Source organism: Coenobita brevimanus, chromosome 98 (genome assembly GCF_032717465.1).
Source record: "Coenobita brevimanus isolate Jiangsu-jjx chromosome 98, ASM3271746v2, whole genome shotgun sequence".
NCBI lineage: Eukaryota > Metazoa > Arthropoda > Malacostraca > Decapoda > Coenobitidae > Coenobita > Coenobita brevimanus.
In genome coordinates this window covers 39,758,456-40,040,955 of record NC_137051.1, presented here as the reverse complement: position 1 = coordinate 40,040,955, position 282,500 = coordinate 39,758,456, and the positions used below count along the sequence as shown (strand labels likewise).

The 282,500-nt window shown below is 43.2% G+C and overlaps 4 protein-coding genes across 4 annotated transcripts in view; 2 read left to right on the top strand and 2 right to left on the bottom strand.

The window, feature by feature from the left end:
• Positions 1 to 48,493: 48,493 nt before the first annotated feature.
• On the bottom strand, positions 48,494 to 157,934 carry Sptz (zinc finger FYVE-type containing 26 spastizin). Its single transcript, XM_080283608.1, has 8 exons — positions 157,897 to 157,934; positions 138,437 to 138,536; positions 114,338 to 119,786; positions 85,994 to 86,072; positions 71,810 to 71,930; positions 65,647 to 68,775; positions 63,268 to 63,444; positions 48,494 to 48,610 (listed from the first exon to the last, which is right to left on the bottom strand). Exons 2-8 carry the CDS (start codon positions 138,518 to 138,520, stop codon positions 48,494 to 48,496), a joined length of 9,156 nt encoding a protein of 3,051 aa, XP_080139734.1. The 5' UTR covers positions 138,521 to 138,536; positions 157,897 to 157,934.
• Positions 157,935 to 194,591: 36,657 nt separating this feature from the next.
• LOC145414239 (phosducin-like protein 3) lies at positions 194,592 to 207,348 on the bottom strand. The gene is made up of 3 exons (XM_080283820.1): positions 207,160 to 207,348; positions 199,747 to 199,948; positions 194,592 to 196,465 (listed from the first exon to the last, which is right to left on the bottom strand). The coding sequence occupies exons 1-3, from the start codon at positions 207,346 to 207,348 to the stop codon at positions 196,191 to 196,193; spliced, it is 666 nt and encodes a 221-aa protein (XP_080139946.1). The 3' UTR covers positions 194,592 to 196,190.
• Positions 207,349 to 218,685: 11,337 nt separating this feature from the next.
• LOC145414043 (uronyl 2-sulfotransferase homolog pip-like) lies at positions 218,686 to 241,400 on the top strand. The gene is made up of 10 exons (XM_080283607.1): positions 218,686 to 218,817; positions 222,909 to 223,012; positions 225,807 to 225,910; positions 230,605 to 230,699; positions 231,856 to 232,044; positions 233,124 to 233,203; positions 234,238 to 234,397; positions 236,496 to 236,614; positions 236,982 to 237,136; positions 241,228 to 241,400. Exons 1-10 carry the CDS (start codon positions 218,686 to 218,688, stop codon positions 241,398 to 241,400), a joined length of 1,311 nt encoding a protein of 436 aa, XP_080139733.1.
• A 32,838-nt stretch (positions 241,401 to 274,238) lies between these two features.
• Positions 274,239 to 282,500, top strand: part of LOC145414042 (uncharacterized) — a 77,770-nt gene continuing 69,508 nt past the window's right edge. The window contains exons 1-2 of the mRNA XM_080283606.1: positions 274,239 to 274,474; positions 276,577 to 276,699. Coding sequence (XP_080139732.1) covers positions 274,239 to 274,474; positions 276,577 to 276,699 — 359 coding nt within the window. The remainder of the gene's footprint in view (positions 274,475 to 276,576; positions 276,700 to 282,500) is intronic.

Below are 282,500 nucleotides of genomic sequence, written 5' to 3'. Positions count from 1 at the left end.
GTTATCAGCTTCATCGAGACAAAGTGATGGTCGTGGATGTGGAAAGCATTGTGTGTGTGTGTGTGTGTGTGTGTGTGTGTGTGTGTGTGTGTGTGTGTGTGTGTGTGTGTGTGTGTGTGTGTGTGTGTGTGTGTGTTACTATAAAACCCACGTCTCTCCCACGCTAAGCCGTCTTGATAATGGAACAAGGATGCACCTGCCCAACCATTTTTAATCAGCATCAACAACCTCGCTACCATGACGCTATTTTTATCTTAATCTTGCTACCTGCAGACCATTTTCATTAACACTTCGTAAACATCTGGCGGTAAAGGGATAAGACACAATCACTTGTTCAGCTCTACCGTGAAAGGCATCCACAGTGCTAAAGAAAATCGCCAGACAGCATCAAGAACCAGGTCAATAGGGCTCAGCTACCACTATGATGCCACACCTACGACCTTGACCCGTCACTGATCTGGACCAAAATCGAATCACTTCTTCCCATCCTCACACACAATGTATCGGGCACTGATGAAATATTTTGCTAACACAGCTACACGTACAGACACATACACAGAAACGGACTCAACTATCTAAGCCAGTCCCTAATGAAACAGGGAGGCAGAGGACACCTTTGATAGCCGTACTTACCTCTAAAAAATTGTAAGGAAAAAGAACTATTTATGGGACAGGCAAAAGGGCGAACCTCGGGGGTCCCACTCTCTACAAAGTGTCCTGAAGGACCACCACTGTGCAAAATTTCGTGTCCCTAAGTAAAAACTGTGACGCTGTCCCCCTTGGAAGCAGTCCCCTGAGTGGGGAGTGACCATCCGGAGTCCCACCCTGCCTAAAAGTGGCCAGGGTGATCGTCTACCAGTCTGCAAAATTTCGTGTTGCTAGGTTTAAGATCATGGCCATGCATAATGACTTTAGCCACGACCCCTGTGGGCCGTTCCCCACATGAGGGATGGGGGATGGAGTGGTCTTTGGGGATCTCACCTTGCATAAAACATGACCCTCAAACGATCTACCACCTTGCAAAATTTTAAGTTATTGGGTGAAAACTACAGCATTGTCCCCTCCTGGGGGCCGTCCCCCTTCGCCCGTGGTGTTGTGGGGGGGGGGGTCATCGGGGGTCCAACTCTGCCTAAACCGTGGCCGGGATGAGCGCCTACTGTCGTGTTCCATGGCTGAAAACTATTGCCGTGAATAAAGGCTTTGCCGGGATCCCCGGGGCTGTGCCCACCCCACCTTTCCCAAAACAGGCAGGGGAAACATCTATCAGTGTGCAAAATTTCATGTTCTTTCAACGACCATGCCCGAAACAACCGGGGGCTGCCCCCCCCTCCCCATGGAGGCCAGCTCTGGAGGATCCTATCATGTTTACAACCTGGCGCAAGTGAGGCTCTACCACTGTGCTATATTCGTGTTGCCAACGAGAGGAGGAGGAGGAGGAGGAAAAAGAAGAGGAAGAAAAAGAAGGAGAAAAAAGAAGAAGAGGAGGAAGAAGATGAGGGGTAAGAAGAAAAGAAGGGAGAGGGGGAGTAAGAAGATGAAGAAAAAACGGTCCGTGCTCAACGGTTTAGGATAAATTACCCGGGGGCCGGCCCCCTTTCCCGTGAGGGCCCCAAAACCTGGCTCGGGGGAAGATCTACCATTGTGTAAACTTTCGCCTTCCTAACACTCCTCCTATTAGGCCTGGACCTCATGCTTCAAAACAGTACTGTAACTTGGTGAGTGCGGGAGTGAGTGAGGGAGTGAGTGACACAGTTAGGGACAAACACTATATTAAACCGCTTCTATGACTGTGGGAAAAAAAAAAAAAAAAAAAAGGTCCCCTGACAGGATTACTTAAAGAAAAAAAAAAATCCTTGAGCCACTAGCCCATGTAATATCCCAGGTAGGCCAGATGAATTTCATGATTTGCACCGTCACCCTGCTAATGAGACAGAGGCGTAGAGCGACGGGTAACTAGGAATGATTTAGGTTCTTTTTTTTTTTTTATACGAATGGCCATTTGCATATTGGACTTTGAATATGGGTAGGCGTTGAGTTTATTCTTCTTTTGTCCTCCTCCTTCTTCTTCATCATCTTCTTCTTCTTCTTCTTCTACTTCTTCTTCTTCTTTTCTTCTTCCTCCTCCTCCTCCTCCTCCGCCTCCTTCTTTTTTCTTCCTCTTCTTCTTTACTACCTATAATAAGCATCCACTACCCAGGTTTCCCTTTCACGTTCCATGTCAAAAGAACGATATGTTTTAACATCGAAAATCTAAAAGAATTACTTAACATTACTCCCACGAAACCCGACGTATTTTGCCTTTTATTCTTCCTGCCAAGAGACTGGTTTACACATAGGGTTGTCCAAATATTGCACATTTCTACTGTATATCGTAAGGGCGGCTTAGGCTGGCCGTGTGGGAAGCTGAGACGTTGTGGGTGTTTCGAGAGAGAGAGGGGGGGGGGGGGAGTAAGCTAAGCGGTGAAGATGGATGTTGGATGAGTGACGGCGTTGGCGATTGGAAGGCGATTCTTCTGCGAGGTCTGAAATGGGGAGATAATCATGGGCGGGGTGGGCGAGAAGGAGTGGGCGGGATGGGCTGGGATGGCGATGGGTGGCGAGGCAATGAGGAGGGAACACAAACAGTAAAGATGGGCCGTGACTGACTTATGGAATTTATTGAAGAAGAGGCGGTGTTAGTAGCAGTAGTAGTAGTAGTAGTACGACTTAGGCTCATCTGAAACGTGAACCCATTGAACTGAAGGCTGAAGTTGTCCTCCTGCAGCAGTCCACCATTTTTCGTTCGGGGGGAGAGGAGGGGAGACTAAAGGAAGTTTTTATACCCAGGCAGTGGATCCGCCCTGTCATATCGGTGCCACCACATGAAGGCGTCTCTCCCCCAGCATTATGTGTTGGGTTGAAGGTTTAAATCAGTTTTCTTCCAATTAAAAAAATACTAAAGAAGAGAAACTATGCCACCGCCGCTCCCATATACGTGGAGGCGACGACGTACGGTAAGTGACAAATATATGCGTGTACCCGGGACTGTGACAACAAGGGGACAAAACTCATTCTTGAAACGACAGGAAAAATATAAAGTAAAATTTTCCATCAGTTTTACCAAGCTCTAAATGGTAATTCACTTCACGTATATACCATTTTCAGTATATGCACAAAAACGCGGCCTTGTCTCTGCGGGGAAAGGTTTCAAATACCAAGAACGAAGGCCAAAGGAGGATCGAATGCTTTCCTTGCCTCCGCGACTCTTATACTGACAGATAACTCTATTGTAGAATTTATTTATTTTTATTTAAGCTGCATATTTAATTCTGTACATATTATTGACTCTCCAGTATATTTCCCTTCCACATAACAACATGAGGTGCACGTCCCTTCACATGCCACTATTTGGGCACTAATACCGAACTCTCTGTGCTGGAATATGCTAGGGCTATCTCATCCATAACTAGTGCGATGACATTACCAGATTTATTGCTATTGTTATTATTATTTTTATTGTTATCATTATTGTTATTATTATTATTATTATTACTACTACTACTACTATTACTATTATTACTACTACAACTACTACTGCTACTACCCCTACTACTACTACTACTACTACTACTCTTACTATTATTATTATTATTATTACAACAGTAACAACAACAACAACAACAACAACAACAACAACAACTACTACTACTACTACTACTACTACTATCATTATTATTATTAGTCAGGTATAATTATTCCCTTGTACAAAGGAAAAGGGGAAAAAGAAGTGTGTGGTAATCATAGGGGCATTTGTCTTCTTAGTATAATAGGAAAAGTGTATGGTAGGATACTTATAGACAGAGTTAGAGAAAGAACAGAGAAATTAGTTGGAGAAGAACAGGGAGGCTTTAGGAAGGGAAGAGGTTGTGTAGATCAGATATTCATTCTTAGATCTTTAGTGGAAAAGTTTCTAGAGAAGGGAAAGAAGTTGTATGCGGCTTTCATGGATTTGGAGAAAGCATATGACAGGGTGGATAGACAAGGATTGTGGAAAGTGTTAAGAATATATGGAGTAGATGGGAAGTTGTTGAATGCTGTGAAGAGTATGTACGATGGTGCTAAGGCTGCAGTGCGTGTGGATGGTGAACTAAGTGAATTTTTCTCTTTGAAAGTTGGTTTGAAACAGGGATGTGTCATGTCTCCATGGTTGTTCAATCTGTACATGGATGGGGTAATAAAAGAGGTACAAGGTAGGGTAGTGGATGTTGGAGTGGCCCTGGTGAGAGAGGATAGTGTTTGGAAACTCCCTGTACTGTTGTTTGCAGATGATACTGTGTTGTTGAGTGAAGATGAAGGGGAGCTGCAAGGCTTGGTGGATGAGTTTGAGAGAGTGTGTAAGAAACGGAACCTAAAGGTGAATGTAGGGAAGAGTAAAGTGATGGTCTTTGAGAGAGGTGAAGTCAGTGAATGTATAGCGAGGTTGGATGGTGAGGAATTGGAAAATGTGAGTACGTTTAAGTATTTGGGTAGTGTGATGAGTAAGGATGGAGGTTTGGAGGGTGAAGTGCTTGAAAGGGTACAGCAGGGAAGAAAGGTTGCTGGTTCCTTGAAAGCAGTGATAAGAAACAGGGAAGTGAGCATGGAAGTAAAAAAGTTACTACATGACAGTATTGTGATACCAACTCTAACGTACGGAAGTGAAGCTTGGACGTTGTTGGAAGGACACAAGTCAAGAGTGAGAGCAGTGGAAATGAGTTATTTAAGAGGAGCTTGTGGAGTCACGTGGAGAGACAGGCTGACGAATGAGGATATAAAGGAGCGTTGTGGTGTTGATGTGGATGTGATAGGAAGCGTTGTGAGGAACACACTGAGGTGGTTTGGCCATGTGGAGAGGATGGAGGGTGAAAGACTGACGAAGAGAGTGTATGTGAGTGAGGTGGAGGGTGGAAGAGGGAGGGGGAGACCGAGGATGAGATGGAGGGATGGGGTGGAGAGGTATATGAGAGAGGGGGGTGTGAGTTGGGAGCAGGGTAGTGAAATGGCGGGGGACAGGGCGACTTGGAGGCGATTTGTTTGTGGCCACCCCAAACGGGATTGAGGCGTCTGGCAATAGATAGATAGATAGATAGATTATTATCATCATCATCAGCCTGAATCAGTCCACTGCACGCCACTTCCTCTCCCATCTTATCCCACTCTAATATATTCACTATTAGCCTGTTCCATCCAGTCCTAAAAAAATCTCCGAATCTCATCGCACCATCTTGCTTTGTGTCTCCTCCTCTCTCTTCATCTCAGGGTTGCCAATCACTTACCCTGGCTGTCTAGTTGCTCTTAAACGAAGAATGTAACCTGTCCGCATTTATACTTTTGCTTATTGTGAGTTTGGGGATCTCTCGGAGCGGCCCTGATAGTCTGTCTCTTACTAATTATGCGATACTAGTCAACTTGATGCCTTTTGAATTTACTACCCCTTGGTCTTGCCTTCCCTGCTACTGTGTTCCAACTGAAGCCACACCATTTTACTCAGATGGCAGTGAGTCATAGGAGCTTCATTCGCGTAGACTAAGTGACGTCCAGTACTAAGGTCACGGTAATCTTGCATGTATCTCCTACGTTTCACATGTTCCTCTGCTTTCGTCTGTTTCCTCATCAAAGAAGTTCTCCTTTCATCTCCTCGTGTGACAATTGTTTTAGTGAACATCAAATCCGCGAACTGTTCCCCGCCCGACTCAGGTACAATCTCGTGGCAGTGCGATCGGTGCGGAAAAGGTAACTAAAAGGCTAGGGACGAGGGCCTGAAAAAACCCCTCCTTTTATTGGTGTGGGGATGTAGTGACCACGCTGCTCCTTTCCTGTAGTGGAAGGAGGCTGGTAATTTAATATAGGAAGGATTTCTCCCTTGGTTCCTGGCATGAGAGACGAGAAAGCCATGATCCGGGTCTGCCCTTCATGCCTCTGTTTGATGGTGGTTACTGTTTTCATAAATCCTTAAATCATATGCCGATTTTCCTGCTTCCACAATAACACTCACACGCGAAAGATATATTTATGCTTGCAAGGGTACCAGGCGTGGACCGGTACCCCCAGGGGCCATCCCGTGGGGGCCAGCTCATGGAGTCCCACCCTACCTAAAACTGGTTCGACAGGAAGTTTACACTGTGTGGAATTTCGCTTTCTTAGTTGAAAAAACGATGAATGTGCATTAAGGACACACACACACACACACACACACACACACACACACACACCGTGGTTAGTACATCAGATAAATGGGCAATATCTTAGTTACAGCTATCAGGCACAATCTCTGGCGTCACGCGGCCACTCTCACAGCCTCTACTGACACTGGCGGGGAGGTCTGGGTGATGCACACTCCTGATATAACACACGCCTGCCCTCAAACCATTCATTATGCTGGATATAATGAAAGCTCTTTGTCGTCGGATACTGCCTCGCTGACTTTAATACCATAGGTCTAATATATAAACTGCAGTGGTGGAAAACTCTTAAGGTAGATATTTACTTAAAATAATACCTAGTGTGACACAAGATTAACACTTGTTGAAAATTATGTATAGCTATAGACAGACGCCTTAATATCCTAAGGGGTAGTCACAGATGAAACGCCTCCATGCCACTCTGTACTCCACTATCAGGCTGGCCTTTCTCCAACTCATCCCCCCCCCCTTCTCATGCATGTGTCCACCCCAACCCTCCATATCATCTTTGGTCTCCCCCTTTCCCGCTATTACCCCCTACACATTACTCACATAAACTCTTCTAGTCAGTCCCTCATTCTCCATCCTCTCCACATGGCCAAACCATCTCAGAGCGTTTCTCCATACGCTTTCAGTCACATCCACATCAACAACACAAAGTCCCTTTGCTTCCTCATTTGTCTGTCTGTCTCTCCACGTTAACTCCACATGCTCCTCTTACATACCGCTGACTCATTTCCACTGCTCTCACTCTTAAGCCCTTTCATCAGGGTCCAAGCTTCACTTCCATATATTAACTGTTGAGAATATTATTTCGTAGGCTAGAATATTAACTGGCGTGGTAGAATATCAACTGCTATGGCATGGTATTAACCCAGGCTCTAAAGACTTAGCCGAAAAACTATAACAGTCATGCTGCTTGCTGTCGGACCCTCAAACAATGGCTTCACTCAAACCTACGAGTATTTTAGCCAGAAAGACAATGCATACGAGCAACATAAAAACCGATAACTGTGAGGGGGAAAGTCTACGCACGTTTCACGGAGCTCTTGGGCTAAAAAAGGTGAAAAAGAAGTCTAAAAGACCCCCATGGACCCTAAACGATGTAAACACTGGGGATGGGGTGTCCTGGGAGGGCCAATAAAGTGTCCTCAAGGCTCTAGGGAGGCTGGATAGGGCAAATTTCAAAAGGGTCCCTCAGTAAACCCAGTAGGCCAGTATATCAGTAAGTCAGTAGAAAAACAAAACAGTAGAACAGTAAGTCAGTAGGGGAGAAAATCAGTAGGATAGTAAGAACCTCAGTAAGTCAGTAAATCAGTGACATCGGCATTTACAGACCGGCCCATGGGTAAGTCTGGCAAAAACATCAGGCGTCAGTTGAAATACAGTGCTTGAGATTACAGGACCATGATGGAGTTAATGGTGACAATATATACTCTGGCTCCTATGACTCACTGCCTAATGAGAGAAGTCGTCTGGCATCAGCTGGACTACAAGACCATTAGAGTATTAAGTCGTATGGTATAAATTTGTCTCGTATCGTATATTTGCTTGTTAATGCTCAGAAGAAATAGCCTCGGTAGAATATTAATGTACAGCCTGACGCCTTAATCCCGTAAGGGGTGGCCACAAAAAAATCGCCTCCATGTCGTCCTGTCCCTCTCCATTTCGCTGCCCTTCCCCCCAGCTTACATCCCCCTCTCTCACATACCTCTCCATAAATGGAAACTTACATGTAATATTATCTTGTCCGACACCACCCGCGAGTTTCAAAAATAATAATAATAATAATAATAATAATAATAATAATAACAATAATAATAATGCAGCCAGAGGAATAATTAACCAAGCAAGTTCCATGTCATTAGGGTAGCTGACAAAAAGAAAATAATAATCACCTTAATATCTCATTACCAATATGATATCACGTTAGCCAAATAACAGGGTTCCACATAACAAAAAAAAAAAAAAATTCCGGTTGATCTTCGTTAACGACCCCAACTAACTAGAAAATGAAAAATATTAGTAACAAAAAACTAACAGATATTACAGACAAACGCCATTCTTTCCAACACTTCTCTCTGCCAATCTCCCACAGAATAATCAGATCTAATGTTTCTCGCCAAATCAGACTATGCAGTATCAGAATTTACTTATTAATTTACGTATTTATTTCAGCATCAGATTTCCCGGGGGCGATAAATCCTGGCTGTAATCTCCCTTGCCGTAAATCCTGCTAAGATGAGGAGGTTAAATACCAGGAATGGCGGAGAGTTACCCACGACTTGATATGATTTACGTCTCTATCGGCCACGAGAGACAGAGGGAATGATGGTGTGTGTGTGTGTGTGTGTGTGTGTGTGTGTGTGTGTGTGTGTGTGTGTGTGTGTGTGTGTGTGTGTGTGTGTGTGTGTGTGTGTGTGTGTGTGTGTGTGTGTGTGTGTGTGTGTGTGTGTGTGTGTGTGTGTGTCTAATTCACCGGGTCGGTCAGGATCACATGATGGTCGTGATCGTCAGCTTTTACCCTCCCGGAAGGGAGCTGAGAGCTCATATAGTCCGATCTAAGGGCAAGGCTGTGACCTTCACACACACACACACACACACACACACACACACACACACGTCCCCTTGCTCCAGGGGGACAGTAACCACCCACTTTGTCAGTGAAACTCTTCGCAACCTGAGCTAGGCGCGAACTCCCGTCCACCAGTTGGCAAGCGAGAACGTTACCACTGCACCAGTGTGTGTGTGTGTGTGTGTGTGTGTGTGTGTGTGTGTGTGTGTGTGTGTGTGTGTGTGTGTGTGAGAGAGAGAGAGAGAGAGAGAGAGAGTGGAGGGGGGGGGGACGGAAGGAAATAAAGTAGTGAGGATAAATCACTTGTTTTGATAGCGTTAACAGACTAGTTTTATCCCCTCGTTGGTTAAGGAAGCTCCCTAACACCTCTTCCTAAGCGATTTATTTTGCTTATTATTTGTTACTATCCTCTTCTGTCGTTTAAGCCATTCAAATACCAACATACTTAGAATAAATAGCTTACAGTTTTATATTAACCAGCCGTAACCAAAAAATAAATCGCTGAGGGACAGGTGCGAGGGAGCTTCCTTAACCGACGTGAATAACTGAGTAAAAATCATGTGGGGGAAGCAACAAATAAATAAATAAATGACTAAACCCATCACACGTTTCCTCAAGCCAGACAAGGCTCCTTCACTCCTCTCAGTTCAGTTTGTGAGCCAGGTGTAGTCAGACTGGAGGCTCGGTTTGACTAGTAACCAAGAAGACTCATTCCTACCTCATAACTAAAGCTCCTCGGATTTTATGGAACTAAGATATAGGTGTGAGTGACCCAGTTCCCTCAAGTGAAGACAGATCGGCAATACTTAGGATTTTTTGCCTACTGAATGAGCTAACAAACATTAAAGTCGTGACTGCATTAAATTAGATGAGCCAAGAATGAGTCTCCTTGGTTCCTAGTCAATTTTATCCTCCAGTCTAATAACACCTGGCCATGAAATACGCTTAAAAGAGGTTGAGCAGACGTCACGCATCCGGGAGACAGAGGGCAAGAGCGTATTCATCTCTCTCTCTCTCTCTCTCTCTCTCTCTCTCTCTCTCTCTCTCTCTCTCTCAACTCAACATGCCCGTCTCAAACAACTTGATTCCACCCCTCCCATTCTCGACTTGTGTCCTTCCAACAGAGTCCAAGCTTCACCTCCATACGTTACAGTTGGCATCACAATACTGTCATGCAGCGACTTTTTACTTCCGTACTCGCATCCCTATTTCTGACCACTGCCCTCACTGAACCAGCAACCTTTTCTACCTTGCTGTACCCTTTCATGCACTTCATCCTTTAAACTGCCATCCTTCCTCATCCCACTACCTAAATATATGACAGTACCTAAATATTTCCTTACCATTCACTCTCACTATGCATTTCGTGACTTCATTCCTCTCAAGAACCATAACTTGACTACATTCACTTTCCATTTCTTGCACACACACACACACACACACACACACACACACACACACACACACACACACACACACATAGAAGACAGACAGATAGATGGATGGATGTGTGTGTGTGTGTGTGTGTGTGTGTGTGTGTGTGTGTGTGTGTGTGTGTGTGTGTGTGTGTGTGTGTGTGTGTGTGTGTGTGTGTGTGTGTGTGTGTGTGTGTGTGGGCACCCTTACACCCTCATACACTCACTCATAAAACTACTCCTTACACCATTCACCAACTTCCCATCTACTACATATATCTTCAGCACACTCTACATTCCCTCTTTCACATGTTTGGCCAAGATCCACAATAGCAACTTAATAATAATGCTATATTCTTTTTTTTTTCTTTATTTTTCACCCTTCCCCTTCCCTCTCAACATTCTGGCCTGAGGACCCTCCCCCCTCCCTAAAAGTCCTGAATATGCCCCTCTTTGCCTTCGTAGTGACAATACTGATCCTGAAATGGCAAAAAAGGATGACGCATTTCAGCCTCCAATTCCAATTAATATTTCAGTACAAGTTATCCTCTTATTCGATCTATCCATTGCCAGACGCCTTAATCCCATAGGGGTGGCCACAAACAAATCGCCTCCACGTCGCCCTGTCCCCCGTAATCTTATTAACAGAGTTTTTCCGGGCATTGGTGGGGTTTGAGAGCTGTGTTTATCTACGACTTATGTTCCCATGACTTTATTTTCTAGTTTTATTGTATTTTATTTTATTTTTGGATGCTGCTACAGGATTTTTCTGAGTTTAAAGGAGGTATCTTGTGGTGAGAGGGTTAATGATGGCTGTATTTAACCCCTCCTGTTTGATAAGCGGTTCCTGAGTTGAGTTAAATCGTCTGGAGACATTAAGAACAAACTGAGAGAGAGAGAGAGAGAGAGAGAGAGAGAGAGAGAGAGAGAAAGCCTGTATTTACTTATCTGAGAGAGAGAGAGAGAGAGAGAGAGAGAGAGAGAGAGAGAGAGAGAGAGAGAGAGAGAGAGAGAGAGAGAGAGAGAGAGAGAGAGAGAGAGAGAGAGAGAAAATCAGCACACTTTATTTCCTTATCTAACCCCTTCAGTCCCATTTCGTATATATTATTTTATTTCTGCTATTTCCAAACCATCTCCTTTAAACCTCAAAACCGACTTCCCAAGAGGGCGTGATCTGACATAGGCTAATCGCAGTTAATCCCTTCAGCGAGAGGCCTTTCCAAAATTTGATAAAACTGACTGGTGAAAACAAGAAAAAAAAAAAAAAAGGAAAAAAGAAAAAGGAAAGAAAACCAGGTCATTGGATTTCAGAGTTGTTTTTATTCAGTTCTGGATTTGGGTTAACTCCTTCAATGGGGGACGTGTAGAGTCGGCGTCAATATTCGTGTCCTGCTTCTCTCCCCATGCACTTTGAAAATCAGTCTCTTGAATTCACAGCAGCCGACATTAATGGCAATGATCAGCGCCAAAAATATTCTATCAAAGTCGGTCCCTGAAGCTTGGCCACACTGATTCTCGAAGGCAGTGAAGAGAACAACACATGATGACAGGAGTTTTGATGCCGACTGTACTCTGTGATTCATTCTTGCTTCTGTCAGTGGCTCTAGTAAATCTGGAAAATGTCTCTCGTACTGAAGGGAATTATATATTTTTTTAAATTTATTTTCTTGCTCTTCATCTTCTGTAGAAAAAAAAAAAGTGGGGGAATACCTAACTCAACCGGTTTGAAATATCTCTAAGCTGAAAAAAAAAAAAAAAAAAAAAAAAGGAGTAAGAATGAAATGAAAAGGACATCCCAAGGCTCAGTGGATTATGAAACTCGTTCCCTGAGGTCTGACATGTCCCCTACCTTCTCGAACGTCGCTGGTTTTATATACGGGGCATTTTCCATTCACCACTGACCTTAACCACTTCGCTATGATGACGTGGTGTTGGAGAGGGACGCCTTCACATGGTCCCGCCGATGCAGCTGGGCGGATCCACTGCCTGGTTATACGAACGTCCCTCAACTTCCTCCTTTTCTCCCAAAAAAAGGGTGGGGGACTGCAGGAAAAGGATAGCTTCAGCCTGCAGTCTACGGGGTTCACGTTTCGGATGAGCCAGGGGACATAAACCATGATGGCATACTGTTTATTCTACTGTACTGTTTCCCTCTGGCGACTCTGCTCTGCTATGGACTCATTTTTCGAAAAGGAGGGGTCATAGACAGGCTTCATTAACCCCTTCACTACCAGGGCCCCTTCCCAACTTGCACAGGAGTCATCTGGAGGTAGCGAAGATAAACAAACAATCACGTCACTGTAGCGAAAATGACAGAAGTAGCGGGTTTTCTATTCTACACGTGGGTGGGTTTTATGCGAGAGATATTGTTCGAGGGAGCGAGCCAGCGAGAACACTCCCACATATTAACTGGTGAATCACGGCACCAAAACTGGGTTATCTCGGACAATATTTGTTACACTGGACCTACACATATCGCTGGAAAGCTAACATAACAACAGGAAGCTAACATCGGACCTACACACATCGCTGGAAAGCTAAAATAACAACAGGAAGCTTGACAACAGAAAGCTTACATCGGACCTACACACACTGATGGAAAGCTAAAATAACAACAGAAAGCTTACATCGACCTAAACACATCGCAGGAAAGCTAACATAACAACAGAAAGCTTACATAAACCTACACACCTAGTTGGAAAGCAAAGATAACATTAGCATCCTCATTCGCTCAGACACGTGCCACAAATACATCTCTGGACGCCCAAAACTGCACAATAATTCACATCTTCGAGAAATTCTGTACGATAGTTGGAAATAAGCCGATCTCCACGTGTACAGTACCTAAGTCCACTCCTGTAACCACCTTACCACCATATGTAAACAAGACGAGGAGTAGTGTGTGTGTGTGTGTGTGTGTGTGTGTGTGTGTGTGTGTGTGTGTGTGTGTGTGTGTGTGTGTGTGTGTGTGTGTGTGTGTGTGTTCTTTTTCATCATCATCATCATCTTGCCTTCTTTCACCTAAGGATGGAGAAAAGCAAGATAAAAACACAAAGGAAGGGAAAACAGGACATACTGAGAACTAAGAACAGCATGTTTGGTGAAATGGGTCACATATTACTTCACACACCGTTCAAGCCCATGGAATCTTCCCTCCTCCTCACACGCCTGACTCTCTCTCTCTCTCTCTCTCTCTCTCTCTCTCTCTCTCTCTGGGGGATATTTTTCATTTTTCATTGCAGATACACTTTAGAAGAACCTTCAGCGTACGTATTGTAGTCGTATGTAGTTCTATCTATCTACCTATCTATCTGGCAGTCTATTCGTTTCTCTGTCTATCTGGAATGTGTGTGTACTTACAGCCAGTTGATAGCACAAGCGGTGATGACAAAGACTGTGAGGAGCACCAGTAGTGTCCTCATGTTTCGCGACGAGGGGCAGGAGCTGGTTACATCCTTCACTGCTAACACCTTCCTCCACCAACACTACACTTCCTCCACTTTCACCACAGTCCCTCCACCTTAACTTGGCGCAGATTTTCCTCTTTTTTTCCAGTTTCCCGGAGCTCAGTGGCACAAACGCTCGTCATCCTTTTCAGCGCAGTTTTTCATGCCTGGTTCGCTCATCTTGACGCAAATTTTCATCCTTCATTCTTTTTACGAAATTTCACAACATTTTTTCATGAGTCCAGTTCGTCCACCTTACCTTGGCTGAGATATGTCCTTCTGCAGCTTATTTCATGTAGCTCAGTGACAGGGTAAGATAATGCTATGACTCTACATCCTTTGCACAGTGCTTCTTCATTGTTACAATTAGCCCATCTTAGCTTGGTGGAGGGTTTTATCTTTCTTCTGCATATCGGCCGTAACTCAGTGACAAAACACAATAGCCCTACTACAGTTTGACATATTCATAGCGCTTCTTTGTGACTAGTACCACATTCAACTGTTAACCTAATGTTTCAGCTCAACAGTCAAGATGGACAGATGGCAATTTTAGGTTAAGTTACAGCGTACAGGGTTACAGCTGTCACGCAGCAGTCTTTGCATCATATCCAGTAGGCCTCACTTCACCATCATCCCAGAGTGATTTTCTTTGTACTGTCACCACTTCTCTGCACATCAACACTTTGTATCACCACCTGTTTCACTTCATAATCAACACTAATAGTCCTACACCTTGTTTCAGACAACAGTTCGGCGGTGTCTCATATCGCTTTCACCTAAGATAAGATAGTTTCACACTGTACAGTACTTTACTCCATCATTACGAAATCCACAGTTGTCAATAGCATCACTGACAATTTAAAGGATACAGTGTTTGGGGGTTTCCGGCAGTACATCTATAATCCTTGTTTCACAGTAAGTACTTTGACAACTCTGAAGTCAACACAACGGCGCCCTTCAGTTGCGAGGCTGGATCACTCTCTGGCGGTGACGGTGTTGTGTTGAGGGTGAGGCGTCATGGTGGCAGTGTGGGTGTGTTGTGAGGACACCCCCAGCAGGAGACTCAGCGTGGAAGCGGGCCCACTAACACGCCCACAGGTCCTCCCACACCACCGTGCTGGCTCAGGTGGGCCGGCCATCGTGTTCACTTCTTGTTCAACACAGGTAAGGTTGGCGCCGGCCACTCCCACCGGGTGCGGTAGCTTGCGACTGTTGGCGGTGGGTCTTGTGGCAGGTATTGGGTGAGTAGGTGCTGACAGGGTGGGTGTTGGCAAGGCAGATATTGATAACGTGGGTGTTGGCAGGGCAGGTGTAGTAGACAGGACATACGACGGCAGGGCAGGAATCGAGAGGGCAGGTGTTGGTAGGGCAGGTGTGGGCGGCGCGGGAGCCCTGAGCGGGACAACCTGCGCCAGGCTGGCCTCGCACATCACTGTCAAGAGGACTCACACGCACCCGACTGCCCCGCACTGACACAAAAAAATAATAACAATGCCACGGCGGGGAGGTCGTGCCACGTGCCAGGGGGTACGGGGTGGGGGCGTGGGGACCCTTAGCCACTCCTCACCTACCGTCACTCCCCTCCCACCCACCTATGCCCCCCTGCACCCCCACCCCATCATCCTTCAGCCGCCCCGCCCACCTACCGTCCTGGGCCAGTCAGGACTCACCCCCCTATTCACTGCCCACCCACCCACCCACCCACTGTCTTGTCTTCCTTCCTTGTGTTCTCCCACTTGCACACACACACACACACACACACACACACACACACACACACACACACACAAACAAACACACACACACACACATTTGACACATAAACCCAATTTTGTCAGTTTAGTTAAAGGCGCAATTTTCTTTTTAGGATCAGAAAGAGCGTATTTTCTGCCATGTTCATTTTACTTCCTGCTTCCCATATTTTTTCAGTACGACGAATTTCCTGCTGTTATTATTTTCCTGGCGATTTCCACTTGCTTTCCACTTCCCTGTTTGCATCTTAACTTTGCGCAATGGCGGAAGAATTGTACTGAAACCCAACAGAACTAAACTTAGATGTATCCAAAATATAATGGGATCTAACTTGTCTATAATGCAATAAAACTTGGACACACACACACACACACACACACACACCACACACACACACACACACACAAAGCATTCAAGTGCGTAGGAGAAAGGTACCTGTAAAAATAATAACACGAAGCAACAACCTTGTGTGTGTGTGTGTGTGTGTGTGTGTGTGTGTGTGTGTGTGTGTGTGTGTGTGTGTGTGTGTGTGTGTGTGTGTGTGTGTGTGTGTGTGTGTGTGTTTACTGACCAAACGAAATCTGACAGTTATCTGCACAGAACATCCCTCACGCCTGACACTATACACACCCACGATGTCAACAAGAGGTGGTGCACTCACTCGCGGCCCAAAATGGGTACAGGGGTGCGAATGACGTCAGCAGGACCGACCTCAGCTCAAGGTTGGCTTTTGGTCTGGCTAGGTCAACTTAATTTGTTATCATTAATTCACTGTTTTGCCTGACATATCCCTAACAACTGTGCTGTCTGTGGGTGCTCATCACAAGCGCGAAAGGTCAATATTTCCTTTTTCTCTTTTTCACTTCCCCAGGCATGAGGAACTCCGACAGAAACAGATTCAAGATTTATATGTTGTGATGGCAGGTGGTAGTTACATTACTATGGGATACGTATACAAGTTATATGTTATGATGGTGTGTTGTGTGATATATACTGTGATGATATGTAAGAAGAGTTATTTTTCTGTGATGACTCGTTGGCTGTTGCTGGGTATTTCTTATATGAGTGAGACTAACTGTGATGGTGTGTGAAGTGAGCTACATGTCCCGCTTGAAAGCAAGGATGGACAGGTGGTGGGGGTGTGTGATATGAGTTACAGTGTTTGATGGTGTGGGATTGAGCTGTATGTTATTATGGCAAGTTACAGGCTGTGATGAGTTATGAAATAAGTTATGTATTGTGATGATGGGTGGCATTAGTAGCTGTGGTGGTGTGTGAGAGGAATGTTGGTTGTGATGACTGATGTATGCTTGGTATTTCCTGTATTTATATGCACACCCGCAGCAGGGAGAGGCATCCAAAACTATTCAAGTGTTTTCATGGACAGCGAGGATTTATATGTGGAAAATATATAATCAAAGTGCTTTCAACAGATGTAGCCAGACATGTAGGTTTGCCACTTGGGATGATAACTTTCCTTGTTCGTTGCCGCATGCGTTTTGGAATGTGTAAACGGTAAAGTGGAATCATCAAGAAAATCTATGTACTGCCAGACGCAGGGTGGCCATAAACAAATCGCCTCCATGTCGGCCTGTCCCCCACCATTTCACTGCCCTGCTCCCAGCTCACACCCTCCCCTATCAAGAAAATACAGTAGGAAGATGTCAACGCATATGAAGAGCTAGATGGAGGAAACTGAATGATGGAGAGATATTGCGAAGACAGTTATGGTGTAAGAAAGTAACAGAGGAAGTGAGAGAGAGGAAGGGATGAAGAAAGCAGGGTGAGGGAGAGACAGAGGAGATAGGAGACAGCTGGAGACAGGAGAGTGCGGGAGAGACAGGTACGAAGGTAGAGATATAGAGAAAGGAGATAGTGAGGGAAAGACGGAGGAGGGAGATCAAGGGAGTTCGATAGGATACTGATATTAAATACAGCAAATCAGGAAGGAGGAGGAAATAGAGAGAAGGGATAGAGGGATGAAAATACAGAGGAAAGAGGAGACAGACGGAGACAGAGCGAGAAAAGCAGAGATAGGGAGAGATTGAAGAAGGGATATTCATGTTACTAAGGATGACGTCTACTGTATAAATCCATCTTTTATTTCAACAGCAGAATACGAACACCCTACTTGAGTTTTCCTCTTCTCTTAATGTTCTTGTGTACTTTATTATGCAGGTGTCAATGTAGGGGCATAAAATATCTCCACAGTCTCCTTGGTTTTATACTCACGTGTTTCATACAAAAATTTAGGCAGGCTAATCATACAATCAACGGTATATAAGATCAACTCAATTTACTACCCATCTTCATGTCTTGGAAGCTACATAACCACTCTAAACACAGAAGAAATGGACTATAAAGCAACATCACACTATTCTCCGGTAAGCATATCAAAGCAGGCAGGGGGGTTGTGGCCACCTGTTGACGTCAGCATGGTTCCGCCCACCAGCGCGTGAGTACACCACCTCTTCCTTCCACCATGTACTTGAACTGTGAGGATTTGTCAAGTAGATTTCTGTGATAAACTCTACGGGGGTGAAACGCGCAAGGTGACACTGTTTCTCCCGATCGTAAATTTATGACAAGAAGGTACAGTTGCGGACAGGGTTATCGGTTCAATTATTAGTTGAACGATTACGGAACTCGTACATAACATTGTGAGAAGTTGGTTGGGCTCCCGGAGATCCCATCACTGAGATTCAAAAGTTATTGCTCACAGCCCCCTTCGCTACTGACGGGGCAAAAAATGAATGGCCGAGAGAGATTAGTAGCAGTAGTAGTAGTAGCAACAGCAGCAGCAGTAGCAGGAGCAGTAGTAGTAATAGTATCGATGTCGTCATTATTATTATCCATCCGTCCAACCATCATCAAATCCTACGTCGCCCCATGAGAAGCATAGAAACCCGGGGCTGGGCAAGTTGGTCCTGACATTTAAGATGAGAGTGACCAGCCTTACTCATCCCTGAATCGCATTACGTGAGCAATAAACCCTAACCACCCCTTGCATATAAACCTACACAGGCTCAATCTGACTGGAGAGCCTTAATTACTCACTAAACCACCAGGCGCCATAATTTGGTTATATGGTTACCACCCAGCTCGGCAAATGGTTTCCTGATGTACAGGAAACCATTTGGCTTGTCACTCAGTGTAGAGTCACCAACGGGCAGAAGGACGAGGAAAGCATGAAGGAAGAAAGACAGAAGAGGGAGTGTAAAGTCACCTGTAGGCAGAAAGAAGAGGAAAGAATGAAGGAGAGAAAGACAGAAGAAGAAGGAAGGAAGGAAGAGAGGAAAGGGCAGACACCCAAAGCAGCACTACATTTATTATCATTATTATTATTATTATTATTACTCAGAAATGCAATAAATCTGAAACTGTTTTAGGACACTGACCATGAAGGACGCAGCACTGTACGTTCTCCGAGACAGCAGAGGCAAATTTACAGCTGGAGAGAATGGAGAATGAGAGACTGACTAGGAGAGCATTATGTGAATGAGGCGGGAGGGGAAGGGGGAACAGAGAATGAGATGCAGGAGTAAGGTGGAGAAGCATCTGAGCGAGGGGGTGTTAGCTGGAGATAGGGCAGTCTGATGGCGGTGGACAGGGTGACATGGAGGCGATTTGTCTGTGGCTGCCCCTTTCTGAAGATGTCTGGCTATAGACATAAAAAGGTAGACAGAGAGATACACAGACAGACAGACGGAGACAGACAGGAAGGTAGGTAGGTAGGTAGGTAGGCAGGCAAGTAGGTAGGCAGGCAAGTAGGTAGGTAGGTAGGTAGGTAGATAGGTAGGTAGAGAGAGAGAGAGAGAGAGAGAGAGAGAGAGAGAAAGGGGGGGGGAGAGAGTAACCAACTTCCTTCACTCTCACTCACGTACCTCCAAAGATCTCCCCTGACTAAAATGTCTATGGAACCAAAACTATGATTAAGAGAATGAAGATTACAATGGAGGCGATGAGGTTATGGCGTATGGACTGTGAGCTTAACATTCACTCTCCGCTAACTTCATCCCTTCAGGCTCCCATTTACTGTAATCTTCATCGTCCTAGCAATCCTGAAGCAGTAAATCCTCTCCCCCTCCCCGCCTGCCTGGTCACTGAAGGTCATTGGATCCCTCTTCACAAGTTCCAATCGTATCATCTGATGCTCAAACATGCGCCATCGACTTGCATACTCGGGGTGGAATACTATCTATCTATATACCTAGGCTGCTTCCCCCAAGGAAAGGGAGGTAGCCGAGACAGGACGACACACTCTCCATTTACTCATCCATTTAAACACATTCATTCACATCTTAGCCCCAAAGGGGAGAACGGACAGATCCTCACCGCACCACACCGCACAAGGGTCAACTGCGCAATGCAATCAGTGACATCCGCAGCAGGGCCCGACAGCAGAGCTGGTTTACCCCTGCCACATCATAACATACCCATCCCCTTACCTGCACCTGACCTGACTAGCTGATCAGACCAAATGCGGGAGAATATCCCCTCAGGGCTGCGTCATCACTTATTTATTCACAATTTCTCTCCATTTATTTCTGTCACGCACAGCCACTCTTCCTTGCTCGACAGACATCCCTCTCGCATCCAGCGCTCTCTTCACACTATCCATCCATCCTATTCGTGGTCTTCCTCTCAGCCTTACACCTCTCACATCAGATCTAGTTATCTTTTTCACCAATCGCTCATTATCCATTCTCTCCATATGCCCAAACCATCGCAACACCCTCTGCTCAACTCTACCAGCCATCTCCTGAACAACTCCAGTTCTCCTTCGCACTTCATCATTTCGCACCCGATCCATACGTGTCACTCCACACATAATCCTCAGACACCTCATCTCCATTACATTCAAACTTTTCCTCTCTGCTACACCCATATTCCATGTTTCAGCCCCATATAATGCAGTCGGTACCACAACACCCTCATACAGCCTTCTCTTTACATCCATTCTAAGCGAACGACATTTAAACACTTTTTTCATTCCTCCCAGCACCTTTCCTACTTCATTTATTCTAAACTTCACTTCTGCATCTATTCTTCCATCCACAGCAACATGTGACCCTGGATATTTAAAACAATCTACCTCCTCAAGCAACTCACCATTCAAAACTATATTCATCCCCCTACCATCTATCAACCTCGTACACTTCATCACTTTACTCTTATTCTCATTTACTTTCAAATTCCTCCTTTCACACACCCTTCCAAACTCCTCTACCAACTGTCTCAATCTCTCCTCTGAATCAGTCACCAGTGCAGTATCATCTGCAAACAGCAGCTGCTTCAGATTCCAATCTCCACCATCAACATTTACCAGACTCAGACCACCTAAAACTCTTGCATTCACCTCCCTTACAACACCATCCATGTAAATATTAAACAACCAAGGTGACATCACACATCCCTGTCGCAGCCCCACTCTCACGGGAAACCAATCACTCACAGCATTTCCCACTCTTACACATGCTCTACTATTTACATAAAAACTTTTCACCCCTTTTAGTAACCTACCATCAAGTCCATACAATCTTAAAACAGTCCACAAAGCCTCCCTATCAATTCTATCATACGCTTTCTCTAAATCCATAAATGCCCAAAACACATCCTTGCCTTTCGCTAAATACTTTTCACACACTTGTCTCACAGCAAACACCTGATCAACGCATCCCCTCCCTCTCCTAAAGCCACACTGCTCATCACTAATCACTCCCTCTGTACCCTCTCTAACTCTCATAATTAACACTCTACCATACACCTTACCTACAACACTCAACAGACTTATACCCCTAAAGCTAGTACATTCATACTTATCACCCTTGCCTTTATACAACGGGACCACACAAGCACTTGCCCAGTCAATTGGCACCATACCTTTCTCAAAGCACACATTCAACAATCTTACTAACCAGTCAACAATAGTCACTCCACCACCCTTCAGGCATTCCACAGCACACCCATCCATACCTGCAGCTTTCCCTGTTTTCATCTCCTTTACTGCCTTCTCCACTTCCTCCTTCGTGATCAAAGAATCATTCAACTCTCCCAACACATTTATTCCTTGCACCCTTCCATCCGCCACAATCTCAGCCACCCTTTCCTCCTCTACATTTAATAATCTTTCAAAATACTCTGCCCATCTCTTCCTTACTGCATCCATCTCAATTAACATCCTTCCATCCTCTGCTTTTACTCGTTCTTCCTTCCCAGACTCTCCCTTACGCACCCTTTTCACCTCCTTCCAAAACATTTTCTTATTCTGTTGAAAATTCTCTGTCAGCCGCCTACCCCACCTCTCATCTGCTGTCACTTTAGCATCACGCACAGCCCTTCTCGCTCTATTCCTCTTTTCCTTATACCTTTCATATGACATCTCATCCTTCCTCTGCAGCCACACTTCATATGCACGTCTCTTCTCGGCCACAGCCATACTTACTTCCTCGCACCACCATTCACTTCCTTTTCTTACACCACCACCCACACGTCTCACACCACACACCTCTTCTGCATGCCCCACCACAGCACTCTTAAACAACTGCCATTCCTCCTCCACGCTGCCATTTTTCCGATCTTTCACTGCGCTCCACTCATCTTTCAATTTCTCCTGATACTCTATCTTTTTCTCTCTTTTATCCAACTGACTCACTTTCAAAACCTCCCTGCCACACCTAACCCTCCTAGCTCTCACCCATCTCTTACCTACTCTTAACTTTCCCTCCACCAGGTAGTGGTCAGACATACTTCCACCCTCCCCTCTTAGAACTTATATTTCTTTTTGCAGGAATAACTGGAGACAAGGACTGTTTCTACTCTTCTCTGACAGGTTTCCCCTCGTAACGCAAGACAGGGAAAAATTCTAATGTCGCTGACCATCCTGTAAACTTTAATATATAACCAGACCCTTCGTAAACATCTTTGAAAATCCCATCCAACTGTCGCGTGGCCAGAACCGCCAGAATAACAGCCAAAAAAGGTCCAATATTTTCTTGCACATCCTACTTCACTGTTACACCCGTTTGGTATATCACTAATGCTAGGACTTCATACGTATACTAAAGGTCGTTAGTGGTTACGGTGGAAGAACTGTCGGCATCATTAGCAATAGTGATAGCCTCTGTATTGCTTAGAGGTGACGGAAGTGGTGCTGCTTTTTACGGCGGATGATTATATGTTAGCAGAAGTGACCCGAATTTCAATCATCATAACGCGCAGCACTTGATATGGCCTTCTCTAATCCCTTCACTACAAAGATCTAAGTTAAAGACAGTTGTAAGATGGTGGCAAGAAAGCAATATAAAAACGTGCTCGGGCTGAAGAGTTCAAGGCCAGTTTAGGTCCACTGAGAATGAAATCAGTGGCACCTAGTTCGGCAATTTCATTATGTCTGGCCAAACTGAGACTAACTTTCATGTTTTTATGCTACTCGGGTCCTTCCACATCACTCCACGTTGATCGGGCACTAGACTGATACAGATATTTGTAATTTGAATCCATAACACTGCATACTAGGATTAGCAAAGGATACAGCCTTCTCCTCCGAGGAATAACAGCCTGAATTAACCTTTTCACACACTGACGATGTACAGTACAAACGGGGATGGGGAGTCTGTAGGAAGAGTGATGCATGTGAAAGTCGACGCGTTTTACTGGCTATGAGTTTAACAGAGAGGCACAGGGAAGGAAGGTGGTTTGGTGAAGTGAAGGCCTTGAGAGGAAACAAAGGTTTGAGTGTGGCAGCTGCAAAAGGACTGCATGAGGGAGTTTTAGAGCCCACATGAACATATCGGCGTGAGACTGGATGAGCTTGGAAACGAAAAGTCAAGAGTTAGAGCGGTGGAGGTGAGGTTATTGAGAAATGAGTGCGGCGTCCGGAAAGCGAATAGGATAAGAAATAATGTAATTAGTGAAAGATGCGGAAGTATGGAAGCCTGTGGACAAGAGTTGAAAACAGCATGCTTAGACGGTATGGTTATAAGGAAATAAAGGATATAAAAAATGGGCGGTGAAAAGGGTATATGTGAGCAGTCTGAGGATGGAAGGAAGCGTGGTGGGCTAGGAAGAAAATGGATATGGTAAACAAGTGTGTGAGAAAGCGATAGGTGGATGAGGACTGGGAACTGCCACGGGACTGAGTTGGTTGGATGACTTTTGTATGAAGCAGTGCGTGACAATTTGGCATCCCTTTGGTAATCTGTCAGTCGTCGGATTTGCTCTGATACGGTAGGTAACATGAGACGCGTATGTGTGGATGGTTCTGCATGTGAGGTGGAGTCAGGATTCCGGGGGCTTGAATGGAGAGTGAATAAGTGTGTGGCCATTATGGATGTTGCTGATTAGTTCTGCCACTACCATATTTTTATTTTTCCCTTTCTTTCTGAACCCTACACCACCCTACCCGTGAGTGGGGAAAAAAAAACGGGGGGCGGGATGATGATGATGATGTTGATGATGATGATGATGATGATGATGATGATGATGTACGAGTATATCTGACTCTGTACATATGCCATCGACAGAAACCGACAGGACACAAACACGTTCAAGCTTATAAAAGGACATACAGTAAGAGTAATACCAGTGTCCACAACGTCGCACTTGGCCCTATTTTGAGAAGAGTACGCTGCCAACCCATGGAGCCTGAGCAGCACCTAATTCATGAGTAAAATACATACATAAATAAATAAAACATCAGCTGCACCCAGGCAATCGTTTGTGTAGGTGGAAGGAGTGGACGTGAAAGACTAAGGCAGCTGTGGGTGGTAGGGAATGACTTCGAAATATGCCTTGTAAAAAATTAATGTACTCCCATGCGTCAGCCGGTAATTAATTTCTCAAAGTCACCATAATTTAAGGACAGAGGGTGGAATAAAAAAAGAAAATGGGTGGTGTGGGCAGAAAGGGGAGGATCAGATAGGAAAGTTATGGGTGGTGGTGGTGGAGGGCAGGAGAATTAGCGGTGTAGGGTGGATGGTAAAGATTTGTCCCAGATAAACAAAGAGAAGAACGGCCGAAGCAGGTGGGTGCGGGAGAGAAGCATGACTTGGCAGGATAGGGTGGGATGAAAAGGAAGAAGGACAGAGTTGGTAAGAGGCAGGAGTAGAGTGATACGGGAGGAGGGGGGAGGGAATTAATAGGACCGGCTGCGTGTGAATGGGGGGAAAGGACATATAAATAAGTGGGTAGGCCTAGGGGAGGGGGAAGAGATGGAAGGACTGGCTTTGATGGTGGTGGGTGGTAGGGTGTTTTGGTTTGAGAATGCCCAGTGCAGAACACCATCGTTGAATGACTGGTCAAGGATATGTCAAAGCTGTGTCATAGAGATTTAATGGTGGGAGAGAGAGAAAAAAGGGAAGGGATGTGTCGAGAGGAGTGTGTAGGCTGGATTGGGATGATGGTGAGCGATGAAAAAAGGTAAGTAGAGAATGTAATTTGTTGCTGTTGTTGCTCTTGCTCAACCCCTGCCCGTCTAGCCGAGCAGGCCCATCAACCACAAGCATGTAGCCACATTCTTGTATCAGACAGCTCCTCATCAGGGTCAGATCAGGGTCCTTCCACATGACAAGGTGTAGGGAATATGGAAGAGGCATAGCCCCCAAATGAATGAGTTGTGTATAGGAGATATGTGTGAGTAGTAGTCTCAACCCGGACAATGACTACTTGGTGAATGTGGGAAGTTCCCCGCCTAGGAGTGTTGTGCAAAATCGGCTACCGGACCTTGGCCCCACACCCCTTCCGTTCTCGGGACGATGGTAACCATTCACCTACTACCTTTGCTGGGCTAGCGGGTGTTACACCTTGCCCAAGGGCGACCCGGGACAATGCTGGGCAGAGGCGTCCATCTTCCCTGAGCCGGACACATACACCGGCAGCATACCCAGAAGTAAAGTAAGTCAGTAAGTAGGCAAGTAAAGGAGGAAAAGATGGGGGGTTGTTTAGAAAGGAGTGTGTTGGGTGGACTGGGGTGTTGGAGTAGGACAGGAATGAAAGAGGACGCTGTATGTAGGACAAGATCGGTACTAGCAAGGTTTAAGTCACAGATTTCTCCTGGAAATTCAATGTTTGGGACAAGGAGTGGGGGGGGGGAGAAGGACAATGCGTAGGGCAGAAAAGAGTGAGAAAGATGGAGTGACTGACGACTGAAGGGTTCAATCACAACTTTCTCTTTGAACAAAAACAAGAAGAAAGTCAACTCGCCCCTCTCTAATCTGGCAGCCAGTGTACGCCATAATTTTGTAGGCTTTTTTTTTTTTTTCCGGGACAGACAGGGATGGAGGAAAAAAAAACTGTTGCCTAGTGGTTAACCAATCCCTTCCCTAAATCCCGACGGCAGAGTCCTCCCAGGCCACGGAGATAACAGATTCCACACACAATTACACGTCGGCGTCGGCTAATTAGTACAAGATTAATGATGGCCAGGTAGAGTTGCCATATAAGTTTCATACAGGTAGCTAATCACTCTCAAAAGCCCATGGAGAGTCACTAAGCACTAAAAGCATCAAACTATCCTTAAAATCAGTCACACTTGCTCCAGTATCACCAAAACCTGACAGAGCCCTAAAATAAAACGCGGCCAAGTGGAAATAATCACCGGTGCCTTTGATCCAGGTGTAATATGGCAACGTGAGAGGCAGGTAACATTCCTAGGCGACCGTGTGACCATCCACTCATCTAATTACGGGCCAATTTGTAAGGGCGACGCCAAGATTCCACCACAGCACATAATGGAGGGGACAGGGAATGCATCTATCAACTTTCTTGAGCCTGAGGACCAAAGTGTATGTGGCTTTTGAAAATCCGTAACATTTCTACTTAAGCGATTCATTTGAGTCTTATTATCACTGTGAGATATTTACATTTTTTTTTTAATCGACAGAGTTTGCATCAATAAAATACACGAGGATATCGAGGTGTAATATGCTGACTAAATCGCTAGGGAAGGGGTGTTTTGAAGCCTACACTTAGAATACGACCCGAGGCTGTGCATAAGATAGGTTTTATTATTATTATTATTATTATTATTATTATTATTATTATTATTACTATTATTATTATTATTATAATTATTATTACTACTACTACTATTACTACTACTACTACTAATGCTGCTATTATTATTATTATTATTATTATTATTATTATTATTATTATTATTCATTTTGTCATTATTGTCATTATTATTTTTATTGCTGTTTATTACCATCATCATCATCATCATCTAGACTCATACAACTACCACACACCTCACAACCAATTCCAGACTGATGAGCAAAATGAAATATACAAGAACGAAACGATTTCTGATAAAAAACAAATCGCCATAGAGACTTATTTATCCTTGTAAAGGGTTAGGATCCTTGATAAATAAATAAATAAATAAATAAAGGCAGTTACTGGACCGAATTCTCTCTGGCTTGGGTATCCCGTGACGCCTCTTCCTATGCGATTTATTTCAGCTTTTATACACTTGCTTATGTTTCTGTATTTTACTATGGCGATGTTAAAATAGTGAGATTGATTTATAGACAGACAGACAGATAGAAGGATGGACAGATAGATGGATAATTGATAGATACAAACAAAGAAAGATTACATTCATACATACAGAGAGAGAGAGAGAGAGAGACGCCACCCCCATCAGCAACACTCCCCATCCAATTAAAGCAAATGCCTGTCAACCTTAACACTAGGCTCCTGGCCTATGGTTCCTTCTTTCTTGCATTAAGAAAAAAAAAAAAACACCCGCCCGAGTCAAAACTTACCATGTGAACTATCTATCTATTGCCAGACGCCTCAATCCCGTTTGGGGTGGCCACAAACAAATCGCCTCCAAGTCGCCCTGTCCCCCGCCATTTCACTGCCCTGCTCCCAACTCACATCCCCCTCTCTCATATACCTCTCCACCCCATCCCTCCATCTCATCCTCGGCCTCCCCCTCCCTCTTCCCCCCTCCACCTCACTCACATACACTCTCTTCGTTAGTCTTTCACCCTCCATCCTCTCCACATGGCCAAACCACCTCAGTGTGTTCCTCACAACGCTTCCTATCACATCCACATCCACACCACAACGCTCCTTTATAGCCTCATTCGTCAGCCTGTCTCTCCATGTGACTCCACAGGCTCCTCTTAAATAACTCATTTCCACTGCTCTCACTCTTGACTTGTGTCCTTCCAACAACGTCCAAGCTTCACTTCCATACGTTAGAGTTGGTATCACAATACTGTCATGTAGTAACTTTTTCACTTTCATGCTCACTTCCCTGTTTCTTATCACTGCTTTCAAAGAACCAGCAACCTTTCTTCCCTGCTGTACCCTTTCAAGCACTTCACCCTCCAAACCTCCATCCTTACTCATCACACTACCCAAGTACTTAAACGTACTCACATTTTCCAATTCCTCACCATTCAACCTCGCTGTCCATTCACTGATTTCACCTCTCTCAAAGACCATCACTTTACTCTTCCCTACATTCACCTTTAGATTCCGTTTCTTACACACTCTCTCAAACTCATCCACCAAGCCTTGCAGCTCCCCTTCGTCTTCATTCAACAACACAGTATCATCTGCAAACAACAGTACAGGTAGTTTCCAAACACTATCCTCTCTCACCAGGGCCACTCCAACATCCACTACCCTACCTTGTACCTCATTTATTACCCCATCCATGTACAGACTGAACAACCATGGAGACATGACACATCCCTGTTTCAAACCAACTTTCAAAGAGAAAAATTCACTTAGTTCACCATCCACACGCACTGCAGCCTTCGCACCATCGTACATGCTCTTCACAGCATTCAACAACTTCCCATCTACTCCATATATTCTTAACACTTTCCACAATCCTTGTCTATCCACCCTGTCATATGCTTTCTCCAAATCCATGAAAGCAGCATACAATTTCTTTCCCTTCTCTAGAAACTTTTCCACTAAAGATCTAAGAATGAATATCTGATCTACACAACCTCTTCCCTTCCTAAAGCCTCCCTGTTCTTCTCCAACTAATTTCTCTGTTCTTTCTCTAACTCTGTCAATAAGTATCCTACCATACACTTTTCCTATTATACTAAGAAGACAAATGCCCCTATGATTACCACACACTTCTTTTTCCCCTTTTCCTCTGTACAAGGGAATAATTGTACCTGACTTCCAATCCTCCGGGACTCTACCTTCCTCCCAGGCCAATCTGCACATCTTCCACATCCATTCTACTACTATCTCTCCCCCATGCTTCAGCATTTCACCACATACTCCATCAATTCCTGGGGCTTTCCCCGATTTAACTTTCTTCATTGCTTCCACAACTTCTATCCTACTGATTTCTTCCTGTCTTCTCACCTCCCTCCTTCTCCCAGCCATTCCCCAGCCACTTATACTCGCATTACTTCCATCCTCTACGTTCAGCAATTCCTTAAAGTGTTCTCTCCATCTGCTCACTTTTTCTCCCTTCTCCACTAGTAATCTACCATTTTTATCTTTCACTCCCCTGCTAACTTCACTTCCACCCTGCCTTAATCTTTTCACCTCTCTCCAGAACATTTTCTTACAGTCCCTCCACTTTACACTCAAATTCCTTCCAAATTCCTCATCCACTCTCTTCTTACTCTCTCTTACTAATCTTTTCACCTCTCTTTCTTTCTACATATAACTCTCTCTTCCGCCTCTCAACTTCTTCCACGCCCCTATTTCTCATCCATTCATTGTATGCTTTCTTCTTTTGTGCCACAGCCTGTCTCACCTCTTCAGTCCACCACGCTGTTCCTTGCACCCCCCTCCGTATTCTCTTCCTTCCACACACCACATCACATGCTGCACATATTTCTTCTGTAAATATCCTACACACACCTTCCACGTCTCCCATCTGCTCCAATTCATATTTGCCCAATCGTTCCTCCACTTCTCTCTTATACTCTGCCTTTTTCTCATCCTCTTGTGAACTAATATGAAAAATATGTAAATAAATGAAACAATTTTTTTTTTTTTTTCAGTAACTACCGAACCCGTACGTAGAGAATTGTTGTATCCAATGGCGCTTGTTCTTGTCGGCAAAGGAAGTTCCCTACTCCTCTTGGATCGGTTTATTTCAGCGTGCCACGATGATATTCTCATGTACGTTATATATGTAATTCAAGTTAGTGCCAGAAAGATATATATATATATAGTGTAAAGACATTCTGACAGGCATGGGAAGGAGGTGGAAGAAAGCGTGGGTATAACAGAGGTAAGCTTTATTCCCGACTATACTCTTTTTACTCCAACTTGACCCAAATTTTCGCCCGGTGCAGCTCAATACACGTACGTCTTTAGCAAAAAAAAGAAAAAAAAAAAATGCTACGGTTCTACGTCCTTTTCACAGCAGTTCTTCGTGACTGTCACCATATTCAAGTGTTCATTAATTACTGGTAATAATGCAGACTGCGAGATGGAGAGATGGTAATTTTAGGTAAAGCTGGCGTACAGGCAGTATAGTTTCGCCTATAAATTAACCTCACCTCTGTTTCACCCATGTTTTCTTCTACCTCCTTTCGATATCCGGGTAAACAGCGTAAAAAATAATTCCGAGGCGTAAAATGCAAGATAAACTAGAGGGACACTCACTGGAGCGCACCTCTTCAAGGGCAACGTAATTTCCAAACCACCCTTCATAATGGGTTTTCTCATCGATTACGGTTTCGCAAAAAGAGTTTTCCGGATCCAGAATCTGTAATACGATCCGGATCGGTCCCAAAAGTTAATCGATTGTTCCCCGGGGCATGGGCTTCCTACTCACCACATTTGGTCCACAAATCTCTCTTAGTTTTTGAGTAATCCGGCTAACAAACAAATAAACAAACAAAGCGATGAAAACATAGTCTCCTTGTCGAAGAGAATATGATAAAAATAAACTGTACATAACGAAAGAGGTGCTGGAGCTGCGGGCCCATACGTGTCACTGCAGTGTTCTAATTTACAGTATTCAGCTCCCTGCAAGATAACCTGTCTTCGAAATTACTACCTTCAGCTGATATAAATACAAATTACTGCTGGGAACCTTCACACAGCTATCAAGGCTAGAAAATCAGTTAACGTTTTATACCGCAAACATGCACGCATCCGCTTTGGATTACGTTACAGCCAATAGACATTATTTTTCAAAAGTGGGTACTGAGGCTCCTGAACCGCCGAAATCAGCAGCAAGTAAAGATGAAGCAAAAATCCTGACATTTTATGCGGGTGACTTTTTTATATATATCTATATATATCCTACAGTATATAGTTTTACGCCGTCCCCTTTTTCCGATAAGGTCTAAGGCGTTGCCCCTGGGTAGAGGACCTTGGTTTAGGAGCGTGTAGCACTTTATGGCCGGATGCCCTTCCTTATGTCTACCAATGACCCTTGGGTGAACTCGAACCTCCGACCCTTCGGTCAGAGCGCTCTAACCCACTGAGCCACGGCTGCTACAACAAGCTACAGTGGCAGGAGAGCGCTACCTCTCCCGCCGGCAAGGCAGCTTATACGGGCTCGGCGCGAACTCACGATTCTTTGATCTCGAGTCAGGCGCTTTACTATTAAGCCGCCATCTCCCCCCCCCCCCCCGTTTTCGACGGGAAAAAATCTAAGCAGTAATGAATGCAAGGTTAAGAATTATCACGACAAAATACTTCGCGATATGCCCTTTTTTATTTAAGCAAGGAAGAAGGAACCAAAGGCCAGGAGCCCTTAAATTGTTCCTCCAAGAAAAAAGAAAAACAAGATAGAGAGCCAATTTCAATATCCGTTCATTTCGAGATGCCTGGACACACTGCATTTGAAAGACTGGAGATCATAGGCAGGAGGAAGTACAAACAGAGGGAGACAGTTCCAGAGTTGACCTGCTGCATACATGAGGAACTGAGAGTAACGATTAACTCTTGCATCGGAGAGCTGTACAGAAATGGAATGAGAGTTTGTTGCTAGAAGGGTGCTACACGCCCGCTGCAGTTGTGGAGGGAAGCAAGCACAGTTCAGAGAAGCAGTGACCATTGAACTTGCCACAGAAAAGAGATAAAAATGCAACAGTGTGGGAAAGAGACAGGGGTTGATGGGAGCCAGTAAGAGGAAAAGAGTTAATAAGACGAAAAGCCTTTGACTCAACCTTACAGAGAGGAGTTGTATGTGGGGAGCCTCCTCACACGAGAGTGTTGTACCCTACACAGGGGCGAATAAAACCCGTGCATAAAGTCAACAACTGTGCAGGAAAGGTCCATTTTTGTTGGACCGTGTGTGGGGTAAGGAAGGCACGCAGTCGGCATATAGCATACCTAATTCTCTTGGAAGCAGATTTTACGCACACCTATTTTCTTGGAAGCAGATTTTACGAGAGGTAATATGATCTTTCCAGGATAAACCCCGAGAGAATGAAACCCCAAGTATGTTTAAAGATGATGCAGGATTGAGCTAGGTATTATTAAAAAATTGCAGGTACTGCGGAAGATTCTGTCGGGCTGACAGATGTAAGAACTGAGTTTTACAAGGTTACTTTTACCCCAGTCAGAGATATGAGCTAAGTCAGACATTAGATACAGTATACTGCACCATAGCCTCATCCCGTTTATTAAAGTAACTGCTGAGATGGACGCTGTGGGAAGCGAATGGAAAGGTGAAGGGTGGAGTCATCAGCGTATGAATGAATAGGATTAGATGTACAGCTCAGGTCAATGATGAATAACAAGAAGGGAGTTGGTAATAGGACAGTGTCCTAAGGAACACCACTACTGATGGCTCTAGATTCTAGAGCCATCAGTAGTGGTGTTCCTTAGGACACTGTCCTATTACCGTTCTTCTAGAGTCTAGAAGAACGGTGGCCGTCTATAACAGCAGCCATAGAGCACCAGAAAGGAAGCTAGAAATGAAGGCACAGAGGGATCAAAACTGTAGGAGGTCAGTTTGAAAACTGAAAAATTATACCAGACTCGATCGAAAGCCTTTGAGATGTCAAATGCAATGGCAAAGCTTTCACCGAAGTCCCGAGAGAAGAATGACACCGACTTTGCCCAAAACGAGAAATACGTTACGACTATTAGCCTAAGCAACAAGGGGAAGTGATGAGTGGGGTGACAGAAAGTACCGGTATTAAAGTATGTAAAGGAACCAGCAAAAAAAAAAAAAAAAAAAAAAAAAAAAAAGGAATTCATAAGACAAAAACGGGCAAAATGCATAAAACTGGGGCTGACAGGGCACAGTATTGAAATGTTAAAAAGAAACTGTGCTAATGTAGCCTACGGTACTGTATCAGCATCCATGCAGAATATTAAATATCTCTCGCAATATATAAGTTATTGGTAACATTAATACATAAAAATAAAATAACAAACCTACCCTGAACTTACAATTCAGAAAGCAACACATACGGTAAAAACGAGACGTGAGCAAAACACTCGTGACCTACCTCTACCTTTCGATCATCTCTTCTCTGTGCACCTGACGGCTTTGTCTTTTGATGTTTGGCCAGATACAGCTCTCTGTAAACCAGAAACATATAGAAACATCAGAGACCATGGCAGTTTCATGCGTCAAGATACAGGTAATTATAATCTTAAGATTCGACGTTCAAAATCAATGTCAATGTTTCATCACATGTTACTCCCCTAACTACAAGTACATTCATAGGCGTTGTTTCCTTAAATTTACTCATGCCATGTGCCCAGAGATATTTAACATAATTACACTCAATGCTCTGGCCAAAAGCACTCCCAAACACGTGATTTAAAAAAAAAAAAAATCATTTGTGTACCGAACACATGAATCATGTTTATTTGACATTCCCGCGGGTGTTTTCTTCCTCTTTCCTGTTCTGGATCTCTAGAGTACTTGACTTCACACACACACACACACACACACATTTTTAGCTTAACCATTCAGTCCGGTGACTTTTTCACTTAATTACTACTACTTACCAACAATCTTATTCATTCTAGGAGATTTAGGCTGTTTGCACCAAGCGAGTCAAGCTGATTCATTAGTCAAATTTTTACTGACTCATTCCTGTTCCCAGAGGGTCGGTTCAACGATATTAGCGATCGCATGCCTCCCCCCCCCACCCCCTTTATGAATAAGGAAATTTATGTACTGTATGTTCCAGTGAATTTGTGAAACCAATTATTTCATGAAATCCCTAGGCAGTTTGTGAAATGTGTGAATTGGCATGAATTAATTTAAACTGGGTAAATTTAGGCTGCAGTTAGGTTAGGTTGGGATAGTCTAGATTAAGCTTAGGTTAGTTAGGTTAAGTTAGGTTAATTTAAATGAACGCTAAGCAATGTTAAGTGTTCATCTAAATTAACCAAACCTAACTAACCTAACTATGACTAACCTAAGCTTAACCTAGACTATCCCAGCCTAACCTAACTGCAGCCTAACCTAACCTAGCCTAAATTAATCCATCCCAATTCACACTCATTTCACGAATGGACGAGGGATTTTACAGATCAAAATATACGGTAGTGGAGTTATAACTTCATTTTCAGTGTCTGACATAGGCGTCAGCTAGAATAGGGTCACTAAAAAAAAAAAAATACTGATATAAAAATCTACTAAAGAATATTTTGCATCTACAGCTTTAATCAAAACTTGAAATATATTTGCTGTATAAAGCACTCTTTCCTGCACTATAGCAAGGGCAGGCCTAAAGAATACAATCAGGCCTTGCACTATAGGTGCAGGAAATCTTTAAACGAACAAACGAACGAACGGTCTGTGTTCAATCTAACGATTTGGGGGGACAAATGTGTCAGTACCTACCCAGCTTGATATCGGACACATCCTCTCTCTGAATGGCTGTTGTGGGTTCGTTGCACTGAGCTCTATAATATGAAGAAGCTATCGCCGCCGCGGGCGTGTGATTTTGGCGGCCATATTGAAACACCGACACTTAAATTCAAATTCATATACTTCATTTCCACTAAGCAGTGATTATTAATAAAGAGACACTTTTTGCTTATAATACAAAAACATATATGGATTATTTTTTTTTTTTTCTGCCAAGTTCAATGAATTATGTCGGGTACATTTAGCCAATGAGTATAAAACAACGCCATAGGTTGCTGCAGTGCAGAACTTACCCTCAATATCATGAAACCGAATGTCTAGATTGATAAATAGACCGGATGAAACATGGAAATATCTACAAAAGAGTGTGAACAGAAGAGAAGAGGACATGGAGAAAGACTGGATATAAATGGGCCCGTTTTAGTGGCCCCATTCATGCAGGGATACCGGGGAAGAATCTTCCCACCCCACCCCAGGGGGCACTTGTGAAATGTAATGCCATCTCTGATGAATTCCTGTATCCATTTTTGCATCCAGAAGCTGCACAGCTGACCATGGCACTATATATTACGGAATCATCGGCTGCTTCCAAAAACCCAACACCTCAGTTCAAAAACCGTGGGCATCAGGCGAGATGTAACATGGCTACCGCACCACTACACCAGCGCCGCCCTGGCGGCGGCTACATCAGTTACCGTGGGAGGATCGAGTGCAAGGTTGCCAGCGCTTGGAATTTTTCCCAAGATCTTGGGATTTTGACGGAAACCTTGGGATCTTGGAAATTTTTGTTGAAAATTGAGCATTACTTGGGATATTTGGGTTTGTTCTGGATATATATGAAAATTTCATGTTATTTCAATAAAAACACTACAGTTTACAAAGATTTTCCATCTATAAATATATTCAAGGTGTAAATACTGAAAGTTACAACGAGATGGATACGTAGGATAAGATTTGGCAGGAACTGTTCCTGTGTGACTGTCCAGCAGTACTTGGCGTGTGAGAGCTGCTCTCTCGGCCTGGGCACCCTCAGTTGGAGTATACTGTGATACCATAAACACACAACGCTCTACAGCTGGTCTTTAAGATTACTTTGGTGCAAATTATTGGATGATGTTAGTTACTATTGTCTTCATTCTTTTACTGACAAAGATAATATTTGTGAAAGACGAGTCACTTCAGGATCTGAATGAAGAAACAACCACTTTCTGGCATGAGCTAAGATCAGTGAAAGATGGACATGGACAAGAAAAGTTTGGCCAATTATCCAAATTCATGTGTGGTCTTTTGGCTTTGCTTCATTCCTCAGCTTGTGTTAAGCGAGTTTTCTCCCAAGTTACTGTAACTTAAGACCAAATAAAAAAATAAGCTTAAAGTTGAGACAGTTGCAAACCGCTTGTTATCCAAACAGGCAATTACTAGGCAAGGTGTTCCTTGTTATCAATGGAAACCATCTTTTCTGATTAAGGATGTCAAAGGGGGTGTGTTATCAATGGCAAAAGGAGAAAGAGATTCAGGCAAAAAGAAAAATGTCGATTATCTGCTTAGTGGGGAAGAAGGTGCCAGGGAGGATGAGGACGTACTTGTTTTTCATCAGTGAATCGCTCTGTTGCATCAGGAATTACAGTTTGTGGGATAAGGTAAGAGTCTTATTAGTCCATTTATTCATATAAAATATCATACCCTGCAGCTGTTATGGAAAAAGTTTGATTTTTTATGAATCTTGGGATTTCATGGGATTTTGGGGGGAGCAATAATGGGAAATTCATAATTTTCCACTGACAACACTGATCGAGTAACCAAACGTGGATACGTAAGTCAACTGTGGTGGTGCCTTTAGTCATTTATTCCCACACTATTCTAGGTTCTTTAGTGTTATGCTGGGTGTTTTTAGGTCGACTTCTCGTCCTAAGAACACCAGCGACTGAGCGGGGTCCTCTTTCGGGACCGGAAGTAAAGCACCCACAAAGGAACAGGACATAAAAACCAGGTAGTATACCTTAACACATCTATTGCCTTAATTTCTACACCGTTACAATATAACACAGAGTGATATTGGATAGACAGGAGACAGGGACACAGAGGTAGCCTTTGACACCACGGTGCACAGTTACACTTGAAACATTATTATACACGTACACTTATGTTATTAGTTTTATATATAGCGATACCCGTGTTTCATCTTTAGGCAGAATATATATTTAGTTAGATGCAATGGGAATGAACAAGATTAAGAGTCCATGGGGTGAATACTACTATAATTAGACAGGGTGCGAATCGCGACACTTGATGTAGTCACTTAGTCGCGGCGGCAATTATACACAGACTTTTTGATTCACCTGCGCACCCTAGTCTCCGTTCACAGTTACTGAAAGTTCTCTTATTAAGGACTCACACAATCGCTATAAATTCTCTTATTTAGGGTTCAGGCTTTTTTCTGCTCTGCCGGGTATCGGGTTCTTATAGACTAATGGTAACTGTCACTGGGTTTACACTGGCCTTCACTTGGTCACTGTCCACTGTTATTTCCCCCTGGGTTGTTCTCGGTACAAGGGGCGTCACTATTTACCCGTGTGTCCTGGGTAGAGATCACTCTGGAGTACGGGCGTGAGGGGAAGGTCCTAGGGGAAGCTTTCCTGCAAGGGGCAATACACTGCCCGCAGGGGAGTCACTGCTCGGGTCCTGGTCGTCGGTGAGGTGCAGGGAGGCCCTCCTGTCTGGGGGCCTTGACCTGAGAGGAGGCCCTCGTACTGGAGCCTCGGTGGGGTGCAGGGAGGCCCTCCGGTCTGGGGGCCTCGACCTGAAAGGTGGCCCTCGGGACTGGGGCCAAACAGCTGTAGGAGGCGGGCCTGTCGCCTCTGGCTCCGTGGGGTGGGTGAGCCTGGGTTGCCCTCGTCTGGAGGCTGCTGGTCGGGCCTGGGAGTCCTAGGACTGCGGTCGCCTGTAGGGAAAGGCGCCGACAGGGGTGGGCTGTGGCACCGTCTCCATCGGGTGTCCGACAGGAACAGAGATCTCCCAGGGGTAGGAGGAAGGGCCGGGATCGGGCCTTGCCACCACTCTGGCAACACCTCCGGGGCAACACTCCCGGATGGTGACAAAGGGTATCTCACGCAGCCGAGAGGAAAGAGGTCGGCCGCGCAAGGGACTTCCTGCGTTGGGAGTGCTTTCAGAGCCACGAATGAAGGGCATACAGTGGCCGCTCCTTCCCCGTCACGCACAATGGCCGTGAACGCGGTTCCGTGACTCCTAGGGCACACAGCTGAAGGGCGTACAGTGGCCGCTCCTTCCCTCGCACGTACAGTGGCCGTGCTGGCGGTGCTGCTCCCACAGGAGAAAAAGGCAGGAGAAAGGTACACGGAGTCCGTGTCCTCTCTGGTACGTACTGAAGCCATAGCCTTAAGTCTGCTTACCCTGGTACGTACTGCGGCCGTAACCGTAAGCTTCCCCCCCCTACGAGAAGCAACAGAAGGGCGTACAGTGGCCGCTCCTTCCCTGTCACGTACAGTGGCCGTTGACGCGGTGTTGCTCCCATAGTAGGGAAAAGCAGGAGAGGGGTGCACAGAGGCCGTGCCCTCTCTGGTACGTACTGAGGCCGTAGCTGAGGGCCTGTCTACCCTGGTACGTACTTTGGCCGTAGCCAATAGCTTATCTACCCTTAGAGAAGCAACTGAAGGACGTACAGTGGCCGCTCCTTCCCCGTCATGTACAGTGGCTGTCGACGCGGTGTTGCTCTTGTAGGAGAGAAAAGCAGGAGAGGGGTGCACAGAGGCCGCGCCCTGTCCGGTACACACCAAGACCATAGCCGAGGGTCCCCTTACCCTGGTGTGTACTTCGGCCGTAGATGTAAGCCTGCCTGCCCTTTGGGAAGCAACTGAAGGGCGTACAGTGGCCGCTCCTTCCCCGTTACGTACAGTGGCCGTCGACGCGGTGTTGCTCCCATAGGAGAGAACAGCAGGAGAGGGGTGCACAGAGGCAGTGCCCTCCCCGGTACACACTAAGGCCATAGCCGAGGGTCCCCTTACTCTGGTGTGCACTTCTGGCCGTAGCCTTGGGCCTCCTGCCCTTGGGGTGGTAACTGAAGGGCGTACTGTGGCCGCTCCTTCCCCGTCACGTACAGTGGCTGTCAACACGGTGTTACCTGGAACTGAATCCTGTTCAGTCCCACCCCGATTCTGGTGACGGCTGTCCCACTCGTAAGGTCGTTGCCTCTTTCCACTCACCTGGTGTTGGGGTAGTTGCGGGGAAAAAGGACTCAGGACAGTAGTGTCCCGGTGACCCTCTTGTACTGGGTCACTAGCCCTGCCGTTGTGTCCTCCTGGGGTGGTGGTGTGGTAGTGCCTCGGTGATGGGGTGGGGGGTGGCGAGGTGGGTGGTCCGGCGGTGGGTATTTTACCACCTTCCGTGGTAAAGAAGTCACGACCCCGTGACAGGAGGTGGTATGTTGTGGTGGTGGATGTCTGGTGGGCTGGGGTGAGGCATTGTAGGAGGCTGGTCCAGTGGAAGGTGACGGGGTTTGGCTCTCGGTGGGGGTTGAGAGTGAGCCGAAGGGAGGATGGGTGGTCGGTCCGGCGTAAGAGACGGAGAAGGTGGTGCGTCTCCCGGATCCTGACATGTGGGCGGTTGTGGGATAGCCAATGTACTCTGGTGATCCTCATCTCAGGGAATGGTGCCTGGTGAGGAGGTGAAAGCTGAATGCTGGAGAGTGACGGGAGATTGGGGCTTTTATGGGGGATGGGTCGGTGGGAGGAGCGTTGTACTTTGGGGAATTGGGATTTGGGAGGATTCCATCGTGCTTGGTGGAGAAGGAGGGTTATGGGGGAGGTGTTTGGGGTGTGGGTGGTTTGTGGTGGTGGATGGTGGGGTGTGTGGGCGGTGGGTGGTGGTGTTGGGGTGTATCTGGAGGGTGGGCGTGCAAGGCGTCCTGACCTGGTGGTGGTGGTAGTGAGGGTGGGTGTGGGTGGTGAGGGTGGTTGCACACGTGGTGGTGGTGAGGGCGTGCTGCCATTGGGGGGGGGAGGCAGGTTGGGGTGCGGTGTGGTGCGTATAATGAGAATGGTCATGGTGTAGGGGGGGTGAGGTTGGGCGGGTGGTGCTTGTGCTGGTAGGCTGGAGTGTGGTGTGGTGTGGGAGGTGGTGGGTGGACAGGTGGGAGGGGGGTGAGTGGTGGGTTGTGGGGAGGTGGTGGCGTCAGGCGGTGGCGGTAATGTAGGCGGTGGAGGTGGTGTGTCGGGAGCGAGTGTGGTGGGATGTGGCATGGTCATGGGTGAGGTGGAGGGTGGGGGTGAGGAGTAAGAGTAGGAGTCTGGGGGGTAACTCTCAGCAGATGCGATGTTGACAGGTGCGCGGGAAGAGGTGCGGGGCGCGCGGGTGTGAGGGTGGTCATTGTTGGATGGGTGAAAAGGTCGCACGTGGCGATTGTGATATGTGCGTTGCTGTCCTTGTTGGTCAATGATCACTTGGTAGGGGTTAGGGACTCGGACTATTTTGAAGGGACCATCGAACCGGGGGAAGGTCTTGGTGGGGGCGGGTAGGTGTGCCACGACGACGGACTGGCCAGGTTTGTAGGGGTTGGAGTGGTTGGTGTCGGGAGTCAGGTCTTGTTGGGCTTGGAGGTGGTGGAGGCGGCGTTTGAGGTGGTGGAGAGGGTCAGTGGTGGAGGGCGGGGTGCGTGGGCGGAGGTGGTGGCGGATGGGTAGGAGGAGTGGGGTTTCCCCGAAAACTCACTCGTGGGGGGTTATGCCGTCATCTCGTGGGCATGTGTTGAGGCCTCATTGAACAATCTTGACATGGGCGGGCCAATCGTCGTTCCCCGTTTGCATGATGCGTGTCCGGACCTGGTTCATGAGGGAGCGATGGCTCCTCTCGCAGATGCTGTTACCTTGGGGCCAGTAGGGGGATGAGTGGGAGATGTGATAACCGAAGATATTCGCCAGTTCTTCTCAGGCTTTGCCAGTGAATTCTGGGGCATTATCCGAGTGCAGTGCTTGGGGAATGCCAAAATAAGGGAAGACATGGCGAGTTAGAGCATCAGCAACTGATACAGCGTTGTGATCTTTGGCGGGGCATGCGATGATGAATTTCGAATACACATCCATGAACGTGATAATGTATTTGTACCCTGCTTTGGGTGTGAGGGGGCCGACGACGTCAAGGGAAAGTAATTGCCACGGTTTCTGTGGGTGTGCAAGTGATGTCTTTCCCCAAAGCACAGGCGCGGCAGGATTGGATGATATTTTTGGCAATGGTGGATGGGTTAGGTGTCCAGTACATATCACTGAAGACTTGTAAGAGTTTCTTAGTCCCCAGGTGGATGCCATTGTTGGCGTGAAGGTGCAGCATAGTGTCGTGCACGGTGGTAGGGTCTAGGATGATGTGGCCGTTGGGATCAAACAGGTGATTGCCGTGAAGGTGGAGCTTGGCGAATGTGCTCGGCGGGATCCAGGTAGGACGTTGCTTATTGTTCCACATTTGGATAAGGTCTGGTTTCGGGGAAATGGCATTGATGGGTAGGCGGGAAAGGGCATCGGCGTTCGTGTGCAGCTTGCCTAGTCAGTATGATATCTCAAAATCATATTCTTCGAGTGCTTCTCGCCATCGTATGAGTTGTGCTTTGGTGGTATTGGACTGGCGCAACCACTGTAGGGATTGGTGGTCAGTAATGACAATTACGTGGATGACTGAGGTATATGAACGGAAGTATTCGAGGGAGCAGATGATTCTGAGGCACTCGCATTTGGTGGCCCCGTAATTTCTTTCAGCAGGATTTAGGGTGCAGCTGGCACAGGCGATTATGTGTTCGCGGCCGTTTTGCACTTGGGCCAGGACAGCCCCTATGGCTATGAGTGAGACGTCAGTATATAGACAGAAGGCGAGGTTGTAATCTGGGAATGCGACGACGGTGGCAGAGATCAACTTGGACTTGAGGGTGTTGAAAGCAGTTTTTCTTGGTTCTGTTCATATGAATGGTTTGCCTTTTTTTGTCAGGTCGTGGAGGGGTTTGGCGATGTCAGCAAATCCTTTTACAAAGAGCCTGTAATATGAGGTTAGGCCTAGGAAGGCTCTAGTTTCGTGTACGTTGCAAGGTAGGGGGATGTCGGCAATCGCACGTAGTTTGTCGGGTTCAGGGGAGATGCCCTCGGCATTAATCACGTGCCCAAGGAAGGAGACTGATCGTTCAGCCAAGACACACTTTGTGGGTTTGAGTTTGAGCCCAGCCTGGCGTATGCATTGGAACACCTGTTTGAAGAGGTGGAGTTGGTCGGCCCAGGTGTGACTGAAGACAATGATGTCATCCAGGTAGGCCAAGCAGGTCTCCCAGGTCAGACCGCTCAGGACAGATTCCATGAGGCGGGAAAATGTTGCGGAGGCGTTGCAGAGTCCGAAGGGAAGGACGTTAAATTCGTAATGTTTCCCGTTCGAGGTTGAGGAGGCGGTCTTTTGTTTGTTGTCTGGGTGAACGGGGACCTGCCAATAACCTGATTGCAGGTCTAGGGTAGAGAACCATGTTGAGCCGTGCAGGGAGTCAAGAGAGTCGTCGATCCTAGGTAGGGGTGTAGCGTCTTTGATGATAACATCGTTCACTCTGCGGTAATCAACGCAGAAGCGCATGGTTCTGTCTTTTTTTCTCACGAGTACAACGGGTTAGGACCACGGGCTGGTGAAGTTGGAGATAACACCGGCATCAAGCATATCCTGGACCTGCCGGTCTTCTTCTGCCCGTTGCTTAGGATTATTCCAGCGTGATGGTTGGCGAATGGGAGGTCCAGTCATATGTATCTCGTGACTGAGATAAGTAGTGTGGCCAAGGTCTGTTGGGCCGGAGGAGAAAAGGTCCTGAAAGTCCAGGAGTAGTTGTCGGAGGCTGTTGGTTTGGGAAGGGGATAGATGCGATGGTAGGTCGGGGAGAGTGGGGTGGCTAGGGGGTGGTCTTTGGCATGGTTCGGCTTCTTCCATGTCGCCAATGATGAGTCCTCGCGGTAGAGTTAGTGGTGTTGTGGCGAGGTTTGCGATACAGATCTCTTGGGCATAGGAGGGAAGGAAGGTGGGGGACACTAAACAGGATGAGAGGGGTCCGGTGGGTAAGGAAGGTGAGAAAAGGACGGAGGTACCCGAGGGTCTGTTTAGTTTCACCCAAGCTTCGTGGTGGGGTGGAATGGTGACTGTGGAAGCAATAGTGGCAGGAAAAGATGGAGAGGGGGCCAGTAGAAGTGGAGTGGGAGATGGGGATGGAGAGGGATGGAGTGAGGCGTTGAGTGAGGTTGGGGTGGGGTTGCATGTACAGGTGGATTGGGGCAGGTGAGTGTCAGGGGGGGGGTGAGCCTGGTGTGTGGGTGGTGGTGTTGTTTTTCTTTCTTCTAGTTTTTTTTTTCTTTTGTGATTGATGCTTGGTTGGGGTGGGCTGGACTGAAGTGGAGGCGACGCTGATGACAATCGATGGTCGCGTGGAGTTTGTGGAGGAGGTCCAGCCCAAGGTATCCATCATACTGACGGCATGTGGAATCAAATATGATGAAGGGGTGGTTGGTGGACACTCGTTGGTGAGTGCTGGTTTGAAGGGACCGGGTTTCCCCACGGATGGGTAGGGGGCCATCCCCCGCGTCTACGAGGTTGGCTGAGGTGGGGAGAAGATGGCTCAAAGCAGAGGTGTGGCGGGAGTAGAAGTGGGAGTAGAGGCATGACCTGGCTGCTCCCGTGTCTACCAGTAGTCTAGCCTTGACCCCGTTCAGCCAAATTTTGTCACAGACTGGGGGCCTGTAGTTGTGTGAGGTGGCCCCCACCACCGTGGGGAGGTGTGGGGGCGGGCCTAAAAATCCATCTGCTGAAGGTGGCCGTGGTCATCGTATTCCTTGTCGTCCGGTCCTGGGTAGGCTAGGGGCGGCGCGTCATCTTCTTGGGCGGCGGCGTCCAAGGAGGAGACCTTTTTACGCCCTAATGGAAAGGTTCTGCGCCTGCTTGCCTTGAGCTGCTCTCTTACATCGTGCAGGGGGCAAGTGCGACTGCAGGCCGTGAATTCCCAAGGATTTATGGTGATAAGGTTGCCTTGATCCCTAGGGTTGGGGCGTTTCTTCTGCGGGTGAGCCATGGGCACAGTAGGAGGCGGTTCCGTGGGTGATTGGTGATGCGGCGGCTTTGGTTTTGGTGGGGGGGTCTTGTTTGTGGGGATTCTGGTCACCGCGTGGATAGGTTGTGGCATGGGACGGGCGGCGAGGAGACGTCGGACGAGTTGCAGGTCCTGATCCATGTTCCCTGGGGGATCATAGATGGAGAAATGCTCCCTGACTGTGCTAGGGAGAATCCTCAGCAGGGCACTGAAAGTGTGTATATCCCGAGTATTTGTGGCTGCCTCGGGATAAGCAGCGCTGACGAGGCGCCGAGCCTGGACGAAGGTGTCGTCTAGGTTACCGTCGTAGGTGAGGGCATCGAGTTGAGAGAGAGCGACAACTCCACCCATGGAAGGCATGAAAGCCTGTCTCACAATGTGTGAGAATTGGTCCCATGTCAATTCTGGGACGATTTTTGGTGCGACAGTGGCGATTATTTTACCCAGGTTAGGTAATGTGACTGCTATCTTTTCTCTGTCTGAGTCAAACCCTATGTCTTAGAAAGGTTTAACCATATCCAAATACACATCAATGTTACATTGGTCCAGGTTGAATTTCGTCAATTGAATGTGAGGTTTGGCTGCCATTGTGCAAGTTTTCCTTTATCGTTCCTCCATGCTTTATTCGGATCCAGAGCCACCGCTGGCCACCAGTGTTATGCTGGGTGTTTTTAGGTCGACTTCTCGTCCTAAGAACACCAGCGACTGAGCGGGGTCCTCTTTCCGGACCGGAAGTAAAGCACCCACAAAGGAACAGGACATAAAAACCAGGTAGTATACCTTAACACATCTATTGCCTTAATTTCTACACCGTTACAATATAACACAGAGTGATATTGGATAGACAGGAGACAGGGACACAGAGGTAGCCTTTGACACCACGGTGCACAGTTACACTTGAAACATTATTATACACGTACACTTATGTTATTAGTTTTATATATAGCGATACCCGTGTTTCATCTTTAGGCAGAATATATATTTAGTTAGATGCAATGGGAATGAACAAGATTAAGAGTCCATGGGGTGAATACTACTATAATTAGACAGGGTGCGAATCGCGACACTTGATGTAGTCACTTAGTCGCGGCGGCAATTATACACAGACTTTTTGATTCACCTGCGCACCCTAGTCTCCGTTCACAGTTACTGAAAGTTCTCTTATTAAGGACTCACACAATCGCTATAAATTCTCTTATTTAGGGTTCAGGCTTTTTTCTGCTCTGCCGGGTATCGGGTTCTTATAGACTAATGGTAACTGTCACTGGGTTTACACTGGCCTTCACTTGGTCACTGTCCACTGTTATTTCCCCCTGGGTTGTTCTCGGTACAAGGGGCGTCACTATTTACCCGTGTGTCCTGGGTAGAGATCACTCAGGAGTACGGGCGTGAGGGGAAGGTCCTAGGGGAAGCTTTCCTGCAAGGGGCAATACACTGCCCGCAGGGGAGTCACTGCTCGGGTCCTGGTCGTCGGTGAGGTGCAGGGAGGCCCTCCTGTCTGGGGGCCTCGACCTGAGAGGAGGCCCTCGTACTGGAGCCTCGGTGGGGTGCAGGGAGGCCCTCCGGTCTGGGGGCCTCGACCTCAGAGGTGGCCCTCGGGACTGGGGCCAAACAGCTGTAGGAGGCGGGCCTGTCGCCTCTGGCTCCGTGGGGTGGGTGAGCCTGGGTTGCCCTCGTCTGGAGGCTGCTGGTCGGGTCTGGGAGTCCTAGGACTGCGGTCGCCTGTAGGGAAAGGCACCGACAGGGGTGGGCTGTGGCACCGTCTCCATCGGGTGTCCGACAGGAACAGAGATCTCCCAGGGGTAGGAGGTAGGGCCGGGATCGGGCCTTGCCACCACTCTGGCAACACCTCTGGAGCAACACTCCCGGATGGTGACAAAGGGCGTCCCACGCAGCCGAGAGGAAAGGGGTCGGCCGCGCAAGGGACTTCCTGCATCGGGAGTGCTTTCAGAGCCACGAATGAAGGGCGTACAGTGGCCGCTCCTTCCCCGTCACGCACAATGGCCGTGAACGTGGTTCCGTGACTCCTAGGGCACACAGCTGAAGGGCATACAGTGGCTGCTCCTTCCCCCGCACATACAGTGGCCGTGCTGGTGGTGCTGCTTCCACAGGAGAAAAAGGCAGGAGAAAGGTACACGAAGTCCGTGTCCTCTCTGGTACGTACTGAAGCCGTAGCCTTAAGTCTGCTTACCCTGGTACGTACTGCGGCCGTAACCGTAAGCTTACCCGCCCTACGAGAAGCAACAGAAGGGCGTACAGTAGCCGCTCCTTCCCTGTCACGTACAGTGGCCGTCGACGCGGTGTTACCTGGGACTGAATCCTGTTCAGTCCCACCCCGATTCTGGTGACGGCTGTCCCGCTCGCAAGTTCGTTGCCTCTTTCCGCTCACCTGGTGTTGGGGTAGTTGCGGGGAAAAAGGACTCAGGACAGTAGTGTCCCGGTGACCCTCTTGTACTGGGTCACTATAGTAGCCGCAGCGAGAAATGAACGCTGTGGTGGGGCAGCCGGTCATCCGGGGATTCCCCCACTGTAGCCATATCTACATGTCACCGACCATCGGCCACCGCTGCAGCCCCGCTCCATGATCCTTACCCTGTGTCTCTGGCTTTCTCTTTCTCTCTCGGTTTTTATATAAACTGGTGTATTTCCGAAACTAATTATGAAATTATTATGACTTTTGTTCCACACCACCTTTGAGGTAAAAATCAAGGAGAGTTTTCTGTATAAAGGTTTCCCCCCCCTCCTAAATGTGGCATATGAGCGGGGGAGTGCGGCCTTGCCGATACCTCCGCCTGACCTATAATTATACACTCGCCAGAACTGACCTGCCCTCAGACAAGGGGGGGGAAACCTTTATACAGAAAACTCTCCTTGATTTTTACCTCAGTGGTGGTGCGGAACAAAAGTCATAATAATTTCATAATTAGTTTCGGAAATACAGCAGTTTATATAGAAACTGAGAGAGAAAGAGAAAGCCAGAGACACAGGGTAAGGATCATGGAGCGGGGCTGCAGCGGTGGCCGATGGTTGGTGACATCCTACCTCTATGGTCGGTGACATGTAGATATGGCTACAGTGGGGGAATCCCCGGATGACCGGCTGCCCCACCACAGCGTTCATTTCTCGCTGCGGCTACTATAGCCCCGCCGTTGTGTCCTTCTGGGGTGGTGGCGTGGTAGCGGCTCGGTGGTGGGGTGGGGGCTGGCGGGGTGGGTGGTCCGGCGGCGGGTATTTTATTTAGGATGACAGCTGAAAATTTCATATAGGGTTTTGCACCTCGTAACCGTGCATTATTTCATCATGAGAGTCACTACTGTTTTTGAAAGTTTGTTGATACTCCACATAAATGTATGGTAGCGACGGAAATCATAATCTCGCATCACCATAACAATGCGATATTAGTCATTTCATCCGGATGTTCACTATTACTTCTGAGTACTGTGTTCCCTATGAAATGCATAGTCTAGTCAGCGATTAATCATAGTTACCTGTTCCGTTTAGCAGCAACCTCCTTCCACTGGGCAGAGTGCAGAGATCACATCACTTAAAACACGTAAATAAAGAATGGAACGCCAGCATTGTCACCAGCCTGCCAAACACCCGTTTTGTCACTATATAACGTTTCGTCACCAGTAAACTATGAACTGATCTTCCCCCGCTCCTGTAGCCTTGTCTGTTAGGGCTATTATAAACATATTTAATGTTTTATTATTATGGTTAGTAAATAACTAGCAAATGAGTATTCACAGAAACTCATTGCACTGAATACCTAATGAAGTTCCAAAGCCCTTGCCGATTACTGTTGCCCTTAAAATGGAATGATAGAGGTATCCCATTTCTTCCATATTTACTTATGAACCCTTTGGAAATAATTTTATTGCCCTTACAGGAGAAACAAGAAGAATCTTAGGACGAAATGGGTGTGGCGACACCGAAAGAAAGTGGTGACGAAACGGCCAAAACGTGGTGACGAAATGATTGGGATAGGAGTAAAGGTCTGTGCTTAAGGGTTGCGAAACTGTGGTGACGAAATGAGCTGTATCCCAATCTTCAACCAGCTTGATGAGAATGTTGCTCATACCACATTGGATTTTCAGTGAGTGACAACAACTGAAATACCCACCCCAACGGGAGACCACGAAAGGGGTGGCGTAACACCCACCCCATGAAGTAACCACGAGCAGAGTGTCGCAACACCCACCCAAGGGGGAGACCACAGGGGGGCGCATAGGGCACGTGAAGGGCCCAGTCCAGATGGGCCTATGTCCCCCACTACCTTGCGCCCCTCTTCCCCTCAACGGAGCCAGACAGATGAACGCCGCCCCGGCAGACTACTCTCCAGCTGGTCCAGCACTCGCCAGGATCAGGATGGGACTTGTTGCCATACAGTCCCAGGTAGTATCGCGACAATGGCCACTGTCCGCGTCGGGGAGAAGTCGGCCACCGCACACTCCTCAGCTTCTACCCCCTGCAAGACCGCGGGGATGGCCACCGTCCACACCGGGGAAGGGTCGGCCCCCGTAGCCTACGTCCTTCACCTGCAGCCTCTGCTGGGAACAGCACTGGGGTGATGGCCACCGTCCGCATTGGAGAGAGATCGGCCACCGTACGTCTCTCGGCTGTGACCCCAGAGAAGGGCAGAACCGCAGCGACGGCCACCGTCCACGCTGGGGAAGGGTCGGCCACCGTACGCCCTTCACCTGCTGTCTCAGGGGCTAGTAGAACCGCGGCGACAGCCACCGTCCGCGCCAGGGAGAGATCGGCCACCATACGTCCCTCGTATGCTGCACCTGTGACGCCCCTCTCAGAGGACGTCCCTTGCTTGCCTCATCACCCATCCAGAGGCCGAGCGGGACACCCTTCTCTCTCTCTCCCCACAGAGGCAGTTCCCAGGCAGAGTTGCAGCTGGAGGAGATCTGGCGAGGCCTTGTGGTGAGTCCGGGGATCCGTACCCCGTAGCCAGCGCCCCAGCACAGTCCCTCGCTGTCGGATTCCAGGAGGATGGGACATCGCTGGCAGCCCCTGACAGCAACTCGACCCGAGTGAGACCGCAGCCCCCTGCCACCCAGGGACGCCCCCAGGACTCCAGGGCGTGACCTCCCCAGCCCCATTGGCAAGCAGTCCTCCTCCAGGAGTGGGCACAAGCAAGCGCGCCTACCTGCTCTGTTCGGCCCCAGTCCCAAGGGCTGCCCTACCGACTGAGGCCCCACTAGGGAAAGGCCTCCCCCCACACAGCCCACTCCAGACGACCCAGCCCCTGGCAGTGGTCCTGTGCCTCCTGCGGGAAGACATACCTGACAAGACCCTTCCCACACCTGGACGACACCTGTGAGAAGCCCAAGTCCCCAGCAGCCCAAACCAATGTCCGCCTGTCTTATTGTGCCCTTTACCTGTGCAGTGTATAGTGTTAATATTGTATTCAGTACGGTACTGTGTTGTTTCTAAGGCAATATACATGTAAGGTTGGTCGACCCGAGTTTTTATGCCCTGTTCCTCTAGTTGCATGCTCTAGACCCAGTCTCGAAGGGAACCCCAGATCAGTTGCTCGTGTTCAGAGGATTGGCCTTTGAACACGTAGCATAACAACAACAAAAATAAAAAGTAACAGCCATATACATGAGTCAACTTGACTGCCAGTGTGAACTGTGACTGTGAATGGTTTCTACAAACATAATTAATGTGAACCAAACTGATGAGTCGACTGCTCGTTTGGTGTAAATGCAGCCTTATGGAATGAAGGAGTCAGATATGCCTTCAGTACATATCATTAGGTTACTAGATGCCTTTATGCAAATGCGTCAAGAGCTGATTGGCAATATATAAGCCTCCCTCATTTCCTGCCCTATTTCCCAAGAGAGGGATGGTGAACTGCCGGAGAGCAGCTTCAACATGCAATCCACCAGGTTCACGTTTCAGGTCATTATCATCATCTTCCCACTGTTGCCAATCATCATCATATCATGGTAGCAACATAAATTACATGAAGTAGTACTCTGTAACACTCGAGACTACCAGCTGGTCTATGAGCCAAATATTTGGCTTTGCCCCAGACCTTGACCTTCAACAAAGTACTGTACTCATTAAAACCTTATTACCGGGTAGTTCATTCATGAACTGTAACCTCTCCACCAACTTTGGTTCAGATCAATTAAGATTTGTTTCAGTTGACTTTGCTCAAAATTGAATATCTTTATCTGTCTTTTAACCAGAACCCTTCCTCAAAGTTTGATCTACATTGGATACAAAGTGTTCATGTTGACCTTACCTTTTGACTTATATTAAAAAAGAATGTGTAACACTTTATGTGATCCTCAGCCACCAATTCGGATCTAGATCAGATCAAAACTATTTCAGTTACATTCTTCACACACAGATACACGGTTGAACTGTTACCCGACCCTCCAACCTTGACCAGACTGATTATTCTGAAAACTAAATCCCATTATTCTTACCTGACCCTTATCTCATCCACCAAGTTTGGTTCAGATCAGATCAAAACTGAGTTGACCTTGGCCTTTGACCCCTGCAACCTTGACCTTTGATTATCCTTAAAATCTTATACAGCATACAGTACTACTTGGTTGAACCTCAGTCTTTCCACCAAGTTTAGCTGAACTCTGATCAAAACTGAGCATCACACACACGGGTCGAAATTTGACCTCGCCCAGTGACTTTGCTCTGTTTGATTATTCTAAAGAATGTACCACTTCATTCTTGCCATTACATTAGACTTTCACCCTTGTTTGTTCGATATTGGATAAAAACTGCTCTATCAAATTGATATGCTGTGTCAAACGTTGACCCTGATGTTTAACAGTGTTTTCAAAAAACAAAAGATAATGCTTACTGGCCAACTTTCAAGCCTTCCACTAAGTTTGGCTAAAATTGGATGAAAACTGTCTGACTTATTTTGTTCACACACACACACACACACACACACACACATTAAAATATACAGTAACACCTGCTCTTGCTTCATGAGTTGCAGATGTAAAAATTACATACCGGTAACCAGATTAAACAGCTTCATTTAATTATGATGATGGTTTAAGATGCAATCATGAGATCACCCACAACAAGGAACCACAAGAGGCTATAAAGCAGTGCCAGAACAGGTATTAATATTAACAATGTGTTTGCAGGAACTCAGCCTTTAGGGCTAGAAAACAATATTACTCTATTGTACTGCCATTTTAAAAGTAGAATAAGGATATCTAGTTTTATCTGTTGTGTCAGTTGATTAAAAAAAAAAAAAAAAAAAAAAAAAAAAAATTAAACCACAAGAAAAATCCAAATAGTTTAGTTTTAGTTATTTTATTTTCGCATTTATTCACATGATCACAGGGTAAGTTGACAGGCCAAAGCCTTGCAAATTACGGTGATATATGCCACATGGATTTTTTTCTCTAACCCTATCTTACTTTATATTCTCTTCTTACCTCTGATGAACAGTATAATCAAAGGAAGGGGAATAATAGTTAAAGGGGCAGGGACTAATATATGAGAGAGGCATTGGTTAGAAATAAGTAGTGCATAAAGGAATAAAAGGCAGTGCTGTCTATACAAGATGGGATAGGCAGTACAGGTAGCTGTAGTTGTTGGGACCAGCCTCATCTGACTGTAAACCTAGTGGACTGCAGGTGACCAGCCACTTCGGCTGGACATTCCTTGAGGTAAAATCAAATTAAAGGATTGTCTGTTACACATGTGTGAGTTGGGGTACACAGGACTGCACTACAGCAAGGGCATATTGGAATGTTCATGATCTGTATTTTGAACTGGTACTGAAGCAGGGAAGGATGATGGTATGTGGAAGTGAAACCACAAAAAGAGAGGAAGCAAGGCTAGGGCATAACTGGAAGAAGAGAGGTGGTGAACAGTAACCGAAAGGATGATGATGTGCAATAAGCAGAAGTAAGAGTAAAGATTACAGTAATGACACTAAATCGGGAAAAAAATGTTTTGAACTGCAGCAATTGCTTAGTTACAACTAGGAGGTACAACTATGACCTAGGTCTGGGAGCCAAATCACCTAAGCTACCCTGTGTCCTGTGGGGAGGACCTTGGCCAGCCTTCTGAGGTGCCCATTTCCACCATGGGGACAGCAGCTTCCCATACCATTTTTTAAATAAAAGGAAATGGCTCTAAAACCCTTTTCCTTACATGTGTTGAAACATATGAGAGCAACTCCAGGCCCCAAACATGATACCCTTACTATGTTTGCTCCCTACACATTACAAGCACTAAACAAACATAAGTTCAATTCAATTCTTGTGAGAACAGATTGACACCACATGCACTGCATTTACTTATACAATACAGTACACACCCTTGATAAAACAAACTACTGTGATTGGTACCAGACCTTTGACATGAAATCCAATAGTTCTTTAAGGCCAAACACCATGCTGTTCAGTAATTTCTCAGGCATCATGGCTTTTACCAAAGATCATAAATCTAGAGCATCATTTGGCCATATAGTCATACACAATAACATACAGCTAAGTCTAAATGGCTCTTTTTCTCAATAAATGCTCTATTTATGGTCCCACTTACAATGCTGGTCACCCAGAGACTGATGCAGCATTCTGCAGGATGCAGAGGAGCGTGGGTGTGTGCGTGTGTGTGTGTGTAGGGAGGCCACACTGCTCAGTGTTTCCCGCACCACCATTCTTTTACCAAACAGTAACTCGTTAAATGGACATAATAGTCGGCCAGCTCAAGGCGGTTGTTAAAACCGAAATTTGTTAAAAGATGGTTCTGTATATGAAGGGTTTACTGTACCAGACAGCGCCACAGCACATGGGTACAATATATGACTGGTGCAACACTTCCGCAAACACTCCTCCTGTCACACCGAACACAATTCTCCTACCCCCTCCAACCCTCATACTGACACAACCACTGCCACCACAACTCAGCCTCTGCACATAAACACTACACCTACAACACAGACCCACACCAGACAAACATCACCTTGGACATGTAACACAGGAGGTCTGTTCAGAAAGTATCCAACCTTATGCTCTAAAAAAAGTAAATGGTTAACCTGTTGAGCTAGGGCACTAACCCCCTCAAAGTAGGCTCTTTCGGACTTGACACACACAGCCTAGCATTCTTTCCACTGCCTGAAACATTTTTCAAGGTTGGTTTTCGGTATCTCCTGCAGGTGCTTCATTGCATTTGTCACATCTCTTTTCTGGTTTCAAATCGGGAATCTTCAGCAGAGTTTTGTGCTTGGGGAATAACCAAAGTGTCACGAAGCCATGTCTAGAAGTAGGAAGCCTTCCAGACCTGTAGGATGTTGTGCTTGGCAAAAAAAATTCCTGAATCTATTGAGATGAATGAGCAGGGGTGTTGTCATGGTGCAGCTTTCAGCTTGCCGCTTTCCTAAGGTTTGGTCTCTTCCACCAAATTGTCACAAAGATGACAGATAATGTCAAGGTAGTAATGTTTGTTTATAATCTGACCTTCTGGTGCATATTTGTGATGCACAACACCACAGTAGCAATAAAAAATGTCAACATACAAGTGCATTTCACCTTGCTGCAGACCTGTCATGCTTTTTTTGGTCAATGCAACCCTGCACACTTCCACTGGGACAACTGTACTTTGGTTCCTGGGTTTTACCCATACACCCAAGTCTAATCTCCAGTGATAACAGTCTCCTGAAAGTCTGGATTGCAATTTGCATACTCCAACATGTCTTGAGCAACATTCATCGAAGCGAAGAGATCATAATGAATGTGATGAAGCACCTGCAGGAGATACTGAAAACTGATTTTGAAAAATGTTTCAGGCAGTAGACTGTGTGTGTCGAGTCAGAAGTGGCTTGCTTTGAGGGGAATTAGTGTCCAAGTTCAACAGGTTAGCTATTTATTTTTTTACTGCCTAAGGTCAGATACTTACTGAACAGACCTCATAAACATATAGTACTGTACCACAAATTAGTGTCAACGACCTCCACTCCAAAGCATAGCAGATTGAAGACTTTCTTTACAAACAGCATACACACAACAGTCCTATAAGAAACAAGCACACACACACACACCGCTCGCTGGTGCAGTGGTAACGTTCTCGCTTGCCATCTGGTAGACGGGAGTTCGCGCCTCACTCAGGTTGTGAAAAGTTTCACTGACGAAGTGGGTGGTCACTGTCCCCCTTGAGCATGGCAGTGGATGTGTGTGTGTTTGAAGGTCACAGCCTTGCCCTTAGATCGGACTATATGAGCTCTCAGCTCCCTTCCGGGAGGGTAAAAGCTGACGATCACGACCATCAAGTGATCCTGACCGACCCGGTGAATCTCACACACACACACACACACACACACACACACACACACACACACACACACACACACACACTACACTTCAGACATCAGACACTGTTCCCACATCCACACAGAATTTAATGGCCATGGAGAAAACCTCATCACTTTTATTTACAAATCCATCCTCTACAAAGACATAACACAGACAAGATAATTATTCTTCCAGAATGACACCATTTTTTTTTTCTCATACCCTACCTGTGCTTTTGCTCTCTCCTACATTTTGCTGTCTCACTCCTTCATCTCCCCTTATCTCTCACACCACTTCACTTTCCCCATTCTTTTCACTAGACTCCACAATTGTCTCTCCCCCCTTCGCATGTCTACTTCACTCATCTCCACTTACTTCCTTGTTACCAGTATCGCCTTCCCTTTCTCCTCCAAAGTTCTTCCTCATGCCCTCTTCCCCACTCAAAATGAAGCCAGTAACACTCAGAGCAAACAGTACAAAGTTTTATTACACTATATTCCTGTCCTATCACTGTTATGGTAATACAGTATGTTACACACCATCATACAGAGTGTTACATAAGAAGAATTCTGTTTGTCACATACAAAGTCCACAGATATAAAGAATAATACAGTATAGGATTATATTTGGCACTCGAGTATTAATTGTAACTATATTTAATACTTAAAAATTAATAAAATATCAAAATGCTAACAAAGACTGGAAAAAACAATTCTGATTTATGATTATAGAATGAAAATACAGTACTGTACATGATTTACGGGTATATGGATAAAATAACAAAAACAAATAATTACTTTCAGTCTTAAACTACTGAGAGCCTTGCCCAGTTTATGCCACAAATGATTAAAAACTCAACCTTCCCCTCCCCCATCTGATGACCACATGGTGCCCATTACCCACTCACACAATGTAGTGTTACCTCCAGGTGACTATAATGAGTGACAAGTTACATGGTCTCTTGTACTCCAAGAAACCTTTAATGCACTGGGTGATAACCATATAACTACCACACATATGTCGTGATCTAGTGGATGCTCCAACATGATTCAATTCTAAGGGGTGGATGGAGTTTACTGTTCAAATGCAGATGCCCTGGAACTAGTGACTAATTACTTTGGTCTTAAATGTCTGGAATCTAGTCTTGGGCCTCTATATTCTTAAAAGGGTAATATAAGGCAATCAGTATTGAAGGGGTGAAGATGCCTTGATGATTATGTTTTGTGAAAATTGGTCTAAAATGTCTCAATATTTTTTGAGTGTGTAACTGTTAATAATGGCTCATTTACAACATACGAGGTATGAAAATATTTTCTTGGAAGTTATCCACAGGCTGAATATAAAAAAAAAATCTGGAAGGAAGGAAGGAATAATGAAGAACTAGCACCAAGCAATAATATGGCTATATGGTACTAAGGCAGAAGAGAGTAGAGGAAATAATTATATTAAATGTATGATGTGAAGAGCAGTAAGAAAAGTTAAAAAACTGGAAATAGAAACAGTGGGAGAGTCCCCTAATAAATCAGTATGCTGTAGGGGCTGACATAGCAAAGAAAGGAAGGGGAAAGCTGAAAGACGGTGTTGGAGTGTAGACAAGCAATCAAGAAATGGTGATGTACAATCACAGGGCAGTTACAGTGTGAACATACAGGCTGAGAGTCAAGGCTCATTAACTCATCCTGAGTAAGGCAGGTATGGCCCAAACGGAGACAAACAAGGATAGTCTCCCATCGACAACCTGGGTGGATTGATGTGCACCTGGCAAGAACAGAGGGTTTAACAATGACGTTTTTTGTGAACCTGCACGTTCCACAAGGACTACCGACATTTATGGAAGAGAGGTGACCTAGAGGAGAGAGTAGCAGTGTGCCAGTGAGTCAGCTTGTTCATTACCTGTAATCCCAATATGGCTGCAAACCCAGCAGATGTTTTTCCAAACAGAAAGGCAGAACAGCCACTCCTAAATTGAGTGACTATAGGATAAGTTGTGGTGTGCAAGGAAGTGACCAAGCTGGGAGAATCTGAGACAATAACAAAGGTGGAGGGAGAGAACCTAAGAAGAAACTTCAGTGCAAAAAGACTAGCATACAGCTCTGCAGTGAGAATACTTGCAACGGAAGGAAGTGTACTCTGGAAGGAGGAGTCAGGGAACACAACAGTGAACCCGACACCATGGCAAAATTTAAAGCAGTCAGTAGATATGAGTGGCACAAGAGTGACAGGACATATGTTCAAGAAAAAGGAAGCGAAGAGTATCTGGGAGAAGAAGAGACTTAGAACACTGGAGAAAAGAAGGGCAGACCACAGCAGGAGGCAGAAGCCAAGGTGGGAAGGAAACTGGACGTAGTGGAACGGCAGGAGGAAAGGTGAAATCAGTATACTGAAGAAGGGTGAAGACCCAAAGGGGGAATGGAAGAAGATGGGAGACCAGGTGAAAAAAGCATTGGAGAAGGTGAGGAGGATGGAGTGACTTTTTTGTAGGAAACTGATGGAGAATTGTAATGGATTTAATAGTGAGAAAAGACGATAAGAGAGGGGGAAAATGCCTGATTCAGCACAAATATTGTAGCATGAGTTGACCAAAAAGTACCAATAACTACAAAAATCTGGAAAATTTTGTTGAAGCATCTTATTTTTCATCAGCCTGCAGTTTCACTTTTTTTTTTTTTTTTTTTTTTTTTTAATAAATGTGAGGAGGAAGGAACCAAAGGCAATAAGCCTGCAAAACTGTTCCTTCTAAGAGAAAAACAAAATACAAGAGAGAGCCAAATTCAAAATCCGATCATTTTGAAATGCCTGGACACACTGCATTTCATTGGAAGACTGGAGATCATAGGAAGCAGGAAATACAGACAGAGGGAGACAGTTCCAGAGTTGACCAGTTGCATAAATGCAGTACTGGGAGTAATGGTTAACTCTTGCATTAGAGAGTTGGACAGAAAAGTGATGAGAGTTTGTTGCTAGACAGGTGCTACGCGCACATCGTAGAGGTGGAGGAATGCATGCAAACAGTTCAGAGGAGCAGTGACCACTGAAGAAGCAGCGATAGAAAAGAGATAAAGATGCAACATTGCAGCAAAGAGACAGAGGTTGAAGGGAGTCAGTAGGAGGAGGAGAGTTAATGAGATGAAAAGCCTTTGACTCCACCCTATTAAGAAGAGCTGTAAGTGGGGAGCCTCCCCACACCTGAGAGTTGTACTCAACGCAGGGGAGGATAAAACCCCTGTATAGAGTCAACAATTGTGCAGGGGTAAAGAAGGAACGGAGTCGGCTTAGCACACCTAATCTCTTGGAAGCAGATTTTAAAAGAGATGTAATATGATCTTTCCAAGATAAGTCCTGAGTAAATGAAACCCCAAGCATGTTCAAGGATGATGCAGGACTAAGCTGAACATTATTAAGCATTAGTGGGTATACCCGTATGTAAATACTGAAATGACATACACGCATAATATGTTTATATAAGTATGGTACGTGATAGATACCTGAGGGGAAAAAAATGAGAATGTAATTAAAGTTTATATTAATTTAGTATGATTTATGCTTTAGGGTAGTGTAAAACAATTTTAGTGTAATTTAATTCAATTTAACAGGAAGCCGTTTTAGAGAATGGCTTTGCCTATTCAACACTAACCATAACTCAATTTTTAAAAACTGGCATCTATACCCCTTCAATACTCAATGTCTCATATTAGAACAAATTATTATTATTATTATTATTTTTTTTTTTTTTTAGCTGTCATGTCACTTATCTGTACCTGTACTCATGAAAAAAAATTCTTAGCAAAAACAAGGCTGATACTATATGTTCTAAACCTGTACATGCTGTAATACTGTACATAAGGCAACCAAGATACATTTTGCTATGTAGCAGTGTACTGGTACACCTATTAACTGAAATGTCACATATGAAATTTTGAGATAAACCCACAACTTTTACTGTCTTTTACAACTACAATACTGCTACTTACAAACCATATTCTATCACCCATTTGCAACACTATCGAAATGTTTATTAAAAGAACTAAGATATTTAATAATACCTTCACAACATTTTACAGTAAAAACTTTTCATACAAATTATACCTGTGCTGAAGCTTTATGATGCACCACATAAAATATACCCGTAATCAGATCAAAAAATTCATGTAAAAAAATTATATACTGTGACAGATCTTGAGCGATGGGAAACTGATTATTATGGTAATTCCAATAACCATCCTGGAAAAGATCAAAGGTTTCCTTAGATTCTCCTTTTTTAACACACTGCAGTGAGCCAGTGACACATATAATACACAACTGCACCAGGATGGCATATCACTGTCAGTAACATATGGTTACACCACATATGGTTTTACACCACCAGATCTTGCCTATAAATCTCTCTAGTAATATTACAATCAACAATAGCCTAGAATTGAGCCATTATGCCCTACATGGGCTGACTTACTATTAAAAGTATGTACAGTATATATATATATATATATATATATATATATATATATATATATATATATATATATATATATATATTATATATATATATATATATATATATATATATATCTAGAGCCATCCATCCATCATCCAATCCTACGTTGCCCCGTGAGGAGCGTAGGAGCCCAGGGCGAAGCAGTTGGTCCTGACATTTAAGATGAGAGTGACCAGTCTCACTCATCCCTGAGTGGCATTACGTGAGCAATAAACCCTAACCACCCCTTGGATATAAACCTTCACAGGCTTAATCCGACTGGAGCGCAATTATTACCCACTAAACCACCAGGTGCCCAAATTTGGTTATATGGTTACCACCCAGTGTAGTAAATGGTTTTCTGGTGTACAGGAAACCATTTGACTTGTCACTCAGTGTAGTCACCCACAGGCAGAAGGAAGAGGAAAGACCGAAGGAAAGAAAGACAGAAGAGGGAGTGTAAAGTCACCCGTAGGCAGAAAGATGAGGAAAGACTGAAGTAAAGAAAGACAGAAGAGGATGGAGGGAAAGGAGGATGGAAGAGAGGAAAGAGCAGACAACCGAGAGCAGCACTACATCGAGTGAGTGGATGGTGAGCGTCCCCACCTACCACTATATATATACATATATATATATATATATATATATATAGGGTGTCCCTGGAGTTATGTCAAAAACTTTGAGAAATGACAGATGAGGGAATTCTAAGGAAAAAATGTTATATGAACATGTGTCCAAATCTCAACCATTACGGAGCTACAATTACTGATGACCTCATGGGCGAAAATGGTCTCCTTCATAATTCGCCCATAAGGTCATTGGTAACTGTAGCTCCGTAACGGTTGGAATTTGGACACTTGTTCATATAAAATTTTTTCCTTAGAATTCCCTCCTCTATCATTTCCCAAAGTTTTTGACTTAACTCCCGGGACACCCTGTATATATATATATATATATATATATATATATATATATATATATATATATATATATACAGTACATACAGTGTATGTATATAGATAGATAGGTAGATAGACTGATAGTTATATTTTGGTACTGCTCTTGCATTACCGTACTAAATATGTACAAAAGAAAATGGTTGGTGGGGGTGCTTACCATCCACTCACTCGATGTAGTGCTGGTTTTGGGTGACTGCTCTTTACCCTCTTCATTCTTTCCTTCTGTCCCCTTGTCATTTTTCCTTTATTCTTTTCTCTTCCTTCTGCCTACGGATGACCCTACTCTGAGTGGCATGCCAAATGGTTTCCTGTACACCAGGAAACCATTTACTGCACTGGGTGTTAACCATATAACCAAATTATGGCGCCTGGTGGTTTAGTGGATGATTAAGGCGCTCCATTCGGATTGAGCCAGTGCAGGTTTATATCCAAGGGGTGGGTGGGGTTTTTTGCTCACATAATGCCACTCAGGGATGAGCGGGGCTGGTCACTCTCATCTCAAATGTCAGGGCCAACTTGCCTAGCCACGGGCTCCTATGCTCCTCGTGGGGCAACACAGGATTAGATGATCATGATGATGATAAAAATATCCTTTGTCAAGGCATGGCAACATCTTAGAAGAATGGGCTTGCTTAAGCAAGTCCCATCTTGAGGTGCTAGAAGAATACATATAGCAAAAATCCGTTGTTTTCCTAAAACAAAACAACACATGTTTGGTTAGTTTTATATCACCTCCTTTATTTTCCAAATGTTTTCTGCTCTAAGATGCACATTCCACATTGAAAATTTAATGTACTGTGGAGACAAGAAAATAATGACAATGATGATGATGATGATGATGATGATGACAAAGATGTTCTCTCTCTCAACAGGGCAAACTAATCCTAATCACAGCCAAGCATCACTACCTGCATCACATAAGGCACTCTGTTCCCTTTCCAAGCCAAACAAAACCACAGGCACCAACTCAATTTGTAGTGACAGGCTACATGTAGTTATACTGTCACTCAAAAGCACCAGCTCCTTTCATATCAAAGTTGCTAGTGTTTACTGATAAGAAACCATTACTCATAATATATATCACAAGAGGTCAACAACACAATGTTCAAAACTAAATTCAGTATCATGAACAGCAAGCACACTGGCACTTAATGAAAAACACTTCACACACTTCAAGTGATAAAGAAGATGAACTATTGAGCACTGATGGCAACTTTAATAATACGAAAGGTGCCTAAGAAATAAAAACATCTATCATCTTAACATCAAACAAAAATATGTGGGCAATATAAGAATCGTTTTTCTTTTAATAAGGAACAGAATATTGCATCACAGCTACATCTTCCCTCACCTTACATAAAACAGATAAAAATTGTTTGTACACTTAATCACCATGAATTCTTTAATGCTGTTCCTTCACATTAATGCTTCAAGTAGGTATTTCTGCATCTTATTTCTCACTCATTCATATATATATTTATACAGCTTAAATTGACAAAAAAATATATAATTCACAAACACTTACACAAATAAATGACTGTACATCAAAAGTCTAAAATGTAAATCCATTTTGATACTTTAAGAAATGGTTGTTTTTAGTATATTCTTACTTCCTATGAGAAATTTCTTCAAGAAAACTGCTTGTGGGTCAGCCAGGAAATATTGTTATTATATATACTGAAGGGCGAGGGGGGAACTGAGTTGCTAGTATTCACAGGAACTACAATTCATTCAATTTAACTAAGCAAAAATTTTCATCCTTTTGCAGCTTATTTCCTGTAGCTCAATGGCAGAATTAGACAATAATATGACTCAACCTTCTTCCATACCCTGTCCTTGTTACTAGCAATATTATTGCTGGAGGGGTGGTAATTTTACACCTACTTAAAGTGAACAGCGCATAATCAGGCGTGAATCAATTGCCCCTACTGTACAAAGAAGCGTTGACTCACTTCTGAATGCTACCCATGCTCTTCACTAGGGTTCAGTCAGCGGTTCAACAGTAAACACTGCAGCTTCATAATTAAGTACTTCTAAAGGATAATGTTTTAAAGGCGTTACTTTCCAAAATTCAACAAAGTGGTCTGAGAAACTATCTGCTATCTGAATGGACATGACATCAATCCAAAGCTGGGTCTGATAATTTGAATTTTGTTCAAACAGGCTTCACTAATCTTCCTCAAGTTCACTGACAAGTCACAGAATACCATTATATCAGTCCTGAATGAGACAGCCCTTGCAGGTAGTGTAATCAGTATGGACGGTGGGTATTGGGGTCACATGCATAAATCTCAAATCAAAAAGTGCAATGTAAACACCTAATTTTTCAAAATAATTTTTGATGCGACAAAGATGGAACGTATCTGGCTTCCCTATATAGCTGCTGAATACACCCTATACTGTGTGATGCAAGCTACCCATGCCTAATAACTACAGGTGTTCCCTAAATGACCATAAAAGGTTTTGGAGTTTGGATTCCACTTTGCAATTTCAGATTTAAGATACGACCCTTATTGTCATAGTGATGATGTGAAGGTGTGAGGCATGTAAACCAACTGTGGACCTTAGGGACTGAACTGTCAAGTTTATGCCCACAGACAGACACATTAAAAACAATAAATAAATAAAATAAATAAAAAATAAAAACCCACATCAGAACAGCTGGCACAGGCAGAAGTATGGATCAATATTAATAAAAATTCTGACTTTTTACTACAGTAGGCTTCCAGTCTGCTTCCAGTCTTCTAATGCTTTCACACTGCCGGCCAGCACAAAATGCATCATCGTGCATTGTGTGAGCAGCGAACCCACAGCTCACATACAGTATATGGGAGTCTAGTGTACTGTATTCTAAGGGAAAAAAAAAAAATGGTAACAACAAATCCATACTACATAACCTTTTTGGTTCCAAGATGGCCCAGATCTAATGCATAAAACTAACCCCTTGAATCTGGTGATCTTTTGTTTGTCTATTCATGCCTTCTCTGGGCAATTTAATTCAACCCTGGAGAGACTTTTCAGGTTAGAGGGGCTGGATATAGCCTTCAATAACATCATCATTACAGATTCATTCTAACTTAAAATCATTAGCTGGTGGTTTGAGTTAAGAGATACATACAGTATGTCACTATACTGAAGGGGGTTAAATAACAACAATAGTGTATCTTACACAAACTTTGGTCCACAACTAATATACAGTACAGCAAGTCTTTGCTCCAACCTTGAAAGGGAAAGGTCTGGATAATGATGATGATGATACAGACAATCGACGATGACGATGATGAAGACGATGATGATGATGATGATGATGATGATGACAGACTAATAAAGACCAAAAAGAAAGTCATCCCCACTATATGTGATGTGTTTGAATATATCACAACTACTTCAAACAACCAGTATTGCAACTTTGGGGAACTGGCAAATCAGCAAGAGTTCTAGCAATGGAACTTCAACAAGCAACTTTTATGTAGTTCAGTGTGGATTTAATTGCAAAAAGGATAAAAACAATAGTAACTTATATCAAGGAATTACTGTGCTGTACTTTACAACTATACTGTACGTATATTATGCATTATGCCTCTGCCACTCGCCTTCTCTTAAAGAAGTAAGGAAGACAATATTTGTACTCTGGAAAAAGTCTGGATTGGCTGTAACCATTTTTACCAAAGAATCAAGCAGTATTCTTTGTATAGCAGTGTCAACAAGCAAAACCATCCATCTAAACCACTGCAACGAGGACCATTTAATCCCTTCTGTCTAATGATGTACCTTTTGCTAAAATTCTATTCTTTCTAACTTCAGACAATTTTATTCACCTTGGAACAGACTTACTGAACTGCCAGTGTTAGATTATAGCCTTCATGAAATCTTTCCCAGTAAGATATCTCCCCCAGGCAAAATTAAGTCATCAACTGGTTTTTAAAATAATACATTATTGGTAAAGAATATTCAATGTCTGACAGAAGGTGTCAAGATGAACTAGTAAACCTGATCTCCCTTCCCCAGCTACAGTTTTGTTTACCCTAGCTTGGCAGAGATTTTTGTCCTTTTGTGGCTTATTTCTGGTAGCCAGCTGAATGGCAGAACAAGTTAATGCTATTTTTCAGCATCATTTTCATAGCACTATTTCATGACTGCCACCACATTCTAGTGTTGATTTATCTTCTAGCTTAAAACTCAAGATGGGGAGATGGCACATTTAGGCCAAACTAAAGTGAATGCAGTATTGATGCTACTACCTCTTTCTCACCATCACTCCTGACTCGCCATGGAAGTTCCTGAGCCATTTGTTACACATGGCAGCAATGTGAGCTTGGCTGCTGGCATCTGCTGCTGCCTTCACACGTTCCACATCGCTGCGGCTCCCTTGGTGTACAGCAACCAAGTACGCTGAGCGCAGTCGCCCACACTCAATGTACACCTCCATCTGCAATACAACAATATGTCATTCTGCAAACCTGCGGATTAAAAACTGCACTAAGGTCACAGCATATAATGCAAGTAATTAACCCTTTCAGTCCAAGAAATTTTTAAGCTGAATACAATGAGCCCTGGGTTATGGTGCATAATTGGTACTGAACATGGCATATGGTAATGGAAATTGCGCAATAACGAATGCACAGAACCCAAGGGATTAATCTTTACTGGTACCTGGCATCCCAAGTGCAAGCCCAAATTTTCTCTTTTTCAACAATTTAGATTCACTGAATACACGCATTATATTATGGTAAGTATCAGAAACACTCATAGCCATGGTCAGGTTAATAGAAAGTGATGAAAAGGGCACAATAAAGAAGAAACATGTATGGCAGAGAGAACTGAAAATGGCTTAACCCGCCCCGTCCCGACGATGTATGGGTACGTCACCACGATTTGCATTTGCCAGTCCCGGCGACGTACCAGTACGTCGTGCAATTGCAAGGTACCTAATTTGCACAATTTTCAATTTTCGCACGTGATTTTTCGTATGTATACACGGGACACCTTCCTCTATTCCTGTACAAGATACCAAGCAGGGACAATGCCTTACACTGCATAACCTCCCCCCTCCCCCCCTCACGCCATTGTCTTGGCAAAGGACCTGTTACCAGTGACCTGGCTAGTAAAGTTATTCAGGGCCAGAGTGATTCCCCAATCGATGACAATGTGGAGGACAATGTTTACATAGCATTAGAAGAAGAAACAGCCAGAAATAATGATCAGGTAGTGTGGCAAAAATAGGTCAGGTATGGTGATTAGTTAGTGAGTGAAACAATGCTTATAATGCCTTTATTACTGCTTGAAAACCAATATACTGTCATACTACATATACATTCGTACCAAGTAAATAAATAAATACCGTTTATGAGTGGATAAAATAGTTACCCTCCCATAGAACTCGTTTTCTTTGGTGCCAGCATGTTAGAAAACCCACTCAGGTAAGGAGGAACTCCTACCTGGATTGGGCACTTTAAACCTCAGGTGAGCGATTTCTCTATGAATTTTCGATGTTTCTCACCAAAAGCGAAGGTTTTAGCCAAAAAAAAAAAAAAAATCGAAAATACCTCGGGACTGGGGGATGTCGGAGGTGCGGAAAACCTCGGGACGTGACGGGTTAATGTAGGGGGATTCTGAGGCTTGCAGGATGGCGAGTTAATCGTCTCCACCACCTGGGATTAGCTCCTTGTGCAGGGCCTCATCTTTGAATCCCTCAAAGCCATTAAAAACTAGACACTGTACCATCACTGTTGGCAGAAACCAGCTCAGGTGTGCGATAACAAGGTTTTTGAGCCAAAAAAATGAGCTAGAACAGGAGTGCACATTTTCATCTCATAGCAATGACTAAAACCACTATAACCATGGGATCACTGTAAATATATGGTGGATGAAGTGTGTGAAAGGGTACAGCAGGGAAGGAAGGTTGTTGGTACACTGAGAGCAGTGATGAGAAATAGGGAGGTGAGTATGGAAGTTAAGAAGTCACTGCATGATAGTATTGTGATCCCTACCCTGACGTATGGAAGCAAGGCATGGACCTTACAAGAGGGGAACAAGTCAAGAGTGAGAGCAGTGGAAATGAGTTACATGACAGGAGCATGTGGAGTGACGTGGAGGGACAGGTTGACGAATGAAGAAGTGAAGGAACGCTGTGGGGTGGATGTGGATGTGGTTGAGAAGATTAGGAGAAATACACTGAGGTGGTTTGGACATGTGGAGAGAATGGAGAATGAAAGACTGACTAAGAGGGTGTATGTGGGTGAGGTGGGAGGAGGGAGAGGGAGAGGTAGATCAAGGATGAGGTGGAGGGATGGAGTTGAGAGGTATATGAGGGAGGGGGGGGTGAGTTGGGGGGAGGGTAGTCAAATGGTGGGTGACAGTGCGACTTGGAGGCGTTTTGTCTGCGGCCACCCTTTGCGGGATTAGGGCGTCGGGCTATAGATAGATAGATGCCTAAATAATACTTTAGTGACAAATTATTGCAGATGTCACAAATCATGCAGTATATTACATACTAAAATTCACAATCCTATTGCTGTTTTCCTGTTTTTATTCATTATATATATATGAAATACTGATACTGTATGATATCCAATGTACTTAATAAATACTGTACTGGATCATTATCATTTACAGTACTGGAGCAACATACCTTTGCCTTGTCTGAGGAAAGAAGTTTGACAAGGGCATCGAGATGTGAACTATTAGTGGAGGCAGCTGCAATGAGTGTGGGTCGCAGAGCTGCATCACACACATCAGAAGTCACCATCTCCCACTCCTGCAATCCTCTTACCACTGCCTCCACCTGTTCCAAGCTACCCCTTTCCCACATTACTTGACAGCAGAGTGACACTAGCTTATCCGCTGGAAGACTTGTCCTTTCAACTATCCGATAAGCAAGGTTAAGACCATTGGCTACAATTGGTGTTCCACAAATAAGCAAGATGACTATGGCCAGTTTTTCATCATTGCCTGAGAGAAGAGTGGGAAGATGTTTGTGCTTCATGACACCCAGCTTATGAACTGTCTGAAGCAACACTCTTATATCATCCCCTTTGGATTCACAGCTGGAAATGAATTTGGTAACATCAATCTGAAGTGTAAGCATGTTGATAGTTTGATTGACCTGCCAGGGAGACATATTCAAATCATATGCTTTCCTTTTTACTGTGACAGGTGAGAGTGCTTGATCATCCAGGTGAGCTTGGAGGTGAGAAAGAGCAGATGTCACCAGGTCTGACCTGCTGGCTAGAGTGGCAAAGTTGGTGGCATTGTCTGTGTACATCCTTAAGAGGGTCATGGCTGCTCGCAATTTGTCTCCAAGGGCCTCCTGGAGTGACAGCAGGCAGTTCCACCACCCCTGGCGCTCCAGCCATCGACATCCTCCAAAAATGAGCTTCCCCCACCTGTTCATATGGGGATCAGAGGCAGAAAGGCTTGTTATGAGATTGCCATGTTGACCACGTCTCAGGCATGGTACCAACACGTCCTTTATGAATATTTCTCCTTTAACATTTTCTGACAGGAGGTACTCAACACACTCTTGCATCTGCCTGTTTCTCATGAAGTACTGTAGTGTCATAGCATGATTACCATACAAACTAAGATAGTACTTGCATTCTATATGAAATATAGGTTCAAGCCTGCAAGAGTTTGTCCTTCTGCTCCTTTGACCAGACAGCTGCCTCTGGTAGGGTTCCCTAATGGTGAGACTGCCATCTGCAATTCTGTGCAGGTTATTCAGTGTATGCAGGACAACCAAGGCTTGTGAAGGTGAGACTTGCGTGTGGTCAGCCATCATGACACTAGCACGAGTCCGCTGAGCTCGATCCATTACCTCCTGATCTACATGGAATGGATTAGTCTCCAAGTACTTTATGACCTCAGGTAAAAGTGAAGATTTGCAAGGTCTGTTCTTATCCACAGGTCTCTCAAGTACTCTGGAAAAACGTTCCCGTGCCCCTGGATAATCACCAGCTTTAAGTGAAGCCATGGCCCATGCTCCCCACACACCATTTGTCTCCAGGCCAGCCTTAGTGGACACATCTAAGGCCAACTCCCACATGTACTTCTTCACTAGGGAGTCACGAAGCCATCTCATGTGAACAAACTCCAATCTTAACTGCTTCTCCAACACTGACCCAACATCATCTTCACATATTAAATTTTTCATACGTAAATCTCCAATTAGCAGCATATTTTCTAAGGCATCCTCTGAGATCAGCTGATTGCAATTAGACTTTATCAAAACTGAAAGCAAATCTACCCACTGAGTATAGTACTCACAGAGTCCAATTCCCCGTTGTTCACCAACATTTCCAAACCTCACTTTGGCTGAAGTCAAGAGAGTCTGAATCATTGACAATATGAATGTGTGATCCACTGTTGCAGTTTTTGATTTAAAGGATGAAATGAGAAGAATGAATAAGCAGTGAGAGAGCCTGACAGTGCAAATGGCTGCGTCTCTGTGGTTGCAATGGAGAGCCAGTATAGCAAGGCAAAGGCTGAGAGATGGGGCATAGTCAAAGCTGAACTCATGCCTAATTATGTCATTATGGTGAATATCTGTAGTGAGGTACCATCCACCCTCACCCTCACTGGCCCAAGAGGCACCCCCATTGGCACTAGGATCCTCATCAGATCCCACTGACACTGCATCATACAAACCATCCCTCAGTGGCCGCACCTGAATGTATGTGTTCAGATTTATTTCCTTGGTCTGTTTATAACACTCTAAGCACACTCGCACCATCAAATCACCATAGCCCTGTACAGGACCACGGTGGCGAGAGCAAGAACCACACACCACACGGCCACACCGACGACAGTGATGGCGGCGGCAGAACATTGAAAAAATTGCAACTTCACATACTGGACACTTCCTTACTTCTGCATCTGGTATCCAATCCTCCTGACGGGGAGGTTCAGAGGGCATCACAAATTTTCTAGGCAGTTTATCAGTTGTTGGTTGAGACTTAAGGGTCAGCTGAACACCTGTTGTATCCAGTGATTTAGCTGCATAGGTTTCAAACAGCTGGTTGAGGACATGCCTGCTGAGACCATTGCATTCAACCTCACAAGCATCAGTGTTGCTGGATTTAAGCTGCATCTCAGCGTCAACCATGTCCAAGTACGGACCCAAAACTTTAAGAGCCTTTTCAATGGCTTCCAACCTGACATTCATGAGCCACTGCTCTATGATAAGATGTGGAGCTGATACTAAGTGACTGAGTTGGAATCTGTCTGTGGCTCCAGGTGCCACATCCTCCAAAAGAATTAGACCCATCACCTCTTGGAGCAGATTTCTCACATCTACTGGAGGCAAACCTGACCAGCCTTTGGTTTTCTTACTGCCAGTTGCTATTTGTTCATTTGTTGAATTCTGGTTGTCAAGTTCAGTATTAGCTTCCATCCCAAGTTGTGGGGTTTCTGAGAATTTTCTCTTCAAAAATTCTTCAATGAGGAATCTTCGTGTTGGTATACTAGGAAGCTTTTGAAGCAATTCCTTAAGAATGAAAGCAAAATCCTGATAACTTAGGATATTAATGACTTTCCTAGCAGAGGTGAAATCTGGGGTGGTCTTGTCTAAGACGTCCATGAGATAGCTTTGGTCAATCAATTGTCTTAACTCATCATCAGTCTGGTGATAGTCAGACCACTGAACACTGAGGCGGAACTGCTTCTTATGGATAAGGTGGTGAAGCAATTCTGCAGGACGCTCAGATGATACCACCTCCACATCCTGCCACTGACCACAAAATTCTCTTCCTACAAGTGCTATCTGCAAGGAGAATAAGTCTAGTTAGATGAAGATAATGTTCAAAACTACCATCATCATCATCATTATTGTTATCAACATTATCATCATCATCTCAAACCATATCATCATCATTCCAAACCATATCATCATCATCATTCCAAACCATATCATCATCATCATTCCAAACCTTATCATCCATATCATCATTCCAAACTTTATCATCATCATCATCATCATTCCAAACCTTTTCATTATCATCATCAACCCAAACCTTAGTCCCATGCAAAGAGATGGGGAGATATGGGATCTGTAAAAAAAAAAAAAAAAAAAAAAAAAAAAAAAAAAAAAATTGCTCAGTGAAATGGACAGCACAACATTCACACATCATTCTAGTCTTTGGAATTCTGGGTCCTCCTAAGAGCAATAATCATCTACTTTTATTTTTGAACTGCTTCGTTGCACTTCAAATAAACCTGTTAGACAGTCATTCCACTGGCTAAATACCAGAAAAAGGGGTGCAAAACCTTAGACATTCACTTCCTTTTTTATACTTCTTCCACCCATTTTGATCACTTTGCAATATAGATTCAGTCCTAGGGGCACCTGAAGTTCACTGCTTACATAACATTGTTCACGGATGACTGACTAAACTCACTAGTGCCTGGATTGAGCAGCCTAGCCCTAAGCCCTTATGCTTTTGATGGTGTAAAAAGGGCCTGAGTGATGGACACACATGGTGCACCAAGACTGTGGTTGATGGGATAAAGATGGTTATCGTATTGGATTAAATACGTCTCCAAATCATGACTGGGAATAATGAAGAACACCAACATGTTGGACTGAATTTACACTTGTCATTCTGGATGCCTCACCAAGCCTCCAGTGTAAAGCTGCTGCTATCGGTGTGATTATGAGGGTTTGGGTTGCATTCTTCTGCTAGTTAACTGCAAGTAGCTTTACGTAAAGTAGCAGATGAAGAATGAAAGGGGAAATTTTGGGTTATCATTAACAATGCAAATGCAAATAACCATCATTCCATCATCATCTAATCATGCAATGCAAATAACACTTACTGCAAAATATCTAAATTCCTTTCTTTCACCAAGCTCCTTTCTTATATTCACACCATTTCTTCATTTTCCTTCCTCTGCTCTTCAACCTTCACATCTCACCAAGTTTTTCCTTACTCTTCTTATCCTCCAAGCTCATCTCACTGTCACCTTGCATACAAAAATACAGCAACATGGTCAGACAATCATCCACACTATTTTCTCCTCACTCCAAAGTCAATGACACTGTCAAGCATCATCGTTTCTACAAGCACATCAGTAAAGGTTTTTCAACATTATCTCCAGCCTCTCTATACCAGGCAGTGTATAAGCACTGTATATAATTCTTGTGTGCTGTAATAATTCATTAACAATGTATAATTTATTTTCATGGAACATGTCCTTCACTTGTTGTCTGTTACCATTTTTCCAAGGTACTCAAAAATGACCCATTACATCATCCACAGGGCCTGTGTCAACTTTATCAGTTTAGATCTCCCATCACTGCACTACATAATTCCTTGGCAAGTATTTTGCTATCCTATTCTGCTGGCCTCAAAACCTGTCCTTCTTTCAATACCTCATCATTACAAAATGAGTATGCATGAATCAGTCATTTCACTAATTCACTCTTAAACTTGACACACATGCATCTTGAATTGGGTCATTAATACTAAGTCACTCCTCTCACCGTTCACTATTCATCCTCTCACCATTCATCATTCATCAACAAACCATCTCTGAAGTAGTCAAGTTACCAACTTACTCCCACTCATATTTGTCTCACACAGTCCTACTGCACTCTACCATACTTCCTTAAATACTTTCACTATTCTGATCTGATCTTTCACATTCTTCATTCACACCTCTAAAAATCAAAACACCCACACAAGTCTGTAAAGTTTTACTGGACCCCGGGAAGGCATGATATAGAAGCAGCACAAAGGAAAACGTTTCATGTTGCTAAGGCACTAAATTGAAATCATTAGCTTCTTTCCCTTCAAGACATTTATCAACAATAAGTCAGAAAATTTGACTCAAGCAATATAGACTCACAATGATCAAAGTACTGTATAACATGTCAACAGTACCATTTATGAGTTAACTGATATATACAGTAAATCCTGGATTTAATGCAATAATTCTGCCACTATCATGTGTGCTATATTGAATATTCAGCTAAACTGGGAAGATCCCTTTTTATGGCAATCTGGTCCCCTGTTTTATGCGCTTCTATATGTAAGGGGTCGTTGGGGTTTACTGCTCACGTAGTGCCACTCACAGATGAGTGAGGCTGGTCACTCTCATCTTAAAAGTAAGGACCAACTTGCATAGCCCCAGGCTCCTGCACTCTTCATGGGACAACATAGGATTGGATGATAGATGGATGGACGGATGTTGCATATATGCAATAACATGAGATAATGGCGCAGCCTCCTCTAAATAACATAATCTCACTGTAACATGTACATTTTCATGCATATAGCAAAATCTGTTCAAATTGTATCATTTATTGGCTTCAACATGCTTGCATGAGTTGACCTTGGTCACCTAATGGAGGCTCTCCAAACTGCTTGATCTCTGGCAGCCTCCTTATTCAATCCTTTTCCCTGTGGTCACACCCTATGAACTCTGTCAAATTAAAGAAATGAAGGAAACTTATGCACATAAATTGCAATTTAACAGAATTTAACCATGCTTTGGTCAGTATACCAGGCAGTGATTATGGACAAGGTTTTGTGTGCCCAATCAGAAGCTTGTATAAATCAGTGTGTATTAAATGGGGAATTTACAGAAGTTTTCAACTCTTGGATGATGGGAAGTTTCCTTTTGACCAGTAAATTGCTTTAGCATCAGCTGGAGTAGGTTACCATATGTCACTAGATTTGTGGCTACTGCCAGAACACAATGACTCCTCAGGTGCATACTTTGTATAATAACTGTAAATCCAACCTGGAAAAAAGAAACTTACTATTTATAAAAAACAAACAGTTAACACCAGGTACCTTGTCATACAGTTTAATGATGTCAGCTCTCCTAGTGGCCCAATCTTGCTTGTGTGTGGTGAGGTTGGGGTCATGAGCCACTAAGGTCAGAAGTTCTACAGCAGGGGTCACAGGCCATGCTCTGAAATGAATCATTACAAGATAACCATTAATTTTAAGTACACCTTTTCCAAACCTTTATGTTCTCATATTGGCCATCACCAAGCAATGAGTTTTTAACAAAGGCTGGCCATCATCACAACAAAATACAACACTGTCCACTGATAATGTAAACATTTATAACAAATTAAAGGCTGTTTGATTTCTTCCAATCATTCTCCTCTTCACAGAAATGTATCTTAGCCATATTTATTCAGATGACGCCTTCACTAGTAGTTTATCATCTCTACTTGATAAACATGATGTTTCCTATCATTTTTATGCTTGTGACACTCAACTTTTTGTTAAGATGATGGATCTTAATGATACCAAGAAGAAACTGGAATCCCTGATGACTGATATTATGGGCTGAATGGCAAAGAGGGGACTTTAATGAATGATGGCAAAACAGTATCATCATTATTCCTGGAAACAGCAAGAGTGGAAACACACATAATGCTCTGACTCTGAAGACTGGCAAATCACAACTTCATCCAACCAGTTCTGTCTGAAACTTGGGTGTATATTTCAATTCAAAGGTAAATTAAAGGGATCATATTAATCAAGTTGTCTGAGACTGAAATATGCACATAAAAAAATTGCACTCTAAGACAATATCTGAATAGGCATTTCCTCTTGGCACTTGCCTTTGCAATGATCTTTTCTTATATAAGCTACTGTAACTTGTTATGGACTGCCTTCTGAATAATCTACTAAAGAAGGTTTAGTCTGCGCTGAATTGAACTACAAGGCTTTCTTTGGCCTCCTTCCAAGAACTCGAACTACATAATTTCTGACTGAGTTCCACTGGTTGCTAGTAAGGGGAAGAACTGTACTTAAACTGTGCCTTATTCAAGGTTTTTGTGTTTGGCAGATCAAAATATCTTGCTGAATGGTTAAACTTCAGTTGGCAGGCCCAGGTGTGTTGTTACAAAGTGAAGATGACTGCTTGTGTCTTGATGCACCTGAAACTCTTCATCAGCCATCTTTCTCTGACTCATCATTTTTTCATACAGCCTCTAGGACATGCAGTAAAGTACCATTATCCATGAGGTTACTGACTTCTGCTGAATCTTTAAATGGGCAGCTCAAGGCCTTTCTCATTTCAAGAAACTATGATCTGGAAAAAGATATTGTGACATGATTATACGATTTAAGTGCTGCCACTCCTACTGATGAAGTTTATATTGTACAGGAGTGATGTCACAATTCTTGTAACTGTAAAAGCGTGAATGTGTATCAAGCACTAGTGAATTCCTTAAAGGAAGAACTGGCACTTTTGAAAAACAAAAGACCAGATTACTGCTAGTAGTAGTACAGTATAATCCCAGTTAACCAGGAAGCTTGGGGAATATGAATAAAAAAGACAAAGGTTGCTGAATATGCAACTCAGCAGCCACATACAAATGAAATGCATCATAGCACTGCACAACATCTGAACAATAAATCCCATATTTCCTGACATATAACATGCACTGGTGTATCATACGTGCCCATGATTTGACAAGGAATATTTAGGAAAAAATAAATACAGTGAAACCTCGATATAACGGACTTTAATAGACCGGAATCCACTTTTATCGGACTCGGGGAGCTACCAGACTAAATTCCTATATATCGGAAAAAGTCTGATAAAGCCAGGGGCAGTCTGGACTGCCTGACCACTGTAGTTGTGTTCACCACAATAAAGTAAATAAAAGACATGTTTATTAGTGTACAGTATACTGTAGTATTATTATATATATTACACCATTTGATTACTGTAGTGAAGTTATAACATAGTACAGTACTGCATTGGTAGTCAAAACAGTTTAAAAACTGTTCATGTAATCTAGACTAATGTCTGATATATCAGAAAAAGTCTGGATTAGCTGGGGGAAGTCCGGATGTCGCTTTTATCAGAATTTTGCATTTTTTGGAATGGTTTAGGCCCAAATTAGTCTGTTATAGGGAGGTCTTACTGTATATTCAATTTAATTTACTAATTATTCACATTCAATATCCACCAATAAGTTCTTTGGGAAAATAATTATGAATTAAACTGTAGTAATCTCTGAATTATCTGGCATAATTCAGCCAAACACCCACACGATATTGCAAAAATGCTGGATACCGTGTCGGTACCCCTAATTGGCTATCCATTCCGTGATGAGCTGGATAAAATGTCACCACCCTACGCTATCCATCACAATCCTCTACCCTAAAAACTTTCTTACAATATTACCCACAAGTAAAACAATAAAACTAAGCATAAAATACAATACTGTATTGATACAGTACATATAGTACTGTACAGTAATACAGGACTTAATATAATAATACTGTTATCACCTAGTGCTGGCATAGACAGAACGTAAATATGCCCAGATACGTCCTCACCATATGGTGGCCATTGCACTAAAGCATAGAGCACTGAGAGGCCACATGGTTAGTCACAAGTAAAACAATAAAACTAAGCATAAAATACAATACTGTATTGATACAGTACATATAGTACTGTACAGTAATACAGGACTTAATATAATAATACTGTTATCACCTAGTGCTGGCATAGACAGAACGTACATATGCCCAGATACGTCCTCACCATATGGTGGCCATTGCACTAAAGCATAGAGCACTGAGGGGCCACATGGTTAGTCACAGCACGACAGCAACAAACAACGCATGAGAGGCCACAGACTAAGTTATTGCACTAGGGTTTAGCCACTGCATGAGTCACAAGAGCAGAGCACAGATATGTCCTCATTGTACGGCATCCATGGAAGAATTTAGAGAGCGACAGTAGGCTTGGTATGCTAAGTGGGCTGCTCCCGCAGCACATTATGATTGACTGGCGCATTGCAGGGTCTGCCCACACGCCAATTGGATCCCATGTCTGAGCCGGATGATACACCACACTGCTGGAAAGTGCATAATACTGCTAACTGCTTCCCGTCTCTGGACCAAATATTGCCTAATTTTGCCAGATATTGTTTTAACCCGCGGCGTCCCGTCGACGTACTTCCACGTCCTCACGTTATGTCACTGCCAATCCCGTTGACGTACTTCAACGTCCTGCAATTGCAAGGTTCATAATTTCCACAATTTTCAAAATTCGCGCGAGATTTTCGATTCGCCCACGTACCCAAGCCTCCCCTACCTGCCCCCAGGCGGGCAGCGTCCCAGACCCCGCATGACCTGTGCTCGCCCTTGTCTCGGTCACTCACCTGTTAGCAGTGACCCAGGTCAGACATGGCGCGTAAAGGTCTCTCAGACGACGAAATACAATCCGCCCTGGATGCCTTCACTGGAGATAGTGATTCTCCACTTGATGATGATGTGGTGGATCGAGATTATGTGCAGCCTGAGGAGGAAATAACAAGCAGTGATGAGGAGGTCCCTTCGCCCCGGAAAAAGCGGTATGTCACGTATCGTAAGGCAAGGGAAGGCCAGCCTGCACCCAAAACACCTGCATGGACCACTCTCCATCCCCTAGAGAGAGATTCTGATGAGGACGAGGATGAGGACGAGGACGATGACGATGACGGCGGCTTAGGACGTGATGTTGCCTCGTGGTTGGGGAAGGAAAAAATCTCACCCCGAGGATCAGAAGGTGGGGCGAGAAGGCAAATAAAGTATGGCCTAGTGTTTTGTCTGGGGAAGGCGAAAGTGGTGTGGTGGGAGTGCGGGGTGAAAGGGAAGTGGTGTGAGGGAGGCAGCACGAGCGCGTGGTGCACGTAGGCCTAGGGGAGAGGAGGTGGAGCCACTCCCCAGCACGTCTTTCGCCATACAATATTCACAAACTTCCTCCACACAGCCCCAGGATGTGGGGAAAGGAAGGAAAGGGAAGGGAAAGGGTAAAGGAAAAGGGAGAGGGAAGAGAAGTGCGAGTGATGAAAGGCGCCGCTCTCCACCCCCCCCACCACCACCAATGTTGCGTTGTGCCTTCAGCCATGTTTCAGAGAGTACCATAACTTCCTACACTACTGAAACTGTGTGGGATGGCGATATGATGCTCAGTATAATGGTAAGGCCAGTCAGTATGTGCCAAGTCTTATATAAACTTGAAACGGGTGTAATGTTTGCATGAAAGTAATGTATAAGTTGAGAAATAGTGTAAGTTGAACGAAGTGATATGAAAACTACACCCACTGTATAAATCTGCGAAAATATGACGCTCAGTATAACACTCTGGTCAGTAAATATGTGATAGCAAGAATATAAAGTGGAAAAGGGTGTAATGTTAACATGAATAAAACGTATAAGTTGAAAAACAGTGTAAGTTGTAATAATTGATGTCATGAGTACACCCACTGTGTAAATCTGCGAAAATATGACGCTCAGTATAACACTCTGGTCAGTAAATATGTGATAGCAAGAATATAAAGTGGAAACGGGTGTAATGTTAGCATGAATAAAATGTATAAGTTGAACAATAGTGTAAGTTGTAATAATTGATGTCATGAGTACACCCACATTCTGGTCAGTATGTATGTGATAGGAATTATATAAAGTGGAATTTGTTGTAATGTTAGTAGTAAGGTATTTTATAAGTTGAATACTAGTGTAAGATGAAACAAATGATATCGCGATAACACTCCCTGTGTAAGTACGCGCTAATATGACGCTCAGTTGCATCGTAAGTTCTGAAATTATGTGATATCAATTATATCAAGTGTAAACATGTGCAATGTTAGTGGAGAATTATTATATAAGTACAAAAATAGGTTGTAAGTTGAAATAGTAGTCATAGCGACTTCACCGTGTGTGTTATTATGCGCTATTATTACGCTATATATTTACGTAAGGCCTGAAATTATCTCAAAACAGTTCTATAAAGTTGAAAAGTGTATAATGTTACTAGAAAAGTATTATGTAAGTGGAAAAAACACAATACGAGTTGAAACAACATGTCACAGCGAGTTCACTCACTACGTAAATAAGCGCTAACATTACGCTAAATGTTATCAAAAGGCCTGTGAATACGTAAAAACAGTTCAATAAAATGTAAAATGGTATAATGTTATTGTAGAAGTATTATGTAAGTAAAAAAAATGATATGTATCATGATTTTCGAATGTTAGCGATTCATCGTGACCAAGTTGGCCGATTTTGCTCGTTTCGCACGATGGTACAATGCTTATTTCTGCTCTATTTTTGTATAAAATCCAATATACTCTTTTATCACATGTTTTTATGTTTGTAATAAATACATATCTACTTACTTTCATTGGCTTCCCAGACTTATAATACCACAGAAAACGTTAGAGGCTCAGACCGCCTACGGAGAACACGGGGCCAGGTGGGACCAAGGCATACCTGTTTAAGGTAATTATGGACCCCGGGGAACAATTTCTTTGCCACTGACCATTGTTTCTGACCAAAAGCGAAAGTTTTAACAAAAAAAAAAAAAGGGTCGAAAAATGGTCGGGATTGGGGGGTACCAGTGGTGAAAAAGTGGTCGGGACAGGGCGGGTTAACAGAGCCAAGTAAAACGCACTGGGTATTGCGCTGGGGCAGATACTGCAACGATGGATAACTGAGAGTTTACTATTTATGATAATGCATACTCATATAAGTCTGCATTGTTGAAATCTTAATTAGTGCGTGTGGATGGTGAACTGAGTGAATTTTTCACTCTGACGGTTGGACTGAAACAGGGATGTGTTATGTCTCCATGGTTTTTCAATCTGTAAATGGATGGGGTTATAAAAGAGATACTAGGTAGGGCAGTGGATGTTGGCATGGCCCTAGTGAGAGAGGGCTGTGTTTGGAAACTCCCTGTACTGTTGTTTGCAGATGATACTGTGTTGTTAAGTGAAAACGAAGGGTAGCTGCAAAGCTTGGTGGATGAGTTTGGGAGAGTATGTAAGAAACGGAATTTAAAGGTGAATGTAGGGAAGAGTAAAGTTATGATCTTCGAGAATGTACAGTGATGTTGGATGAGAAGGAAATGGGTCGTACTGTACTGAGTAAGGATGGAAGTTTAGAGGGTGAAGTGCTTGAAAGGGTACAACAAGGAAGAAAGGTTGCTGGTTCCTTGAACGCAGTGATAGGAAACTGGGAAGTGAGCATGGAAGTGAAAAAGTTACTACATGACAGTATTGTGATACCAACTCTAACGTATGGAAGTGAAGCTTGGACCTTGTTCAAGGGACAGAAGTCAAGAGTGAGAGCAGTGGAAATTAGTTATCTGAGAGGAACATGTGCAGTCACATGGAGGGACAAACTGACACGTGAGGGAGTGACGGAGCATTGTGGTGTGGATGTGGATGTGATTGGAAGCGTTAGGAGAAACACACTGAGGTGGTTTGGCCATGTGGAGAGGATGGAGAGTGAAAGACTGATGAGGAGAGTGTATGTGAGTGTGGTGGAGGGGGGAGAAGGAGGGGGAGGCCAAAGATGAGATGGAGGGATGGAATGGAGAGGTATATGAGAGAGGTGGATGTGGCTGGGAGCGGGGCAGTGAAATGGCAGGAGACAAGGCGACATGGAGGTGATTTGTTTGTGGCCACCCATTACGGGATTAAGGTGTCTGGCAATAGATAGATAGATAGAAGGCCACTGAGTGATCTTTGGTTCTGACTCTTGGTGGTCTTGGCTTTCATACCTCAAAATAATTTTTTGACATTTGGCAAATACTGTAGAGTTTTGTGGGTACTAGTAACCTCAAGCCGTAGGCCTACCCCAAACCATGACCTTCATGGTATAATGGACATGCGATTTTTTAAGCAAAATTTTAGAAGGAAAAAAAGTGTACATTATATGTCGGGATATATGACAAGCCCAGTGTTGGTTCAATTAACCTAATAGGTTTCTTTTTACAGGTGGAACTCTTGTGATGTGCACTCTGTATCGTAATGAGTCCGGAGCAAAGGACTAACATTAAGATCCTGGCTGAATCGGGAAAAACTCCAACAGAGACCCATGTCATGCTGAAAGAAGTGTACAAGGAGCAGACAGTGCTCTGTACACATGTCCCTGAGCAGCACAAGCAATTCAGTGAGGGGTGGGAAGATGCAGGGGATGACCCAAACTCTAGACAACCCTCTACAACAAAAATGAAGTCAACTGAAGAAATTGAAGTGGCAGGGAATCTTTGATGGAAACAGACTACAGTAGAACATTATGATGAGTGGAGTTATACCAGTGGAGGGAGGAGGAGGAGGATTACATAGGATTACATACGAAAGCAAACAGCAACAGACCTTATGGTCCTTTCAAGGCTGATTGTTAAAGGGAAGACTATGACTACAAGATCTAACTCTACATGCTGAAGGATAAGGATAGTAAAGCATTAAAGTTCCCCCTACCCCCAAACCCTCTAGGAAAAAGTGAGAAAAACCACCATGCAGTATGGAAAAACTGACATGGAAATTCCACAGGAAATACTGGAAAGGAAAAGCCACATTCTATAATACTCTACTTTATCTATAAGCTACCCATCTAAGTAACCTGAAAAAGAAAGTAAGCAAATAAACTAATAGTTACGGCACGATATTACAAACGGGTAAATTGAGTTAATGAGGCTTCTGTAGATATAATGTCGAAACTACACAGTGCACAGTGTGGATGTTTAGGGGTGGTGCGGCAGCCTTGCCTGGCGCTTTTAAAGTAGGCAGCAGTCATTCAGGCCCTAGCTCCATTCACTCCACTGAGACGAGGAACTCTCCCATGTGGGACAAGTACGTAAGTCTCCTCCTGAAGCAGTGACCCCTGGTAAATTTTAAAAATCCCGATGGTGGTCACTTGTCTAACAGGGACCCTCAGTGATCCACAGCCCATCACAGGTCGAAAGTAAGAGTAGTGACCGTTAACTCAGGGCTATCTGTGCAGATCCTAATTTGTGCTTCACTGGGGAAACTGAAAAACATATAAGACGGGGTGTCTCAAAGACAAAAGGGGACAGCACAGTGTGGATGTACAGTGCACAGAGTGGATGTTTAGGGACGGTGCGGCAGCCTTGCCCGGCGCTTTTAAGGCAGTCAATCAGGCCCTAGATCCGTTCACTCCACTGAGATGAGGAACTCTCCCATGTGGGACAAGTACAGTGCTCGTCAGAGTATCGAGTGCCCTGCATCCCTCCTACAAAACAAACCTTTCAACTTTGAAAAAACATATAAATAATGCATTTTATTTACCTTTAATGCTTGGTAGGGTATCTTTTACGCTTCTTCATGTACCTGAGACGTCGTGGAAGTAAAAGGGCGAGGTTCCTAAGGTGCTGGAGTGGTATCTTCTCCCAGGAGTCACGAATGGCTGCTTCCAGCTTAGGCAGAGAGCTCACATCCTTCCCTTGGAGATTCTTCTTTATGAGGTACCAGAGGTTTTATTATCAGGTTGAGGTCTGGGCTATTGTCTGGCCAGTCTTTCATGAATGATACTTAGCTGTCACGAAGCCAATTGGTGACTGATTTGGCTTTATGAGCAGGTGCACCGTCCTGCTGAAACACTCGTGCACCTGTGAGCTCGAAGGACTCAGGTAAATGATCACAAAGAAGCTCCAGATAAACGTCCTGATTCACTCTGCAGTTCTTGGGATGCACAACAAGCTTCCCCAAACCTTTACCAGAGAAACAAGCCCACACCATAAGTGAATCAGGGTGTTTAACTGTGCTCTCCACGTAACGGAGGTCAAGCAAGTCATTACCTTTGTGCCGGTACACCCGTGCTCCTCGATTACAGGTAACACTAAACGTTACCTCATCAGACCACAACACTGACAACCATTGGTCCTCACCCCAGTTAAGGTACTTGTTAGCAAAGGCAAGCCTACAAAGTCGCTGGTAACGTGTAAGAAGAGGCTTTCTCACAGGCCTGTGACTTGTGTAACCAAGTTCATGAACTCTTCGAGACACCGTGCGCACAGAAACCTCACCAAACACTTTCAGGCTGCTCTCCTTAATTTTCCCTGCACTCACATGAGGATTAGACTCCACTGCACGTTTTAACACATTAACAGACCTCAGGAAAGTTTTCCTGGGCCTACCAGACCGCGGTTTCTTTGTGGGAACGTCACCACTATATTCCACTCAAAAATGGGTGCACCACCTACGCACTGTCAATCGAGCCACACCAACCAATTCACTAATTTCCTTCGTGGGGTGGCCTACCTCCTTTACAGCAATGATCTGGGATATGATTTCACTCAGAAGTTCACAGGTAGGGGCCATAACAAAGTGGCGAAAGCCACAACATTGAGGGACACTAGGTAAAAAATGGCGCAAGAAGAGAGGGAGACGCGGCGGAATTCCTCTCTCTCACGCAGCCCGTAGGCAACTGAGGCGGGAGCCAACCTGTGCGCAGTAAGGCCTCAAGCACCTGTGACGTCATGTTAGAGCCCCAAACATCTGGCTCAATTTTTAGTACCAAAAACGGGTGATTCTTTTTTCGCCAAAGTATTGCGTGCCCTGCCATAGGCACTCGATACTTCTGACGAGCACTGTACACAAGTCTCCTCCTGAAGCAGTGACCCCTGAAGCAGTGACCCCTGGTACATTAAAAAAATCCCGAAGGTGGTCACTTGGCTAACAAGGACCCTCAGTGATCCACAGCCCATCACAGGTCGAAAGTAAGAGTGGTGACCGTTAACTCAGGGCTATCTGTGCAGATCCTAATCTGTGCATATATTACCTTATTTGCATTGAGTGAACTGAAAAATGTATAATGACGATGTGATGCTATGTACAGGTAAGCTAAGTTTACGGGACATCTTGTAGACACGAGGGGACTGCACAGTGTGGATGTCTAGGGGTGGTGCAGCAGCCTTGCCTGGTGCTTTTAAGGCAGGGAGCAGTCAATCAGGCCCTAGCTCCGTTCACTCAACTGAGACAAGGAACTCTCCCATTGGGACAAGTACACAAGTTTCCTCCTGATGCAGTGACCCCTGGTACATTCACAAAATCCCGATGGTGGTCACTTGGCTAACAGGACCCTCAGTGATCCACAGCCCATCACAGGTCGAAAGTAAGAGTAGTGACCGTTAACTCAGGGCTATCTGTGCAGATCCTAATCTGTGCTTATATTACTTTATTGGAATTGAATAAATTGAAAAATATATATTGCCGTGACGCGAAGCTATGTACAGGTACGTTGTTTACAGGGTGTCTTGTAGACAAAAGGGGAATGAACTTACACATAGCTATAAAAGCAAGTTATTCGGACAGAAAAAGTCAGCTGAGGATTCTCGTGCAAATACCATACTTATCTATTCTGTTTTTTAATGTCTTAATTGAGATACTGTTCACGATATCTGAGGGTAATCTGTTCCAGATATTTACGACTCTGTTGAAGAAGAAGTATTTTGCTTCATGGGACTGGAAACACTTTCCCATAATTTTGCAGACATTACTTCTGGTTTGGCTTGACCGGTCTATATCAAAATATTTATTCATGTCTAAGCTGTCATATCCCTTCATGATTTTGAAAACTTCAATAAGGTCAACTCTTAACCTGTGCTTTGTTAGGCTAAATAATTTAAGTTCTTCAAGGGGTTCCTCATATAGTTTGTTTCTAAGTTGTGGTACCATTTTTGTGATTCTTCACTGTATTTTCTCTAATTTTTCAACGTCCTTTCTGTAGTACAGAGACCACAATTGCACACAATGCTCAAGATCGGGGCGTACTAGTGAGGTGTACAAGGCAAGTATGATTTTTTTCAATTTAAACTCAAAAGATTTTCCAATAAAACCCACAAGCTTGTTTGCAATTTTAACCACCTTGATGCACTGCTTACTTGGTTTTAGGTCATTTGATATGATCACATCAAGATCCTTTCCACTGTCTGTACTTGATAACGGGATATTGTTCATTTTGTAATTTGCATGGACGTTGTTACTTCCAATATGAAGTACTTTACATTTTTCTGTGTTGAACTTCATTTGCCAGTTTTCTGCCCAGCTTGCTAAAATATTAAGGTCATTTTGCAACTGCTGCCACTGTAATCTTGAAGTTACTTAACTGGTTATTTTAGTATCATCTGCAAATCTGGATACTTTACAATTCAGACCCTCATCAATATCATTTATATAGATAATACAAAGTATTGGTCCAAGTACTGAGCCTTGGGGAACGCCACTAATCATATTACGCCATTTGGAGGAGGAGGAGGAGGAGGAGGAGGTGAAAACAACAATAACAAGATGAGGAAGATGAAGAAGAACAAGAACAAGAACAAGCAGAGCAAGAACAAGATGAACAGGAACAAGACCAAGAAGAACAAGAACAGGAACAAGAACAAGAAAAACAAGATGAAGAACAAGAACAAGATGAAGAACAAGAACAAGATGAACAATAAGAACAAGAACAAGAACATGAACAAGATGAACAAAAAGAACAAGAACAAGATGCACAAATGGTACATGAACAAGAAGAACCAAGAGAGAGAGAGAGGGCTGTGTCAAATCAATCTCTTTCTCTCTCTCTCTCTCTCACACACATACACATTTTTATGGAAACTGTACAATCAAGGAGGTATCCAAGGTAATCTGTACAACTGGATGCAAGATTTTCTCAGTACAAAGGAAATGAGAACAGTGATATGGGGAAATTACTCATCATGGAGAGAAGTGATAAGCGGAGTTCCACAGGGCTCAGTGCTGGCACCAATTATGTTTTTAGTATATACATGTGACACAGACATCAACATTGGAAATGGAAGCTACCTAAATATGTTTGCTGATGATGCAAATATACAGAGGGAAATTACAAACACAGACTCTTGCACAGAGCTACAAAAGGAATTAATAAGCTTCATGAATGAAGCAATAGATGGCAAATGGAATTCAATGTGGGCAAATGTTTTAAAGTGAAAAAGGACCAGACTGGGGCTACAAGTTAGGAAGTTCAACCCTACACACATCGGAAAGGGAAAAGGATCTAGGAGTCTATCTATCTATTGCCAGACGCCACAATCCCGTAAGGGGTGGCCATTTGACTCTGAGTTATTTGTTTTATGGGGAGGGACACTAATCCTCCACCAACCCACTTGCTGACATGTAGGGAGCACGTATGGTTTGGTTATATGGTTAACACCCAGTGCAGTAAATGGTTTCTTGGCTTACAGGAAACCATTTGGCTTGTCACTCAATGTAATGCCACCTGTAAAGGAAAGAAAAGCAATAAGAAGTGACAGGAAAGATGGGAGAAATATGAAGAGAGGAGGGCAGACACAGAAAAAGAATGATAAAGGCTAAGGAAGAAGTAGGCAGCTCTACATCAAGTGAGTGGATGATGGTCGCCCACATACCACAATTTAGGAGTGATTATGAATAACAGACTATCACCGGCTGACCACACAAATGAAGAAGTAAGGAACATGTACACACTGCTTGCTGATATGAGGGTAACATTCACATATATAAATGAAGACATGCTGGGAAAGATAAGAACATCATTCATCAGACCAACTCTGGAGTATGCATCAATAGTCTGGAATGAGCATCTCAAAAAACACATAGATAAGATTGAAAAGGTACAAAGTGATGCTACAAAATGAGCATCAAGATTAAGGGTCCTAAGCTATGAAGAAAGACTCAAAAAATTAAATCCGCAACATTACAAGAGAGAAGGAAAAGAGAAGACATGATTACATTATATAAATGCATCACAGGAAAAGAGAAAATAGATGTACTGTATATGAGTATATAACCTATGGGGAAGCAACATGAAGAGGACACTGCAGAAATTGTATAAAAAGAGAGGTGATAAAGACATAAGGAAATTTAGTTTCCCAGAGCAGTTGATCAGTGGAGTGCACTACTGAGTGAAATACTGTGTGCCAAAACAAGTAATAAATTTAGATATGTATGACAATCATGGTTCAAAACACAAGACAGTATGAGCCTGACTCATTCCTGTAAAGATACAATTAGGTAAGAACACACACACATAAACATGCCAAAACCAAGCAACAAAAACAACTTGTATCAATTAGTGACCAGCCTGAGGTGATTCTCTGGGATAGAACACTCTGTAAAAGCTCTCACTTTCAAAACATCCTGATAGAGGTGTTGTAAGATTTTCTCAATCAGTGAATGACCTGAGATGTTCCCCCTGGCCTCACAGTATCTAGTAGTACCGGTAGATAAGGAAAAAAAAAAAAAATTAATCCTTCCATGGGTGCTGACTTATGACAAAAATAAGGAAAATGTCAACTACATCTGCACCAACATATGAAAATCAATATTTGCCATAAATCCACCTCTCACACCAACCAGCAAATCCAGGAGCAAGCAGATTTTTAAAAGTGCAAAAGAAAATACAAAAATAAACAATACTTGAAAGAAACAAAACATATCGCATCATATCATATTGTCTCATTTATAAAGACTCCAACAAGCCTCCATGCATCAGCCTTGGTCACCTAATGACAGCTCTCCACACTGCTTGATTTCTGGCAGCCTCCCAATTCCATCTCTTATCCCTGAGGTCACACTCTATGACCTCATCCCAGGTCTCTTCTGGTCTGCCTCTCACAACTCTCACCCCGACATTCACACTTCTCACCTTCTGCATCCAGCCGTCATCCTCCATCCTCTCAACAAGCCCAAACCATCTGAATCTAGGCTACCCCTCCTCATCACAACACCAATACACTCCAGTCTCATCCTTCCTCTCAACTCTTCAATCGTAATCCTAGCCCCCCCCCCCCACCAGCCTGAAAATCATGGATACACTACACATCCATCTAATCATTATCATTTCTGTATGTTTGAACCTACGAATATCCTCTTCTTTTACTGCTCAGGTCTCACTGCCATACAGCATTATACTCCTAACACATGTCACATACAAATATATGAGAATAATATGTAAGCTTTAATAATCTAACATGCTAAGTTATGTCATTCCTTGGGCATGACATCCGTCACTCATGGAGATGACCACTCTCCCATAATTAACAACTATGCTAGATAACCCTTTTCAAAGCACTAACCAACTTCAATGGTACTTCCTGTTCTTATCAGAGCCTGTTTTGAGAGGATCTAAAGAAATATGATACTGAATTGTATACAGTCACATACAGAAATATGGTACTGAACTGCATACAATCACATATCTCACCTGTGAGTTTCTATGACAACAGCATATCTGAGGTTGCTCTCGATGATCTGGTGTGCATAAGTCCATGGAGGTGGCTCAGCTGTAAGGGGGCATAATGCAGGTTACTTTTCAACATAGAAAATGCCTATCATACACCTAGACCAATAGATCAAACACTTTGCAGGACTGCAAAATGTTACTTGCATGCTCAACTGTTGCTGAATATTCCCAAGGAAACATCAGACATAAAAATATCTTTAGTGTGGCAAATGATAATATTGTCTCATGCAGGGTACACCTCAAAAAAAATTATGCAAATGTTCCAACAGGATGAGCTGGACAAGAATGGGTCATAGCGAACAGCTGGCTATTTCACACTAGCATAAAAAGAGATTAGTGGTAGGTGGTGGCAACCACCATCCACTCACTTGATGTAGTGTTGCCTACTTCTTCCTTGGCCTTTATCATTCTTTTTCTGTGCCTGCCCTCTTCTCTTCCTATTTCTCCCATCTTTCCTGTCACTTCTTATTGCTTTTCTTTCCTCCGCCTCCCTTTCATTCTCTGCAATCAACACCAAATCATTGGCATACAACATCTCCCACCAAAGTCCATTTCTGATATCATGTGAGTCGGTTTTAAGTACCATAATAAACAACAAGGGGCTCAAGACTGATCCCTGATGCACACCAACATTCACACAAAACTCATCACTCAAATCTTCATTCACTCATACCTGGGTGTTAGCACCAACATACATAGCCAAAATCACTCTAACCAGCCACTCCTCGATCCCAAGCTTTCTCATTGCCCATTTCACCACCTCCCTAGGGACTCTGTCAAAGGCCTTCTCCAAATCAACAAAGTACAGATCTCTTTTGTTTCCTATAGACACAGAAAAAGTATGAAAGATGAAGGAAGAACTTGGCAGCAAAACATCAAGTGAGAGGCTGTTGGTCACCATCATATGGGTAAAAATTATATTCATAAATTGAAAGAATGTCTGGACAACACTGAATCACTGCAGTCACGATTCATGACTCTTTTCATCTGTACGTAGTCTAACATACGTATTGTAAATGATAAATGAATACTATAGCAACTATTATAAGATAAATTGAGGTAGTAAGTGTATTGCATAAACTTCATCTAAGCCAGGCAAGTGCAGGCTGTTCACTACTATGGCAATTAATCATGACTCACCAAGGCTACATGTCCCTACGACTGTACAATACTCGACTTCCATCACTAATGTTTTTTCACTTCACATATCATCGCAGGTATAAGTGTGTGTATATACAGAGTGTACAGGATATGGACTCAAGATTATTGCCATACAACACAGACTAGTAAGGTTCTACTTTATTGTACATACCCACTCATGTACACTGCTGCACATGCATTCAAACATGCATGCATACAAGCATGGACACACACACACACACACACACACACAAAAGCATTAAAAAGGAGGTGAAAAGAATAATCCAAAACAATCCCAAAGTTAGTCAGAGATTCAGTAGAGATAAACAAATCAATAGTAATCACTGGTATAGAAGAGGATGAAGTTAAAAACAAGATCACAAGAGACAAAAAGGAGATGGCAAATGTAATGAGCTCACTGAAAGAAGTATCAGAGGAAATCTGTAGTAAAGACATAGAGGAACGCAAAAGGTTAGGGAAATACGAGAAAAGCAAGACAAGACCTCTAAAGGTGACTTTCCAGAGTGTAAACACAGTGGAAGAGATACTAAAAAATGCAAAGAATCTTAAAGAAAAAGAGGAGTTCAAAAATGTATGGATAAAAAGATGTCTAACACAAGAGGAAATGGAATTACTGAAAGAGAAAAGGGAGGAAGCAAAAGCAAAAAATGAGGGAAGATCAGAGGAGGACAAGAAGAAATTTTTTTACAAAGTAATAGGATTACAGGTACGAAAGTGGTACACAAACAGGATGGAAGAAAAAGGAGGAAGGTAGTAGAACCATGTAAGGACAAGTATATAAACAAGATGATAAAGTTGATGTACTCAAATGTGGATGGAATGGTATCTAAATTACTAGAGATGAATGATTATGTCAGAGAAAATGAACCACAAATAATATGCCTAACTGAAACAAAATTAATACCAAGGAAATCAAATGACATACTAAACTTAGAGGAATACAATATATGGAGAAGAGACAGATATTTAAAAAAAGGAGGAGGAATTATAATATTAACTAAGAAAAATCTAAAAGTCAAGGAAATAAACCTAGATATACCATCACAAGTAGAACTAATTGCAGTAGAGATCGACACATCTGAAGGTAAAGTAATTGTAGCAAATTTGTACATGCCACCCAGATCAAACACATGGGAAAGAGACGAATATGAGAACCTGGCAGAGAGTACAATTCAGAGTGTAAGATCATTGCTACATAAAATGGAAGAGAAATCGGAAAGAATTATACTAACTGGGGATTTCAATACAAATATAAATTGGAATACTCTAGATATAAATAGCCAAGAAAGCTGTTGGGACCAAAAGCTCCTGGATCTCGTACAAGAGTTTTTCTTAACGCAACATGTGAGGGAAACCACCAGAAAAAGAGGACTTGATGTACCTTCAGTGCTAGATCTAATATTTACAAGGCAAGAAAATGATACTGACAGTTTAATATATCACCCTCCACTCGGCAAAAGCGATCATGCAGTACTAAACTATAACTTCAGGATAGCATATGACATAGTAAACAGCAATGATAGTTACAAAAAGAGCCTAAACAATAAAAAGGGAAATTATCAAGACCTAAAGAAGTATTTCTTAGAAGTTGATTGGGAAAATGAGCTTAGAGGACAAGATTTAAATGCTGTATATAAAAAATTTTGTGAATTTTATGAAATAGGAGTCCAGAAGTACATCCCACAGCACAAAGAAGCAGATAAGAAAATACAGACATGGTTCAATACAGAATGTAAAAAATCAAAAGAAAGAAGAGATTTGTTGTGGAATAGATACAGAAGACACAATAGTGAAAGGGCGTACAATAATTACAAACAGGCAAGAAACGATTATACAAGAATAAGGAGGGAAGCCCAAAAACAGTTTGAGGAGGATATAATAAATAAAAGTAGTGATCAACCAAAGCTGTTTTACAGCTATATCAGAAGCAAAACTAAAGTAAAAGATATAATACAATCCATTACGGATGAGGGAATCACTTATACACAAGAGAAAGATATTTGTGAAGCACTAAATAAGAATTTCCAATTAGTTTTTACAGAAGAAAAAAATTTTGAGAGGGACTACGTGGAACACGCATGTCCACACATACTACCAGATATACAAATAGCAGAAAAAATAATACAGGAGGAGTTAAGTAGATTAGACAGAGGAAAAGCAAGTGGTCCTGATGAAATTTCATGTTGGGTATTACGAGAATGTGCAAAGGAGTTATGTAAACCATTATTTTTAATTTTCAAGAAATCCTTGAGTCAAGGTAAACTACCAGATATTTGGAAAAAAGCAAATATTGTACCCTTATTCAAGAAAGGAAATTGACAAAATCCACTCAACTACCGACCAGTATCACTGACCAGTGTTGTAAGCTAGGTATTAGAAAAACTTATAAGAAAAGCTTGGGTAAATCATCTAGAAGAACACAGTATGATAACAGAAAGACAGTTTGGTTTCAGAAAAGGAAAATCATGTGTTACTAATCTGTTAAGCTACTATGACAGAGTAACAAACACAATACAGGAAAGGGAAGGATGGGTGGACAGTATCTATTTAGATTTCAAGAAAGCTTTTGACACAGTACCACACCAAAGACTTTTATGGAAACTGTACCATCAAGGAGGAATTCGAGGCAAACTGTTTTGTTGGATGCAAGACTTTCTCATAAAAAGAGAAATGAGGACAGTACTAAGAGGAAACTACTCATCATGGAAAGAAGTGACTAGTGGAGTACCACAGGGTTCAGTGCTGGCACCAATCATGTTCTTAGTGTATATAAATGATATAAACAGTAACACTGGAAATGAGAGCTATCTGAACATGTTTGCAGATGATGCAAAAATACAAAGGAGAATTACTAACACAGACTCTTGCAGGGAGCTACAAGAAGAATTAAATAAACTTCATGAATGGAGTAGTACATGGCAAATGGAATTCAATGTGGACAAGTGTCATGTAATCAAGTTTGGTAACAGTGGAAAAAGACCTGATTGGGATTATAAGTTAGGAAATAAAACCCTATATACATCAGAAAGAGAGAAAGACCTAGGTGTGATTATCAATAACAGACTATCTCCAGCTGACCACATCAGCGAGAAGGTACGGAACATGTATACACTGCTTGCAAATATGAGAATAGCATTCACATACATAAATGAAGACATGCTAAGAAGGATAATAACATCATTCATTAGACCAACCCTGTAATATGCATCAGTAGTCTGGAGTCCTCATCTCAAAAAGCACATAGACAAGATTGAAAAAGTTCAAAGGGCCGCTACAAGATGGATACCAAGCTTAAGGGACATAAGCTACAAAGAAAGACTAAATAAACTGAATCTACCAACACTACAGGAGAGAAAGAAAAGAGGTGACATGATAATGCTATATAAATGCATATCAGGAAAGGAGAAAATAGACATAAATGATTACTTAACATATGGAGAAGCATCAGCAAGAGGACACTGCAAAAAACTGCATAAGAAGAGAGGTGATAAAGACGTAAGGAAATTCAGTTTCCCAAACAGAGCAATTGATCAATGGAATGCAATACCGAATGAAATAGTGTGTGCCAAAACAATTCACAAATTTAAGGATATGTACGATAAATATGGTTTAAGACACGGGACAGTACGAGCTTGACTCATTCCTGTAAAGATACAATTAGGTAAGAACACACACACACACACACACACACACACACACACACACACACACACACACACACACACACAGAATCAACAACGAAAAGGAGACCAGCCTATTGTGATTACATAAATGAATATTTGAGTGAGGGTCCCGTCTGATATTGGTGAAAGAAACTCAGATTTTGGTCAAACAAGAGTACAAGACACAGCAGAAGTAGAAAGTTTTCTCAGGTTGCATCATGGCGGAAAAGGATAGTTTATTATTTACATCTGATGACGGTGAATTTGCGGGCTTCTCCGATGAGGATAAGGGTAAAGGAAGTACCAAACTGACTCAAACAAGAGTAGCAGGAGTGAAGAAAATGGAAAGGAGGAATCTTCAGGGGTTAAAAAAGGTATGGATAATAATTAGAGCTGCAGGAATGGACCTTAGAACAGGAGAAAGAGATTAAGATAATACAGAGCCAGTTGGAAAGCATCAGCACATGTAGTGCTGAACAAAGAAGACAAGTTACAGAATTAAAAGTAAGTAATGAATCTGCTTCAAATGAAATAAAACAGCTCAAGAGGGAAAATAAGAGGTTGGAAGAAGAAAGGGACAGGATGAAAAGTAAACTAGATGGGCATGAACCAAAATCAAGGATGCAAGACGACCACATTAATGAAATCAAGGAGCAACATGAAAGGTGGAAGAAAATTCAAGAGGAAGGAAATATAAATTTGAAAGAGATTATGAAACAACAAAGCAAGGAAAAGGTGGAGAAGGAAGTAGTTAGGGTACTAAGAAGCAGAGAATCTTTAGTTGGGAATGTAGCAGAGAAGAAAAAAATGCGTGATAATTTCAGAAGGAAGAAAATTCAAGAGGAAGGAAATATAAATTTGAAAGAGATTATGAAACAACAAAGCAAGGAAAAGGTGGAGAAGGAAGTAGTTAGGGTACTAAGAAGCAGAGAATCTTTAGTTGGGAATGTAGCAGAGAAGAAAAAAATGCGTGATAATTTCAGAAGTAAAAGAAAAACGAATGACAGTAAGATCAGAAAGGGAAAGAGAAGAACTAAGTATGGCTAAAGAGATAGTATCAGTAGTTATGTACAGTAACAATGAAGCTGAAGAAGAGACTGAAGAAGTGTTTAAGCTAGGATAGTATGAGTAAGGAGGGGAGAGGCCACTTAAAGTAAAGTTTAAGTCTCAGGTAAGGGTAAATGAAATCATCAACAGAGCATGGAAATTATCAAACAAAGAGGAGTTTAAGAATGTTTGGATAAGGAGAGATGCAAATGAGGAAAAAAGAGCTACAATAAAGGAGCTAGTAAAGGAAGCAAAGGCAAAAAAAGAAGAGAATGGAGGATGAGAGGACAGTGTTCTATTGGAGAGTTATGGATCAGAAATTGAGGAAATGGTACCAATGGAGAAAGGGAGAGAAGAGAGAATAAAGAACAACGAAAAAAGATGGCAAGTGGCATATACTAATGTTCTTGGTTTAATATTGGCAAGGTTAGAAATCGATTTCTTGAGGGTACATGAACCAGATATTATGTGCTTTGTAGAGACCAAGTTAAGACAGAATATTGATATCCATATGGGAGATGGTAAATATGAACTGTGGAGAAGAGACAGAAAAGAAAAAACGGGAGGAGGAGTGATGATAGCAGTGAAGAACACCAATGTGGATAATGTGGAACTGGGAGAGGGTAGGGCTGAAGTGATAAATATGAAATTGGAAACCGGAGAGAATGGCAAAAGAAACATGGCAGTAGTATATGTTCCCCCTAAGACAACAGCACGGAATGACGATGAATACCAGAAGATTTTGTCAGACATGGTTAGACATCTACAGAAAGTGACTGAGAAAAGCAACAACATAATTCTGATGGGTGATTTTAATTGTAAAGAGGAGAACTGGGAGGAATGGGACTCAGGAGGCAGTGGATTCGTGGGACACTATGTGGTTAAATATAGCCATGAATAATGAAACGATCCAGTGGGTCAAAGAAGAGACAAGATTCAGAGGTGATGGCACGCCAGCAAAACTGGATTTACTTCTAACCAAAGAACCTGACATAACTGAATCTTTGAAATATCTGTGTCCTACAGGAATAAGTGATCATGTGGTCACTGAGTTCCAGATGATAAGAGGGAACGTGGTGCCATGAGGTGAGCTTTATAGGCAGGGAAGATACAACTTTGGGAAAGCAAACTTTACAGGATTGAGTAAATTTTTCAAAAATGCAGATTGGAGAAAATTCAGAGAAACAACAGATGTGCAGAGGAAGTGGGATATCTTTCTAGACCTCTATAATTCAGGAATGGAAAAATATGTTCCAAGAGTAAGAAGGATTGGTTTAACAGAAGGTGTAGGATAGCAAAAAAAAAGGGCGACATGGCATGGAACAACTGGAGAAAAAGAGGTAATAACAGCACAAAGAAAGAATATAGAAGAACTAGAAATGAATATACAAGAATATGTAGAGAAGAAGAAAGGAATTTTGAAAAAGGTATAACTGACAAATGTAAGGAAGAACCCAAATTGTGTTATCGAATTGTTAATGGCAAATTGAAACAAAAGGAATGAATCACCAAACTGAAAGTAGAAGGAGAGATAAAGATGCTGCAACGCGAGCTGAAATAATGAACAAATATTTCCAATTGGTTTTCACGAAAGAAAGGGATTTTGTGAAGGGGGAGGGAGTGACTAGAAATGAAGTGATGGAAGATATAAAAGTGGAAGTGCAGGAAGTATATAAATTACTGGAAACTCAAGATGTAAGGAAAGCCCCAGGACCAGATGGAATCTCCAACTAGGTACTGAAGGAATGCAGAGAACAACTGGTGGAGAAGATTCATGGTTTAATTGTGTGTTCTCTGGAAGAAGGGAAAGTGTCTCAGGAATGGATGAGGGCCAATGTGGTACCAATATGTAAGGAGGGAAAACAAGGAAGAGCCCCTGAATTATAGACCAGTATCCCTGACCAGCATAGCGGCAAAATTGTGCGAGAGAATCATCAAAGACAGATGGATAAAATATCTGGAAGAGATGAACATTTTGGCTGAAAGTCAGTTTGGATTCAGAAGTGGAAGGTCGTGCGTTTCCAATTTACTGAGCTTTTACTCAAGAGCGATTGAAGTGCTACAGGGGAGAGACAGTTGGGTGGACAGCATGTATTTAGATTTGGAGAAAGCCTTTGACAAGATACCCCACAACTGACTATTGTGGAAACTGAAGCACAAAGGAGGACTGAGAGGAAACCTCCTGGAGTGGATGAGAGACTTCTTGAGAGACAGACAAATGAGGACAGTGACAGAGGACAAGATGTCTGGATGGAAGGAAGTAACAAGTGGTGTCCCACAAGGATCAGTGTTAGCACCAGTAATATTCCTGATTTAAGTAAACGATATGGTAGATGGAATGAACAGTTATGCAAGTTTGTTTGCTGATGATGCAAAGATCTTGAGGAAAGTAGAAGTTCAGGAAGACTGTAAAATGTTGCAGGAGGACCTGGATTGGATCACGATTGATGCCGGATGTGGGAAATGAAATTCAATGCAAAAAAATGTATAATACTGTATTGGAAATGGGTAAAAGTACCAAGAAGCCATCACTGAATTATTTGATGGGTAATGAACCAATCACAAAAGCAAGATAAGAGAAAGACTTGGGAGTGCTGGTCCAGGATAGTTTGTCACCTGAAAAACACATTAACAAGATTGTTAGAAAGACGTACAATCTCTTGACTAACATAAGAGTAGCATTTCAATACATGGATGAGAAGATGATGAAAAAAATTGATAGTGCCCATGATCTGCCCCAGGTTGGAATATGCAGCAGTAGTGTGGTCCCCACACAAAAAGAAAGATATAAACAAGATCGAGAGAATACAAAGAACAGCAACCAAGATGGTCCCTAGCCTGGCAGATGTGTCATACAGAGAAAGGCTGGAAAAGATGGATCTGCCTTTCTTAGAAGAAAGGAGAGAGAGGGGTGGTATGCTTGCAGTGTTCAGGGCCATGAGGGAAGTACATAAAATTGACTGAATAGATCTGTTTGTCAGGGATGGGGGAGTAACAAGAGGAACCAGAATGAAACTGAAAAAGCCAAGTTCCTTGAAGGATATCAAATACAGTTCTCCATATAGATGCACAGACCTGTGGAATAGCCTGGACAAAGAGATCGTCCAGTCTAAAAACTTAAACGAGTTCAAAGCAAAATTTAACTTACTGAGAAACAGATGGGACCCCACAAGCATAGCTCATTTCCTGTATGTCACAACTAGGTATATACAACAGGGTGAATACACATATATATACACACACACACACACACACACACACACACACACAGATTGAAGGGAGGACTGAAGAGGAACCTCCTGGAATGGATGAGAGACTTTTTGAGAGACAGACAAATGAGGACAGTAATGAAGGATAGAATGTCTGGAGGGAGGGAAGTAACAAGGGTAGTCCCACAGGGCTCGGTGTTGGTGTCAGTAATGTTCCTGATTTACATAAATGATATGGTAGATGGAGTGAACAGTTATGCAGTTATGCAGTCTGTCTGCTAATGATGCAAAGATCTTGAGGAAGGTAGAGGTTGAGGAGGATTGTAAAATGCTGCAGGAGGATCTGGACAGGAAACACGAATGGAGTCAGGTGTGGGAAATGAAACTCAATGCAAGAAAATGTAAAATTTTGGAAATGGGAAAAAGTACTAAGTGGCCATCACTGAATTATTTGATGGGTAATGAACCAATCACAAAAGTGAGAGAAGAGAAAGATTTGGGAGTGCTGGTCCAGGACAGAGAGTCACCTGAAAAACACATTAACAAGACAGTTAGAGAGACATATAAACTCCTGACTAATATAAGAGTAGCTTTTCATTATATGGATGAGGAGATGATGAAGAAATTGATAGTGGCCATGATTCATCCCAGGTTAGAGTATGCAGCAGTAGTGTGGTTCCCACACAAAAAGAAAGATATGAACAAGATTGAGAGAATACAAAGAACAGCAACCAAAATGGTCCCCAGTCCGGCAGATCTGTCGTACAGAGAGAGGCTGGAAAAGCTGGATCTGCCTTCCTTAGAAGAAAGGAGAAAGAGAGGTGACATGATTGCAGCGTTCAGGACCATGATGGGAATAGATAAAACTGACAAAGATCTGTTTTCATGGGATGAGAGAGTAACAAGAGGACACGGAATGAAACTGAAGAAGCCAAGCTGCTTGAAAGATATCAAGAAATATACTTTTCCTTATAGATGTATAGACCTGTGGAATAGCCTGGACAAAGAGATCGTCCAGTCTAAACTTAAACGAGTTTAATGCTAAATTTGACTTATTGAGAAACAGAGACGGGACCCCACGAGCAAAGCTCATTTCCTGTATATCACATATAGGTAAATACACATACACACATATACACACACACACACAAACATACACACACACACACACACACACACACAATGCATAAATAGCATAAAACACATAAAACACACATACATAAAACACTATACACATACACACACACACAAATAGTAAAATAAACAAAGTAGTGCAGGAATGCACCCAGCAGCGTCAGCTGATCAGTTGTTTTGTCTGCATCAGGGAATGTAAGTAGAATCTGTGTTCTTAGTATCACATGACGTCCACCTACTTCAGTAAAGCAAGTTGGAAAAGAAAAGGGATAAAGGTAGAAAGCAGGATGATGATTTCTACCAGGAATTCGTTGAAATGGAGACATACAATAAGCTGGTAGAACAGGTAAACAGACTGAAGATGGCACTTCAGAATGAAATGGATGAAATTAAGAAACAGTTGCACATGCAGAAGGAAGAAATAGGAAAATTAGGAAAGGAAGTCAACAAGAAAGACACAACAATAGATGAGCTGATAGTAGAGGTGGGTTCACTTAGAATGAAAATCAGTGAAATGGCAAGTGCAGTAGTCAACCACAAGAGTATCATGGAAGAGTTAAAAAATGATACAGAGACAATTAGGCAAGTAAGAAGTCTGATAGACCAGAGCAGTGATATTATGAAGATAACAATGGTGAATGAAGCGAAGCAAAGCTACAAAAATGATGTGGAAATTACTTGTGCTGAAATAGTGAAAGTAAAGAAAGACTTAGAAACAAGGGTTGAAGAAAAAAGTATTAAAAAGGAAGTGAAAAACAATCCTAAATTGGTCAGAGATTCAGCAGATATCAACAAATCTATAGTAATCACTGGTATAGAAGATGAAGAAATAAAAAACAGGTTCTCGAGACACAAAAAGGAGATGGCAAATGTAATGAGCATACTGAAGGAAGTATCAGAGGAAATCTGTAATAAAGACACAGAGGATACAAAAGGCTAGGGAAATATGAGAGAAATGAGTCAAGGCCCCAAAAGGTAACCTTCCAGAGGGTAAACACTGTGAAGATACTAAAAAAAACAAAGAAACTCATGGAAAACGAGGAATTCAAAAATGTATGGATAAAAAGATGCCTAATTCAAGAGGAACTGGAATTACTAAAAGCGAAGAGGAAGGATGCAAAAACAAAGAACGAGGGAAGATCAAAGAAGGAGAAGAATACATTTTTTTACAAAGTAATTGGATTCCAGGTTCGAAAGTGGTACATAACCAGGAGGGAATAAAAAGAAGGAAGGTAGCAGACCCAAGTCATGACAAGTATGTACATTGTTTAATCGTTTCGTTTCATTTTAAAAGGCTTCAACATGCTTGCATGCATCGGCCTTGGTCACCTAATGGCAGCTTTCCATGCTGCATGATCCATTGCAGCCTCCCTGTTCAGTCCCTTAACCCCTTAACTGCGGGGCATCACTTTCATGACGCTTGGGAGCAAGGGATCATACCGCGGGGCGTCGCTTTTGTGATTCTGTGTTATTTTGAGTTCACCCGGGCTTCCAAGTGGTGGCTTGTATCATCTATCAGTACTGCCAATGTCCAACACTAGTCAGCACTCCTAATCTCATCTGTACTCCCATCCATTGTTGACAATTTAGCCATTTCTCCCCGTTCTTGACTCCCCTCCCAACCCCCCCTCCATTACCCTATCCTCTCGCCTGCCCAGCCATGCTACGCTAAGTAAATCTTCCCAGGAATTTTTCACTGATCTCATCCATTGAAATAAGCCCTATGCCCTATTCTTATACCAAATAATATATACAAGAAAGAAATAAGGTAAGTGAGAGTGCCATACACCTGGAATTGGCTAATTATCACCTGACAACACCTCACGTGCACTCGTTCGCTAATTTTCACTGTTTATTTCCCCTTGGAATATGCCGTATAATCTATTTTCGTAATAAATATACATATGAGGGAAGGGAGAAGCCTAAGTGATATTTACATTCACCTGGAACTACCTAATTTATAATGTATTGTCTAGATTTCCTGCCAATCATTTCACTGCTATATATTAGCTGCTGTCAAGAGGCTAACATTGGCAGTAATGCATTTCCCTAGGTAGGCCACCACCCCGGCCCACCCTTATCAGTTCACTCTCATCTTCCAATGTGGAGGTACGTCTGTTTGCTCTTGCTGACTTCAGGGACTTTTCACCCCCATGCAAAGGGCCCTGTGACCTTTACCCCCTACTAAACCTCGTGTGGAAAGAAGTAAAGGACTGACCATTGATAAAAGAGTGACTACGACCTTTCTATTGAGTAAAACAGTGCAAGTGGAATTGTAAATAACGTGTAAATAATGTGTAAACAGCAACGGAAAGTAATGAATGTAAATATACGTGAACAGTGGAAAATAGTTTTATAAGTTACTTCAAGTGACAGTGCATAACACAGTGTAAATAAAATAGAAATGTAAATATCGTAAATAAAATAGAGAACGTAAATGGAAATGTAAATGAGTAGTATTATAAGAATACGAGTATATACCCTAGGAGTAATGAAAGTGAAAGTTTCACTCTAGCATGTCTGAATACTATGAGTTATGAGAGTAAAGGTGAAAGTGACAATCATTCTCAATGCTAGTATACAGGACGAGAAAGTGAATGCTACGTATTTTACTGAAAGAAATTGAATCCCTACAGGGACAATAAACTAATACTACTGAAGGAAACTTATGGATAAAGACTGTAGATATATATAAGTGTTATATAGTAATAGAAATATAAAGTGTGAGGGGTTTTATGAATAATAAATGGCAGAATACCAACAGCGAACTTGCGCAAGTGGGAAGGTCATATGCGCCCGTAATTTTCATTGCTTTCACAGTGGTTTTTATTTGGAGTATGGATCCCCAAACTACTTGATAATCATAGAGTAGTGTTTATAGTGTTAATATCTGGCTGTGGTAATCATATTACGGGTTGTCGGGAAGTGTAAAGTGGAGACTTCATTACCCAACTTCAGAGGTCTCCACAAGTCCTACGGTAATCGACGAAGGCTCAACAAACATCCCAGGAGAAAGCTGAAGGTATGTGCCATATGCATATGTAATTTTAATATTCTAGGACTAATAACTGATTTTTGGCAAATATTTTTTGAGAGTCTGTCAGAGCCCAAATAACCCTGCTGGAGATGCAAAACACTGGGAAACATGTCCGCGGTGTAAGAGTTAACCCTGAGGTCACACATAATGACCTCGTCCCATGTCTTTCTCGGTCTATCCCTCATAACCCCACCTGCAATATTAACACTTCTCACCTTCCTCACCCAATTATCATCCCCCATCCTCTCCACATGTCCAAACCATCTCAATCTACCTCTCCTCATCACAACACCAATACACTCCAGTCCCATCCTACCTCTCAACTCCTCCATCGTAAACCCAGCCCCCCCGGACCTTGCACGCAGGGACACACTATATCATCATCATCATCATCATCCGGACCTCCTTTCCCACCCAAGGGCAGGGATGCACTACACATCCATCTAATCACTGTCATTTCTGTACATCTGAACCGGCGAATATCCTCCTCCTTTACCGCCCAGGTCTCAATACTGTACCATACAGCATTACACTCCTAACACATGCTGCATACAAAGATCCCTTAGCACGTAGGGAGAGCCCTCTCAGTGTCAGAAGAGACAAGAGCTCCATGAACTTCTTCCAACCACTTCTCATCCTAGCCACAGAGTTAGCTCTAGCCCCACCTCCAGCACACAACATATCTCCCAAATAACAAAACACTTCCACACACTCAAGAGATTCACCAGCAAGTTCAATCCTTTCACACCTGACAATCTTCATCGGCTCTCCCCAACACGCCGTACACATAAAATCAGCATTATCTCGCAGTCTACCTCTGATACCACTACATTTCTTGTGCACCCATTTATCACAAACCTGCACAAGATAGAATTACTTCCCAAGCCCCTGTGGCAAACTGCACATGGCCAGTCTCCCTCGTCTTTGACAGTACCGACACCAACCCTAGATATCATCACTTTTGTTTTATCTGCATTTACCCTTAAGATGATTAAGCTGATGTACCCAAATGTAAATGGAGTGGTATCTAAATTATTAGATTATATCAGTGAAAATGAACCACATATAATATGCCTAACTGAAACAAAATTAACACAAAGGATATCAAATAACATCCTAAACTTAGAGGAATACAATATATGGAGAAGAGAAAGGATCTTAAAAAAAGTAGGAGGAATTATAATATTAATAAAGAAAAATCTTAAAGTCAAAGAAACAGAACTAGATATAACCTTATAAGTAGAAATGATTGCAGTAGAGATCAATACATCTGAAGGGAAAGTAATTGCAGCAAATTTATACATGCCACCCACATCAAACACATGGGAAAGAGGTGAATATGAGGATCTGGCAGAGAGTATAATTCAGAGTTTAAGAGCATTACTACACAGAATGGAAGAGATATCGTAAAGAATTATACTAAATGGCAGTATCGTAACCAATGAGGTTTTGCCTAAGTGACGTATTTGTTGCTGCTGTAAAGCTCGAAAATTGGGAAAAGTTTCAATACCATCTCAGCACTTCTGCGGCACCTCGGTTTGGGTTACCTTTCCTAGAAGGGTAGTCAAGTCGTACCCCACCTGCTCGTGGTGACCTCGCAGAACCCTGTTTTTGTTGTTGTTTTTTTCCATTTCTGTTTTTTGTGCTTTTTTTCCTTCGGTTTTCTTTTTTCCTCCTAAATTAGGGTGACACAAACGGGGGCGGCGCTGCCCGGGTTTTTCCTGGGTAGTATTGTATGTACGTTTTGCTGTTGTTGTCATTTTGTTTTTTTTGTTCTCCCTTATCATGAGTAAACAACACCAGTACCCTCGCTGCAGTAGGTCTGTAGCAAAAAGTGCACAAGCACTGAAGTGCGCCTACTGCAGCGAGTGGATTCATATAGCTTGTGAAAATTTGGATGCAGGCGACTATCCATTCATGAAGAGGAGCCACCAGCTGGGCTTTCGCTGGCTGTGTAGCCAGTGTGTTGCACCAGCAGACGAGGTCTTGGCTGGTGGAGGAAGTAGTACCAAGAAGGAGTATGAAGATAAAGTCATTGGGCCAATCTTTCAAGCAATCAGAGACGTATCAAATAGACTGGAGGCACTAGAGACCAAGGTCTCATCACCTATGGCGATCACACAAGATCAGGCCAAGTCATTTGCGGATGCTGTTCGCGGGTCTCTCGTGGGGGGAGGGAAGGATCTGCCTGGGGGCGTGATTGAGATCAGTGCTCATGGCCACAAAAAAGCCATTCATAGTCAGCATGTACTGATTGTGAAACCAGAGAGTGGCGCTAGTGCCCTGACAAATCAGATGGGACCAGAAGACATCAGAGGCGTACTTAACTCGGTACCGGTTGACAGCTGCCTTAAGACCAAGGCTGGTGGGCTGGTAATGAAGTTTCCGTCAGCTGAGGCCAGGGGGGAAGCAACTGGGGTGCTGACTGATCATTTTGGCTCTGAGGGCACTTTTTGCATATCAGAGCCAAAGAAAATGTTGCCTAAAATGACCGTGACAGGCCTTTCCTCTTCCTTGGATGACTCTGACATCATCCCAAATATTCTGAGAAAAAACAATAAAATTAAGATGCTCGTTGATCGAGGTTGTACCCTCAACCTTCTCTTCACAAGGACAAGGAATGACACCAAAACTGCTGTCTTGAAGATGTCGCCAGAGGTGAGATCCTCCATTGTAGAACAGGACAATTACATCTATGTGGATCTTACAAGATGCCGCGCTTTCGATAGATTCTGGGTTACACAGTGTCATCACTGTCAAGGCTTTGGTCATACATTTGAGAGATGTTCTAGGAAAAGTGATGAACCTAAATGTGTCTTTTGTGCTGGAGCCCATAAATCTAAGGACTGTAGTAACAGAAATTCTCCTAAATGCATCAACTGCTCCTCTTTAAGACATCAAGATGCTAATTCAAAGTCACAGGTGGTTGCCCATTTTGCTTCAAGTAGAGGATGTCCAATTATGATTTCTCATAGGAATAGATTGATTGAAAACACCAATTTTGACCATTCAAAGAACTGACTACGTCCCTCTTGAACCAGTTAAGGATGGGTCTTTTAAATATTCGTTCCATCCGTAATAAGATAGACTATATTAATGAAACCCTAAATCAGCACGAGCTTGACATATTGTACTTGACTGAAACCTGGTTGTATAAGTCTGATATCGATATTATTCGTAATGCCTTGCCTAAGACACATTCTATTATTAGTATTCCCAGGCCTGCTGCTGACTATCCAGGAGGAGGCATAGCACTCATCTACTCTGCAGCACTTGCAAACGTTTCTCTCATTGACTCAGACCTGACCCCATCATCATTTGAATTTATGGAAGTATTAATAAATTTCCATCAGAATACCATTAGAATTGCAATTGTCTATCGACCAGGTCATCCGGGCAGAGATCGAGGTTTTATGGAGGAGTTTGGGCAGTTTCTTGAAGGGTTTTCTCTTAGACCTGGAGGACTTCTTGTTTGTGGTGATTTCAATTATTGGGTTGACAGTCCAGAGTCAAAACCATTTTCTTCAGAATTCCTTGAGTTGATCACCCAGAACAATTTTTTCAATCATGTGAGAAATCCAACTCATGTCTCAGGACATGTCCTTGACCTGATCTTGTCTCCCGTTGGTTGCAGGCGCGTATCAGATGTGGAGGTTGACTCATTTGACCCCCTCATCTCTGATCATGCTCTGATCACTCTTAGTTTTGATGTCCCGAAATCCCCTTCATATAGGAAGGTCATCAGGTTCAGAAATTACAACAATGTTGACCGCCAGTTGATGTGTTTTGAAATTGATCAACGTTTAAACTCCACTGATTCTTCAAGTCAAGTGGGGTTGGTGGAGGATTAGTGCCCCTCCCTGTAAAACAATTAACTCTAAGCCGTTGGCCACCCCGTTTGGGATACATGGCGTCTGGCAATGAATGAATGAATTCTTCAAGTCTTTCTTCTGGTGAATTGGTTGATATATACAACAACGAGCTCAGGTCAATTTTTGACCATTATTGTCCTGAGGTAGTAAAAACAATCACTGTACGTGATAATTCTCCGTGGTATGGTCCATCCATTAATTCTTTGCGTAGACAACGTAGAAGGGCAGAACATGAGTGGCGCTTGCAGTGGACCGAAGTAACTCGTTTGCGTTATGTTTTTACGAGAAGAGCAGTCGTTCACACTGTAAAAGCCCAAAAGGCTAGGTATTATCAAAATAAAGTTGATTCATGTGGTGGTGATAAAAAAAAATTGTCTGCAGTTGTGAACAATTTGGTTGGTCGGAGGAATGTAATTGTTAAACCAACTTCTTTATCTGATGCCCAATTGGCTTCTGATTTTGCTTCATTTTTTACAAGTAAGATATCTCGCATAAGAAGTGATTTAGACAGCAGTTCTCCTTGTGATGTGTACTCAGTTGACTTCCAGCCACGGTGCACCGGGGATCATTTGCTTTCAACATTTCATCCACTGGATGTAAACAAAGTCAAATGTTACATCAGAGAACTTAATAAAACATTTTGCTCACTCGATCCATGTAACATGTCACGACTGCCTGATGTGTATGAGCACGCTGCAGACTTTATCTGCAACATAATAAATAGATGCTTCTTAGAAAGTAATTTTGTGCAGTCTGAGAAACGTGCTTTGCTTAGGCCCCTAATTAAGAAACCTGGCCTTGATGTCGAGAGCATGACAAATTATCGTCCTGTCTCTAACCTGTCTTTTTTATCCAAGATTATTGAGCGGGCCATACTTGACCAACTCTTACCACTACTGGAACACAACAGAGTTGTTCCTGTTGTTCAATCAGCATACAGAAAATACCATTCGACTGAAACTGCACTAACAAGGATTCAGAGCGACTTGGTGGCAAACACTTGTAGTGGGATGTCCTCTCTCCTAGTTCTTTTGGATCTGTCTGCAGCTTTTGATACAGTAGATCATAAACTATTGTTGGATGATCTGTATTTTTATGGCGTTCGTGATAGTGCCCTTTTGCTCCTTAAGTCGTATCTGTCGGACAGATCTGAGAGTGGTTGTTGATTACGCTAGCTCTGATTCTGCTCCTCTTCTATTTGGAGTCCCTCAAGGATCAGTTTTGGGTCCAATCCTATTTACTATCTACACAAGTAGTTTATCGTCTCTACTTGATGCTCATGATGTGTCCTATCATTTTTATGCTGATGACACCCAGCTCTATGTTAAGATGTCAGATATCAACGATACTAAGATAAAGTTTGAATCTCTAATGTCTGATATTAAGATTTGGATGGCTAAGAGGAAACTTAAGCTGAATGATGGTAAAACTCATATGCAGATGACTCAACACTCAACACTACATAGTTCATTCACACTCAGACATCCATTTACAAAGTCTAATATCTCTACCTCTCAACTCAATACAGCCATCTCCATAAATCAAGATCTATCTACAATCAGTGAATGGGGACAAAACAACCTTGTCTCTTTTAATGCTAGTAAAACTAAATATATACAGTTTACTAATAGACAAATATTGCCAGATTCGTACATTACCTTCAGTGCTACTAATATTCCCATCTCCAAAAGTATTGAAATTCTTGGTGTCTCACTTAACAGTGCCCTCAGCTGGACCTCTCATGTCAGATCACTTACTAAAACCGCCTCAAAGAAACTTGGATTATTGTACAGAGTCCGTAACTTCTTCGCCGATGAGCAGTTAGCTATAATTTATAAGAGTCATGTGCGCTCTCAGCTTGAATATTGCTCACCCTTGTGGAATGGTTGTGGAGAGGTTGCATTAAGACAACTAGACAAAATTCAGAATAAAGCTGTTAGAATCATTAACAACCCTGCCATTACATATAAACTACCTCCCCTGCAAGTAAGAAGGAATGTTGCCTCCCTTGCATTATTTTACAGATATTTTTTTGGCAAATGCTCAGACGAAGTTGCGTCCATGGTGCCACCTCTCCATGCCTTCCCTCGTGCTACACGGGCATCTGGTAGCGCTCATGACTGGAATGTCACTCAACCATATTGCAGAACTTCTGCCTATCAGAATTCTTTCATTCCCCGAACTGCATCTCTCTGGAACTCGCTTCCCCAGAGTTGTTTTCCTCCAAATTTCAACCTACAACTGTTCAAGTCTAACTGTTACAGATATTTTATGAACAGAGGACACCAGTAATCTGGTGTATGGATTATTTTTTTTCTACATTTGTTTTTCCTTCCTCCATTCTGTTATTTAAAAAAAAAAAAAAAAAAAAAAACCTGAGATCATCATCATCAGAGGAAACAGAAGGGGTGATGACACTGACAATGCCCTGGCTTTGAACATTGGTGTGTCACAGCTGCATCCAGTCAGTTCTGTTCGAAATTTGGGTGTTTATTTTAATTCTAAGTTAAATTACAAAGAACACATTAATCAGGTTGTAAGAGGGTGTAACTTGCATATCAGAAATCTGTATTCTGTGAGAAGATTCCTGAATAGACAGTGCCTCCTAACATTGGTCCATGCAGTGGTCTTGTCTCGTGTTGATTATTGTAATTCACTGTGGGTTGGTCTTCCAAATAATATACTAACAAAAGTTCAGTCTGTGTTGAACAGGGCGGCACGGCTTATCTTTGGTCTCCCCCCGAGAACCTCAACTACCCCGTTTCTGATTGAGTTGCATTGGTTACCAGTAAAGGCTATAATTGAATTTAAACTGTGTCTTATTACATTCAAGGTTCTTAAGTTTGGTGAACCGAAGTATCTTGCTGAATTGTTAAAACTCCCATCGACACGCCCGGGTGTGATGTTACGCAGTGAAGATGATTCCTTGCGTCTTGATGAGCCAGGAGCCATTCACCAGTCATCTTTCTCTGATCGTTCTTTTGCATATAGAGCCCCTAGATTATATAACAGATTGCCATTGTCCATAAGACAACTCTCTACTGTTGAATCCTTTAAGAGACTGCTGAAAGCCTTTCTTTTTTCAAAATGCTACGACCTGGAGAGAGGTACTATGACAGATGATTATAGGGTTTAATTTTTGCCACTTTCATGTATATATGATGTAGCTTGTATTATATACAAGAAATGTCACAATTCTTGTAACCATAAAAATAACGAGCGCTAGTGAATTCCCAAAAGGAAGAACTGGCGCTTTTGAGAAACAAGAGGCCAGATTATTATTATTATTATTATTAAACTGGAATACTCTAGACATAATAAGCCAAGAAAGCTGTTGGGACCAAACGTTCCTGGATCTCGTGTAGGAGTTTTTCCTAACGCAACATGTAAGGGAAAGCACCAGAAAAAAAAAGGACTCGATGTACCCTCAGTACTGGATCTTATATTTACTAGGCATGAAAAGGATACTGACAATTTAATGTATCGCCCTCCATTCGGCTAAAGCGACCATGCAGTACTAAATTGCAACTTCAGGATAGCATATGACATAGTGAACAGCAATTAAAGTTACAAAAAGAGCCTAATTTATAAAAAGGGAAACTATCAAGACCTAAAGAAGTCTGTCTATCTATCTATCTACTGCCAGATGCCTTAATCCCTTATACGGGGTGGCCACAAACAAGTCGCCTCCACATCATTCAGTCCCCCGCCATTTCACTGCCCTGCTTCCAATTCACACCCCCCTCTCTCATATACCTCTCCACTCCATCCCTCCATCTCATCCTTGGCCTTCCCCTCCGTCTCCCCCCCCCCCCTCCACCTCACTCACATACACTCTCCTCGGCAGTCTCACTCTCCATCCTCTCCACATGGCCAAACCACCTCAGTGTATTTCTCCTAATGCTTCCTATCACATCCACATACACACCACAACACTCCTTCACATGCTTATTTGTCAGTCTGTCTCTCCATGTGACTCCACAAGCTCCTCTCAAATAACTCATTTCCAGTGCTCTCACTCTTGACTTGTGTCCCTCCAACAACGTCCAAGCTTCACTTCCATACATCAAAGTTGGTATCACAACACTGTCGTGTAATAACTTTTTCACATCCATGCTCACTTCCCTGTTTCTTATCACTGCCTTCAAGGAACCAGCAACCTTTCTTCCTTGATGTACCCTTTCAAGCACTCCACCCTCCAAACTTCCATCCTTACTCATCACACTACCCAAGTACTTAAACGTACTCACATTTTCTATTTCCTCATCATCCAACCTCACTGTACATTCACTGACTTCACCTCTCTCGAAGACCATAACTTTTCTCTTCCCTACATTCACCTTTAAATTCCGTTTCTTACACACTCTCCCAAACTCATCCACCAAGCCTTTCAGCCCCCCTTCGTCTTCACTTAACAAACAACAGTACAGGCAGCATCCAAACACTGCCCTCTTTCACCAAGGCCACTCCAACATCCACTGTCCTACCTTGAATCTCTTTTATAACCCCATCCATATACAGATTGAAAGAAGTACTTCTTAGAAATAGATTGGGAAAAGGAGCTTAGAGGACAAGATTTAAATGCTATATATAAAAAATTCTGTGAACTTTATGAAATAGGAGTCCAGAAGTACATCCCACAGCACAAAGAAACAGAAAAGAAAATAAAGGAATGGTTTAATACAGAATGTAAAAAATCAAAAGAAAAAAGAGATTTGTTGTGGAACAGATACAGAAGACACATTAGTGAAAGGGCATATAACAACTATAAACAGGCAAGAAACGATTATACAAGAATATGGAGGGAAGCCCAAAAACAACTTGAGGAGGACATCATAAATAAAAGTAGTGATCAACCGAAGCTATTTTACAGCTACATCAGAAGCAAAACCAAAGTAAAAGATATAATACAATCCATTACAGATGAGGGGATCATCTATACACAAGAGAAGGATATTTCTGAAGCACTAAATATGAATTTCCCATCAGTTTTTACAGAAGAAAATAATTTTGAGAGGGATGATATGGAACATACATGCCCACACATATTACCAGATATACAAACATCAGAAAATAAATACAGGGGGAGTTAAGTCTATCTATCTATCTATCTATTGCCAGATACCTCAATCCCGTTTGGGGTGGCTACAAACAAATCGCCTCCAAGTCGCCCTGTCCCCCGCCATTTCACTGCCCTGCTCCCAACTCACACCCCCCTCTCTCATATACCTCTCCACCCCATCCCTCCATCTCATCCTCGGCCTCCCCTTCCCTCTTCTCCCCTCCACCTCACTCACATACACTCTCTTCGTCAGTCTTTCACCCTCCATCCTCTCCACATGGCCAAACCACCTCAGTGTGTTCCTCATAACGCTTCCTATCACACCCACATCTACACCACAACGCTCCTTTATATCCTCATTCGTCAGCCTGTCTCTCCATGTGACTCCACAGGCTCCTCTTAAATAACTCATTTCCACTGCTCTCACTCTTGATTTGTGTCCTTCCAACAAGGTCCAAGCTTCATTTCCATACATTAGAGTTGGTATCACAATACTGTCATGTAGTAACTTTTTCACTTTCATGTTCACTTCCCTGTTTCTTATCACTGCTTTCAAAGAACCAGCAACATTTCTTCCCTGCTGTACCCTTTCAAGCACTTCACCCTCCAAACCTCCATCCTTACTCATCACACTACCCAAGTACTTAAACGTACTCACATTTTCCAATTCCTCACCATCCAACCTCGCTGTACATTCACTGACTTCACCTCTCTCAAAGACCATCACTTTACTCTTCCCTACATTCACCTTTAGATTCCGTTTCTTACACACTTTCCCAAACTCATCCACCAAGCCTTGCAGCTACCCTTCGTCTTCACTCAACAACATAGTATCATCTGCAAACAACAGTACAGGGAGTTTCCAAACACTATCCTCTCTCACCAGGGCCACTCCAACATCCACTACCCTACCTTGTACCTCTTTTATTACCCCATCCATGTACAGATTGAACAACCATGGAGACATGACACATCCCTGTTTCAAACCAACTTTCAAAGAGAAAAATTCACTTAGTTCACCATCCACACGCACTGCAGCCTTCGCACCATCGTACATACACTTCACAGCATTCAACAACTTCCCATCTACTCCATATATTCTTAACACTTTCCACAATCCTTGTCTATCCACCCTGTCATATGCTTCCTCCAAATCCATGAAAGCCGCATACAACTTCTTTCCCTTCTCTAGAAACTTTTCCACTAAAGATCTAAGAATGAATATCTGATCTACACAACCTCTTCCCTTTCTAAAGCCTCCCTGTTCTTCTCCAATTAATTTCTCTGTTCTTTCTCTAACTCTGTCAATAAGTATCCTACCATACACTTTTCCTATTATACTAAGAAGACAAATGTCCCTATGATTACCACACACTTCTTTTTCCCCTTTTCCTTTGTACAAGGGAATAATTATACCTGACTTCCAATCCTCCGGGACTCTACCTTCGTCCCAGGCCAATCTGCACATCTTCCACATCCATTCTACTACTATCTATCCCCCATGCTTCAGCATTTCACCACACACTCCATCAATTCCTGGGGCTTTCCCCGATTTAACTTTCTTCATTGCTTCCACAACTTCTATCCTACTGATTTCTTCCTGTCTTCTCACCTCCCTCCTTCTCCCAGCCATTCCCCAGCCATTTATACTCGCATTACTTCCATCCTCTATGTTCAACAATTCCTTAAAGTGTTCTCTCCATCTGCTCACTTTTTCTCCCTTCCCCACTAGTAATCTACCATTTTTATCTTTCACTCCCCTGCTAACTTCACTTCCACCCTGTCTTATTCTTTTCACCTCTTTCCAGAACATTTTCTTACAGTCCCTCCACTTTACACTCAAATTCCTTCCAAATTCCTCATCCACTCTCTTCTTACTCTCTCTTACTGATGAAATTTCATGTTGGGTGCTACATGAATGTGCAAAGGAGTTAAGTAAACCATTATCTTTAATTTTCAGGAATCCTTGGGACATGGAAAACTACCTGATAATTGGAAGAAAGCAAACACTGTTTCCATATTCAAGAAAGGGAATAGACAAAATCCACTCAACTACAGACCAGTATCACTAACCAGTGTTGTAAGCAAGGTATTAGAAAAGCTGATAAGAAAAGCTTGGGTAAATCATCTAGAAGAACACAATGTGATAACAGAAAGACAGTTTGATTTCAGAAAGGGAAAATCATGTGTTACTAATCTGTTGAGCTACTATGACAGAGTAACAGACACATTACAGGAAAGAGAAGGATGGGTGGACAGTATCTATTTAGATTTCAAGAAAGCATTTGACAGAGTACCGCATCAAAGACTTTTATGGAAACTGTACCATCGAGGAGAAATCCGAGGCAAACTGTACTGTTGGACGCAAGACTTTCTCAAAAAAAGAGAAATGAGAACAGTACTAAGGGGAAATTACTCATCATGGAGGGAAGTGACTAGCAGAGTTCCACAGGGCTCAGTGCTGGCACCAATCATGTTTTTGGTGTATATAAATGATACAGACAGCAACACTGGAAATGAAAGCTATCTAAATATGTTTGCTGATGATGTAAAAATACAAAGGAAAATTACTAATGCAGACTCTTGTAATGAGCTACAAGGAGAATTAAATAAACTTCATGAATGGAGCAATACATGGCAAATGGAATCCAATGTGGACAAGTGTCATGTATTCAAGTTTGGTAAAAGTGAAAAAAGACCTGACTGGGATTATAAGTTAGGAAGTAAAACCCTACACACATCAGAAAAAGAGAAGGACCTAGGTGTGATTATCAATAACAGACTATCTCCAGCTAACCACATCAGTGAGAAGGTACGGAACATGTATACACTACCTGCAAATATGAGAATAGCATCCACATACATAAATGATGACATGCTAAGAAAGATAATAACATCATTCATCAGACCAACCCTGGAGTATGCATCAGTAGTCTGGAGTCCTCATCTCAAAAAATAGATAAGACTGAAAAAGTTCAAAGGGCCGCTACAAAATGGGTATCAAGCATAAGGGATCTAGGCTACGAAGAAAGACTAGAAAAACTGAATCTACCTACATTACAGGAGAGAAGGAAAAGAGGAGACATGATTATGCTATATAAATGCACATCAGGGAAGGAGAAAATAGACATAAATGATTACATAACCTATGGGAATGCGTCAGCAAGAGGACACTGCAAAAAAATGCATAAAAAGAGAGGCGATAAAGATGTATGAAAATTTAGTTTCCCAAATAAGGCAACTGATCAGTGGAATGCACTACAGAATGAAATAGTGTGTGCCAAAACAATTCGTAAATTTAAGGATATGTACGATAAATATGGTTTAAGACACGGGAGAGTACGAGCTTGACTCATTCCTGTAAAGATACAATTAGATAAGAACAATTAGGTAAGAACACACACACACACACACACACACACACACACACACACACACAAAATGTATAAATAGCACAACACACATACAAAAGACACTACACTACACTACACTACACACACACACACACACACACACACACACACACACACACCGCTCGCTGGCGCAGTGGTAACGTTCTCGCTTGCTATCTGGTAGACGTGAGTTCGCGCCTCGCTCAGGTTGTGAAAAGTTTCACTGACGAAGTGGGTGGTCACTGTCCCCCTTGAGCAAGGGGATGGGTGTGTGCGTCTGTGAAGGTCACAGCCTTGCCCTTAGATCGGACTATATGAGCTCTCAGCTCTCTTCCGGGAGGGTAAAAAGCTGACGATCACGACCATCAAGTGATCCTGACCAACCCGGTGAAACACACACACATACACACACACACACACACACACACACACACACACAGAGCACAATCAAAACAAACACAATGATGCCAAATACATCCACCTAGACTGACATCAGCTGAAATTACACCAGTCACAGTCAGACCACACATCAGTCATGAGGTGTCACAGTTTTAATGCACTTTGCCACACTAATATTTTTTCATCCATCCATCATCCAATCCTACTTTGCCCCATGAGAAGCGTAGGAGCCTGGGCCTAGGCAGGTTGGTCCTGACATTAAAGGTGAGAGTAACCAACCTCATTCATCCCCGAGTAGCATTACGTGAGCAATAAACCCCAACCACCCCCTGGATATAAACCTTCACCGGCTCAATCTGACTGGAACAACATAATTACCCACTAAACCACCAGGCGCCAAAATTTGGTTATATGGTTACCACCCAGCATAGTAAATGGTTTCCTGGTGTCACCCAGCATAGTAAATGGTTTCCTGGTGTACAGGAAACCATTTGGCTTGTCACTCAGTGTAGAGTCACCCACAGGCAGAAGGAAGAGGAAAGAATGAATGAAAGAAAGACAAAAGAGGGAGTGTAAAGTCACCTGTAGGCAGAAGGACAAAGAAAGAATGAAGAAAGAAAGACAGAAGTGGATGGAAGGAAAGAAGGATGGAGGAAAGGGCAGACACTCGACAGCAGCAGTACATCAAGTGAGTGGATGGTATGTTTTCATCCACCCATCCATCATCCAGTCCTACATTGCACCATGAGGAGCGTAGGAGCCCAGGGCTAGGCAGTTGGTCCCGACATTTAAGATGAGAGTGACCAACCTCACTCATCCCTGAGTGGCATTACATGAGCAATCAACCTCAACCACCCCTTGGATATAAACCTTCACAGGCTCAATCCGACTGGAGCGCAATAATTACCCATTAAACCACCAGGCGCCAAAATTTGGTTATATGGTTACCACCCAGCGTAGTAATTGGTTTCCTGGTGTACAGGAAACCATTTGGCTTGTCACTCAGTGTAGAGTCACCCACAGGTAGAGGAAAGAATGAAGGAAAGAAAGGCAGAAGAGGGAGTGTAAAGTTACCGCAGGCAGAAGGACATGGAAAGACTGAAGGAAAGGAAGACAGAAGAGGATGGAAGGAAAGAAGGATGGAGGAGAGGAAAGGGCAGACACCCAACAGCAGCAATACATCGAGTGAGTTGATGGTGAGTGCCCCCACCTACCACAAATAGTATGTTTTACATGGTTAAAAATAAATTTCCTTTACACATATCATTCCACCATAGGCCCATCTTATCTGCTGCCTGCACAAAACAATTGTTCAGTTACAGACACTAAGAATATTGTTATTTATTAACAGCAACAGTGAGATGCATTTATGGAAATGAGCAGAAATGAATGCAGCTGACAAGCTACATACGGTATGTAAGACAATGGAAACAAGTTGGCTCCACCTACATGCATGTTTACATAAACATTTTGCTACTTTTCACAGAAGGAGCTAGACACTAATACCATTTGGTTATTTATTAAAAGTGAAAGTGAAATGTGTACTGTGGATGGAAATGAGGGGAGCCAAAAGCAGCTAACTACAGCAGTACTGTATATGTAACACAATGAAGACAGGCTGGCACCACCTGCATGCATATTTATGTATACATTTTATCATTTTTTTTTACAGAAGGCATTACAGGCTAATATTTTGTTATTTATCAAATGTGAGAGTATGATGCATAGATGGAAAGAAGGAGAGCTGAAAGCAGGTGACTACTGGGTTGATGGAAACAGGCTGTCAGTAACACCTGGCAGAAGGAGCAAAACATTTTTTTTTGGCCTGCCTTGCAAGTAATTATAATTCCCAACTAAAAAAAAAAAAAAGTCTATAATCAAAACTGTTGGAAAAAAAAAATTCCACTGATGACAAGGGAGCATCATACTATACTGTACGCTACATACTGTAAAGCAGGCTACACTACATAATGTATATAAATAATCAGAATGTCTGTTAACCTTTCAGATGTGAACTACCATTCATTGCACAGTATTTCACCTAACAACAGATGGTTTACTAAGCTTCAAAAACCATCCATACCAAAAGTCTAAAAACTGTCCCAAATAATGAGGGGCCATGAATAAAGAACCTCTGACCTTTTTTTTCTAGCTTACAATGGTTACCTTTAACTCAGACAAATTCATGAATCTAAGGGATCAAAGCGATATACAATATTCAACTGATGCATAATTGTTCAGAAACTCATCACAGACATAGGGTCACAGCAATATAAATGACATGACACATTTGGATAATGTTTTCATATATATTATGAAACATACATTACCTGTGGTGGATGAAGTGTGAACCAGGAAAGCCAGGAGGTGGTCCAGGAAAAGGAGTAAATCTGGATGAGTCTGAGTGATGAGGGAGGGGAGTGCTTGCACAACTGCCACCATGGAGGCAGCATGAGCAGCCAGCTGGGAAGTGTGGTTGCGTGTTACAGCTCTGCTACCCAGCAGCTTGTCAGCCAAATCCCAAACAGGACAAGCATCAGGAGTACTAGAAAGTGCTGAGGCAACCTTGTTACTACCATGGATGCTAGCCAGCACATGATGTCTTGGTAAGCTAGCTAAGGTGCGCAAGGCAGCAAATGAGTTGGTGTCTTCAGCAGGTGGTTTCACTCCAAGACCTGGTGGGTACAACAAATTGAGCCAGGCATCCATGTAATCTTCTGTCTCTTCTTCAATGGTCATACTTCCAGTCTTTGTAGAGGTATGGTGATACACTTGTACAATGAAGGCCAGAAGTGGACACTGACGGCGAAGGTATCCCAATACGGCGACTGGCACTTTAGTGCATGGAAAAGTCTGTCTGTGCTCTGAAGAAGGCTTGTTTTCACCTTCAGTCTCATCCTCTGCCATATCTTCAGTCTTTGTGGATTTGTCCTGACTCTCAAATGATTCAATGAATTCCAGTGATACGCCCTGAACTTCGCACCGGTCAAGAACCTTTATATCTACATTCTTACTTTTTGACAATTCAGATTTTAGCTTCCTTAAGGTACTGGTTACATCATCTGGCATGTTGTGCTCAAGAGACTGTATTCCTCCTACAAAGCCACCTGAATGAACAGCCAAGTAATCTAGAACTGTTCTGGTGGATGAAATATGGCACTTAGCACTTTGGGTAGTGGAAATTATTTTTTCTTTCATGTTTGTACTCTTTCCAAATTTTTTACTCTCTTGAACCAAAAGGAATAATCTTATATGCTCTAGTACTGCCTCCTCCATCTGTTCTTCTATTCTGTCTGCATACAAGACTTGAATACTAGGGGAAACTGGGCTACCTTTGGTCAAACAAAAGTTCACTTTAGCAGGGGCTGATTCAAAGAGATTATGGACAATCCCAAATTCTTCCCTTTTGAGAAACACGGACTTACTGCTGAGGAGGTCACTTTCACAAAGGCTAATCTTGTGTTTGGAGTCTGTCTGGATTAGAATACTTGAGAGTGGGTTCTGAAGAGGCAGCAATGTGTAAAGAATATCATATAATGAGAGGAATCCAAGCTGTCCCACCAAATACCCCATACGCCTCATGGCAAAGATGCGCTCTAACTGATGCTGAGAAAAGATTCCTCTGGCCTCATCTGTCCTTTTAGTACTGGGGTACAGTATATGATTAAGTATCCCTGCATGAATGTACATTAAATTGGCTAAGTTGATGAAAAACACTACTGCTTCATTTCCAGGTGCCATTTTCTTGAAATCAACAGCAGCAAGCTCAGAAGTGTCCCTAAGTGCTGTTCTGATATCCTCAGAGGACAGGGCATTCACAGCTGTAGTATCATTAAGTATCACAACCTTGAGGTCCTTTACAGATGTCAACTTAGTTGGCTGGATGGTGTCACGCAGGCCACTCAAGAGGGTAGTTAACACATCACGCACCACTACCTCTCCATATGCACCTTCATGGCAGGTCATTGTACCAGCATTCAGTATCACTTTCTCCTGCATCACCTGAAACCCAAGAGAGTTTATCTTCACTTCCCTGTTTGCCATAGATATCTTATTCATTTCATCCCTTGCAACCTTAAACTTGGGACAGCAGTACTGAAGAATCATTGATGTCAGATTTAGTCGCATTCTAGCAGCAATGGGCTCAAGTTTGGAGGGATCAACACTTTCCTCAAACATGAGTGTACCAAGGATATCAACCGGACGCTGGGCTAGTAGGGTGAAGTAACTGTTCCTTTTACTCAAGAACTGTACATCCGCATGCTGGATCACCATTGAAGCTAGCAGCTGAAGGTACTGGTAGAACGACCATACATAGGCTCCAAGCTTAGTCTTACTATCACCTTTGGCGTTCCTGGGGTAAAGATGTTGGGTTTCTTCACTCAGAGTTTGGAGTAGTGATTTATAGCTGACATGAATGTGAGTTTCTTGCAGGTTTGGCAAAGAAACCCTTTTCTCTTCTCGAACATCGCTCTGTGACAAACCTTCCTGAACTGCAAAAATACTTTTATATACCCTAGACCAACTTGAGATGTAATTCCTCATTTCAGTTTCTTTCAGTGGAAGTGTACACAAGAGAAGAGAGAATGGTGTTGCAGTCTGATCTGATAAATCAACATAGAGATTGCTGAGATTGCTGTTATCACTGTCTTCCAATACATCTGCACCACCTGCCCGACGTATGCTAATTATTGCATTGCACAATGTGGCAAACTGCTGTAAGAGAGGGATGTAGCCTGGGATGCAAATACACATTTCTGAAAGCTTTTCATGTTTGGAGTTTTGTACATTCTGCCTTTGAAGTGCCTGATCAATGAGGTAGGTGGCTGTGGTTTCCGTCACATTTGTTGTCAAGGCCAGATCAGCCAACACCAGAGCCTGAGGTGTCAAAAATGAGGCCATAACAGGACAGCCAGTATCCACAATTGCTTCTGGGATTCCCTTGGGAACTGGAGGTGGGGAGGAGGTGACAAGGTCATGTATTAGATTTGTGGCTCCCACTTGGGCTGTGCCCTCCCTGGCTAGAAGTCCTAGGTTATGCAGTGAATCCTGAGAACTGGAAGATATTCTGCTCTCTTTCAATTTTCCTATCTTCTGCTGTCTTCCTATCAACAACTTGGGCCTTAACTGACTCAAACGAACAGCCAACTGTGCTTCTCGCTTTTCCATAGTATCAGAGATTTTGTATGTATGAAATATCTGCTCAATTTTCTCAACATTACCATTAGCTAGTGACAATGTGATAAGGCTTGATGAAGGGGCGAGTAAATAGTTTATGACACTTTTTCGCTCCAATGAAGTTTCCTGTACTTGGTGTGGCTCTTGTTTCCATGAACCCCTTCTTTTTCCCCCTATTGCTCCTGATACTCCTGGTTTCACTGATGCAAGGTCAGTATCATCTCCCTCCTCAGACAATGCTTCATATATCAAACTATGAGGAACATAAGAGAGCAGTGAACCATCTAAGAACTCATCAAACACATCAGGTGTAGCAAACACATGAGTACTAGGAACCATGACCTGTAACCTCCAGAGACCTTCACTGACACAGCAAGACAGGTGACTGACACGTCGCTGTACAGCCTGCTTGGTGGCTGCCCCCTCACCTGCACTCCACTTCAAGCTCTCTGCTGAGAAGACAAGTAAAGAATCTCGTAACAGCAACATGATATCCCAAGCAACCAAAGTGTTTATCAAGTAGCCAGTGCGAGGCAACTCACTCACGCTTGATCCCGTACTCTTTCCACTTATATTACAACTGCTCTGCTGATTCCCAGTCCATCCTCCATCTTGAGACATATGCTGTTGACTATCCCACTGAGGATGTACAGGTGCTAATGGCATGTTGATTTTTTTTCCTTTCATTGCTGAGCTGTCAGAACCGTCCATATACATATTATAATCTCTTGTCGCTGTAGCATGCTTTACTTCATCATCTGTTGAGACGTTGCTTGCTGGGGATGCCTTGTTTGAGAAATTTTCTTCACATCCACTTTCATCAAGTACAACATATTCAGAGAAATTAAACTTCAATCCCTTACCTGTGGTTCCCATTTGTTGTACTACACCATGAGATGATGGGGTTTGGTTGACTTTCCTAGGTGTTGATGGTCTAAGTGGGACTACAGACACCTGAGTGCTCACTAGGCTATCACCATCTGTTGTCTGGGAAATGCATGACCGCTCCATGTCCCCTTCCTCTGCCTCAGATTCACTATGTTCTTCATCACTTGTGTCACTGTGTCGTACAAAGAGTAAGGAATAGATATTTTCCATTACTTCCAGTCTATAATCCAATGGCTGTAGTGTATCAAGAAGATTCTGAATCCCTTTGAGCTTCTCAGCAATGTTCTGCTTGTAGAACATCATGTACACTTGCCGATCTTGGAAAGAATTTGCCTCTACACTGCTGGAGATCCTATTCTGCTGTGACTTATTCCTTGCCTGCCAGCCATATGCAATATTATCTAGCTGCATCCCAGCTCCAATTACCTCAAAGACTTGGTACAATATATGGAAAGCACTGTAAGTGTTCTTACTATCATTGTAAAGAGAGCCACTAGAATCTCTGGCCATACAGTGCTCCTGAAGTATTTGGAACACCTCACTTGGGACTAGACTATGAAGAGAGAGAGATGAATGAATGACATAGAGGGGTGTGTGGTCCCTTGCTACCTGCAAGAGAGGTGCTGACATCACCCTACTTCCCCGAGCCAGACACCAACTTACAAGTCTTGTGTCTCGATTTAGTGTCTTACAGATTTCAATTAGTGATGGGTCAAGATAGCTGCTATGATTCCTCCACATTTCATCAATATTTGTTGATTCTGGCTCATCTGGGTGTCTTGTTAGTCTGTGCATACACAGCAAGGGCCAAAAGGGAAGCAACCAGTGAAATTCACTGTGTCGTTCTACTTCCATCATACTCCAACTTGGGTTGCTGAGTAGTGCCTCATAAATAATTTCTAATATATGCTTTTTTCTTTGAAAACAGTAATGGAATATTTCACGTGAATCTAAGAAACTGAATGGAAACAAGCCTTGACTCACCTCTAAGTTCTTAACAAAAGATTCAAGGAGATAAACTGCCTCCTTCTCACTAAAGGCTTGTAAACACCTCCTAGAACTGGCAAGAAGGGAATGATGAACCTTATCAATTATAAGCAGCTTTTTCTCATAACACAGCTTCAGTATTCTGGGAAATAATTCACACAAGTCATCAAGTTCAACACTACTGGAATGAGACAAAAGCTTGTAAAATACATTTTCATTCTTTTGTTTCTTTATATTTTTGACCAACATTCTCTCTTTAAAATTAGAGGCTTCAGCCGTGTCAAAAGTAAGTTGCTTAGCTTTACCAATGCTACTTCTCATGGGAGAGTAGCCCTTTTGTTGACGTCTGATTAAAGCTGAATACTCCTCTTCCTCTTTGTGTAATTTTTCTTCTAAATTTTCTACTCTTCTCAAACAGTGATCCAAGCATTCAACAAACAACTTTCCCAGTTTATGTATGCTTCGTACAGTTTGTGGTTCCTTGTGACTGGCAATGGTGCCTCTCCTTGTCTCCTGTTCACTCCCTTTATCATATGCCACCTGCTGCTGCTGCTGCTGTTGCTGCTGTACCTTAGCTGCTCCATACCTGCTTCTCTCCACAACCTGATGAAAAAGATATGCTGCTTCTTGTGGGTGTGACAGAAGCTTTTCCTTGAGAGATGCGATAGCTTCAGCAGACAGATTCAACTGGCATCTTTCATCCTGGCTGAGAAAACTTTCAAATTCCTGAAAAAAAAAAAAAAAAAGGAAAACAAAGAGTCAGATTATGCTCAGATGTTAATAAATTTATCAGTAACAAAAACTGAAAGTGCTGCAATCTTCTACACCATTGTCATAAAAGTATAAATCAATAAAAGACATACCAGAATTACCTACTTATGACAAAGAAAGATAAGTATTTGGAAGAGATGCAAAGGTCTGAAAGTGATTCCTTGATGGAATGAGGAAGTAAATGTTGTAAACGAAAGAGGAAATCATAATAAAGGCAGTTACTCTGAAAGGGACAGGCAAATGACAAGAACATATGGATTTAAATCATTATTATTAGGCTTTGTCCACTGTTGCAAAAAAGCCTCCTATTACGTTTTCCACTCTCACTTACTGTATACAGTACATTCAACCCTCGATTTGCCGGACAAAAAGGGGGGTAGACCAGTCCGGGAATGACAAAAGTCTGACCCCACATACCATTCCCTGGACTATTGCTATACTTTGTCCGAATTCTCCAATATTGTGCGGCAATTATTCTGATAATCTAGAGCATTCTGGAATGTAGGCTACCTATACCAACATAACTAACATACACAGTACATAAAATAATAACACTGATGCAATAACAATAATAATAACTGACACAATAGCTGAATTTTGCTAGCTACAACCCTAAGAATGGTTGTTTAGACAGATGTTGACGAGAATGTGGAGGGTATGATAGAAGAAGATCAGAAAGCTGAGGAAAAAGAGGAAAATGAGCAAGGAATGGAGCACCACAAGGTCAGCCAACCACTAATCAGCTGACTGAGATACAAACACACATTCTTGGACCAAATCGGCAATTTTAATTGGAAAATATTTTAATCTTTATTACTATATAGGTTTGCACACCTAATAATTTGAAATTCAGTCAAAAGTCTGTGCTTAATTTAATTATTCATAGAAAATCAGGATTCAGAGTGAAAATTTCTAAGTTTGCAGAAGTGTTTTGCCTTTTGCCTAACAACTCACCTTGACGGACTTTTGTTTTGGATAAATATCGATTACAATGCAGATACATTTCGTTTTGTACTCAAAATAAATATTTATGCAAAATTGAAGTCTGTCAAGGTGTGCTGATGATCTGAAGGGGAAACATCTGCTAACATTGGCCAACCACTCATCAGCTGACCGGGATATAAACACTGACGCTCTGAAGGGGAAATATCTGCTAACATTTGTGCATTTTAGCTCTGAAATCTCATTTTTTCATTAAGTTTAAGTAAAACTTTTTAAGTAGATTTCAGATATTTAGGTGTGTATCAGACATTGTGGCGAAAAAAATTAAAATATTTTCCTGTGAAAAGTGCCAATTCGGTATTTAGTCACTGAGTCGGGTGAGCTAAGTGGGTAGGAATGGATCCCACTGACTTTGTCCGTAAGAATTTTTTTTTTTATTACCTATGAATATTATTGGGTCCAAGCCTTCCTTAAACTTTACTGTGTTATGCAATAAACTGTTTATCGTGGCATTTGAGAAAGGTAAGAGGCAAATGGGATATTGCCATGAGTTAGGAGCTGGTGCCTTGGAGCAGGTTAGTGGCCAAGATGCGTTTCATGTATGAGAATAATTTCTTGTCTGTGTTACAAATGGCCCTTATTGAGTCAAAAACTTGCTAAAATTATACTGTGTTGTGCTGCAGACTGCTTATAGTTTTATATGAGAGATTAATGGCAGGACTTTTGTTGAGAATCCCGGACTTGTACGGGCATTTGTCTGGCATTTGATAATATTGTTCGGCACCAGGCCGTGTCCGGGATATCCGAAATCCGGGAAATAGGGGTCCGCCAAATCGAGAGTTGAGTGTACTGTATCAGCCAGTTCCACCCCAGTCTATCATGTTTATGGATCTCATCTGTCCATATTGTGCCCTGCCTATTTAGGTTTCCATTCTTTTCTCCTAGACACTGTTTTGCTGTGTCCTATTTTAAACATGCATACTAGACATACAAAATTTATTTTTTACTCACAAGGATATAGTGGACACACTCAAAAAATGGCCTAGCTTTGCTACATTAGCAACTTTAATCTAAAGATGCCTTTCTCATTTTACTCATGCTACTACTAAATGATTATATTTAAAGATTTATTTCAACTCTAGTTTAGCAAGAATTGATGAAAGGTATATCTAACCCATCCAGTTTGAAACATCTCTCCTGAAAGTGTAAAGTTAACTAGAGATATCAAGAACAAACTAAAAAATAAAATCAAAGAGTGATGGGGTTAAACAACTATCAAACAAAGCATGACTAGGGAAACTTCAAACTAGTCAATAATCAAGGCAAGTGAGCAAGAATTCAAGTGTGCATAAAAATAATAAGGCACCCATCATCCACCCACTCAGTACTGGGATGCTTCTAAACTGAGTGACAAGCCAAATGGTTTCCTGTATCCAGGAAACCATTTACTATGCTGGGTGGTAACCATATAAACTGGGTTTTGAGCCAGGTTAAGTATCTCCCAGATTCTATCTATCCAAAATAACTAAATCATGGTAGACGTTTTGGAGAGCCTCGGAGGGCCCAATACCCGCCCAGGGCCCCAACCAAATGGGCAGAATCGCATGGTCATGTGGAATGTGAGAGGTGTGAATAAGGAAAGCATGAAAGTAGAAGTAGTGCATGTGTTCAAGAGTGTGAGATATGCCATGATGGCACTGTGTGAAACATAGATTAATGGGTTCATGGTGGAGGAGTGGGAGGGTATGAAATGTGCAAGGTATGGAATTAATGGGCAAGGAAGATGCAAGGAAGGAGTTGCTTTGTTGATAAATGAAGTGTGGCAGAGTGGCATGAGAGATTACAAGCATCAGCTCGAGATGTATGTATATCAAGTTTAAGTCTGAGAAGGTGAAAGTGGCAGTCATTGTAGTGTATACACCACGTGATGACAGAAGTAAGAAAGAGAAAGACAGGTTTTGAGATGAGTTGGATGAATCAGTGGAAGAAATGCCCAGGAGCTATAAAGTGATTGTAATGGGCAATATGAATTAAAGAGTAGGCACTGGTCTTGTGAATGATATAATGGGTTGTAACTGAGTACCAGGAAAGAATGATAATGGCAAGTGACTGAAGGACATGTGTCTGGAATGGACGTTGTGGAGAGTTTTTGACTCGGGATATGAATGAAAAAGTAAGGAATGTGAAGATGGATGGAGCAGTTGGTGAGTGGGGTGTGCCTGCAGAAGTGGATGATAATGGCAGTGCTCTGATGGACATTAGTGTGGGGAGGGGGTTGGTGATAGCCAATACCTTCTTTGGACACAAAATGATCCACTGGTACAAGTGGACAGTGATGAGAGGGGTGGGTGGTGAACTGAACAAACGGAAGGCAATGACTGATTACGTGTGTGTGTGTGTGTGTGTGTGTGTGTGTGTGTGTGTGTGTGTGTGTGTGTGTGTGTGTGTGTGTGTGTGTGTACCTATTTGTATTTACCTATTTGTAGTATACAGGAATTGAGCAATGCTCGTGTTGTCCTGTCTCCATATCCACATTTATCAAGTGTACCTTTACACACATGAATGTTTTTCTCATGCACCACCTCTTTGTCTAAGTCGTTCCAAATATTTACGTATTTACCTAATATACCTAATTGTGATATACATGGAATGTACTATGCTCGTGGGTTTCCGTCGCTGTTTCTCAATAAGTCGAATTTAACTTTAAACCCGTTTAAGTTTTTAGACTGGACGATCTCTTTGTCCAGGCTATTCCATAAGTCTATACTTCTGTAAGGAAAGCTATATTTCCTGATATCCTTCAAGCAGCTTGACTTTTTCAATTTCATTCCATGTCCTCTTGTTGCTCTCTTATCCCATACAAACAGATCTTCTTTGTCAATTTTATCTACTCCCACCATGGTCCTGAACACCGCAATCATGTCTCCCCTCTTTCTCCTTTCCTCTAACGAAGGCAAATCCAGTTTTTCCAGCCTCTCTCTGTATGACAGGTCTGTCAGACTGGGGACCATCTTGGTTGCTGTTCTTTGTATTCTCTCAATCTTGTTTATATCTTTCTTTTTGTGTGGGGACCACACTACCGCTGCATATTCTAACCTGGGGCAAATCATGGCCACTATCAATTTTTTCATCATTTCCTCATCCATATAATGAAATGCTACTCTTATGTTAGTCAAGAGTTTATAAGTCTCTCCAACTATCTTGTTAATGTGCTTTTCTGGTGACAAACTATCTTGGACCAGCACCCCCAAATCTTTCTCTTCTCTCCTTTTTGTGATTAATTCATTACCCAAAAAATAATTCAGTGATGGTCTCCTGGTACTTTTACCCATTTCCAATATTTTACATTTCTTTACATTAAATTTCATTTCCCACGTCCGGCTCCAACTGTGTATCCTATCCAAATCCTCCTGCAGTATTTTACAATCCTCCTCAACCTCTATCTTCCTCAAGATCTTTACATCATCACCAAACAGACTTGCATAACTGTTCACTCCATCTACCATATCATTTACGTAAATCAGGAACATTACTGGCGCCAACACTGAGCCTTGAGGGACTCCACTTGTTACTTCCCTCCATCCAGACATCTTTTCCTTTATTACTGTCCTCATTTGTCTGTCTCTCAAAAAGTCTCTCATCCATTCCAGAAGTCTCCCCTTTAGTCCTCCTATATATTCTAGTTTCCACATTAGTCTCTTATGAGGTACCTTGTCAAAGGCCTTCTCTAAGTCTAAGTATACACAATCCACCCAACCATCTCTCTCCTGTACCACATCAATCGCTCTTGAGTAAAAGCTCAACAAGTTAGAAACACATGACCTTCCACTTCTGAATCCAAACTGACATTCAGCCAAAATATTCATCTCTTCCAGATATTTTATCCATCTGTCTTTCAGGATTCTCTCACACAATTTTGCGACCATGCTGGTTAGAGACACTGGTTTATAATTCAGGGGTTCTTCCCTGTTTCCTCCCTTGTAAATTGGTACCATGTTTGCCCTCTTCCATTCTTTTGGCACTTTCCCCTCTTCCAGTGAGCATACAATTAAGCTGTGAATTTTATCCGCCAGTTGTTCTCTGCATTCCTTCAGTACCCAATTAGAAATTCCATCAGGTCCTGGGGCTTTCCTTACATCTTGAGTTTCCAGTAATTTATACACTTCCTGTACCTCCACTTTTATATCTTTCATCACCGGAACATTTCTAATCACTCCTTCCCCTTCCACAAGCTCCTTTTCTTTAGTGAAAACTGACTGGAAATGTTTGTTCATTATTTCTGCTTGCATTGCCACATCCTTAAAGACCTCTCCTTCTACTTTCAGCTTGGTGATTCCTTCCTTTTGTTTCAGTTTGCCATTAACAAATCTATAAAACAGTTTGGGTTCATCCTTGCATTTGTCAATTATACCTTTTTCAAAATTCCTTTTTTCTTCTCTACGTATTCTTGTGTATTCATTTCTTGTTCTTTTATATTCTTCCTTTGTTCTGTCGTTACCTCTCTTTCTCCAATTGTTCCACGCCTTATCTCTCTCTTTTTTTGCTATCATACACCTTCTATTAAACCACTCCTTTTTCCTGTTTTCTTTCCCTCTTATTCTTGGTACAAATTTTTCCACTCCCAAATTATAGAGGTCTAGAAAGATATCCCATTTCCTCTGTATCTCTCTTGTTTCTCTGAATTTTCTCCAATCCGCATTTTCAAAAAAGTTTCTCAATCCTGCAAAATTTGCTTTCCCAAAGTTGTATCTTCCCTGTCTATGAAGCTCGTCTCTTGGCTCGACGTTTCCTATTAACATCTGGAACTCAATGACCACGTGATCACTTTTTCCCAAAGGACAGATATTCCAATGATTCTATTACATTGGGTTCTTTGGTGAACAGTAAATCTAACCTTGCTGGTGTGTCCTCACCTCGAAACCGTGTCTCTTCTTTGACCCATTGCGTCATCACATTATTCATTATTATACAGTAGAACCTCTTTGGTCCGGACCCCTTTAATCCGGATTTCTGTTAATCCGGACAAAATTTAAAAATAAGAAGCTCCAAAATTATGCTGAATGTAATTCTAAAGTCATTTTCAGTATCGGCGTGGAAAGCGATCGTCATTCGTTTAGTCTTGGATCACGCTAGGTCGCAGCATGGGCGCCTGTTTAAACACATGCTAGCATTCGTTCCATCAACTAGTTCACCAACCACTTATATTTTTAAGCTGTATTTCAAAAGTTAATCCTCCTTACAATGCCCCTTAATGCAAGTGTAGCTTCTGTAATTTAAAAGGAGTTTGCTTACACAAAAATGGGTCAGAATATTCTGCCGTGTTTAGTGATTACTGTAGGTTATTTTTTGTACTTAAATGTGCTTTACTTGTACCTCAAACATTAGCTTCTTGCCCATATGGGTGTTATCAATATGCCGAAGATGACAATGTATTTTTTGCCTACATAAGTTTTATTTTTATTCCAAATATTACAGTTAATTAATTTATTTATTTTTTTGCCTACACGGGCCTTAGTCACTTACTACAATTTAAAATGTAGGCTAGTTTCTTGTCATGGCCTTACCTGTAAATTATGCAATACAATACTGTTGTACATGATTAGTTTTGTTATTTTAGTATCCTTTCATCTTTTGCAGTTACTTAGGGTTGACATATGCCACATATGTTAAAAATTAACAAACATACCATATGTAGATAGATTTTGGTATGAACTGGAGATTACCCTCATGGTCCGGACAATCTGCTAATTCGGACAACCCTTCCCCCCATATAGTCCGAATGAGAAAGGTTCTACTGTATTTAATAACATAGTGCCCCACGAATCCTCGCCGCCTCCCGAGTACCATTCCTCCCAGTTCACCTCTTTACAATTAAAGTCACCCACCAAAATTATATTACAGTATTGCTTTTCTCAATTATTTTTTGCAAGTAGCTAGCCATATCTAACAACATCTCATGGTATTCATCATCCTTCCATGCTCTCGTCTTTGGGGGAACATACACTACCGCCATATCTCTCTTAACATTCTCTCCAGTTTCTAATTTCATATATATCACTTCAGCCCTACCTTCTCCCATTTCCACAGTATCTACATTTATGTTGTTCTTCACTGCTATCATCACTCCTCCTCCCCTTTTTTCTTTTCTGTCTTTTCTCCACAGTTTGTATTTACCATCTCCCAAATGAACATCAATATCTTCTCTTAATTTGGTCTCTACAAAGCACATGACATCAGGTTCATGTTCTCTTAAGAAATCATTAATTTCGATCCTTGTCGATATGAAACCATGAACATTAGTATATATCACCTTCAAATTATTTTTGACATTATTAATACCCTCTTCTCTCCTACTCTCTGTCCGTACCACTTCCTCAACTTCTGATCTTTCACAACCATCCCCCTTAGTTTCCTTCACTTCTATTTCCTTAAATACCATTTCCTTACTTTCATATCCAATACTCTCCAAAAAAAAGTATTACATTCTTCCTCTGTCTTCTTATCATTCTTTTCCTTTACTTCTTCCTTTAATGATTTTAAAACTTCTCTTTCTTCTTCATTCAGATCTTTTCTTATTATAATATTTTCCATCCCCACCTCTTTGCTTAGTTTCCAGGTCACTTTAAGTATCTCATTTATTACACTTTCTGATGTAAACTTGACTCTCATTGGTCTTGTTTCTCCTTTCTTGTAAGGCCCTATCCTCCTTACTTCCTCAATTTCTTTTACCCACTTGTCTCCTTCGGGGTCAATCTTGCCTAATATTCCTCTCACTAGGTTCGTGTCACTCTCGAGTCTTACGAACCTAACGTTTTCTTCCTCTTCCCCGTTTCCAAATACTACCACACATCCGTTCCTTTCTACAGTTTCTCTCATTATTTTCTCTTTTTTCTTCAGTATTTTCACTACATTTTCTTCCATTTCTTTCTTGTTCATTTCCCTTTCTTCCTGGATGATCTCTCTTAAGCTGGCCACTTCTTTCTGTTCTTCTTCTACGTGTGCCCACTTTGCCTTATGTTCTTCTAATACATTACTCACCTTCTCCGTTTTATTAGTACTCTCTTCTAGTTTCCTCCTCAGTTCAACATCTTCCCGCTTCAAATTCCTAATTTCTTCATTCGCTGTTTCATTGGACTGGATCAGACTCTGTATGGTGGTTTCCGTATTTACTGACACATCCTTTATCACTAGATTCTCTACTTTCTTTTCGAGTTCACTAATCCTCATAATTAATGTTTTAACCAGGTCCATGACATTGGTATTAGCATCAAATCCTTGAAATTCCAGTCCCTCATTGTTTATATTTTCGGCCATGTTTGATGTTGGTTAAATACCAAAACAGCTGTTACCGAAAAAAAAATACAGTACAAACATTCATGTACAATCTAGTCAATAAATCTTTACATTTTAGGTAGTCTATTAACTTTCATTATTTTGAATTTAGAGCAAGACCTTAGGAGACAGGACAGACAAAATTCCTGAAACTACTTAAGGTTAGCAGCGATGGCTGGGACGTCTGCTCTCTCCGGCTCCGTGTGTGTGTGTGTGTGTGTGTGTGTGTGTGTGTGTGTGTGTGTGTGTGTGTGTGTGTGTGTGTGTGTGTGTGTGTGTGTGTGTGTGTGTGTGTGTGTGTGTGTGTGTGTGTGTGTGTGTGTGTGTGTGTGTGTGTGTGTGTGTGTGTGTGTGTGTGTGTGTGTGTGTGTGTGTGTGTGTGTGTGTGTGTGTGTGTGTGTGTGTGTGTGTGTGTGTGTGTGTGTGTGTGTGTGTGTGTGTGTGTGTGTGTGTGTGTGTGTGTGTGTGTGTGTGTGTGTGTGTGTGTGTGTGTGTGTGTGTGTGTGTGTGTGTGTGTGTGTGTGTGTGTGTGTGTGTGTGTGTGTGTGTGTGTGTGTGTGTGTGTGTGTGTGTGTGTGTGTGTGTGTGTGTGTGTGTGTGTGTGTGTGTGTGTGTGTGTGTGTGTGTGTGTGTGTGTGTGTGTGTGTGTGTGTGTGTGTGTGTGTGTGTGTGTGTGTGTGTGTGTGTGTGTGTGTGTGTGTGTGTGTGTGTGTGTGTGTGTGTGTGTGTGTGTGTGTGTGGATAACAGAATGAGAAGGTCTGTAATGTTTGCAAGAGTATACAGACATTAGGGGAATGGACCCTCTAACCACCATGTGGTGATGGTGAAAGTCAAGGTTCAAATGCAATGGAGAAACAGAAGGAGGGAAGGACAGGTAGTAGTAGTCCATACAGAGGATGGAAAAAAGGCAAAATATAAGAGAGAAGTGGAGGAACAATTGGATAAATATGATTTGGAGCTGATGGGGGAGGTGGAAGGAGTGTGCAAGACATTCACAGAGGAAATCTGTACAGCATGTGAGGAGGTGTATGGGGTGAAAAGAAGATGAAAGGGAGTGCTAGGAACAGCAAGGTGGAATGAAGAGGTGAGACAAGCTGTGGCACAAAAGAAGAAAGCATACAGTGAGTGGATGGGAAGCAGAGGTGTGGAGGAAATTGAGAGATGGAAGAGAAAGAGTTATATGTAAAGAGAAAGAGAGAGGTGAAAAGATTAGTAAGAGAGAGTAAGAAGAGAGTGGATGAGGAGTTTGGAAGGAATCAGAGTGTAAAGCGAAGGGAATGTAAGAAAATGTGAGTTGGGGAGAGAAACATAAAAATGGTAGATTGCCAGTGGAGAAGGAAGAAAAAGTGAGCAGATGGAGAGAACACGTTCATGAGCTGTTAAACGTAGAGAATGAAAGTGATGCAGGGATAAGTGAACGGGGAATGGCTGGAAGGAGGGAGGTGGGATGAGAAGAGAAGAAATCAGTACTGGAAGCAATGAAGAAAGTCAAAATGGAGAAGGCACCAGGAACAGATGGAATGTAGGGCAAAATGCTGATGCATGGGGGAGAGACAGTAGTAGAATGGATATGGGAGATGTGCAGATTGGCCTGGGAAGAAGGAAGAGTTCCAGAGGATTAGAAGTCAGGTATAATTATTCCCCTGTACAAAAGTAAAGGAGATAAAGAAGTGTGTGGTAATCGTACAGGCATTTGTCTTCTTACTGTAACAGGAAAAGTGTATGGTATGATACTTACTGACAGAGTTAGGGAAATAACAGAGGAATTAGTTGATGAAGAACAGGAAGGCTCTAGGAAGAGAAGAGGTTGCATAGATCAGATATTCATTCTTAGTCTTTAGTGGAAAAGTTTCTAGAGAAGGGAAAGAAGTTGTATGTGGCCTTCATGGATTTGGAGATAGTACATGACAGGGTGGATGGGCAAGGAATGTAGAAAATATTAAGAATATGTGGAGTAAATGGGAAGTTGTTGAATGCCGTGAAGTTGAATGAGGGAGCTATGACTGCAGTGCATGTGGATAGTGAATTGAGTGACTTTTTCTTTTTGAATGTTGGATTCAAACAGGTATGTGTTATGTCTCCATGGCTGTTCAATCTGTATATGGATGGGGTTATAAAAGAGATACAAGGTAGGGCAGTGGATGTTGAAGCATCCTTAATGAGTGAGGGCAGCGTCTGGAAACCCAGTACAGTACTGTTGTTTGCGGATGATATTGTATTGTTATGTGAAGACAAAAGGGAATTGGAAGGTTTGGTGAATGAGTTTGGAAGTGTGTATAAGAAACCGAATCTAAAGATGAGTGTAGGGAACAGTAAAATTATGGTCTTCAAGAGAATTAAGTCACTGGATATACTGTGAAGTTGGATAATGGGGAAATGGAAAATGTGGGTGCATTTTAGAACAGTACTTGGGTAGTGTGATGAGTAAGGATGGACATTTGGAGGGTGAAGTGACTGAAAGGGTACAACATGGAATAAAGGTTGCTGGTTCTTTAAAAACAGCGATAAGAAACAGGGAAGTGAGCATGGAAGTAAAAAAGTTACTGCATGACAGTATTGTGATACCAACTCTAACGTATGGAAGTGAAGCTTGGACCTCGTTGGAAGGACGCAGGTCAAGAGTGAGAGCAGTGGAAATGAGTTACCATATTTGTGACGAGCATGTGGAGTTACATGGAGAAACAGACTGACAAATGAGGAAGTGAAGGAGCACTGTGGTGTGGAAGTGGATGTCCTAGAAAGCGTTAGGAGAAATACACTGAGGTGGTCCGGCCATGTGGAGAGAATGAAGAGCGAGAGACTAACGAGGAGAATGCACGTGAGTGAGGTGGAGGGGGGGGAGAGGGAGAGGAGGCCAATGATGAGACGGAGGGATGGAATGGAAAGGTATATGAGAGAGAGGGGTGCTGCCTGGCAGCAGGGCAGTGAAATGGCAGGGGACCAGGTGACAGGGAGGCGATTTGTTTGTGGCCACCCCTTACGGGATTAAGGCGTCTGGCAATAGACAGATAGATAGATTTCAAACACAAAGATGCACATAAATATACATGGGTCTGAGGGTATGGAGATCATGTTGAAAGAAGCCTGGTTGATTACATGCTCGTAGTGATTTTGATGCTGGGAAGTGTTGCTGATACAAGGGCAGTGAAAGGACGATGTGGAGGTTTGTCATATCACATGATCATGCTATGCAAAGTCTAGCTGAGAGGAAAGAGGTGGTCCAGGAGAGAGAGGAGCAGTTAGGGACAGAGACTGAAAGTTGAAATGCTGAGGATCAAAGAAATGGCAGATGAATACAGGGCCAAAGTAGGGGAGGAGTTGGAATCAGTGAATTGGAATGAAATGGATCTGGACAACCTGTGGATAAATATAGGGATTGCTTAGTTAGAAATGCTAAAGCGGTGTGTGGTGGGGCATGAGTAACAACAAAAACGAAAGGTACGGCACAGTGGGATCAAGAGGTTAGGAGAGCAGTCGAGGAAACGATGCAGATAGAGTGGTTACAGGACAGGGGTTCAATTGAAATAAGAACTGAATATAATGAGAGCAAGAAGCACATAAAGAGACTTGTCAAGAGAAAAAAGGAGGTAAATGATGATCTAGAAAGAAGAATGAATGCAAATTACTCTGAAAATAGGAAGTTATTTGGGAAAGAGGTGCAGAAATGTAGAAGTGACAGTGGAAAGAAATGTGACAGTGTGAAGGATGTAAGTGGTAGACTATTAACCCACAGAGATGAAGTAAGAACCAGATGGAAAAAACATTTTGAAAGTCTGATGAATGGGAACGGAGAGTGCAGAGTGACTGTAAACATGACTGGCTTTGGGGGTGTGCTGAGAAGGAATGTAGTGCCAGGAAACAAGAGACTCGCACAGGTGAAGAACGATGTGAAGCAGCTGAAAAATGGGAAAGCAACTGGGGTTGATGAGGTGTATGCAGAGATGATTAAGTGTAGTGGAGAGAGTGGAACGAAATGCTTGTTGGAGATATGTAAGAAGGCATGGATGAGTGAAACTGTGCCAGCAGTGTGGAAAAAGGCTGTGAATGTACCCCTGTACAAAAATAAAGGTGAGCAAACTGAGTGCAAGAATTATCGTCGCATCTATTAAGTGTTGTGCGGAAGGTATATGGAAGAATTATTATATAGAAAGTAAGAGAGATATCAGAAAACCTAGTAAGTGATGAACAGGGTGGCTTTAGAAGCGGCAAAGGATGTGCAGATTAAATATTTGCAGTAGGACAGATAGGGGAGAAGGCTTGAGAAAAGACTATATGGCATTAATTGCACATGTGGATCTACAAAAAGCATACAACAAAGTAAAAAGAGAAGGACTGTGGAAGTGTTCTGCGCATGTAAGGTGTAGATGCTAAGCTACTAGGTGCTGTCAGGAGTTTTTATGATGGTAGTGAGGCATGTGTAAGGGTAAATGGGCATATATGTGAATGGTTCACAATCAGCATGGGTGTGCAACAAGGTTGTATGATGTCCCCATGGTTGTCCAATATAAAAATGGATGGGGTGATGAGAGAAGTAAAGACACAAGTAATGGAGAGAGGAATGCCATTGGTAATGAATGGTGATGGATGGAGTATCTCAATTCTGAGGTATGCAGATGATGCAGTACTACTTGCAAATACGAGACAAGAGCTTGGTAGACTAGTGCAGAGTTTTGTGGATGTCTGTGAGCATCATGCCTTGAGAGTAAATGTAGAAAAGAGTAAATTGATGGTTATTACGACAGAAGGTAGCTCCCAGTGTGGTGTTACAGTGAATGGAGAGAAACTAGAATTGGTGAGAGAGTTCAAATACCTGAGTACAATGACAGAAAAGAAAGGAAAATATACAAAAGAAGTGGAAAGTAGAGTGACACAAAGAAAGAAAGTAGCTGGTGCTATGAAGGCCTTGATGAGAGACAGAGACTTGAGTTTTATCCGCCCCTGTGTGGAGTACAACTCTCATGTGTGGGGAGGCTCCCCACATACAGCTCTTCTCAATAGGGTGGAGTCAAAGGCTTTTCGTCTCATTAACTCTCCTCCTCTTACTGACTCCCTTCAACCTCTGTCTCTTCGTCGCACTGTTGCATCTTTATCTCTTTTCTATCGCTACTTTAATGATCACTGCTCCTCTGAACTGTCTGCTTGCATTCCCCCACCTCTACGACGGGCGCGTAGCACCCGTCTGGCAGCAAACTCTCATCCTTTTTCTGTCCAACTCTTTAATGCAAGAGTTAACCGTTACTCCCAGTCTTTCATTTATGCAACAGGTCAGCTCTGGAACTGTCTCCCTCTGTCTGTATTTCCTGCTGCCTATGATCTCCAGTCTTTCAAACGCAGTGTGTCCAGGCATCTCAAAATGATTGGATCTTGAATTTGGCTCTATATTGTATTTTGTTTTTCTCTTGGAGGGAACTGTTACTGCGGGCTCATGGCCTTTGGTTCCTTCTTCCTCGCAAAAAAAAAAAAAAAAAAAGGAGTGTTAGTGCCAACTTTAACATATGGGTGTGAGATGATGGTGTGGCATAAAAATGAAGAGTCAAGAGTAAGAGCAGTGGAGATGGGACAGCTGAGGAATGTATATGAAGTACAGAGAGTGGATAGGATATGGAATAATGTGACTAATGACAGATGCAGAGTAAGGAAGTCTGTGGACACCAGAATTGAAGAGTGTACTGAGATACTATGGTTATGTGGAGAGAATGGATGACAACTGAGTGGTGAAAGGGGTATATCTGAGTGAATCTGAAGGAAGAAGGAGGCAATGTAGGCCAAGAAAGTGGAAGGATTTGGCAGATGAATGTGTGAGGAAGAGAGGTACAGAAGCTGGTGAGGCTAAAGGACTGGCAAGAGATTGAGCTGGCTGGATGAATTTTGTGCGAAGGGACGAATTATCAAGGTTTTGGCATCCCTTTTAACATGACAGCGTTCGGACAGGCTCTATCAGATAAGTATATGTGAAGCTACAGGACGTAATAAAATATTGTTTGGCCTATCAGATGGATCCAGGACTCTGTGGGCTTGGATGATGAGTGAATGGAAGCATGGCCCATTGAATTGGGCAAACTTCAGTTGTCTGGGCGCTGTTACTCCTCATCCCGCCTTAGGGAGGGAAAGGAGGTCAGGATGATGATGATGATGATGATGATGATGATGATAAAGACACCCATCCTAAAATTTCAACAAAGTTATGGCTTCATCCTATTCAACATCCCCAGGGACTGCTTTCACCTGGTAGCAAAACAGCAGTCCCATTCAACAGACAGACAGGCATTCCTCCAACCTATTTAGACATAGAAAAATTAACCTCTTCATTCCAATGACATGGTTTTTATGCTTATTTCATTCTTGCTATTGTCTAAAAAGCTTTACTTAGCTGGAAACATTTTTCAAAGTACAAGGGTTACACTCAATCCTCGTAAACCGCGTGTTTATAAACCACAGATTCGTAAACCGCGGCAAAGTGGCTGCCAGACTGCCAGCACCCTTAAACCGCTCTTAAGTCACGAAAACTGCAGATCTAGGCACCAAAGTGGGTCTTTTCCAAGGAGAATCGTAAACCGAGGCATTCAATTTGATAACCGCGACCCAACAACTAATCACCACCTGTTCCTGGTGGCAAGTGTGCATACTAATGCCGCCATGTTGTTGTTCTGCCTGCCAACCCACACAGTACAGAGCATCACCATGCAGTACAAGAGCTACCTGCCCTTTTTTGTGCACTTTCCCCCCACCTCCTACCTTCCATGGCCCCTCCCAAACCCCCGAAGAAGCGCTCTAAGCCCTGTGGCATCAAGAAGCAGCCGCCGTTGTCATACAGTCAACGTTTGGAGCTCACTTGTCGTGTTGAGAAGGGAGCAAGCCAGGCGAAAGAATTTGGGAGGAACGAGTCGACCATAAGGACGATCTACAAAACCAGGGAGAAACTGAGGAAGTGCGTCAAAGCTTACGGGACTGGGCTCATTGACGGTCGGGTACGGTGCAGAGACGAGGCAGTAATTTGGACAGAAAGATGTCTGGAGATGTTCGTCCTGAGGCAGGCAAGGAAGAATATTCCAGTCCCACTTCATTCACTTAAGCAATATCGTCATAGGATTAAGGTGAGATCCCTTAACATTGCTTATTTGTATTAAATACATGCACTGAATATTCCTAAATTTGTATGTTTGTGTTTGATGGTGCCTAGATAGGTGTAGGTAGGATGCTTTGGGGGGTAGTTGGCCAAAGTCCAGACCCTAATTAATTTTTCACATAAGAGTTATTATTTATAAACCACGGATTTTGTAAACCGCGGCAGTGGTCCAGACCCAAACTGCCGCGGTTTACGAGGATTGAGTGTACATTCAAACTTGTTATTAGTGCTGTTGTGGTCCCAAGCCCATAGGAATGTGAACCCGTTGGACTACACGCTGAGACTGGTTTTCTGCAGTCCACCATCCTCTTTTCTGGGAAGAGGGAGGGGAAATGAAGGATGTCAGTATAATCAATGCCCAGTTTACCAGTGCCACCACAGGAAGGCATCCCTCTTCTGCATATGATGCATATTAATTATCCTGCTCAATACAAAAAAAAAAGTTTGACCTTTTCAATACAAGAAACCTTTCCTCAGATGAGGATATTCATTTGATGAAGAAGAAAAAAAGAGGCCACATGATTTAACGTTCCTTACCAAACACTCCCTGTATTCACACCACAAGTTTTCCAAAATTCATTTACTCCCAGAATTACTTGACCCTAATGATGCTAGGTGGTGGCGACAATCATCCACTCACTTGGAGGGAGTAGTGTGACTCTCAGGCAACAGGAGTACTAATTCAGTTAAAGGGGTTTTGGTACCGTAATAAAAAAAATACCATACAGGCAAACTCTCCAGTGGGCCAGCTGAGCATATTTTTATGTCTAATGGTTCACATAGCTGAAAAAATCTTGCATACAGATATTTCTTGTACTATGAATTTGGGTAAACAGGAATGCTGATTCAGTGAAAGTGTTCTGGTGCAAAAAATGGCAATTCAAATAACCAAAAAATTGGATATTAGCTGTTCAAACACTGAGGGTTGCCTGCCCTTGTTTCTACAGCAACTGGCTCGCAACTGACTCACAACCAGCCACATCACCAACAGTTATACACACATTTTTCCACTAACATCTTCCATCACGAATATAATTTTTTTTTTACTTCACTAATCACAGAAACTTGATTATGCATAAAAAGATAGTGTAATATACTGAAGTTAATACTCGAATATGGTGTAGTAATGAACTTATTGTTATTCGGAGATATCATATTCATCTATGCTATCTTACTGCATGTACGTTAAGGAAGTTCCATTAAATTATACACATCATCAAGTTCATTATAAATATCCATCCCAGGCAAAGCACTCCCATAATCATCATATATTTAATGCTTACTGAGTGGCCAGGATCTAAATAGTCAGTGGTCTCTAACTGACTGGCCAATAAACAATAAAGAAGAGTCTTTAACTCATCAATATATACAACTGAAAGCACTTGAAGTTTCTTTTTTTTTTATTTTTTAATTAAACACGCTGATTTACCTGTGATGGGATTTTTGTTAATGTTTGGTGCCGGTAGGTATTTCTTTTGTCTCTCCCTGGGTGTGGCAAGGCCCTGTCTGCTACCGTAGTAACTCTGCAACATCACTTCTCCATTCTTCCTATAACTACTTGTGCTATGTTTAATGCTTCTTTCCTTGTCTTTAAATCACGTTACACAAAAACTACACTTGTTCAGTAATTTCAGAATCTTTTCATCATCCATCATCATCATCCAATCCTATGTTGCCCCATGAGAGGCACAGAAGCCCAGGGCTAGGCAAGTTGGTCCTGACATTTAGGATGAGAGTGACCAGCCTCACTCATCCCTGAGTGGCATTACATGAGCAATAAACCCCAACCATCCTTTGGATATAAACCTACACAGGCTCAATCCGACTGGAGCACCTTAATTACCCACTAAACCACCAGGCACCATAATTTGGTTATATGGTTACCACCCAGCATAGTAAATGGTTTCCTGGTGTACAGAAAACCAGTTGGCTTGTCACTCAGTGCAGAGTTATCCATAGGCAGATGGAAGAAAAAAGAATGAAGGAAAGAAAGACATAAGATAGAGTGTAAAGTCACCTGTAGGCAGAAGAAAGAGGAAAGAATGAAGGAAAGAAAGACAGAGGAGGAAGGATGGAAGAAAAGAGAGGGCAGACACTCAAAGCAGCACTACATTGAGTGAGTGGATGGTGAGTGCCCCCCACCTACTACGTTTTTAATAACCTAATATACAGTACCCTGACTGCGAATGGCATGAATACGACTAGTAAACTGCAGTGTAAATTTAAAATCCACAACCAGTATTTGAGTTTTAAGTATTCGTGGGGTTAGGGGAAGCTAATCTCTGCAATTTTTGAAATATTAACCCCTGCCACGCTCATCGTCTCATATGAGGCGATATGGAGGCCACCCCTGGCCATGCTGATCGCCTCATATGAGGTGATGGGTCTTGACACCATAATTTCAAGCACTAGGAAGCGTCAGTGGTTTCCATGGGAATGTTGAGTCTCCCTCTACACCATCAGAGCTGTTGCCAATCCCTGCCACACCGCAGTTGCAAATACTGCATATTTAGTAATTAAGATATGCAAGCCACCCCTGGCCACCTGATCACCGCATACAAGGCGATGGATCTCCAGGCCATAATTTCAAGTACGAGGAAGCGTCAGCAGTTTCCATGGGAACGCTGAGTCTCTCTCTACACCATCAGAACTGCTGCCAAACCCTGCCATACAGCACTTCCCAAATACCACATATATAGTCATTCAGTTCTCGTTTGTAGCCCAGCAATGGCGGATTCATGCCCGTCTACTTCCTGCTGTGCTGGTGACTAATCATCGCCATCACACCCACCAAAGAGGCATAAATTACAAAAAGATGAGGGTGATGAAGAGCCTAAGCTCAAAAACAATTGATCTGATGACAGAAAGTAAATTTAATATTAAAATAAAAAGACCGAACAAAATAACTCGGGGAAGGTATCCAGGCTGACAAGAAATAGCACAGCTGAGGTTAATGTATATAGTATATTCCTTTATTAAGATTAAAGGAGCCAGGGGTTAGGTTACTCAGTCCAGATATTCACTACAAGAGTGACCAACTGCTATTCCCTGAGCAGCATTATGAGAGCAAATAAAGGCCAACCTTAACTTGTATTTTAATCCTAATTCACTCTACAAACATCAACACTCCAGGAACCCAAAATTCCCAAATATATTATATAACTAATGCCCTATGATAACTGCAGCCAAACTGAAGAAACTTACCATTGAAATTTGAACTTCATTTCTGAAAAGGAACCTTAATAGTTGGCTGTCATATCTTCTATTGCTAGCCATTGTTAGGCTCATCACTCCTCAACACAATCTGGAAGAAAGAAACAAAGATGATTAGAGACGAGAGTATACCATACTAGTATTCAGATGTGTAGCATATGGTCCCGGAAATAGAACACAGAGATCCTATTATTACTCTAATAATACCTACAGGGTGTCCCAGGATGATGTACAAACTTCAGGAGAGGATACTCAGGTTGATTTTAAGTAAGAAAAATGCTGTACACATACCAACATGGGTCCAATTCTCCCTGGTTAAGGAGCTACGATTACTGGGTGAATTATGAGGGAGACCATTTCAACAATAAGGTCGTCAGTGACTGCAGCCATGTCATGGCTGAAAACTGAACTCATGTTGACATAGCATTTTTTTACTAAAAATCAGCCAAAGACTCAACTCTGAAAGTTAGCATGTGAAGTCCCAGGCCACCTTGTAAATCCAACATTAACTATGCTCAAGTACTGAAGAAGGCCACCCTCAAAGACTCAGCCAGGTGGCTCAGCTACCCATTTATACAACTGCCCTTCAGCATTCTCCTAATCTCCTAAAAGGAGGATGGTGAACTGTCACAGAAGGGCAACTTCAGCCAGTAATCCACTGTGTTCACATTTCAGATTAACCTAGTGCTACTACTACTGTACTGTACTACTACTACTGTGCTCTAAAAAACACATGCCAAATGGTGAATGAGAGGTAGGTGGAAAATAGTAGAGTTAAAATCCTACATGTTTAATGGTAATCCACTACTTATGCAAATCACAGATCAATACAGCCAAGGTCTTTATTTATACTGGTTCTACATATATACTGTACTAAAGACACATTGCATTTTCTGGCACCATTTCATCCATCCAGCCAGCCAGCCAGCATCTGATCTTTTATACCCCAATCAGGAGCACTGAAACCAAGAGCTATGCTAGTATTCTACTCAGACCAGGCATAAAAGGCGAGATTGATCAGTCACTCATCTCCGGGTGGCAGTATGTGACCAATAAACTACAACCATCCCTCAGATGTAAACCCTTCTGAACCACACTCAGTTAGAAGCCCTTGACCCACTAGACAATCAAGTTTCCACTGGCTGATTACCTTCATGGATATCATTCAATGTTGTTAATGGATTACAGGAAACCATTTGGCTTGTCACTACTGGAACTGATTTATTCTATGTAGGCTGTAGCACCAGCCAATCAGGGTGGTATTCCTAAGAGGAATGGGAATGCTGGTGATAGGAAGAGATGGAGATCCTGTTTTACATGCCATTGGAATATCTTGGAGGAGGCCGTAGCACGGGCCGAACAGGGTAGTACTCCCGAGGGGAATGGGAATGCTGGTGATAGGGAGAGCTGGAGCTCCTGTTTCACTAGCTATCTAACCATCCCCCTTTGCTGACCTTTTCAGTGTGACAGTAACATGGAGAGTAGACCAGCATACTCTCCCAAACATTTCCTCTAACTATCTATGCACTACACCACATGCACTTTACATTTCACACAACGTATCCCACTACGTTACAGGGGTTGGCGCCAGCAAGGGCATGCGGCCAGAAAACTTTGCCCCCGCTACCTAGTGGCGGACTTCTGGGGGGAGGCGTGGCGGGGGTTCTGCCAGCATAGATCATGGGTCCAAGGCGAGATGGGGCTTGGGCCTGTGCTAGAGGGTACAGGGCATTGCGGTTCCCAGGCTGCCGCTTCTGCCCAATAGAGAGGGGCCCGAACTGGGAGTAGCGTCCCAGGAGGCTGCCCTATCAGTGGGTGTATAATGGCGGGATAGTTGCAGTGCCAAGACGCGCTTGGAGGGTGTCCCTGCAGCTGTCCTGGCAGGGTGCCCCGAGGCCACTACCACAGCCACTGGTAAGCTGGTGGGCTAGGGGTCCCAGATCCATTGCCTGGACCTGGGATTGTGCGGTGAGTGGGACCTGTGCTGTGTCTGTCCCCATTTATTAATACTGAAGATGACAAAACAAAAAAGGTTTCAAAGCAAGCCTGAGGACAGTAAATCACCCATGGGGATGAAGGTGGGTTCATGGAATGTGGGAAGTTTGAGGGGAAGAGCAGGGGAAGTCGTTGAGGCATTCAGTAGGAGGTGGGTGGACGTGGCGTGTTTGCAGGAAGTCCGGTACAGGGGTGGATCAGCCAGAAAGATTGTTGGGAAGGACTGTTGCTATAAGTTGTTTTGGCAGGGGAGGACAGACGGATATGGAGGTGTTGGTGTGATGGTTGCGGAGAAATGGGTGGAATATGTTATGAATGTTTTGAGAGTAAGCGATAGGATATTGGTTGTGAAAATTCTGTTGGGAAGAAAGATAGCTGTGATTATATCGGCATATGCTCCACAGGCAGGATTGGATGAATCAGAGAAAGATAGACTTTGGGATGATTTAATACGTGTAGTGGGTGGTATGCGGGATGATGAGATAGTGATTTTGGGAGGGGACTTAAATTGTCATGTAGGTGAAGCAGCCCAAGGTTATGAAGGAGTGCATGGGGGATGTGCATATGGTCTAAGGAATGCAGAAGGGGAAAGGATACTCGAGTTTGGGGAGGCAACGGACATGATTGTGTGCAACACATATTTTAGGAAAAGAGACAGTAGGTTAATTGCGTATGAGTCTGGGGGAAATAGCAGTCAGATAGATTATTTTCTGGTTAGGAGGGCCGATAGGAGGTTAGTGAGGGATGTTAAAGTTATAGGAAGTGAGGAGTGTGTGCAGCAGCACAAACTATTGATTTGTGATATGGTGCTTAAAGAACAAATGATGAAAAAGAGGACTTATGTACCTAGGAGGAAAATATGGAAGCTGAAAAACCAAGTAGTAAGAGATGCCTTCTATAGCGAGTTGAGGAGAGTGGTGGCTGAACAGGGAGCTGTAGACAGAGGTGTTAATGAACAGTACAGAGCCCTCAAGAACAATTTCTTGAGAGTTACTGATGTAACATGCGGCTGGACAAGAGGACCACCAAGACATAAAGTAACTTGGTGGTGGGATGAGGGTGTAGAAGCTGCAATTAAGGAGAAAAGAAGGCTTTTCCGGGAATGGAAGAAGGGTGGTAGCAAAGAGGAATATTTGGCTGCCAAGCGTAGGGCTAGGAGAGAGGTATACAGGGCAAAGTCTGAGTCACAGAGACAATTACTTGATAACCTAAATCATGGGGAAAGGAAAAATATATTTAGGGTGGCAGGTCAGGTGAAGAGGGATAATCGGGATATCATAGGTGAGCAGTGTGTGAAGAATGATGAAGGAAGGGTAGTGGTGAACAGTGAGGATATTAAAGATGCATGGAGAGAGCATTATAACCGGTTGTTGAATGAGGAGTTTGACTGGGACAGGGAAGGTTTGGAGCCAGCAGATCCAGTGTCTGGCCCTTGGCCTTTGATTGATACTGCTACTGTGAGTGAGGCAATAGGCAGGATGAGGGTGGGGAAGGCAGCAGGTGTGTCTGGGTTGACTGCCGAAATGTTGAAGGCCTCAGGCGATATAGGGGTGAGTTTAGTCACTGACCTGATAAATAGGATTATTTATGAGTGTGTTGTCCCAGATGATTGGCTGAAGAGTGTAATTGTAAATGTGTATAAAGGGAAGGGTGATGCCCTGGAAAGAGGGAATTATAGAGGTATAAAGCTTTTAGATCAGATAATGAAGGTAATGGAGAGAGTTTTAGAAGGTATGATTAGAGAAAGAGTGAATATTGATGAGATGCAGTTTGGGTTTATGCCAGGTAGGGGGACCACTGATGCCATATTCATTGTTCGACAGCTTCAGGAAAAATATATTGGTAGGAGAAGGGATCTTTATTTTGTTTTTGTTGATTTGGAAAAGGCCTTTGACAGAGTCCCTAGAGAGGTGGTGAAGTGGGCAATGAGAAAGCTTGGCTTGGAGGAGTGGCTGGTTAGGGTGGTTATGGCCATGTATGTGGGTGCTCACACCCAGGTGAGAGTGAATGGAGATTTGAGTGATGAGTTTTCCGTGAATGTTGGTGTGCATCAGGGGTCAGTCTTGAGTCCCATGTTGTTTATCATGGTACTTGAAGCCCTTTCACGTGACTTTAGAAACGGACTCCCGTGGGAGTTGTTGTATGCTGATGATTTGGTGTTGATTGCAGAGAATGAAAGGGAGGCGGAGGAAAGGTTTAGGAAGTGGAGAGATGGTATGGGGCAAAAGGGTTTAAGGGTAAATGCAGATAAAACAAAAGTGATGATATCTAGGGTTGGTGGCGGTACTGTCAAAGACGAGGGAGAGTGGCCATGTGCAGTTTGCCACAAGGGCGTGGGAAGTAATTCCATCTTGTGCGGTGTGTGTGATAAATGGGTGCACAAGAGATGTAGTGGTATCAGAGGTAGACTGCGAGATAATGCTGATTTTATGTGTACAGCATGCCGGGGTGAGCAGGTGGAGATCGTCAGACGTGAAAGAATTGAACTTGCTGGTGAATCTCTTGAGTGTGTGGAAGAGTTTTGTTATTTACGAGACATGTTGTGTGCTGGAGGTGGGGCTGGAGCTAGCTCTGTGGCTAGGGTGAGAAGTGGTTGGAAGAAGTTCAGGAAGCTCTTGCCTCTCCTGACATTGAGGGGGCTCTCCCTACGTGCTAAGGGGTCTTTGTATGCAGCGTGTGTTAGGAGTGTAATGCTGTATGGCAGTGAGACCTGGGCAGTGAAGGAGGAAGACATTCGCCGGCTCAGACGTACAGAAATGACAATGATTAGGTGGATGTGCAGTGCGTCCCTGCGTCCAAGGCCTGGAGGGGCTGGGTTTACAATGGAAGAGTTGAGAGGTAGGATGGGACTGGACTGTATTGGTGTTGTGATGAGGAGAGGTAGATTGAGGTGGTTTGGACATGTGGAGAGGATGGGGGATGATAGTTGGGTGGGGAAGGTGAGAAGTGTTAATATTGGGGGTGGGGTTGTGAGGGGTAGACCGAGAAAGACATGGGACGAGGTCATTAAGTGTGACCTTAGGGTTAAGGGACTGAACAGGGAGGCTGCAATGGATCGTGCAGCATGGAGAGCCGCCATTAGGTGACCAAGGCCGACACATGCAAGCATGTTGGAGCCTTTAAAAACGAAAAACGAAAACGATCTCCCTTTGCTGACCTTTTCAGTGTGACACTAACATGAAGAGTACAACAGCATACTCTTCCAAACACTTTTCTCCAACTATCTCATGCACTACTCTTTATGTGCTTTACATATCACAAAACATACCCCACTTCGTTACAGGGGTTGATGCCAGCAAGAGCATGTGACCAGAAAACTTTGCCCTCATTACCCTGTGGCAGACCTATTGAAGGAGGCGTGGTGCAGGCTCCGCCAATGTAGTTTTGGGGAACGGGATGGAATGAAGCTCAGATCTGTGCTAGAGAGTACAGGGCACTGCGGTTCTCAGGCTGCCGCTTCTGCCCAATAGAGAGGGGGCCCGAACCCTGGGAGTAGCGCCCTAGGAGGCTCCCCTATCAGTGGGAACATGATGGCAGGGCAGTTACAAGATGTCCCTGTAGCTGTCCTGGCAGGGTGCCCTGAGGCCATTGCCACAGCCACTTGTTACGGCTGGTGGGCTTGGGGTCCCAGGTCCCATGCCTGGACTTGGAAATGTGCAGGTGTGTGGGGCCTCTGGTCTATCTCTCTCCTTTACCTAATTACATCAAATAACAAAAAACAATGAGAAAAAGCACAAGCCTGAGGAAACTAAATCACCAAAAGGGATCAGAGTGGGATCTCGGATTGTGGGTTGTCTGAAGGGTAGGGCAGGGGAGGTACTGCAGCTGAGGCCATGAGTAGGAGGTGGGTGGATGTTGGCTGTGTACAGGATGTTAGGAATAGAGGTGGATCAGCCAGAATGATTGCTGGGAGGAATTGTACATATAAGCTATTTTGGCAGGGAAGTGCAGATGGATATGGTGGTAACAGTGTGCTGGTTAAGATTAAATGGGTGGAATATGTCATGTACGTATGGAGGGTGGATGATGAGGTTATAGTAGGGAAACTTTTGTTCAGTAGGCTGACAATTTCTTTTACATCAGTGTATGCTCAAAAGGCTGGCTTGGATTATGTAGAGAAGATAAATTCTGGAACAACTTGATATGTGTAGTAAGTGGTATGGGGGATGATGAGATTGTAGTTCTGGGAGGGGACTTAAATGGTCGTGTGGGTGAAGCAGCTCAAGGATACAAGATCTGTTCAGAATGTATTGGACCTTAGGTTCTAAAAAACAAATAGCTAACCTGTTGAGCTAGGGCACTAATCACCCCTCAAAGGGCTCCTAACTTGACACACATTGCCCAGAGTTCTTTCCATTGCCTGAAACATTTTTCAAAGTTAGTTTTCGGTATCTCCTGCAGGTGCTTCATCGCATTCATCATGATCTCTCATCTCGTCTCAAATCGGGAACCCTTCGACGGAGTTTTGTGCCTGGGAAATAATTAAAATTTCCACAGAGCCATGTACCTACTCGACCCGTGGGATGTTGCGCTTGGCCAAAAATTCCTGAATCAGTTGAGAAGAATGGGCAGGGACATTGTCATAGTGCAGCTTCCAAATTGCCGCTTTCCAAAGGTCTGGTATCTTCTGCCAAACTGCATCACAAAGATGATGGATAACATCGAAGTAGTAAAGTTCATTGACAGTGAACTTCTGATGCATATTCGGATGCACAACACTACAGTAGTTAAAAAAAACATGTCAACATGCAAGTGCATTTCACTTTGCTGCAGACCTGTCATGCTTTTTGGGGGCAAGGTGACCCTGCATGCTTCCACTGCGATGACTCTGCTTTGGTTTCTGGGTCATATCCCTTCACCTAAGTCTCATCTCCAGTGATAACAGTCTTCAGAATGTCTGGATTGCGATTTGCACACTCCAGCATGTCTTGTGCAACGTTCATCCAAGAGAAGAGATCATGACAAAGGTGATGAAGCACCAGAACGAGATACCAAAAACCAACTTTGAAAAATGTTTCAGGCGGTGGAAAGAATGCTGGGTTACATGTGTCAAGTCAGAAGTGGCCTACTTTGGGGGAGATTAGTGTCCTAGCTCAACAGGTTAGCTATTTAGTTTTTAAGAGCCTAAGGTTGGATACTTTCTCAACAGACCTCGTATGAAGGGGTACAAGTGGTGCACATATGGTACCAGGAATGTGGAATGGGAAAGGATACTCAAGTTTGGGGAGGCAATGAACATGATTGTGCGCAACACACATTTTAAGAAGAGAGGGAGATTACATATGAGGCTGGGCAAAATAGTAGCCAGACGGACTATTTTCTGGTCAGGAGGGCTGACAAGTTAGTGAGGGATGTAAAAGTTATAGGGAGTAAAGAGTGTGTGCAGCAACACAAATTACTGATATGTGGCATGGTGCTTAAGAAGCAAGCAATGGGTGGTGAAGATGAGGACCTATGCACCTGGATGGAAAATATGGAAGCTGAAAAACGAGTTAGTAAGGGATGCCTTCTACATCGAGATGACCAGAGTGGTGGCTGAACAGGGAGCTGTTGACAGAAATGTTAATGACCAGTGCAGAGCTCTTAAGAACAATCTCCTGAGAGTTACTGATTCAGTGTGTGGATGGAAAATGAGACCCCCAGGACATATAGTAACAAGGTGGTGGGATGAGGGTGTACAAGCTGCAGTTAAGGAAAAATGAAGGCTTTTCTGGAAATGGAAAAGGGGTTGTAACAAAGAGAAATACTTGTCTGCCAAGTGCAGAGCTAGAAAAGAGGTATACAGGGCAAAGTCTGAGTCTTAGAGACTTTTACTTGATAACCTAAATACTGCAGTGTTGAAAGAAAGAATATGTAATTTGATGTAGCAAATCAGATGAAGGGGGAAAACAAGGATATCATAGGTGAGAAGTGTATGAAGAATGATGAAGGAGAGGTAGTGGTGAACAGTGAGGATATTAAAGATGCCTGGAGAAAGCATTATAACCAGCTGCTGAATGAGGAGTTTGACTGGAACCAGGTAGGTTTGGAGTCAATGGATCTAGTGTTAGGTGCCTGGCCTTTGATTGATACTGCCATGTGAGCAAAGCAACAGGCAGGATGCAACTGGGGAAGGCAGCAGGTGTGTCTAGGTTGACTGCTGAAATGCTGAAGGTCTCAGGAGATATAGGAGTGGGGTTAGTGACTGGCTGAAGAGTGTGATTGTAAATTAATACAATGGGAAGGGTGATGCCCTGGAAAGAGGAAATTATATAGGCATAAATGTCTGGATCAAATAATGAAGGTAATGGAGAAAGCTCTGGAAGGTATGATTACAGAAAGAATGAATACTGATGAGATGCAGTTTGGGTTTATACCAGGCAAAGAGACCACGGATGTCACATTCACTGTCTGACAGCTTCAGGAAAAATATACAGGAAAGAAAATGGATCTGTACTTTGTTTTTAATGTTTTGAAGAAGGACTTTGGCAGAGTCCCTAGGGAGGTAGCGAAGTGGGGAATGAGAAAGTTTAGGATCAAGGAGTGGCTGGTTAGATTGGTTATGGCTGTGTATCTGTGTGCTAGCACTCAGGTAAGAGTGAATGGAGATTTAAGTGATGAGTTTTCTGTGAATGTTAGAGTGCATCAGGGGTCAGTCTTGAGCCCCTTGTTGTTTATCATGGTGCCTGAAGCCCTTTAACATGACTTCAGAAATTGACTCCTGTGGGAGATCTCTTATGTCGCTGATCTGGTGTTGATTGCAGAGAATGAAGGGGAGGCGGAGGAAAGATTTAGGAAGGGGAGAGATTGTATGGGACACAAGGGCTTGAGAGTAAATGCAGAGAAAACAAATGTGATGGTATCAAGGGTTGGTGGAGGTACTGTCAAAGAACAGGGACAGTGGCCATGTGTGGTTTGCCACATGAGCATGGGAAGTAATTCCATCTTGTGCAGTGTTTGTGATAAGTGGGTGCACAAGAGGTGTAGAGGTAATAGAGGTAGACTGCGAGATAATGTTGATTTTATGTATGTGGTGTGTCAGGGAGAGCATGTGGAGTCTGTCAGGTGTGAAAGGACTGATCTTGCTGGTGAGTCTCTTCAGTGTGTGGAAGAGTTTTGTTACTTGAGAAACATGTTATGTGCTGGAGGTGGGGCTGGAGACTGAGAGGGCTCTCTCTCCGTGCTAAGGGATCTTTGTATGCAGAATCATTTAGGAATATAATGCTGGATGGTAGTGAGACCTAGGCAGCAAAAGAAAAGGATATTCCTATGCTCAAACATACAGAAATGACAATGATTAGGTGGATGTGCAGTGCATCCTTGAATGAGAGGCCTGGGGGGACTAGCTTTACGGTGGAAGAGTTGAGAGGAAGGATGGAACTGGAGTGTATTGGTGCTGTGATGAGGAGGGGTAGATTGAGAGGGTTTGGGCATGTGGAGAGGATGGGATATGACAAATGGGTGCAGAAAGTGTGAAGTGTGAGTGCTGAGGTGCAGTTGCAAAAGGCAGACCAAAAAAGACCTGGGACAAGGTCACAGAGTGTGACCTCAAGGATAAAGGACTGAAGAGGGTGGCTGCCTGAGATCGGGCACCGTGGACAGCTGCCATCAGGTGAATAAGGGTGACACATGTAAGCATGTTGAGGCCTTTATAAATGAAATGAAATGAACTTGGGGGGACAACTTCTGAGACTGACTAGTGCTAGATGTAGAGAGAAGAGAGGGTCACCACCGAGGGAAATGAGCTGATGCAGGAGCTTATACAGTATACAACTTTTATTAAATTGGTAAAATATCAAATTTTGGCTGCACAAGGATGACGACATGAAAAGTAGTTTCATCAAAATTTGACACACTACATAATCACACTGGCGCCCATTTTAACCCTTTAACCGCGGGTGTCATTCCAGAATGACGTTGCAAAAACTGGACCAAACCGCGGGTGTCATTCTCGAATGTTTGTGAATATTTTGAATACCCCGCGTTTTTTCCGTGCACCAATTGTTTCAAGGGAGAGTAGCTATTAAGTTCTTTCACTCCAGCCGACCCCCACCTCCCTCTTCCCCCCCTGGGGCCCCACCTCCCACCCTCTGGGCCCCCCACCCCACCCCTGACCAAGCGCGCATCAGTATCTGTCCAGCTGTGTGAGTGACAACACATGTTGATGTGGCAGTGAAGTGCAGGCAATTACAGTGCCTTTTACCTGTCTCAGTGAACACAGAGTGGGTGTTTATCGTATGTGCAGTGTTCATATATGTTTATAGTATTATTATCAGAATGTGATTGGCATTTGGTAATGGTGTGTGAGCGAAAAATAGTGATTACAACACCGCTGATGTGGCAGTGAAGTGCAGGCAATTACAGTGCCTTTTACCTGCCTCAGTGAACACAGAGTGGGTGTTTATCGTATGTGCAGTGTTCATATATGTTTATAGTATTATTATCAGAATGAGGTTGGCATTTGGTAATGGTGTGTGAGCGAAAAATAGTGATTACAACACCGCTGATGTGGCAGTGAAGTGCAGGTAATTACAGTGCCTTTTACCTGCATCAGTGAACACAGAGTGGGTGTTTATCGTATGTGCAGTGTTCATATATGTTTATAGTATTATTATCAGAATGAGGTTGGCATTTGGTAATGGTGTATGAGCGAAGGTAATGATGTGTGAGCGAAAAATAGTGATTTTACACCCCTCACTTCTAACGGCACTGCCCGTCCTGTGAAAGTCAACAAAGTCATGAAACCTACATCAATGGAAAGCTGAAGGTTAGTACTTTCTAATGGTACCTTATTTTTTTCTCTAGCTTTATTCTGTGCAGAGTTATTAAGGTTAAAAGGTTTGTTTACATTTGGCTGAAACCCCCGCGGGAGAGGACAGTCAGACCAAAACAATACCCGCGGTTAAAGGGTTAAAAGCTTAGCCTGCTATATCGGACAAACTTACACTTTCACGCAGTAATCTCTCAATTATCCAGCATCGCAATATCCGGCCCAACGCAATATCTAACACTTTTGCTCGGCTGTGTTAAAATAACATTCGGCAAAATTTGGCAATATCCAGCTCAGAAACAGGAAGCAATCGGGATTACTATACAATTTTCAGCGGTGAGGTGTATCATCCGGCTCAGACATGGGACTTCATCGGCGTGCAGGCAGATTATGCAACACACCAGCCAAACACAATGCATTGCGGGAACAGCCCACCTGACGCACCCAGACTCTCTCATTCTCTCCCATGGTGGCCGCATAATGAGGACATATCTGTGCATTACGCATTTGTGACCCACGCAATGACTGCCCCCTTGTGCTGTGCCTTAGCCTGTGGCCCCCCGTGCTGGAGTAATCTTTGTGGGAGCCATTCGCCACTAGCCCACGGGGGATTAAGTGCACTTGTATTGCTCAGTGTACTACTCTTCCCTCCATCCATACCAACACTAGGTGAGTACAGTATGATTAGGATTATATTATGTACCATATTACTGTACTATATGTACTGTATCAATACTGTACCATATTTTATCCTGGATTTTAATCTTTTGCTCATGGGTAATACTGTTGGAAAGTTTTTAAGACAGGGTCGAGACTGGTAGCTTAGGGAAGTGACATGTTATCCGACTCAACACCAAATGGATAGCCGATTGAGGGTACGGAGGCAATATTCGGTATTTCATATTATTTGGTGTGGGGGTTGACTGAATTACACCGGATAATTGAAAGACTGCTGTATTTTATAATATTTTCTGTTGCGTCAGATTTCCTGTTTTTTCAATAACTGCATTACCATATTCAATACATGAGCTGAAATATACTGTAGGTTAAACTTTCTTTTTCTTTTTTCACGATTATTGAGGGTGAAAGGATGATCACATACGATATCCACCCTGAGGCAGTTGTAGGGGCAATTCATTCTTCCCATTCTCCCCAGGCTCTAGGTTCATATTTGTCATTCTGTGGGGTCACCTAAAGGAAGTACAGTACTATATTGAGTTTGTGGATGGTGGGTGACCCCTCCCTCTTTCTACATAAACAAGTTTATGCTCCCGAGTTACAATAATTCCCATATTAAATGCTTCATATGAGATAGTCACCTTTCACAGGTAATTCCAATCAAATGCTAGAGGGAAACAGCTGCAGGCAGAAAACAAGCCATCCATCTAATGTTCATCTGATTTTTCAAGGAAATTAAATTACAATGGCTATGGATCCCAGTCCAAGCTAAAAACCAAAATCTTTCATATCATTTCAATGACAATTTCAGAATGCTACTGTTGCCAGTAGTGAGATAAAGTACTGGTATGAATTCAAATGTTACAAGCAATGCAATGGGAAGCAACAAAGTCAGTGGCAGTGAACAGGACAGTGCAAAGGACACTGAGGTATGAATATACAGTAGAAGTCCTCTGATCCAGCAACTGATTATCTGAATAATGGCTTGAAAGAAAGAAAGAGGAAGTTAAAGAAAACGAATCATATATAGTACAATAATACAGTATTACATGATATTGGTAGAGAACTAGAAAGTTGTTGCTGTTGGTGATACCCCCAGCTCATCTGGACATGGCCCAGTGAATGCTCAGATCCAGTGCTCTGGAGAAGGGGTCAGAGTGATTCCTACCAGAATTATTATTACTTAGTGCATTTAAGTACAGTAATTAGAAACTCAAAATTCACATTTATTTAACCTGTTTTAATAATAGGAGTGCAGTATAATAATAAAGACAATTGCAAGTGTAATGAGGTACTGTACTTCTATCTATCTATCTATCTATCTATTGCCAGATGCCTCAATCCTGTTAGGGGTGGCCACAAACAAATCACCTCCAAGTCATCCTGCCCAACACCATTTCTCTCCCCTACTCCCAGTTCACACATCCCTCTCTCACACACTTCTCCACTCTATCCCTCCATTTCATCCTCAGCCTCCCCCCACCCTCTCCCCCCCCTCCACCTCACTCACATAGACCCTCCTTGCCAGCCTCCTGCCCTCCATCCTCTCCACATGGCCAAACCACATCAATGTTTTTCTCCTAATGCTTTCTATCACATCCACATCCACACCACAATGCTCCTTCACTTCCTCATTTGTCAGCCTGCCTCTCCGTGTAACTCCACATGCTCCTCTCAAATAACTCATTTCCATTGCTCTCACTCTTGACCTGTGTCCTTCCAACAAGGTCCAAGCTTCACTTCCATATGTTAGGGTTGGTATCACAATACTGTCATGCAGCAACTTTTTTACTTCCAGGATCACTTCCCTGTTCCTTATCACTGATTTCAAAGAACCATCAACCTTTCTTCCCTGTTGTACCCTTTCAAGCACTTCACCCTCTAAACTTCTATCCTTACTCATCACACTACACAAGTACTTAAATGCACTCACATTTTCCATTTCCTCCTCATCCACCCTCACTGTACATTCATTGGCTTCTTTTCTCTCGAAAACAATAACTTAACTCTTCCCTACATTCACCTTTAGATTCCGTTTCTTACACACTCTCCCAAACTCATTCACCAAGCCCTATAGTTCCCCTTCATCTTCATGCCTGCAGTGGATTACAATATCACCTGCAAACAATAGTATGTGGAGTTTCCACACACTGCCCTCTCTAATCAGGGTCGCTCCAACATCCACTGCCCTACCTTGTACCTCTTATAATACCACCCATATACAGACTGAACAACCATGGGAACATGACAGATCCCTGTTTTAATCCAACATTCAAACAGGAAAATTCTCAGTTCACTGTCCACATGCACTGCAGCCTTAGCTCCCTCATACATACTCTTCACAGCATTCAACAACTTCCCATTTACTCCATATATGCTTAACGGTGTATTTTCTGTAAGAATCTTAGTTGTTGCATATATTTTGATTAAGAATCTTAGTTGTTGCATATATTTTGTTTAAGAATCTTAGTTGTTGCATATATTTTGATTAATAATATGGCTATTTTATAAGTAACCCCAAGTCTGCCAAGAATTGGGGGAAGGAGGTATATGCTCTTCACACCCCTCCCAAATCTGTGACTGCAGTGGATTACTGAAAACTGGCGACTTCAACTGGGTGCTCCCAGAGATCTTTTGTTGAGGTTATGTTGTTTGCAGAGAGACTGATTTGCATGAAGTGAGTGTTCTGTTTTGTGAGGGGTTACACTACAGTAAGGGCATAGTGGATTGTTTGTATGTGGCATTTTGTACAGTACTGGTAATGGTGCAAGCAAGAGCAATAGCTGCATCACAGTCTTGCTTGGTACACTGTTTACCTCAGGGAATGGTAAGGTAATTTCTGAAGGATGAATGTCTGGTGATGGTTCATGAAGGCTGTTGTTTGGCTGCAAGTTATGGATGACCATGATGGCTATGCGCTTATGTAGCTGTGTTTCTTAAGTGTAGTGAAGTGATACTGTTGAACCAGAAGCATTCAATGTAGTGTTGGCAGGTTGTTCATTTTGGTTCTCTATGGCTGGAAGTGGTGAAACATACAGTTACAAGTAAGCACTGCAACCTATACAGAAGCAAGGAAATGTGTATCTGTCAAATTTACATGGTGCTTGATTAGGAATATTGGTGCTTTCATTTCCTGGTGCAAATGGTCTATACAGTATTTGTGGTCCCCGTACATCCTGGTATTATGCTTCAGGCTTTTTTGCATTTCTTCAGGATTTTCCATGTTTGTGGCTATTAAAGTAGGAATCCAACTTGAGCTTATGCAGTTAACTGTTGATACAAACGGACCATTTGTAGACTGTTTTCAAATATTCCTTTTGCTGTTCGAAGGTAGTGTCTGAGTGTTCAAGGTACTGAGTTTATGAGATGCCTTTGCACTAATGCTTTTAAGGGTCATGTATCCACACTCAGTTTAAAAATTTACGGATGTTTCTCCAATGCAATGGGAATGATCTGTTAATGACTGATACTTGTGAGTGTGTTTGAGATTTGTGACAGTCTGGAATGAAGAGATAGATGGCTCATTTGATTAGTGCTATCATTCTGTTGTCTAACCCAGTGTTCTAGTGAACTGCTAGAATGGTTCTTAATGAGGGTGGTTTCCTGTTAAATCCATCTGAGATGAGCTGGGTCAGTTTAGACAGGTGCATGAGTGCTTAGGTCAGAATCCCTGCCTGCTATTTGACAGAGGGATGTGGGGGTCCTTTAAGATTAGTCTCACCATGGTTTTCGATCTTGTGCAGAGCAATGATACTGGTCTAAACAATGATGGACTATCGGGTGGATTGCCTGGCTTGAGTACAGGGATGATGACTACCACTTTTCAGGTGTATGGGATATGTTTGTAAGTTCAGGAAAAAAAGGAAAACTTCAGTACGGGTATTTATGGCTACGGAACTGGGTTGTTTTACGTGAATGTTTGTGATCTGGTCTGGTCCCAGTGCTTGATAATTTGCTAGATTTGTTGTGAGGTGAATGGAGGTGACATTTGTGTTTCCTTTGATTTTACTGAGTTCCTTTTATCATAACTGCTCTAATCTGAGTTGGCATTTTTATGACTTACTGATGTTCAGTAGTTTATTAAATTGTCTGCTTGTTCCTTCATGCTGGAGATGGAATTTCAGTAAAACTTTATGGATTAGATGGGACAAGTTTTTGGATGTGTGGATATCAGCCACTGTCTTTCAAGATTTGCTGCTGCTTGTTTAGTCAAGGGTGTCCACGGAGATTTCACAGTTACCTTGCTTATGTGTTTAAATCACTTTAGCAATGATGTAGGTTAGCTGTTCATCGATTCTTCGATTATCAGATTACTAGTGCGGGAGAGGGACACTTTCACATATTATCAACAATATGACTGAGTAATGCCACTAGGTTCTACAGACATCCCTCACTTCCTTCCCTATCTCTGAATGGAGGATGGTGACTGTAAGAGAAAAGGATCTTCAGCCTACAGTCCTCTAGGTTCACATAGATGAGCCTTGGGCCACAAGAACAACAACATGGATACTATGGTCTGACAAATCTAAACTGGCGGCTAGGGTGGGGCGCGAAGCTCTGTACAGTGTTGCCACGTTTTCCATACGCGCAATCCCCCCCCCCTCTCTCTCTCTCTCTCTCTTGGGGGGAGATGTGTGTCACCCCGGGGAATTTTCTTTCTTTTATGAGTGACTTATAAACTTATGCTTTCATTTCTTTATTTTGTTTTTATTATATCTAATTATACTTTAAAATATTTATTATTGGGGGCTGGTTGAGCTGCCATCCTGTCTGAGTCAAGGACACAAAGGAAAGTGAACCAAGACATTCTGGCCGGATTAGACTGGGAAGGTGTGAGTGTTGCCACTCACGAGGGTTTATTATTATTTTTTTACTTATATTCCTGCGCATTATCTTATATTCCTGCGCATTATCTTATGATCATAATTGTGACATTATTACACACCCCAGAAATACAGTAAATGTCAATAAAAGTTCCTACATTTTTTTTTTAGCAACACCGTAAAATATTTACGCCACATTTCTGTATTGCCGTATAAATATTTTATACGTAATAAGTTTACTGTTCTTTCATATACAGTACCCTTGTGTCCAACACGGTAATATCGTCATGCATTGGTCACGTGTTGGACCAAAAACGTGTTGGACAAACAACAGAGCTTATGGGGAAAAATGAATTATGTCAGCAACCCTAGGAAAAGAAATACCTACCATATACCTAAACATATATTGGTACTATTGTAATTATAATAAATGGTACTGTGCTATGAATGATACCTAACCTTTTAGGATTGTGTTGGTGGGGTTGCTGGGAATGGAAGGTGGTATCCAAGGCTGTAGGTAGTCCTACTGGGTCCCCGGAGGATGGCTGCTGGCGTCACTGGTGGGTAATGGCTGCTGCTCCTCCTCAACCTCCTTCATAAATCCTTCGAAATCACACTCAGAATAACTATCTTCGTCCACAGCCATGGAAGGTCCTGCTTCTGCCTGTCCTAGCACTGTAAGCCTTCACTGCTGCCAGGATCTTGTCTTGGTTTTTTATTATGGTCCTCACGTTGGCTTCATTCATGTCGTAGGCCTTGGCAATGTCAACTTTCCTCTCCCCTTTCTTTTTCCTCTCGATGCTTTCTAGTTTGGTGGCCTGAAGGAGGTGCCGACGCTTCTTGGGGTTCTCAGAAGGCTTCCTAGGCATTGTGAGCAGGGTAAAATGCAGTAACAAGGGCAGAAAATGTAGCAAGAAAAAAGCACCTGCCAATGCGAATTATGCGACTGAGTGGCGCTGTGGCGGAAGAAATTTAAACAAAACATCACGTGACAGCAGAAGCGTTTTTAATTGGGCGGCATCACAATCACGTCACGATAGCAGGCGGGGAAAGCTACTTGATCAGAAGTTTTCATTGGCTATCATCATCATGGGAATGTCCAGTATGACCGTGTTGGACCGGGGGTGATCGTGCTAGAGGTGAACTCTGCGGATTTCGCCCACTTCTCGGAGCTCTGTGCGTGTTATGCTAACACACTTGTGTTGCAGTAATTAAATCGTATTAAATAATACTAATTATTTGCTCTCCGTGCTGGACGTGAATCATGCTAGACTAACGCGTGTTGGACGCAAGGGTACTGTATTATAATACACATGTTAACAATGTATTCATATGTGTTTATCTTATTTGTTCTACCTTTTACATATATAACAGCCATTTCACATCGTGGGTTTGAGAAACATAGCAACACTGTACAGAGGTTCGCGCCACACCCTAGCCGCCAGTTTAGATTTGTCAGACCATAGTTGTTGTTGTTGTTTTTTAATCTGATCCTCTCCTTGATGAATTGTTTTACTTGAGGAGAGAAATTTGGATTAAAGTTTTTGATGTTACCATCAAGGTTGTTGGATTACTGGCTGTAGTATTCAGTCTACTGAAGGTGGTGACTGCTCTGTCAATAAACTGCAAGATACAAATGGAAGGTGAGATGCCTGAGGAGACTGACAATTATAAATATATACAGTACCAGTACTACATCTGGGAGCTATACTGTGTAAGCATGGTGATGTGAAATGTGAAAAGAATGAGTGATTACTTCAGAAGGAAAGGTTAGTGGGAGAACTTGGCTACACTTGATCAGGTGGGTTGGTTAGCAAGGAGGCACGGAAAACCTGACATCTGTCCAGGAGTGAAATCTTGGCAATGTTTGAGTGAAAATTCTCTAGGTTATAAACACTGACTATTTTCAAAACAGCTGCAGCCATCAGCTAGTTGGATGGTGAAAGTAACAGATATTTATGTGAACCTGTACCGGTACTGTATTATGGAATGAAATAACAGGTGGTAAAAGTGAAATGTGGAATTGCTGAATGTTTGAGATACATTGAGATGGTATGGACATATTCATAAAAAGCACATACATATGGGTAATGCTGGAAGAGACAGGCCGTACATGGCACGGGAGAGAGTGGAGCTGTATTTCAGGAGAGTGAAGGAAAAGGAAGAGAGCCTGTGGAAGTGAGAGGTATGTGAGACTAAAATACCACAGCCCAAAGACGGTTCCACCATGGTCATCCCTTGTTAAGGAGTGCCTGATAGGGAGCAAAGTGCTCATGATGCTGCTGCAAGACGATGATGATGAACAGCTTTAAGTGAAAACTCAAATCCTCAGTGAAACAACTTTAAGTAAAACTTCAAATGATGACTTCTTGCTGTTTACAGTGTACTTGGGATGCCAAACACCCCAAGTCCAAATCTTAATAAGTTTATCAACTTAATAATTAGTTACCTCCACATTTGAGGTCTTGTTTATTTTTAAATGCCCTTCAATTCCATTTTTTGGTGTTTTACCTCATATTTCTGCAGACGTTCATGGCACTCCCCACCGTTGGCAGGATTTAAAACTGGCAGAATACTGGGATATATGGTGTCCTCTCTCCATCTTATAACAAATATCGACTAAACACTGAATTTCAAAAGTATTAATACAGTGGCACAATGGCACTTAGGGACTGCAGCCTTTCTAACTGGCATGACAAGAGGTCTGGCAACCACAAAGGTGTAATGGGTTAGGTACATTACCCCAGACATGCAGAAGTGTCGGCGTGCTCCGCTGATGGCAGCCCCGGATATTTGTGGTATTTGCTATCAACCCCCCTTGATTTAGATGGGAGATATACTTTTAAATTATCAACTGCTGAATGCATATAAAAAGTAAAATAGCAATCAACTTAAAACTAACATTACAATGTACCTCAACAACTCAAAACCACATGATCAGCACCACCAAACTACCAATTAAATAGCATTTTATGTATACAGCTGGTATTTGGGATTTACACGTCCTCTTCCACATGCGTCTGGAAGTATCTACAAGTTTGCTGAGACAATGGCACAAGTTCACTCAGGTACAGGGGCGTATGAATGTGGTTGACATCACTAAAATCAGCCTTAACCATAACCGCATACTGTAAGCTATTATCATTACATATATTACACACACCATAAAGCCACTATGGTCTGGATATACTGCATCGTATAGGTACCTAACATTGGAGTTGGGATGATCCACAATGCTTGGGCGTGATCATCGTCATGTGTGTTTTGGTGTGTCAGCTGATTATCTCATGATGAGGCGTAGGAGATATAAAATTAAAGGCAGCTATTATAGAGGTTACACACATTAATCTACGCAATACAATGATAAACAAAAATAAGAAACTTCTATTTTTGGCCCAAGAACATACTTTACTTGTTTTAATCATACAGTACGAATTACAGCCTTTCATGAGGGATTCTTACACTGAAAATTTCTGCTCATTCTCTGGTCCTGACGGACTTCCGCAGCGTGTAGACGTTAGTCGTGGTGATCTGCCTTGCTGATGATTTTTTCTGTCCCCTACCCACCAACTGCTCCTTGATCACTTATTATAATATTTGTGCGCAAATTTGTGGTTCTTTTGGTATTGCTACCGGTCCGCTACTATCCGGCCGTGTTTAGGCGCGGTCGAGGCTGCCCTGCCGGTTCAAGTTCTGGAAAATGACGACGAGGCAATGATAGAGGTCGGACTCCCCCAAGGCAAGCGTGGACGACAGCCACCCCAGGAAGAAGAGGAGGATGGTGGACTGGATGGCACATTCCACACACGGAAGTATTTCAAGCCCACAGCACTTACAGACAACACCACAGGTGAGCGCTTGACTACTTTTCTAGAGCGCACTCTGGACGGTAGTGCGGTTTTTCTAATCCCAAGGCATTGTCCAAGGCCATTAATGCTTGCTCCTGGAGTAAGTACAGTGTGGAGCGCGAGCTTCGGGTACTGGGACGAGGGGCTGCCTTTCGCTTCTGCATAGCAGAGATGAATATAGCCAAGTTGCCTGCCCCTCCCGAATCTCTAACTTCCCTGGGAGAATGGAAGGTTAAGTGCTGGAGGGCTACCTCCCCTACTGATAGTGCTTACTCTTTTGGTAAAATCAGCCCAGTGTCACTAGACCTTTCCACTGAGGACATACTTTCTCAGCTTCGTTGCCTGGGGTCAGGAGGCCACCTTGTAGAGGTTTCACGTCTCACCTCCTGATCTGGACAGGACGGCACACAGGTACAGTCTCGGGTTGTCCGACTCAAGTTCGAGGGCCCCTTGCCAGAGAAAGTCTTACTTGGACATTCCTGTTATGCGGTAGGTACTTACACCTTTCCTCTGCTACGCTGCTTTACATGCCATCAGTTTGGGCATGGATCCCTCTCCTGTCGCAACAAGGTCCGATGTGCACGCTGTAGCCGCTTTCACCCCTACCTCTCCACCACTGGGGAGCCGTGCACAGTGGACCCTTACTGCTTTTTCTGTGGCGACGCCCACACTGTCACATCACGAACATGCCCAATATATCAGCAAGCCCTTGCCATTTATGAGAGCCCGAAACAACCCATCTTCCCTCCAATCTGTGAACACCAAGCTACACTCCCTCAACCTGGCACTACGCACTGCCACACCCCCTCACCCTGCTCAGTCAGCACCGTCTGTGTCCTCTCATCCACCCAGCCGCACTGTGCAGAAGGGCTTCAGTTTTGCTGCAGTCATCTCCAACCATTTCTCTGCCCTACAGGACCTGCAGCCACCAGAGGCGGACATCACCGACAAGGAATCAGACACAGACATCCATCCCTCCTCACCCCCCAAGATCGTGTCCCATCCTCTTCCAGATCTGAAGCCCCAGCGTTATTATCCTCGTCCCACCCATAGTGAGAAGCCAGTTTCTGATCCCGCCACCCCCCTGGTGGTCCCCCCGACCAGTCCCTCCCAGCCACGCCCCTTTTCCTCAGCACCCCGTCCTGCCACTGCACATCGCTCATGCTCTCGCCCATCTGTACTACCTCCTCATCAGGATGACTCTCTGCCACCCTCAGGCCTCCATGAAACACCAATAACTGATTCCTTCATCCACATAATTACGGATGCTTTATCCTTGTACCAAAGTGGTCTGTCATTACTGGATATCATTACCAGACTCTTACCGCGTGTGCTTTCCCTCCTCAACCGACAATAATGGCGCCCCCACATATCAACCGTTTCATCCTCTGGAATGTCCGTTCCCTCCTGCGTAAGATGCATGACCTGAAGATGACAGTGTCAGCCCTTTCCCCTGGGGTCGTTGGCATTTGTGAGACCTGGCTTTGCCCTAACCTCCATCTGTCTGTACGGGGCTATCACGTCCGCGCGAATCACCAAAGAGTGGGAGAGGGCGTGGCGATTATGGTTCATGACTCCATCCTCTGCTCAGAACTCAATCTCTAGGCCAACCCAGGGTGTCATGGAATTCCTTGCTGTCCGTCTTTGCCTCTCTATGGGCTGGATCACAGTAGCTATCGCATACAACCCCTGCCAGGACTCGACCCTGGAAGAGCTCTGATACTATCAAGACCACCTCCAGCCACCATGCCTCCTTATGGGAGACTTTAATGCCCGCCATCCACACTGGGACCTGTGTGTAACCAGTGGCTCTACAAATTGATCAGGCAGATCCATCTTTAGTTTCCTTCTTGAGAGTTCCCGCTTCGCCCTCCTCACACCTATGGGCCTCCAGACTCATTTCAACCCACAGACTGGTCGTTCCTCCACCTTAGATCTCTGTGTTGGCGATCCGCTTTTTCAGCACGCGGCCGTGATAACTGGCCATTACCTCGGGAGTGACCACTCCCTGTTCTCCTTGATATTGCCGGCCTGTCGCCCCCACCTGAGTATGCCCACGCCCCCAATGGCAGTTGGCCCCAGATCGGTGGCCACAATTCTGCGCAGCCCTTAGCATCCCTCCCCCCCCAGTCAGACTTGTCTCTAGACAAACGGGCGGCAAAGTTCTCCTCATCCCTCGTGGAGGCAGGACGTTTTGTTTTCAAATTTTCATCACGTCGGGGTGCGAACCACCCATCGGTGCCATGGTGGACGGATGACTGCGCCCGTGCTGTCCGAGCTCGTCGCTCAGCCTGGAATGCTTGGAGACGTAACCCCTGTCTCCACCTCAAGATTCAACATTGTCGCCGAGAGGCAGAGTGCAAACGCATCATTTCACTGGCACGAAGTACAGCCTGGTCAGCCTTCTGCTCCTTTTTGTCCTTCTCCAGCTCTACAGCCAGAATGTGGAAATTTGTCTGATCCATGAAGGGACTCCCCAACGTACACTCATACCTTCTGGTCAAGGACGGTGCAACCCTCCTTACCCCTCATGACAAAGCAGAGTTCCCGGCACAGTTCTTCCAGTCACAGCTTGGTGTTCCCGTCCCCCTGGCGATATTAGACCGCCTCCAGCAGGTCATCCAGGCTGGAATCTCATACCCCTTGCTGGAGGGACTTGCCTCCCCATTCTACCCCCTTGAACTCCAACACACATTACATTCTACCAGGAGTGGAAAAGCTTGTGGCCCCGACTTGGTCCCTTATGAATTCCTAAAACACCTCCCACCCCTCCTCCTTACCTCCCTACTAGACCTGTTCAATGACAGTTGGCTGTCAGGCACATTCCCTTCCTCATGGAAGGAATCCCTCCTTCTCCCCTTTCCCAAACCAGGACTGGACCCCTCCCTGCCTTCCTCCCATCGACCTATTGCCCTATTATCAAATGTCGAGAAGGTGCTTGAACACATGGTTACCAGGTGCCTTACATGGTGGATAGAACACCATGGTCTCCTCCGGGAGGACCAGTGTGGCTTCCGACCAGGAAGGAGCACTGTGGACATTCTCCTTCAGATCAAACACCACATCCGCTCCGCATATTGCCACCGTCAATATCTCCTGGCAGCTTTTGTAGACATTCAGAGCGCATTTGACTCAGCCCCTCATGCTGGTATACTATTTAAGCTTAGCACAAAGGGGGTGAGAGGTCCAGCCCTGGCCTGGGTATGAAGCTTTCTCACAGACCGCACATTTGCCGTATCCCTAGGGAATATAAAATCATCTTGTTCTGTGATCCACAGGGGCATCCCACAGGGCTCTGTTCTCAGCCCTCTCCTTTTTAACGTCTTACTGTCAGACATCCCCTGAGTCCCGGGAGTCTCCTTCCTTATCTATGCAGACGACGTTTCTCTCCTCTGTAGTGCAGATCAACTACACCGATGCCCAGTCAGGCCTCCAACAGGCAGTAGACATCTTTGTCGCCTGGGCCGCGGCATGGAGTCTGACAGTGAGAGCTGGCAAGAGCTCTCTCATGTGCTTCACCCTGCGCAAACTCCCCACCCTTCCGCATATTCGTATAAACAGCTCTCTTGTACTCCTACAGTCTAGGCACACCTTTCTTGGACTGCGATTAGACGGCCCCAGACTGACTTGGAAACACCACATAGACTACCTCCGACAACTAGACATCATGCGTAGCATAGCAGGAGTGCGTTGGGGTGCAACTAGGGAGACATTGCTCCATCTGTACTCCGCATTCATCTTAAGCCACTTCACTTGTGGCTCATCAGTTTATGGATCTGCCTCCTCTTCTCACCTGCAGAGGTTGGATGTAATCCAAAACACTGCCCTCCGTATATCCCTAGGGGCCTTTAAGTCATCCCCAGTTGTATCCCTCCATGCTGAATCAGGAATGCTCCCCCTTTCCACATTGCGTTTTGGCCTTGACCGTCATCTCCTCCACTGTCTTCTTGGACATCCCCCCCAGCACCCGCTTTCTATCCTATATTCTTGAATCCCTCTAGTCAGTCCTCCCCCTCGATGGCCTTGTGCAAACCCATCCTTCATCTTTCGTGGCCTACAGGCCTGTTATACCTTATCTATCCCACCCTCGTCTTCCTCCCCCACTCCCTCCATCTCACCTGTCCCTCCGTGGTTTGACCTCTCCCCCATGGTGTCCCCAGACCTCCCTGTCCCATTTCAGAAGTCCTCTGATGCTTTGTTGGCCAACCAAATTTTCCACCTTACGGATACCTCTCTCTTTGGAGGCATCTTCAGAATCTTCACTGACGGTTCATACTCCCCTCCTGCCTCCTACACCTCAGCAGTGTACTTCGAAAACCTCTCTCTCTGCCAGACCTGGACCCCATCTGGACTACACTCTGTCCTCACTACAGAATTATATGCCATCCTCCAAGCCCTGACTTTTGTCAAACGCCACTTACCATCTCAACCAATAGTGCTTTACACTGATTCCCAGTCATCTTTACACCTCCTCCTCTCCAGTCGGCCACCCTCTCGTGCGACTAGTCCATGCGATTCACTCCCTCCTTCTATATTTTGCCTCCCCCCCCTGGACTGTACACCTTCAGTGGGTTCCTTCGTAAAATGCCCGCCGTGCCCGCCGCAGGACCTCCCACCACACCACCCCCCACACCACCACCAAGCCACCACCCCATCACCACCCCGGGAGGACACACCGGTGAGGTTAGTGACCCCGGGCAAGAGGGTCATCAGGGCATCACGGCCCTGAGCCCCTATTCCCCGCAAGTGCCCCAACCCCAGGTGATCAGGGGAACCGAACTACTGTGCGGGCGGGGTAGTGATCGTCAGACCAGGGGTGGGACTGAAAAGAGGTCAGTCCCAGGTAACACCGTATTGACGGTCTTGTTACACCCTCTAGGGCAGGAGGCCCAAGGGCAAGAGGCCCAAGGCTACGGCCTAAAGAGAGAAAGAGAGATAGACACAGGCTACGGCCTGACAGAGTGTGTAAAGGGGAAGGTGACCCCAGGCTCCGGCCTTAACACACTGAGGAGAGAGAGTTGCCTGTGTGCATCCCTCTCCAGTTGCTCTTTGGCTACGGCCAGAATACGGTCCAGGGTAGAGAGACCCTGCTACCGTACGTGTAGCGCTACCCAATTACGGAAGCGGCGTCCCGGGGTCGGTATCTTGCCGCAACGGACGGGTGAACCAGTTCATCCGTTAGTTGCTTTCCGTACGGGCAGACACTCGGTTTCGGCCGGGGCACGTACCAGGGTGGAGAATTCCCTGACGGTAGGATCTGTCCGTATTGGAGAGAGTGCGGCTCCTGAGCCCCTCACTCCAGCTTGTCTCCTACTGCGGGAGGAACACCACGCTGGCGGTACCTTGCCACGGCGAAAGGGCGACCTCAATCACCCTATAGGTGTCCCCCGCATGCCGGGCAAGTTCACGGCTACAGCCAAGGTGCACAATAGGGGAAGTAGAGCCCCGACTCAGACCTATAGACACACTCAGGGAACCACGAAGAGCGTGAGTCTCCCTTTAGCCTCTTTCCCTTCGGGGAGCCCTTCGTCGCCATCCAGGCTTATAGGCCCGGAAGAGACACTAGAGTGGTGGCAAGGCCCGATAACAGACTTACCGCCCACACCCGGGAGTTCTTTGCCCTTGCCGGAGCCCTGCAGGAGACGCTGCCGCAGCCCAGCCCTGACGGCGCCTCTCCCCCTGAGCACCCGCTGTCCCAGGACGCCCAGGCCCACCACCGCAGTCTACAACAACGGAGATCCAGGCTCCCTCACTCCCCGGAGGCAGAGGAAGCAGGCCCGACTACTCCGGCTGTTCGGCCCTAGCCCCGAGGGCCCCCGATCAGGTCGAGGCCCCCAGACCACAGGGCCTCCCTGCACCCCACCAGCGCGGCCCTAAGAAAGGAGCCGCCCCTCAGGTCGAGGCCCCAGACAGGGGAGCCTCCCTGACAGTAAGTACCAGTGATTTGATAACCCAGGAAACAAGGGTAAGACAGTGACAGTGACAGTGATCCAGAGTACAGTGACAGTGTTTATGTAGAAGATACATTAAACAGTGGCATAACAGAAACTCGTGTAATTAGGGTAAGAAGTGTAAAGTGGTAAATAACTCAGTCCCCCCCTGCATCAAGGAACCAGGGAGTTTTCTGTGGAACTAGAGGTAGGTGCGCGAGTGAGCCGAAAGGCAAGTGTGTGTGTCCCCACGACTTGGTGACAGTGTCGAGTGTCGTTATCCGCACCCTACCTCTATTATAGTAATAACCCCGGAACAGACTCCCAACCGCAGTGATCTAAAGTGATACGCCCCAGTTTATTATTATCTTGAAGTGATATAATAAGTAATTCAAACTAACAACCACAGTGATGTAATATTCCATTCAAGTAACAGTAAAGAATATCCACAACTTCCCTGTGCCACAGTGTTAATATATATGTGATCATTCTGTGCAGTTGAGTGTAATCTTGTATCTCTGTTCTCCTATGTACTAAATATCGTTGTATGCACACTGTAATGAGTAGGACTTAAGCAATAGATGTGATACGGTGTACTGTCTCTTTTTATGCCCTGTTCCTTTGTTAGTGCATTACATCCGGTCTAGTAAAAGGACCCCGTTCCAGTGCTCGTGTTTTTACGACGAGAAGTCGCCTTAAAAACACAGCATTACACTTCGCATGTGGGCATTCGTGGCAACGAAATTGTGGATCATGCAGCTCAGCAAGCCCATCACTCCCAACATCTCATGTACCTTGATCTGGATCCCGTTGCTCTCCGCTCTCATATCCGACAAGCCTGTACATCTCTTTGGGAGCAGTCCCTTTCTCTTGAGCTAGACACAACCTCTCTAGGACTCATCCGTGCTGATGCTGCAATCCACCCCTGGGCTCGCCATCCCTGCCGCCAACTGGACATGTCACTCACCTGCCTGCGTATTGGCCATACGGGCCTGAATGGCCACCTACACTGTCTAGGTTTGGTAGATTCCCCGTGGTGTCCTTGGTGTCCCCATGCTGAGGAGACTGTTGAACACTTCCTCTTGTGGTGTCCCAGATTTCACTCCTACCGGGAGGCCCTCCAAGAACACTTGGCTACCCTTGGATACCCCCGCCTCTCCCTCCCTCTACTGCTTGGTGGCTCTGGTGACCCTGATACACGTCTGTAAGTCATGCGCCTGCTGTGTAGATTCCTGGGATCATCGTGGCAGCTCACCCGTCTGTGACATAAGACTCTGCACCATCGGCTGAGGAAGGGCAGTGGGTCGTGTCCTCGACCGTTGCCCTCTACACCCAGAAGAAGATTCTCTGGTCCCACATATCCAGTTGGAGACACTTTGATCATTCAGTTAAGGCCAGCTTAAGTTACGTCAATTCTAGCCATGCTAAGTATTATGCTGGGTGTTTTTAGGTCGACTTCTCGTCCTACAGACACCAGCTACTGAGCGGGGTCTTCTTTCAGGACCGGGTGTCATATGCACGGAGTGACTCATGCTGAAAGTTATCGTTCCGCTCAGTGCGCATGCGCCGAGTGGCCGTTTAACTTCTATCTCAAATTTTGTGCCATTTATCAACAACATTGTATAAAATACATGTGCCAGGAAGATAGTTGGATGTCTTATCGACCTGTAGGTAACTATAGGTCGATATATATAAATAAAGATATATATGTATGTTACAGGCAGATTGTGAAATTTGTCATTTCGTGAATTAAAATGAGTTTAATTTAGATTTATTTAGCTTAGGTTGATCTAGGATAAGGTTAGGTTTGGTTTGGTTAGGTTAGGTTAATTTAGGCTTAATAGAGAAGGGAACTGTAACTTCCAGCATGAAGTCGCTCCGTGAACTAGAACACCTTAACAGAGGAACAGGGCATAAAAACTCGGCAGGCTACCTTAACACATGTATTGCCCTAATTCAAATCCCTTACAATATACATACAATAGTATATAAAATACCCGCCGAGACCGCCACAGGACCTCCCACCTCACCACCCCCCACACCACCGCCGAGCCGCCACCCCACCACCACCCCAGGAGGACACACAGGTGAGGCTAGTGACCTCGGGCAAGAGGGTCATCGGGACATCCCGGCCCTGAGCCCCTATTCCTCGCAAGTGCCCCAACCCCAGGCGTTCAGACAACCTGAACTACTGTGCGGGCGGGGTAGTGACCGTCAGACCAGGGGTGGGACTGAAAAGAGGTCAGTCCCAAATAACACCGTCTTGACGGTCTTGCTACACCCTCTAGGGCAGGAAGAGGCCCAAGGGCAGGAAAAGGCCCAAGGCTACGGCCTTAAAAGAGAAGTAGACACAGGCTACGGCCTGACAAAGTGTGTAAAGGGGAAGGTGACCCCAGGCTCCGGCCTTAACACGCTGAGGAGAGAGAGTTGCCTGTGTGCATCCCTCTCCAGTTGTACTTTGGCTACGGCCAGAATACGGTCCAGGGTAGAGAGACCCTGCTACCGTACGTGTAGCGCTACCCAATTACGGAAGCGGCGACTCGGGGCCGGCCTCTCGCCGGAGCAGACGGGTGATCCCGTTTCTCCGTTAGTCGATTCCCGTACGGGCAGACACTCAGTTACGACTGGGGCACGTACCAGGGTGGAGAATTCCCTGACGGTAGGATCTGTCCGTATTGGAGAGAGTGCGGCCCTCGTGCCCCTCACTCCAGCTTGTTCTCTACTGCAGGAGGAACACCACGCGACGGCCGCTTGCCTCGGCGAAAGGGCGACCCCGATCACCCTACTGGTGTCCCTCGCACGCCGGACAAGTTCACGGGACCAGCCAAAGCCCATACTAGGGGAAGTGGAGCCCCACCTCAGCCCAATGAACACACTCAGGGAACCACGAAGAGTGTGAGTCTCCCTCAAGCCTCTTTCCCTCCAGGGAGCCCTTCGTTGCCATCCAGGCTTCTTGGCCAAGCGGAGGCGTTAGAGTGGTGGCAAGGCCCGATTGCGGAGTTACCGCCCACACTCGGACGCTCCTTAGCACTGTTGGAGCCCTACAGGAGTCGCTGCCGCAGCCCAGCCCTGACGGCGCCTCTCCCCCTGAGCACCTACAGACCCCGGACGCCCAGGCCTTCCACCACGGTCCTCGATGACGGCGACCTAGGCTCTCTCACGCCCCGGCAGAAGAAGAAGCAGGCCCGAATCCTCCTCCTGTTCGGTCCTAGTCCCGAGGGCCCCCGATCAGGTCGAGGCCCCCAGACTACGAGGCCTCCCTGCACCCCACCAGCGCGGCCCTAGGAAGGAGCCGCCCCTCAGGTCGAGGCCCTAAACAAGGGAGCCTCCCTGACAGTAAGTACTAGTGACCCAACTACCCAAGAAACATGGGTAGAACAGTGATAGTGACAGCGACCCCTAATACAGTGACAGTGATCCAATGCACAGTGGCTGTGACAAATAAAAGTTATGTTAAACAGTGATATCGGAGTAAGTCGTGCTTGAACATTAAACAGTTCAGTTCCCCCTCTCAGAAAGGAAGCGGGGAGTTTTCTGTGGAGTCGAAGGTAGGTGTGTGAGCGAGCCGAAAGGCTAGTGAAGTGCTTCCCTGCGACTAGGTGACGGTGTCGGATGTCGCCACACGCACCCTACCTTTATTATAGTATCATACCCCCCACAGACTCCCGATCACAGTGAATATAAGTGAGACTCCCCCGTTTATTATTATCCACTAGTGACACGACCAGTGTTCTCGTTTGACCATCGCAGTGAAGTGATATCTCTCCTCAATAACAGTAACCCATATCCCTGACTGCCCTGTGCCCTGTGCAAAAGTAGATTGGATCCAATTATAAGTGTATTATTGTATCTCTGTGTTATTGTGTATCAAAAATTGTGTATGTAGCACTGTAAGGGATAGAATTCAAGCAATAGATGTGATTCGGTGTACTGTCTCTTTTTATGCCCTGTTCCTTTGTTAGTGCATTACATCCGGTCTAGCCAAAGGACCCCGTCCCAGTGCTCGTGTTTTTACGACGAGAAGTCGCCTTAAAAACACAGCATTACAGTATACAATACAGGGCATGTGTACAGGGACAGGCTTACTATTGACAGCATTTACGTTACATTAAACATACAATGGGATCACCATCAGTCCGTAACATATATCAATAATACACAGGTTCTGGGGACACAGTCCATAGGGTCCTTTTCCTCTCAGTCCTGATATATTATTCTTAGTTTCTGAACTTAGGTAATTCACACAGTATGACAGAATATTCAGTTTGTAGCCACAGCCATTATCAACTCTCACTGTATCACTGTTCTGGGTTTTAATACATTATATGGGTATGGTCAGTCTCTGTTTCGCGGGGTAACATTAAATTACATTAGAGTTTCTTGGGCTGCTGAAACCTGGGTCTAGTTGAGGTGGCTCTCTGGCATAGAGGGGTGGCCCACGGGCATGCCTTCACATAAGAGGCATGGAACCACTACTGGGGGCGTCGTGGCCAGGGTGCGGTCCTGGCTGGGGGTGCAGGGAGGCTCCCTCCTTGCAGAGCCTCGACCTGGTGAGTGGCCCTCGGGGCTGGGGCCAAATAAGGTCAGGAGTCGCTCCTGACGCCTCCTGCTCCGGGCAGAGGGCCGGTGTCGGGTGAAGCTCAGGAGGTCCCACCCTGGAGTTCGGGGGATGTCCCTGGGAGGCTGGGGGCTGCGGTCGCCACAAGACTGGGGCGCCGTCAGGGGTTGGCTGCGGCATCCCCGTGGCTGTGGATGAAGGGCAGGCAGTGGCCGACCCTTCCCCAACATGAATGGTGGCTGATGTCGTGGTGCTGCTTCCGAAGGAGGAGGAGGCGGATGAAGGGCGTACGGTGGCCGATCCTTCCCTGACACAGATGGTGGCCGATGTCGCGGTTCTGCCTCCCTCTGATTTTTTTTTTTTTTATGTGAGGAAGAAGGAACCAAAGGCCATGAGCCCGCAGTAACAGTTCCCTCCAAGAGAAACACAAAACACAATAGAGAGCCAAATTCAAGATCCGATCATTTTGAGATGCCTGGACACACTGCGTTTGAAAGACTGGAGATCATAGGCAGCAGGAAATACAGACAGAGGAAGACAGTTCCAGAGCTGACCTGTTGCATAAATGAAAGACTGTGAGTAACGGTTAACTCTTGCATTAGAGAGTTGGACAGAAAAGGGATGAGAGTTTGCTGCCAGACGGGTGCTACGCGCCCATCGTAGAGGTGGAGGAATGCAAGCAGACAGTTCAGAGGAGCAGTGACCATTAAAGTAGCGATAGAAAAGAGATAAAGATGCAACAGTGCGGCGAAGAGACAGAGGTTGAAGGGAGTCAGTAAGAGGAGGAGATTTAATGAGACGAAAAGCCTTTGACTCCACCCTATTGAGAAGAGCTGTATGTGGGGAGCCTCCCCACACATGAGAGTTGTACTCCACACAGGGGCGGATAAAACCCCTGTATAGAGTCAACAATTGTGCAGGGGTAAAGAAAGAGCGTAGTCGGCTTAGCACACCCAATCTCTTGGAAGCAGATTTTACAAGAGATGTAATATGATCTTTCCAAGATAAGTCCCGAGTAAATGAAACCCCAAGCATGTTCAAGGATGATGCAGGATTTAGCTGAATATTATTAAACATTAGTGGGTATACCTGTGGAAGATTTTGTCGGGTTGATAGGTGTAAGAACTGAGTCTTAGATGCATTAAAAACAACCATATTATTTTTACCCCAGTCAGAGATACGAGCCAAGTCAGACATTAGGTGTACCATAGCCTCATCCCTTGTTTGTTGAAGTAACTGTTGAGATGGGCGTTGCGGGAACTGAATGGAAAGGTGAAGGGTGGAGTCATCAGCGTATGAGTGGATAGGGTTAGATGTACAGCTTAGAAGATCATTGATGAATAAAAGGAAGAGAGTTGGAGATAGGACAGAGCCCTGAGGAACACCATGTTGATAGATCTAGGAGAAGAACGATGGCCGTCTACAACAGCGGCTATAGAACGACCAGAAAGGAAGCTAGCGATGAAGGCACAGACAGAAGGATAGAAACTGTAGGAGGGCAGTTTGGAAATTAAAGATTTATGCCAGACTCGATCGAAAGCCTTTGAGATGTCAAGTGCAATAGCAAAGCTTTCGCCAAAGTCCCGAAAGGAGGATGACCAGGAGTCTGAAAAGTAGGTGAGAAGATCGCCAGTGGAGCGTCCCTGACGGAACCCGTACTGACGATCGGAAAGAAGGTTGTGATAGGAAAGATGCCTTAAAATTTTTCTATTGAGAATTGACTCGAAAACTTTTGAAATACAGGACGTTAAAGCAATTGGACGATAGTTGGAGGGTTGGGAGTGGTCACCCTTCTTTGGGACTGGCTGAATGAGAGCAAACTTCCAGCAAGAAGGAAAGGTACAAGTTGACAGGCAAAGGCGAAAGAGTTTGCCTAGGCAGGGTGTAAGCACAGAAGCACAGTTCTTGAGAACAACAGGAGGGACCCCATCAGGCCCATATGCCTTGTTAGTACTGAGGCCAGTGATGGCAGAAAATACATCAACTGAAGAAATTTTAATGTCAGCTATGAGGAAGTCAGAGGGGGGAAGTGATGGAGGAACAGCACCAGAATCGTCTAAGGTGGAATTGGAGGAGAAAGTCTGTGCAAAGAGATCTGCTTTATCAGTAGAAGAAATAGCTACAGAACCATCAGAGTAGAAAAGAGGAGGGAAGGATGATGAGGTAAAGTTGTTAGAAAGATTTTTGGCAAGGTGCCAGAAGGAGCGGGAAGAATTCGAGTTGGAGAGTTGAGAGCATTTAGTATGGATGAAATTATTTTTAGTAGAGCGAAGTACAGACTTAGCACAATTCCAGGCAGAAACGTAAAGATGATGTGTTTCAGGGGTGGGTTGGCTCCGGTACCTTTTGTAGGCCCTCTCCTTGTTGTGGACAGCATTAGAACAAGCGTGATTAAACCAAGGCTTTCTTGCGTTAGTCAAAGGATATGAGAAAGGAATGTATGCTTCCATGCCCGAGAGAATAACCTCCGTAATGTGCAAGGCACACTCAGATGGCTCCCGGCCATGGAAGCAATAATCATTCCAGGGAAAATCAAAGAAGTACTGCCTGAGGGCCTCCCAGTCCGCGGCTCCAAAATGCCATGGACGACGTTTCCCTGGAGGGTCCATGGGCTGTACCGGAGTGATAGGACAGGTTAAGGTAATAAGGTTGTGATCGGAGGAGCCCAACGGAGAGAAAAGATTAACAGAGTAAGCAGAAGGATTAGTTGTGAGGAAGAGGTCAAGTATGTTGGAGCTCTCTCCAAGGCGGTCAGGGATACGGGTAGGGTGCTGTACAAGCTGCTCTAGGTCATTAAGGATAGAAAAGATGTAGGCTTGTTCACCAGGTGGATCCGTGAAAGGAGAGGAGAGCCAAAGGTGGTGGTGAACATTGAAATCTCCTAGAATGGAGATTTCAGAAAAAGAAGAAATGGACAGAATGTGTTCCATCGTAGAAGTAAGATAGTCGAAGAATTTTTGATAGTCAGTAGAATTAGGGGATAAGTAAACAGCACAGATATATTAAAGTCAGAGAATGACAGGAAAGCCAAAGCCAGAGTGTAGAGAATTCAGAAGAATCGAGTTATGGAACACGAGAGCAAGATAAGTCGTTGGGTATATATACACAACAGCCACCTTTGGCTTTGAAATGACTATAGAGAAAGTAGGAGGATACAGAAAAGGGTTTGCTGTTAGTTGCCTCAGACAGCTGAGTCTCCTTTAGAAAAAGGTGAGGTTTAGAGGAGGAGAGGTGGTGCTCAACAGAGCGAAAGTTAGAGGAAAGGCTGCGAATGTTGCAGAAATGAAGAAGAATAGAGTCAGACAGTGGTTCCAGGCACCTCGAGTCGTCACTGGGAGAGGGGCGGATGGTGGGGGCATTTATGGTCCCCCCCCCCTGGGGACTCCGAGGCTTGGTGAAGAGACGCCATTTTTTTTAAATTTTGAATAGGAAGTGTATTGTGTACTGTGCATGTAGTTTGGTGTAGATAGTTAGAGAAATTTGTACTGGAGAGCATGCTGGCCTACTCTCTGTGTAACTGAGACACTGAAAAAGTTCAGCAAAGGGGAATGGTCAGGAACTAGTCCTGAGGGCTGATGAAACGGGAGCTCCAGCACTCCCTGTCATCAGCTTTCCATCCACCTCGGGAGTACTGCCCTGCTTGACTGGTGCTACAGTCTACTCCACCAGCCGACGTGCATACAGTGGCCAACACGTCCAACCCGGGGCGTATGGTGGCTGCCACCGCGGGGCTGGTTCCAGGTGTGGTTGCAGCGGTGCTTCGGGGGGCAACAGCAGAAGGACGTATCGTGGCTGATCCTTCCCCGACATGGACGGTGGCCGATGTTGCGGTGCTGTCTGGGACTGGTCTTAGACAAGTCCCACCCTGATCCTGGCTAGCGTTCCCTTTGCTACAGTGTAGTGTACTTTTCCTGTACGACTGCTGCTGGTCACATTGAGGGGAAGAGGGGTGTAAGGGTGTGACGTACTGGGGCCTGTCTTGCTCGGACCTGGCATTTGCCCCACCGTGGTGTCTTCCTGGGGTGGGGGTGGGGTTGCAGCTCCGTCCTAGGGTGGAGGATTCCTCGGGGGTGCGTATCTCACTAAGTTCATTTCAGCTAAGCGTGAAGGTCATTTTTTGGCTCACCTTTTACATAATTTCAATCAGTCAATCGGAGTTTGGACCTAATTGACTGAAATATTTATTGTTGTAAAAGGTATACAAATTTAAAAGTTCATTTTTTCCTTGTGGAATGGATGTGGAGAGGTTGCATTAAAACAATTAGACAAAATTCAGAACAAGGCTGTTAGAATTATTAACAACCCTGCCATTACAAATAAACTACCTCCCCTACAAGTAAGAAGGAATGTTGCCTCCCTTGCATTATTTTACAGATATTTTCATCGCAAATGCTCAAACAAAGTTGCGTCCATGGTGCCACCTCTCCATGCCTTTCCTGGTGCTACACGGGCATCTGGCAACGCTCACGACTGGACTGTCACTCAGCCATATTGCAGAACTTTTGCCTATCAGAATATTTTCATTTCCTGTACTGTACTGCATCTCTTTGGAACTCACTTCCCCAGAGTTGTTTCCCTCCAAACTTCAACCTACAGCTGTTCAAGCCTAACTGTTACAGATATTTTATGAACAGAGGACACCAGTAATCTGGTGTATGGATTATTTTTTTTTAATTTCATTTGTTTTTCCTTCCTCTGTTCTGTTATTGAAAAAAAAAAAACTTAAACAACAAATGAAGGTGGTGGGTGAGATACGCAACCCCGCGGAGTTCCCCCCCCCAGGACGGAGCCGCAACCCCACTCCCACCCCAGGAAGACACCACGGTGGGGCAGGTAAGGGATACGCTAGGTCTGAGCGATATGGGCCCAGGTACGTCATGGCCCTACGCCTCTCTTCCCCTCAACATGACCAGCAGTATCCTCATGGTAATAACCAACTACATCTCAGTCGGGCCAGCCTTCGCCAGGATCTGGGTGGGACTTGTCTTAGTACAGCCCCAAACAGCACTGCGGCATTGGCCACTATCCGTGCCAGGGAAGGATCAGCCACCGTACGTCCTTCTGCTGTTTTCCCCAGCAGCACCATGGCATCAGCCACTGTCCATGCTGGGGAAGGGTCGGCCACTGTACTCCCTTCTGGTGCAGCCACACCTGGAACCAGCCCTGCGGTGGCAGCCACTGTACCCCCCAGGTTGGACGTGTCGGCCGCCACCATACACACGTCAGCTGGTGTACCAGAGGGAGGCGGAACCGCGGCATCGGCCACCGTCCATGCTGGGGAAGGGTCGGCCACCGTACGCCCTTCATCTGCCTCCTCCTCCTTCAGGAGCAGCACTGTGGTACCAGCCACTGTCCGTGCTGAGGAAGGGTTGGCCATCGTACGCTCTTCTGCTGCTGCCCTCAGGGTCTGTGGAACCACGACATCGGCCACCATCCATGTCGGAGAAGGGTCGGCCACCATACGCCCTTCGTCCACAGTCTTTAGGGCTTCCCCGTTGGAGGTAGTCCCTGGTGGGCCCACCCTCCACTCAGAGGCCGCGCAGGATGATCTTCCCACTCTTTCCACAGGTGTTGTTCCCAGGAGGAGCTGCCATTTGAGGAGTGGTGGCAGGGCTCGATTGCTGAGGAAGGGATCCACACCCTTTGGATCACCCCTGGTCGATGCCTGGACCTGACAGACGCCACCCAGAAGGGATGCCGCAGCCAACCCCTGACGGCGTCCCAGTCTCATGGTGACCGCAGTCCCCAGCCTCCCAGGGACATTCCCCGGACCCCAGGGTGTGACCTCCTGGGCTCCTCCCGACGCTGGCCCTCTGCCCGGAGCAGGAGGTGTCAGAAACGACTCCTGACCCCATTCGGCTCCAGTCCTGAGGGCCACCCACCAGGTCGAGGCTCTGCCATGAGGGAGCCTCCCTGCACCCCAGACCAGGACTGCCCCCGGGCCATGATGCCCCCTGTAGTAATTCCGTGCCCCCTGCGAGAAGGCACGCCCATGGGCCCACCTCTATACCTGGGCACCTCCTCGACTAGACCCAGGTTTCAGCAGCCCAAGGAACTCTAGTGAAATCTCAGTGTCACGCCGGGAAATGGAGACTGACCATACCGGTGTTGTGTGTTTGAACTCAGAATAGTGATACAGTGAAAACTGACAGTGAACGTATCTACAGACAGAGTACTCTGACACAGTGCGAATTACCTAAGCCCAGAAACTAAGAACGATACACAAGGACTGTGAGGAGAAGGACCATATGGACTGTATCTCCATCCCCCATATATTATTGATATATGTTACTGACTGAGGGTAATCACATTGTATGTGTAGTGTATTGTAAATACTGCCACTAATAAGCCTGTCACTGTACTTATGCCCTGTATAGTATACCACTATGTATATTGTAAGGAAGTCGAATTCAGACAATATATGTGTTAAGGTAGCCTGCCAAGTTTTTATGCCCTGTTCCTCTGTTAAGGTGTTCTAGTTCCGGTCTCGAAAGAGGACTCCGCTCAGTAGCTAGAGTCTTTAGGGCGAGAAGTCAACCTAAAAACACCTAGCATAACAGTGGGCCTTGCCACACACCTTCTTCAGCAAATGCAGTTACATACAGCTAGCAATTATTCATTCATGGGTGTAGCCACACCTTGGTTATACATTCGTGGGTTGCCACACGCCCGTTTATAAATATTTGGTATGGTATATGTTAGAAACTACAGAGGTATTCGCAAGGTGTATTATATGTAGGAGTGAGGAGTAGTAGCAGAGTGGTATAGGAAGATGGTATATCATTAGAGCATCAGCTGCGGCCGAAGGTGATGACGTATAACCACCTTATCAGCGGGTCGCCTGCGGTCGGTGAGCGATAACTCTTTCTTTGTTTCACATCTTCAATATTCTATCTTCACTACTGTTAGTTGTCCTTCAGTGGTACACAGTAGCGTTTTTCTCTTACATTGGATTGAGCAGTAAATTTTTTAGTGACTATGGTTAGGTTGGTAACAAGGTAGACCACACTCTCTAATTTCCCTTTCATCAGTTAACTGTCCTGGCAACCAAACCCTTGTCAACCGGTGAAAGATCCACCCAAGTAGCCTAATTTCCTTACCTCTTTGGCGACCAGTTCCTCCAGAATTACCTCCTTGTTTGTGAAATACTGGCCATGGCAACTCAGAGCGCCACCACACCCCCAGGAGGAGACTACAGAGGGGTAGATGGAGCGCGCAACCTGTCCGGTCAGTAAGGATATAAGACCCCTGGGCCACGCGCCTCTATTCCCCAGAGTGCGTCCGACGAGACCACCCCAGTCCAAGTGCACTACCTTTCGGGTGGGCCAGCCCTCGTCAGGACCGAGGTGGAGCTGAACCATCAGCTCAAAGCAACACCCCAACAACGGTCGGTAGCCATGCAACCCAAGAGATGGCCTGTAGCCGCTCTAAAAACAAGGAGACAGCCTGTAGCCGGGCCCTTGTGACTGCCAGTAGCTGCACACTAAAAAGGTCATGGCCTGTAGCCGGGCCCTAAAAGAGGAGATGGCCTGTAGCCGCTTCGACAGGTGCTACTTACACCCCCTGCAGAACCCGTGATGGCCTGAAGCTGCACGAGGGGAGAGAATGGTATGCCCCCTCTCCTTCTGCAGTTGCCTCGGAGGGCACGACACTGCCAATGGCCTGTAGCCCTTCCAGTAGGCGGGAGACAGTCTGTAGCTGCTCCTCATCTACATGTCGCCCTCCATACAGGACTTTGGTGATGGCCTGCAACCGCACCAGCAGGCAAGCGACGGCCTGTAGCCGCACTTCGTCTGCGATCCCGTCAGGGAGTTGGGCCCGGATGACGGCCGGAAGCCACACTGCCAGCGAAGGGACGGCCTATAGCCGCCCTCTGTCTGTTGCCCAAGGGAACTCGGCAATGGCTGGTAGCCACACTGGGGAGTGACACCAAAGTCCCTTGCCCCCTGTGACTCCGCAGCGTGTGGGTGACCTGCGATCAGCCTTGCCTACTGGTGGGAGCGCAGGCCACTCCTCTGTCCACCCAGACTGAGGCAACCTCCAGAAGGAGGACTTCTGCCCTGAGGACTGGTGGAGAGGCCCGGTGTTATCCCCGGGGCTATTCTTCATCCAGTCGGCCCCCGAGGAGGACCCCCACCTGACGGACTCCTGCTGGGAGCGATGCCACAGCCTCACCCTGACAGTGACGCCGCTGGAAGGAGACTGCAGCCAACAGACCTCTGAGGGCGCCCCCAGGACTCCAGGATGAGACCCCTCCCCAACGAAGGATACACCCTTCCTCCACCAGGCACCTGAGGGAGCACCTCCAGAACCTGTTTGGCCCTAGCCCTGAAGGCCAGACCCCAGTTTGCAGCCCCGATAGTGAGGGGTCCTTCACCACGCCCAGCCCAAGCCCTCGATGAGAGACAACGCCCCTACGAGTAGTCCCGTGGCCACGGGCTGAAGGGATTCCTGAAGGGACTCCGTCTACCCCAGGCCGACGACTGTGAGTCCCCAGGCCTTCCCCCTTCCCCTTTGCCCGAACAGTGACATTATATATAACAGTGACTGGGATACATGGTTCCCACAGACTGTGAGTGAGAGACAAAGACTGTGCAGTGCAAGTGTGGAAAGACACTCGAGACAGTGCATGTCCATCCTGTGCAAGACAAGTGGCAAAACTCGGTGTTGTTATCATAACTCTGTGACAGTGCATTTCCTCCCTGTGTAAGCCAAGAAATAGAATCCAATGACAATATATATAACTATCGTGAGTCAGGGAATAGAGTCAGTGTCAGAATAAGCACTCTTGAACTACTTTGTGCACAGTAAAACCCATATTTTGCCTTCTCACTGGGAAATGAGCCTCCCGTGCAAGGACTGTGAAAGTTGTGTATTGTCTCCTTACTCGGACTAAGACCCCTGTCTATCTAGTATCCTGCGTGATACTTGAAACCCATCTCCCAGCCAATGTATTAACTTTGTTTAGCATATTGTGTGAATTGTCTTCCCGTTCTACAGTATAGCAGAGAATTTGTCGTGTAAGGTTGTTGCCCTGTGTTTTTATGCCCTGTTCCTCTCATACTGTGTCTAAGCTTTGGTATAGAAAGGGAGGCCAGCTGCACCCTAGGCATTCGTAGGGGGTGAAGCCGACCTAAAAACGCCTAGCATAACAGTATGCTTTGTCAAACGCCCCTTTCAAGTCAATGAATGCCCTAGCTGCACGTTGATCTAGTATTGCTAAGACACATTATCAGACAATCACTCGTTGCCCTCCCTATCAGAAAACCATGTAAGTTTGGAGACAATTGATCGCCAATCTTGTACAACAACTTATTTAGAACAACTTTTTCCATCGTTTTACAGATACAGCTAACTAGGGAAATGGGGAGATAACCACCACAGCAGCCCTTTGGAATCGGGATTATGACTGCACTCTTCCAGGATGTGGGTAATTCACTGTTCGCGTATGACGTACTGAACAAATCTAGTAGGGGTGTGTGATATGAGGCAAGGAGAGCATTGAGAATGTCTTAAGTTCTATCATCGTGGCCTGGGGCGGTCCGTTTACCTTTTTTTGCAGCATAACGTAATTCGTCATACGTTATGGGAAGACAGGTGTCATCCTTCACATTAATATTGACATCTACCAGGGAATTCCTGAAGGGCCTGTGGTAGTCAAGGCTCTCGCTATGACTGGCAGGTAAGCCTGACTGTGCAGAGGCACTGGCCCACTGGTCAATCAAGGCGTAGGCTTTGTCGCCAGGGTTTGGGACGGAGGTCGTTCTCCTCCAGACACATACCTCGGCTACATGTACAAACTCTTGAACAAATTCAGTGTCATAACTCCTTGCATTGGTTTAATACAAACACCTGGTCGGGCCACCTGGAGTCCTCGCAGAGTGACTGTGGACATAAAGAAACTCCACAAACCCAGGGATCATTGGCTGCCTTGTGAACTTAAATCCCACTTCATGACACAGTTGGAGACAATACAGTAGGTTGTCACCAGACTGTACACATATAATGTGACGTGTCTGTACATGGCACAAAGTCTGGGTGTGGGCTATTCGTTAGGGAGTATGAATCTCCCACACAGTACGTATAGCTTTCTTCCACACGGGCGGAACTGTATTCGATAGAAGAGGGATTAGGCTGTGTTGTGTCATCATCTAAGGATGTTTACTTTTTTGTGGATAGTCAAGGAGCTCTGTACGAATTACTGTCTATCACTCCTACAGACTGTGATATTGTCAGTAGATGTCTATCGTCCATCAGGTGTATTGAAAGCACAGGTCATAAAGTCCACTTCACATGGGTTCCCTCCCATAATATAGGGATACCCTTCAATGAAAAGGCTAGCTCGTAAGGCTCTGCTTTCGGCGTACAACTCTCCTGATTATCTATCTGTCTATTGCCAGACGCCATAATCCCATAAGGGGTGGCCATTGACTTTGAGTTATTTGTTTTACGGGGAGGGGCACTAACCCTCCACCAACACACTTGTTGACACGTAGGGAGCACGTATGGTTTGGTTATATGGTTACCACCCAGCGTTGTAAATGGTTTCTTGGCTTGCAGGAAACCATTTGGCTTGTCACTCAATGTAAGCCACCTGTAAAGGAAAGAAAAGCAATAAGAAGTGACAGGAAAGATGAGAGAAATAGGAAGAGAGGAGGGCAGGCACAGAAAAAGAATGATAAAGGCTAAGGAAGAAGTAGGCAGCACTACATCAAGTGAGTGGATGATGGTCGCCACCACCTACCACTACTATCTGCTGAATATAGTTATACTACTGTCAAAAGCATGATTAGCTCCCTTGTTAGCCAAGATATTAACAGACAGCTTAAGGACAGCATAGCAAGTAGCAGCACTAGCTCTATTCACTATGTAAATGTGGCTCAAAATACTGATGTAACATATGGACTTCATGACGCTGTTGTCATGAGAATGAGACTAGGCTATAAATAGACAAAATCCAGTACTAAGTGCAGTTTGTGGGGTTCCTGCGGCACACACACTTCACCATTACATAATGGAATGTCCACTAACTGCTAAGTACAGAAACCCACAGCTTTTAACGCTGACTGAACGAATCACATGGCTAATCAATGAAAATCGGTTACTTCCCATTCTTCGTGAAAATCAAGAATTTGTACCACAGTACTAAAAAGCACTACATTCAAACGTGCATATTCACACACAAAAACTTGCAATCCTTCAACCCACGATATATAGACATCGTGCTTCAACCTATCTTATACCGACAGCAACATTCATCAAGCCTTACACTACTCAGCATTCGCTAAACACTACTGCGTGCCAATGAGGGACTTATACACAATATATGAACAGCTAACAGTAGTGACGATATGAAACAGAGTGTGGTAGTGTTGAAGGGTGTTTGTGCCTACGTTACCTGGCCATAGTCGCTGACATATGTACTGCTCAACCCAGTGTAAGAGTAAAAGGTTACTGTGTACCAATGAAGCACGTATAATGATTGAAATACACCCCCGCGGAGACACCCACCCTAGGACGGCCCCACACCTACCCCGGAAGGAGACCACGGAGGGGCAAGCAGAGAGAGCGCCAGGCCCGAGCGAGACGGGCCCAGGTGTACCACGGCCCTACGCCCCTCTTCCCCTCAACATGGCCAACGACAAATAAAAAGTACCGGCGCACTACTCGCCAGGATCAGCGTGGGACTTGTCCACAGACAGTCCCAAGTAGCACTGCGGTATTGGCCACTGTACGTGCCGGGGAAGGGTCGGCCACTGTACGCCCTTCAGCTGCAGCCACCCCTGGAACCATCCCCGTGGTGGTGGTCACTGTACGCCCCAGGTTGGATGTGACAGCCACTGTATGCACGTCGGCTGGCAAGCCAGGCAAAGGCAGAACTGCAGTGTCGGCCACTGTATGCGTCAGGGAAGGGTCGGCCACTGTACACCCTTCAGCTGTTGTCCCTAGAGCCTGTGGAACTGCGACGTCGGTCACTGTATGTGTCGGGGAAGGGTTGGCCACTGTATGCCCTTCATCCACAGTCTCTGGGACTACCCCTTCGGAGGAAGTCTCTGGTTCGGGCCACCTGTCATCTGGTGGCCGAGCAGGACGCCCCTCTCACTCTCCTCATAAGGTATAGTCCCCTAGAGGAGCTGCTGTTCGAGGAGTGGTGGCAGGGCCCTATCCCTGGAGAGGGGATCCACACCCTACAGGTTGCCCCTGGACGATGTGCGGTGTTGAAGGACGCCACCCAGAAGGGACGCCACAGACAGCTCCTGACGGCGGTCTTGCCCAGTGATGACTGCAGCCCCCAGCCACCCAGGGACGTCCCCAGAACCCAGGGGCGAGACTTCCCGAGCCCATCCCACCGACGACCCTCCGCCGGGAACAGACGACGACAGGCGCATCTGTTGGCTTTGTTTGGCCCAAGTCCCGAGGGCCACCTCCCAAGTCGAGGCCCCACCAGGAAAGGGCCTCCCTGTACACCAGACTGCAGCTACCCCCGGACGACCTCACCCCCTGCAGTAGTCCCGTGCCCCCTAGGGGAGGATACGCCCGACGACCAGCCTCCCGCGCCAGGGCGACCCTTATGATTAGCCCAGGTTTCAGCAGCCCAAGAAGCCTAGTAGCGTAATCGCAGTGTCACCATATGAACCAGGGACTGACAGTGTCTGTGTTATATGTCTTATACCTGTGGTACAATGAAGGCTGACAATGCCCATACTCAACATAGTGGCACCTCTGATTAGAACTAACGAGCGATACACAAGGACTGTGCGGTAAAGACTGTTCAGACTGTGCCTACAACCACTGTGTATTGTTGATGAATAGTCCTGACCGACGGCGACTACACGTATATACAGGTGCAGTAATTGTATACCAAAGCCTGGCGTTATCCTATAACCTGGATTGTATATGATTGTTGTATCCATCCATTCATCCATCATCCAATCCTACATTGCCCCATGAGGAGCGTAGGAGCCCGGGGCTAGGCAGTTGGTCCTGACATTTAAGATGAGAGTGACCAGTCTCACTCATCCCTGAGTGGCATTACATGAGCAATAAACCCCAACCATTTCTTGGATATAAACCTTCAACGGCTCAATCCGATTGGAGTGCAATAATTACCCACTAAACCACCAGGCGCCAATATTTGGTTATATGGTTACCACCCAACGTAGTAAATGGTTTCCTGGTGTACAGGAAACCATTTGGCTTGTCACTGAGTGTAGAGTCACCCACAGGCAGAAGGAAGAGGAAAGAATGAACAAAAGAAAGACAGAAGAGGGGGTATAAAGTCACCCGTAGGCAGGACAAGGAAAGAATGAACAAAAGAAAGACAGAAGAGGATGGAAAGATGGAGGAGAGGAATACTGTAAGGAATTCAAATTAAGGCAGTAGGCTATATGTGTAAAGGTGGTCTGCCAAGCTTTTATGCCCTGTTCCTCGTGTGTGTGTGTTCTACAATTATCCGGTCTAGAAAGAGGACCCCGCTCAGTAGCTACTGTTCTTAGGACGAGAAGTCGACCTAAAAACACACAGCATAACACTAATATTGTTAAATATGTGAACAACTAAAAGTAGTCAATATAGAGTAGTGAAGATGTGAAGCGGGGAGAGAGTGAAGTTGCCTATCACTCACCGACCCTAGGCCAGAGAGGTGTCTTCACCCTCATTGAGGTCTGTAGTAACACAACTTGAAAATGACTGTTTTCCTAGGGACTTTGTAAGGATTATTAGTCGACTAAACACTTCGTTAATTAAGCGTACATTTACCCAAATTGTGCGTATGGATGGAACTGCAGAAATTTTGGCCAGTGACGATATGAACATAGGAAACACTGTACAGTACAACGTATCGCAAATTACACTATAGGCTACAATTTGTCGAACAATACTGTGTTTAGGGTGCCCATATTCCGAATGAAATAAAAATATATATTTCAGTCAACCACTAAAAGAATAACAAGAACTAAATACCATGACTTCGCTTTACTATGATTTACTTTCCTGATTATTTTAAGAATTTGGATTATGTTTTCTGTTGGTAATAATTATATGCTACCTTTTCATATAACTGTTATTTAGATTTTTCAGTTCTTTAAAGCAAAATATTACTGAAGTTGTGGAGGGGTCGGGGGAGAGGGGGGGGGGTGCTAAGCATTTTATCCACATGGTCCCTCTCATGTGTATATCACAGCAGCCGAGCCGCCGATGCGTCAGTCTGGGATCAGCTTTTCTTGTGGTAGGTCGTGCTTAATTAATATTCGTCGACCGGCCTCGTAAGCTATTTCAGTTCTTTTCTCATTACCTTTAAATTTACATCATCATTATGAGTGGTGAGTGTGAGATCGATGTAAGTAACTTTGGTGAGGAAATGCCCCAAAGTGAGCGATGGAGAAAAATGTTAAAATTGTTCATCCGTGCAGTATGGCATATAACCCAATTTGTGTTTCTCATTTTAGGATTTATTTTTGATGGTTTTCTGCTGAACACCGTCCTGCCCAGGTATAATAGTCTTACAGTGTACAGCTCGGTTTATTGCCAAATTTTATTTCTCCTATTATCAGACGTATTCTTCTTTATAATATGGTTTGCATTGTATTTTATTACAACTCCAAGTTTCATAACATTTTATTTCGTGATAAAAATTGGCGTAGGGGTCCTGATGATGTGCAGTATGACTTGGCTTGTGAAGACGTTGTTTTATTATGAAGTGTTGGTCACACTGGGGTCCATGGGCATGATCAGAGAGGTGCAGCTCCATGAAGTCCAGTCGGATTTAGGATGGGCCCTGGCGATATTCTGGCATTTTTTGAAACACTGGTGCGTGTGTTGGTATATTTATGTGTGTTATAGAAAGCAGTTTGAGGAGATAGAGGAAAAAATGTAGGGGTGGTTGGAAAGGTTAAGGAATTGGTATCACAGGAGGAAGGGCCAGGAAGAGCAGCAAGAGAACCCAGTTTGAATTGGTAGTGAAATGGGTCAGAGGATGTAAGGATTGGAAGGCTAAGGAATTGGTATCACAGGAGGAAGGGCCAGGAAGAGCAGCAAGAGAACCCAGTTTGAATTGGTAGTGAAATGGGTCAGAGGATGTTGTAAGGATTGGAAGGCTAAGGAATTGGTATCACAGGAGGAAGGGCCAGGAAGAGGAACAAGAAGATGGTTTGAGTTGGTAACAAGACTGGAGCAAAGGGTTGATGGTTTCAGGTTCTTGGTCATAATTTTTTGGTCTTCAATTGTTTGGTTGTTTTCTTAAGCCATCTTAATCCATGTTTGGCGGTGTTTTTATGCTTCTGGCTTGGCTTTTTTACAAAACTGGATTTAATATTTGGCTCTTGTCAAAATTGGGGGGTGGGGGGCAAAATCCGACTGTCACTTCCTCGTAGTGCCTCCTGGGTAATGCCAACGACAGCGGTGATTCCCACGATAGCAAGTCTTGGGATGGGTTAGTATTTTTCATTCATTCATTGCCAGACGCCATGTATCCCAAACGGGGTGGCCAAGGGCTTAAAGTTAATTGTTTTACAGGGAGGAGCACTTAATTACGGTAGCAGTCTTGGGGTGAATTAATATTTGCGTGTATTTAAATAAGTCTTGGGATGAATTAATATTTGCTAGTGTTTAATTAGCAGTCTTTGGATGAATTAGTATTTTCTTGTGTTTAATTAGCTACGTAACTAAAGAATACTATTTCAGTGCCATTAAAAAATTGGCTTTGAGTATTTATGAGAAAATGAAAAAAAAATGAAATGAGGTTCCCCCGAGCTAAGCCCTGTATTGGGCTATAGCCCCGCTAGGGTTACAGGAGGGAGCTACCTCTCCCGGCACGGTAGCCCGGGCGAGGCTCGAACTTGCAATCCCCCGATCACAAGTCCAGCGCGCTACCACTGTGCTACCGCGCTCCCCATGAAAAAAATGAAAAAACTATGAGTTGTAAGGAATTGGAGAGTGAGGAAGTGGTCCATCGCTGGTAAAAATAAAACCTCATTTCGAAGAAGATTCCTTACGCTAACCCCCAGCGGTGATGGATTGTAGCTGCTGTGCAATCCAGGCAAAGACCTAACACGTTCTGTTGTTGCTCAACCCAATCAAGCCTAACCTTACAGACCTGTTGACCCCACAGGGACCAACTGTCCCTGTGGGGTCGTCCTGTACATTTACGCTGTGTCTGTCTCATAGGGAACACGAGTTAGTGGTATGGTTACCACCCAGCGTTGTTATTAATGTTTTGATGGCCCATAGGGAACACGTCTGGGTTAGTTATATGGTTACCACCCAGGATTTTTATTAATGATTTCCTGTGGTTTACAGGAAATTATTTGGCTTGTCACTCAATGTAGAGCCACCTGTAAAAGAAAGAAGTATATAATAAAAAGTGACAGGAAAGATGGGAGAAACAGGGAAGGAGGAGGGCAGAGAGAAAAAGAATGATAAAGGTTAAGGAAAATGTAGGCAGCACCATAACAATGGAGTGATTGATGGTCACCACCACCTCTAAGGCTGGGTGACGTCCTTATCAAGCCCTGCTTAGGTAAACCTGATGGCTGTACTGTATATCAGCATACCTTTGATAGGTGAATGTCAAGAACGGGGCATGTAGTAGAATGTTCTAGGCTAATTGAGGTGTTACGTTAACCTACAGTTGCTGGAAACTGATAGGAAAATGGAAATACCTATATTGGTATTGGATTTCTTGTAATAATATATTTCTCAATCTGAATTTTGTTTACTTGAGGCTGAGTTATTAGAGATGAGGCTCAATGGTACGATAGTGAAATCTTTAAAAGTGGTGCTTTTAATTTTTTATATAACTCCTAACTCCTAGCAGCACGTAGAGACTAGTGAAGAGGAAAAAGGAGGAGGTAAATGAGGATCTAGGAAGAAAAATGAATGCGAACTACTCTGAAAATAGAAAGTTATTCTGGAAAGAGGTGAGGAAATGTAGAAGTGAAAGCGGTAAGAAATGGGATGGTATGAAGGATGCAGGTGGTAGATTATTAACCCATGGAGATGAAGTAAGGACCAGATGGAAAGAATATTTTGAAAGCCTGATGAATGGGGATAGAGAGAGCAGAGCAGCTGTCAACATGATTGGTTTTGGGGGTGTGCAGAGAAGGAATGCAGTGCCAGGAGACGTGACACTCGCACAGGTGAAGAGTGCTGTGAAGCGGCTGAAAAATGGGAAAGCAGCTGGGGTTGATGAGGTGTATGCAGAGATGCTTAAATGTAGTGGAAAGAATGGAATGAAGTGCTTGTTGGAGATATGTAAGAAGGCATGGATGAGTGAAACTGTGCCTGCATAGTGGAAAAAGGCTGTGATTGTACCCCTGTACAAAAATAAAGGTGAACGAAGTGAGTGTAAGAATTATCATGGCATAAGCTTACTGAGTGTGGTAGGGAAGGTATATGGAAGAATTATTATAAAGTAAGACAGATACCAGAAGTCCTATAGTGAGTGATGAACAGGGTGGCTTTAGGAGTGGCAGAGGATGTATGGACCAAATATTTTCAGTGAGACAGATAGTAGAGAAGGCTTGTGGGAAGGACCATAAGGTGTTTATGGCAGTCATGAATCTGGAAAAAGCATATGACAAGTGGACAGAGAAGGATTGTGGAAAGTTTTGCGCATGTACGGTGGAGAGGGTAAGCTGTTAGGTGCCGTCAAGAGTTTTTATGATGGTAGTGAAGCATGTGTCAGGGTTAATGGGCATCTAAGTGAATGGTTCACTATCAGTGTGGGCGTGCGACAAGGTTGTGTGATGCCCCCATGGTTGTTCAATATATATATGGATGGGGTGATGAGAGAAGTGAAAACATGAGTAATGGAGAGAGGGATGGCATTGATAATGAATGGTGATGGATGGAATATCTCAAAGTTGTTGTATGCTGATGATGCAGTACTGCTTGCAAGTACCGGACAAGAACTTGGTAGGCTAGTGCAGAGTTTTGCTGATGTTTGTAAGCGTCGTTCCTTGAGAGTAAATGTAGAAAAGAGTAAAGTGATGGTTATTGAGAGAGAAGGTGACTCACAGTGCAATGTAACAGTGAATGGAGAGAGACTGGAATTGGTGAGAGAGTTCAAATACCTGGGTACAGTGATAGAAAAGAGAGGAAAATGTGCAAAAGAAGTTGAAAGTAGAGTGACACAAGGAAGAAAAGTAGCTGGTGCAATGAAGGCCTTGATAAGAAACAGAGGCTTGAGTATTGCAGCTGCACGAGGCTTACATGAAGGAGTGTTAGTGCCAACTTTAACATATGGATGTGAGACTATGATGTGGCATGAAAATGAAAAGTCAAGAATATGAGTAGTGGAGATGGGACTGCTGAGGAATGCATGTGGAGTACAGAGAGTGGATAGTATACGAAATAATGTGATTCGTGAAAGATGCGGAGTGAGGAAGTTGGTGGACACCAGAAATGAAGAGAGTGTACTGAGATAGTATGGTCATGTGGAGAGAATGGATAACAATTGAGTGGTGAAGAAGGTATATCTGACCGAATTCAAAGGAGGGAGGAGGCGAGGTAGACCAAGGAGAAGGTGGAGAGATATGGTGGATGAGAGTGTGAGGAAGAGAGGTTTGGAAGTCGGTGAGGCTACGGAACTGACAAGAGATCGAGCTGGCTGGATGACTGTTGTGTGAAGAAGTACATGATCAGGGATTTGGCACCCCTTTTTAATGTGGCAGCATCCGAATCGACTCTCTCGGATACATACATTTATGTGAAGCTACAGAACGTGGTGAATGATTTTGGTGCATCAGATAAAGCCAGGATTCCAGGGGCTTCAATGATGAATAAATGGAAGCGTGGCCCATTAGACTGGGCAAATTTGGGCTGTCTGGACATTGCTACTCCTCACCCTACCCTAGAGTGGGGAAGGAGGTCCGGATGACGATGATGATGAACGAGAGAATAAAAACAATTTTTGATTTCTGTACTTTGTTAGTGATGATAAATTATAATCCACTTGGTGTTCTCTCATATCAAAGTATAAAAAGGATGGATAGATCTAGGTTATACAATGCTAATTTGTTCAGTAAAACACAATAACAGGCATGAAAACAAAATGCACTGGAGACAATAAAATACTGAGTAGGAAAAAAAAAAAATTATTTGTTGGGTACAAAAGAAAAGACTGATACCTTAAAATATAGAAGTAGTAAAAATGAGGATACCAAACCATGGCTTATTAAAGAACAATTTATGTAGTGTATCCATAATATTATACATCCTCTTGGACTTTATCATACTCAGTGTATGTTCAACTTGAACAGCCTGGGTGAACCTTGAAAACTGAATAAAATCATCTGTTAGTTGCCAGGATAAAACAGAAAAGACATACCCATGCTGAATGAATTACTGGAACAGTTTCTATCTTCTTCATTCCAGGGGGTCTTTCCAAAGCTTAGAGAACTGTCTGGAATTAGAAATAATCCCAAGGCTAAGGAGGTTGCTGACATTAGTGATCATTTTCAACATCTTTAAAAAAGTACACCTACAAAATTGGACAGATGATTACAGACAGACAATGAAAAGGCTAAAAGCTGTAGATGTTTCTTTAAAGTAGAACAGCCACTGTAGTGGTGAGACTGATTAAAAGTTTTTCTCTAAATACAAATTTACTTTGGTTTAATACAGGTCCGACATTTTTTTATAAATAAAAACATGTTATCCAACTTATCTCATGATTACACGGTCAGAGAGCTTCCAGTAAGTTAACACTCGCCACAGTATAATGCTATAACTGATATACAGTATTAAATATACACTCAAACCTCGATTTAAGGGACCTCCATTTAAGGGATTTCAGATTTAAGGGACTCCATATTCTACCTGACAAATGGACAGGACCATTCAAAAATGATACATAATGTCTAGGTTATAAACATTACTGTGTTTCTTTATACAGTACGGTACCCGTAAAATAATATTCATAATCATATAAATAAGAAAGATAAGTGAAACAATCATTGCATTTCATAATAAGACTGTCTTTATGTGTGATAAAACAATGGACATTTTTGAGTAAGGGACAAGTTGATTCCCCATTTAGTCCATTAAATCGAGGTTTGAGTGTACTGCATTAACCATCGAGATGAGGTGTTACACTTAAGTACACAAGTCTGTCTACCTATTACAGTAATTTCCCATTTATCCATTGTAATTTAGCCAAGGCCCTGTTGAATAATGCATTTCTTCATGTAATTCTATACTACCCATTTTCCCAGTCCCTCTACAGGAGGTATAACCCCTATACAGTTAAGGGGGGGTTACACTCCTAAGATGGCCATCGATACCAATTTTCTGATTGTCACCTTTATATTCATTTTATGTCATCATCATCATCATCTGGACCTCCTTTCCCACCTTAGGGCACAGTGAAGAGTAGCAATGTCCAGACAGCCTAAGTTTGCTCAATTTAATGGGCCATGCTTTCATTCACCCATCATTCAAGTCCACGGAATCCTGGCTCCATCAGATAGGCTAAAAAAATTTCTCCACGTTCTGCGGCTTCACATATACCTATCTGATAGAGTCAACTTATACTGTATAAAATTCTTACACAGCCACTCATATGTTAAGATGATTTAAATTAATAAAAATGTGTGTCCATACATATTCTGCCTAAAGCCTGTCTCATCCACAGTGAATGCTTGTTCTGTTACAGGCACCAAGAATATTATTACTGTACCAGTATTTATACAGATAGTGAGATGTGTAGATGGATAAGCAGAACTGGAAGCAGGTGGCTAACTACCGGTACATGCATTACCAGTACATAACACAGAGGAGACAGGCCGGCACCACCTGTATGCACATTTAAGTAACATTATCAGCTAGCTGTGTAAGTTAGTTAACACAAAGTAAACAGGCCAACATCACCTGTGTCCATATTTACATAAACAATACAGTGGTCCTTCAGTTACCGCACATAACTGGTATGGAACGTGGTGCATGATAATGGAATTGTATGATAACAAAAGCACAGAACCTATGGGATTTATCCTGATTGGTACCAGGCATCCCATGTGGACACCAAAATTTTCCATTTATGACAATTTTGACCCTCTAAATATGGTACATACCGTATGTGCATATTCTTATGGTAAGTATTAAAAACACACACAAGCATGGTTATGTTAATAAAGAGTGATGAAAAAGGGAACAGTAAGGAAGAAATACATACAACAGAAAGACCTGAGAGGGGTTGATGTAAGCAGTGCCAAGGCTGGGGGAAGGGCGGGGGGGGGGAGTTAGTCTCCACCACCTAGGCTTAACTTCTTTAGTAGGTCCTCATCCTGGAATCCCTCAAAGCCATCAGAAACCACAGACACTGCACACATTGTCGGCAGAAACCAGGTTATTTGCATGATAACGATGTTTTGTAGCCAAAAAATGCACTATAATGACAGAAGAGCAAATTTTCATCTTGCAGTGAGCACAAGATCACTGTACATTATTTTCCACAGGAGGAGCTACAGGCACTAATAATATTTTATGAAAAGTAAGAATGAGATGGATATGAGTAGAGCTACATTAAGTTATGTACTGTAACACAAAGGAGACATACTGACAACAACCTGCATCCATATTTACGTAACCATTACATTGTTTTCCACAAAAGGAGCTACACACATGCACGCATATGCCAGCAGAAGGGCACGCAACATAAGCCCCTGCAAAAACTTTGCAACAGCAACAAGGGCCACAAACTCCATGACAAACTAAATGCTCAATTACACTGGATGACGTACTTTCTGTGACTGAGGTGGAATGGGCATTATCAGTGGCATGTGGGTAGCGAGGGTGTTGTGGGGAGTGATGGATGGTTTGAAAAATCTGGTTTCCATATGTGCTGTTGGTTAATGTTAAAAAATGGATGTTACATTAAATTCAGTCAGATCTTTACTGAATAATGACGTATATATGTTGGGAATTCCAGTGTTGGATAACCAGGAGACTACTGTACATGCATTTCCAATGCATGACTCCTCTTGTACAGCATACTCATGGTCAGAACCACAGAGATAGTATAATACAAGCAGAAAGTATATAATGTAAAATGCAGGACAATACAGCCCAAATATTGCACTTCCAACCACTGCACAACCTTCCTGGCACAGAACAAGGCACAAGACTGCATAAAGGACCAACTGCACACCTTGTCTTCGTTCCACACACACACACCTAGCCCATCTACCATCACTGTTTATCATGTGTATAACAATTGTGTTTATAAGTGTGGTGTTAGGCTTTCTTATGGATGTCTGTTACCTTTAGCAAATCTGAGAAGGGTTAGGGCAGGCTTATGGGGATTATTAGGGATGACAATGGGAGAAGCAAACAAAATTTTTGTGTCCTTAAAGGTTCCATTGTTTTTATAATGCAAAATTTCCATAATGCAACACATGGTTGGGACCAAAATGCTGCATTATAGCTATGTGACTTAACTGTATATAAATCTGGCTTATGTCACAAGATTTTATTCAACTGAGGGAAGCCTCTACTTTCCAGCATGTTAACCTTTTCCAACTACTAATTCCATTTTTACTAAATTTTCAACACTGCTACACGATTTTATTCAGCATGGGAGAGAACTGGTGGGATAGCCAGCTTTCTTTATACTTCTGTTATGATAAGGTCTCTTAAGATTAATAATACAGCAAGATCTCACATCACCAGGAATAAAATATAAATTACTTTTATTGTACTGAAAAGGTTAATAATCATATACCAGATACTGATGATTCCATTCAAAGTTTTATACTATACACTATATTATCAATTACCCCCTGACTCCAGGCTCCCTGCAACCTATCCCCTTCCCACAACCAGGCTTATTTTCATAATTTGGATTTTCCAAAAAATTCATACAGTTTATTTTTTCTTACAAATCATTCAAAAATGATACAAACATACAAAATAAGCATACACATGTACTTTGCCCCTCCAGGTACCTCCCCCACCCTACTCTGTCCCTGCCTGTCTCTCCTTCATGCTCCTCAGTCACCCTGGGTATGCCTTTCAAGCTCCCCTCACCCCTCCACTCCACCTCTGTCCCAGGTAGCTTCTCCCTGCAGCCTCAGGCACACAAGAGAACCCACCACACCACTCTCAGTGAGTCTGGCACATTTTTAAGCTGAAACATGCCTGCAAAATATGAAAACGTCCTCAGATGTGAACTGGCGCCTGTCAACCACACGTCCTTAGACATGAACAGGCATCGGGATTAAGGCAGTTTCCTTTCATCCCCATGACAGCTAATGAGTTATCACCAGAAGACAGTTATCATGTCTTTGATCCTTTTCACAGTTTAGCCCTTTATGTCTGATAATGTATGCAAGTTTCACTTTATTCCTGCTACTGCCAAATAATTTTATTCAGTTACTAGAATAAGCAAAGTGGTTAATGTAGGCTATATTAAACTTCCTCCAGTTTTAAATCTTTCTCCTGAACTAAATAAAACCATCTGTGGATGGCATGAATAAACTATTAAATACAAAATTGGATTCAAAGCATAGTTACAAAACAAGAGAACAAAGTGTCATACACTTAATTCTGGTCATAATCACTACCACTCTCTTACCTAAAGCAATTTTTAGGCTTCAAACCCATAAAGTACTATACATGTTATGGTTCATTAAGTATTGCTGAATCTGCTTAATTCTGATGATAATTCATCCTACAGCCAAGCCATGACCGCTGCTATCCTAGTCATATGCTCAATGCTTAAACAATATTATGAGAGAGGAAAGCATGCCTTAAGTTTTGCTGATAATTTCTGAAGTACTGGTACTAGTAGCAGTAATAATCTGGCATTTGTTTCCCCCCAAAACTACTACTTTGTTTCCCCAAAGCACTACTTCTTCCAGAGGATTTCACTAGCACTTGAAAAATGTTTGCATCTTTACACTTACAAGAACTATGACAATCATTCATACACAATACACACTTCATTAATTTTGCAGGTGGCAGGTACTGGCAACCATCATTTACTTACTTCACGTAGTACTGCCTACTTCCTCCTCTACCTGTATCATTCTATCTCTGTATTTGCCCTCTTCTCTTCCTATTTCTCCCTTTCCTGTTTGTCACTTTTGATTACTCCTCTTTCCACTTACGTGGTTCTACAGTAAGTGACAAACCTAATGGTTTCTGTAACCCAAGAAACCATTTACAACTCTAGGTTGTAACCATGCAACCAAACAAAAGGGTGAAGTGGAGCATGACTAAGGTCTCCCTATTATCTGGGTGTAGAGACACAAGTGCAATATCCATCCAGGAACCAACGTTCCATACAATTCGCTGTCATGAGCTGCTGCTAAATCAAAGGGAATATCAGTTCATTGCACCGGACAGCCCGACAGAGGCAAATGCCTGCCAGAGGGTGATGGGTCTGCATGGTCAGACAGACTGGAATTACTTAACATCATCATCTTCATCTGTAGCAGTGGGAACCTCTACAGGTATCTATCTATTGCCAGATGCCTCAATCCCATAAGGGGTGGTCACAAACAAATCGTCTCCATGTCGCTCTGTCCTCCCCCATTTCACTGTCCTCCCCACCAACTCACACCCCCCTCTCTCATATAGCTCTCCACTCCATCCCTCCACCTCAGCCTCAGCCTCTCCCTCCACTTCACTCACACACACTCTCCTTGTTAGTCTCTCACTCCATTCTCTCCACAAGACCAAACCACTAAACAACTAAACCCCATAATTACCCATCATCTCGCTGAAGATGGTAACTACTGAAAAAGCGAAAGATTTTGGTTGCCCATTTAACCCTTTAACCGCGGGTGTCATTCCAGAATGACGTTGCAAAAGCTGGACCAAACCGCGGGTGTCATTCTCGAATGTTTGTGAATATTTTGAATACCCCGCGTTTTTTCCGTGCACCAATTGTTTCAAGGGAGAGTAGCTATTAAGTTCTTTCACTCCAGCCGACCCCCCACCTCCCTCTTCCCCCCCCTGGGGCCCTACCTCCCACCCCCTGGGCCCCCCACCCCACCCCGGACCAAACACGCATCAGTATCTGTCCAGCTGTGTGAGTGACAACACTGCTGATGTGATAGTGAAGTGCAGGCAATTACAGTGCCTTTTACCTGCCTTAGTGAACACAGAGTGGGTGTTTATCGTATGTGCAGTGTTCATATATGTTTATAGTATTATTATCAGAATGAGGTTGGCATTTGGTAATGGTGTGTGAGCGAAAAATAGTGATTACAACACAGCTGATATGGCAGTGAAGTGCGGGCAATTACAGTGCCTTTTACCTGCCTCAGTGAACACAGAGTGGGTGTTTATCGTATGTGCAGTGTTCATATATGTTTATAGTATTATTATCAGAATGAGGTTGGCATTTGGTAATGGTGTGTGAGCGAAAAATAATGATTACAACACCGCTGATGTGGCAGTGAAGTGCAGGTAATTACAGTGCCTTTTACCTGCCTCAGTGAACACAGAGTGGGTGTTTATCATATGTGCAGTGTTCATATATGTTTATAGTATTATTATCAGAATGAGGTTGGCATTTGGTAATGGTGTATGAGCGAAGGTAATGGTGTGTGAGCGAAAAATAGTGATTTTACACCCCTCACTTCTAACGGCACTGCCCGTCCTGTGAAAGTCAACAAAGTCATGAAACCTACATCAATGGAAAGCTGAAGGTTAGTACTTTCTAATGGTACCTTATTTTTTTCTCTAGCTTTATTCTGTGCAGAGTTATTAAGGTTTAAAAGTTTGTTTACATTTGGCTGAAACCCCCGCGGGAGAGGACAGTCAGGCCAAAACAATACCCGCGGCTAAAGGGTTAAAAGATTCAACAGAAGTCAACCATATCATGGACAATGGCAATCAAAGAAAATGACTGATCAGAGAATGGTGACTAATGAACAGCACCTGGTTCCTCATGACACAAAGGATCATCTTCACATCTGGGCATGCCAACATTGGTTTCAACTATTTGCCACAATATTTCAGTCCATCATACAGCTTTTACTGGCAGCCAATGCAACTTAGAAATGAAAGCAGGTATTCTCAGTGGGAGACTAAAGATAAGCCTTGCTGTCCTATATAACACAAACTAAACCAACTTTGAACACATTACCTGGAAAACCAATCCCTAACACATTACAATAATCAAGAGACACAACCATCATGTGAACCAATGTTTAGAGGCAACCTTTATTCAAAAACTCTCCAAAGTGCATGTTTCTTATGTGCTGATTACAGCTTTTTACAGCCTCATTAAGGTGCTCCTTGTAATTTTGAGTTAAAATATACACCCAAGTTCCAAACAGAACTCACTGGATGAAGTTGTGACTTGCTAATATCAAGAGTACGGGTATTCTCAGAGTCATCACCCTCTCTGTTTCCTCGAATAATGATCATTTCAATTTTGCCATTATTAATTTTTTTTTTTTTTTTTTTTTTTTTTTTTTTTTTTTTTTCAGACCTTAATAGCAGATACTAGGTATACATTTCATTCTCTGTATTTGACACTTGTCATTTTCAAGTACTGTAAAATTGAGTATTATCAGCATAAATGTGATTGGCCACATCAAGTACATCAAGAAGGAACAAGGTATTAGTGTAAACAGTGAATAGAAGAACCAATCCCTGAGGGACTCCTTATAGAAAGGGAATACAGTCTGAGCTGGTGTGGTCCACTATAGCACTACTTTCTGATATCTGTTTGACACGTATGACTAAGTTGCAAAAGGGCAGTTCATCAAGCAATAGTTCATGATCTATTGTGTCAAATCTAACACAACCACCAGAGCACAACCCACTGCAAGTGTTCACTGCCAAGTCATAATGAATCTTTGTTAATGCAATTTCAGCTGACTGATAAGCTGATTGGACAAGGGGAACTATTCCACTTCATTCTAGTATTGGTAGGGGTTGATCAAGTGTAGCTCTCTCAGTGATCTTAGATAAGAATAACAAGTTAGAGACAGGCCACTAATTTAACATGTTTTCAGTGCAGGACACAATCTCAGACTGCAGAAAATTACCCTCTCTATTAATTATTTTACATATAAATTTCACTATATACTCATACACAGATAACATCTGTGACAAGTTAAGGATATCCAATAGTCAGAATTACTCACTTTTAAGTTATAACCAAAATAAAAATAACATGTGTTGTGCTTCTACATAGATCTCATACACTAATCTGAGTCTGAATCAGAATCACTATCACCCCTTCTTCCCCCTCTAATGGTTTTCTTCTTGTTGCGGATCTCCATCTTGCTGCGTGAAGCTGTTGGTGGACACAAGAGGTCGCCCTGATATTCCAAAACATCTGAACGCCCAATGCGCCATTCAAGTGTCTCAGTCGCGAACTCATCAGTGTTGCCAAGATCTGTGAAGCCTACAATGAAGTCCTTGGTCTTGCCATCCTTAACTAAGCACAAAGTTGGCAACACTCGAATCTTCAAGCGCTCTGAAAGTTGCACAAAACATTGAAAATATAGTACCTATACAGACAAGGTCAAAATTGACAAAAGTTTTACAAAATACAACATGCCATGCTTTTTTTTTTTTTTTTTTTTTTTTTTTTTTTAATGTAAAACATCTCTAAAAAGTATCATTACTCTTTTCCATCTACACAATTTGAAAAGTAGGATTTTGGAAAAGTCTTAAGTAACGTCTTTATTTTTTTTTTTTTTTTCTTTTTTTTTTTCTTTTTTTTTACTGTATAGGCTATACCACCTGTTTCTATTAACACACCATAAAGAGGAACTGTATGCAATATAGGAAATAAAACATACTGTATATTCGGTAGCATTTGCCTTACAAATACAACATACTGTATATTCAGTAGCATCTGCCTTGCACAAATAATGCTAACAGTAACAGTACTAACTGCAAAACCACTGACCCCTCGGGTAAGAATCATTTTTTGAGGTGTTATACTTTATGCAAACCAAATAAGATGGAATACAGTACTAAGAGAAGAAGAAAAAACTGAATGAAAGGAGGGTCTGACTCTCACTACAGCCTCTGCCTTCTAAATACAGACAGGCTACATTATCCACAATTAACTGGTTCTGGTACCCCTCATGATAATCACATGCTTATGAACAAAAAACAATTATACCTATGGGAAAAAACTAACTTGTTCTGGGGTCTGTGACTTGTTATTCTTATACAACTTGGCCACCCATCTAGTTAACCATCGACCAAGTTCTAAGTTCTGACACTTTTGGGCAAGTAGTAGACAGTTTTATACAATATTTTATAATGTAACATGGTCTGTAGTATGGCCATGTGGAGAGAATGGAGTGTGAGAGACTAATGACGAAAGTATATGGGGGGGGGGAGTGCTGGGAGGAGGGCAACAAAACAGCAGGAGACAGGGCAACACAGATGCGATTTGTTTGTGGCCATCTCTTACGGAATTGAGGCGTCTGGCTATAGACAGATAGACATAAGTGAGAATGGTAAGCTGGATGTGTAATGCCAAACTATGGAACAGAATACTGAGTACTAAAGACCAAACACAGACATACTGAGATTGGAACACAGCTGTTGTTGTGCTACCCCAGTGTGTCTGATCGAGCAGACTTATCAATCGCCCCTGCAGGGTCATCTCGTGCAGTGAACCAATGTTTCCATGTGGCTGACAATCCCTTGCCACAGCAAGGCACAGGGATTATTGTGTTTGGTTCCTGGGTGGATGTTGCACTTGTGTCTCCACCTAGTTAACAGATTTGGCACTGTCCAGATAAATAATAAGCAAATACACCAGAAAAATAAAAACTAGTGTAACAGCCAGTGTTACCAAGACAACTTGAAACAGGAATGTACAGGAAAAATTATCTTAAATTCCAAGAAATGATGTCAATACTGGAAGCAATGCAGCCATGCAGGAAGCTAAACTAAGGAGGACAGTACTAACGAAGTTTCTGTTATAAACAGGCGATTAAAGGGCTGCATGGTCCTTAAAGGGGGGGAGGGGGATTAATCTAGCAGCACAAGAAGTGGGGACTGTGCACTTAATCATCCTTATATAAAATATGTATGAATTATCAGTACTTACAGTACACATAGTCTCTTTCCTGGCATATAGAGTACTGTAACTTTCAGTCATAGCTATCATCATTTCCCCTAGTCAAACACTATGACCCACTGCAATGCTTGCAAGACACCTACTAATTGTTCTGATCAAATGCAGCATCACAAACAGCTCCCATAATTCTTAACCAGGCATACTAATATTCTACTAATCTTATTCTGAAGTGTGTCATTTTATTCTTTACACTTCTTACACAAGAAGAACATGCAATTAATACACTTTCATCACCTGCAACTTATCATAAATGTATCATGAGATAATAAACGTTAAGTATCCTAAATCATTCCTCTCTCTCTATTCATCAACTGCTATACTCCATTCACAACTGCTCGCACATGACAAGCACACTGTACGTTACACCATCCTATTCATATAATTCACTCCCTTTATTCTTTATTTTGTACAATGCTTTTTCATTTCTTTCCTTCTGGGAATGCTGTACTGTATTAAAGTGTACAGTCATTGCTTTTACCCTTTTTCATACTTCATTCACACTTTTCACTTTCCACACAGCCATGGAAGTCTGCCTATGGTACATGTACCATAATTTGGCAGAGACTTTTCTAATTTTGCTCCTTATTTTTCAAAGCTCAAAGGTAGAATAACACAATATTATAAATTCTACATCCTTTCCATAGCACTTTTTCATGATGAACAGCATATTCTGCTCTTACTCTCAATAAAGATCAATATTCAAGATGGAGAGATGACAATTTTATGCTATGTTAAAGTGGACACAGTACAAATGTACAGAGCACCAAGCCAACACAGAACCCAATTCCAAGGTTTCTGCATCCTTTTTGGGGGAAACTCAGATTCTGAATCCCAGTCCCATCTTCTTATATCACACAAGTTATCATTATCATCATCAAAACATCCTTTCCCAAACCAAGGTGGGTTGTCGTAGCGTCCAGTGAGCCAGAAAAAAATTGAGAATGAGATACTAACCAAAGTTTGCCCAACTGAATGGGTCACATTCCCATTCACCCATCATTCAAGCCCCCTGACTCCTGGCTACACCTGATAAGTCAAAATGCATTCCACATGTAGCTCCATTCACACCGCTCGCTGGTGCAGTGGTAACGTTCTCGCCTGCCACCTGGTAGACGGGAGTTCGCGCCTCGCTCAGGTTGCGAAAAGTTTCACTGACGAAGTGGGTGGTTACTGTCCCCCTGGAGCAAGGGGACGGGTGTGTGCGTGTGTGAAGGTCACAGCCTTGCCCTTAGATCGGACTATATGAGCTCTCAGCTCCCTTCCGGGAGGGTAAAATGCTGACAATCACGACCATCAAGTGATCCTGACCGACCCGGTGAATTACACCTATCAGACAGAATCAATCCAACAACAATCAAGTTAAAAAGGGGTGCCAAACTCTGGTCATACACTCCTCCACACAAAATTCATCCAGCCTTCAATCGCATGTCAGTTCCCTAACCTCATTAGCTCCTGTATCTTTCTTACACACTCATTTACCATAGCTATCCTCCTCCTTCTAGGCTTATACCCCTCATAAAATTACCTTGTGTGACAAGCAAGGAATAAATGGGTGGCATTCTTTCTCTCCTATCTGCAGGGACAAATGGTACCGTATGAACAGTCTCTCAAACTTATGACAGTTATGTAAAGTTAATAAATAAGCTTCTTACCCGTCAGGAATGGTGCCTTCTCAGCATTAATCTTGCAGAACTTTGTTTCAATATGCTTCTTGGCCAAAATGTTAAGATGCTTGTCTACAATTTTGCATCGCACAAACTGGTCCCGATAGAAATGACAAACCACATGCTCAGACTTCTTGGTGACTTCAAAGAATTCCTTCTCATCATAGAGTTCAGTGTATTCACCATGGCCCTGGTGGGATGCATAAGAATATGTTATATGAAATTTTTAAATATAATGCTGCACTATATAGAAATGAGACCTGGCCAGTAAGAGAATAGGATATAATCAAAATGGACTGCATAAAAATAACAATGCTGAGATCAATGAGTTGGGCAACACAATAGTGTTGCTCTCATGAAAGAGCTTTGGCATACAATATATTAAAGTGGTGCAGACTGGTAAGTTATGATACTCTGAACCTGTACAGAGGACAGGGAAGGGCAACATGTAAAGCCAAGTCACAGGTATGAATGTAGTGTGAAAAATGCCCAGAGGGAATGAGGATGATGAGGGATGCAGTCTTACATGGAGACCTACAGGATCAGGGATTGAGTAGGGAAATGGCTCAGAAATGCCTAAGTCTAGTCCAGCCACAATTATTTCCACAGATACAGACCAGTCTCTGTATGTTCTCCCACAAGATTATCATTAATTAACCCCCTCAAAAAAAAATAATAACAATAAAAAATAAATCATCATCATCCGGACCTCCTTTCCCACCCTTGGGCAGGGAGAGGAGTAGCAACGTCCAGACAGCCCAAGTCTGCCAAGTCCAATGGTCCACGCTTCCATTCACTCATCATTCAAGCCCCCGGAATCCTAGCTCTATCTGATAAGCCAAAAACATTCAACACATTCTGCAGCTCACATACACATTTCTGATAAAAAAAATAAAATAAAAATAAATAAATAATAAACAAAAAAATACAGGTATACAAAACATTTCAGTGCAATCAAGGAGGCAGTTACTGTTACCCTATTCTATATTCACTTGTCTCTCATAACTGTTTATAAATGCTACATATAGTAATCCCTCAAATATCCAACAAAACAGAGCCAAAGGCATGTTCAGGTAGTGGCAATGTCCGGTTAACAAACAATATCCCCCTACTATACCCAACCTCCAACCCATACCTAACCTACTTGTACATTACCTCTGCTTACTTTGGCAATGTTTTCTGGTCATTCAGGCATATTTAGACACTAAGACACATAGGAATACTGAAAATAATTTTTAACACCATGAAAACGATGCAAAAAAAAAATCTATCTACCTATCTATCTATTGCCAGACGCCTCAATCCCGTTTGGGGTGGCCACAAACAAATCGCCTCCAAGTCGCCCTGTCCCCCGCCATTTCACTGCCCTGCTCCGAACTCACACACCCCTATACACTACTGTACATACAGTACCCCTCCTAATTTTGGCACTGTTTTCAGGTAAATCTGCCAAATTTAGACATCAAAACACACATTGGAATATCCAAAGCAGTGCTAAACACCATGAAAACATTAAAAAAAAAAAAAAAAAAAAAAAAAAAAAAATGAAAACCCAAACAACACCCTACCTATACACTACTGTATGTACAGCACCCCTCCTAATCTTGGCACTGTTTTCAGGTCAATCTGCCACATTTTGGCATCAAAATACACCTAGGAATATCTAGAGTAATGCTAAATACCTAGAAAACCATGGAAAAAAAAAAAAAAAAAAAAAAAAAAACGCCCTACCTATACACTACAGTATATACAGTACCCTTCCTAATTTTGGCACTATTTTCAGGTAAATCTGCCATATTTAGACATCCAAACACACATAGGATTATATATATTTATGCTAATCACCAAGGAAACAATGCATAAACAACAAACATCCACAACAAACCTCATGATGGTAGTTAAATCAGTTATCTGACACCAGTGATGACTGCTCCCAGGCCATACAAATTATTCCACAGCCAAATATGCCACCAGAAATGGGTTCAATTGGTATAAATGATATACAGGTCACTGGTGTTTATACTATAAGCTAATAAAAACACAGAAAACGATGAGTAAAAGTACAAAAATGCAGTGAGAGTAAATAGTGTTCAAGAGTAAAACTTACCTTCATATAATTTCCCACCATCCTTGTGCAAAATTTTGCCACACCTCCCAGAAGTTAAGCACATGTCTAGATGCAGAATTTCATGAGCTTTCTCATGATCATGCGGGGGCGCGGTAGCACAGTGGTAGCGCGCTGGACTTGTAATCGGGGGATTGCAAGTTCGAGCCTCGCCCAGGCTGCCGTGCCGGGAGGGGTAGCTCCCTCCTGTAACCCTAGCGGGGCTATATAGTCCAATACAGGGCTTAGCTCGGGGGAACTCCATTTCTCCCATTTTTTTTTTTCTCATGGTCACTTCAGAATTTTGATATGACCAATAGTATTCAAACAAATCACAAAAAACTTTAAAACCTCACGAGTCAGTGCTATCAGAGTAATGGAGGGGAGGGACTGGGGGAGAGAGGGAGGAGATGGGAAGGTATGGAGGAGGGATGGGGGGGAGGGGGAAGTGAGGCTGTGGGCAGGATTTTCACCTTTCTGCCTCAAGGCAGACAGGTGTTTACCATACATTTACACATGGCTTGTGGTCTGTTGAACATGTGGTGGCCATTCGGAAACAAAACTCCTGGTGACCGAGTGACTTTGGATGTTCAGTAGAGAGGCGGATGGCCACTGTCGCCAAACATGTACTCATGGCTTGTGGTCTGTGTTCGATGCGTGGTGGCAGTTGGGAAAGACTTAGCCTGGAGGCCGCGCAACTTTGGACATTTGGTATGGATGTGTATGGACATTTTGACACCATTTGTGGGTTACATTTGTATTACTCGGGTGCTGGAGGTTCATTGGGTGTGATCGGACCAGCATGCGACTTTGAATATTCAGTACACGGGCGGATGGACATTTTAGCTCTGGTTGTTTGTTACGGCATATTATCCACTCACATCTCGAGCCCAACGGCTACAATACCAAATGTTTGAATATGTCGGCCAGCTGGCAGAAGTGCTCAGGGACTTTACGTCTGGATATCAGCAAAGTAAATTCAGATAACAGTTTCATAGAGCCAAGGTCCAGTATCTGGATAATGAACAGGTCCAGATACTGCACGTCCAGATAAATGAGGGATTACTCTATTTCTATTCGGCCTACAGTTGCTTAAAAAAAAAAAAAATTTGGTGTCAACAGAGCACTATGGGGGTCCAAAAGTGGCACACTTCCAAACCATGGGAGAAGTTAACTTACAGATATTAATTTAATATGTACCAGCACTTATCTTATCATGGGGTTGTCTTCTGAATCAATGAGTGATGGATAAGGCCAGTGCACTTGCAAATACATGTTGAAAAAGAAGCTTGTGCAGGTGCTAACTGTCATCAAAGAAGTTTATAGGACGTTGTTTATCAGTTATCATCCTTGAATGAACCTTACTGACAAGGCTGTTGGTCATCTGGGTCTCTGTCAAGCTCCAAAGCAAACAAGTGTCTCCTGTCAACTGTAGCTACTCGAATGAAATTTTGGCTAGGGACCTAAGGGAAGCCTATTAAAGACACCACCCACATATTATCATTTTGATTTTTGCCAGCCTGTTGCCATTAACACTTAGGATTTACTCAAACCTCAAGCTGGTTTCAAATCTTGTAATGTACTACCACTGGTGTCTATGACAACGCAGGGATCAGATTGTACACTACAACATCTGACATTTATGGCGGAGTTATTACATTTACTCCTCATCTGATGGCTGTGTTAAAATAATCCCTCACCATCACCATGTCTGTGTATGGTAGTCAGTGGCCATGAATGACAATGTCTTCCTTAACCCCTAAGCACTGGTTGACATGTATAGCTGTCACAATTTTTGGCACAGAGCAATGCTGGTTGATGTGTATAGCCGCAAGCATCTTCCCGCCACCCTTTGAACTTTAACTTATCATTACTCATTGACGAGGCCACCTGGAGACGTGGGGATACTTTCATTTTGAAAGAGGAAGAGAAGCTGAGTCTTATGTATCTTTAATTTTTTCTCTAGCTGTTATAGTTTGGCAGATATTAAGATCTGAAGTAAGGGTATTTTCTCCCATCACAGATATCCCCCGTAGCGAGGAGGGTGCGATGTCGGAAAACCCCCAGCGTGTAGGGGTTAAGTGCAAAAACATTGAGTAAGAGCAAAAAATTAACTAAATATACAGTATAAAGAAAGTGCCTTTGTACAAACATGTTAACAGACAATTCTAACTTCCTTGTCTTGGAGGTCTCTCTTAAACTGAATGAAACTGTCTGGTATTGACCAGAGTAAAACAGCTAATTTTGTATACAGAAGAAGTTAAAGGCAATTTTCCTCCTCCAGCATACATTAAAAATGAACGTGTATTATAAGCCAACATCATCACCCAAGTTCTACATCATTTTTCATACAGTACAGTAAGGTCCCAGTTTACGTCGGAGTTCCATTCCTGAGACATGATATATGTCGATTTCATATGTAACTCGAGTTTCTGACTGTGCATCATACATTTATACCTTACATCAACGCACAGGTTACGTCAATGCATATGTGGACTTTTCAACCAAACGTCGTATGCTGTACTATACTCTCATGATAACAGGTATGTGTATGAAACACAAACTTTTGAACTTATGATTTTTACTGAAAAAAAAATGTGTTGTACTCCTGGTCTGCCATGTCACCCCTGAAGAGCCTCTCATGTCACAGTCGTGGTGGTACTGGAATGTGTTGTCATTGTTGTGGCAACTGTGGTGACAGCTGAGTTATGCTGCCGCTTCCGCTCTCTTCCATTGTCTTGACACTCGTGCACATTCCCAAAATACACTTTATTCCTTAACACTAATGTACCAAAGCAATGTTGTTACTCTATCATTCAAAAAACTTTACTGTAGATGGCCTATTAAAAAAAAAAATCAACAGTAACATCAATACCAGTATGATAATGTAGGCATTGGTAACATCAGGTCTAACAGTTATTTTTATTTTTGTGGACGTTTGGTTGAAAAGTCCACATATGCATTGACGTAACCTGTGCGTTGATGTAAGGTATAAATGTATGATGCACAGTCAGAAACTCGAGTTACATATGAAATCGACATATATCATGTCTCAGGAATGGAACTCCGACGTAAACTGGGACCTTACTGTACTGTATGAAAAATGATGTAGAACTTGGGTGATGATGTTGGCTTATAATACACGTTCATTTTTAATGTATGCTGGAGGAGGAAAATTGCCTTTAACTTCTTCTGGACTGTTTTAAGATTGTATGGACTTGATGGTAGGTTACTAAAAGGGGTGAAAAGTTTTTATGTAAATAGTAGAGCGTGTGTAAGAGTGGGAAATGCTGTGAGTGATTGGTTTCCCGTGAGAGTGGGGCTGCGACAGGGATGTGTGATGTCGCCTTGGTTGTTTAATATTTACATGGATGGTGTTGTAAGGGAGGTGAATGCAAGAGTTTTAGGTGGTCTGAGTCTGGTAAATGTTGATGGAGGAGAGTGGAATCTGAAGCAGCTGCTGTTTGCAGATGATACTGCACTGGTGACTGATTCAGAGGAGAGATTGAGAGAGTTGGTAGAGGAGTTTGGAAGGGTGTGTGAAAGGAGGAAATTGAAAGTAAATGAGAATAAGAGTAAAGTGATGAAGTGTACGAGGTTGATAGATGGTAGGGGGATGAATATAGTTTTGAATGGTGAGTTGCTTGAGGAGGTAGATTGTTTTAAATATCTAGGGTCACATGTTGCTGTGGATGGAAGAATAGATGCAGAAGTGAAGTTTAGAATAAATGAAGTAGGAAAGGTGCTGGGAGGAATGAAAAAAAGTGTTTAAATGTCGTTCGCTTAGAATGGATGTAAAGAGAAGGCTGTATGAGGGTGTTGTGGTACCGACTGCATTATATGGGGCTGAAACATGGAATATGGGTGTAGCAGAGAGGAAAAGTTTGAATGTAATGGAGATGAGATGTCTGAGGAGTATGTGTGGAGTGACGCGTATGGATCGGGTGCGAAATGATGAAGTGCGAAGGAGAACTGGAGTTGTTCGGGAGATGGCTGGTAGAGTTGAGCAGAGGGTGTTGCAATGGTTTGGGCATATGGAGAGAATGGATAATGAGCGATTGGTGAAAAAGATAACTAGATCTGATGTGAGAGGTGTAAGGCTGAGAGGAAGACCACGAATAGGATGGATGGACAGTGTGAAGAGAGCGCTGGATGCGAGAGGGATGTCTGTTGAGCAAGGAAGAGTGGCTGTGCGTGACAGAAATAAATGGAGAGAAATTGTGAATGAATAAGTGATGACGCAGCCCTGAGGGGATATTCTCCCGCATTTGGTCTGATCAGCTAGTCAGGTCAGGTGCGGGTAAGGGGATGGGTCTGTTATGATGTGGCAGGGGTAAACCAGTTCTGCTGTCGGGCCCTGCTGCGGATGTCACTGATTGCATTGCCCAGTTGACCCTTGTGCGGTGTGGTGCGGTGAGGATCTGTCCGTTCTCCCCTTTGGGGCTAAGATGCGAATGAATGTGTTTGAATGGATGAGTAAATGGAGAGTGAGTCGTCCTGTCTCGGCTACCTCCCTTTCCTTGGGGGAAGCAGCCTAGGTATATAGATAGATAGATAGTTTCTTTCTTAACTCAGAGAACAAAATTATTCTCTGTTTGATTAACTGGTTGATTTATGAAGATGCTGAAGTCAATGTAACACACAACATCAGCTTGACAGAGAGCAACACTTTATAACCCGTGCTTCATGTTTATTTCATTATTTTATTTTTAAAAATTTCCTTGTGGCAAACAATCGTAACCTCAAGATTGACGACAGTCAGGTGACATAATCCGGGACCTCACTGTACTTGGCATGGTGGGTATGATTGTCATGGTATGTTTTAGACAAGTAACAAACAGCATGATCTCTTACGACTCTGCTAGCTACATCTTTAGTCCTACCAGTATGATCATCTCACAGCATCTCATCCTCTACTCTCCTAGGATGACTTCTGTTGTTTGTTCCATTCACATTCATAGTATATACTGTACCTCTCTGCACCATTCCCTTCCCGTAATCTCTCCAAATGTATGAACCATCTCAGCCTACTTTACATAACCTCACTGACACTAATTAGCTACTGGAGAGCTTCAGACATATTACACTACATGCACAGTAAATATGCATGCATGCAATATGAATAGCAAACCTCATACCATAGTTTACAATAAAGTGACTGCTTTAACCATACACAATAATTAATTTACATCATGACAATGATTATTTCTAGCTTTACATTACTCCTAATTAAATAGGTAAATGAATAAATAAAATGGTTTCCAAACATTGGATGCCCGAATTCTGCATCAGCTTACATTGTTTATCCACTCCTGTTTCTTCTCTTGTCTCTTCTTCATGGCTGCCAGTCTGTCACGTCTGATTGCATCCAAATCATCAGAGTCAAGATTATCTAGTCTCTCTATCTCGGCATCAAGCTGCTGTTCAATAATATGGGTGGCTGCAACAAGCTGCTGTTCCACAATCCCACCACCAACACCTGCCATGGCTCTGAAACACATACAAAATTAATATCATAACGCTTTTTGTCCAAGGATGTCATTTACTGGCTTACTGTGTTCTTCCAGGCAGATGATTATTTTCAGCTTAAGAGAGCATCCATGAGGTGAGGAGGTAATGAATGCTGCATCTAACCCCTCCTGATGGAAAGTCTCTCCCATGTTAAATAAAAATATTTAGAAAGTTACAAAAATAATTTTAAAAAGTCATTTGAGAGGTGGTTAATAAACTGCCAGACAGAATAAAACAGCACAACTATCCCAGGGAACAGAGAGGAATGAATACAACCAGTTTCACTTTGCTTTCATTATTATCCCTATCTCAATTCCCATCAAATAGACTGGGTGAAGAAGAATCCAGAAACTGAGAAAGTACAACTGTACTGCACCAGTACTGTAGCATGATCATACACCAAGACAAGTGAAAAGGGCCACTTAATCATTCACAAATAATCCAGCCCATCAAAATGCTTGCTCCATATCACTAGCAGAACCATCTCCACTTTTTTTTTTTTCCCCTCTGCATCCCCCCCCCCCCAGGAATCAACCCAGAAACACCCTTCCTCACTAAGGTACTGAGGGACTAACTTCAATGTATGTTAGCCAGCCACTGTGAAGTCACATTATACTTGGGGCAAGAGTAAAATCACTCTTCCTGGGAGCAGTCAACTCGTGTGTGTGTGTGTGTGTCACTCCTATGAGGGCATTCTGCAATCAGCTGGGCAAAGGAGCAGAGGCCCTAGCTCCTTTGAACTTACTTGTGCATGTCCCTGCTCTTCTTTCATCCATCACTGACAAGCACTAAAGACATATGATTCAAACATGCTTATAAACAAGAGCACTGCTACACCTCTAGTCTTCCAAACTTACATGTTTCAACTTTCACGACTTAACAATTCCAAAAACTAACACAACCTAACATAGGCTAATCTTATCTAACATAAACTATAGCCTAACTTGGCTAATCCCTGCCTAACCTAACCTAACCTATCCCATCTTAACCTAACCTATCCAAACCTAAGTTAACCTAACCCAGTCTACCTTAGCCTGATGTAACCAATCCTATCACAAACGAACAGATGCAATTGTAACATATCAATCTGGTAACTTGCAATGGTTTTGTTTACAAACACATGTAGACAACAAATATGGTATTCCTTCATCCATGTCACAAAGGCAGTGGGAAAGTGTGGTAAGAATTCGGGTATGATTATCAACAAAAATATACTTCTCATTAATGAAAAACACTGGTGCAACGACAAAGTGCACAGAAAGATAGATACTAGAAGAAATCTGTAGGGGAATCAGCATGACTAGCTTCTTCTTCTGCCCTTAAACTAAAATTTTATCCTAACTAGCCTAAACAAGAAGTGTGACTGTCTGGCCCTGCAAAAAATGGTACTGGTATATACAGTACTAATTTTCAACTCCAATTTCACACACTGACACACTATTTTTTTTTTTTTTTTTGAGAGGGGGACATTTTCAGGCCAAATTACAGTGAAACTGCAGGAAAGCTCCTGTACTGTTGTTTGCAGATGATACTGTGTTGTTGAGTGAAGACGAAGGGGAGCTGCAAGGCTTGGTGGATGAGTTCGGGAGAGTGTGTAAGAAACGGAATCTAAAGGTGAATGTAGGGAAGAGTAAAGTGATGGTCTTTGAGAGAGGTGAAGTCAGTGAATGTACAGTGAGGTTGGATGGTGAGGAATTGGAAAATGTGAGTACATTTAAGTACTTGAGTAGTGTGATGAGTAAGGATGGAGGTTTGGAGGGTGAAGTGCTTGAAAGGGGTACAGCAGGGAAGAAAGGTTGCTGGTTCTTTGAAAGCAGTGATAAGAAACAGGGAAGTGAGCATGGAAGTGAAAAAGTTACTACATGACAGTATTGTGATACCAACTCTAACGTACGGAAGTGAAGCTTGGACGTTGTTGGAAGGGCAGAAGTCAAGAGTGAGAGCAGTGGAAATGAGTTATTTAAGAGGAGCCTGTGGAGTCACATGGAGAGACAGGCTGACGAATGAGGATATAAAGGAGCGTTGTGGTGTGGATGTGGATGTGATAGGAAGCGTTATGAGGAACACACTGAGGTGGTTTGGCCATGTGGAGAGGATGGAGGGTGAAAGACTGACGAAGAGAGTGTATGTGAGTGAGGTGGAGGGGGGGAAGAGGGAGGGAGAGGCCGAGGATGAGATGGAGGGATGGGGTGGAGAGGTACCGTATATGAGAGAGGGGGGTGTGAGTTGGGAGCAGGGCAGTGAAATGGCGGGAGACAGGGCGACTTGGAGGCGATTTGTTTGTGGCCACCCCAAACGGGATTGAGGCATCTGGCAATAGATAGATAGATTTTTTTTTCTCAGTAAACAATAGCGTAATTATTACTGTGATGACTTTAAAAAGTTGCAGAAACATAATTTTGAAGATATCAGTCATAAAACCCCACCAGCTGTACACACAAACTGTGGCAAGCTGCCACCCAACATGTCAGACCTTCAGGTTGATAATGCTCCAAAGTCATCCAGCACTAATCATTTGTTTCTAGTATCTAACATAATAGCCTATGGCCTGACCTAACCTAACAAAACTTAAACTTAACCTAACCTACTTAAACAGAACGATTTGGGGACAAATAAGTTTTGGGTCCAAATCAATCTTTATCCTCCACTGGACACCACTGCTGATGTCAAGACACCTAGCTTGGTGCTCCTTCGTATCATGTTACTTTCACAGATTCTCAGTGCCATAAATTAATTTTACAATCTTTACAAGCCTAACATAAATGTTATTTCTGGATAATCTGGGTATCACAAATGAATTTACAATTATGAAAGATAATCCCTGTAATAAAATATCACTTGTTAATAGGGTTAAAAGGGGTCTCCTCTGTGACTTCCAGCTCAAATACTTCAAGCAGTACTTAGTAAATAAAAAAGGGTGTCACACAAACCAGCTAGGTTTGTTCCACTGAGCGACTCGGACTGTTAGCTAAGAGTTGTTTCCCTGAGTAGTGTCGTTTTTCCATTGTTAGGTGGAATTTGTGAATAGGGAGTATTTTGACTGGCTAATTTAATAATGCCCATGTTCACTTTCATCCACAGCTTGATGACTCAGCAGTGTGGGTTCAGATGGCATTTGTAATGGTGACTGGAACCTGTCTCGGTTACCCAGGTCACAGGGTGAGCATCACCAGTCTGCCACACGCTCTCTGTGTTGTACCACTGATCAAGATTGCTGGGATATGTGTTAAGAAATATCCTGTCTCTTAATGAACTAGATTTTGAGACTACTGTGATGGTGGATCCTGACCATTTGTGTAAACTTGGGGTTGGCGACTGTCATGGGGCAAAGCAGTGGTCTTTACTCCCTGCAAGGTTGCTTTTTTGTTATGTTAGCTACCACGGGGTGTTTTGGGTTAGCTTTAAGGAAACACAGGACCACCTCTTTAGAAAAAAAAAAAAAAGAAGAAAAAAAGCTACCTCAAAACTGATTCAGTAATTTTGTAAAGGTGTACTGAAGTGCACTCTCAAGTATGAAGAGATTCAATCAATAAATGATGGATGGATGGATGAACAAAGAAAATATGATTACCGGTACCTACAGGACAGATTAGATTAGGATAAGTTTGGTCAGGTTAGCATAAAACTGGTTAGGTTGGCATAAAATAGGTTATGAAAATTTAGATTGGGTTTGGATAAACAGGCACTGATAAGGGTAATTTCGTTCAAAAATGGCCTTCTAAGAGGTCGTACGTCAGTCCTCGCACACCACAAGATGGCATTTGCCTGTAGACATACATCACTTTTTTAAACACTTTTCATCACTTTCAAAAGGAAATGAAAATACTGAAACTTGAAAATGCAATCAGAAAATACTAAAAGAATCCCATGAAGAGCTAAGGTAAGGAAAAAACTGAAGAAAGCTGCAAAATAACATGATCCAATGTCTCCTTAAGGTTTAATGCGATCTATTTTATTTGTTTTAGGATATTGGTGGCAGGCGGTGGTGATGGTGGTTTACAGTGCTGCCTACTTCTTCCCTCATCTTTTTTCGTTCTTTTTCTGTGCCTGCCCTCCACTCTGTTTCTCCCATCTTCTCTGTCACATCTTATTACTCTTCTTTCTTTTTCAGGCAGCTTTACATTGAGTGGCAAGCCTAATGGTTTCCTGTATGCCAGGAAACCATGTACAGTGCTGGGTAGGAACCATATAACCCAACCCTTATGTGTTCCTGACATGTCAACAAGAGTGTTGGTAGAGGATTAGTGCCCCTTCCCATAAAACAACTACCCTGTCACACAAAGACAAATGGTCACCCCTTACAGGATTACGGCATCTGGCTACAAACAGACAGATAGTTTAAGGGTATTTCAGTGGTTAAAGTTTATGGTAATTTTTTGTTCATAGCTGTTAAAAACTATCTATCTATCTATCTACTACCAGACACCTCCGTCCCATTCAGGGTGGCCACAAACAAATTGCCTCCATGTTGCCCAGTCCACCCCCCCCATTTCACTGCCCTGTTCCCAGCTCACACACCCCTCTCTCATATGTGTCAAAAACCTGCTATTAAATTAAGAATTAGATCTGTGACATTATTATTTCTTCCAACAAACTGCTCGAATGATAATAAACACTGTATGTTTATGTATAAGGAAAGAACCTGAAAATTCCCACCAGAAAAGAACTTCAGCGAGGAAATTGTAACAAGGAGAGAAGATTATTCATCTCTTAGCTGTATCTGCTATCATTTGAACAAACTAGCCTAACACAAACTAACTCAGACTATGTAACCTAACATTACTTAATTTAAATGTACAGTACATGCAATAGTCTAACAGACAGAACTTCGAGTTGTAGAATTCTCATTAACTCTTTACCAAACAGGTGCAGCCTTTCCATTTTCTATTGGAACGAGTCTTTCACAGGTTACTTATTATCATTCCTGGATTACCTTAGCTACTGGGCATTTTTATAACCTTACTTCTGGAAGCTACAAATGAGGATTTAGAATGCATAAATATTCCACCAAGGTCTGCCAGCAGATGGCCATATCTGACATTCCTGTGGCACATTTTCAAACTCAAAACCTGGCTGTCAAATGCGAGTGAGGCTAGGTTGGATTAGGTTTGGTTTGGTTAGGTTAGGTTTGGTTTAATCATTGAGTTTCCCACAGCTTTGACATGGGATACACTGTAGCATCCAGTCGGAGCAGCGGTTGGTAAACAATACAGCCATTTGGAAAGACCATCGGTAATCACTGCCGCAGGCAACAAGCCCCCTTCCAAATAGGTTAAATTTTTTTTCCACTCGCTTCTTGCAGTCACAATACCACAGCTAACTATCTGTGTTGCATATGTAACAAAATTACTTAATTCAAGATCGTGAGTTTATTATTGGTGGAATCGCCGCGCCCGTTAGGTAAAGAATTACCACATTCTCCTCTGTATATCTTCTCCTCCCCTTCTTGTTTACGGTACCATGGTAAGTCCTAAACAAACATTTGCCCCAAAAGTCATAGAGAAGATCCCTCTCAATTTGTCCCAAACCATCTCTTTCTATATTTTGGAGGAAGAGGGGGGCCGAAATTTGGAGTTTCAATAACTTTTTCCAATTTTCTGTTACTCTTTTAACTTGCTATTCTTAACTAAAAATGGCCTGTATGCCACTTTGAGAGTCTGCAACCGTACCATACAACAATGTCCTGTGGATTTCTGCCACAGGGTGACTCATTCTGGTTAAATAGGCACAGGCAACTGCTCATTTGTTTACATTTTCTGACTACGGATACGCCTATTACGTCATGAAAACATATAATTATCATCACAAAAACACAAAAATTACCTAATAACTCAAGCCTTGTGCATGTCCGACCCCTATTTCAGCAGTACTTACATATAACATAAGACTCGCCACACAACAAATAACTTGTGCTATGTTTACAGCATTCACAATTGAGATAATAAACAACATCCTCTCACCATCCATGATGTTGTCCTAATTTGTGTTTGACAAATTATTTTTATGTATTGAGTAAGATCTCATGCAATGGCAATTAGTTGAACCATTCTGCTAGTTTCTGGTAAGCTGGAAGTTACATGTGAATGCAATCATTTTGCCCGTAAAATTTAAAGCAGCATATCATACAAGAAACATTGAAGTTTTCTCTCTCTCTCTCTCTCTCTCTCTCTCTCTCTCTCTCTCTCTCTCTCTCTCTCTCTCCAAAGCAGGCAGCTCTTAAATCTGACGGACTTCAACATTCTTTTAAGAAATTCTTTTGAAAAAAAAAAAAAAAGCTAGTCAGGCTGAAAATCTTTTTCCAAAAATGTTTGAGAGGAAGGGTATTGTTCAGTCCAAGTAGGCATTCTAAATGCCAAATGATAAACAATGCATACTTATGTTAAGAACAAAAGACTGAATTATGGGTAACTGAAACTGTAGCCTATACTGTCCACTTCCCATGTTGGGATACTTCTCAATGAAAAGGCTGACTACATAGCTCATAAAGTTCTATTTCCCTGAATTTTCACCTGGTAAGGTCATGACCTTCCAGCAGTCACACAGCCGAGGAAAAGGCGGATGGCCCAACTTCCAAGCAACTGTGAGGATACTCCAATCACATGGTGTAAGGCAAAAGTTTTAATGATAATTATCAAATTGGCTGGTTTGGTGTGTCCTACAATAAGTTGTGCTAAGTTTTTTATTATTTTTTAACTTATAACAAAATTTAGCTGCAGATTATTCGAAATGGGCGGTATGAAAGTATGTACTGAGCATATAGACAATGAAAAGGTGAACAGTTCATTGGCAAGAGTAAATGAAGTCTATCTATCTATCTATCTATCGCCAGACGCCTTAATCCCGTAAGGAGTGGCCACAATCAAATCGCCTCCACGTCTCCCTGTCCCCCGCCATTTCACTGCCCTGCTTCTAGCTCACACACCCCTCTCTCATATACCTCTACACTCCATCCCTCCATCTCATCAATGGCCTCCCCCTCACTCTTTCCCCCTCCACCTCACTCACATACACTCTCCTTGTCAGTTTCTTGCTCTCCATCTCCTCCACATGGCCAAACTACCTCAGTGTGTCCCTCCTAACGCTTCCTATCACATCCACATCCTGACCACAACGCTCCTTCACTTCCCCATTTCTCAGTCTGTCTCTTCATGTGAATCCACATGCTCCTCTCAGATAACTCATTTCCTCAGCTCTCACGCTTGACTTGTGTCCCTCCAACAAGGTCCAAGCGTCACTTCCATACGTTAGAGTTTGTATCACAATACTGTCATGCAGTACCTTTTTCACTTCCATGTTCACTTCCCTGTTTCTTATCAATGCTTTCAAGGAACCAGCAACCTTTCTTCCTTGTTGTACCCTTCAAGCACTTCACCCTCTAAACTTCCATCCTTATTCACCACACTGCCCAAGTACTTGAATGCACTCACATTTTCCATTTCCTCCTCATTCAACCTCACTGTACATTCACTGACTTCAGTTCTCTTGAAGACCATCACTTTACTCTTCCCTACATTCACCTTTAGATTCCGTTTTTTACACACTTTCCCAAACTCATCCACCAAGCCTTGCAGCTCCCCTTCGTCTTCACTTAACAACACAGTATCATCTGCAAACAACAGTACAGGGAGTTTCCAAACACTGCCCTCTCTCATCAGGACCGCTGCAACATCCACTGCCCTACTTTGTATCTATTTTATAACCCCATTCATATACAGACTGAACACCCATGGAGACATGACACATCGCTGCTGCAGTCCAACCTTCTAATAGAAAAAATCACTCAGTTCACTCTCCACACGCGCTGCAGCGTTGGCACCCTCATACATACTCTTCACGGGATTCAACAACTTCCCACTTACTCCATATATTCTTAATACTTTCCACAGTCCTTTTCTATCCACCCTGTCATATGCATTTTCCAAATCCATGAAGGCCGCATACAACTTCTTTCCCTTCTTTAGAAACTTTTGCACTAAAGATCTAAGAATGAATATCTGATCTACAGAACCTCTTCCCTTCCTAAAACCTCTCTGTTCTTCTCCAGCTAATTCCTCTGTTGTCTCAGAAAACTCAGGTGTCCTGTGGCCAAAGAGTTGGACTTTATGACGTTATTGTTATTACTTAGTAATAAATATTACTAGAAATTCACTAGAGATGATTTAGGGACAATTCCCCGTCTGATAATTTCCCGTCAAAACATGGGCGACTCCAGATCACAACAGACTGGTTGACTGAAATGTTTATTGCTGTAAATGTGTACAGAGCACATATACAACAAAAGGAGGTGGTGAGTCTTGCCACATACACCCTTAAGCAAAGCACAGTTATACACAGTAGGTGATTACAAATCTAGGCACACAGGGCACAACAAAAAGAGGTGGTGGATCTTTCCACACACTCCTTTAGCAAAGAGATGTAATAATATACATTTAGTAGATATAGTACAGCAACAGTTCGCACCTACTTAGTGAAGCTCATAATTATTCATTTTCTTGGGGATCTATCAGTGTGTACTTCCATTCAGGATTTAGCGTTGAAAATAATTTAAAAAGTTCCACCGCCTCAGAGTAATCGACACCACTGGTTCAGATTACCACTCATAGCTGCCTGCATTAGTTTCACTGGTACTATGATACAACCTCCTGAATATGTTTTGATATGACTTTGAAGAGGTAAGAGTAAACTTTTATTTCAAATTACATCTACTGTATCCTTTTAACTCTAACTTGCCTTAAAATTACTCTCTCCATCTTGAGTACTGAGTTGTGACAATACAGTAGATCAGAACTAGAATATTATGCTAGTCACGAAGAAGTGCTGTGGAAACACGAGTTGTAGTAATGTCTTCTTTTGCCACTGAGCAACTTGAAATTAGGATCCACGCCAGCCAGCCAGGTAAGTTGACCCAGGTGAGAGGTGAGGCGTGACATCAGGCGAGATCCAAGTCAGGACCAGGCCAGTATACTGTACAGGGAAACTCGGTCCACCTTTGTACTCTGCATAACATACACGTGGCGTACTTGATAATTATTGATTGATATGTTATTCATTCAGAGCATTTCTGTAGTCTGCTTTTAGTCATCATGACACCCCAGTGTGCAATATTTGGCTGTTGCAATAAACAGACTTTAATAAGAATACTTCAGATTTTCCCAACAAAAACAGAATATGGATTAGCCCATAAAGTAACTGTTATGCATCTTAATGTGTCACTGCAACAGGGGCAGCGAGTTAAGTATGCAACGTAGCTGCTGTCAAAGAGCTGTGTAAGTGCACTTAAGTATTTAGGCGAGAGAGGACTGCTACAATGCTGGGTTGCCACAACAAAATTCATATCCCTTGTTGATCAGTGGTTCGATGTAATCAATTTTCATATGTATGATGAGCAAGAACATTGTGCATTTGGAATGTATAATGATCAGTAGGCAGGCATACTGCACAGAATGGTCAATTTGATGTATGCTATGGCAGTAAATAACTATGCACCACCCTGCACAGTTTTCAGAAGGAAGTAATTGTTTCTTGCCAGTCTGTCTCAGGAATGTAGGAAATGATGAGGCACGGTAATGGGCTTGATTTCATAATGACCATGAGGCTGAAGCAATGCTGTCAAGAATACTTCTTCGGGTGCATCGGGCAAATGAGTGACCCTTATGATAATCCACATGCTGTTCGTTTTAAGTACCAGCTAAGGAAAATTATGTTGGGGAAGGAGATTGCTTCGGTCACTGATAAAGGTAACATAAGCGAAAATGAAGAATACAGTGACTGTTTTTTAAATGCCAAGTGTACCCAAGACTAAGTCCCTTTCCCACGATCGTGAACTTAGTTTGGAAAATGTATTTAACAACCCTTCTTTTTAAGGGTATGATTCTGAATGCGGAAGTGGATGATAAGTTGTCTGTGGAGTTGCATGAAGTGCACGAGAATATGGAAAACGAAGTTGTATCAGTGTCGACTAGCACAGTCATGGATGTACAGTCCTTGCACTATACTGGTGGTTACGTTGTGAGGAAATTTGTGGTTAAATATCCAAATCTAGGATATGTGGCTAGGAACTATAGGTCATCTTGTAACTCATGGACTGAAATGTCAAGTGGAAGTCATTTACATATGCCTTCCGACAGCTTTTTCTCTCATTTATTAATTATGAGGGAAGTGTTTAAAGCCGTACATGGTCAAGGCTTGAAGGAAGGAGCATTTTGTACAGACTCTTACCTAGGAATTGAAATGTGCTGGAGTATATTTGCCCACTGACGTCATTTCATTTTTTGCAAGAATATCCATCTTCTTTTGGATGATACATCTTGATAAAATTGAGAATGAACAAACAAAATAATGCTGTATGCAAAGGAAAGCTAAGGAAAAAGATGAAATTTGCAACACAGACTACCGATAAACATCAGTGGTGTAAACTGTGCATTAACTTTCATTCATGTTGTGGTTAGATCTCACACTAAGCGTACTGTATTTCCTCAGTTTCATTTTATTTTTCTGTTTCTTTCAAGCACTTTTTAGTTTGGTGTGTTTCTTCATCGGTTCGAGTCATTTTTGGTAAAGCTATTCCCTGGGCATGTATCGCCGTATATTTTTTTTAGTTTTTGGATTTAGGTCATTTAATGGGTTTATGGGATCAAAGGTCTAAACATGCAATCACACAATTTTGGTGATCCTGTGTTTATGTAGGCTCGCTAATGATCATAGCAATTCACACAAGTATGTCTGTGTAGTTGTGTAGAGACCGTCCTGTATTTCCTTGACATTATTAGCAGTGTTTAGTTTAGTGTATGTATTTTCATAGTTTTCGTACGTTGTAACTTATATGTAGTGCTTTTTATTATTATTATGGTGAGGTGTTGCTTACATTTAAAGGAAAATGGTATACTACTTTAACCTTTCTTCCGCAACAGCTCAATATTCTCCATAAGATTTATTAGTTTACGTAAGGAAAATAGATTAAAGAGTGAATGAAAAAGGCATCACGCCAGAAGAACGACGAAACTGGGCCAAGTTGGAATAAAAGTCAGTATGTACAGTAGAAGGATGCGAACCGTGGGGGAAAGGTATTACTGAGACTCCCTCATTTGATACAGATAGGCAATTATCAGTTTTCAGGTACCGTTATGTATCACCTTCACAGACACAAACTGCGCCACTTTCAAGGTTCCCATCTGGCCAGTCATGCAGGGCGAGGAGTTATCATCATCGTCATCGTCATCATATCATCTTTACCTTCTCTCCTTCTCACATGGGGTGGGAGGGATCAAGCAGCAGGAACAGGAAATTACAAACGCGAGAGAGCCGAGAACAGAATGCCCAGCAAAACTAGGTCACACTTCCACCTCCTCACTATTGACGTCCTCGAAATTCCCAGCTTCACACCACAGACCACACGATTAACACAAACTGCGTCCCATTATAAACGTGAGACTTCGACTGCCAGGGTAAACAAACAAACAAATACACAAACAAACTAAGGTGTGGTTAGAGAGGTTGTTTGGTGTCTGAAACACCGTGAGTATGTCACCAGCCTAAGGCAGGAACAATCTGATGGACTGAATATACTTGACTGATCTTCCCTAAGACCGACCGTCATGTCATATAAACACCCCCTTGATACCAATGCACCACACGTGAATGAGGCAGTCCTAGCATGTATTAGACATGGACGGTAGGTATCAGTGCCGAAGTAGTGACATGTGAAGGTATGTTGCATGTGTGAGGGCTGCTGACCCTAAAGGAACGGACTGTAAAGCCTATTCCCAGCGTCGACACATTGGGGAAAAAATGGTAAGGTAAAAGTTGTAGTTTAGAGGCAGTGGCGTACCTGAGGGGGGACGGAGGGGCTGTTTGAAACTGCCCCCCGTGCCCCCAGTTGAGGGGGGCCTCAAAAAGCCTTAAAAATTTATAAACTTCTTTATGAATATTTAAAAATATATATATTTATCATCCCGACAATCCCGGCTGAGATATTAAATAAGTTTTGAGAATGAGGGGGGCTAGGTTCATTGCGGGGCCCCTCTCCAGGATGGGGGCCCCGCAAAGAATCTAGCCCCCAGGGCCCCCAAATCTCTAGGTATGCCCATGTTTAGAGAGTAGTTTAGAAGGTGAAGTGCTTGAAAGGGTACAACAAGGAAGAAAGGTTACAGGTTCCTTGAAAGCAGTGATAAGAAACAGGGAAGTGAGCATGGAAGTGAAAAAGTTACTGCATGGCAGTATTGTGATACCAACTCTAACGTATGGAAGTGAAGCTTTGACCTTGTTGGAGGGACACAAGTCAAGAGTGAGAGCAGTGGAAATGAGCTATTTGAGAGGAGCCTGTGGAGTCACATGGAGAGACAGACTGACAAATGAGGACGTGAAGGACCGTTGTGGTGTGGATGTGGATGTGATAGGAAGCGTTAGGAGAAACACACTGAGGTGGTTTGGCCATGCGGAGAGGATGGTGAGTGAGAGACTGACGAAGAGAGTGTGAGTGAGGTGGAAGAGGGGAAAGGAAGGGAGGGCCAAGGATGAGATGGAGGGATGGAGTGGAGAGGTATATGAGAGAGGGGGGTGTGAGCTGGGAGCAGGGCAGTGAAATTTGCTGGGGACAGGGCGACATGGAGGCGATTTGTTTGTGGCCACCCCTTTCGGGATTAAGGCGTCTAGAAATAGATAGATAGATAGAAAAGTTGTAGTTTGGACAGTATAAACAGTTTCAAGTCGAGATATTTTCCTGTAAGAAAAATAACAAATAAATAAATAAGCGAAAAAGCAAGCAAACAAGCACCCACCGCCCCCATACGCCTAGCGGCAAACTACTCCAGCAAAAAAAAGTAGCGTGAGTTGTCAGTGCCGCGCGGACGTTGTGGTGGTGAGTGCGTTGCCTTCGGGTGCTGCCTTGATGCATGAAGCTGTCTTGGTACCATTTACCGTATTCCCTTACCTCGTGGTGCTCATCGGTGGCAACGTGAAAAGAAAAGACTTGGATTAGTACCTATCAATAACACGAGAGTTATTAAGGTCCCCAGCCATGTACTTGACAATAATTAGGAGAGTGTTTCACTGCCTATCTCTGCCTTGTGCCGATCATCAGTAACAACAGGAAAAAGCTTATATTAACGCCTACTGACTACACGAGGGACATTAAGGCAGACAGTCAGTTTATGCAAAATCCCGAGATAAGATACTCAAGCGTGAAGAAGACGTACAGTTTCAAGGCGCTCAGAAGGACGGATTTAACACTACTGCAAGATGACCAACGTTCGTATGCTTTGGCGTTCGTGTGTTCGTCCAAGGTCCGTAAAACAGTTTTTAGTCATTCATATATATCTTTTATTTATTATATATTTATTGTTACGTTTCGGTGTGCCATCCCTCACCAGTCTAGGGAGGGATTCTCATATATACAAGGTGACCCACAGCGCTGCACTAGACTCACCTAGCACTGGTGAATTTAGGGAGGGGGGGTCATTGGGGCCATGGCCCCCACCCCCAAGGAGGTATGATGGCGCCCCTCTGTGATTCCTTCCAGTCAGGGGCGTACCTAGAGATCTGAGGACCCGGGGGGCTAGGTTCTTTGCGGGGCCCCCCTCCTGGAGGGGGGCCCCGCAAAGAACCTAGCCCCCCTCATTCTCAAAACTTATCTAATATCTCAGCCGGGCTTGTCGGGATGATAAATATATATATATATTTTTAAATATTGATAAAAAAACTTATAATTTTTTAAGGCTTTTGGGGGCCTTCCTCAACTGGGGTCCCGGGGGGCAGTTTCAAACAGCCCCCTCCACCCCCACCCTTCAGGTACGCCACTGCATGCAGTTGTTTGCTGCGCCCCTTGTTCCTCTCAACTGCCACGGCCGTCCGGCCGTAGGCAAGATGAAGCGTCGGGCACCTCACCCTCACCCGGACATACAGATGCAGCACGCAAGAAGTATCTTTTAATACATGTGTTTGTGTGTGTGTGGAAATGGGGACGTTAGTGAACGTTTTCCTATAGAAAACGTGCACTATATGTCTAGCTTAACCTTCCAAAAGTTACTTATAAGAATTAGATGTATACGTAATAAGAATAGTGAAAATTTAAATAAGCGGGCTACTAGCGGGCGCCCCTTTCTTGCTTGCCCTCCCCCCCCCCCAGAATAGCCGTCTATGGCGCCCCTTTCTTGCTTGACCCCCCAAGAATAGCCGTCTAGATCCGCCTATGCAGTATCTTGACGTGTTGCAGGGACGGCTGAGTCTACTGGTGTAGGCGTGGGGTGGTAGTGGGAGTAGGAAATGAGTGAATGATGCAGGGTAGACATTGGTAACACTGACCTAGCCGTCCCTGCAACTCACGAGAAATCACCCGGCGAAGTGAGAGAGGTGCGTTATACAGTATATGGGTCACATTGCGAGACTCATACCCTGTCATAACTTCAAATTCGTGCTCTTACCTCCTTATCCTGCCTGCTAAACCTTATAATATACTTACGATAAATTTCCTCTCATAACCAAAATTTCTTTTTGTAGGAGGAAGGAGAAGCTTGGGGGAAAATCTGCATTCTCCTTTCCTTGTCCTTCCTAGGTAAAGAAATGACAGGTGCGGCAGGGAATTATTTGTTGTGTGCTTGTGAATCTGACAATTGGACCCATATCCTCGTCGGTTAAGGAGGCTCCCGAGCACCTCTTTCTTAGCGATTTATTTTTGGATATGGCTGATTGATATCCTTTTGTACGTTATTTCGATAGAGTAAGGCGATATTAGAATGACTTACGTAGCGCAGAAGAGAGTATCAAAGTGTAATAAACTAAATCACTTATGGAAAGGTGTTAGGTCGCTGGACACACTTTGCAGAGGAGGGGGGAGGAGGGGATTGCTACTCATTGTGTGTACATTAAGGGATCTGAAATTTCAAATGGGGGGGGCAGTGGGGGAGGGGGACGAGAGTTTACTTAGGGGGGGCTCGGGACCCCCCTTGAAGTTACACCACTGTTTTTTATGCATCTCCGTATTTACCACTCAGTTTCCTTCATCTCTTCAGTCCAATGGCGTATTATATAATTTCTTGCTCCCACCAGGCGATATTTACTTACATTTAAGGAGGATATCTGATTGGGAAGCGCTTAAATAAGAGAAAGTCACGGAAGAAGGAAATCTATCAACTAAGTTACCAGTGAAAGGAGTTTTGTTTATTTTCAGTCATCGTTAAGGTCTTTGAAATTCTCGGCTCCACATCACACACACACACACACACACACACACACACACACACACTCACACACACACACACAGGACAGGTCTATGGAAAGGAAGCAGAGCCACATTATTATCTTACTCTGCCAGTGACTTACCTGAAATAACCTCTAACAGGACGAAAATCTGGGCCAAGTTAAGGTGAAAAAACCACAGTAGTCTCTCCAAAACTGAATAAATCGTCTCGTGATAGTGACAATTAAGATCGTATAATTAAACTATAAATCGCAGAGTTAAATACAAACCCCCCCTAATTACAGGCTACTTATGTAACACTTGTGGATATAAGGTATGGTTAGCCTGCATCCCATATTACAGAACGCAGTCAGCAACCATATAGAAATGGCTAATACGTTCCGCCATAAGCACTTCAAATATCATCAACAAAAATTGGAGGTTTTCATCCCACTTCGCGATTTCAGGTTTAAGCATACTTTAAACCATAAAATACATCATCAGTCTGAACCTGTTAAACGCCTTGAACTACGATTGGCGAGTCTTACATCTTTGCGCTATCTGCCGACATGATTATAGCTCCGGAAATTGTACTGAGTCTTAGCAACATGACGTTAAAGATTTTGGTGCGTCATACTATAACAGAGAAACTATATTCCTTTTACCTTAAGTTGGTTCAAAATTTCGTTTCGTCCCTTTGCTGCTTATTTCACGCTGCACAATAGCGAAAAAAGACAATGCCATGGCTCTACATCTTGGCCACAGCACTGTTCCCTAACCAGCATTGTATTCTAGTGTTTGTCCATTGCTATAACTCGGTATTCAAGCTGCAGAGAGGGCAATTTTAGACCAAGTTAGAGTAAAAAGGGCATACTGTAGAAGGTTCCAGTTCTGTTCCTAAAAGTGTATTCACGGTGAAGGGGGGAAGTGGAGTAATTTTCCCTTCAGAGTGCAGTCTGGGATGGCGTTTACGGCCTTACTACACGCAACCACTGCAATCAGGCCGGACAGTTACCCCCGGGGCCGGTGATGGGCTGCAGCACGGGGGAAATTGCAGTCAACTTCACAACAGAGAGAGAGAGAGAGAGAGAGTTAATACAGTATGAGTATGGTGTTGAGGAGTAATGATAGGAATAGCAAGACGGACACACTTTCTCAAGTTCACCAACAATTTAAATCACCATTCTGATGAACCTGATGATATACATTCGGCTCCACGTGCACCTGTTACAGATGATCCAGTCAAAGAAATAACCATCTTCCCAGTTTCGTCTGAAGAAAAATTAAAACAGTCGAAATGCACTGAAAAGCCCTTATCTCCACTGGTGCTTGTTCCAGATGCTTCGATTTTTCCGCTATGTATTCGGTCAGAGTTTGGGAAGATACTGGTTTCCCTCTCTCTCTCTCTCTCTCTCTCTCTGAACCATGAGGCATTTGTGAAGGTGATTTATGATGCCAGTGTAGATGCACAGTCATGGGGAAAAAAATTGCCGACTCTTCTGTGCAGGATGTGGTATGGGAAGGTGTTATAATGTAAACTGTGTGTGTGTATGTGTGGGTGGGTGGGTGGGTGGGTTTGTGTGTGTGTGTGTGTGTAATTTACCGGTTCGGTCAGGATCACTTGATGATCGTGATCGTCAGCTTTTACCCTCCCAGAAGGGAGCTTAGAGCTCATATAGTCCGATCTAAGAGCAAGGCTGTGACCTTCACACACGTTCACACCCGTCCCCTTGCTCAAGAGGGACAGTAACCACCCACTTCATCAGTGAAACTTTCCGCAACCTGAGCGAGGCGCGAACTCCCATCCATCAGTTGGCAAGCGAGAACGTTACCACTGCACCAGCGAGCGGTGTGTGTGTGTGTGTGTGTGTGTGTGTGGGTGGGTGGGTGGGTTTGTGTGTGTGTGTGTGTGTGTGTGTGTGTGTGTGTGTGTGTGTGTGTGTGTGACAATAAAGTGAAAACGGTACTATAACATCCCTCCCTGATTCCCCTCCTGAAATTTATTAAAAAGAACCGCGTTAATCTTACATGAAAACGGGAACTACTGTAGTTGATAATTATGAAGTTATTTTTTATTTGTTATTGACGGATGCTATGTTGATACTGAAACGATAAAAATGGCATACAAGAGAATAAGGTGAAATATGGGAGTAAATCGCTGAGGAAGATCTTCGAGGCCTCCCTGACAGTAATTGTCTGCTTTAATGTCTAAGATTTTTATTTCTCCATCTTGAATGCAGAGCTATGGCAAGAAATTTACGAGAAGATTGTGCTAGTCATAAAGAAGTGTTAGGAAAAGGATGCAGAATTGTTGTGTTGTCATATTCTGCACTGGACCACGTAAAGCTACAGGAAAACGAAAATCTCCAGGAAAAGAACTAAGAATTCTAAGACATCACTGAAAACTTTAGTAATTCCTTCGCTACCACACGTCTCACCTAAGCTAAAAATAAAATAAAATGAAAAGTCAGGGTGTAGTGACAAATAGAAAGAGAGGCGACAACGCTGCAAGGTTAATAAATATTCTTGTAATCCATTTGCTGCCACAGATCCCTCCTGCATATAAATAAAGGAATGTAGTGAAAGGAGCCCTAGAATATAAAAGATGTCATTTTAGCGAAAGGGTTAAGATAAATGGTGATGTTCATGTTTGTTGTCTAAACCTGTAATGACCAGTTTGCTTGAATGTTGTTTCTGATGTGTGTGTGTGTGTGTGTGTGTGTGTGTGTGTGTGTGTGTGTGTGTGTGTGTGAGCGTGTGTGTGTGTGTGTGTGTGTGTGTGTGTGTGTGTGTGTGTGTGTGTGTGTGTGTGTGTGTGTGTGTGTGTGTGTGTGTGTGTGTGTGTGTGTGTGTGTGTGTGTGTGTGTGTTTTCTCTCATGCAAAACTTAACCCATTGGTGGCCATGATCCTTTAAAATGAAGACTATTGGGCATTCGAAATGTTGATAAAAGGATACAGTGTAGGAAGCTATTAGTTTCTTGACTATGAGTTGAGAGGCAGAGGGCGGTACGGTAAGTAGGTGTAACCCTTACGGCAAAGTACTAGGACTGAACGCAGGTGTGAGGATTTATATCTCATTTCCAAGTACCATATTCATTCAAATAAATACACTATACACTCGTACTGAATTTTGTGTCATGTTTTGCATATGAAGGTATCCACGTATATGAACATTTATGATCACACACACACACACACACACACACACACACACATTCTTACATACCCATATATATATTTCTCTGTATCTTGGTGTGCAGAGCGAGTGAGGTGGTGGCGGCAGTGAGCGTAACGTCAACCCTGATACTGTTCCTGCACACCAGTCACCTGCAGTACCAGCTGGCCCTCTACACACACAGCCATGGTTAGTCACTCTACACACTCCACGGTTCTCTGGAAATGTAACCGTAGGTAGAGAATGGTCTACAGTAGTTAGCGGTGGAGTGGACTTATAAATTCATGGTCTCCTTTTTAGTCCCCTGTTGTGATATGGCGGGAAATTTGAGGACCTGATTTTCGTATAAAAGTATTTACAGTTCCTTCACATGGCCCACAATCACGGCATTAAAACTCGTTGTCAGGTTTGAAAAAAGAATGACGTATCCTCAGCATTTCATTGCAGGTACGATTATTGGCATCTAACTGGTGGTGTGTGAAAGTACAAGTATGTTATGGTGCCTACTTATGTGTGGACAAAAGAACTCATAACTGGTATTCTTAACCTATATATTATTAAACAAAATCACTCCAGTGTTCCCTATATTTACATTCCGATCACTATCTATCTATCTATATCTATATACCTAGGCTGCTCCCCCCAAGGAAAGGGAGGTAGCCGAGACAGGACGACTCACTCTTCATTTACTCATCCATTCAAACACATTCATTCGCATCTTAGCCCCAAAGGGAAGAACGGACAGATCCTCACCGCACCACACCGCACAAGGGTCAACTGCGCAATGCAATCAGTGACATCCGCAGCAGGGCCCGACAGCAGAACTGGTTTACCCCTGCCACATCATAACAGACCCATCCCCTTACCCGCACCTGACCTGACTAGTTGATCAGACCAAATGCGGGAGAATATCCCCTCAGGGCTGCGTCATTACTTATTAATTCACAATTTCTCTCCATTTATTTCTGTCACGCACAGCCACTCTTCCTTGCTCAACAGACATCCCTCTCGCATCCAGCGCTCTCTTCACACTGTCCATCCATCCTATTCGTGGTCTTCCTCTCAGCCTTACACCTCTCACATCAGATCTAGTTATCTTTTTCACCAATCGCTCATTATCCATTCTCTCCATATGCCCAAACCATTGCAACACCCTCTGCTCAACTCTACCAGCCATCTCCCGAACAACTCCAGTTCTCCTTCGCACTTCATCATTTCGCACTCGATCCATACGCGTCACTCCACACATACTCCTCAGACATCTCCTCTCCATTACATTTAAACTTTTCCTCTCTGCTACACCCATATTCCATGTTTCAGCCCCATATAATGCAGTCGGTACCACAACACCCTCATACAGCCTTCTCTTTACATCCATTCTAAGCGAACGACATTTAAACACTTTTTTCATTCCTCCCAGCACCTTTCCTACTTCATTTATTCTAAACTTCACTTCTGCATCTATTCTTCCATCCACAGCAACATGTGGCCCTAGATATTTAAAACAATCTACCTCCTCAAGCAACTCACCATTCAAAACTATATTCATCCCCCTACCATCTATCAACCTCGTACACTTCATCACTTTACTCTTATTCTCATTTACTTTCAATTTCCTCCTTTCACACACCCTTCCAAACTCCTCTACCAACTGTCTCAATCTCTCCTCTGAATCAGTCACCAGTGCAGTATCATCTGCAAACAGCAGCTGTTTCAGATTCCACTCTCCTCCATCAACATTTACCAGACTCAGACCACCTAAAACTCTTGCATTCACCTCCCTTACAACACCATCCATGTAAATATTAAACAACCAAGGCGACATCACACATCCCTGTCGCAGCCCCACTCTCACGGGAAACCAATCACTCACAGCATTTCCCACTCTTACACACGCTCTACTATTTACATAAAAACTTTTCACCCCTTTTAGTAACCTACCATCAAGTCCATACAATCTTAAAACAGTCCACAAAGCCTCCCTATCAATTCTATCATACGCTTTCTCTATATCCATAAATGCCCAAAACACATCCTTGCCTTTTGCTAAATACTTTTCACTCACTTGTCTCACAGCAAACACCTGATCAACGCATCCCCTCCCTCTCCTAAAGCCACACTGCTCATCACTAATCACTCCCTCTGTACCCTCTCTAACTCTCATAATTAACACTCTACCATACACCTTACCTACAACACTCAACAGACTTATACCCCTAAAGCTAGTACATTCATACTTATCACCCTTGCCTTTATACAACGGGACCACACAAGCACTTGCCCAGTCAATTGGCACCATACCTTTCTCAAAGCACACATTCAACAATCTTACTAACCAGTCAACAATAGTCACTCCACCACCCTTCAGGCATTCCACAGCACACCCATCCATACCTGCAGCTTTCCCTGTTTTCATCTCCTTTACTGCCTTCTCCACTTCCTCCTTCGTGATCAAAGAATCATTCAACTCTCCCAACACATTTATTCCTTGCACCCTTCCATCCGCCACAATCTCAGCCACCCTTTCCTCCTCTACATTTAACAATCTTTCAAAATACTCTGCCCATCTCTTCCTTACTGCATCCATCTCAATTAACATCCTTCCATCCTCTGCTTTTACTCGTTCTTCCTTCCCAGACTCTCCCTTCCGCACCCTTTTCACCTCCTTCCAAAACATTTTCTTATTCTGTTGAAAATTCTCTGTCAGCCGCCTGCCCCACCTCTCATCTGCTGCCACTTTAGCATCACGCACAGCCCTTCTCGCTCTATTCCTCTTTTCCTTATACCTTTCATATGACATCTCATCCTTCCTCTGCAGCCACACTTCATATGCACGTCTCTTCTCAGCCACAGCCATACTTACTTCCTCGCACCACCATTCACTTCCTTTTCTTACACCACCACCCACACGTCTCACACCACACACCTCTTCTGCATGCCCCACCACAGCACTCTTAAACAACTGCCATTCCTCCTCCACGCTGCCATTTTCCCGATCTTTCACTGCGTTCCACTCATCTTTCAATTTCTCCTGATACTCTATCTTTTTGTCTCTTTTATCCAACTCACTCACTTTCAAAACCTCCCTGCCACACCTAACCCTCCTAGCTCTCATCCATCTCTTACCTACTCTTAACTCTCCCTCCACCAGGTAGTGGTCAGACATACCTCCACCCTCCCCTCTCAGAACTATCACATCCAACAATCTTCCTATTACATTCCTAGACACAACCACATAGTCCATCAAGGCTCTATCAACAACCCTGCCACCCTCCTGTCTCACCCATGTATACTTATAAATATCTTTCTTCTCAAACAGCGTATTCCCAATCACCATCTCTCGCTCAACACACATCGCTATCATTCGTTCCCCATTTTCATTTCTTCCAGGCACACCATGCATACCAACTACGCCTTCAACTGCTACATTTCCCACTCTAGCATTCAGATCTCCCATCATTACCACATTCACATTCGCTCCAAAACTCTGCAGGCACTCATCAACATCATTCCAGAAAGACTCCCTCTCTTGTTCATCCCTTTCACTACCAGGCCCATATGCACTCACACCGATATGAAAAGGCGAACCCCAACAGAAAATGGATTAATCAGCCGAGGACACATCTTAATACAGTCCGAAATACATCATCAGTTCAAAATATTCATGATGTTTACTGTATAACCATAATTTGATGCTTTGTGTTTCCTTATGCGTTGTTTTCTTTACGACAGCGTTTTGTCTGTCCACTTGGTCGTCTGCTCTTCAAGAGTTTGCTAACACAGAATACGACTTTCCTCGAGTATATCAACCATTCCTCATCAGCACACCCACCCATAACCTTAAACCTATGGGCTACTCATTACCTGTTTTCGTTAACACTAATACGGCGCTGCAGATTCGGCAACCTTGACCCTTTTGTCACTTTCATAATCATGATGTTGTTACGCCTCTTGTTAGTGTGCACCTTTCTTTTCCCTGTTGCTGGCTTATGTAGGCTATATACTGTATGTAGGACTCAGGCCAGTGTTTCCTTTCCTGTTGTCCAGCATATTATTAACCCTGCCATTATAAATAAACTACCTCCCCTACAAGTCAGAAGGAATGTTGCATCCCTTGCATTATTTTACAGGTATTTTTATGGCAAATGATCAGACGAAGTTGCATCCATTGTGCCACCTCTCCACGCCTTCCCTCGTGCTGCACGGGCATCTGGCAGCGCTCATGACCGGAACGTCACTCATCCATATTGCAGAACATCTGCCTATCAGATTTCTTTCATTCCCCGAACTGCATCTCTCTGGAACTCGCTTCCCCAGAGTTGTTTCTCTCCAAACTTCAACCAACAGCTGTTCAAGTCTAACTGTTACAGATATTTTATGAACGGTGGACACCAGTAATCTGGTGTATGGATTATTTTTTTTACTCATTTGTTTTTCCTTCCTCTCTTTTGTTATTAAGAAATCATTTATATATGGCGTCTCTTTTTCTTATACTCATCAGACAAAGAGGAAACAAACCGGTCAGGTTATTTAACTCTGTTTGCCCCGTGTTGCTTTGTAAAAGGTGCTGACAGGGACGCCTTCATGCGGTGGGCAGCTCCACTGCCAGGTTATGCAAACGTCCCTTAACCCTCTTCTTCTCCCTCAAAAGGAGGATAGTGGACTGCAGGGCAACTTCAGCCTGCAATCCACCGGGTTCACATTTCATATGAACCTGGGGCTACAGCCACTACTACTACTACGACTCCTGAGTAAAACAACTTCTATGGGTCGTGTTCTGAGGGAAGACTGGGAATTACTGAATGCTGATTATTATCTGTCTTAACGACCCTCGTCCGGCCGAAAGCCATAACACTGATCTTTCACCTTTTTGTGGACTGCAGACAGCCTGGCCAGTAGTGATGAGGGCAGCAGCGGACATGGGGACGCGTCAGTCACGTCTAAGTATGGAGGCTTCAACCTACACGAATATAAACATGTAAATATTCACCCTTTGTTGTATAATGGCATAATGTATTGGCTATAAGATTCATTGATGATTTAGTTTTTTGTATTTTTGTGTGTGTGATTACCTTATTATTATCCTACGGTATGATTCATTCCACTAAGTATGTTATACTTATCTATTTGTTGCTCCAGGCTACAAAAGGAAGAAGGTAAGTACATGATACTTATGTTTAAATGTACTATTCAGTATAACTGCTACAGTTAAAAATTAGCATTTTACCAACATTAGAGTGTCAGTTAAAAACATGAACTTTTTCCTTCCTCACATTTGCATCGTGCTGTAGCCATCATGAGGTATAACTGAAAACTGGAAAGCTGCCTGATATACCTGGTATAAGACGCGTCATTACCACACTGTACTAAATAATATTCCCATGTTTTTCTTTCTTTTTCTTTTTCTTTTTTTCCAAGAACCAGCTAGGTTGTTGCCGTGCAGTGCACCTTCCTAACTTCTAAACCACAACAAGGACGTGTTTTAAAAGGCTTTTATGTTATACAAAGAGAAATATTTATAGGATTCCACAATAATATAAGAATTTCTTTTGAGTCTGAAAGTGGATTTCAGCTATAAACACTGACTAATACATTAATGTAACCTTGTCGCTCAGACGCCAAGTAACTTCACCGTCGCCTCCCTTGCATTGTGCCTCATGATTCGTGTACTATGAATAGTCAACATTATGACATTATAACAATGACTTTTTGCATTAAAATTTTCCCTTGCCCTAGTCCTAGGATGACTTTTTTGTTCTATCATCCAGTGTTTTTATCCATCAGGAGTGTAGGAACACGAGACAAGGCCAAACAAAATCGTCTGGCGTTAGTTAGTATAAAATATATAAGACAATCTCTAACCAAGAAAGTTAATGTCCAAAGCTGTGCATAACAGCATAATTATGGAGAATAGTGTTGAACAGGCAGGGCGATAAGTTAGTAGTTTATTCTACTGCGTCTTTTTCAAGCTTTAGGGCATGTCCGTCACTTTCCTCCCTGATTGATCATACTGTGGAGCAGAGAAACAAGTCTCTCTCAGCTTAGGAAGATAGCGGGCAAAGGGAAGAGGGCAATATAATAGGAGAGACATTATGCGAAATTTTGTCCATAATTGTACCTGCACTCCCCTCCAGCTGGATCCAATGAGCCTGAATAATACGGCGCGCCACCAGAAGCTGACCCTGATGTTCAACCGAGTGCCAAAGGTGGGCAGTATGAGCACCATGGCACTCATCGCCAGGCTCAGCGTCCGCAACGGCTTCACATTCCACAGGGATAAAATACAGAAGATCGAGCTCATTCAGGTGCCCAGGCGAGAGCAGGTATGGAGAATGAAAGAGTTATATGCCTATAGTCTAGAAAGTTGAGGCCACTTAGAGAGAGAGAGAGAGAGAGCTGCTATATATTCAGAAGTAGAGTATTGGAAGGATAACGTCATAAACAATTAAACTTGTTTCTCTAAAGTATGCCTGTACAAGCAGTTTCTGACTTCTCTTTCAAGAATCTTATTCTGAAGATATTCAAGATTGAATATGTTAGTGCAATGAATTGAATTTGCCAGTAAAACCTTTCAGTAGTCTGTTCAATGACTCAGTCATTTTCTTCTTCAATTGACTCAATGTGATCAGATTATTCACGTCATTTAATGAATTTTAGATACACCAGCAACCCCAGAACAAGAAAAAAATATTGATGATTGTTTAAACAAGATCCACAGGCAGTACACTTGGGTTGCTGACAATATTGGTATTTTGATTTATTGATGTACATAAAATTCACAATAACAAGTTGAGCATAAACAGAACAAGCATTGCAAGACGTCGCGTCAAGTCTGTGGTCTGTTCAGACCCCCCCTCCCTTCGAAAATTCCTGGATCCACCCCTGGTGTGTGTGTGTGTGTGTGTGTGTGTGTGTGTGTGTGTGTGTGTGTGTGTGTGTGTGTGTGTGTGTGTGTGAACAACAATTCTAAGAGTTTTGATCCGATTTAAGCCTAAGTTGATGGAAGGGTTGGGGTCGGTCAGGGATGAAATGACTTGATTATCAGAACAAGAGGTCAGAGGTCAAGATCACAGGGCAAGATTAATTTAGTTTTATCCGATATTAATCCAACTTGGTGTAATGGCTGAGAATCAGGCATACATAAAGTTACCCAATTTTGAAAACAGTCGGTCATTGCATTTGTGTAAGGCGCGAATGCTAGTGGTCTTTGCGATAAATTATTTCCTCCGGCAAGGTTTACCCCTCCCTCCCTCCCTCTCTCTCTCTCTCTCTCTCTCTCTCTCTCTCTCTCTCTCTCTCTCTCTCTCTCTTTCTCTCTCTCTCTCACACACACACACACACACACACACACACACACACACACACGCCGTCTTCCGTCATAACCTTTCCATTGGCCCCACAGAAGCGCCTGGCACAGCTGGTGGACAGATTCAAGCCACCATCCGCCTACGTCAAGCACATCTGCTACATCAACTTCACCACGTAGGTACAATTGACTTCATGTGTACAGTTGCCGTCAAAAATACTGTCGCCTTTCTGGTTATTTCGCCTCCATGGTCTTCAAAATTCGTGATAACTGCTTTTAACTACTGTTGACATCAAAAACAGTGTCACCTCTCATGTTATTTTTGTCATCTTGGTTTTTGAAAATCGGGACAACTGCCTTTGATTGTACAATTGGCATAAAAAATACTGTCGCATTTCTTGTTATTTCATCTCCATGGCCTTCAAAATTTGTGATAACTACTTTTACTTGTACAGTTGGCATCAAAATTAGTGTCGCCTCTCTTGGTATTTTGTCTCTATGGTCTTTAAAAATCGGTGTGGTGGATCTGTAGCAATGGAAACGTGGATTGATGTGGCCATGGATCGGTGTCTTCAGTGTGTTTTGCTACGAGTTCACCATACCGATTTTCAAAGTCCATGGGGGGAAAAGCAGGAGAGGCGACAGGACTTTTGCTGCCATTTACTGCTTTCTCTCTCTCTCTCTCTCTCTCTCTCTCTCTCTCTCTCTCTCTCTCTCTCTCTCTCTCTCTCTCTCTCTCTCTCTCTCTCTCTCTCGTGCCCTGAGAGAGGGAAGCTTTACCTGCACAGTCAGTTGTAACTCTGAGATATCATGGATGTTTGAAAATGCCACTACTTTCTCCATGCAGATGATTTAATGTTAGAGATGATCGGTGAATCAACATCACACTCGTAGGGACCTATGTAACTTTAAGAAATTCTTTGAAAATTATTGTGGACTTAATAGTAATTTAAAAAAAAATCCGAAAGGTGACTAATAATGAGGTCTGACTGTGCTCAATTTTATCACGGCTTAAATAAATATACACACTTATAGTAAGAGAATATTGTTAATAGATCATTTGTAAAAGATGGTAAAATCTATACTTTTTATGTAAGAATTTATGCTCATAATTCATTGCTGAATAATACTGCAAAATACTTATATCTATTAATAATTCATTGCTGTATAATACCGCACACTTACTTCCATTATCGACTGTGGTGTGGAGGTTCAACGCGTCGCCGCCCATCTACATAAACATGGTGCGGGACCCTGTGGAGCGGGTCATCTCCTGGTACTACTACGTCCGTGCTCCGTGGTACTTCGTGGAGCGCAAACAGCTCTTCCCGGAACTGCCCCTCCCGTCTACCAGGTGGCTCAAGAAGATGGTGTCGCTTTCTTTGATTAATTTTGTGAATATAATCTACCATTTTTTGATTATCTTTCTTAAGTAGCTAATAATAGATACGACACCAGTTCTCCCAGTAAGTTAGTTATGAAATACGGTTATACAAGTACTAATTTTAAAAGTAAGAGTTACAGTATGTCTCTCGTAAAATGTCAGTTGTAAAGGCGTATTGCACAGATGATGCTTAATAAACGCCGTCCCTCGTGAAAAAAGCTGCCTCAGATGTGACCGTGGAGTAACATGGGAGGATAAAAGGACAAATGAAAGAATTATGAATGAAGTGGTGTAGTGGGACAAATAACAAGACGCACTGAGATGACGTGACAATGTAAAACGAAAGAAGAATGAAAGACCGACAAAAGGGTGTATGAGAGGGAAACCAAAAACGAGGAACAGGTGGTGAAGTACTTGACTTTGAGGATGGATGGTGTGTCGTGAGATGTGTCGTTATTGAACAGGAAAAAACGCCTGGATGTATTTTTGTTCAGGCCATGCCTTGCAGAATGCGGTGTCAGAGAGTACATAAATAACTAGCTAACCAGATTATTTATAATTGTTTTAGGTGACGGAAGGGTACCTAAGGCGATGATATTCTACTCACTCACGAACAATTCCGTATCATAAAACACACTGCAGCATGAAAACCAAGGAGAATGACCGCACTATGTAAGCTTCGACGTGTATATATCCCAAGCAGTAGTATGGAGACTTATTCAGGTTGTATGGTACGCATGAACTTGCATGACTGGGTAGAGAGTCCACTAGGAGACTTACCTTGAATTCTGCTGTATTCGTTTCACCTTAACTTGGCCCAGATTTTCATCCTTCTGGGGTCTATTTCAAAAAGCTCAGTGTCAGAATAGAACAGTGCCATGACTACATTGTTCCCAGAGCACATCTTAATGACCAATGTAATTTTTTTTTTTTTTTTTTTTTTTGTATTTACCTCTTTTCTTACGTCAGCACCGAAGATGGAGAGGGGGCAATTTTAGGCCAAGTTAGAGTAAAATGAGTATAGTAATATGTTTGAAATGGCAGGGAAGGCGAGGAAATAATCTTAGTGAACTGTTGACTCTTCTGCCGTATTCTCTAGGCCTGTCAAGCTTCATATCACTTGTTCCTTATCAGTCTGTTTGTAAATGTATGTTAGTATTCTCTTACCTACTATTTATGAAAATTATCAATATTAAGAGGAGATAACAATTAAGTAGTGGGCATAGCGGGTTCAGCAGGAATCCATGTCTGATGCGTAGTTAGAACTTCATCTTGTATTTCAAAATTACTGGAGGTGACGCCTCGTATTGCACATCCCTGCTCCGCTCCACCTCCCCTTGCATAGACAAGAAAAGTCTATAGAATCCACACTCCATGTTTGATTACCAAATTATCGGTCAGTTACCAATACAGAGACGAAGTGCACCCAGTGGTGCTTGATGATCGCTACCCTCATCACTTCTATACCTAACCTGTGCTGAATAGGGGCATACACGTGGTGGCGCCGTGCATCCTGGGTGGAGCAACTGCGACATCCACCCCAGAGTCCATCTCCCCATATTTACCTGTACCTGGCCGCGGAAAGGACCCTGGTATTGCCTTTGCTGAGATACTGTATATTAGGAGGGGTGCCAGATTCTTACACAGAATATGTATTGTACTGTATCTGTAGTACGGCCCCACAGAAGCAGTTGTTTACATGTGTTCAATGGGTCTGCATAGCCAGAAAGATCGAGATTAAGTAACAACAACAGCAACAGCCTGGTGTTTGTTCTATTAGGCTTTCACATTTGTTGCTAAAAAAATGACTTAAACTACGATAGTTATCCGCGACGGTGGCAACAGTTTCTACATTAAATCAGGGTAATGGCATAGTGAAATAACGTTGCTAATGTGGCAGTTCGTCCTACCGCCAGACTGATGCGTATGGTGTGGCGGGCACCAGGCAAGTTTTATTGCTTGTATGAGACTCTTTTCTTGGTTATATGATGTACAGTCATAATAATAGTTGCCATGAAATTCTTAACTTTGATGAAAAAACTCTGACTTCTAAATGTGCTGATACTGGTGGAATATCTGTGCAGGACTACGAGACATGTGTGTTGAGAGGGGACAGCGAGTGCAGGTATGAGGAAGGCAGCACCAAAAGGAATGACTACGCTCAGCTCACCGAGTTCTTCTGTGGCCAAGGGGAGAAGTGCTGGTAAAGCTCTAACTGACTGTTGACATGCTCTAGAGTCCAAATCAGAAGCGATTATGACACGTCAGATTTGAATACACATTATTGCATAATGTTGTCTACAATTTTAAGTATGACTATGATTTTTGGTGTGGTCGTTAAATTAAGATGTATCATTTGATCTAAATTCATTTAGAAGTAAAGACTAGTTATGTTACTGATTATTTCTTTTCCCTTTCGACACACTGGTCAGTAGGCTACTCAGTATTTAGGCAACACATCAGCAGTACTCAGTTGTGACAGTTGGATGTAACCCTTAACCAGCAGTGTTCTGTACGAGTGTTCAGGCAACTGTAGCCCACCAGTATGCATCCCGTCCATCCCTCCACAGCGGGCTGAATACCCAGTACGCACTGCAGAAGGCCAAGGACACGGTGGAGAGACATTACGCCGTGGTGGGTGTGCTGGAGGACATCAATGTTACACTCACCGTCCTACAACACTACATCCCAAGGTTCTTCGCAAACGCCAAGACGGTCTACTGGGGTGAGCTACCACCATACACTATACCTAAGGCTACATAAGGCTAAAGCTGTCATGTCATACTGCCAGTATTTGGAATGAAATACATAATATATATCTATTCGTGGGGAAGTCTGGGGGAGACCTTCGTTCAGCAGTGTACTTGCAATGGCTGATGAAGATATACATATATGTCTCACCTTTAATGGGTTAGTAGCATCTAGGGGAGGGAGGGTAACACCTGGGGTACGTAACTGTTGTCACCAGGATGATTCAGTGGTCCTGTATCCCAACATAATAAGCGAATAAGCCGCCACAGGTTCAAACACCTGAGGTACAGAAATGAGCACCACGGCTAAGTACCTTATGACGTTTGCCCCCCGACCCCTTACTTTTATTTGTAGATAAGTATTTTTACAGAAAGGGCAGAATGACTTAAAAAGAATTAGGTGTAATGTACAGGGTTGTAATAACATTTTGCAGATCGTCATCAGTAACATAATTGTGTAGCTCGTAGCAGTCCACAGCCTTTTAGTCTCACCTGCTGGTTGGATGGTTAGTTGGTTTCATCCTGTCTGTCTACCTGACTATCGCCAGACGCCTTAATCCAGCAAGGGGAAGCCACAAACGAACTGCCTCCATGTCACCCTGCCCTCACCATCAGGCTGCCCTATCTCCAACTCATATCCCCCTCCCTCATACATCTCTCCACACCATCCCTTCACCTCATCCTTATTCTTCCCCTCCCCTTTCAACGTCATTCACATACTCTCCTTAGTCTCTCATTTTCCATCCTCTCCACTTGTCCTAACCCTCTCAAAGTATTTTTCCTTATGATTTTTGGCACATCCACATCGACACCACAACGCTCCTTTATCTCATTTGTCTGTCTGTCTCTCCATGTAACTCCACATGCTCTTCTCAGATAACTCATTTCCATTGCCTTCATTTCTAATTTGTATCCTTCCAACGGTTCAAACTTCACCCACATAAGTTATAGTGGGAGTCACAGTACTCTCATGCAGCGATTTTTTTTTTTTTTTTCCCATACTTACTTCCCTATTCTTCATCCTTGCTCTCAGTGAAACAGCATCCATTCTTCCTTGCTGTTCCTTTTTCGTGTTCATCCTCTAAACTTCCATCCTTGCTCATCACACCACCTAAATATTTGAGAGCGCTCACACTCTCCCTGTCTCCTGACTATTCATCAACACTGCACTCCGTGACTGCATATATCTCATTCACCATAGCTTTTCTTTTAGCTACGTTCACTTTCAGATTTGTTTTCATATGAACACTCCCAACTCATTCACCAAGCTGCAACACCTATTAATCTTCACTTAACACAGTATCGTCAGTAAACAACAGTACAGGAACTTTTCAAACCATACTCTATCGTACTACGGACATTCCAACATAATACCTTATATTGATTTTGTAATATCACTCTCATATATATATATATATATATATATATATATATATATATATATATATATATATATATATATATATATATATATACTGAAGAACCACGGGGACTTAACACATAAATGAAAGAATTCACTCAATTCACTTTCCACACGCACTGCAGCCCATACATATACTTGATAGCATTCAACAATTTCCCATTTATTCCATATATTTTCAGCACCTTCCACATTTCTTGCCCATCTACTTTGTTATATGATGTCTCTACGCCATGAAGGCAGCATACAATTGCTTTCCCTTCTCCAAGTGCCTGTCCACTAAACATTTTAGAACAAATAACTGCTCTTCACATCCCTTCGCCTTCCAGAAATCCCTCTGTTCCTCTCTAACTAATCCCACGGATATCTCACCAACTCTACCAACAAGTAGCCTACCAAAATTATACCTTTCCTTTTACAGTAAGAAAACATTACCTCAGCGATTGTCAGATACTCCTTTTTTCCCTCTTCCATTTTACGGGAGAAGATTAAACCGAATTTACAGTCCTCTGGAACTGCTTTCATCCTTGGCGAATCTGCACATCTATATCTATTTTAGCATTTTGCAGAACACTTCATAAATTACTGGAGCTTTCCTCATTTCATACTACCTCAACAAAATATGGATTTCATCAGTAGTCCGTTTTTGACTTGCCATTCATTGATGATACTTGACATGTCTTTTCAAGTGGGAATTCTCCTCTTACTCGTGTTCTGTATTCTCTGAGCAATGTCCTCTTCCAGATTCTGATCAGGAAGACAGACGCCTACACGTTTACATTTGTCAAAACCACAAACGCTACACTTACAACTATCAGACAGCATACGTAATAACAGTACGTGGGAATGTGACAGGTGCAACACATCCACAGTAATTCCTCCTGCTACACCAAGCACAATTTCCCACCCTTTCTGCAGCAACACCCCTCCTTACTCACACAGCAACCACTGCCACAACTCTGTCCCTGCACACAAACACTACACTTACTCAGACCCACATTTGACGCAGCACACCGCCTCGAATATATCATAATGTCGATGGCCTCCAATCCAAAACACCACAAACTGAGGAATTTCTTCACAAACACAACATACAGACTGCGCTCAAAGCTTACACGGACACACAAGAGCCCACACATTAAACTGTTCTCACACTTCTGCACAGACAGAACTGATAGCCACAGAGGAAACCTTATCACCATTCACAAATCCATCGTTTGCAAAGACACAACACAGGCAACTTAATCATTTCTCCAAAATGACACTACTTTAGTAATACAGTCACTCTGTGTCAGCTCGGGACACAATCAAGAAAGCAATATTTTTAACATTTACATTCACCCTGACACTTCCCACGCCCTACCAGTGCAATACAACCCTCATCTCTTCCCCCTAACACAAACACCAAATTCTATCACTGCTGGGGACTTTAAAAACACAGCGTGGTACGAACACTCCCGAAACAGCCACGGAGACCTGAACATTGCATCACAGCTCAACATGATCATTCTCAATACTCCTTCATCCCATATCAAGCACACCCAGACATCACATTCTGTTCACCCACACTGTCACTCGCTACCTGGTGGATGGAACCCGAACTCCCCTCGGGTCACCTCCCCATAGTCATCACAACAGGAATACACTCCAGACTAGAGCAATCACACATCACTTACACAAACTTCAAGATATCAGACTGGACAAAATTCACTGAAGAGGCAGAACAACACTTCAACACACTAAACAACACACCAGTCACCAACGATGACAAGCACAATACGAAAATCTTAAAAATCATTCTTAAAGCAGACAAACGCCACATTCCGCGAAGCAACAGAAGACACCGCAACCCAAACATTACACCGGAGATTATCAGCCTCATATAACAACGCGACTCACTCAAACACAACTCCATCTTCCCCCCCCCCACACCACCACCCCCATACAAGACACCACTGCAAGGCTCCAGAGATTAAACAAAGAAATTAGCAACATAATAAGAAAAAAAAAAAAAAGGAAAAACTGGAAAGCCTTCATAACAACCCACAGCCACTCCAAAAACAGCTCTCGACTCAACCAAACACTTTACAGTATCACTAATTCCCAAACAAGCACCTGCAAGAGCATCACCTTCAACATTCAACACATCCCTTTTCGCAAGAACAAATAGACATACTCATGAGCCACAACACAAACCTAGGTCATCTTACACCAACACTCACTGAGTCCAGAAAACTATTTTTGCATTGGCAGAGATTGATGAGAGAGGGAGATGGTGAGAGGGAGAGACATGGAGGGGAGACCGAGGATTAGGTGAAGGAATGAGAGAGAGAGTGAGAGAGACAGACAGACAGACAGACAGAGAGACAGACAGACAGATAGACGGAAGGGAAAAAACTCAGCTGTATATTTAGGAGAGGGGAGGTCTGTGTTGGAGAGAGGGTAGTCACATGACAGACAGGGGACGGGGTAACATGGAATTTATTTGTGGCCACCCCTTACCGGATTAAGATGTCTGGCGATAAATAGATAAATAGATAGATAGATAGACTGATTTACAATAAAGATGCATAGATAGATACATAGGTAGGTAGGTAGGCAGAGAGAGAGAGAGAGAGAGAGAGCCTACTACCACTTGTTTTTCAGATGAAGTTCAGAAGTTCTCCACCGTGAACCGCAACATGTACAAGCCCAAGGTGTCCCAGGGCGTGAAGGACATCGTCAGGAGGAATTTCACCCGCGAGATCGAGTTCTACCACTTCTGTCGACGCAGGCTGTATATGCAGTATGCCGCCCTCAACCTGCCGGAGGAGGCCTAGGTGTGTGTGTGTGTGTGTGTGTGAGAGAGAGAGAAAGAGAGAGAGGGGGGGGATTTTGTATGAGTAAAAGTGGTTGTGAACGATGAAGAATCCTTGTGACTGAAGGGAAATTTGATTGTGTGTGTGTGTGTGTGTGTGTGTGTGTGTGTGTGTGTGAGAGAGAGAGAGAGAGAGAGAGAGAGAGAGAGAGAGAGAGAGAGAGAGAGAGAGAGGGAGGGAGGGAGGGAGGGAGAGGGGGGGATTATGTATAAGTTGTGAACGATGAAGAATCTTTGTGACTGAAAGGAAATTTGATTGTGTGTGTGTGTGTGTGTGTGTGTGTGTGTGTGTGTGTGTGTGTGTGTGTGTGAGAGAGAGAGAGAGAGAGAGAGAGAGTAAAGAAGAGGAAGGAGAAAAAACTCCTGTTACCAACATTCTCACCTATCCAAAGGGAGCTGTATTTATAAATCTTCTAAGTTTAAAATGTGTCTAAGATGGTTTGTATTACGTCTACCTTCACTCATACACTTACCAGAAGCTTCACAGCAAAATCAGAGTGAATGTTGATGTGACAAGATAAAAAAAAAAAAAAAGTGAAAATAGTTAACTGTCATGGAGACTTGTTCATCCATCCATTCGTCTTCCAGTCCTTCTCTGCCACATGAGGAACACTGGGGCAGGGGATAGAGAGAGAGAGAGAGAGAGAGAGAGAGCCTAAACCCACTAGCCCACCAGGCGTTCCTCTAAGTTGATTAGGAACCTTTATCTGTAGCCTACAATCCCCGCTCCTGCCGTCAGATTTTGGCCCAGATCATTTATCCGGTGAAGAGATGTGCAGACTTATGATTAATCCTGTCGTAACTATTATAGGATTTGTTTCTGGAGGAGGAACAAGAGCCATGAACAAATATATACACTCATTTTTGCTTCCCCATCCTGCGAAATATAATACCTCAGTTATTTTTCTCTCGTCACTAAGCTTTGTTTTTGTAGGAGGAACGTGAGTCATGGAACTTTTATAAACTTTTCTCCTCCTTCCTGCAAAAACAAATCACAGTTCTGACAAGCATTTGTTCCCGATTATTATTATTATTATTATTTTTTTTTTTTTCGTGTATCTGTGACTCTTGACAACATGGCGTCTGCAGGGGCGTCCACAGCCAAAGCGATTCCCGCCTATAGTTCTCTTTCTTAACTAGGTCCAGATTTCTGTCATTTTGTAGTTTATTTCATGTAACTCGGTGGTAGAAAGAAAAAAAAAAAAGCTGCATCCTTTCTACTACATTTCTTCGTGACTAGCATCATATGTTAATAAATCTTTACAGTTCGTTATTCAAGATGGAGAGATGGCAATTTTCGATCAAGTTAGAGGGAGTACACACACACACACACACACACACACACACACACGTAACACAACAGCCTGCCCACAAAGAAAATATTAGTACAGAAGAGCAATATAAAGTCTGATACGATTTTATTAACCTTGTAATTTGGAACAGACCTACGTAAAAACAACTCTTCTTAACTGTAACATCAACCAGCTCATAAATTAAACTATATAATCAACCGCGTTTACTTTACAAGACCCTATTGCAATTAAAAGTAAGTAAAATGACAGCATAAAAGATACAGTTTGATGCTTAGGGTAGAGAGATGGAGCAAGGATTCAGAGGACTTGAGTGATGTGTAAATGATTGGCCCAACTTGGAATGCTGCTGAGAGTTCTTCCATTTTTTTTCCTTGATTTTTTGATGGTATGGGCGTAGATCCTAAGGGAAATGAGGGAATAACACCGCCTGGAGTTGAGTTCAGGGGATATTCCATACAAGTATCTCCCTGCAGTTCAAGTAATCCTTAAAAAAAAAAAAAAAAAAAAAGCAAAGTTAAACCCACAGTTATCCTTAGAGTACTTACAATCTTCACACACACACAAAAAAAAACAAAGTAATAAAAATTATTGAACTGAAGTAGCAAAAAACATTAAAACAAAGCAAACCTGAGTTGATCCGACGTAGCAAATCAAGCTTTTGAATTGAGCTCCAGTGTGATGATGCGGTGGTGTCAGATTTAGCGACAAGCAATGAATTTGCTACATTTCCTGTTCTCGCGCTTTGTAACTGACATTTTTCCCTACTTGATAACCTTTATACACAAGCATATCTATCAGTTCATTTCCTTCGGCGGTGCACCTTGCTTCATCCTACATCTAATTCCATTTTTGTCGTCACCCCCCCTCCCCGATCAGAATACATCTACTCCAGTCCTTAGGTGGGAAAGATCATGATGATGATGACTAATTTTCATTTGCCTTAACATTTCATCATCATCATCATCATCATCCGGACCTCCTTTCCCATCCTAGGGCAGGGTGAGGAGTAGCACGTCCAGACAGCCTAAGAATGCCCAATCCAATAGGCCACGCTTCCATTCATTCATTACTCAAGCCCCCGGAATCCTGGTTCTAGCTGATACGCCACAAACATTCACCACATTCTGTAGCTTCACATAAACGTATCCGATAGAGCCAATCCGGACTCTGACACGTTAAAAAAGGGTGCCAAATCCCTGACCATGCACTTCTCTCAATATTCATCCAGCCAGCTCGATCTCTTGTCAGTCCCCTAGCCTCACCGACTTCCATACCTTTCTTCCTCACACACTCATCCACCATATCTTTCCACCTTCTCCTTGGTCTACCTCGTCTCCTTCCTCCTTCAAATTCGCTCAGATATACCCTTTTCACCACTTTTGTTATCCATTCTCTCCACATGACCATACCATCTCAGTACACTCTCTTCGATTCTGGTGACCACAGACTTCCTCACTCCACATCTTTCACGAATCACATTATTTCGTATACTATCCACTCTCTTTACTCCACATCCATTCCTCAGCAGTCCCATCTCCATTGCTCTCACTCTGACTTTTCATTTTCATGTGACATCATAGTCTCACAACCATGTTAAAGTCGGCACTAACATTCCTTTATGTAAGCCTCGTGCAGCTGCAACACTCAAGCCTCTGTTTCTTATCAAGGCCTTCATAGTACCAGCTACTCTCCTTCCTTGTGTCACTCTACTTTCCACTTCTTTTTCACATTTTTCTCCCTTTTCCGTCACTGTACCCAGGTATTTGAACTCTCTCACCAATTCCAGTCTCTCTCCATTCACTGTAACATCACACTGGGAGTCACCTCTCTCAATAATCATCACTTTACTCATTTCTACATTTACTTTCAAGGCACGACGCTCACAGACATCAGCAAACTCTGCATTAGTCTACCAAGTTCTCGTCCAGTATTTGCAAGTGTACTGTATCATCAGCATACAACAAATTTTAGATGTTTCATCCATCACCATTCATTACCAACGCCATCCCCTTCTCCATTACTCGTGCTTTTGCTTCTCTCATACTCGTATATATGAATATGGGTCCTGGAACAACCATGAGGACATCACACAACCTTGTCACACGCCCACACCGATAGTGAGCATTCAGTTAGATGCCCATTTACCTTTACACATGCTTCACTACCATCACAAAAACTCTTGACGGCATCTAGCAGCTTACCATCTACACCGTACATGCGCAAAACCTTCCACAGTCCCTCCTTCTCTGTCTACTTTGTCGTATGCTTTTTCCAGATCCACGAATGCCATGAACTCCATATAGTCCTTCTCACAAGCCTTCTCCACTCTTATTCTTTTATACATAAATACCGAAAACTTAAATTATAGAAAGCATTAAGAAAGTGCCAATAAAAGTTATGATTTACTGCTGTAATTCTTATTTTATACCAGACGAATGTTTTTACAGTCTCAAACATTCAGTTAATTCTTCAGTCAGTCTGTCCTGTTAGACAGTATCAGAGAGCGCTTACCTCCACCAACGTCGAGAAATTCATGATTTCCAGCATCCGCATCCCGATCCATCTTAAAATCTGTTTAACTTTTCCTTGACCCACTGTCCATTTAGCCACTAAATTTCATTGAAATCTAGTAACATTATTTTTGAGATACCATGTACACAGACACGGGTGAATAAATAACCTCCTCCAACTTCGTTGGCGAAAGTAAGATTTAATTTGAAAAATTTCCCTAAACCGTACGGGTAATGAGGGCTAATGTCGGGTAAGTCCTCCCTGGCCCCTCCTCATAGGGTTCACTGAACAGTCGCCTCGGCCACAGGCAGGTGAATGGCAGGGTGTGGGAGGTTACACGGAGCTCGTGCCGGGTGTGACCAACATGATCTGGAATCCAGGGCGTGGATTAATGGAGACGGGAGCAGAGGGAGGAGACGAGAGAGAAGGCCGGAGGGAGAGGAGGTTGCAAAGAAGAGCAAAGGCTGATTGGGAGATGCTGAAGACAAGGCGTGAGAGGCTTTGAAACAGAAGGAAGCCAAAGGCAAAGAGAACAGACAACTCACACCTGGTGCTTCTGGCTCAGTTGGGGAGACGGTGAGTGGTGAAGAAGACCAGAGAAGCAGATTTGATGTAGGCAATTTAAGCATTCATGTTTTGTTAATTTAGATTATTTACCACTCAGTACAAGCCCCGACACTCTGGCGAACGTTGTGACTGAAAGCCACGTGGGATGGGTACATGAGAACAAGGGGAAAATAATCATACTGAGTGCAGCTGCAAACACAGTAAGGAAACACACTTTTACACAAAAGGTAAACAAATACAGCAGAAAAACATGCATAACACAATTCTTTGGCAAGAGTATGTTAGAAATATAGGCTTATACGTATACGAGTACACATGCATGTATATAGACAAACACTCACATATATTTATATATATGCATACACACACGTTCACACACACATACACACATGTTTATGCATGCATATAGCCTACAGATTTGCGTAAATATATGTACATATATGTACGCACATACATATATAGATAGATTGATAGATAGATAGATAGACAGATAGATATAGATAGGCTGATACATAGGAAGATATATATACATATATTTATATCCTTTCATTTTAAAACTCTGGCACAGGGTAAAAATATGAGAGTTATCCGTGAATATAACAATTTTCTCTAGTGGATGAAATGAGTAAAGATTGTTCTGTCTTAAAACATGATTCTAAATCTCATTTCAAATTATTTAACATTATGTTCGTCTCCTCCAGCTTAATATACTGATAATACATAAGGTGAAAATGAAAGTGTTAATCTAAAGCCAGTGCTGATCATTTGGACATCGAGAGCTGGAAGAAAACGGAGGCAGCTTCTTTTGGCGTAGTGGCTGATAGACGTCCGTAGAGGGTGGTTGAGTGTTTCTCACGTAAAACGCGTATACTTATGATTTGTTGTGTTTTATATCATGACAGACAATCCTTTTAACTGAAGATGAAATTGTGATAAACTATCATGGTGTAAGCACTTGTATAGAACGCCAAGTAGCTTCAAGAACGTGTGGAATAAAGTAGTTTTCACGAGGTGCCACAAAATGACCACACTTGGAAGGCTTTGGCGTCAGCATGTTCCTGCAAGGTGAGTATTGACTAGACTTCCCCATGTCATTGTAATTAGTAAATAACAGACACCAAATAAAACTGCATCCTCCCCTTGCCCATTGAATGCTACTCTCGAAGGACTGCAGTCAGCGCTTACTTGCCCAGCACCATCTTAGGTTAGGGGATTTTATTTAAATGTATTTAAAATGGGTTAATGTTTACTGAGGCAGTGCGTTTGTGCATGTGGCAATTTATATTTTATGCATAAAAGCCCAGCCAATTTCCGCGTGAATGATATACGTGAATAGCTAAAATATATGGCATTCTAATAACCGTACCGGTACTCTAGGCAGTAAGGTTCATGGTAATTCACCCAGCTTAATTTGCGTGTAGTATATGAGAAACGGTGTACCATTAACATTGCATATATGTGGTGGTTAAATAAATAGACAGACTTTAATGTCGAATATATTTTAGCGTTCTCAGTCTTAAGAGGATATTGAGAGTAATACCGGTCGTGTAGGCACGGATTTAGGGGGAGGCGTCCACTACCCCTCTGCCCCCCCTCCCATTGGTAATCTTTCAGGAGACACTGTTGGACCGCCTCTTTATTTTTTTTTTTCTTTTGAACTAATTCATTGACTTAGTAAAGGAATATAGTGGTGCGTTTTCAAGTACCGATGTGAAGAGGATCCATCAGTAAACAAGGAAAATATGAATACATACGGTACCATATAGGTTAATGTTAGGTTTGGTTAGGTTAGCATAAAATTGGTTAGGTTAGCTTAAGTATGGTTTAGTGAGCAGAGAGAATACTTTTATGAATCGTAAAACATAAAGAATTTGTAACGCTAGTATAAGTGGCTGGGAGAAGGAGGGAGATAAAGAGAGGAAGAGATCAGTACGATGGAAGTATCAGAAACAATGAAGAAAGTCGGAATGAGAAAAGCCCCAGGATTTGATAGTGTGGTGAAATGATAAAGCATGGGGAAGAGGGTAACAGTGAATATGGAAGATCTGCAGATTGGCCTGGGAAAAAGGTAGAGTTTTCGGAGGATTGGAAGTCAGGTATAAATATTTCCCTGTTCAAAGGAAAGATGGGAAAAAAAGAGGTGTGTGGTACTCACAGGTGCGTTTGCCATAGTGTAATAGGAAAAGTATATGATGGGATACTTACAGACAGAGTTTGGTAAATAACTGAGGAATTAGTGGAAGAACAGGGAGGTTTCGAAAAGGGAAGAGGTTGTGTAGATCAGACATTCATCATAAGGTGTTTAGTGGAGATGTTTCTAGAGAAGGGAAAGAAGTTGTATGCCGCTTTCATGGATTTGGAGAAAGCATATGACAGAATGGATAGAGAAGGAGTGTGAAAATTATTACAAATATATGGAGTAAATAGGAAGCTGTTGAATGCCGTGAAGAGTATGTATGCGGGTGGATGGTAAACTGAGTGAATTTTTCTATCTGAATGTTGGACTTAAACAGGAATGTATCACTTCTCCCTGGCTGTTCAGTTTGTGAATGGAGATATAAAAGAGATACAAGGTAGGGAAGTGGATGATGGAGCGGCCTCAGTGAGAGAGGGCAGCGTTTGGAAACTTCCTGCTTTGTAGTTTGCAGGTGATTCTGTACTGCTGAAGACGAAGGGGAACTACAAAGCTTGATGAATTAGTCTGGTAGAGTATGTAGCCTATGGAACGGAATCTAAAGGTGAATGAAAGGAAGAATAAAGTTGTGGTCTTCCAGAGAAATGAAGTCACTGAATGTACATGAGGCTGGATATTGAGGAAATGGAAAATGTGAGTGCATGTAAGTACTTGGGTAGTGATAAGTGAGGATGGAAGTTTGGAGGATGTAATGCTTGAAAGGGTACAGCAGGGAAGAAAGGTTGCTGGTTCATTGAAAGCAGTGATAAGAAATAGGGAAATGAGCATGGAAGTAAAAAAGTCGCCGCATGACAGTATTGTGATCCTCCACTCTAAGAAGGAATTGAATGGAACAGCATATTCATTCATACAAAACACACACACACACACACACACACACACACACACACACACACACAAATATATATATATATATATATATATATATATATATATATATATATATATATATATATGAGAGAGAGAGGGAGAGAGAGAATGTGGGTCACAGAAGGGGATAATCTAGAGATAATTGTCAAGATGATTGGATATTACAGCCAGGTGGCCCGTAGAGGGAAGCAGAGGTGCATCGTTGCCTCCTTTCTCATATTCAGTTGAGACTTACGGTAGTGTATTCGGATCACCGCATCCACTTCAGATACAGTACGGGATCATCTCACCGATGGCTGTTCCCTCCCTCTCCCACTTCCTCCCGTTTTCCATCAGGTGCCTCTCTCTTGGTATCATCGCTCTGGTACCCTATATAATAATGTAGCCAGCTGGTAAATTGGTGGTGGTGTTCCATTATTGGCAACGTTTTTCCCATGAGACTACGCCAGCCCAGCCAGAGTGCGTGCTGGTTGTGTTGACTTTTCTTTTTTCCCTTTAATTTCCTATTGCTTCATTGCAACCCTTTCACTTAGAGGGTGTATCAGTTATAGTTTTGGTGTATTCTGACTTCCTCCTGACGATTTTATTCAGCCTTGGAAAAACCTGTCATTAGTGAAGGGATTAACATACGGTAGGCTGTATCTAACCCCTCAAGTTCAAAAAGTCTCCAGATTAAAATGAAATCGTCCGTAGAAGGCAAGAGTAAACAAAAATGAAATCGAAGTGAAGATGGTGAATATACATGAACTAGAGTATAGTTTTCCAACCTCATTATGAACCACCATCACCAGCAACTTCACCTCCTCCACCTCTTATCATTTCTCCCCCTCGTTCTTCCTTCTTCCATCTCCTTTTACACTTGGCTCAAAAAATCGCTTCCCTACCCCGCCCCCCTACCAGACTTCTTGCGCCCCGAGACGAGTGAACAGCAGCTTAGACGAGAAATATTGCCTACAGAATTTGAGAGCTAGGAGTTGGGGAGAGGGTGGCAGGTGACCGACATAGAACTAGATTGTGGGTTAGGTTGCTGGGACTGTGGGATGGGAGTAGCGATTATTGCATCACAGTGTACCTTTCTTTCCTGTGTCCATCTCCCAACGCTCTCTCTCTCTCTCTCTCTCTCTCTCTCTCTCTCTCTCTCTCTCACACACACACACACACACACACACACACACACACACACACACACACACACACACACACACACATTTTCCAAACTTTTTTTTTTTTTTGAAAGGGCTCTCGTAATTAATAAGGACTGTATCTAACTCTACCTTTTCGAAAAGTATGAAGCTGAAAAAATACGTCTGAATATAGCAAGAGCTAATTAAAGAAAATGTCCCACGATAGCAGAGGTTAGCCTAATGGGAGTTGTGATCTTTGGCTATGTAGATTAATTTAGGATTATTGATACAGTAGCCAAATGTTACCTGTGCGTTGTAAAAAACGACTACAAGTGGCGGGAATGGGTGGGGTGAGGTGGACAATGACAGCCTCAACCCCACAGCATTTGTGTTGCAAGGAGGCCTATAGTGCAAATTCATCCACAAAATTCGTGCCGTCGATCCTGGCCTGCTGTGAACCCATTAGTAAAGGGGCAGAGGGAGTAGAAAGGAAAGCAAACAGCAACGGACCTACAGTAGTGATCCTTTCGAGGCTGTTTGTTATAGAGAAGGTTTTAAGTAACTCTGTAAGACAACTACCGGTAATTTGAATAGGAGGGAGAGAGAGAGAGAGAGAGAGAGAGAGAGAGAGAGAGAGATGCATATCTCAGGTAGCAGTGTACAGTAAGTAGGGCTTTGGGTTAATGAGAGCCCGTGGGTGAGGAGGGTTAGGTGTTCAAGTGTGCAGGTGAGGGTTGAGTTGACGTCACTACATTACATTTGTGGATGACTACCTCCGGCACAGGAAGGTGGGGACGGAAGAAAAAATAGAAGCTACCTGGATCTTCATGTCTCCTTCGATTCGTATACTGCATGGTATCAGAGATGTGTGTTCACCATCTCACTACCCAGTGTAAATGCTGAAAGATGAGTATGGATATTGGTGTGTGTGTGTGTGTGTGTGTGTGTGTGTGTGTGTGTGTGTGTGTGTGTGTTTTAAAATTTTGTGGTATGTGGGTAAGTGCAGAAAATGAAGCAGTAAAGGAGATTGATGACACTGGCTTATCTTTCCTTCATTAACTAGACAAATTTCGACCAGGTTAAGGTATAGATAAGATAAACTTACCTGTATTTAAAGATTACCTGTACTTTTCCGTAATGTGTACAGCCGTGAGCTAAAGTTCGCCAAAAGCCTTCTGGCAGTATTATCGCACCGTCCATATTTCTCATTCTTTCCCTAGCGACTGAGCGTATCATTCCTTCTCACATTCTTTTGTCGTGTACTTCATATCACTATCACGTACAAATAGTTCATGTAAAAGCTTCCATTTCCACAGTCGGCTGGGAACTATTGACAAACTTTTGCTAATGGCTGTGCAGCAGGGTAAGATGCTGTGGTGTGAGGTAATATTGGCTGCCTGTACTCTGGTTACAGCAATAAAAGATACCGGTAGAGAGAGAGAGAGAGAGGAGGAGGGTAAGGTATACAGTATGTCTAGCCACCGGTAGTATTGGTTGTGGTTAGATTATGATGAATTGGGAAAAATTGGGGATAGTTTTACGGTTTAAGATACGTTTAAAATGAGCTTTTATTATGATCATTTTTATATAATGACTTCGGCTGCAAGGTCCTGACTATATGGTGCAGTATTAGGCTGGCAGAGTAGCAGTGATAGGAGATTATGATACCGGCGCATAGACCGACAGTCTGACAAGGTAAACATGGAAGTGTAGGGCTGGCCACCATGTCGGAGGGAAGGAGGGGACAATAGGACTATCCTGTATCATGAGGAAGTAAATTTCAGAAGGAACAATTGTCGGAGCTTACCCAGATGTTCGGGCAGTAATTTACATTTAGGGGACAGTAATAAATATACACAAGTCTAACTGGCAGGGAAAACACCCAAACATTCCCACAGACTGACACCCAACCGTCTGTTTACAATCCAAATCACCGTTTCTGGTGTTAGGTGACGAACACATTAAGGTAAAGATATCCCTGTGGGTGAACAACAGCGACTGCGCATAGTAACCATTTGGACCATTTTCTGTACATTAGCTACGTTTTTGGAGATGCTGACTGTTGGGATGGTTACCATAAGCTTAGGCCAAATATATATATATTGGTGCTTGACCCGGGATTGAACTTGCGAATTTGAAGATAATGCAGTATAGCCTAGACCAGTGGATCTTAACCCCTGGTTCGCGACCCAAAATTGGATAGCCAAGTCATATCGAGTGGGTCGGCAAGAAACTGTAATTAATGACTGAATATTCCTTTGCAGTCCATCAGTGACTTCACCAAGGATCCAAGATGTCCACAGTGTAATGAGGTTCAGATTAGGCTTTATTGACATGTAGGAGGTTGGGATGATTGAACCTTCCCTCCTCAGTTCGTAAACCCATTTAGTTGTTGTCTACGTTAGTAATCCTTGAGTACTCGATAGTCTTAGGCATATATGTAAATATATAGATATATAGATAAGTAGGTAGATATAAGTACCGGTAACAAATTAACATTATTTTTGTCAATGGTTGATTTGCCACTCACTGTATGGATTCTGCTTCTGTCGTTACTGTAACTGTGTACAACAGCAGTAATTATCAGTAATTATCAGTGACTTCCAGGCCAACCATGCATGACCTGGATTTCAAGCTAAGCCGTAAGGAAACCGTTGGGCTGTGTCTGAGTACGGTGGTGTGTGTGTGTGTGTGTGTGTGTGTGTGTGTGTGTTTGTGTGTGTGTTACCTGTATATAAACTGGAGGCATAAACCAAAAAAATATCTGCACCCTTTAAAATTTATATGAACGTATGCTAATAAACAGCCACGAAATTATAATGTAATATCAGAGTATTATTATTATTATTATTATTTTCAGGCTGTCACGAGATAAAAGTAAGTTTAGGGTAAGCAGGTTATATTACCGATAAATTATTTGGCATCACCTGTCTTAACCTTGAGGTGTTACCTGTGAAATGTATCCGTGTGACGTCATGGGTCTTCGAGATTGCGTCGTTTCCAGATTGTGGGTTGCTACTGAAAGAGACAATGGCCGAGACGGTGTGTTTAATGCTAGAATAGGAAAACACACACACACACACACACACACACACACACACACACACACACACACACACACACACACACACACACACACACACACACATGATAAAATTGGTTTAATACACTGGACAGTACGAGCTTGACTCATTCCGTTAAAGATACAATTAGGTAAGAACACACACACACACACACACACACACACACACACACACATGATAAAATTGGTTTAATACACTGGACAGTACGAGCCTGACTCATTCCGGTAAAGATACAATTAGGTAAGAACACACACACACACACACACACACACACACACACACACACACACACACACGTACCAAGATCACCTCAATTAACTGTTGTTTTTGTTGTCTGCTGTCGCCGCATAACGGGGTGTGTCATTTTATAGAGTCGCCTAACCTACTTGTAATCCGTTTCCCTTGATATAAGTGCGATACAGGAAGAAGAAGGCTTAGAATTACAAGTATACCCGTACACTGTATAAAATGTATGAAGATCTAAGGATACAGTGCGCCAAAAGCCATTGAACCTAGGACGAGGCAGAAATAGGATGTAAAAGCCCCATCCCTACATTTTTTATTAGCTATATATTTCTATACATTGACTGATTGAGTAGGCTACCGTAATAGTTATAGCTTACCATAGTTATGAAACTTTTCTTTTTGAGTGCACTTATGCTTAAATAATTATTGCACGATAATGGTACTTACTGAGTAGAAAAAAAGTAGGAATGGGCTTATACGGTACAGTACATCCTTTTGCTGCGTCGACCGTATTCTAATGGTTTTTTACGTACTGCCATCCCCTCATCTTCGTACATTTTATAAAACGTTTTTATACTTGTTTCGCCGATTTTCTGTAAAGCCTCTGCGTTAGAAAGTTATGAAGGATTTTGCAAGTTTTCACCTTAGAAGAGCGTCGTATTAGTGAAGGGATTAATAGTCTCTGACTTGGCTTATTCCCTCCCGTTCGAAGTCTCTCGAGCTTAACCTATTGGCTAGCTCCCGGGGCTCCTGTGTGAGGGATTGTGTAAGAAGGGTAGCCTACTAAGCGTACTGCCCTCCGCCTGTCGGCTCATAGTCGTGAAGCTCATATGTCCCTACCCCGGCGTTCCCTTGTTTATTAGCTTTTGAAAATGCCCAGTTCCGTCCTATATTGAGGACACTGGGTGCAAATGGTTTAATAAAACCGCCTGGAGATAATAACAAGAAGCAGCACTCGGCGAGTTTAACACTCGCACCAGTAGTTGGTGTACAGCCTGCCGTTTGGCCGTGACCATTGATGGATTGTTCACAGTTTTGACATAGCTATTTCATCCTTGCATGACCAGCAACCCCTCCACTAACTTTGTTCCGAATTGGATGAAAAATTTTAAAGTTGACAATGCCATGTGACCTTGTTCTTGTTTTCAGTTTGGAATCATTTCATCACCAGGTTTTATCCAAATCGAGTATAGACACTTTCAGTTAAGGGGCCGATACTTTGTCTGAAGGCAGCATCACTTCACTCTGCTGACAGCCCACCAAGCTTGGTCTAAATCGGATCGGAAATTAAACATTGACCTATTCACGTCCTATGAAGTATGATTTTTTTTCGTCCGATAGCCGACAAGGATAATACTGAGTGGAGAATGAGACCCCTCTGGGAAGCAGGGTTGGGGATTTTTTTGATTTAAAAAAAAAAAAAAAAAAATAATAATAATAATAATAATAATAATCGATTTTTTATTTTTTTAATTTTTTCATCATATATGGTAGGAAGCATTTCAAAAACAGTATTCTGAATAGTGTTAACATCATGTCATGTCTATCCACTGATTGTTCACGCTGAAAGCCACTGTCCAGAATCCAGATACCAGTACATAGCCTGCCTGTTCAAATCCTGTCTGTATGCTACTGGTTAAGGCTGAGTTACCAGTGATAATAAAGACAGTATATTCCATAGCTGCCTGATTAGGCTATACTGTATTACCACACACAAACATTCCTGTTCACGTCCTGTCTGTACACTATTGGTTAAGGCTGAGTTGCCAGTGGTTTCGATGTAGTATATTCCAAGGGACCAAAGCTGATTATATAACCTCAGAAAATAAAATCTTAAGCTAACATCATTACAACATGGCCTTCAGTGACCAAGCATAGCCTACCTAGTCTTATGGCTTTGGTTTTTGAAACACGGTATATATATACTGCAATGTAAAGTTACTAAAAAACTCCTGAGATAATGGGAAGAAAATGTTCACTGGCAACAACGGACTTGGTAAACTCTGCAAGCTGCTTCAGCTGGGAAAACCATTATGTAAGTTTTCTTGGCATGAACTGTATGGATTCATTTCTCATTTCTGATTTATAGCTCCAGATAACTGGGGGAGCAAAAGCTTTGCACAAGTACCGGGGCCCGGAAGGGTGTTGCTTGGACCCTGATTATCTAAAATGTATGTTGCAACTTGCAAATATTATCAATCCTTAGTTCCACAAATTTAAAATTATTTTATGTGTCATACAATGTAACAGTGTCAAATGGCACCATTCCTTAAAAATCTGCTTACTTAATGCCTAAGTATAAACTCAGAATAAATGAATGCAAAGTTATACACAACTTTTATAAACCCTCAGATTCTATTTGTTAATATTTAGGTGAAAAAATCAAAAAAAATCAAAAATTCAAAAAAATCATTATTTTTTAGTAAAAAAAAATCACTGATTTAATCACATGATTAAATCAGTTTGATTTAATCAATGCCAACCCTTCTGGGAAGAAACAAGGTGATCGGTTATGCCTTTGGTGACGTGCCGTGCCTTAAGTTCTTTTCAGTACAGGTATATATGGTCCGTTCTGGGGAGCTGACTTACTTGTACCGTACATCATGTTTGCAAAGCTGTGTTTTCATGTAGACGTGCTTCAGTGTACAGTACGAGTAAGTAACGGTGGATTCTTACAGTTCATTGCACAGTTTCTACACTCTTACACTGGACAAAATCTGTGAGACGTATTCGCCTATATACTCGTATGTTCGAGACGTATAAGTCTATACACTCATATGTTCAGCGCAAGGCCGTGATTTTTATTTTATCCCTGCTGCCGCTATACGATTTTATTCATCTGAGGACACCCCCTACCCCCATTACTGAAGGAGTTAATGAAAGCATAATTAAATCGTGTGGAGGCAGCAGGACAGTGAAAGCGACGGCATCGCACTGAAGGTATCAAGTTTGTGTGTAACATCATGGCTGTCTTATTGAAGTTATTCTGGTACTTAGCACAATGATATTATCGGGAGAAGCATGTACTGTACGGTATCCATTACCCTATCACTTATGCACGATACGGTGTTTCGTGTACGGTGATCTAATACGATACGAATAGTACTGTATACAGAATACTAGTGTACGGTACTGTATTAAGACTGTATAGATCTCTTTTGTACCTGATGTTATTGTATAAAGTGGCGCACGTCTGTTGATCGACATCAAATGAAAGGAGCAAAATTAGTCCTAAGTAGTGGCTAATACGGTGTGAGTAATTGCTGCCATGACATTAATCTTGCAGCTTATCGGTACTGGTTGATGAAGTTGTGGAGCGGCAGCGGAAGCTAGCGATCATGCAGATACATTGTAACGGTGTTAGTCCCTAGTACCAGTATATATTGTTTTAAAATGAATATTGATACCTCTCAGTACCTGGTACCATTTTTATAGTGCTTGGTTCATTGTCTTACTATACAGTATGGTTGATGAGAACGGCGCGTGATTTCTTTTTGTTGTTCATTTTCATTCTGAAAAAATCAATCAATCAATCAATCAATCAATCAAAAAAAAAAAAAAAAAAACTTTGTATATCGTTCACTACGCCAGTACCGGTATAGGCCAAACCTACTGTAACCATTTTCACAGAGTGAACTCTCCCTGCCCCGCACCAGCACGCACCACCATCCTAACCAGTCCCGCCCACTCCACTCTTCCCATATTCTCAATCCCATCCCACCTTTCCTCACCTAGAGAGAGCTTTTACTTTAACCTTCAGGCAACAGAAGTAAATGCATTATTTATGTTCGGTTAGGAAGACTGGATAAATTAGAAAGGAGATAAGTTTAGGAAAAGGGTCTGGGTAGGAGGAGGGAAAAGTTATGAAGGTGGTGAGATTAGACATCAGTATTTTTTTTTTTTTTTCATGTGTCCGACTCTGGGCAAAGGCTTCAAGGCCCTTCCCAAGGCCCAGTAGTCCTCCTACACACTTTCACATGTCACCACTTCGGCGCTAACACCCACCGTCCTTACAGAATACATGCTAGGGCTGTCTCATACAGGACTGGTGTACTGGTATTAGAGGGGGAATATTTACGACATGCCGGCGGGTCTTCTGGTAGATCAGTAAAATCTGCCTTTATGAAATTCAAATCCTTAAACTGTTCTCTGTCCCAGTCGGGATTCGATCCTGGGTCCATTAGGACTGCAGTCCGCCTCTACCGATTCCACAAGGTTAGGATGTTAGGCTAGAATAGGTTAGGCATCCACTTTGAAATACTCTTCAAAGATAACCCCTGGACGAACCGGTTACCTTTCTTTTATCTACATTCTACAGGTACCGGTAAACTAGGTAGGTAGGCTATTTGTTTTACACTCAGGTAGAATTCAGCTATGTCTGGATGATGCTGTCACCGGGATCATGAATATATTTAACGCATGGGAGTAGTTTATTTTGCATTAGTTTTTTCAGATATCCTACCTATTTTGAGTATATATACAGTATGTTTTTTCTGTCTTACCTGTGAAGTCTTGAATATCAGTAAAGTAAAATGATCTTCCAGCTCAGTCAGATCCTCACGGCTTGTTCTGTTATGCCCTGACCTGCCTTTCATACCTGTCCTGCCTTGCCCTGACCCTCTTTTCACACCTGACCTGCCTCGCCGTGACCTACCTTTCACACCTGACCTGCCTTTCATGCCTGTCCTGCCTCGCCCTAACCTGCATTTCACACCTGTCCTGCCTTGCCCTGACCTACCTTTCACACCTGTCTTGCCTCGCACTGACCTACCTTTCACACTTGTCCTGCCTTGCCCTGACTGCCCCTTACACCTGTCCTGCTTCACACCTGTATTGCCTCTCCCTGCCCGTTCTGTCCGCACGGATCCTCTCGATGTAAAATCATATGTGTGGGAATCATTTATTACACATGGGAAACAACGGATGACAATTTCTTTTGTAATTATAGCCCAGCGGTATATGTCTACTACAAAGAGCTACTTGGTGGTGAAGGTGTGTAGTTCCCTGTTCACCTGTGACTTATAACCTGCGTAATATAACTCGACAAATTCAGCTGAGTGATATACCGATTTAGGTCTCGAGTGGGCCTAGGCTGCATAACACTATTACTTTTAGCTATTTTGATGCTATGAATAAAGAAAGCGGATTCTAAATATCGTGTAGCACCTCGATAGTATTAGTAGGGTAATGATCAGCCGAAGATTACCGGTACATGATTAACTAGAAAACAAAAATTTTCTTTTAAAATGATTGCTGAGAAGTAGGAATGGCAAAAGTGCATAGATAAGGGATGAAAAAGCACATAAACAGAGAGCATTCAGGATGGGAGGAGATTTGGAGACCTATACCCATTACTACATTGCACACTTCAGCCACAGACTTGTAGCTGGTGGAATGTAGTAATGGGAACAGTTCGCCAGATCTCCTCCCATCCTGAATGCTCTCTTGTTTCTGTGCTTTTTTTCATCTCTTATCTGTGCACTTTTGCCATTCCTACTTCTTAATAATATTTTGAAAAGAAAATTTGTGTTTTCTAGTTTATGATCTATTTGTGGGAGTATAATTAAACATAAAGCAAGTGTTATATTTGGATTGTTACATGCATAGCATACTGAAAGACTAAAACGAGACTGCCTTCCCGTGAAAAGAAGTGTTTTGGTACGTTCTTTAACTGTAGGTGAGCTGTAGCTATCTAATACTGCGCAAAATGACGTACTTACGGGTGACCACGATGCGGTTTTCGGCTGTAACTCCCTAACTGTAGCCTGAATGCTTTTCAGAACGTGAAAAGAAACATGAACAATTGACAAGCAGCGTTTTGGTGTATAGCACGCTTGCTTGCGCCATTTTCTTTTGGAGTTATGACTGATGAAGAAGAAAGAAAGAAAGAACAAAATCGATATTTTTATGGTTCCATTTTGCGCCTCCTACGACGGTTAGCAAGACTTTGCGAGTAGTTTTGCACTTGAATAGAGAAGGTCTCTTAGTTCATAAGCTTAGAACTGGGCTTTGCGACTGTTTTCGCTCAAATGCTCCCCTACCCTATGTACAGGACGCCATGTTGAACCTGTGCCATTCTTTCTTATGGAGTGGCTACCGCACACCGTGATAAGGGTTGGGTAATATGCATTTGGCTTTCCTGACAATTATCAGTGGCAGAAACCCTGATTAGTTTTCCTGTAACACGACAGGTCATGTCAGTAAATAATGGAGGGAGGAAATTTGCGTGCTTTGCGTGTGGAGTGAGTGAGGGGCAGTGTAGTGGGAAAATTGCCTAAGTGGTGTAGCCAGGAGATAAGGAAGCACCGCATTGTCAGCATCGGGGCTACAGGCTTTCGTGTGTGTCTGCTGCAATTACTCCGGCCAGTGTTATGAAAGCAGAGAGCAAGACCCCCCCTACACACACACACACACACACACACACACACACACACACACACACACACACACACACACACACACACACACACACACACACACACACACACACACACACACACACACACACACACACACACCAGAGTCACACAACAGCAGTAATGATCCACGAAGCCCCAAACACACTCCAAGAAACACCAACCATTCCAAACACGGTGCAGGAAAGACACAACAGGAAGACATGAGAGGCGGACGCTTGCCGCAGGCACATACAGGCAAACACTCATTGAAAAAAACCAACCCCATTCAACATTATCACTCATAAACACTGGCTTGTCTCGTATAGAGTAATTGTGGAGGGTGCTGTGCTCTTTACACTTTGATTTGGCCTAAAAATGCCATCTCTCTATCTTCTAAACTGAGATGTAATGATAGATTAAACTAAATACGGTGCTAATCACGAAGATGTGGTGTTGAAAGGATGCAGAACCGTTGTGTTGTCTCAGTCTTGCCCTTGAGCTACGTGGAAAGCTGCAAAAGGACGAAAATCTGGGTCAAGTAAAGATGAAAAGAGTACAATCGTATAGCTGCACAAAAGAAAAAGAAAAAAAAAAGAAAAAAAAAAAATGCTTTACATGCAACAATACACTCGACAAAGAAAAGGTACTGGAACATCAGGGTACAATGGCTTTCTGAACGAGCAGCTGAACAAGAGGAAAATGCCGCTGTTATATACCTGGCGTGTCATGCTACAGGTAATAAATATGGCATCATTGAAGTAGAGTGAGCTTTGGGAAAGAGAGAAAGAGTGCGTGCCGGTACGTGGTGCAGGCAAAGCTTTTATCCATTATTTTCTTGCCTCGTCTCTGCACCCCACCTCCATCCTTCCTTAAGTGGAAAGCAGGTTAGAATGATGATGATGAATATGGGTTAATCTCAGCCTTAACAATCCATTATATGGATTACATGCAAGATGACAACGTATTGAAAACATCATACTCGTAAACCACATATTGATGTATACTCTTATGATGAGTCACGAAGACGAGAATAAGATGACATAAGCTGAAGTAGTAACACTAGATAATAAAGCGACACATAAGAAAGATCAGAGAATGTAATTATTTGACAGGCATCGCAAAAATCCGTTAAGACAACTTCGTTCCACTTTTACAAATTACATCAAAGAATACAGGTACCTACGAACAAACGTGCCGTAGCGAAAGGCAAGTCATCCCACAAACTATACAGCAGATGCAAAGCTAATAATGACCAGCAGCATTTTAAAGCCAACCAGTGCCGTTTACAGTGACAGAGCGACGAGAGAGAGAGAGAGACCAGAAATCGGGGAGAGGGAGGGGATGAGAAACACACCCTGCCTCTAAGAGATTATGTGGTAATATATAAAACACCACAGTAGTCACATAACACCTTCTTGAGCTAATATTTCTTAAAGACTAAAATCAATGCATAGAATATAAAAAATGTCCACTGCACTGAAGAGAAGCAGGCGAAGTTCAAATCTCCGTTACGTGATTCTTTGGAGGAACTGCGAGATACATCAGATGTCTGGCGGATCACTGCGTTGAGCCAGGCTGAAAATTGACACACACACACACACACACACACACACACACACACACACACACACACACACACACACACACACACACACACACACACACACACACACACACACACACACACACACACACACACACACACACACACACACACACACACACACACACACACACACACACGTAGTAGTGGTGCTTTTATTACTTCCGTACACACCCATTCACCCTCCCTCACTCCTTCCACCCAGCTTACCAGCCTTATGCATAATATCCTCGACTTACTCCTTGAAGTCTCGCCACGTGAATGAAACTGTATATAATTTTGGTTCACCCATTCATTATACTCTTTACCTAGCGTTTAATTCACCCAGATTTTACCCCAGATGCCATTTATATCTCATCAAAATTTGTCTATATTGGGAACTGAGGCATGTTGTATTTTTTTAGGCACTGTCTCCTGAAATCTGGATCTTGAAATACTTATCCTGATTTTACATGGATGATATTGACCTAAATATCGATGTAGCCATATTTTAAGGTAGGGTACGTTCTTATATCTCCGTCAGCACCAAACTGTGAGATTTTGAAAATATATTAAACTTAGCCAGAACGTCGGAATTTCTTTGTTATGCAAGAGAGTAAATCGTGTTATTGACGAAGTTTGAATTGACTTTTTTTTTTTTCACACCGGAGTTTAGATGCTAATAAAAGATATGGAAATATCAGTAAATTACGAGTGCACTAGGGAAAAAAAATCATGTACAGACCGTCACAGGTGTTAAAGAAAATGGTAGACTGACAATGAAAAAACAAAAATATCAAACTGAATAAGAAGGAAGTGTTGTTGTTCTAGAGAGAGCTGCCACAGTCTCCTTCATCTGGCATCACACACCCTACCGCACATCCTACCCTACCTTCAGCCCCTTCACTACGAGCACGTCTGTTGCACTTCAGTCAAGCTAAAATCAGATGCATTTATTTGGGTTAGAAGAGACTTTTCAAACTGGAGGGGTCAACTGGCGGTGGCTCAATCGGTAGAGAGGTGACCTGCAGTCCCATCGGACCCAGGTTCGAATCCCGGCTGGGGCAGGGAACAGTTTAAGGATTTGAATTTCATTAAATCAGGCTTTACTGATCTGCCAGAAGACCCGCCGACATGTCGTAAAAATACCCCCGCTAATACCAATACACCAGTCCTGTATGAGACAGCCATAGCATGTATTCAATATGGACGGTGGGTGTTAGCGCCGAAGTGGTGACATGTAGAGGTGTATGGTATGTAGGAGGACTGCTGGGCCTTGATAGCAGGCTGTGAAGCCTATGCCCAGAGTCGGACACACACACACACAAAAAAAAAAAACTCTGGAACTGTCTCCCTCTGGCTGTATTTCCTACTTCCTGTGATCACGAGTCTTTCAAATGCAGTGTGTCCAGGCATCTCGAAATGAACGGATCTTGAATTTGGCTCTCTTTTATATTGTTGTTGTATTTCTTGGAAGGAACGGTTTGCTAGCTCCTGGCCTTTGGTTCTTCTTCCTTGCATTAAAAAAAAAATATTAATTTGATTGACCCCTTCACTGCTAGAGTCATTTCTAACCAAACTGAAATCGTCCATGGATCCCCCACCAAAAATAAATAAATAGATAAATAAATAAATAAAATAAATATAATCGATTGAAGAGGATAGACGCAGGAGGGGTTAATGAAGGCTTTATCTGGCTCTTCTAATTCGTTTTTCCATTGCCACATAATTCGTCTGGTAGTAGAAAGAATGCCCACTAAAAATTACATCATCGTAGGGAAGTTGTTTACCATTTAATGCAGTTTCAGGAGTGGTATTCATAAGGGATTCCAGACACTTTTTGCCATAGAAATGAATTATTATTATTATTATTATTATTATTATTATTATTATCATCATCATCATCATCATCTTCATCATCATCATCATCATCATCATCATCATCATCATCATCATCATCATCATTACTACTACTACTGTTATTATTATTATTATTATTATTATTTGTGGTAGGTGGGGGCGCTCACCATCCACTCACTCGCTGTCGTGCTGCTTTGGGTGTCTGCCCTTTCCTCTCTTCGTTCCCTCCTCAACTCTCTTTCCTTCATTCGTTCCTCTTCCTTCTGACAACGGGTGACATTACACTCCCTCCTCTATATCTTTTCTTAATCTTTCCTCTTCCTTCTGCCTATGGGTGACTACACTGAGTGACAAGCGAAATGGTTTCCTGTACACCAGGAAACCATTTCCTATGCTGGGTGGTAACCATATAACCAAATTATGGCGCCTGATGGTTTAGTGGGAAATTAAGGCGCTCCAGTCGGATTGAGCCGGTGAAGGTTTATATCCAAGGGGTGGTTGGGGTTTATTGCTCACGTAATGCCACTTAGGGATGAGTGAGGCTGGTTCCTCTCATCTTAGGCTAAATGTCAGGACCAACTTGCTTGGCCCCGGGCTTGTACGCATCTCATGGGGCAGCATAGGATTGGAAGATGGATAGATGGATGGATGATTACAATCATCATCATCATTACTATTATTATTATTAGTAGTAGTAGTAGTATTGTTGTTGTTGTTGTTATAATTATTATTTTTATATAATAATAATAATAATAATAATAACAACAACAACAACAACAACAATACTGCTACTACTACTGATAATAATAATATTTGTGGTAGGTGATGGCGACCATCATCCACTCACTTGATGTAGAGCTGCCCACTTCTTCCTTAGCCTTTATCATTCTTTTTCTGTGTCTGCCCTCCTCTCTCCATATTTCTCCCATCTGTCCTGTCACTTCTTATTGCTTTTCTTTCCTTTACAGGTGGCTTTACATTGAGTGACAAGCCAAATGGTTTCCTGTAAGCCAAAAAAAAACATTTACTACGCTGGGTGGTAACCATATAACTAAACCATAATTGCTCCCTACGTGTCAACAAGTGGGTTGGTGGAGGATTAGTGCCCCTCCCCATAAAATAAATAACTCAAAGTCAAATGGCCACCCCTTACGGGACTGTGGCGTCCGGCAATAAATAGATAGATAGATAGATTATTATTATTATTAGACCAGCGTAGTTTGGCCGAATTTTTCCCTCTGCTATTCCTTCAAGTTTTGGTATTTGGTACAGTCGGCACAAAAGTTCCGTCATCTCTCTTGCTTTTTCCACCACAGGCTTGTAATATCAGTCAGGTGAATCCACAGCTACCGTACTATTTTATTAAGCAGCAGGAGAGGAGACAGTATTTTTGATAGCGACTGTACCTGTGTGATTTAAGACAGATGCATAAACAAACGTGGAGAGGATGGAGAGAGAGACTGAGGAGGAGAGTGTTTGTGAGTGAGGTGGAGGGGGGGAGAGGGAGGGGGAGGCCATGGATGAGGTGGAGGGTTGGAGTGGAGAGGTATATGAGAGATGGGAGTGTGAGCTGGGAGCAGGGCAGTGAAATGGCGAGGGACAGGGCGACATGGAGGCGATTTGTTTGTGGCCACCCCTTACGTGATTAAGGCGTCTGGCAATAGATGGATAGACAGATAAACAAACGCACCTTTAAGGCCGTATTCTTGCTGGGTAAGGAAGCTCTAATCACCTTTTCCTTAGCGCTTTATTTTTGGATCTTACAAATATCCCTCTGTGCTGTACGTTGTTTGAGGTTATTTTTGTAGACTAATTTGCTGTGGTTAACGACAGGTGTTTCAGTTAAGCTTGTTAGGAGACTTAAGTAGTGATGGGATTAGTATGATATTGTGAAAGATACACGTCTTTGTAATTATATGATACCGCTAGATAGACAGACAGTATGAGTAAGTAAATAGACGTGTGTGTGTGTGTGTGTGTGTGTGTGTGTGTGTGTGTGTGTGTGTGTGTGTGTGTGTGTGTGTGTGTGTGTGTGTGTGTGTGTGTGAGAGAGAGAGAGAGAGAGAGAGAGAGAGAGAGAGAGAGAGAGAGAGAGGCTAACTACCTGATGAGAAGTTAGGCACATACAGTAGACCTTAGGCACAGAAAGCAGCAGAGAGGAACAGCAGCTTGAGGGAGGGAGTGAACGAGTGAGTGAGTGAGTGAGAGAGGCGGTGTGTGTGTGGTGGGGGTGGGGGGCAAGTGCTGTATGGTGGCCAGGGTGCAGCACATAACAGCAGCAGCAGCAGCAGGTTGTGGTAACGCTGCCGTACCGTTAATAACATCTCCTCCAAGCAAGCGGTCATGCACATCACCAGTCCACATGTTATACAATACTTATCGGTACACGCCGGGAGAGAACTGTCAGGAGGTACGAGCACCGGTATATTCTGACCGACACTTATTACCTTGTCAGTGAACTCATTCCATATAGCTTTCTTTACGCGCACACACACACACACACACACACACACACACACACACACACACACACACACACACACACACACACACACACACACACAGTACCGTACTCAGATTTGCTAATAGATAGATCACTACTTATTAGCGTTGAAATCTCTAATGTTCCAAATTAGTCCCGACTGCCTATTTGGACGGTAACGGGCTGTGCACAACGGCAAATAAAATGCTAAGCCTGTAGTAGAAATATACAGTATTTATTGGAACTTGGAAGTCGTTTAAGTACCGGGTATGTGTCTGCAATAAATCATTATTACCAGTGATCAAGATATTATGTCGTCACAGATAGCGATACCTGTAATCAGTGGTAAGGTGCATAACCCAGACGCTGCATATTACTGTATTATGCCTTTGCTAAATTTGGATAATGAAATTATGTTTCCTTACGTCAAGGATCAAACTTTTCCATTTAGTTATATATTTATGGATGCTGACGGAGAACTTACCGTATCATCTTGTCAGTGACTGCTCACGTAAGCATGTATCGGTACCTTAGGTAAGGGACCGAGTTGTAGTGTACGGATAGTCTCAGACAGTTTTTACCCGATTTTAGCTAAACCTGATTAAAGCCTTCAGGGTCAGCCGTGGGATTGACTTATTGCTTTTCAAAATACGTCAGAGGTCAAGGTCAACTTCAGTTTTTATCTGATTTGGACCAAATTTGGTGAAAGGGTTGAGCATAAAACGAAAGGAATTAATTTTATGAGCAGTCACTCAAAGATCAAGCTCTCAGAGTAAGATCAAAGTTCGAGTCGATTGTGTCTGTGAAAAAAATAAAAATAAATAAATAAATAAACAGTTTTTATCCTATTTGAACCAAACTTGGTGGATGGGTTGACGGTAAGCCAAGGGGACTACTTATTGTTTTTTTGAGAATCATAGATTAAAAAGTAAGGTCACATGACCAGGTTTGATTTAACAGCTTCTATCCGATTTAAACCAAACTTGGTGAATGGGTTCAAGGTAAGCCAAGGATGTAAGATTCGATTTGGAGAACAACCAGTCAGAGGTCAAGGTCACAGAGTAAGATCAGAGTCCGGGCTGTGTGTGTTGCTGTGTACTAATATGTACTTGTGTGTCAGCATCTATTGTGCTTGCCCATACTAGTTTTCCATGATAGAAAACACATCAAGAACAACTAGATCTTGTAAGTCATAACCCTGAGCTGCGTATACAACAGTGAATTCCACATATTTGCTACCGGTACCCATACAGTACTGTTTTTACTGTAATTTGGCCAAGGGTGTCTTCCGTTTATAGCTTATTTCACGTACGTCAGTGGAGAAAAAAAGAATACAATGGCTTTACATACTTCCCATTGCACATCTTTGGGACTAACATCGTATTCTAGTATTAATCTATTGCTACAACTCTGCATTCATAAGGAGAGATTGGAGTTTTAGGCCAGGTTAGAGTAAAAGCAGTATATTAATGTACTGGTGGCTACTGATAAACCAGGTCTGTAAATTTGCTTTGTGTATCTTAAATGAGAATTATTAAGATGTCCAAGTACCCGTAAATCTTTCGTATATAATATCTTACAGCAGAGGATAAATGGAAATGAGCAGTCTGTCTTCTACGGTCTAATCTAGATACACACGTTGCTAGTACGCTATCACTCATCTCTGCTGGTTTCCTTGTGTGTGTGTGTGTGTGTGTGTATGTGTGTGTGTGTTTGAGAGAGAGAGAGAGAGACCAATAGTGCCGGTCCAGTGAGTGAGAACAGTACTGTGCCGCGTTGGTGTTCACTCACCCTTGCTCTCCTCTCATTACCACCTGAACGGCTGACACTCCTGCAGTCATAGTATTACAGCTCAGTACTTGGAGGTCTACACAAGCCCCTCGTGTATGGCGATGTATCCAAAGCCTTCTAAGTACTGGAAATGTTCGGTCTGCCTTCTGCATCACATGTACGCCACGCGGTTATGAACGAAGGGGAAAATGCAGACTTGTATTTTGTGTCACGTGTTTCAATATTATTGGGGAAAAAAAAATTGGAGTTTGCCTTCCTTTCGCGATCTCATGCTAATAAAGTAGGCCAGATGTGAAGCTTCGTTGAAATCCATGTCCTCACTTTCCCTTATTTCTGATCGTTTTAATTTTGGGGAGAGAGCTGATGTCCCCGAGGATCATTGGTGGGGTCACGCTCTCCAAATATCGCATTGCGGATGAGAGTCCATTGCACAACATACACAAAGATAACAAAACCACATCTGCCATCATTTCCTTTTATCTGAGAATTAATATTTTGGTGAGGGGGATGACCACCCTAAAAATCATGGTTGGAAATTTGTACATAGTGAAAGATCGTACCAATTACCAGACGAACTCACCTGGGAAGTTTAATTCAAATCCGTTTAGTAGCTGAGGGTGAGTTACACACACACACACACACACACACACACACACACACACACACACACACACACACACACACTGAACGGGCAACGGTATAGGACGAACTTCCGAAAATGATAACGTCCTGCTTTACGGGATTGATAAATGCGAATCGTGCTTCCTTGCCGTCGTACGTGCTCTTCCTTTTGCCATCTCATCGTTGTATAGTTATTGTGTGTGTGTGTGTGTGTGTGTGTGTGTGTGTGTGTGTGTGTGTGTGTGTGTGTGTGTTCATAGTTTGACAAATTGATCGAATACCCGGTATGACAATTTATTATTATGTTGTTATTGGTAACGAGGGACCATCAGCCGACGGGTAATAATTATGCCTACTTATTTTTAACATATATAGTTCGCCGATGGGTCTCTAATCAGAATAAAATCGTGTGACTGTAGCCATCATCAAAATCCTTCTTCCCACTAATCATGGCGTGGGGGGGGAGGGGGATCTAGAGATAGGAAGAGCAAAGTGCAAAAGGATGAGAATTGTCGGCAGAGTGCCTTGTGAAATTGGTCGCATCCTCATTCGGGCATTCAGTCCTTCGAAATTCTCGGATTTATTTGACAGGTCTAACGATTCACACTCAACCAATGTGCCGCATATTGTATAGACCAGCGGTTCCCAACATGGGAGCCATGGCCCCCAAGGGGGCCATGGGACATTGACTGGGGGGCCATGGGCCTTATTGGTAATATAAGATATTATAAGGTATTTGGTCTGGGTAAAACCTGACAGAAATCAAGTATGAAATATACCTTACTGTGCTAGTTTAGCCTTAAGTATATTGGGGTAATTACCGTTTTCTGCACAATATCAAATATTAAAAATATATAAATATACGATCTGAGTTATATAGGGGCCATGGAGCTTCTCATAATTTTCTCGGGGGGCCACAGGACCAAAAAGGTTGGGAACCACTGGTATAGACTAATGCAAAGGGGACAGAGATTCGACTGCCAGGTTAATAAGAAGGTGCTGCGTTTGTCATATCTGTCTTCACACATCCTTCTTTCATACATTCCCATCCATCGTCAGTTTATTTACTCCTCATTGTCAATATTTTATTCATTCACACATTCATTCACCTCGCCATATCCACCCACCTTCTGTGCTTTCCACTCCTACCCTCCATCTCATATATACCAGGCACGTACCTTTTTCATCACCCTATCCAGATCCCGGTCGATTATAGGGATTTAACCTTGATATCAAAACCAAGGATGCTCAACCAGCGGCTAGTTAGCAGTTTCTGTCCGACCCCATCTGTACGTTTTTTGAATATACTGCGCTACTTTTTCACACTTGTTATAATATCTAATCTTACGTAGTAGTAAGCACCTCACTAGCGTTACTTATTATTGCCGTTAACTCTCAGCTGAATAAATCACCTGGCGTTAGCTGGAATAGAACAAGATATTCTTGATTAGTGCGACCGTGACTGTTGATGGCGACAGTAGCGCTTCCAGGCTCCTGTGACTCACTCTAAGCAACATGAAATCGTCTGACGGTATTTTTTAAAGAGAAGATGAACAGAGAAAGGAACAACAAATTAAATATAAAAATTAATCCATACACCAGATAGCAGGTGTCTTCCATTCATAAAATATCTGTAACAGTTGGACTTGAACAGATGCACAGTAGGTTGAAGTGTTGGGGGAAACTATTCTGGGGAAGCGAGTTCCAAAGAGGTGCAGATCAAGGAATAAAAGAAGGCTGATAGGCACAAGTTCTGCAGTATGGCAGTGTGACAGGCTAGTTATGAGTGCTACCAGATGCTCGTGTAGCACAGGGGAAGGTGTGGAGTGGTGGCACAAAGAATGGAACTTCGTCTGAGCATTTACATAAAAGTATCTGTAAAAGAATGCAAGGGAGGCAACATTCTATCTTACATGTAGGAGAGATAGTTCGTTTGTAATTGCAGGGTTATTAATAATTCTTACCGCTTTGCTCTGAATTTTGTCCATGTGTTGTAGTGCAGCCTCTTCACATCCATCCTCAAGAGTGAGCAATATACCAGCTGAGAGCGCACATGACTCTTGTAAACTGCAGCTAACTGCTCGTCGGTGAAGAAGTTACAGATTCTGCACAATAATCCAAGTTTCTTTGAAGTGGTTTGAGCAAGTGATCTAACATGAGAGGTCCAGCTGAGGGCGTTGTTAAGTGAAACACCGTGAATTTCAATAGGAATATTAGTAGCATTGAAGGTAATATATATATATACCGGTATATTATTTTATGTGTCCGACTCTGGGCAAAGGTATCAGGGTCTATATCTCGGGGGCAGTAACCTATCCCAAGGCCCAGTAGTCCTCCTACACCTCCACATGTCACCACTTCGGCGCTAACGCCCACCGTCCATATTGAATACATGCTAGGGCTGTCTCATACAGGACTGGTGTATTGGAATTAGCGTGGGTAATATAGGGACCAGGCAATATCTGTCTATTAGTAAACTGTTTGTATATAGTTTTCGTGACATTAAATGAGACAATATTATTTTTTCCTTATTCAGTGATCTAAGATAAGTCTCGATTTATGGTGATTGCTGTACTGAGTTGTGAGTTAGAGATATGAAATGTCATTGTTGAATTGTCGCGTTCGTAAGTGTGTTGTGGGCATGGAGTAAGAAGGGTTGATATAAACGAAGCAGTGTAGCAGAATGTGCGTTTGTTAGCCTTGGACAGAATTTTGTAGATGTTAATGCTAGTACATGCATAGAATCTAACAGTAATGGTAATAAGTATGTGATTATCCATAGTACTAGTACCGGTATTCATGTATGCTGCCACGCCTCACCCCACGCCATGTATACTGTACTGTTGTGCGGCTAGCCAACGCTCTCTGAATAAAAACTTTGGCCCTTTGGCAGAGAAGGTTGAATATCCCAATCTTACGTACCGTACTCTTATAGTAGTTGCTGATCAGTGGTTTTCCCTACTCCACATCTTTCTCAAATATCTGCATTTTAGATATTACTTACTCTGCCCAGCCTGAGTAATCCACGGAACGCATACGTTCTTCAACAGTCCCTTTTCAGCTGTTCTCACTCTTGAATGTGAGATTCATGCCATGGCAAAGTTTCTCTCCCGTTTGTTAAGGTGAGCACTAACATATTTTCATGCAGTCAGCTTGCAGCCTTTGTGAATACTTAGACCTCGGATCTGTATTAATGTATTTGTAGTGACTTCCCTAGGTCACTCTACTCTCCGTTTCCTTTAAAAGTCCTCCCCCCCCCCTCTTATCACTGTATGTGCTTACCGGTACATTACTCTTCTTAAACTCTTTCACCAATCCCAGTCTCTCTCCATTCACCAACACATCGCAGAGGGAGTCACCTTTCTAGCCATCGATTGTTGTAGGTACTCGGTGTCTCTGCTTTCTGATTTGGGTGCACACAGTCATTCACAAAAATCTGAACCAGTGTATAAATATTCCGCTGGCTATTATAAACAACACCCCATCAATTGCGTAGTTGCTTAAAAAAAAAAAGGGCGTCATCGTGTGGAAACAAAATTGAGAATATTCTTTCGGTTACACGCATAGAATCCCTGTTATGCTTCTGTCTACACTTTTGCTATTATATATTTTTAAGTTAATACAAAAATGTAAAACAAAGAAGTGTGTACGCCACTATTTTGTAATTTTATATTTTGCCTGGCGTCACATCCTTACTGGGTTCCTTTGACGAATGGCCCACCAGGTATTCGTGTACCTTCTCAGTAGCAACTCATTCCCCCTCGACACACCACCCTTCCTGTCCCGTTCACACCCATTTGAGAATTAGCTACCGTACTTAAAATTAATGTGAGTTGCTTCCAAAGGACTAGGTAGAATTGTGAGTATGGCAGCACGTGTGTAGACTGCGCTCGTGGTGTACTTAATGGAGGCAGCTAGTCACATGTGTTTTGTTCCGCTGACATTGCCCTCCTTCTCCTAGTGCCGCATACGGCCCGGATGTCGGAGGGAGAGGAGAGGGGTGGGATAGGGGCGTAGCAAGATTGTGAGTGTTGCAGGTTGTATATGAGGTTGTATATGTGGTCATTACCATAGCTCTTTGCCTCAATATTGGATTTCTGATAGCTACATGCTCTGTAGGCCAGATACTTTACAGGTGCCTTGTCTAGTCAGAGTGTAGTGGGAAATAATGTCTAGATTAACCGACCACAAAGACTGCCATATGTACCAATACGCTCAGTTATTGGCATCATCTTGACCAGTACAGTATGAGGTGGATCCAGTGTTTAGACCAGATAATAATGATCTGCCACGTTAATATGTAGGAAGATGAAAAGAGCGAGTGTGTTAGGAGTGCAATTATCCCCCTCCTTTTTTTTCTTTCATGTTTTCTGAGTTATTAGTGGATGGAATCTGAAATTACACGCGGCGACATTGGTCCTTCAAGGTAGAGTTCAAGGGTAAGAAGAAATGGTTTATGGTGCGTGTGTGGCAGGAAGATGGAAGACTGCAGGCGGAGTAATATTTCAGCATGACTCATCACAACGCACAAATCATCTCTTCCCCACACTCATTCCTTACCACCTCCACCACCACCACATCCTCCACCACTGCCGCCACCTCCCCCACCACCCCGCGCCACCACCACCAGCTGCATATTTTTTACCCCTCAAGTCTTCATTTTCCAGTAACTTTCTCTTGCCTCTTTCCCACCACCATCTTTCTTCCCAATGATTTCTTCTCATAGCCTACAATCTTCAATTCAGGCCTCTCTCTCTCTCTCTCTCTCTCTCTCTCTCTCTCTCTCTCTCTCTCTCTCTCATTTTCCCAGATTTTTCCTGTACGTACCCTGTGATACTGCAACTCATTGTGTTCCGTGTCGTGTGTAATGTTAGATGGTTTGGTGTAAGTAATGCCAACTAGACCATAACAGCGACACGCGATGGTACAGTACGGTACGGTATGGGTGTGGGAACATCATCTCAACCGCCACCCGCGACACTGGTTCACGTCACACATATACACAATGCCACTAAAGCCTCCAACACCGAGACATATACACAATGCCACTTAAGACCTCCAACACCGAGACATATACACAATGCCACTTAAGGCCTCCAACACTGAGACATATACACAATGCCACTTAAGACCTCCAACACTGAGACATATACACAATGCCACTTAAGGCCTCCAACACTGAGACATATACACAATGCCACTTAAGACCTCCAACACTGAGACATATACACAATGCCACTTAAGACCTCCAACACTGAGACATATACACAATGCCACTTAAGACCTCCAACACTGAGACATATACACAATGCCACTTAAGGCCTCCAACACTGAGACATATACACAATGCCACTTAAGACCTCCAACACTGAGACATATACACAATGCCACTTAAGACCTCCAACACTGAGACATATACACAATGCCACTTAAGACCTCCAACACTGAGACATATACATAATGCCACTAAGGCCTCCAACACCGAGACGTATACACAATGCCACTTAAGACCTCCAACACTGAGACATACACACAATGCCACTTAAGACCTCGAGCACCGAGACATATATACAGTGCTGCTTAAGACCTCCAACACTGAGACATATACACAATGCCACTTAAGACCTCCAACACCCATTTGTCTAGGTGCCGTCATTCTTTTATATTCATGCCGGCACCAAGCGATTTGTATTCACCCCAGGAAGGGCCTTTTGTACTGAAGGAGTGTATTATTGCTATATCTATCTATCTCCAGTTCAAAAGGTCCTCCCAAAGCTGAATGAAATGGTCAGATGGCAAGATTAAAATGAAAGAGACGTCTCCAGCTCAACGAGTTCATGCAGGGGGAAGCCAAGGCCCCTTTTTTTAGACGGAGATTTATGGTGCGCCTGTGGACATTGAACTTCATTAGCCTGCATCCCACATTACAGTCTAAGAGTGCAGTTAGTAACCATGCAGTGAGGCCAGCCATGATCCATCTTCACGTACCGGCATTTTCGAAATCACCCTAATATTATTGCCGTCTTTCCATCCCCTTTGTCGTTTAAAGTTCAGGCATGGTACTGAAAGGGACGCCTTCGTGTAGTGGCACCGATACAGCTGGGCGGCTCCATTACCCAACAATGTAGTCTCCCCTCTTTTCCCTCCCCATCCCCCGAATGGACGATGGTGGGCTGCAGGAGCAGGGCATCGTTGTCCTACAGTCCACTGGGTTCACGTTTCAGATGAACCCGAGACCACAACCTTCAAACAGCAGTCCTCATAGTGCAAGTTTTTCCTCCCCTTATTATATTTTTGACACTGGACATAGGTTTGGTGCCCGTTTCCGGAGGTCCAAAAGTCCTCACACGTCATATGCAACTAGTGCCGTCGGGTTCTGTTCTGAGGAAGCTTCGTAACACCTTTATCATAGCGATTTATTTTGCATACTACACCTTAGCATTTCTTTTGTTATTTATGTAGTTGATGTAGTTACTAAGAGGTTGTTGATGTATATTATGCAGAATAAATCGCTAAGGAAGAGGTGTTACGGAGTCTAGAAAGCCACTTAAAATGCGACCCTAATTCTGAGCTGTATGATGAGGTTTGCTGTGTCATTAATCCCTTTAATCCGGTGACGCTCTCTCTCTCTCTCTCTCTCTCTCTCTCTCTCTCTCTCTCTCTCACACACACACACACACACACACACACACACACACACACACACACACACACACACACACACACACACACACACACACACACACATACACGATATTTTTCAAGTCACGAAGGACCAACAGTAGTGAGTTAATAAATACTGTATCTAACTCCTGCTTTATAAATTAAATAAAATCGCTTAAAGGTAGAGAAAATAAACCATAAATAACTAGCTGGACTGATGGAGTTAACGATGAGCCATATTTAAACGGAAACTGCGCGATATTTGAATCCTTAAATTGTTCCCGGTGTACCAGCTGCCCCAAAATGAAGAGGAATTTCAGAAACTCTTGCTCGCCATTACTTGAGTGGTTTACGCGCTTGTTTCTTTGTCCTTTTCTTTTCGTATCTTTTGTATTTTCTCCTTCTGTAACCACCTGTCGTGTAATTCGTAAGTTGTCCTCTCTGACCCTCTGATCGGTAGGGATTTTTCATAGTTGAATAAAACAGCGGGTATTAACCAGACTGAAACAAGTGCGACAGTATCAGTGAGAGGGTTAAAGCACGAAGTACTGTGTGTGTAAGTTTTTGACGGTTAATTTTGGAATTTGTGTGTGTAACTGCTGTACTGTGTTTTCTACCTCTTTCTGTACATTCATCCATCAATCCATCCATCAATCTTATGCTCCCAAGAGACCGGGGCTAGGCTACTCAATCCAGACATTTAGTTCCCAATGCCAGAAGAAGAAGACTAAGGCCGGACTTGGAGGGCGAGCCTACTCGAGTCGGCCTCAGCTGGTTACATTTAACCATAAACAGGATCAAGGCAAGGCTGAAGTCTGAGTTCACAAAGCCGGGCTGTAAGTTGCAGTCGTAGCGAAAGTTCTAACGTTCCAAGAATAGCAATCACCGTGACGAAGTTTGTTTACAAAAAATGTCTGCTCAGACTTCAAGGCGGGTGTTCACAGAGGAGGAAGTCTGCCCTTGCTCACGTCCCACTTAACAAAGTCAAGCCAAGTCCAAGTCCGGCTCAAGTAGTTGTTCTGGCGTGTGCACTTAAGGCAGAGCATTTAGTCACCATCCGATGAGTGCTGGTGTGTGAGCAATACACTCCAGCTTTCCATAAGACTGAGCCATTGTGGACTACATCCGGTTAAAAGGCCTTGACCAACTAGACCACCAGCTGTCCGGTTGCTTTTGGGTTATTTATTTATTTATTTTTTATTTTTTTTAAGAACAGATCGCTCGTCGTTCAGTACAGAGTCACCTTAAGCTACTTCTGCATTGACTGAGAGGATGGTGGACGTCCGTGGACTGACTGCTGTTGATATTAAAGCTAAAGATGGTGCGAGTATATTGATGCCAGGCGATTTTATGTACCCTGTAGTTTAGAAGAAATTTCGAATTATTGGAGTTAAGTACAGCTCTTATTAACCCTTAAATTACGAGAGGCTATTCCCTCAGGTGAGTAAGGTCGTCTGGGGGTGTGAAAATAAACGAACATAATTAAAAAAGAAAACGAAATGGGTTACTCTTCACCACAAGGATGTATTTTTGTATTTTCGTGTTATCAGCCAGACGATTTTATTTACCTGAAACACTGAAGCATTTAACTTTTCACTAGGCCTACCTGATGCCCCAAAGCTGAATAAATGTGAAATGTAGGTTATCAATCTATCTATTTCCAGACGCCATAATCCCGTAAGGGGTGGCCGTTTGACTTTGAGTTAGTAGTTTTACGGGGAGGGGCACTAACCCTCCTCCAACCCTCCAACCCACTTGTTGACACGTAGGGAGTACGTATGGTTTGGTTATATGGTTACCACCCAGCGTTGTAAATGGTTTCTTGGCTTACAGGAATGAGTGTAAAATAGCGCGGAAGTATATTACTGAACATTCACGATTCAGACGCTGCATGAATGTGACAACTCAGCAGTACCCCTCCGCTCACAGAAACTCGTCTGGAGGTAGCAAGAACAGGTAAATACATGCCATCACCACACTGAAGGAGGTAAATACTGTACCGATAGCCTTTCGTACGGAGGTGTGTGGAAGACCGGCATCAAACAGAGACCGCGAACGGAGGGGAAATGCCGCATAGAATTAGTTCATTAGGAGCAAGCTTTACGGTACTGGTATTCGGTTTGAGTTTGGGGTTATTTTGTATATGTGTGGTGTTTTTGCTTTTTGGCGATTTTGCAATTATTTTTATAGATTGTTTTGTTTTATTGTTATTGTTGTTGTTATTATTATTGTTATCGTTATTATTATTATTATTATTATTTATTATTATTATTATTATTACTACTACTACTACTATTATTATAATTGTTGTTTTTGTTATTATTATTATTATTATAATTGTTTTTGTTATTATTATTATTATTATTATTATTATTATTATTATTATTATTATTATTGCTACTACTACTACTGCTACTGCTACTACTACTACTACTACTGCTACTACTACTAGTAATAATAATAATAATAATAATGCTACTACTACCACTACAACGTCAGTCTGTCTCTGTTTGTACTCTTGATCACGGGCGTTAAAATTAGGTCACACTCCAGTCTTTCAGTTTTAGCGGTAGTGGTAACGGGACTGTCATGATCTTTTATATAATCCGCTTATCGATACCTGCCTCAGTACTTCCACCTTTAAAAATTTATCTTGTGCTTGCGTCATACAGGTAGACTCAGTTCTTCATTTATGCAACAAGTTAACTCTGGAACTGTCTCCCTCTGTCTGTATTTCCTACTTCCTGTGATCTCCAGTCTTTCAAATGCTGTGTGTCCAGGCATCTCGAAATGAACGGTTCTTGAACTTGGCTCTCTTTTGTATTGTTTTTGTTTATTTCTTGGAGGGAACGGTTTGCGGGCTCCTAGCCTTTGGTTCCTTCTTCCTTGCATAAAAAAAAGGTAAGAGTCAGTCAGGCAGAGTCATCCAGGTAGAATCAGGCTGGTAGAGTTAATCAAGTAGTCACGTAGAATGAACCAGGTACTCAGACAATTAGAGTTCAGGTAGACACAAAATTAATCAGGCAGCCAGGCAGGTAGAGTTAACGAGGCAGACAATATTAACCATGTAGTCAGGCAGGTAAACTAACCAAGTAGAGTCAGACAATTAGCCAAGTAGAGTCATGCAGGTAGAATAAAGCCAAAATACCCACTTTATGGTGCAGGTGTGAAATGCTTACGTCATGCAGGCAGCCATGCGGGGGAAGGGAGAGGCGCCCTTAGTGGAAAGCAGTGGATTATACTTGACCAGGTAACCTATAAATGGGAAGGTGTCGAGTCATGCTTTTTGGTGTCTGTGTAGGGTAGCTCTCTCTCTCTCTCTCTCTCTCTCTCTCTCTCTCTCTCATGCCACCACTTGCGTACTGTTTGTCTAGTGCATATATGGAGATATGATGGTTCTTTTTCAGTAGGGTGTGTGTGTGTGTGTGTGTGTGTGTGTGTGTGTGTGTGTGTGTGTGTGTGTGTGTGTGTACTTACTGTCAAGCATGGAAGAAAGAAATACGAACGGAAAGTACTATTTTTTCTCCTCTCTGTGAATATTTACCGACATGACTAAATTTTCAGCATCAGTATTTATTCTTCGTTAATTCTATGGGTTTCTGAATGCGTGTTGATATGGCCTAGTGCAGGATAGTGTAGGGTAAGATAACGGGATAATTTTTGAGAGAGTGAGAGAGAGAGAGAGAGAGAGAGAGAGAGAGAGAGAGAGTTGAGGTGTTAGACTGAAAATAATATGAGGAAGAGGGAGAGAGAGAGAGAGAGAGAGAGAGAGAGAGAGAGAGAGAGATTTGAGGTGTTAGACTGAAAAAGAATATGAGGAAGAGAGAGAGAGGTACCGTAACAAGTTTTGAGAGAGAGAGAGAGAGAGTAGTGGGAGAGTAAGGTAGACGAGGGTGAAGACACAGGGAGAGGAGAAACCAGTACCAGACAGTGAAAACAGAGGGAAAGTGCAGACAGTATGAAAAAAAAAATCAGGTTTGGCCCTCACGCAGTCAATAGGGGGGTTGTTCCTGTTGTAGGCTGGTGGACGTGTGTGGAGTAGCGTTTGGAGGGCACGAGAGGCCAGCGACGAGGTCAGGGTGAGGATTGGAGCCTGTATGCTGTGTTTACCTCTAGTCTGATTGCCATTTTATTATCTGTATGCTGTGTTTACCTCTAGTCTGATTGCCATTTTATTATCTGTATGCTGTGTTTACGTCTTCAGTCTGCCATTTTATTTTTTCCCCTAAGAATAAAAGTGTTTACAACCCCAGGCTCATCTGAACGTGAACCCCGTGTACCGCAGGCCAAATTTATCCTTCCACAGCCCACCTGTTTTTCGAGAGGTAGGGAAGGAACTGAGGTACGTGTATATCACCTGGCAGTTCAGTCGCCCGGTCATATAGGTGCTACCACGTGAAGGCGCCCCATTCTAAAACCTGTTTTGTTTTTGTTACCTTCCTACGGTATTATTCAGTTTACGGGAGAGGCCTACGAACTCTAGACGTTAGATATGTCCTTCATTAATCCCTTCAGTACAAAATCTTTCCTACGTTGAGTAAAATCGTCTGTACTGAGGAGGTTAACATTACTTGGCTCCTTTGACACACTTTAAGCTTCATAAAATCGTCTGGCTGTAGCTGGAATAGAAAACTAAGCTGTCTCGGCCATGGGTGTATTAAATGTGTACACCTGTCACTCATTTCGTTAAAAAAAAAAAAAAGTAGGTACGTTGTTAATATTTATGTTGTGCTAATATTTATGGACGTCCTTCATTCCCCAAAACCAGAATCAAATCTTTAGCCATGTTTTATTAATGGCTGAGTTTTTGATCATTCGTTGGGCGATTCGTCATCTGTAAGAGCAAAAGACAAAACTGGAGTTATATTGTGCTAGTTTCTGTTTAATTAATATCTAAGGCTGTCATTCGGCCATCAGGAGGAAAAACATATATACCGGCAGTAGCAAGTTATGTTGTTATGCTCTTCCAAGTTGAGTATGTCGCTTTATTGCAGTAATATCTAAGCAGTTATTCATTCCCCAAGAGCAGTGTAAAATATGTCATGTTTTGTTTACCACTGCGAGGTCTTCTGTCCTACAAATAGCATAATAGACCCGTAGCTATATTTTGCTAATATCTTTGTTGTGGTAATATCTGCGTTGATCCTTCGTCCTCCCAGAAAGTGTTAAAATATGTAACTGTTTTTCTGTATGTGTTGTGCTAATAATAACAATAACCATTCCTTCCCCTGTACTCTTTTTACTCTAATTTGATCCAGATTTTTTTTTCTTTTTGCAACTCATGTATCTGAGTGGCAGAAAAATTCAAGGCTGCAGCTCTACATCCTTTCCATAGCACTTCTTGACTAGCACCATATTCTAATGCCAATCTCTTGATACAACTCAGCATTGAGGATGGCGAGATCGGATTTTTAGGCCGTGTTATTGTAAAAAAAGGTATAGTAAATAATGAAGTATGGTGCTGTGATTTGCTAATATATACAGTATGTGTTGTTCATATTTTCGGCTTTTTTTTTTTCATCCCACAAGAACAAATTAATATGTAGTTATGCTGTACTAATCAATACTGCGATCGTTCAAGCACCTGGGGAAAAACAAAATGCACACCAAAGAAAAAGCGGCCCAAGGAGTTTCTCGCTTGTGAAGGAATGAGAGCTAACGAGAAGGGGTCGTGGGGTTGGGGTGGTCGTGGGGGTCGTGGGGTGGGGGGATCGTGGGGTAGGGGTGTGGTGGGGTGGGGGGATCGTGGGGTAGGGGTGTGGTGGGGTGGGGGGATCGTGGGGGTGGGGCCAGTGTCCAAATATCATCTAGTAATTACGCCTCCTTCTGATTGCCTCATGATCGTTGTGGGAGGTGGTTAAAGTGGATCATCCCCAGCAATAAGAGAGGAAGCACTTTTACGGCGCGTGGTGTGTGACGGATTTGTTTAGTGTTAAATTGTGGGTCTTTTAACTTTTTTTTTTTTTATACAATACGTTCAGGCATCTCCAAATTAATGGGTTTTTAGTTTCACGTTTCTTCAGTTATAAGAGGGACATGTTTTTGAGACTCAGATTTGGCCTCTCTCTCTCTCTCTCTCTCTCTCTCTCTCTCTCTCTCTCTCTCGTGTGTGTGTATGCAAAATATGTATCATTGCAACCAACATTCAAGAAAGTAGGGTAATTTTGTGTGCGTGGTTGTGTGCTATATACCTTATGTAAATCTTGCAGCTGACGCCACCGTGTTACCTCGATACAGTGAGTGAGGCCTGTGTTGTGGTGTGGTGTGGTGTGGTGTGTGCAGTGTGGTGTGGTGTGGTGTGGTGTGTGCCGTGTGGTGTGGTGCTGTGACGTTCTTTTGTGGTGTGGTGTTGTGGCCGCGGGAAGGATTTTTTTCTAGGTCAAGGTTTGGGTCCTTCCTTCCTTCCTTGCTTCCTTCCACCCATCCATGCTTCTCCATATCACGAAGGATCTTAACGTGTTCTTATCATATACGCGTCGCCAGGACAGGGAAATGCTGCCAGAAACAGTTATGTTCATTAGTATTTTTTCTTTATCATCATCATCATCATCATCATATTCATCATTAGCTACCTCAGCCTTTAGTCGGAAGTGGGATAATGGCGATGAATGGTTATTGAATTATTATTATCATCATTATTATTATTATTATTATTAGTAGTAGTAGTAGTAGTAGTAGTACCGGTAGTATAGTAGTAGTAGTAGTAGAATCGAACCTCAAGAGATGACTGTATGTTATTCTAGGGGAGTAAGCCAGTTAGCCTACCTCCCCTTCAGTATACTGGAGTAGGCCTGGGTTGTCCTTGCCCCAGACCCTTACACTTCCATGGCTCTGCTCTTACCGTACTGTTATTATTATTATTATTATTATTGTTATTATTATTATTGTTGTTGTTTTTCTTCATCTTCTTTTTCGTCATCATCATCATCATCATCATCATCAACTTCTTCTTGTTTTATTATTGTTGTTATCATGACTATTACTGTTGTTGTTGTTATTATTATTATTATTATTATTATTATTATTATATTTTTTTCAGTATCATCATCATCTTCATCATCATCATCATCATCATCATCATCACCATCATCAGTTTGCTTCTATAGTGTTGTTGTTGCCACGTAAACTTCACGTGAAAGGTAAGACTGCCAGACAGTAATCTAAACTGGAGTGAAAACAGAGAGTGTATATGGAAGCCAAGTTCCTGCAGAGAGTGTATATGGAAGCCAAGTTCCTGCAGAGAGTGTATATGGAAGCCAAGTTCCTGCAGAGAGTGTATATGGAAGCCAAGTTCCTCGCAGTTATATCACCACACATTTTGGTCCAGCCTTTACGAAACTCACACTATATTTTGGAAAGTTTGCTGTGCTCCCAAGATAGCCTTTATGGGTGTTAAAGATCGTTCGCTATCTCGTTACGGTATTTGTCTGTCTGTCTGCCCGTCTGTCTGTCTATATATCTATTTTTTGTGTTTATCTGTGTCTGTATGTGTCTTCGTCGTCGTCGTCGTCGTAGTAGTAGTAGTATAGGTTTGCTGCTACTACTACTACTACTACTGTTATTATTATTATTATTATTATTATTATTATTATTATTATTATTGTTATTATTATTATTATTATTATTATTATTATTGTTATTATTATTAATATATATTATATGATGATGATGATCATGATTATTATTATTACATCTACTACTACTACTACTACTACCTCAGTCACTTCTGAACGTGGACCCGGTGTAGTGCAAGCCCT

What these genes read in the sequence shown, in the direction of transcription:
- Sptz (XM_080283608.1), bottom strand. Translation starts at nt 138,520, where the DNA reads ATGAGCCTAACAATGGCTAGCAATAGAAGATATGACAGCCAACTATTA. An exon ending in TCATTAAACTGTATGACAAG is followed by an intron (nt 68,776 to 71,809) that starts GTACCTGGTGTT and finishes TTCTCCTTGCAG; the next exon opens with ATAGCACTTGTAGGAAGAGA. An exon ending in TTTCCTCAGACAAGGCAAAG is followed by an intron (nt 63,445 to 65,646) that starts GTATGTTGCTCC and finishes GTTGTATTGCAG; the next exon opens with ATGGAGGTGTACATTGAGTG.
- LOC145414239 (XM_080283820.1), bottom strand. Translation starts at nt 207,348, where the DNA reads ATGGCAGGTGTTGGTGGTGGGATTGTGGAACAGCAGCTTGTTGCAGCC. An exon ending in AACAGGAGTGGATAAACAAT is followed by an intron (nt 199,949 to 207,159) that starts GTAAGCTGATGC and finishes GCATCCCACCAG; the next exon opens with GGCCATGGTGAATACACTGA. An exon ending in GAAGGCACCATTCCTGACGG is followed by an intron (nt 196,466 to 199,746) that starts GTAAGAAGCTTA and finishes TGCAACTTTCAG; the next exon opens with AGCGCTTGAAGATTCGAGTG.
- LOC145414043 (XM_080283607.1), top strand. Translation starts at nt 218,686, where the DNA reads ATGCCCAGCAAAACTAGGTCACACTTCCACCTCCTCACTATTGACGTC. An exon ending in ATCCCACTTCGCGATTTCAG is followed by an intron (nt 223,013 to 225,806) that starts GTTTAAGCATAC and finishes CTTGGTGTGCAG; the next exon opens with AGCGAGTGAGGTGGTGGCGG. An exon ending in CCTCTACACACACAGCCATG is followed by an intron (nt 225,911 to 230,604) that starts GTTAGTCACTCT and finishes TGTGGACTGCAG; the next exon opens with ACAGCCTGGCCAGTAGTGAT.